Source organism: Hyla sarda, chromosome 6 (assembly GCF_029499605.1).
Source record: "Hyla sarda isolate aHylSar1 chromosome 6, aHylSar1.hap1, whole genome shotgun sequence".
NCBI classification, from domain to species: domain Eukaryota; kingdom Metazoa; phylum Chordata; class Amphibia; order Anura; family Hylidae; genus Hyla; species Hyla sarda.
Genome location: NC_079194.1, coordinates 136675037 through 136912094, shown reverse-complemented (window position 1 = coordinate 136912094; position 237058 = coordinate 136675037). Strand labels below are relative to the sequence as shown.

The following is a 237058-nucleotide window of genomic DNA, read 5'->3' as shown; positions in this document are numbered from 1 at the left end:
TGAAAGCAGTACTGCCAGTGTGCATGCTGTGGCTCCACAACACCTCTATATCTTTTGCAGGATATAGAGCTGAAATACTCCCTTTAACACAGGAGCAATTCAACAGCACGTGGGCTAGAGTACAGGGAGCAAGTCATCTAAATGGGAACTAATGTATTAGAAGCAATTCATCAACATGGATCATGAGGCTATTTTGTGGACCCTGGGTATGTGGTAGGTGTAATATATGAGCTCTGGGTCTGGTCTAGGGGGTAGTTATGTAGAGGAATTGAGGCACGAGGTTATGAGAACGCCATCTTCTATAACGTGAACATTCATCTGTCTTCCTCGCCAGGTCTCCAGAGCATCATCCTGCCATTCTTCCCAACCTCCACCCATTCATGAATATCAGGAAGTGCCCCCAATTTTCTCTCTCTGCCCCTTTTCCTTGTCTTTGAACTGAACTTCCTGTCATTTTATCTGAGAGCAGCATCCACTTATAAGTCCAGAGCCTTATTGTGTCTATTGCCCCAAAAGCTGCTGACTGATGTTTTTTCAAGCGTCATCTTCCTTGATGCTTCATATTTATTATCCAATGTTTTTCTTTTAAATTCAAGAAATCTCAGGAACATGTAAGTCACCGAGCCGCCATCTTAAAAACAGCTTGTCACATGTGATGTCATATCTGTACAGATATGGCCAAAATTTACAGTTTATAACAAGGGTTATTAACCAACTTTCCCAGACACCTGAATGGGAAAATTACCTACATATTGTGGTAATAAAGGAGACTGGGAGGGGGCATTGCTAAGTAGATATGGTATTCAGGAGTCTGTGTATTATTCTGGATCTTGACTGGGTTTTTCCTGCCCCTGGCACAGAGTTTACTGATAAGACTGGGCTCAGCTCATGTGCTGCCTGATCATGGGTTCTGAGTGTGATGTGTAGACTGCTGTAGACGTCAGTTCCATACAGATCTTTAGCCACCACATCCTATCATCTTGCTCCTGACACTATGTGGGCAGGAAGCCACAATGAGATGTTCATCAGCACATCAATACTACATTTGTAATCAGCTCTCACGAAATTACATCTCTAAGCTTTCACACCAGCACTCTGCATTAGTCATGTGTTCCAGAATGCCAACATGGGGACTGGGTACAGGGAGCAATTTAGTAAAATAAGGGCGGGGGTTTGGGGAGCAATGTAACAACATGTGGCTGGTATCCAAAAGGCAGCTGATCAACATAGGGACTCGGCATGTTGGGTGGGGGTGGGGTTAGTCATTAACAAGGAGGCTGGAATACAGGGAACAATTAAAAGGGTATTCTTGCTTTATACATCTTATCCCCTATCCAAAGGATAGGGGATAAGATGTATGATTGCAAGGGTGCCGCCGCTGGGGACCCCCGTGATCTCGCTGCAGTCCCCGGCGTTCAGTGCCTGTCACTGCCTCCGAAACGGGGACGTGAGGTCACGGCCTCAACCCCTAGAAACGTGAAACCACGCCCCCTCCATTCATTTCTATGGGAGGGGGCATGATAGCCGTCACGCCACCTCCCATAAACATGAATGAAGGAGGCGTGGTGTGATGTCCCTAGGGTGCGTTGCCGTGACATCACGTCCCCGTCTCAGAGGCAGCCCCCCATACAGAATGACGGGGCCTGCAGCGAGATCGCGGGGGTCCCCAGCGCAAAGGACCTTGCGATCATACATCTTACGCCCTATCCTTTGGATAGGGGATAAAATGTATAAAGACAGAATATCCCTTTAACCCCTTAAGGACACAGCCCATTTGGACCTTAAGGACTAAGAAAATTTTATTTTTACGTTTTCGTTTTTTCCTCCTCCCCTTCAAAAAATCATAACTCTTTAATATTTTCATCCACAGACTAGTATGAGGGCTTGTTTTTTGCGTGACCAGTTGTCCGTTGTAATGCCACTCACTTTATCATAAAATGTATGGCGCAACCAAAAAAAATACTATTTGTGTGGGGAAATTAAAAAGAAAACCGCAATTTTGCTAATTTTGGAAGGTTTTGTTTTCACGCCGTACAATTTATAGTAAAAATTACAAGTGTTATTTATTCTCTGGGTCAATACGATTAAAATGATACCCATGATTATACACTTTTCTATTACTGTTGCGCTTAAAAAAAAAAAAAAAAAAAAAATCGCAAACTTTTTAACCAAATTAGTACGTTTAAAATCCCCCTATTTTGAAGACCTATAACTTTTTCATTTTTCCGTATAAGCGGTGGTATGAGGGCTCATTTTTTGCGCCGTGATCTGTACTTTTTATTAATACCTTATTTGCTTATACAAAACTTATTACATTTTTTATTCATTTTTTTTTTTATAACATGTTATAAAAAAGCAGCTATTTTGGCCTCTTTTTTTTTTTTTTTACGTTCACCGTACAGATCATTTACATTTTATTTTAATAGTTCGGATATTTACGCACGCGGCGATACCAAATATGTATATAAAATAAAAAATTTTTTTTCACTTTTTGGGGGTAAAATAGGGAAAATGGGACAATTTATGTTTTTATTGGGGGAGGGTTTTTTTTCACATTTTTTTTACTTTTTTTTTTTTTTACACTCTTATAGTCCCCATAGGGGACTATTTATAGCAACAATTCGATTGCTAATCCTGTTCAGTGCTATGTATAGGACACAGCACTGATCAGCATTATCGGTCATCTTCTGCTCTGGTCTGCGGGAAGGCAGATCAGAGCAGAAGACTCCTAGAAGGCAGGGGAGCAAGGTGAGGGGACCTCCATCTGCCGTGCAGGATGATCGAATCGCCGCTGCAGCGCTGCGGGCGATCCGATCATCCTGTTAAGTGACCGCAATGCTGCAGATGCCGTGATCTGTATTGATCACGGCATCTGAGGGGTTAATGGCGGACATCCACGGGATCGCGGGTGTCTGCCATTACCGGCGGGTCCCTGGCTGAGATCCACAGCCGGGACCTGCCGCGCATGATGCCGACATCGCTCCGATGCCCGCGGTTATGCTCAGGACGTAAATGTATGTCCTGGTGCGTTAAGTACCACATCACCAGGACGTACATTTACGTCCTGCGTCGTTAAGGGGTTAATATATAGACGTATCATTCAAGATTATGGAGAGTGATTCAACAAGTCTGCAGCTTTCATACTATGTTTAGTAGTAATAGTAGTAATTTTTAGTGATTTTTTAAGTGCTGAGAAGTTACAGGTTTCTATTCTTCACAAACCCTGCACAGTCACAAATAGGAAAACACACAACCTGCCATGTATGTATCCACTCATGTAAGACAGAAAAAAATCACTGACATAATGACTAATATGGTGGTCATAATGGGCACCAAATTTATCAGCCTATTGCATTCAGTCTTCCATACAAGAAACATGAGTGTCCATACTTACATCCTCTTGCGCTCTAATCTGCAGTATTGTCAATGTCTTTGGGATACATGGACAGAACTGCAGATAGATAGGAATGTATTTTTGTATATATCTTTGCCATTATTATGCCACACCGGTATAAACTAAACAGAAGATTAAAATTTGTTACAAAGGCATTTAATGATGTGAATAATAAATAAGGACGATACAGTTTTTTACAACCAGATGCAGAACTCACTCACTCAACCATAGACAAGACACATTTCCTTCACTGGAAGTTCAGAATAAATAATTCCTTGAAATACTGGTCAGCAGTTGTTGTGGGCAGGGTCCTGTCATGGTGAGCTGATGGCGTCTTCCATTGTACCTGGTGTGATTTACCCTGAACACTATCCATAAATGTAATGGTCTATACAGTATTCTTTTAAGGCTTGATGGCTTCAATGGCTTTAGCTGGCAGGACTGCAATTCTCATGGTTAACAATTCACATCTGAGTTTTCATCTCCTCTTATCTTCTTCTTAGCCTCACTCACTAGGTGACAAGCTTTCTTATGTTTTTGCCAGTGACTGACCTGACACTGCCTGTGATAAAGAAGAAACACAGTAAAATGCCTAACATGTCATAAATTTGAGCATTAGACAGTGAGGGAACGGGCAAGTCGCCTTAGTTTACACAGTGTTGGGACAACGTATTTGCCACTCACCTGATTTTTTCTATTTTAGGTAAAAAGTGTCACAAGTAAATGTTTTATATCATCCATCTAATGCAGGGGTCTTCAAACTACGGTCCGCGGGCCACATGTGGACCGTGGAGCGCATTTACCCAGTCCGCTGGGTGTTTTTGCCTCGGGACATCCCTGTGTCCTGAAAGATGCTTTCGGAACACAGGGACGCCTCTGTTAAGTCCCTGCGGCCCCGCGTTTACTTTAAAAATGGGAACTAGCGCACGCAGGGACGACACTGACGTCCCATGCGTGCGCCCATGGCAACGGAGCGCGGAGGAGTGGAGAAGAAGCAAGAAAGACACGCGCTGGCAGTTGGCAAGTGTTTACCAGCGGTGCATCAGCTTCGGTGTTCCGACCAACGGTCCTGACCGGAGGAGCAGTGGTCGGAACACTGAAGTGGGGCAGTACACAGGCATACAGCCTCCAGCCATACACTGTATGTCTGTGGGGGAACATACTGCCAACCTAATGTGGGAGGACTATACTGCCAAGCTAATGTGGGGGGACTATACTGCCAACGTAATGCGGGTGACTATATTACACCTAATGTGGAGGAACTATACTGCCAACCTAATGTGGGGGACTATATTGCGCCTAATGTGGGGGAACATACTGCCAGCCTAATGTGGGGGACTATATTGCACCTAATGTGGGGGACTATACTGCCAACGTAAAGTGGAGGACTATACTGCCAACGTAATGTGGGGGACTATACTGCCAACGTAATGTGGGGGACCATACTGCCAACGTAATGTGGGGGACCATACTGCCAACGTAATGTGGGGGGAACTATACTGCCAACGTAATGTGGGGGGAACTATACTGCCAACGTAATGTGGGGGGGAACTACAACCTAATGTAGGGGAACTACAACCTAATGTAGGGGAACTACAACCTAATGTGTGGAGAACTATACTCCACCTAATGTGGGGGGGGAACTATTCTGCCAACCTAATGTGGGGGAACTACAACCTAATGTGGGGGAACTATATTGCCAACCTAATATGGGGGAACTACAACCTAATGTGGGGGAACTACTATCTTATTTCTTCACTTCAAAAAAAGATATATGCAGTGTGCATTGGTATTTGTTCATAGTTTTTTTTTTTTTACTATAGTCTGGCCCTCCAACGGTCTGAGGGACCGTGAACTGGCCCCCTGTTTTCAAAAATTTAAGGACCCCTGATCTAATGTATTATAAAAATATAGACAACACAGGGAAACACAAAATTCAGCTTTTACACGATTGTTCCATTTATTGAACATAAAGATTTACGACCAGCTAGGGCCACCTGTCCTTAAGCCAGACCCAGCTGGCAAACAGGGGCAAATGGGGGACCTGGACCTAGGGTACACCATGAGCACTGGCTGATGGCGAGGAGGGGTTAACGGCCCATTCAGCAATGCACCGTGCCCCTAGCTCGCGGGTGGGGGAATCAGGCAGCGACATGTTCCTGTCACCCCACGCTAGAGAAAACAAAAAAGGGAGAAAAAGTCTAACTAGGAACTGACACTACGTAAAAAAACAAAATAAATAAGACCAGGTCTGGAGAGCTCCAGACCTGTGCCTGCCTCCTGCTGACACTAAGCTAAAACTGAGTCGCTCAGTTGCTGACTTCTTTTGTTTTTTGCCTAGTGTCAGCCTCCTAGTGGCAAACAGCATTTACCCATGGTCCTGTGTCCCCCCAATGAAGCATTATAATCCTTCATCACCTATAATTAATAACTGATTGTGCCACCCTTGACAGTAACAACTGCATATATTTGTGAAGAGTCCTTTATATCACTGTTGAGGAATTTTGGTTCTACTCTTCTTTAAATGGGCACTATCACTTTAAAAATCTTTTGACAAGTTCTACTGACATGTCAAACGTTTTGATCAGTCAGGATCTGTGTGTTCAGGACATGACCAATAGCTTGAACTAGATGGGATAAGAGTGTGCAAAGTGACACGAACATACAGTGTAAATCTAAGGGATTGTCTGAGTCTGTTTTTTTTTCCACCCGGCTATACAATTGTTCAGGGTGTAAACGTTATAACTTTTGGCATGTCAAAAGTTTTTAAATCGACAGGTACACTTTAAAGTTTAAAATTAGTTTAAATTAGCTAGATTGGGTGATTTTTAAGCACAAAGAGGGAGATTTATCAAAACCTATGTTGAGGAAGAGTGATGCAGTTGCTTATGGCGACCAATCAGATTATTCTTTCATCTTTAAATAGGCCTCTGAAAAATAAAAGAAGCAATCTGGTTGGTTGCTATTGGCATCTAGTCAACTTTTCCTCTGTACAGATTTTGATAAGCCACCCCCATACTGTCTTGCCACAGCCAGAACTGTACTAGTAGTTCACACTGCACTGGCCACTAACACTGAATAAGCCTATATCAAGATGTGCACTATTTATAAGTTACAGTTCCGCAGAATATAACACCTGAGAAAATAGATAATGTTTGGAGCATTTCCTGGAACCCACCTGTTGCAGTACCATTCATTCTGACAGCGGGAGCAGCGTTTGGCAGCTTCTGCCCCACAGGATCCACACTTGGGCTTATCTGGCACTAGTGCTTCCATTACATCCATGTTATAGGTCTGGGCCCATCTGTGCATAATGAAGACATCAGGTCATAGTGTATTTCCTCAGGCTGGGGCATTTACAAACACTGTTCTCAGGGAGTGATACTGACCTCTGAGCCTGGAGACGCAGGTCACTGTCACTAGGAGAGAATGCATGCTTCACTTGGTATTTTGCTATTGCCTTCCATTTGCCAGAACTCTCTCTGATAATGGAGTCCCAGACTTCTGGAACCTGACAAATGAAGACAATAAAATAACAGGCATGGAATATTTCTTTTTTTTTAGCCAGGTGCTGTGAAGGTACAATGGATTTGAACAGAAGTCATCACCAGGAGTATGCTGCCCAATGTATTAAGCATATTGATATATATTGTGGGAAAATATTCAGTATAGCTTGTAACTTCTTGATTGAAATTCATGTTTTTTCTGGGCTTAGTGGTTGGAGTCAATGATTAAAAGCCTTCCCTGTAAGGCCCTTTTACATGGCGGAATTTAGGCCCAGAAAAGATACTGGCTGGATATTCCTCAGGTGCTGGCAGAACAGGCTGGCACTAGGACCGCTTGCAGATGCACCTACTCAATAGACGGCAATGCTTTTCGGAACGGATTCCACAGAAAGAGTGGACGTGTTGAGTTGAGGTTCAGTCTCTGTGGATTCCAGAAATTGAATTTCTGCGCCAGATATTTCTGCTGTGTTCACGATGCAGCAAAATCCCATTGAAAACAGAATTTCCGAGTTTATTTTTCCACCGGATTCCGCTCGGAAATTCGTCCACATGAATGGGACCTAAGAGTGTGCATACAGATAGCTGTTCTTCACTGATTAGAACTGCCCACTCGACTTCTAAGCCCACAATGGATATGTAATATTAACAAATTACAAATTCTACTGCATCTTTTCTCAGTATATCAATGTGCTCAGCTACTTAAACTCTATCACATGATGCTGGCACCTTTTTCAACATAGGGCGTTCACCTAGTCAATAAAAGTTTTCAGCTTCTATATTAAAAGGGGTATTCCGGTGGAAAACATTTTTTTTATATCAACTGGTGCCAGAAAGTTTAACAGATTTGTTAATTGCTTCTATTAAAAAATCTTAATCCTCCCAGTACTTATCAGCTGCTGTGTAATACAGAGAAAGTTCTTTCATTTTTGAATTTCTTTTCTTTCTGACCACAGTGCTCTCTGCTGACATCTCTGTCCATGTCAGGATTAATTCCCCATAGCAAACCTATCCTGCTCTGGACAGTTCCTGACATGGACAGAGGTGTCAGCAGAGAGCACTGTGGACAGACAGAAAAGAAATTCAAAAAGTAAAAGAACTTTTTCTGTATTATACAGAAGCTGATAAGTACTGGAATGATTAAGATTTTTAATAGAGTGTCATTTACAAATCTGTTTTTCTTTCTGGCACCACTTTAAAAAAAAAAAAAAAAAGTGTTTTCCACCAGAGTATCCCTTTAATCCCTTGCCTCATATGGACGTTTATAAACATCCATAAGCGGCTCCCGAGGTATGACACACGCATCGTGCCCAGTGGGTATGCTATAAGCAACCAGGACCCACAGCTAATGCCGGACATCGCCGATCGGACTGATGTCCGGCATTAACTCTTTAGACGCGGCGATCAAAGTTGATCGCCGCATCTAAAGTAAAAGTAAAAGCTTCCCGGCAGCTCAGTCGGGCTGATCGGGACCATTGCGGTAAAATTGCGATGTCCCAAACAGCTAGAAACAGGAGGCTCCCTTACCTGCCTCCTGTGCGTCCGATCGGTGATTGATTGCTCCAAGCCTGAAATCCAGGCTTGAGCAATCAACCGCTGATAACACTGATCCTTGCCATTGAAATGCAATGGCAGTGATCAGTGTATTGAATCAATGTTCTGCATGTTATAGTCCCCTATAGGAGCTATAACATTGTAAAAAAAAAAAAAAAAAAAAAGTTTAAAAAAAAAAGTTAAAGATCATTTAACCCCTTCCCTAATAAAAGTTTGAATCACCCCCACTTTTCCCAATAAAAAAAAAACCTGTGTAAATAAAAATAAACATATGTGGTATCGCCGCGTGCGTAAATGTCCTAACTATAAAAATATATCGTTAATTAAACCGCCCGGTCAATGGCGTACGCGCAAAAACATTCCAAAGTCCAAAATAACGTATTTTTGGTAACTTTTTATACCATAAAAAAATAATTAAAAAACGATCAAAAAGTCAGATCAAAACAAAAATGGTCAGAATAGGACAATTTTAAACATATAAATTTTCCTGCATGTAGTTATGATTGTGTTTTAGAAGTAATACCTAATCAAACTTATATAAGTAGGGTATCATTTTAATCGAATGGACCTACAGAATAAAGATAAGGTGTCATTTTTACTGAAAAATGTACTGCATAGAAACGGAAGCCCCCAAACGTTACAAAATGGTTTTTTTTTCCTCCATTTTGTCGCACAATGATTTGTTTTTCCGTTTCGCCATAGATTTGGGGTAATTGGTGGTGCCATTATATGGATTTTTAGGTGCAAAATTGAAAGTGTTATTTTTAGAAGGTGATGAGGAAAAAATGAAAATGCAAAAACCGAAAAACCCTGTGTCCTTAAAGGGTTAAGTGACAGCAAATAGAGATTCTGAAAATGGCAAGGAACTGAATGAGAAAGGGAGGGTTTACCTTATGGTTTTTGCGCCAGTGTTTTGGTGCATTTTGCATTATTTTTATTAGTTTTTGGAAAGTTTTATATTTTGGCCTAAGAAGGGGAAATTGGGGGGAGATTTAGTAAAACTTGTGTAGAAGAAGAGTGCTGCAGCTACCATTTTATTTTTTTTAAAAGCCTCTAAAAATAAAAGAAGCAATCTGATCCTCTGCACAAGTTTTTGGTAACTCTCCCCCATGGTTTCAGTGATGTTTGTTTTCAGACAGATTTATCACATGCAACTTTTTAAAAAGTTGCAACATTTTTGTGGGACTCCACACCACTCAATGGGCGGGGATTTATCAAAATCTGTCCAGAGTAAAAGTTGCTGAGTTGCCCATGGCAACCAATCAGGTCACTTCTTTCATCTTTTAGAGGCCTTTTCTAAAATAAAAGATGCGATCTGATTGGTTGCTATGGGAGGGAATATCAGGTGATGGGTGGAATTATACATTCGGGGGTCTGTATGTTGTACATTGACTAATACACACCCCCTGACTGTATATTCCCATCCACCATTATTTCAGCTATTTAAACATAATGCAATATCATTTTTTGAGGGTTGGCCACAGATCCTCTTTAAGTTTGGATAGGTCCTTAAAAAGGGGCAGTTCATACGTAATTGCATATCTGTTGACATCCATATGGTTATACCTGCTCTAAGAGGAGTTCCTTCTTTGGTGGTGCTGGTTCACTCACAGACAGATGGCTGAGAAATCGCTGCAGTTCCACTAAGTTTGGCAATTGATCAATGAGGACTTCTGTGAGATAACTACGAAGCTACAAAAAGAAAATAAGAAGATGTAATGAAGGCATTAAAATCCATAACTCATACAAGGAATCTCATTGAGATAAAATACATTAGTAAGGGGCATCACCTTGAGAAGTTGCCCTCTTGTGAAATTGTTGATGTTGTATTTCTGCTGGCACTCTGGCCTCAGAAGAAGGTTGTACAGAGATATCCACACCTGACCGTCCAGCTTAGTCATCTTCTGTTGGTCCTCGGTAGGCACTGACAACCAGCGGCCACTCTCATACTTTTGCAGCTGACCTGTAGAAAGGAGAGAATGGAAGATCTGTTAAGCTTAACATGTACATTTTGTGAGATGATCATGTGACAACAGAGCTACAAGAGAAGGCATGATTCTGGGGCTACACACTATCAGTACCTTTAATCCGCCGACTCCAGGGACATCTGTGCAGAAGTTCCACCAGGACACAGGGAAAGTTATGGGTATTGAGCAGTCTTGTGGTCACGCTCAGCAGGAGGCTGTATATACATAATGTATCATGGTTGAGTGGGGTGTGTATCAGGAAAAAAATTAGGTGCTATACATACGGGTGTATACCCAAGTAACATGAAATAGCATTCTCAGAATCCTGCTCAAATTTATTTACAAAGAATCAAGAACCAAATTACTTACAGAAAGGCAGCAATATCTCAATACACTTAGCCATATTTTCAGTGCTATATACGCCTCTCCACACCTTCATATATTCCATTTTGCAACAATGACCAAGGCCCAGGAGGGCCAAAATGGCCTTTTCTTCATTCAGTGAATAATTGACTCTTAATAATTTGTAAAGATTCTGAGAGTGATATCTTCCTTCTGTTACCATTCTGTTTTGTACGTTATTTATGACACAATACACTACACATTCACCACCATGGCTATACCCACAGCATCTCACCTGTCTGTGTGGTCAGTAATGTACCGCAGGACCGATAGACACTTCAGGGCAATATCAAAGTCCAAGGCTTCAGCCTGCAGTTTCAGTTCCTGGTGTGGAAAAAGAATAGGATTACCATGGATACAGTAATAATACAACATTGAACACTGGATGGTAGTTTAATTCATGGTACATACATCTCAGTCATTTCACAACCTCAGTGTTAGATGGAGCCTTAAGATGGCTATTACCTGTGCCATCTTTTCCATAGAGCATTATAAGGCTATAAACAGACACAAATTGTGTTTGTCATTTTATGCCCCCCTCGAAATAGAGATTTTTTTTTGTCGTCATTTTCTTTTCTGCGTTTTTCTCATAACAAGTCATGTGATTCTTATATAATAAGATTCACGGTTTCTATTGAAGAATTGGGGAGGGGAATGAAGAAATAATGACTGCACACCTGAGTTTTTGCTTGCATTTTTTGGTCTATGGGTGAAAAAAGCCACAATTTCTTGAAAAAAAGAAAAAAAAAAATCACCACAGCAAGAGCATGCTGCAAATTTAAAAAAAACTGCATCTAAGCCAAAAGCACCTGTAAGGCTAGGTTTCCACAAAGGTTATATTCTGTGTTTTTTTTTTTGTTGTTTTTTTTGTTTTAACTGCTACAGCAGCAGTTTTGAGCCAAAGCCAGAAGTGTGGATTTTACTGGAACGGAATGGATTTTACTGGAACCACTATTGACTACAACGGTAGTTTTCGAAAAACGGCAGAAAAAAAAAAATCTGTGTGAAAACCTAGCCTGAAGGGTGAAAAAAAAACTGCCATAAATAAGCCCAACATGTAGGAATGGCTTTTCATATTTCCCTATTGACTGCCAGCTAACATCATGCTGCGAGTATGGCCATTTTTGGGGCATTTTTAGACACAAATGCCATGTCTGTTTCCAGCCTTACCAGATCATCATATGATACTGAGTAAGTCTGCTTGTCTAGTACTGGTTGAGGTACAACAGACTTACACTCTGAGACACCAGGCCCTGTATATTCATCTGACATACAAAAAAAGCTCAGTCCCCCCAATTCACTACAACAATATGTACTGTATTGTGAAATACAAGCTTAGCTGTTAGCAATGTGTCTTCCTGCACATTACTGATGGGTTTCACATGTGAGAATATGAAGTGGTTTATATTATGTATATTTTCCAAAGTTTTGATTATGTTTTTTATGTTTAGGCACATGTGATAGATGATATTCTGTAGAGCTGAGGAGGACAGTGACAAAATCCTCTATGCATGTCCTAATGGTTTCACCTTCACTTCAGCGTCGTGTGGTTTGGGCTGAGTTGTGTCATTGTGGACAACATTAATGCACAACTCTTGTGTGTAAATCACTTGTGGTTTACATATGATCTATGAGAATGTTGTGAAACTTTCAATGAGCAGCTATAAAGCATTATTTTTATAAAACCAGAAAACCATTTAAGGGTAACTTCACACGTACGGGATCCTGTGCAGATTTGATGCGCAGGATTTGTAACTGCAGATTAGAAGCTGTGCTCAGTCATTTAGTTTACATTGAGATCTGCAGCAGAAAATCCTGTGCATCAAATCTGCGTACGTGTGAATGCACCCTAAGGGTGTATTTACACATACAGAATCCTGTACCTATTTGATGCACAGGATCGGAAGCTGCAGATTTTAATGTAAACTAGCTCACTGAACACAGCATCAAATATGCACAGGATACTGTGCGTGTAACTACACCCTTAAAGGATATTACAATCTCTGCAATGTATTGCTTCATGTACCCGTCCATTTCAGGCTACTGAGAGTCTGACTGAAGGACGAGCTATTGGTTCATGTTATCAGACACTACTTAGCGACACTAACTGTATTCTGGATGAATAATATCTCATGTATCCTGTTTTCAGCCATTTCAGGCTGGTAGAGGCTACCTTTAGACTTTTCCAATGAGATGAGTGATCTTCTTCCCCATGATGAGTACTTTATGTCACATATCTCCAGTACTAAGAATCTCTGGAGACATTTACATCCTTATGTAGCTCCTCTTATAACATTCCTATACTATTATAATTCTATAATGCTCTGACTAAATGTTCATAAATGCTGCACGATACAAGGGTGAGGGTCTTTATATAGATTGGACTGTATTTTTATGCCTCCGCTATGTGGACATGTTCATAATTATGTACAGAATTGTGAAGTTCTTTCCCTAAGGAGGCTAGAGAAATATTCTGCAGCAAAATGAAGGCTTTGTCTTGCTGTACTCCACCCCCTTTCTGTCTCAGGATCCATTAGTGAATCATTTACTGTACCTCCAGTGATGAGGTCTCGCTGCCTGTGCTTGGCAGCAGTCTGTCCTGGCCTTGTATTATGTCTTCAGAAGAATGTGAGAGCAGCAATGTAAGCTTTCGATGACAATAATCAACCAGATCCAGCACCAGGTCCTCTGCAGATTCACATACATCCTGGTAAAGATAGAAAAGTAAGATGTAGCCACAACACGGGATTCATGTCGCCTGAAATCAATTTGTCATCACTATTTGCAATTTCTGTAAAAGACTTTCAGTTTCTAACCATTTTGAATAACTCTGCTTGCTGTCAGTAAATGGGAATATTTCCTTTAATTGAAAACTGTCATGACGTAGTTTTACTTACACAGCTGATGAGCCAAATCAGGGATAACCACAGGCTGTGATCTGTCCGCATAGTAGTGTATAGTAACAGGAGAGCAGAGATGTCAGACTCACAGGTGTCCAACTGCTCACATTGTAAACAATGGCCACAATACAGTTATGGTCAGCACAGAATAATGATATGTTCACACATACTTGTCCATCTGGAAAGATGACCTGTCTAAATGATTTAGGGATTTTCATTGTGGTACCACAGGCACAGTGGGCAAAGGGGTTGCTTAAAGGGGTTCTCCGACAAAAAAAAGAAAAGAAAAAAAAACTGTGAATGGTGTCAAAAAAGAATACTTATTAATATGATATTATTAGCCATAGTGCAGCACTGATCTTATATAAAAGCTGTGCTAACTGGCATGTAGCTGTGACATCACACTCTCTGAATGCAGAGCTCCTCTCTCTGCTACCCCTTTCCTCCTCTCTTCTCAGAACGAGACCATTGATGTGAAGGGAAGAGCCCATAATACTGCTCATTAGAATAATACAGCAGTGACCTTGTTCTGACTGAAACTGTGAAAAAAACAAACTTCCTGCTGCCTTATCTAAGGAGTCATTAATCTGATTAACAGTAATATGAGCTCCACCTTCACATCAATGGTCTTGTCCTGAGGAGAAAGGAGGGGAGGGGGGGGGGGGGAAATCAGGGACAGGAGCTCTGCTACAAGCCAGACACACTCAGCTAATATGGAGAGATCTGTGCCCTATGGCTAATTACATTATATTAGTGAGTTGCTTTATTATACTTTTTAACACCATTCACACTAAGGGTGCACAATCTTAGCCATTCAAGGTTACTGAGTGCCCACAAAATCCTGCGATTATTACCGTACATTTGAATTTCGTCAGCGGCCCGGCCCCAGACCTGACCCCCATGTGTATAATATGGTGCCAGGAAGCGGGGGAAACAAAAAAGATGATGCTTCCCCTAACCCTGGTTCCCTGTAGGTCTGCCACAGATCCCGTTCTCCTTCATGCGGTTAAATGGGAGGTGGGATTGTCATGATATGGGGGGGGGGAAATTGGACATGGAATCGCATTTTATCCAAATTGTGCAGCCCTAATACACAGTTTTGTTTTTTTTTGTTTTTTTTTTAAATAAGACAACCCCTTTAAGAAACAAATGGCAGCAGATACAAAGCCCAGTACTGTATATTTCTAGGATTTTTCTTTAGTGCTGTGCTGTAGATTGCAACAATTCGCTAACTGTCCTGTTACCATTAATATCCCTGAAGGTTCTGTCTTTCATCAAGAATTAAATGAAGCAAAATGTGTCCAGACTATGTAGATGGACACCTCCTGTTCCCAGCACCTGCTGTTTTGCCTTCCATGGTTTATATCACAAAGACACTTGACAGGTCTAGGCAGTGGGAAGAAAGGAAGGAAATGCACACAAGTTTATTAATATGTTGTGTTATGCACCTGTGCAGAATAGTGGCCAAGATTTTAAGGGATATGACAAATTCAAGTTAAAATGGTAAATGTAAAAAATTTCCTTCCAATTGATAGTCTATTTGGGACATGTATCAAAACCTGCGTATAGTAAGAGTGGTGCATTTGCCCAGAGCAACCAATCAGATCGCTTCTTTCATTTTTAAAAAGGCATCTGAGAAATGAAAGGAGCAATGGAATATGTTGCTATGGGCAACTGCACTACAGTTTCTCTACACAGGTTTGGATAAATCTTCCCCGTGTGATTCCTAACATATTTGTAAATCACTTAATTTACCAAAAATTATTCCGTAAAACACCACCCCCACCATGTGGTTTCTACGTTGAACTGGTTTCAAGAGAAGTCAGAAAAAATATACAGTGATCCCTCAACTTACAATGGCCTCAACATAAAATAGTATTTTTTGGACCATTGTAACTTGAAACCAGACTCAACATACAATGTACAGACAGTCCAGATCTGTGATACCTGTCACAACTGGAGGAACTGACCAATCAGAATGGGCATTTTACTGGTAAATCATCTGTATTACTGAAGTGCATGCACTGACTGGCTGTCTGGTAGCGCCCACTACAGTAAAGGGAGGAACTACAAGTTCTGTACTACTCCTTACCTGTACCAGGGTTAGCTGCTCCTTTGGACACCAAGTAAGGGCAGCTCCATTTGGGACACTGTGTGTACTGTATATAGGACCCTGAAGAAGCTCCTGTCCTCTACATTAACCATTGTTTCCCCAACTAGGGTGTCTCAAGCTGTTGCAAAACTACAACTCCCAGCATGCCCGGACAGCCAACGGCTGTCCGGGCATGCTGGGAGTTGTAGTTTTGCAATAGCTGGAGGCCCCCTGGTTGGGAAACACTGACATAGACAGTGATTTACAGCTCCCAGCAGATCTTTATTACTTTTATATTTAAGGAATTGCTTTATCTCTATTAGTTATCTACTTATTTTTCTTTAATCCTCACATTTTCCTTTTTTTCGGATGACATTTTGGGGCTTCAGAACCAATTACCAGGTTTCCATAGAGTTATGGTCTCAACATACAATGGTTTCAACATACAATGGTCATCCTGGAACCAATTAATATTGTAACTTGAGGGACCACTGTACAGAGATTACAAAGAAGTACAGCACCATATGATATTACATCTTGGATTATACTCCAGAGCTGCACTCTGCACACTATTCTGCTGGTGGAGTCACTATGGGGGAGATTCATCAAAACTTGTGCAGAGGAAAAGTCGACCTGTTGACCATAGCTACCAATCAGATTACTTCTTTCATTTTTAAAAAGGCCTCTGAAAAATAAAAGAAGCGATCTAAATGGTTGCTATGGGGAACTGGTCACATTTTTCTCAGCGCAGTTTTTCATGAATCTCCCCCCTATTTACATACTTTACATTACTTATCCTATGCAGCCCTGCAGTATAATCTTAGATGTAACTCAGGATCAGTATTTCCTATTCTGCTGATGTAGTCACTGTATTCATACTTTACATAATTTATTCTGTACCAATCCTGAGTCACAGCCTGTATATATATATATACTCCAGAACTGCACTTACTATTCTACCGGTAAAGTCACCATGTACATAAATTACGTATCATATACTGATCCTGAATTACAGGCTATAGTTCTTTAACCACTTAAGGATCAAGGGCGTACCTGTACGCCCGTGGGAATTTTGGTCCCCACCGTGCGCCGGGCAGGGACCGGACCGGGGTGACTGCTGATATCAATCAGCAGGCACCCCGCGCAAATGCCCAGGGGGTCACACTAGCGATTTGCACCGTTTCTGGGTCATGCGGGTCTATGGTGACCCAGAATATAAGGCAGATCGCGGTTGTCTAAGACACCCACGATCCCCCAGAAGGGATAGGAGTGAGGTGGCAGGGGTGCCACCCCTCCTATCCCTGCTATTGGTCGCCAGAAGCGACGACCAATAGCAGATCGGGGGCTGGGGGGTTAACTTTCGGTTTCCCTGTTCTGCCCAGCCACAATAAGCGGGGCAGGACGGGGAAACCGAAGAGGACCAACGGCAGAAGATCCACTTACCCATCCAGAGGCAGCGGGCGACGGTGATTGGCGATGTCGTGCAGCTGGCTCACTGGATCGTACAGAAGCTGGTGAGTTGCCTAGCAACATCTGGAGGGCTACAGTCTGAGACCACTGTACAGTGGTCTCTAAACTGTAGCCCTCCACATGTTCCAAAACTATAACTCCCAGCATGCCCAGACTGCTGTTTGGGCATGCTGGGATTAGTAGTTTTGCAACAGCTGGAGAGCTACAGTTTGAGACCACTATACAGTGGTCTCTAAACTGTAGCCCTCCAGATCTTGCAAAACTACAACTCCTAGCATGCCCACACAGCAGTTTGCTGTCTGTGCATGCTAGGATTTGTAGTTTTGCTACATCTGGAGGGCCACAGTTTGGAGATCACTGTGCAGTGGTCTCTAAACAGTAGCTCTCCAGATGTTGCAAAACTGCAAATACCAGCATGCCCAAACAGCAAACAGCTGTCTCGGCATGTTGGGAGTTGTAGTTGCGTACCTCCAGCTGTTGCATAACTACATCTCCCAGCATGCCCTTTGGCCATCAGTACATGCTGGGAGTTGTAGTTTTGCAACAGCTGGAGGCACACTGGTTGGAAAATACTGAGTTAGGTAACAGAACCTAACTGGTTTTCCACCCAGTGTGCCTCCAGCTGTTGTAAAAGTACAACTCCCAGCATGCACGGTCAGTACATTCTGGGAGTTGTAGTTCTGAAACAGCTGGAGGTTTGCCCCCCCCCCCATGTGAATGTACAGGGTACATTCACACGGGTAGGTTTACAGTGAGTTTGTTGCTTCAAGTTTGAGCTGCGGTAAATTTTTCGCCGCAACGCAAACTCCTAGCTGGAAACTCACTGTAACCCGCCAGTGCGAATGTACCCTAAAAAACACTACACTACACATAATAAAGGGTAAAACACTACTTATACACCCCTTACACTGTCCCCCCCAATAAAAATGAAAAGCGTATTGTATGGCAGTGTTTCCAAAACGGAGCCTCCAGCTGTTGCAAAACAACAGCTCCCAGCATTTCCGGACAGCCGCTGACTGTCCAGGAATGCTGGGAGTTTAGCAATAGCTGGAGGCACCCTGTTTGGGAATCACTGGCGTAGAATACCCCTATGTCCACCCCTATGCAATCCCGAATTTAGTCCTCAAATGCGCATAATGTAAAGTGCTCTGCTGGGGAACTACAATTGACTCCCCCCCCCATGTGACCCCATTTTGGAAACTACACCCCTCATGTAATATATTAAGGGATGCAGTGATCATTTACACCCCACAGGTGTCTGACAGATTTTTGGAACAGTGGTCCGTGAAAATGAAAAATATCATTTTTCATTTGCTCAGCCCACTGTTCCACACATCTGTCAAACGCCAGTGGGGTGTAAGTGCTCACTGCAACCCTTATTAAATTCTGTGAGGGGTGTAGTTTCCAAAATGGGGTCACATGTGGGGGGGGGGGTCCCACTGTTCTGGCACCACGGGGGGGGGGGGCTTTGTAAACGCACATGGCACCCGACTTCCATTTCAAACAAATTCTCTCTCCCATAAGCTCAATGGCACTTCTCTTCTGAGCATTGTAGTGCACCAGCAGAGCTTTTGACATCCACACATAGGGTATTTCCATGCTCAGAAGAAATGGGGTTACAGATTTTGGGGGTAATTTCTCCTATTACCCCTTGTAAAAAAATGTAAAATTGGGGGGAAAACCAGCATTTTAGTGAAAAATATTTTTTTTTTCCATTTACACATGCAACTTTAACAAAAAGTCGTGAAATACCTGTGAGGTGTTAAGGCTCACTGTACCCCTTGTTACGTTTCTTGAGGGGTGTAGTTTCCAAAATAGTATGCCATGTGTTTTTTTTTGCTGATCTGGCACCATAGGGGCTTCCTAAATTAGACATGCCCCTCAAAAACCATTTCAGCAAAATTTGCTTTCCAAAAGCCAAATGTGACTCCTTCTCTTCTGAGCATTGTAGTTCGCCCGCAGTGCATTTTACGTCCTAACATGGGGTGTTTCCATATTCAGAAGAGATGAGTTACAAATTTTAGGGGGCATTTTCTCCCATTAACCCTTTATAAAAATGGTAAATTTGGGAGAGAAAAAAACTGCACTTTAGTGAAAAAAAAAATGTTTTCCTTTACACATCCAACTTTAATGAAAAGTAATCAAACACTTGTGGGGTGTTAAGGCTTACTGGACCCCATGTTATGTGCCTTGAGGGGTGTAGGTTCCAAATTGGTATGCCATGTGGCATACCATAGGGGCTTCCTAAATGTGACATGCCCCCCAAAAACCATTTCAGAAAAACTCACTCTCCAAAATCCCATTGTTGCTCCTTCTGAGCCCTCTACTGCGCCCGCCGAACACTTGACATACACATGAGGTATTTCCTTACTCGAGAGAAATTGGGTTACAAATTTTGCGGGGATTTTTCTCCTTTTACCCCTTGTAAAAATTCAAAAACTGGGTCTACAAGAACATGCGAGTGTAAAAACTGAAGATTTTGAATTCATTTTTCTGCTATTCATGTGAAACACCTAAAGGGTTAACACACTGAAAGTGAAAGTGGTCAGATGTGCAAAAAATGCTCTGAAAATTGGCCTGGTCCTTAAGGGGTTAAAAATATCTAAACACTACAATAATAAACAATGACACAAACAACAATACAAAAAGCATATACCTATGCAATATATAAAAAATAAGTCCATATTAGTCCATAAATGCAGTGGCTGGTTCAGCTTCATTCTCACCAACGATTTAACAACAACACCCACACATACAAACTACTAAACACTACCCTTTTTTCTTTCTTTAGAGACAGCGAGCTCAGTATGATAACCAAGAGCGTGCCAGATGCGCAGCAACACAATTCACCTAAAACTTGACAAAATGGAGAGGAATTTAGAATCCATTCCTGCTGTGGAATGGATAAAAAAAGAGAAGTTTAAAAGTGGAAGAACACCCAGCCCCTTACATTGTCTGTTTGATTTAAAGGAGTAGTCCAGTGGTGATTCAGTGCTGAGCAACTTATCCCCTATCCTAAGGATAGGGGATAAGTTGCAGATCGCGGGGGGTCCGACCGTTGGGGCCCCCCGAGATCTCCTGTATGGAGCCCCGACAGCCGGCGGGAAGGGGGCGTGTCGACCTCCGCACGAGGCGGCGGCCGACACGCCCCCTCAATACAACTCTATGGCAGAGCCGAAGCGCTGCCTTCGGCAATCTCCGGCTCTGCCGTAGAGATGTATTGAGGGGGCGTGTCGGCCGCCGCTTCGTGCGGGGGTCGACACCCGCTATCTCGGCGGAGAGCCGGGGCGCCGTACAGAGAGATCGCAGGGGGCCCCAGCGGTCGGACCTCCCGCGATCTCAAACTTATCCCCTATCCTTAGGATAGGGAATAAGTTTTTCACCACTGGACTACCCCTTTAAGGAGATATCTCACATTTAGAAAAATGAAAAAGATCATTGCAGACACCAACTAGCAATCCATATATTATTATGTTTGAAGGCCCTGGTTACAATATGCCTCATCCAGCATCTTCAGGCTCTTACAGTTAGTCCTCTACCTTTCCCTTCTCTTTGGCCTTTACACCTAGACCCATCAATGCAAAACATAGAAAACTACATAGATTACTGTTCTTATCTATAAGATGATACTTTGCATTCCCTTTTATTGACATTCTTACTAAAATGTAATGTAATCCTGCTCCAATATGAAAGAAGTAACCACGATACAGATTCCTGCTCCATAAATACCATGATGTATTGTAGTTACACTTTTTCGTCCCTAATACATTGAGATTTGCTGTATCTTATTCAGGATACTGCTGCGTCAGGATTACCCTTCTGTTTGCTTCAACTTATCTGCATCCTACTCTCTTCCTTTTTTGTTTTCTGTGACCCCTCCAAATTTTTCTCTCCCTTTCCAAATTCCATCCCCCTTTTCATTTGTAAAACATTTTATAAAACAATGAATGGGTAGATAAGAAGTATCTGTTCTTTATATTATCTAATTCATTTGGATTCACACTTGGTTTTGGCTTCAAAACTGCATCACAAAACTGCACAATGTAAAAGCACCCTTACAGAGACACAAAAAAAACACAGGAAAATGGGGGCAAGGCTTAGCTAGTGGTATGCACAGAAGAGTGGGGGAGAACATTGACTGTGTATCTGCAATATGTGAGCCTATCTGCCTTCTCCAAAGAGTCCACATTGTGCCTGAAATGTAAAGCATGGCTTCCCTCATCTCTGACTGCCCATAAAGTTCTGGGCAGGTGTCCCTTGTGTAAATACCAGCATTAGTATTACTGTATGTACAAAGTTCCGCTTCCTGAATATAATCTCCCCCTCCCTTTAGTCTTCAGGTTTATCACCATCAATGACTGTATCAGTTCATGCTTAGTGCTGTGCTATTGTTTCTTTCCTTTGTGCTCCCAGAACGCTTCAAATTTAATGCATCAACAACCGCCTTCTAAGTGCTGTTCTGTAATAGGCCAGACAAGTAAGGGAAAGGAAGTGGCTATGCAAGTACTGCTGGCAAACAGTTTAACTCTGTTCCCTCCCCCTGAAATGGAGAGAATAAAAATAGCTGTGCTCCATGGACAGGGCTCTCAGGGCTTTAATAACAGCAATGAGAGCACTAAGACTAAGAGAAACTTTTCAACACTTTTAACCCCTTAAGGACACAGCCCATTTTCACCTCTAGGACGCAGCCCTTTTTTGCACATCTGACCACTGTCACTTTAAACATTAATAACTCTGGAATGCTTTTACTTATCAATCTGATTCCGAGATAGTTTTTTCGTGACATATTCTACTTTAACATAGTGGTAAATTTTTGTGGTAACTTGCATCCTTTCTTGGTGAAAAATCCCCAAATTTGATGAAAAAATTGAAAATTTAGCATTTTTCTAACTTTGAAGCTCTCTGCTTGTAAGGAAAATGGATATTCCAAATATTTTTTTTTTGGATTCACATATACAATATGTCTACTTTATATTTTCATCATAAAATTGACATGTTTTTACTATTGGAAGACACCAGAGGGCTTCAAAGTTCAGCAGCAATTTTAAAATTTTTCACAAAATTTTCAAACTTGCTATTTTTCATGGACCAGTTCAGGTTTGAAGTGGATTTGAAGGGTCTTCATATTAGAAATACCCCATAAATGACCCCATTAAAAAAAACTGCACCCCTCAAAGTATTCAAAATGACATTCAGTAAGTGTTTTAACCCTTTAGATGTTTCACAGGAAAAGCAGCAAAGTGAAGGAGAAAATTCAAAATCTTCATTTTTTACACTTGCATGTTCTTGTAGACCCAATTTTTGAATTTTTACAAGGGGTAAAAGGTTAAAATGTATACTTTAATTTGTAGCCCAATTTCTCTTGAGTAAGCACATACCTCATATGTCTATGTAAAGTGTTCAGCGGGCGCAGTAGAGGGCTCAGAAGCGAAGGAGCGACAAGGGGATTTTGGAGAGTATGTTTTTCTGAAATGGTTTTTGGGGGGGGCATGTTGCATTTAGGAAGCCCCTATGGTGCCAAAACAGCAAAAAAAAAAAAAAAAACACATGGCATACCATTTTGGAAACTAGACCCCTTGAGGAAAGTAACAAGGAATTAAGTGAGCCTTAATACCCCACAGGTGTTTCATGACTTTTGCATATGTAAAAAAAAATATATTTTTTTTTCACTAAAATGTGTGGTTCCCCCCAAATTTCTCATTTTTGCAAGGGTTAATAGCAGAAAATACCCCCCAAAATTTGTAACCCCATCTCTTCTGAGTATGGAGGTACCCCATAAGTTGACCTGAAGTAGTGCACTACGGGCGAACTACAATGCTCAGAAGAGAAGGAGTCATATTTGGCTTTTTGAGAGCAAATTTTGCTCGGGGGGCATGTCGCATTTAGGATGGCCTGGCCCCTATGGTGTCCTGGCCCCTATGGTGCCAGGACAGCAAAAAAAAAAAAACCACATGGCATACCATTTTGGAAACTAGACCCCTTGGGGAACGTAACAAGGGATAAAGTGAACCTTAATACCCCACAGGTGTTTCACGACTTTTGCATATGTAAAAAAAAAAATTTTTTTTTTTACCAAAAATGCTTGGTTTAGCAAAAATTTTACATTTTTAAAAAAGGTAATAGCAGAAAATACCCCCCAAAATTGGAAGCCCAATTTCTCCCGATTCAGAAAACACCCAATATGGGGATGAAAAGTGCTCTGCTGGCGCACTACAGGTCTCAGAAGAGAAGGAGTCACATTTGGCTTTTTGGAAGCAAATTTTGCTCTGGGGGCATGCTGCATTTAGGAAGCCCCTATGGTGCCAGGACAGAAAAAAAAAAACACACACATGGCATACCATTTTGGAAACTAGACCCCTTGGGGAACATAACAAGGGGTAAAGTGAACCTTAATACCCCACAGGTGTTTCACGACTTTTGCATATGTAAAAAAAATTTTTTTTTTTTTTTACACTAAAATGCTTGTTTTCCCCCAAATTGTACATTTTTACAAGGGATAATAGCAGAAAATACCCCCCAAAATTTGTAACCCCATCTCTTCTGAGTATGGAAATACCCCATAAGTGGACGTGAAGTGCACTGGGGGCGAACTACAATGCTCAGAAGAGAAGGAGCATCATTGAGCTTTTGGAGAGAGAATTTGGCCATGTGCATTTCCAAAGCCCCCCGTGGTGCCAGAACAGTGGACCCCCCCCCACATGTGACCCCATTTTTAAAACCACACCCCTCACGGAAGGTAATAAGGGGTGCAGGGAGAATTTACACCCCACTGGCATTTGACGGATCTTTGGAACAGTGGGCTGTGCAAATTAAAAATTTTATTTTTCATTTTCACAGACCCCTGTTTCAAAGATCTGTCAGACACCTGTGGGGTGTAAATGCTCACTTTACCCCTTATTACATTCCGTGAGGGGTGTAGTTTCCAAAATGGGGTCACATGTGGGTATTTATTGTTTTGCACTTATGTCAGAACCGCTGTAAAATCAGCCACCCCTGTGCAAATCACCAATTTAGACCTCAAATTTACACGGTGCACTCTCCCTTCTGAGCCTTGTTGTGCGTCCCCAGAACACTTTGCGCCCACATATGGGGTATTTCTGTACTCAGGAGAAATTGCGTTACAAATTTTGGAGGCTTTTTTTCTTTTACCGCTTGTGAAATTTTAAAGTATGGGGCAACACCAGTATGTTAGTGTTCATAAATGTTTTTTTTTTACACTAACATGCTGGCGTAGACCCCAACTTTACCTTTTCATAAGGGGTAAAAGGAGAAAAAGCCCCCCAAAATTTGTTAGGCAATTTCTCCCGAGTACGGCGATACCCCATATGTGGCCCTAAACTGTTGCCTTGAAATACGACAGGGCTCCAAAGTGAGAGCGCCATGCGCATTTGAGGCCTAAATTAGGGATTTGCACAGGGGTGGACATAGGGGTATTCTACACCAGTGATTCCCAAACAGGGTGCCTCCAGCTGTTGCTAAACTCCCAGCAAGCTTGGACAGTCAATGGCTGTCCGGAAATGCTGGGAGTTTTTGTTTTGCAACAGCTGGAGGCTCCGTTTTGGAAACACTGCTGTAGGATACGTTTTTCATTTTTATTGGGGGGGAAGGGGAGGGGGCAGTGTACGCGTGTATATGTAGTGTTTTACTCTTTATTTTATGTTAGTGTAGTGTAGTGTTTTTAGGTTACATTCACACTGACGGCGGATTACACTGAGTCTCCCGCTAGGAGTTTGAGCTGCGGCTGCAGCTCAAACTTGAAGCAGGGAACTCACTGTAATCCGCCGCCAGTGTGAATGTAACCTGTACATTCACATGGGAGGGGGGCAAAACTACAACTCCCAGCATGCACTGACAGAACGTGCATGCTGGGAGTTGTAGTTTTGCAACAGCTGGAGGCACATTGGTTGGAAAATACTGAGTTAAGTAATAAAACCTCCAGCTGTTGCAGAACTACAACTCTCAGCATGTACTGATTGCCAAAGGGAATGCTGGGAGATGTAGTTATGCAACAGCTGGAGGCACGCAAGTACAACTCCCAGCATGCCGAGACAGCCATTTGCTGTTCCTGAATGCTGGGAGTTGTAGTTTTGCAAGATTTAGAGGGGTTCAGTATGGAGATCACTGACAGTGGTCTCTAAACTGTGGCCCTCCAGATGTTGCAAAACTACAAATCTCAGCATGCTAAGACAGCAAACTGCTGTCTGGGCATGCTGGGAGTTGTAGTTTTGTAACATCTGGAGGGCCACAGTTTAGAGACCACTCTCCAAACTGTCGCCCTGCAGATGTTGCTAGGCAACAGACTCCCGGACACGCGGCGCCATACTCACCTCCACCGCCGCCATGATCACAGCCTTCGCCGGGTAAGTGACCGCCGCTGCCGCCGCTACTACACGGTTCCCCCCGCTGTGCCCAGACACCGATGGGTGGGCATAGCGGGGGGGAACCGAACTTTAACCCCCCCGCCCCCAGTCTGCTATTGGTCGGTCGCTCGGCCGATCAATAGCAGGGATAGGAGGGGTGGCAACCCTGCCACCTCACTCCTATCTCTTCAAGGGGGATCGAGGGTGTCTTGGACACCCTCGATCCCCCTTATTTTATCACGGAGCCGCCGTTGATGGGCAGGGGGAGAGCGCTCCCCCTGCAAACACCATAGATGCCGTGATCAGAACTGATCACGGCATCTATGGGGTTAAAGCTGCCGGGATCGGCGCGATCGCGGCCCCGGCAGCTGCGGTGGGACTCCGGCTGTGATTGACAGCTGAGTCCCACCCGCGATCTCCTGCGCTGCCCGCGGCAGAGCAGGAGATCGCTTGGACGTATGCATACGTCCATTTGCGGGAAGGGGTTAAGAATTGATGCAACAAAACTTTGCAGGTATTTAAAAAAAAAATGGAAAGTACAGGTACGCTGTATTAAGTGAAAACGCTTTCAATATAAAAATGTTAAAGATCTGAAAGGAGATTTAGAGATAAAGTTTGAGTGTACAGGACTCAGGTTTGAGACTTGGGAGAAAGGGGCAGAGTTAGTGTATGTCAGGTGATTCCTTGTCTACTGTACAGCGTCACTCAGGCCTCTACAAGTCTCACCTTGTGGTAGAATATTGTTTCCAGAATATTAATAATGGTGGCCTCATGATGAACCTGCAGGGAAGAGACATTGTTCAGTATGTGGCACTTTAGTCCTATCATACCCGCTGCTTTTTGTGAAGGGGTGCTCATGAGCCACATCATCTGGCTTCACTTACCACCATATACAGGGGGAATGTGCTTTTGGGCTGGAAATCCTGAAGCTGACAGATCACAGGGAAGACTTTCTGCTTCCAGAGCTCAATACTGATTAACTCATGAATCAACGTGGAAACCTAAGAAAGAGAGAAAAAGCAGCACTGAATGCTACAGCCAGATGTTTGACTATGAAGAGTACAGGGAAGGAGGACTGATAGATGGAAAGAGGACAGGGAAATATATGAAAACTTGTCATGCCCAAAATCAATAGATGTATACGACATTTCTTATCTATCCTATTCACCTTAAAGGTTTTTCTTTAATTCAACCTTTGAGCCACTAATGCCAAGTTAGAATAGTGTGTAATATGCTTCTATTACCTCCCTGTGCTGCTTTGTCCCATTTTTATGCACAGGAACCACACCAGTAAATGCTGTAGTGCAAGTCCTTTTATTTTACTGTTGTCTCTGACGTTTCTCAGCATTCCATACGCTATGGCTATACTGCAGTGGGTGCGTGGATATCATTACTCCAGTAAATCTCTTTCACCTACCTACTGCAGCATAGCCACGCTCCCCTGGAGACCATTAGGAAGATTTATCAAAACATGTACAGAGGAAAATCTGACCAGTTGTCCATAGCAACCAATCAGATCACTTCTTTAATTTTTAAAAATTAAAGAAGTGACCTGATTGGTTGCTATGAGTAACTGGTCAGCTTTTCCTCTGTACAGGTTTTGATTACTCTCCCCAATTGTCTCTGACCAATAGGAAAATAAAAAGACTCTTACTAAAACACTTCTGGGCGAGTGTCCCTTTGGCTAAGTTTCTACTTGTTTTTTTTTTTCTGGCAGTTTTTGGATTTCTGCCACTGGAGTTTTTGAGCCAAAGTCAGAAGTGGATCCATAAGGGAGGAGAAGTACAAGTCCTTCCTTTATATGTCCTGTTCCTTATGAATACACTTCTGGGTTTGGCTCAAAAACTACCAGAAAAAAACCCAAGTGGAAACTTAGCCTTGGAAGCATATTACACAGTATTATATATTGACATCATGGAGTCAAAGGCTGAAGAAAACAAAATCCTGGAATATGAATGTACGTATCATGTTACCTTTCCATGTGTCACCAGTAAATCCTTGATCATCTCCTCTTGGCCGGCAGAGGCATTCAGGATTGCCTGCATGTTCAATTTCTCTATATATTCATGCTGCTTGAACCACCTGATAACAAGAATCATATGTTCAAATCTCATCACTAGAATGACAGGTCTGTGTATGTTTGTATTTTCTTTGCTAAAGATAATATTATGACGCATACCCTTTGTACATACCACTGTGTACATACATTACTTGTCATGTACTGATCCTTAGTTATATTCTGTATTATACCCCAAAGCTGCACTCACTATTCTGCTGGTGCGGTCACTGTATACATAAATGACATTAGGTACAGTACAGCCCCCCGGCCCCCATTAAGGGTGCGGTACAGTTCCCCACCATTAGGTGCGGTACAGTTTCCCCACATTAGGTGCAGTACAGTTCCCCCACAGACATACAGCCTTCTGCCATATACAGTGTATGGCTGAAGGCTGAATGCCTATTTACTGCCCCAGTGTTCCGACCACCACTCCTCTGGTCCGGGGTCACGATCTACTGCTATGGCTATTTCAGTAGGTCCCGGGACCGGAGAGGAGCAGTGGTCGGAACACTGACGATGACGTGCTGCTGATGAGTGATGACTTACCATGCGCGCCTCCTCCTCGATGCTCCGCTCTTCTACAGCGAACGCACGGGACGTCAGTGACGTCGCTGCGTACGCTACCTTCCGGCGGCCCTTGCATTTTTAAAGTTAACGCGGGGCCGCAGAGGGGTAAGCGGGGCATCCTTGTGTCCTGCGGGCCCGGAGCAAGAGCTCCATGAGCGCCAATGATAATCCGTCCCTGACCTTACCAGTTGCCTGCAGCAACCAATCAGATTGATTCTTTCATTTTTAAAAGGGCCTCTGAAAAATAAAAGAAGCAATTTGCTTGGTTACTATAGGCAACTGGTCAGTTTTATCTCCGCACAAGTTTTAATAAATCTCTCCAAATATTCTGTTGGCGCAGTCACTGGGGGAAATTTATTAAAACCTTTGCAGAGGAAAAGTTCACCAGTTTCCCATAGAAACCAGATTGCTTCTTTAACATTTTTAGGGGTCATTTTGAAAATGAAAGAGGCAATCTGATTGGTCGCTATGGGCAAATGGCCAAGTTTTTGATAAATCTCCCCAGTGTGAAAACACATGACATACTTATCCTTTACTGATCATGATCGTGTATTTTACTCCAGAGCAACACTCAGTATTCTGCTGGTGGACTCGCTGTGTACATACATTACATATCTACTTATTCATCTGGTGTGACATATAGCATTGTATATACATGCTGGTATCACCACCATAGCAGCTTTGTGTCCCGTATTAGTCAGTGACTAGTATGCCCAGTATCTCACCCTCCTGAGCCCGTGTCTCGCAGCGGTAACCTCTGTAGACTCCGCACCATTCCCTCAGCTTCTCCATACAGCAGAACCGGACTCGACTCCATCATGTCACGCTACACTCCAACTGCGTTATGATGTTACCATGGAAACCAAACGCACCACTTCTGAGCATGCGCAGCATCCCGGTCGCTACAACAACGGCTACTTCCTGCCTGCATGCGCAGTACGCAGCTCTTTGTTCGCTATTTTACGCATGCGCGGAGGCGTTTTCTTGCGAGAGAATCGTGATTTGTAACGTGAACGGAAGTTGATGTTGTTCCCACTCTTCTTTCTGTCCCGGCTGTTGTGTAACGACCGGAAGTGCCCGTGAAGCCATTTTGGCACACCCCTTGCTTTGTTATGGTTCATACAATAGAATGGCTGTCGGTCCCAAGGTTGTCCTTGAATACATTCTCTCTATTCCTGATTAAAACTAGTTTAGTTTAACGATGACCAATTTGATAGAATGATGAAGATTAGCACTGTCTGCTGAGCTTTGGTGCGAGATACAGTATCACAGAACCACTCAGTTTTTCATTATTCATTAGAGACAGGTATATCTGAGTCCACTATTTAATTTGATGTGCCAGAGATGGATCACATAAGAAAGATCACGTATGACCAGCACTACCAGGTGGAGAAATTGTATGCTAGTACTAGTAAATGGATGAGACAATGTCCAGTACCACGAGGCGGATCAGATCAGATATTATACTAGAAGACGGATCAGATTAAATGACTAGTACAAGCAGATGTTTTGTATTAAATGACTAGTACCAGGACATAAGAGGGGAAACAATAAATATATTTATAAGATGGTGGCCAGGACTTGAAAATGGATCACATGATGGTCAGATGGTGACCAATACTAGAATAGTTAAAATGAGTTGACCAGCATCAGGAGATGGCTCGGATGAGGTAATGACATGGATTAAATTAGATGACCAGTGCTGAGAGATGGAATAGTTAAGATGACCAGTACCAGAAATAGATCAGGTGAAATGACCAGTACTGAAAGATGGGTCAGGCTCTAGATGGCCAGTGGCTGGAGATGGATCAGATAAGATTTTGACCAGTACTAGAATAAGTCACACGAGATTACCAGCATCAAAAGTAGGTCCATGAGGTTAAAGCCACCAAAGAGACATTGGTTAATATTAGATGACCCGACAAGATGAGATAATGACTTGTACCTGAAAACTGTTCACGTGATGTAATGACCAGCAGCTAACGTTGGATCAGATGATATTACCAGTACCAGAAGATGGAACAATGAGATGACCAGTACTATAAGATGGATCAGATGAGTTGAAAAGTACCAGATTTATCGGGATCAGATGATATGGAGACCAGTACTGGAAAACAGATTGGAGGAGACCATGACTAGTACTAGAAAATGGATCAGATGAGGTGATGACCAGCATCAGAACATGGGTCATGAAATGGATCAGATTAGATGGCAAGAACCTGGAGATGAATCAGATGATCAGTACTTAAAGATTGATCAAATAAAATGACCAGTACCAGGAGATGGTTCAGATGAAATAACCAGCATTGGGAGATAGATTAGGTGAGATGACAATTACTGAGCAATAGATCAGATGGCATGAAGACCAGTACTGAAAGATAGAGATGACTAGTACTATAAAATGGATCAGATGAGTTGCTTACCAGCAGTTGGACATGAATGAAAAAAAATGACCAGCACCAAGAGATGGATAAATAGAGGAGATGACATGCACAGGAAGATGGGTCAGATGGAATGACCACTACCTGGAGATGGTAGAGATGACCAGTACCTGGATGCCAATACATGGAGATGGATTAGATAACCAGTACCCAGAGGCATACGAGATGACATGGATGGATCAAATGAGATGACCAGTACCTGGAGATGGTAGAGGTGACCAGTACCTGGAGATGGTAGAGGTGACCAGTACCTGGAGATGGTAGAGGTGACCAGTACCTGGAGATGGTAGAGGTGACCAGTACCTGGAGATGGTAGAGGTGACCAGTACCTGGAGATGGTAGAGGTGACCAGTACCTGGAGATGGTAGAGGTGACCAGTACCTGGAGATGGTAGAGGTGACCAGTACCTGGAGATGGTAGAGGTGACCAGTACCTGGAGATGGTAGAGGTGACCAGTACCTGGAGATGGTAGAGGTGACCAGTACCTGGAGATGGATGAAATGACCAGTACCTGGAGATGGATGAGATGACTAGTGCCTGGAGATAAATGAAATTACCAGTACCTGGAAATGGATGAGATGGCTGGTATCTTGGGATGGATGAGATGGCTGGTATCTTGGGATGGATGAGATGGCTGGTATCTTGGGATGGATGAGATGGCTGGTATCTTGGGATGGATGAGATGGCTGGTATCTTGGGATGGATGAGATGGCTGGTATCTTGGGATGGATGAGATGGCTGGTATCTTGGGATGGATGAGATGGCTGGTATCTTGGGATGGATGAGATGGCTGGTATCTTGGGATGGATGAGATGGCTGGTATCTTGGGATGGATGAGATGGATGAAATGACCAGTACCTGGAGATGGTAGAGATGACCAGCCCCAGGAGGTAAATCAGGTGATAAGTACTAATAATTCTGTCCATGTTAATGGAAGTCCAGGCTGATTCTTGCACTATGGAGGGAACCTGTCATTGTGTTAATACCATGGTTGCCCCGGGTATGACAGAAGAGACACAACTGTCCTATATATTGTCACATTGTGAGCATTTCTTCTGATGTGTCTCAAAGTTGTAGTTTTGTATTTAATATTGTGGTATATGCAGTAGCCTGTGTCCAGGGGCAGATGATATTCTCTCTGCTGATGAATTGACCTTTATATACTGTTCTTATAATACACTTGTGTGGTGATACAGTCCACACATCCGGTATTATAATCAGTGGGACGTTAGAATGAGGACACATATGGATTACATGTGGATTTCCGTGCAGTCCCCCACCTTCCACTGTTAGTCCCCTGGGGCGGAACCTTTCTTTCAGGTCGGAACGTTGTGTGTCGTGTCCTGTGTTCCCGGCGGGGCGGTGCTCAACGGACAGGCCTGCAGGGACCGAGCGGAGGCGGGGGAGACTTGGAGAGGCCGGAATACGAGTCAGGGAAACGGGGAGCACCGGGGCTGGAAAGAGATCACGGGCTGAGGACAAGTCCGAACCCTGCAAGTGTAAGGTGAGTGCAAGAAGCCGCCCCTCCCCCCACACCATACACACCACCGCCCACGGCGCCTCTATAGGGGGGATGTGTTATTATATACACGTGTGTGTTATATAGGGGTCCCGGGTGCCAAACCTTAGCTCCTCCCCTAGGTTAGTGTGTATGACACCCTGGATATCTAGTGGTAGATGGATCAGTGTATATGAGACCCTGGATATCTAGTGGTAGATGGATCAGTGTGTATGAGACCCTGGATATCTAGTGGTAGATGGATCACTATGTATGAGACCCTGGATATCTAGTGGTAGATGGATCACTATGTATGAGACCCTGGATATCTAGTGGTAGATGGATCACTATGTATGAGACCCTGGATATCAAGTGGTAGATGGATCAGTGTGTATGAGACCCTGGATATCTAGTGGTAGATGGATCACTATGTATGAGACCCTGGATATCTAGTGGTAGATGGATCAGTGTGTATGAGACCCTGGATATCTAGTGGTAGATGGATCAGTGTATATGAGACCCTGGATATCTAGTGGTAGATGGATCAGTGTGTATGAGACCCTGGATATCTAGTGGTAGATGGATCAGTGTGTATGAGACCCTGGATATCTAGTGGTAGATGGATCAGTGTGTATGAGACCCTGGATATCTAGTGGTAGATGGATCAGTGTGTATGAGACCCTGGATATCTAGTGGTAGATGGATCAGTGTGTATGAGACCCTGGATATCTAGTGGTAGATGGATCAGTGTGTATGAGACCCTGGATATCTAGTGGTAGATGGATCAGTGTGTATGAGACCCTGGATATCTAGTGGTAGATGGATCAGTGTGTATGAGACCCTGGATATCTAGTGGTAGATGGATCAGTGTGTATGAGACCCTGGATATCTAGTGGTAGATGGATCAGTGTGTATGAGACCCTGGATATCTAGTGGTAGATGGATCAGTGTGTATGAGACCCTGGATATCTAGTGGTAGATGGATCAGTGTGTATGAGACCCTGGGTATCTAGTGGTAGATGGATCAGTGTGTATGAGACCCTGGGTATCTAGTGGTAGATGGATCAGTGTGTATGAGACCATGGATATCTAGTGGTAGATGGATCAGTGTGTATGAGACCCTGGATATCTAGTGGTAGATGGATCAGTGTGTATGAGTCCCTGGATATCTAGTGGTAGATGGATCAGTGTGTATGAGACCCTGGATATCTAGTGGTAGATGGATCAGTGTGTATGAGACCCTGGATATCTAGTGGTAGATGGATCAGTGTGTATGAGACCCTGGATATCTAGTGGTAGATGGATCAGTGTGTATGAGACCCTGGATATCTAGTGGTAGATGGATCAGTGTGTATGAGACCCTGGATATCTAGTGGTAGATGGATCAGTGTGTATGAGACCCTGGATATCTAGTGGTAGATGGATCAGTGTGTATGAGACCCTGGATATCTAGTGGTAGATGGATCAGTGTGTATGAGTCCCTGGATATCTAGTGGTAGATGGATCAGTGTGTATGAGACCCTGGATATCTAGTGGTAGACGGATCAGTCTGTATGAGACCCTGGATCAGTGTGTGCATGTCACCAGGGCTGTGGAGTCGGTAGATAAATGTTCCAACTCCGCAGTTTTTTGTACTTCCGACTCCTCTGTATTAATATTTGAATGTATTTATAAACACTTACAGTTGAATCCAAGAAGCTGTTCCACCAAGTTCTTCTAAGCACTTCTAGCAGAGAGAGGTAGTTGGGCAGAAGCTGCTGCCTTCTAATTTTTGTGTGCTGATCTGCTGCTGAAGATAGGGCAGTGGGAGAATCCAAAAAGGGGCATTTATTATAAAACATGATTTTCCTTGTAGAATCCCATAGTCATGTTTAAAGTTTAAGCTAACAATTGGAGTTTAAAAGTTTTTATAGCCTTAGCTGAATGGCAGCAGTTTTTCCAATGGTTTACAGCTTCAGTCTTGAACTATTGACCCTCCATTCCCTTCACTTATACAAGTGTCTCTAGTCCTGCAAAAAACATATTTACTTAAAGGAGATGTCCAGCGCGCACTTTTCTTATTTTATCCGGTCCGGGCTGCAACAAAAAAAAAAGAAAACAAACTTTCTCTTGCCTGCCTACGCGCCCCCGGAGCTCCGGTTCAGGTGTTCGGTCGCCGGGCTGTTTGTTTTTTACTTCCTGTTAGCCCGGCACGTCACACGGAGCTTCAGCCTATCACCGGCTGAGGCGGGACATCGCTGCAGTCGTTGATAGGCTGAAGCTCGGTGTGACGTGCCGGGCTAACAGGAATTAAGAAGCAAACAGCCCGGCGACCGAACACCTGAACCGGAGCTCTGGGGGCGCATAGGCAGGCAAGAGAAAGTTTGTAGCCCAGACCAAATAAGAAAAGTGCGTGCCGGACTACTCCTTTAATCCCTTATCAGTGAGAGGCTAGGTTACCCATGGGTTCCCTGTAACAGCAGAACACAACACTATGGAAAGTATAAGTATTGTTGCTCCTAATTGTGCGTTGCATGCCACATAGTAAAGCACATGAAAAGCATGCTTCTTCATGGTCACTTAACGTGTTCGTTTTGCGGTTACGTGAGGCACTGCATGCATTGGTCTTTATTCTTACAGTAGAGAAGTCATTAATTATAACTTTTTGTCAATTGGGACATTTAAACTTGCTTTTTTTTAAATTCCAATCTAAATTTAGTCGAAGTCGGTCCATTGTTTGCCGACTCCGACTCCAGGTACCCAAAATTTCGTCCGACTCCTCGACTCCGACTCCACAGCCCTGCATGTCACTGTGGTCAAGAATTATTATTATTATGACTGGTAGTATTATGGATCTAATGTTTCCTGAGAATAGTGACCCATGTTATACACTTACTGGTCATGCTCTGTTCTTCCCATGTTGATCAGTGTTGTGTGATTATGGTGTCCTTATAAGGTGAATCTATCTGCAGGAAATGTGTCATAGATTATCTACCCCTAATATCCAATAAACTTAAAGGGGTACTCCCGGTGGAAAACTTTTTTATTTTTTTTCTTAAATCAACTGGTGCCAGAAAGTTAAACAGATTTGTAAATTTCGTCTATTAAAAATCTTAATCCTTCCAGTACTTATTAGCTGCTGAATACTACAGAGGAAATTCTTTTCTTTTTGAAACAGTGCTCTCTGCTGACATCATGAGCACAGTGCTCTCTGCTGACATCTCTGTCCATTTTAGGAATTGTTCAGAGCAGCCTATGTTTGCTATGGGGATTTTCTCCTCCTCTGGACAGCAGCCGGGACCTGCCGCACATGACCCGAGCATTGCTCCGATGCTCGCGGTTATGTATAGGACGTAAATGTACGTCCTGGTGCATCAGGTACATTTACGTCCAGCATCGTTAAGGGGTTAAACGGGGTCCGTTATTTTGCAGGAGTGGAGAAAAAAAAAGTTTTCGACAGGGAACCTGTGATCAGATTCATGCTGCCCTAACCACTAAGTCACGATTCTGGAAATACCTATTGTAAACATGTAAGGCTATGTTCACATGGTGGGATGCGTGCGCAAATTTCACAGCAGAGCATGCCGGTGCTAGGACCACTTGGAAATGTGCCGTCTCATAGACGCCAATGCATTTCCTTTCAAAATTTGCAGAAAGAATAGACTTCTATTATTTCTGTGGACACCGGAATCAGAATTTCCACTGCAGAAACATCTGGTGCAGAAATTCTGCCGTGTGCACAGTGCTGCAGAATCCTATTGAAGTCAGTGGAATGTCTGTCATGCCAACCTGGATTTAAACCCCTCTTACTGTTGCGTTAGTTAAAATTTTCATTGGCACTTTTTTTTCAGCACGTTTCTTATTATTCGTGACCAGGCTGTGTTTGAATGATTTTCCTTGCTTCAGGTTGTCTGATAAAGAGGATAGAAACAGGAAAGTTTGTTGTAGACCAAGAAACATTAGCGGCATTAGCGGCCTTATTCCACAAGCATGCGAGCAGTGGTGTGACTGTAAAATGGCCGTCCACTCGTACATCCCACCCGGAGTGACTCGACCTGCTTTTATTGCCTGTGAAATAAAGCTTAAAGGGGTTATCCAGGAAAAAAACTTTTTTTTACATATCAACCGGCTCCAGAAAGTCAAACAGATTTGCAAATTACTTCTAAGTTGACTCGTGTCTCGGGAACCGCCCAGTTTAGAAGCAAATCCCCATAGCAAACCTCTTCTAAACTGGGCGGTTCCCGAGACATGTGCCATCAGAGAGCACTTAGACAGAAAAGAACAGCCTTCACTTCAGAAGCTCATAAGTAATGAAAGGATTAAGATTCTGTCTAACTGCTCAGTGATGATGTCACGTCCCGGGAGCTGTGCAGTTCCTATGGGGATATTCTCCCATCATGCACAGCTCCCGGGACATGACAACATCACTGAGCAGTTAGACAGAAAACTTCAGAAGCTAATAACTATTGGAAGGATTAAGATTTTTTAATAGAAGTAATTTACAAATCTGTTTAACTTTCTGGAGCCAGTTGATATATATATATATAAAAAAAAAATTAGGCCTGGAATACCCCTTTAACTTTCTGGAGCCAGTTGATATGTAAAAAAAAAATAAATAAAAAAAAAAAATAGTTTTTCCCTGGATAACCCCTTTAAAGTTTTCATTTGGAGCCGGTGAAGGATTTTGTGTGCTTTCTTGAGTAGGGAGACCTTAGGATTTCAGTCCTTCACGGCCTAGTGCAGTGTTTTCCAACCAGGGTACCTCCAGCTGTTGAAAAACTACAACTCCCTGCATGCCTGGACAGCCTTCGGCTGTCCAGGCATGCAGGGAGTTGTAGTTTTGCAACAGCTGGAGGCACTCCGGTTGGGAAGCACTGGCTTAGTGTGTTGCCTAATGTTTTCTTGGTGACTATGGTTCCGGCTGCCTTGAGACCATTGGCAACATCTTCCCATGTAGTTCTGGGCTTTACTAAACTCCACGAGGTGAGATCTTACATGGAGCCCCCGACCGAGGGAGATTGGCAGTCCAGTTATCACGGAAAAGAGATTTGTGCAGCTGTTTCATTTAGCGCCCATAGAATGGCCTGCACTGCCACATTGTAGCAAATCTTCAGCTGCTAGAAGTTTTGGGTCAGAACATGTTTTCAGATCCGGATTCTAAACTGTTCTTTTAATTTTCTGTCAGAGAGCGGAGATTCTAAAACATTGAGAGATTAAAGAAGACCTATCAGTTCTGTGAAAAAAACACAAATTACAGTGGAGGGGATGAGATTATTTTAAAAGGGAGCGGAGCCTTGCATTTACGTTAAACTTTTCTTTATTCAGACTATTATTCATCAGCCATGTGTATTGTAGAAGGACACTTTGGCTTATAAGGAGATATTTTGCTGAGGGGGCACAGAATATAATCAATGATTAGCTACAATTAGTGTTAAAAAAGGCATCAAAAATAGCCCAAGAAGAATAAAAAACGTTTGTGAACAATGGTTTTTGTCTGTGAATATTGGAGAAAGACCACACTGAAGAGAGAACGTGCCTCTGTTACTGCCACTTCAAGCCTTTTCCTCCTCTTCCACCTTAAAGGGGTTATCCAGGAAAAAAACCTTATATATATAATATATATATATTCAACTGTTCAACTGGCTCCAGAAAGTTAAACAGATTTGTAAATTACTTCTATTAAAAAATCTTCATCCTTTCAGTACTTATGAGCTTCTGAAGTTGAGTGGTTCTTTTCTGTCTAAGTGCTCTCTGATGACACCTGTCTCAGGGACCGCCCAGTTAAGAAGCAAATGCCCATAGCAAACCTCTTCTACTCTGTGCAGTTCCCGAGACAAGCAGAGATGTCAGCAGAGAGCACTGTTGCCAGATAGAAAACAACAACTCAACTTCAGCAGCTGATAATTATTGAAAGGATTAAGATTTTTTTTATAGAAGTAATTTACAAATCTGTTTAACTTTCTGAAGCCAGTTGATATAAAAAAAAAGTTTTTTCCCTGGAATACCCCTTTAAAGAGGTACTCCGGCCCTAAGACATCTTATCCCCTATCCAAAGGATAGAGGATAAGATGTGTGATCGTGGGGGTCCCGCCGCTGGGGACCCCCGCAATATCTCATGCTGCACCCACCTGTGTGAACTGCACTCGACTACGAGGTCGGAGTACCTTGATGTCACGACTCCGCCCCGTGTGATGTCATGCCCCACCCCCTCAATGCAAGTCTATTGGAGGGGGTGTGACTGATGAAGGAGTCGCTAATGAATGATCATCTAACATCCTGCTGCATGACCTGACATGCGGCATCCGGACTCCTAACCTTTTTTGATGGCTCCTAAAGGTCAATGCTGTATTACTAAATGATTTGTTTTCCGAATTTTATATACTTGAGAAAAATATGTATATATATATTTTTTTGTTCTCTTATTTATTGATGGGGATACCGAGAAGGTTATATGGCCTATTAGAAAGTTGCAGAACTTTCCCTGATACCGTGATTATTTACATCATGAAGTATGATGAAGTTTTGTTTGTATCCACAGCTCCCCAATTGTCCGAGCAGAATGTCCAGGTAACGTGTTGCTCTCTGGAAAGATTTGCAATGTCTGACGCGTCCATCTCACCAAGTGAACCAGACCTGGAGCCACAGGAAGAGGAGGAGGATGATGATGATGAAGAAGATGATGATGATGATGACGACGAGGACGAAGAAGACGAGGCTGATGAAGAGGATGAATTGGATGATGAGAATGATGGGGATGATGAAGATGAAGCACCTACCAAGAAAGGTGAGTGCTGGGGCAAGCACTGTCCAGACTGATGTGTGTATATATACAGGAATGAGTGTATCTGGTGTCTCCAGGAAAAGGCTGTGGAGGGCGTTTTATTTTTTTGAGAACTGATTCTAGGATGTTGTGGTTATGTTTTTTTATATATTTAGGATTTGTACATTTTTGTTCTTGGATGTGTAGGTGATCATTGTAGTTAGAGATACAGAAGGCGGGAAAAGCTCTTTGCAAAAAATTGTGGTAAATTGCCTCAAAAATCATGTATGTAAATGCACGTTATTGTTTGTCTGTCTGTACTTGTGTTCTGTGGACCATATGTAAGCTTTAAAGGGGTACTCCTGTGGAAAACTTTTTTTATTTATTTTTTTAAATCAACTGGTGCGAGAAAGTTAAACAGATTTGTAAATTACTTCTAATAAAAAAAATCTTAATCCTTCCAGTACTTTTTAGGGGCTGTATGCTTTTCTTTTTTGGATTTCTCTTCTGTCACAACCACGGTGCTCTCTGCTGACTTCTGCTGCCCATTTTAGGAACTGTCCAGAGCAAGAGAAAATCCCCATAGCAAACATATGCTGCTCTGGACAGTTCCTAAAATGGACAGCAGAGGTCAGCAGGGAACACTGTGCTCGTGACAGAAGAGAAATCCAAAAAAGAAAAGCATTTCCTCTGTAGTATACAGCCCCTAAAAAGTACTGGAAGGATTAAGATTTTTTAATAGAAGTCATTTACAAATCTGTTCAACTTTCTGGCACCAGTTGATAAAAAAAAAAGTTTTCCACGGGAGTACCCCTTTAACAATGAACTTCTCATGTGTTTTTGCTTCATCCTGGATGTTTTGTATTGGTAACATGTCTCAAGGAAGCATTACACCTGCAGTCTACCCTCTCACCATGGGCTGTGCAGTGTCATGCAAATTATTGTTCTCTGTTATCAGCCATTTAGGGCCAGTGAATGGGTGGCTATGGAATAGGTGAATACCATCTATTGCTCCATGTTATTAGCCATTTCAAGCTGGGGGGGGGGGGGGGGGGTGAGTGTAGTATTATTAAATGGGATCAGTGACTGGAAGTGTAGAATCCTACTACATTAATGATCATTTCTTTATTTACCATATTTCTAATGCTTAGAACCACCATAAAAATGAACATCCATGCATATGTAGCAGTACTCAGTTTATAATTTAGCACAATCTGTAATTCTGGATAGAGAGGGGGGAGATAACCTGCTGCCAGACACATGTAGTGGCACCAATCTATCTGGAAAAAAAAAAGGTTGTTCAGTTAAAATGCCAACATGCCCGATCCTTCCCTCATGACCTCTATCAGTATAGAGTTGGCAGTCCTCCAAATACATGTTTTTTCCCCTAAAAACAGTGGGTTTGGCCAGAATTAAAGTGTACCTGACAAAATTGATTCTATAGCTTACACACTAGGTCATGCAGATTCTTTACATTCTTTTTTTATAGTGGTGCACAGAAATAAAAATTTAGGATGTGCTTGGCCCAAGTTCGAAAATAGAAACATAGAATGTGTCGGCAGATAAGAACCATTTGGCCCATCTAGTCTGCCCAATACTCTAAATCCTACTAATAGTCCCTGACCCTATCTTATCTGAAGGTTAGCCTTATGCTTATCCCATGCATGTTTAACCCCTTAACGGCCACGGACATAAATGTACGTCCTGGTTTGGCGGGACGCCCTGCACCAGGACGTACATTTACGTCCTGTGTGTGACCGCGAGCATCGGAAGGGTGCTCGCAACATACACGGCAGGTTCCGGCTGCCAGCCGGGGACCTGCCAGTAATGGCCGACATCCGCGATCGCGCGGATGTCCGCCATTAACCCCCTCAGATGCCGTGATCAATACAGATCACGGCACCTGCGGCATTGCGGCACTTTGATTGGATTATCGGATCGCCCGCATCGCTGCCGCGGCGATCCGATCATCCGGCATGACAGCCGGAGGTCCCCTTACCTAGCTCCGGCTGTCTCCCGGGTTCTTCTGCTCTGGTCTGCGATCGAGCAGAGCAGAAGATCACCAATAATACTGAGCAGTGCTGTGTCCTATGCATAGCACTGCACAGTATTAGCAATCAAAGGATTGCTAAAGATAGTCCCCTATGGGATAGGGATGTAAGAAAAAATCGATTCTCGCGATAATCGCGATTTTTTCATTTGCCGATACAGAATCGATTCAAAATATTTTTGAATCGATTCTTTTAGGGATGTGGAATTTTTATCTGCGGACGCCCGGAACAGCATGTCATGTCCTGGGCATCAGGAGATAAAAGTTCCACATTTGTGGAGCCGGGCAGGCCGGATCTGACACGGCTATGGAGCGGGCTCCGACTCGTGCCCACTCCGTACTATGCGACCCCCGGCTGATTTCAGTAGCCGGGGGCCGCCGCTAATAGCCAGCATGCGGCAATCGCCGCGGCTGGCTATTAAAGGAGTATCCGGTGCGCACTTTTCTCATTTTATCCTATCCAGGCTGCAAAATAAAACGCACTTTATCTTACCTGCCAACGAGCCCCCGGAGCTCCGGTACAGGTGTTCGGTCCCCGGGCTGTATTCTTCTTACTTCCTGTTAGTCCGGCACGTCACATGGAGCTTCAGCCTATCACCAGCCGCAGCGATGTCCCGCCTCTGCTGGTGATAGGCTGGAAGCTCCATGTGACGTGCCGGACTAACAGGAAGTAAGAAGAATACAGCCCGGGGACCGAACACCTGTACCGGAGTGTACCGGAGCTCCGGGGGCTCGTTGGCAGGTAAGATAAAGTGCGTTTTATTTTATTTTGCAGCCTGGACGGGATAACATGAGAAAAGTGAGCACCGGAGTACTAGATCGCCGCTGTCAAAGCTGACAGCGGCGTCTATTGGGATCTATGAATGCTCCCAGGTGGGCGATATATCGGGATATATCGAATCGCCACACTGGTATCGCGATTCGAATCGAATCGCCAAATTCTTGGCGATTCACACCCCTACTATGGGGACATAAAAAGTGTAAAAAATAAAATAAATAAAAAAAAAAAGTTGAAAAAAATAAAAAATCCCCTCCCCCAATAAAAATGAAATTGTCCGTTTTCCCATTTTACCCCTAAAAAGCGTAATTTTTTTTTTTAAATAAACATATTTGGTATCGCTGCATGCGTAAATGTCCGAACTATCAAAATATAATGTTAATAATCCCGTACGGTGATTGGCGTAAACGTAAAAAAATTAAAAAAGTCCAAAAATGCTGCTTTTTTTTTTTGTCACATTTTATTAAAAAACAAAAATTATTATTAAAAATTTATCTAAAAGCTTTATATATGCAAATGTAGTATCTAAAAAAAAAAAAGGACAGATGACGGCGCAAAAAATGAGCCCTCATACCGCCCTATATACGGAAAAATGAAAAAGTTATAGGTGGTCAAAATAGGGCGATTTTAGATTACTGATTTTGTACAAAAAGTTTTAGATTTTTTTTTTAAGCGCTACAAAAATATAAAAGTATCTAGCCATGAGTATCATTTTAATCGTATTGACCCACAGAATAAAGAACACATGTCGTTTTTACCGTAAAGTGTACAGTGTAGAAACAAAACCCTCCAAAATGTGCAAAATTTGGGTTTTCATTTAAATTTCCTCCCCCCCAAATTATTTTTTTGGGTTCGCTGTACATTTTATGGTAAAATGAGAGGTTTCAGTACAAAGTACAATTGGTCACGCAAAAAAACAAGCCCTTATATAGGTCTGTAGATGGAAATATAAAAGAGTTATGGATTTTAGAAGGAGAGGAGGAAAAAACGAAAACGCAAAAAAAAAAACACAGCTCTGCCCCCGTGTGATGTCACGCTCCCCCCCCCAGATTGCAAGTCTATGGCAGGGGGCAAGACAGCTGTCTCGCCCCCTGCCATAGACTTGCATTGAGGGGGGCGGAGCATGCCGTCACATGGGGCGGAGCAGTGACGTCACGATACTCCGGCCCCGTGATTGGCAGTCATCAGACCCGAAGCGATGTCCGCTCCGGGGCCGGATGAGAGCGGGGTGCTGTGTGCGAGATCAGGCAACTTATCCCCTATACTTTAGATAGGGGATAAGTTGTCAGCACAGTAGTACCCCTTTAATCTCCTTCACTGTATTTGCAGCGACCACTTCTACAGGAAGGCTAAGAAAATGACTTACCCTGCCCACTTCTATAGTTTTTAGTTTAACCCTATTTAGTGGTGCACTGAAATTAAAATTTTAGGCCAAAACTGAGAATTTAGGAAGCGCTTGACTGAAAACCAAAATTTATCCAAAACTACAACTCCCAGCAGGTTGTGCTATAGAGCAGTGATCTGCATCTTGTGGCTCTGTAGTTGGTGCAGTAACAAAACTGCCAGAGGGAAATGACAACTACCAGAAATGCATTAGGGGCAGTAACTCAATAAAGTGCATTTACAGCTATAGAACAGCTTTTGGTGGTCAGGACATCCTGGGAGTTGTAGTTCTATGCCAGCTGCAGAGCCACAGGTTGCAGGTCACTGCTCTATAGTAGTACATGCACAAGTCCATACAATGTTGTTTTTTTTGTTATTAACAGCCCCCTTCAGCTCAGCCCCACATACCCCACATCATCATGACAGGTCCTTAAAGGGGTACTCCGGTGAAAACCTTTTTTCTTTTAAATCAACTGGTGGCAGAAAGTTAAACATATTTGTAAATTACTTCTATTAATTTATCTTAATCCTTCCTGTACTTATTAGCTGCTGAATACTACAGAGGAAATTCTTTTCTTTTTGGAATGCTCTCTGATGACATCACGAGCACAGTTCTCTCTGCTGACGTTATTATAATAATAATAATAACGCTTTATTTATTGTTGTCCTTAGTGGGATGGGATTTGAACCCAAGTCCCCAGCACTGCAAGGCAGCAATGCTAACCACTGAACCCTTAGCATACATCTGCTATGCATGGTTGCTAAAATGGACAGAGATGTCAGCAGAGAGCACTGTGCTCGTGATGTCATCAGTGTTCCAAAAAGAAAGGAATTTCCTCTGTAGCATTCAGCAGCTAATAAGTACTGGAAGGATTAAGATTTTTTAATAGAAGTAATTTACAAATATGTTTACCTTTCTGCCACCAGTTGATTTAAAAGAAAAAAGGTTTTCACCGGAGTACCCCTTTAACCCACAATCTAATCACAGCCCAGACTGCCTCAGCTGGGACAAAGCTGATGCTGCAGCTGGACAGGTTTATGTTCTGGATGGTATGGGGACCCCTAGTGGTCTTATCTATAAGCCTGTGGAGAAGTAGAAAAAGACCAGAGGACGGCACCTCGTGCATTACCCTGGATACAGGGGGGCGTTGTCCCTTGCGGGATGGGGTTCTTGAAGGCTCTCTAAATTAGCTGCTCACCTTGAGCATATAGGAAATATGTATATCACCCCATAGGGGTTTTTAAAGATGATGTGGATCTATGCAGCTCAAAGGTCCCAGGAGCAACCGGATGGTGTCCTGTAGATAAACTGGATACGGATAGGAAAAAATGACCTTGGCAGCAGACTTCAGGATCCCAGAGAAAGTAGTCACACTCAGGTCATAAAGTGGCGAAGTTCAGCAACTTTATTTGATGTACAGCAATAAAACAATGATGCGTTTCGGGGTGAAACTACCCCTTCTTCAGATTGACTGTAGTACATTCATGATGTATGTACTACAGTCAATCTGAAGATTGCTGAACTTCGCCACTTTATGACCTGAGTGTGACTACTTCCTCTGGGATCCTGAAGTCTGCTGCCAAGGTCATTTTTTCCCATCCGTATCCAGTTTTCTATGAACCATGATTTCTATAAAAAGGAGATAAAAAATTGTTTTATGAAGTATATTTTGGTAAGTGTTATGCCAAAATGTACAACATAGAAAAAGTTTTTGAATTTGATAGTGCCCATTTAACTAATGAGCATGAGGGAGTTATCTGTGGTATTACATGTAGTCCTACTGAGTTATCACTCTGTACAGGCCAAAGACAAAGTCAGCTCTGTTCCATCTGTATTTGACTGGTATCAATGGCTCCTCTAATGTTCTGCACTAGTGTGGGGGATCGTTCTCGGTGTTAGGTAATAGTTGTAGGCGCGGATTGCTTGGGGCTCCTCCAGGTGCTGTGTCAGGTCGCTGGCTGCTTAGTGCTGTGGAGATGAATGGGTTGTGTTGTCCCTTGATATCCTCCCTGGCTCCCCCCCTTCGGAGCAGCGTGGTGATGCTTACATAAGTGCTAGGAGCAGGCTGCCCGTGTATTATCCCTCTGCCACAATCCAGACCCTGGCACATCTCCTGGAAGCCATGCGTCTACTTGATGAGATCTCCCAGCCGGCAGGTATCTCCCCTTTACTCTGTTCATTAGATGCAGAAACATTGGCAAAGCTGACTCCATCTGATCAGCGGCTGTGCATGCCGCTTATCACTAGTTTGCTCGTTCCTTGTTGACTGAGTAATAAATTGGCAGATTCTACCATATGTAAGCTATACCTCATGTCTGTTCCAGTAAAGGGGGGGTTCACCAGGGTCATCTCAGAGGCAAGCATGAATAGGGGTAGGGAGTTAGGCTTTCTGGGCTGTCTGGGTTTTATAGGTTGTACCTTCCATGTTCTGACCCAGTTTACTAGCAATTCTATAAATACAGATTTTGGGTTGTTTTTTGATGTGTTGCTTGTAGTTCAATTAGGAATGGAGATGAAATAAGGCTGGTAGGAGGTGCTGGAGTTCTCCTGGTAACGCTGGAGCTTGTTGTTCACCAGGATCTAAGAGTCATTTGAGTATCCTTTGTCTGCCCCAGCCTTCTCCCCTACAGGTCTGGAATACTGGAGCTTCTAGTTCCCCAAATGTGAGGCTAGGTTCACACTGTGCATTTTTGTTGCATTTTTTACATATGTCTTTTTGTTTTAGTCGATAAACTCACGTCATTTAACATATATTCATTAACCAAAACATAAACGTATGTTATAGGGGGCATTTGGATGAGTAGTTTTTATGAAGAGTTATTCTCAGGCGGGTGCTATACTTACCTTCTATGCTCCCCAACCGCCTGTATCATGGAGTTCCGGGCCCAATACGCAGCACTTTTGGGGTTGTCATGAGGAATCGCTGTAGCTGCCTCCCCCCTTAGCCACCGTTTGGTTGAGCAGGCAATTCTACCTGCCAACCCTGACCCTGAAAGTGCCGCATAGCAGGACCAAAGCGCTGTGATTTCTGCTACGGTGTGGAAATGAAGAGTGTAAAAAAGTATAGAGTTTTTTTGTTTACTTTTTAGCACCTGCCTAAACATAATTCGTCATAAACTTTACTCCGTAGTATGCTACAGATGTCCAGGAATTAACCTCTACTGACAGGGCATGCTGAAGGGTGTTGTTCCCCACAACCTGGATAGCCACTGAGAACATTAGCCTTTTCTAAGGTGTTTGTGTACTGATGGGGCATGCTGAAGCTTCTAGTGCGAGACAATATGGTTCTCCCCAGGAGTATACATATTGTGATCCTGCTCGGTCTGCTCTGTGCTTTCTGCTCCTTTCAGCATTCAGGCAGCTTTGGTGAGCATTATATAATGTCTCGGACTCTTTATATAACACCCAGCAGATAAACCTGCTTGCATAACGAAAGAATCAAAATAAGATTTATGTTGCCAAATATTTAGCAGTATAACCCATTATATTCCCGAACCTTCTCCAGTAACATAGTGCCCCCCTACCCACGTAGTAAATAAATAGCATGCGTCAGTGCTTGCACCCATAAATAAAAGACAAATAAACATTCCACTTGTAATATCAGGAGTTGGTCAGTGTGTATTACTGAGGCTGGACACAAGAACATTGTATCCCTGTGTGCTCTGCACTTTGGAGGCATCTGTGAAGGATCTTTTTTTCAGATGGTGATAAACTGGGTAGACACAGCTGATGGCCTATTTTCAGAGGTGATAGCCAGGGTCAATACGTGACAACTAGATCCATTCTGGTGGGAAAAAAGTGTGTTGGGATGTCATAATCGGGGGATTCAATAAATGTCCCTTCCCATAATTCATGTGCTTTATAGATGTGTGTTCTCCGAGGAGCTCACTGCAAACAGAGTAAGGGTACGTTCACACACAGGATCTGCTGCATGTTTTGTGCAGCTGATTTTGCTGCCCATTGAAGTTAAAGGAGAACTCCGGAATAGGAAAATTATCGTCCATACTGCCGGCAGTAAAAAAAATAAACAGGTACATACCTTCCTTCGCTCCCCCGGTGTCTCTGGTAACCAGCCCCGGCCTCCGCCGCAATCCTCTTCCTGGTTGCCGGTGGTCGGCGAGTCATACTGCACTCAGCCAATCACTGGCCACAGCGAAGTCCCGACTCGGCCGGCGATAGGCTGAGCAGCAGTGTGACGTTTCCGGCCCCGGCAGCAGGTGCCGGTGTAGTGAAGAATTGTGTGTCTTGAAGCGTTCTCACACTGCCGCTCAGCCTATCGCTGGCCGAGTTGGGACTTCGCTGCGGCTGGTGATTGGCTGAGTGACATATGACTCGCCGACCACCGGCAACCAGGAAGAGGCTGGAGCCGGTTACCGGAGGCACCAGGGGTGCGAAGGAAGGTATGCACCTGTTTATTTATTTATTTTTACTGCCGGCAGTATGGACGATAATTTTCCTATTCCGGACTTCTCCTTTATCAGCTGATTAAAATATGCAGCAAAAATATGGAGCAGATCCTGTACATGTGAACGTACCCTAAGGGTGCATTCAGATAATGTTTACGGACCGGTGCAGAATCTCATTTATTTAAATGCGCGGACCGTAGTCAGATAATGACTCCGGTTGTCTCATTTTTGCCCTGTATCTGGTTTTGTGGCCGGACTGAAAACTGTAGCATACAACAGTTTTCAGTCTGGCCACAAAACCGGATACAGGGCAAAAATGCACTGCCCGGAGACACTATCTGACTACGGTCGACGCATTTAAGTGAATGAGATTTGGTGCCGGTCTGGGATACAGGAGCTCCCCATTTTGAAATTTCTGGCAGCCACAGGTCTTGCAAACGGGGTGTGAATGCACCTTTATACAACCTTCATTGATCTAAAAGTATTTAGATTCAGTGAAAGTTGACAGCTATCACGCCCCCTCCCGTAGGCTTGCATTGAGGGGCGGAGCGTGACGTCACACGGGGGCGCAGGCGTGACTTCGCACGCCGCCCACCCTGTGATCGCCCGTAATCAGACCCGGAGCGAACACGCTCCAGGGACTGATTTACAAACGGAGTGCCGCGTGCAAGATCACGGGGGTCCCCAGCGGCAGGACTCCCGCGGTCAGGCATCTTATCCCCTATCCTTTTGGATAAGGGATAAGATGTCTAAGCACCGGAGTACCCCTTTAAGGGTGCATTCACACTATGTGTGCGAGATCCAGCTGCCAGAAACTAGATAATTGTTCATTTGGCTCCTAAGCTTATTAAAGCATATTAAAGCGTTAGTGTCATTTTAAATCAAATTTTGACATGTTGTCCAAACATGTCAAAAGTTTACATCACACTCCTGAGACCCACATTGATTGCAAGATCTAACCCTGTGGAATGCATGGCAAAGCTCTTCATTCCCCTGCTGATCGCTCCATCCAACCTTTCTACTCCATAGACTTGTTCATATCAACATTGTGGAGCTTCTTTACAACTGCTGATAATGGGGCTGGGATGGAGGATGACTTTCAATGTGGTCTCTCGGGGTTCCGTTAGATGCCAGTTATTTTTCATGATTTTGACAGAGATTTTTTTTCCGATAAAGCCCCATCATTTCAATGGAATCAGCGAAGAGAGCTTCCTAATGGAGCTCTGAGCGCTGATGTGGACATAGCCTTATACAGTGAAAAGGTCAGATTTGACTGACAGCCAGATAGTGAGGCACATGCTGCAGCGCACTTCACCCGGCTGTGACTCATTATCACAGAAGGTCCCAGGAATGAGCTTTCACACGTCTCCTGCCCCCTAAGCATTGCATGTCTTTCTTATGTGGTTTTCTCTCTCATTTCAGAAAAGTCTCAAAGTGCCGCATTGGGTGCAGAAAATTCTGAACACGGCACCAGTGGCGAGGACGAATGGAAATGCTCATCTACCTCAGAACAGAACGATAAAGATGGAAAAACATCTAAAAATGAAGAGGATAAGAATAAACGCTCACAGAAGCCTATCAACATGAGGAGGAACATCAGGTAAGGCTATACAGGGGGCTCGTCTAATCTCATAGCACATCTTCCTCTTCATTCTCTACAGTAAAAATGCAGATGATATGACACTAGATGTAAAGAGCATTATATTCACTGCTGCTGAAAAATCATATTACCAAAGCAACCACATTGCCAGCATCTCTAGTCTGTACAGCAGCAGAGCACACTTCACAGGCAAAGTCACTGATGCAAAAGTCTGACAGACATTGCATTTACTTGCTGGTTTATCTTCCTCTAGAAGGTCTAGTTTCTGGATCATTAGGAAGTTGTGTGTCAGATTACATGCTGCTGAGTGTAAACTGTCCAGTTCTTCCAAGTGCCTTGTGCCAGACAGTGGGGTGGGGGAGGGGGGGGGGTGTAAGAGGCTGTGTTACCTGGAATTTTATGGTTGCACTCCTAATCATGTGGCTGCATTTATCTGGGTGGGACGTCTGTTAACCTCCCTTTATGAACACAGGCATCAGTGAGGATTTGTGCCACCCTACTACCCCTAAGTGTGAACCTTCCCTTCTTGGATAAAACACTCTGTTTAATGCCACTTTTTCTCATTGCAGGAAGCTTCTACGAGAAGATCAGTTAGAGGCTGTGACAAAGACCGCTCAACAGGAGGAGCTAGAAAGACGTAAACGTCTGGAGCAGCAGAGGAAGGATTATCCTATACCCCTTATCCCTACATTGCCTGGAGTCTCTCTAGACTTCCTTAATGGTACGTGTATAGGCAAATTCACTTATGGGGTTGGTCATGGCTTATAAGGGACAGGTAAAGCAGGGACAACATCAACTGAGTCATGTGTAATGTGCTTTACAGACGAGATCGAGCTGAGGGCAGCGGATGTGTCACAACTTGTGGGGAACCAGGAGATCATCTGCCTGGACAGCAGCAGTGGGGACAGTGAGGACGAGTCACAGAGGAAAGTTTTAGGTCCAAAGGATGGTAAGGGCATGACATACAAAGTAATATATCCTGAAAGTGGTACAGTGTGGAGTCTAACTCTCATTATCAGCATTATTCTTTCTTCCTCTTCTTTTTATTTGTCCATCATCCATCTCTCCCCATATTCCCTTACAGAGGTGATTGAGCTGAGCTCGGGGGAGGAGGAGTCTCTGCAGATTGTGGACAGTGGAGATTCCACTAATGAAGTTGATGATTCTGATCTTGCTTGTGAGAACAGTGGCTCCCATGTCAATGATGCTTTGAACCAGCCGGATCCTTTTGGACAGGTCTTGGTTAATATCAACCACCCACCCAATGAAAAGGACCTTTTCCTGGCACCTCAACTAGCACGAGCTGTCAAACCACACCAGGTAAATGCATGGTCTAGTCACCTCCACCCCTTTCTTTCCCAAATCTTCTCCTCATAATGAAACATTCTGCTCTTCTCTCTTCTTAGATTGGAGGCATCCGCTTTCTATATGATAACCTTGTGGAGTCTCTGGAGAGATTTTCCAGCAGCAGTGGCTTTGGCTGTATCCTGGCACACAGCATGGGATTGGGCAAGACCCTGCAGGTCATCTCATTCCTGGATGTTCTCTTCCAGCACACGCAGGCAAAGACTGTGCTTGCGATTGTACCGGTAAGAACCTACAGTGTTCTGTTTTTTTTTTTTTTTTTTTTACATATTGATAACTACAATGTTTAGTCCTGGGGAGACTGTACTGTTCTTTTGCTGAATTTTCAATTATATTTACATTATATATAGCCAGAGTTTAGTAATGTGACATTATGATTCCAGCTGAGGCTGGCTACACAAACTTGCTCTACCCAACACTCTAAGGGTATGGTCACACTACAGAATTAAACAAGGAACATTTCTTTTCTGAACTCCCATTTTCTGCTCCATGGTAAAATGGACTGTGACTCCACATAGGCATGCGGTTTGTGATAGCTTTATTATACCCAGCTTTTGGGTCTCCTTGATGTTTAGGCCTTATCTGGTTCTTTCTGCTTTAGGTGAACACTCTGCAGAACTGGCTAGCTGAGTTTAACATGTGGCTTCCTGCTCCTGAGACATTACCTCCTGACCACGATGCTGAGTTCCTTCGACCACGATCCTTCAATATTCATACACTGAATGATGAGTTCAAGTAAGTGTCATATTGGAGTCATGGGTTTTCCCTCTATTGTTGTTTATTGCATATTGAATGAATCTACTGGGGACCCCACAAACACTGAGTATGTAGGTGCCGCAGTGTTAGACCCCACTGATCAGACCTTCAGTTTATTAGGTAATTGTATTCAATCTGTAATTATTTCTTTCTTTCCTGTAGAACAACAGCTGCTCGAGCCAAAGTTGTGAATGACTGGGTAACAGATGGGGGTGTCCTCTTAATGGGGTACGAAATGTACCGTCTCCTGTCCCTCAAGAAATCTTTCACTGTGGGCAGAAAGAAAAGGAGCAAGAAAGCAGCTGGGCCTGTGATCATTGACCTGGACGAAGAGGATCGGCAACAAGAGATGCTAAAAGGTTGTGAATGTACCCAGTGTTCATAATGGAGCAGCAGAAAGCTGCACTGCAAGAACTATACCAAGAACCACTAGTACATTTATACATTTGTTTTCTAGGCCTAATTTAAAGTATACCTATCAGTTTGACAAATTTTAGATTGGATGGAGTCTGGGAGCTTTGGACCCTTATATTAGCCAAATGGTGAGCTGCTATAGATCTTGTCTCCCACTCCCGAGCAGACTTTCAGAAGTCTTATACGTTTCAGTAAAACCATATACCTCTTGCTCAGCTTATCAAAGAGAAATACAAGTGGCACAGTGCTGAGCCGAGCACTCCTGTCCTCTTGTTTAGGTGATCAGTGTGGAGTGTCAGCACCCAGACCCCTACCAATCAAAATTTCTGACGTATATTCAAATGATAGGCACCTATATATATTTTTTTTTCTGATTAGGGACATATACTGAAACATGATTTTTTTTTTTTCTTCTAATCTGTTTCTATCTTCTATTGTGTTTCTTTATTTAATTGTTTGTGCATTATTATGGGGCTGCCTTCTTGCTTAAGCTGTTTTTAACAGCATTTTTTGATAAGCCTTACGGCAGGACTCATTGACATAGACGACAATCGACAGAACCTGTCCCATTTGGGTAAATTGCGGCTTTTTCAGATGTCATTCTACAAAAAGGGGACATGCTGTTCTCTGAGCAAAAGCTCAGGTATCACTTTTCACTGTTCTCCTTGTCTGTTCTGGGAAGAAAGGCACTGCTGGGAAATGATCTGTTACATAACAGGAAGCCTTAGCTTAGTTTTAACCCTAGTTGCCAAAATGGAAACTGCAAAATTTCATGATTATAATAAAATATGTAGATTTAAAAATGGAAAAGCAGAAAACGCATCATTAAATATTGTTTAGAAATATGTCTGACACATAAACTTGATATAAACAACCTGTCATTTTCTCAATGCACTTTCCCTTTAACCCCTTAAGGACCAGGCCAATTTTTATTTTTGCATTTTTGTTTTTTCCTCCTCGCCTTCTAAAAATCATAACTCTTATATTTCCATCCACAGACCCATATGAGGGCTTGTTTTTTGTGTCACCAATTTTACTGTGTAATGACATCACTTATTTTACCATAAAATGTACATAGCAACCAAAAATATATTATTTATGTGGGAAAATTGAAAAGAAAACCGCAATTTAGCAAATTTTGTAAGGTTTTCTTTTCACGCTGTACACTTTACGGTGCAAATGACATGTTTTCTTTATTCTGTGGGTCAATACGATTAAAATGATACCCATGTTATATGCTTTTCTATTATTGCACCGCTTTAAAAAAATCTCAAACTATTTTAACAAAATTAGTATGTTTGAAATTGGCCTTTTTTGACCACCTATAACTTTCTCATTTGTCCGTATATGGGGCGCTATGAGGGCTAATTTTTTTTGCGGCGTGATCTTTTTTGTAGTACCTCGTTTGTTTAGGTTTTACTTTTTTTATTACGTTTTTATTAAAAAAAAATTGAATAAAATGTGACAAAAAAGCAGCAATTTGGGACTTTATGTTTTTTTTACGTTTGCACCGTTCACCATACGGGATAATTAATAATATATTTTGATAGTTCAGACTTTTACGCACGCAGAGATACTAAATATGTTTATTAATTATTTTTTTTAACGCTTTTTGGGCGGTAAAATGGGAAAAACTGATGATTTACATTTTTATTGGGGGAGGGTATTTTTCATATATATATATATATATATATTTTTTTTTTTTTAACAATTTAATAGTCCCCATAGGGGTTTATTTATAGCAATCATTTGATTGCTAATACTGTTCAGTGCTATGCATAGGACATAGCACTGATCAGTAGGGGTGTGAATCGCCAAGAATTTGGCGATACAATTCGAATCGCGATACCAGTGTGGCGATTCGATATATCGAGATACCGTCTAGGTGACGATACATCGCGATATATCCCGATTCTGTCTCAAAAACAATGTCTTTTACACTTTTATTAAAACTTTTTTTTTTTTTTTTACACTTTTAGACTTTTAGGAGGAATCATTAGATTCCTCAGACAGATGAATAGAGTTCTATTGAACTCCATTGCTCTGTGATCCATTGATAGAGCCTGGTCCAGCCAGGCTCTATCAATGACAGATGACAGAGCCAGCCAGCGATCCACCCCACTAGCCCACCAGGGAGCGTTCACAGATCCCTTTAGACGCCGTTGTCAGCTTTGCTAATAGCCGCATGCTGGCTATTAGTGGTGGCCCCTGGCTACTGAAAACAGTCGGGGGCTGCAGAGTATGGAGCGGGCACGAGTCCGGAGCCGGCTCCATACTGACTGCTGAGCGCCGCATGCTGGATATTAGCAGCGGTGATGCATCAGCGGCCCCCGGCTACTGAAATCAGCCAGGGGCCGCAGAGTACGGAGCGGGCACGAGTCGGAGCCCGCTCCATACACCCAGAGCGCCGCCGCGTCAGATCCGGCCTACCCGGCTCCACAAATGTGGAATTTGCATATCCTGACATCCGGGACATGCTGTTCCGGGTGTCAGGAGATACAAATTCCACATCCCTAAAAGGATCGATTCAAATATATTTTGAATCAATTCAGTATCGCCAAATGAAGAATGTCGATAATCGTGAGAATCGGTTTATTTATTTATTTTTCTTACATCCCTACTGATCAGTGTTATCGGTGATTACAAAATTGTAATACTATTTTAAGGAAAATCATTGCTAAGTGTAAATTTAGTGTTTCCTCCTGAGCCCATTATTTTTTTTTCATTTTTTTTTTACTATTCTACTTCTTCCCCCTTCTCCTTCATAGGGATGGAAAAGGCCTTGTCTCGACCCGGCCCTGACGTGGTAATCTGTGATGAGGGACATCGTATAAAGAACTGTCATGCCAGCACATCTCAAGCACTAAAGAACATTCGGTCCCGGCGGAGGGTGGTCTTAACGGGATACCCTCTGCAGAACAACCTCATTGAGTACTGGTGCATGGTGGATTTTGTGCGCCCGGACTTTCTGGGCACGAGGCAAGAGTTCAGCAACATGTTTGAAAGGCCCATCCTCAATGGACAATGTACAGACAGCACACCACAGGACAGACGCCTCATGAGGTATCGCAGCCATGTGCTTCACAGCTTGCTGGAAGGCTTTGTGCAAAGGTAAGGATGATGCAAATACTTGCACCATTTATAGAGGCCACCTACAAGTACAAGACGTCATATACAGTAAAATAATAGTCCTTTGTGCTTGAAACATATGAGAGATGGATTATTGCATGCTCTCAACTCTCTAACATCAGATATGTATTCATGTTTGATAGACACACTTACCTCATAGTCCAAGAGGTTGTGTTTCAGATCTGAGGCATTTACTGAAGACATTGGTGAGGTCTACGGCAATTTTTTATTTATCTTTTTTTTTTTTTTTCTCGTTTTATTGAAAAGTAAACAACACTTGACAGAGTGGCCTCACTCAGAGCATAAGAACAAGTACAATACAAAAAAGTACCGAGGCACACAGTGGCATACGTAATGGTACAGCATAAAGACGACAGGTGCATATACTTCTGGCCGCATGGGCCTACTCAATGTCTAGTTAACAAACCAGTTAAATAACGTAAAACAAAACAGTACAGTGCGATTAACCACCTATTGGCTGCAAGCATCAGTAGGTTCTAGTATCGTAACACATATACCACCTAAAACAGTCGATACACGGGAAAAGAGGACCCATAAGACGAACAACGGACAGGCACTGACGAGAAAGGGCGCAAAAAATGAAAGGGGAGTAAAAACCGAAATGATAAAGTATCTTAGATATCACAATTAGGGGACACGAGGAGTGGCCATAGAGTAAGTGCATTGTGTGAGAGGAGCACCAGGTACCCCACACAGAAAGGAATTTACCCAGACATTTCCTATTTTTGTATACCAGGTGAGAAAAGGGAATCGCTGCATTAACAAGCGCGTGACACTGAGACAACGTAGGCAGTCGTGGGTCTGGGCAAAAAACAGGGTTTCTCTGATAAATGTGCGAACATGATGTGTCCACACTTCTTCATTCAATACCCTAAACAAGCATACTAGAGGGTCCATTGGAGTGGAAGGTTGTGCAAGAGTGGCAAGAAGTCGCAGAACTTTACTCCAGAGGAGATGCCATAAAATCGGCTCTAGCAGCATCACAGTGGTGACATGCATCAGAGTCTGAGTGACCAATTCTAAGTAATTTGGTGGGGGTGATATAACTATATGATGTTCAGTTTGTTATTGGCAGCCGGGGATACTAGCATGTGGGAGGATGGGATCTCCTCCCAATAATCACCTGTAAGATTGGTGAGATATGACTGCCAATACTGCCTAGCTGGCAATTGTGATCGTGAAATCTTGGCCTGAATAAGATGCATATAAAGGATGGACACCATCAGGTGTCCCTGAGACTTTAAGGTCCCAATAAGCGGGAATGCAGAGATAGGCGGGCTTCCCACAGGGAACTGAGCATTAAGAGCGTGGCACAAGTGTAAATTTCTAAAGAAACTGTGTGTGGGTAAAGCATGACTAGATTGCAATTGGTCAAATGAGCATAGTATGTTATCTTGGTATACCTGTTTTAAGGAACACACCCCTGCATTTTGCCAAAATATTGGGTCCAGGTTGTCACCCAGGTGCGTGAAATTTGGGTTGTGCCACAGCGGAGTATCTGAGGGTATATCAGTATAACCATGGACCAATTAAGCTGCCCGCCAGACACGAATGGCTAGTTTGTGGAGGGGCAAGAGGGTGCGACCCCCCCCCCAAGGTAGGACTCTCAAAAAGAACTATCAGCGTCAGGTGAGGAATAAACCTGGCCAAATGTAGCTCGGCATCTGGCATTGTGTCATTGACAATCAATGAACGGATATATCTCAGTTGGCCAGCCAAATAATATAGGGAAAAAATTTGGTAATGATAGACCAGCCTCTAGTTTAGGGCGCTGCAAGGTATTAAGTCTAATCTTGGGCCTATTGGGACCCCAGATAAATGGGGAGAGGAGGGAGTGGAGTGTGTCATAGACAGATTTAGGAATCGGAACCGAGGTATGTTCCAATGCATATAAAGATTTGGGAAGAATAATAAGTTTAATGAGATTGATATGGCCCGTGACTGAGAGTGGCAATGTCGCCCAGAACCTAAATTTGGTTTTGATATACGGGAAAAGGGCAAGGACATTGGCATTCAGATCAAGCAATGGGTCCCTGTTAATATATACCCTCAGATACTTGAACTCCACAACAACCGGGAGACCACACATGACATGGGGCCAATCACATTGTAGGAACGGCATCACTGCCAACTTAGACCAGTTAATAAAGAGACCGGAAAAGTATTGGTCTATTGCACTATTATGGCACTTGTATATGCCACTCTAGCATCAACAGATGCAGGACGTACCTTTATGATGATCTTCAGGACCTGCTAAGAACTTTTTATGCTCCGATAAAGTGCTGGACAATTGGCTAATTTTCTGATAATCCATTTTGGGATTATATGCATTGCGTGTTTGTGGACTATGAAGACTTTGTCACTTGTCTGCTTTAAATGTTAACTATGCTCTAAAAGTGCCCGCTATTTCACTGGTTGACCTCCTGTTGTCCTGTTGTTTGTTCTGAGGCTGGTGTTTGGTTCTAACCCCTCTTGTTTAGGCGTGGACACACTGTTTTAAAGGCTCAGCTCCCTTCTAAAGAAGAACATGTGATCTTGGTTCGTCTGTCCCGGATACAGAGAGCCCTGTATACAGAGTTTATGAACAGATTCCGGGATGCTGGGAATAGTGGATGGCTCGGTCTTAATCCCCTGAAAGCTTTCTGTGTGTGCTGCAAGGTGAGTGTAGTATCTGATAGTGATACTTATAATCTTCATTGAGTCTTTGCTGGTTCCTGAACATGATGGTGTTTGGCACATCCACCGGTTGTCTGCAGGAAACCTTTATAAATAACTATTAATTTTTCTATCAGATTTGGAATCATCCAGATGTTTTATATGAGGCTCTCCAGAAGGAAAACTTGGCCAATGAGCAGGATTTAGATGTTGATGATCTTGGAACAAACACCCGATGCCAGTCCCAGGGTTCAAAAGTCAAAGTGGAAACTGGGGCCTTAGGGGCCCTTATGGGAGAAGCTGCCAACAGCAAGCTCCTACAAGGCATGGGCTTCAATCCCAGCCAAGAGAAAGCCAATCAAGTGGTTACATATGAATGGGTAAGTAGCTAAATATCTTCATTTACTTGTCTTCTACATGCCTGGTTCTGCTGTAGGATTCAGGTTTCATCCTCTAACCTTTGCACTGTATAGCCTGTTGGATAGCTGCTAAAGATCACCCGTTAGGTTTCTTCATTTAAAGGCCAGGCTATTGCAGAGAATTACTATATTTACTATGACCTCTGTCAAATCATAAACAATTTGTTCTTTCCCTGCTTCTCCAGGCCAAGGAGGTTCTATATGACTACCAAACTGGCTTACTTCAAAACTCTCCGAAGATGGTTCTGCTGTTTCACCTGATTGAGGAAAGCATGAAACTGGGTGACAAAATCTTAGTGTTCAGGTGAGTGTAGCTGGGTGATAACTTGGAGGGCTGTATAGTCATTCTGATGGGTGACGTGTATGTAACTAAGTGGCGCCTAGAGATTGTAGATTAATTCTGGGGGACAGGATGTGGGACAGCTGGGTAATACATGCAGACCATATAATGATTTTGAGAACTGGGATGCAGGGCTACCAGGTGAAGTGATGCATAGAATATAACCTGTGATTCTGGGAAGCAGGCTGCAGTTATGGTAACTGTTCTATGGTACTTGTATATTGATTGTGGGGATGAGATTGGTCACAGTGTGGATTGGTGGTACATGACTGTATAGTGATTTTAGGGGGTGGGATAGAGTGCTGGTAGCTTATAACATGTGAACTGTACTGTGATTCTGGGCTGTGGAGTGCAGTCCAGTGTGGTTGGTTGGAACGCAGTGGATCCAGTGTGGAGGTGGAATGCAGTGTAACTGGGTGATAATGGGTGTTGTGCACTGATTTTGGGGTGTAATGCAAATAGGTGGCATACAGTCATGGCCGTAAATGTTGGCACCCCTGAAATTTTTCAAGAAAATGAAGCATTTCTCACAGAAAAGGATTGCAGTAACACGTTTTGCTATACACATGTTTATTCCCTTTGTGTGTATTGGAACTAAACCAAAAAAGGGAGGAAAAAAGCAAATTGGACATAATGTCACACCGAACTCCAAAAATGGTCTGGACATAATTATTGGCACCCTTTCAAAATTGTGAAAAAATAAGATTGTTTCAGGCATGTGATTCTCCTTTAAACTCACCTGGGGCAAGTAACAGGTGTGGGCAATATAAAAATCAGACCTGAAAGAAGATAAAAAGGAGAGAAGTTCACTTAGTCTTTGCATTGTGTGTCTGTGTGTGCCACACTAAGCATGGACAACAGAAAGAGAAGAGAACTGTCTGAGGACTTGAGAACCAAAATGGTTGAAAAATATCAACAATCTCAAGGTTACAAGTCCATCTCCAGAGATCTAGATTTGTCATTGTCCAAAGTGCACAACATTATCAAGGAATTTGCAACCCATGGCACTGTAGCTAATTTCCCTGGGCATGGACGTAAGAGAAAAATTGATGAAAGGTGTCAGCGCAGGATAGTCCGGATGGTGAATAAGCAGCCCCAAACAAGTTCCAAAGATATTCAAGCTGTCCTGCAGGCTCAGGGAGCATCAGTATCAGCGCAAACTGTCGACATTTAAATGAAATGAAACGCTGTCAGGAGACACAGGAGGACCCCACTGCTGACACAGAGACATTAACTCCTTGGGGACAGAGCCCATTATAACCCTAAGCATGGGAGCATTTTTTGCAATTCTGACAACTGTCACTTTAATCATTAATAACTCTGGGAAGCTTTTACTTTTCATTCTGATTCCGAGATTGTATTTTCGTTACATATTCTACTTTATGTTAGTGGTAAATTTTCGTCGATACATCATTTCTTGGTGAAAAATTCCAAAATTTGGTGAAATTGTTTTTTTTCAATTTTTCTAACTTTGAAGCTCTCAGCTTGTAAGGAAAATAGACATTCCAAATAAATTATATATTGATTCACATATACAATATGTCTACTTTATGTTTGCATCATAAAGTTATCATGTTTTTACTTTTGGAAAACATCAGAGGGCTTCAAAGTTCAGCAGCAATTTTCAAATTTTTCACAAAATTAGCAAAATCAGAATTTTTCAGGGACCAGTTCAGTTTTGAAGTGGATTTGAAGGGCCTTCATATTAGAAATACCCCATAAATGACGCCATTATAAAAACTAAACCCCTCAAAGTATTGAAAATGACATTCAGAAAGTTTAACTCTTTAGGCGTTTGGCAAGGAAAGAAAAGAAAGTCGGCACTACCTTATCCCCTGGGCAAGAAGCGGTGCGGTCCTGGCAACAGCTGCAGGTTCTCCGGTGGTGCTCAGCCTTTGTATCAGAAAGCCAACGGAATGCAGTTGAAGAAAGGAACAGGCGGCGACTCTCCGGTGGGTGCAAGCAGAAATCTTTATTCTTGTGGTCTCTTACAAATAATTCTTAAAATTGGGTGAGACAGAGACTACAAACTTCATGCAGTGAGTACAGGTGACAATGTCGTTTCACACACCTTGTGTGCTTCTACAGACCTCTCTGTCTGTAGAAGCACACAAGGTGTGTGAAACGACATTGTCACCTGTACTCACTGCATGAAGTTTGTAGTCTCTGTCTCCCCCGATTTTAAGAATTATTTGTAAGATACCACAAGAATAAAGATTTCTGCTTGCACCCACCGGAGAGTCGCCGCCTGTTCCTTTCTTCAAGTGCACTCTTTAGGTGTTTCACAGGAATAGCAGCAAAGTGAAGGAGAAAATTTGTTCGTCTTCATTTGTCTTGTAGACCCAGTTTTTGAATTTTTACAAGGGGTAATAGGAGAAAAAGCCCCACAAAATTTGTAACCCAATTTTTCTCGAGTAAGGAAATATCTCATGTGTGTATGTCAAGTGTTCGGCGGGCGCAGTAGAGGGCTCAGAAGGGAAGGAGCGACAAAGGGATTTTGGAGAGTGAATTTTTCTGAAATAGTTTTCAGGGGGCATGTCACATTTAAGAAGCCCCTATGGTGCCAGAACAGCAAAAAAAAAAACACTTGGCATGCTATTTTGGAAACTACACCCCTCAAGGGCATGTAACAAGGGGTCCAGTGAGCCTTAACACCCCACAGATGTTTGACGACTTTTCGTTAAAGTCGGATGTGTAAAGAAAAACATTTTTTCACTAAAGTGCAGTTTTTCCCCCCAAATTTACAATTTTTACAAAGGGTAATGGTAGATAATGCCGCTAGGAGTTTGCGCTGCGGTGGAAAATTTGCTGCAGCTCAAACTTGAAGCAGGGAACCCTCTGTAAACCCACCCGTGTGAATGTACCCTGTACATTGACATGGGGGGTAAACCGCCAGCTGTTTCAAAACTACAACTCCCAGCATGTACTGACCGTGCATGTTGGGAGTTGTACTTTTGCAACAGCTGGAGGCACACTGGTTGGAAAACCTTCAGTTAGGTTCTGTTACTTAACTCTGTATTTTCCAACCAGTGTGCCTCCAGCTGTTGCAAAACTACAACTCCTAGCATGTAGTGATCGCTGGAGGGCATGCTGGGAGATGTAGTTATGCAACAGCTGGAGGTACGCAACTACAACTCCCAGCATGCTGAGACAGCTGTTTGGGCATGCTGGGAGTTGTAGTTTTGCAAGATCTGAAGGGCCACATTTTAGAAACCACTGCAAAGTGATCTCGAAACTGTGGCCTTCCAGATGTTGCAAAACTACAAATCCAAGCATGTACTGACAGACCGTGCATGCTGGGAGTTGTACTTTTGCAACAGTTGGAGGCACACTGGTTGGAAAAACTTCAGTTAGGTTCTGTTACCTAACTCAGTATTTTCCAACCAGTGTGCCTCCAGCTGTTGCAAAACTACAAGTCCCAGCATGATTGCTGTTTGGGCATGCTGGGATTTGCAGTTTTGCAACAACTGGAGGGCTACAGTTTAGAGACCACTGCACAGTGATCTCCAAACTGTAGCCCTCCAGCTGTTGCAAAACTACAAATCCCAGCATACCCACACAGCAAACAGCTGTCTGGGCATGCTGGGAGTTGAAGTTTAGCAACATCTGGCTTCCGTAGGATCCAAGGAGCCGCATCACCATCCTCTTCTGCCGCCGATCGTCGCCTCCGCCGCTGCCAATGGGTAATTGGATCTCCTACGTCAGTCCTCATCAGTTTCCCCGTTCTGCCTCACCTATTGTGGGTGGGCAGAACCGTGAAACCGAAAATTACCCCCCCTGCCCCCGATCTGCTATTGGTCGTCGCTTCTAGACGACCAATAGCATGGATAGGAGTGGTGGCACCCTTCAGGAGGATCGTGGGTGTCTTGGACAACCCCGATCCCCCTTATTTTCCGGGTCACCGTACACCCGTATGACCCGGAATAGCCTGCAAATTGCCAGTGTGAATTCACCGGCGATTTGCGGTGATTGCCAACATGGGGGGTCTCAGGACCCCCCCTGGGCATTGGCATGGGTTGTCTGCTGAATTATTTCAGCAGTCATCCCGGTCCGATCACTGTCTGGCGAGCGGCGGTGATTGGAAATGTGGAGGGCGTACAGGTACGCCCTCTGTCCTTAAGTGACGGGACGCGAGGGCGTATCCATACGCCCTCCGTCTCCAACGGGTTAAAAAAACAAGACTACATTTTGCCAAAATGAACTTGAGGAAGCCAAAATCTATCTGGGAAAACGTCTTGTGGACAGATGAGACCAAGATAGAGCTTTTTGGTAAAGCACATCATTCTACTGTTTACCGAAAACGGAATGAGGCCTACAAAGAAAAGGACACAGTACCTACAGTGAAATATGATAGAGGTTCAATGATGTTTTGGGGTTGTTCTGCTGCCTCTAGCACTGGGTGCCTTTAATGTGTGCAAGGCATCATGAAATCTGAGGATTACCAATGGATTTTGGTTCACACTGTACAGCCCAGTGTTAAAAAGCTGGGTTTACGTCCAAGATCTTGGGTCTTCCAGCAGGACAATGACCCCAAACATACAGTGGGGATCAAAAGTCTGGGCATCCCAGATAAAAATTTGTATTAATGTGTATAAAGAAGCCAAGGAAAGATGGAAAAATCTCCAAAAGGCATCAAATTACAGATTAGACATTCTTATAATATGTCAACAAAAGTTAGATTTTATTTCCATCATTTACACTTTCCAAATAACAGAAAACAAAAAAATTGGTGTCTGCAAAAGTTTGGGCACCCTGCAGAATTTATAGCATGCACTGCCCCCTTTGCAAAGCTGAGACATGCCAGTGTCATGGATTGTTCTCAATCATCATCTGGGAAGACCAGGTAATGACAATCTCAAAGGTTTTAAAGGGGTTATCCAGGAAAAAACTTTTTATATATCAACTGGCTCCAGAAAGTTAAACAGATTTGTAAATTACTTCTATTAAAAAATCTTAATCCTTTCAGTACTTATGAGCTTCTGAAGTTAAGGTTGTTCTTTTCTGTCTAAGTAATCTCTGATGACATGTGTCCCGGGAACCGCCCAGTTTAGAAGTAAATCCCCATAGCAAACCTCTTCTAAACTGGGCAGTTCCCGAGACACGTGTCATCAGAGATTACTTAGACAGAAAAGAACAACCTTAACTTCAGAAGCTCATAAGTACTGAAAGGATTAAGATTTTTTAATAGAAGTAATTTACAAATCTGTTTAACTTTCTGGAGCCAGTTGATATATATAAAAAAAGTTTTTTCCTGGATAACCCCTTTAAATGCCCAGACTCATCTGACCTTGCCCCAACAATCAGCACCATGGGTTCCTCTAAACAGTTATCTAGAAATCTGAAACTGAAAATAGTTGACGCTCACAAAGCTGGAGAAGGCTATAAGAAGATGGCAAAACTTTTTCAGATGTCAATATCTTCTGTTCGGAATGTAATTAAGAAATGGCAGTCATCAGGATCAGTGGAAGTTAAAGCAAGATCTGGAAAACCAAGAAAGATATCAGACAGAACAGCTCGCAGGATTGTGAGAAAACCAATTCAAATCCCATGTTTGACTGCACAATCCCTCCAGAAAGATCTGGCAGACACTGGCATTGTGGTACACTATTCCACTATAAAGAGATACTTGTACAAATATGGTCTTCATGGAAGAGTCATCAGAAGAAAACCTCCTCTACATCCTCCCCACAAAAATCAGCGTTTGAACTTTTCAAATGAACATATAGACAAGCCTGATGCATTTTGGAAACAAGTTCTGTGGACCGATGAGGTTAAAATGTAACTTTTTGTCCGGAACAAGCAAAGGTATGTTGGGAGAAGAAGGGGAACAGAATTTAATGAAAAGAACCTCTGTCCAACTGTTAAGCATGGGGGTGGATCAATCATGCTTTGGGGTTGTATTTCAGCCAGTTGCACAGAGAACATCTCACGAGTAGAAGGAAAATGGACTCAATAAAATTTCTGCAAATTTTGGATGCTAACTTGATGCCATCTGTGAAAAAGCTGAAGTTAAAGAGAGGATGGCTTCTCCAAATGGATAATAATCCTAAACACACCTTGAAATCCACGGGGGATTACATCAAGAGGCGTAAACTGAAGGTTTTGCCATGGCCTTCACAATCCCCTGACCTGAACATAATTGAAAATCTATGGATAGACCTTAAAAAAGCAGCGCATGACAGACAGCCCAGAAATCTCAAAGAACTGGAAGACTTTTGTAAGGAAGAATGGGCAAAGATACCTCAAACAAGAATTGAAAGACTCTTGGCTGGCTACAAAAAGCATTTACAAGCTGTGATACTTGCCCAAGGGGGCAGTACAAGATCTGCAAGGTGCCCAACTCTGCAGGGTGCCCAAACTTTTGCAGATGCCATTTTTTGTTTTCTGTTATTTTGTGTAAAGTGTAAATGATGGAAATAAAATCTAACTTTTGTTGACATATTATAAGAATGTTTAATCTGTAATTTGATGCCTTTTGGAGATTTTTCCATCTTTCCTTGGCTTCTTTATGCACATTAATACAAATTTTTACCTGGGGTGCCCAAACTTTTGATCCCCACTGTACATCAAAAAGCACTCAGAAATCCAACATTCCAGCTGAGAGGTGTAAGAAGTTTATTGATGGTTATAGGAAGTGCCTAATTTCAGTTATTTTTTCCAAAGGGTGTGCAACCAAATATTAAGCTAAGGTTGTCAATAATTTTTTCCAGCCCATTTTTGGAGTTTGGTGTGACATTATGTTCAATTTGCATTTTTTCCTCCCTTTTTTGGTTTAGTTCCAATACACACAAAGGATATAAACATGTGTATAGCAAAACATGTGTTACTGCAATCCTTTTCTGTGAGAAATACTAAATTTTTTGAAAAATGTTAGGGGTGCCAACGTTTATGACCATGACTGTATGGGCTAGGGAAGTGTTCATGAATTCTCAAGCTCCTTGTAACGCACTCATATCTTTCAGTCAAAGCTTGTCTACACTTTCCATCATTGAAGATTTTTTAGCGAAGAGACCAATGCCAGCTACACCCGGAAAAGAAAGTCAAGAGAGGAGCACCTGGGTCAGGAATGTCAACTATTACAGTAAGTCATGCCATTGTATATAGGAAGTTTCCACCTTCAGAAGATAAAAGTGAACTTCCTTCACAACAATTGTGTCACTGTTGCAGAATTATGCATGTAAGTTGTGAAAATCTCAATGCAATATATCTTGTAATACGCTTTTGATGCTGGTAGGCCATGTCTTACATGTGCATGATAGTCAGAATAAAACCACAGACACTACAATTTGCATTGATGGGGTACTCCGCCCCTAGAAATTTTGTCCACTATCCAAAGTATTGGGGATAAGATGTCTGATCGCAGGGGGTCCCAGTCATCTGGTGCATGGAACGAACTCCGTGCTCCGTGCCCCCTCCATTCATTTCTATGGGAGGAAGCGTGACAGCTAGTACATAGCGGTCACGCCTCCTCCCATAGACATGAATTGGGGGGGGGGGGGTCATGAACACAGAAGCTCCAAACATCTGTGTTTATAATGCTGCAGCACTGGCCTGGAGATCACGTGGGGTACCAGCTGCTGGACCCTTTGCGATTAGACATCTTATCCCCTATCCTTTTGGATCGGAGTACCCTTTTAAGGTTTTAGAAAAGGGGATGTGTCTACACTTAGATTTACAAAAACCTTCAAGTTTATCGCTCTAGTGCACTGGTACTTAATGCAACTGGACATACATTTATGCAAGGCAGGTCACTGCTGCTATCAGCAGCCAGGGACCCACCGGTAATGGCGGCCATCAGTATTCGTGCTGATGCCTGCCATTAACCTCTCAGATGCCGTGATCAATACTTATCAAAGCATCTGCTGCATTATTGGAGGCTGTCATGTGGTAATAACTCAATTATAAATTATGGTCATAAAAATATTAATTATGAAAAATTAGGAAAATTATAAAAAATATCAAAATTATTACCTGGTGAATTGTAGACAAAGCCAATCAATACAATTCACATCTGAGTCCAACTATTTCCTCAGAGATCAACAAGTTATTTTTATGACGAATTGTATTATAAAAGTATGCAGATTTATTGATTATAAGGTTATAAACATAAAGGAGTAATAACCACAATTATATATGCAAATGAATATCAATTAGATATATTAGTTAACATTACAAGCTTGTTAATTGACTACATATAGTAAAACAATTCATGTGAGTATTAAGTAACTTGTTACAATAAAACAAAAGCTACTAGGTTAGGATATCATATAAGAAAATAGGTTACATATCACTGTGTCCAGAGGAACCTCATGATATCAAGATGGGCAATACCTAATCATAGACATATTAATATGGAATGCTAAATTCACCCCCCTGCCCCCTTCTAAACAATTACAAATCACATGACTCCATGGGGAAATCCATCTAAGGATATAAACATGGAAGAAATGTAATATACTTCTGCCCCATTCTGGACTATTTTATACATGATGATAATACATTAAGACAAATAGCAGAGTTTTATGATCTCGCTAGACTATATTTTCCTGTGTGTGAAATATACTTATAACATTTAGTTTGGCGAGTAGGAATTCTGTCAATATGTCTAAGCAATTATTTAATGCTTTGATAGATTATGAGTCTTGATTCTTCTGCAGGTAGAATGAAGTCTCACAATATTCTAACACTATAATCTAAATATGGAGATAATTATTTAGTTTATTTAATTAATTAATTCGCCAATCTAAATGGTATAATCCCATCCACATTATCCAAAATTGATCTTAAATATATGGAACACCATTTTTGTGTCTCTTACCAAGTCTATGTAAGAACCTCGCTTCTGCTCTTAGGAACGCTGAACGGCCCATCTCATTGTCATGAAAAGCCATTGGTCTGGTACCGTGTGATCAGTCCGGCTTGCCGGGATCTCTCACATGGCTTTTCCACCTTGTTGGACCTCTTTCCTTTGTGTGGGAGAGAGTTCTTTGTCTTTATTTTTCTCTTGTCTCTCTTCCTTTGTTTCTTTGTGTGTTCTCTACAGTCTCTAACATCTGGTTTACCAGACTTTTTAATTAGTTAGACACACCATCCTAAATTGGAATTCCCCAATGAATGTAGGTTGGGCTTGTACATTTAGTAATGACTATGAAATCACTATAATACCCAGAATGCCTTTCCTGTCGGTGTAATGTCAACTACTCATACACTAGGGGGTGCTATTGTATAGGCAATAAGCATCATTACCATTAAGGGTTAACTTTAAATAACTGGTCTTAAACCCAAATTCCACACTTGAAGTATGGAGCACTATATTATGAGTTCAGGGATTATTTTAGACTTATATAAGTAATTAAAACCTGTATTCTCATAGACATTTTAGGGCCTACCTAGACATCCAAATTTATTGGAGAGTTAAGAATACCATGGAGGTCTCTTTCACATAGACATGTGAATCTCTGTGTCTGGGCAAATGGGTAATTTAATTGTTAGTCAGAATAACATTCACAAGACTGGCTAACTAGCCCTCTTCTCTGTCTTATCTAAACAGCCATAAATATCTAAAGAGACAAGAAGTATTCTTCACTCAGACTGGCACTTTTGTAAAGATGAAATGTCAGAATTGTGGCCTACTTAGATTATACACAAAATGGCCGACATCATGCTATTATGCTATTAAACATAGTGTTTCATTTTTGGGGCCTACAATAAGTATGGCAAGGTGGGGGGGGGGATTCGTCAGACCACCCGCGGCATAATCGTGGGGGCCCGATGAGTTATAATAGCCTCTGGAGGTCCCCTTACCTGCTTCCCTGTGGTTGTGACAATCTCGTTCTCTGGTCTGCCTTCTAGTTGACCAAAGAAGTAGATTGCCGATACTATTAAAATAAAATGTTAATGATCCCATACAGTGAACGGTGTAACGGTGCTGCTTTTTGGTCACATCTCATCCCAGAAAAATGAAATAAATAGTGATCAAAAAGTTATATATATGCAAAAAGTAACAAAAAATACAGATGACGGCATAGAACATGAGCCCTCATACAGCCCCGTTTACGGAAAACTTCGAAAGTTATAGGGGTCCGAATAGATCTATTTTAAACATACTTATTTTGATTTAAAAAAAAGTTGTTACATTATAGAAACATGTAAATAAAATATAAGGGACCTGATCAGTCTGGCAGGTCCATCACACACAAGGAATTTTATGTAATATTACCCCCTGGTCTGAAGAAAATTGCAGGTGGGAGATTATAGAGTTTGGAAAGAATGAATGTGAAACAAAGGTCAGATTTATCATTTTAAATAAACAGAAAGTGTTGGTTTAAAATCCACATATGGTCCCTTTTTGGAAAATATTACAAAACTTGGACTTGAAATGCACCAGATTTATTACACTGTATCAGACTGTTTGATAAATCTGGTGCCATGGAAGACTGTCTAGTCTTCATTTAGCTGCCAACTACTAGTTTGCTTACTGTAAACCAGAATTGTATGCCAGCTTTTTCCTGCATTTTTGTCTTATTTTTGCCACTTCCCCTTATTACAAAGGTCAAGTTGCTTATATTGGACCAATTGGAAGCGTATATAAAAAGTGTCTAAAACTCATAATAAATGTGGCCCATGTCATTTAAAAATGTGCTGTCATAGATAATTTGAGCCATGGGTACCAAATAAAGGGTCCCACAGCACTTCAAGATAGTGTAGTCAAACGGTGAAGTTTATTTCCTCATACAACGCTGCAACGTTACGACCAGCTCTCCTGGTCTTTATCAAGCATACGAAAGTGACTAGAGTACTGGTATTTATGGGTAGCACATACATAACCCAATTACAAACCAAATACAAGCAATAAAAAATCTAAAGTAATATAACTAATGATTCAGTGTATATAAACATTATTGAAATGTGCATATCAGTATAAATAGTGAAATACAGTATACTGAAGGCCATTACATACTCATGGCATTAGTGATCATCATACATAGTTATAATATTACAAAAGGTACATGTATGGGGTTAAAAACAATTGAGGAGGAGGGATTATATAAAACACTCGCCACATGTCTGCTGTAATGGCGCAGCGTCTTCACTTCAAGGTGGACGCCCGCCCACATGCTAGTTGAATGAAAGGAAGTTGTGTAAGCCAATCACAGTAAAGCATCATGGTAACTAGGTAACTGTAGTGTCAGGCTGAGGTCCGCGCACACTCACAGTGCCTTCGGATCCTCCAGCCGACATTAAGAATGTGGGCAGATGTCATATTTAGCGCATCCTGATATATAGATTCAGGTGCGCATCGCGTTTTCGCATAAATAGATAGTGCAGCTATCGGTATATCGTGCTACCAGCGCACTCTGATACATCAAGGGATGTGCATCGCGTCATTCGCATATGTGTACTAGAGCATATTCAAAACTAAAGTCGGTTGCGCATTGCGCTGTCAGCGCGTGCGCACTAGAAATAAAGGGAATGAGCGTTCTCACGCTATCATGTTTATGTGTAAAAGGAAAGTGAAATGGATGAAGAGTGAGACAGAAGTGTATTTGTAAGGAATGATGTGACAGTAAGAGTGCTTAAACATGAGATAATAATAGTGAAAGGATGACAATGTGGAAGTAGTGTGTGTAATAAAGGTGTCAGTATACTGCACTATAGGAGATTAGTGTTATATGTGAATGTGATCATAAATAACTATATAATGCAATATGGTGAAGTGTGGATGCTTCGTGTATAAACTGATGTTATTATCTGTACAGTAAAAGTGTTGTCTGTAAACTAAAGTTATGTAGACTATGGAAAAAAAATATATAGGGTTCGTATAGGAGTCCAAATCAATAATAAATGTACTGTAAATTAAAAATAAAATCAAATAGAGATATGGAGAATTAAGAAGTATATAGGGGGGGATTTATCAAATCTTGTGCTGAGGAAAAGTTGCTGAGTTGCCCATAGCAACCAATCAGATCGCTACTTTCACTTTTAAAAGTACCTGTGAAAAATGAAAGAAGAGATCTGATTGTTGCTATGGGCAGCTCAGCAACTTTTCCTCTGGACAGGATTTGATAAATCTCCCCCATAATGAATATGAAATGTAACAGTGAAAAATACCCATCTTAAAATTACTGTAGATAAGGAACTGGAAAAGATAACATCATGATGCTTAACTGTTTGTTAAGGACTGGCATTACATCAAAAATCATGAAAAAAAAGTATACCAGAAAAATATGGATTATAAACTTAAATTTACACCAGTATGCAAGACAGCGATGAAAAGGCAGTTCAGTGGTGTTGAGTGTAACTTGATCAAGGCTCCCACTCCATATCTGCATGAAAAGAGAGAGCAAATAGTCAACAATTCAGATAGTAACACAACAGGATATTATCTACCCGGGGACACTGAGAAATCTACATTTAAGCCCTGCGGGCGAAGGGAGCACAATTCATGTATCCATCTGAGTTCACAGCGTTTCAGCTTGTTGATCCTATTCCCCCCCCCCCCCCTCTTTTGGTCAGGGGTACATGATCCAAAAGAACAAATTTGAGGTCATGTTCACTGTGGCCTGCTTCTGTGAAGTGTTTGGCCACAGGTAAATCCACCCACTTTTTCCGAATGGTGTATTTATGTTGTGAGAACCGTGTTTTATTATTATTTTTTTTTATTGCTTGTTATTGGTTTGTAATTGGGTTATGTATGTGCCACCCATAAATACCAGTACTCTAGTCACTTTTGTATGCTTGATAAAGACCAGGAGAGCTGATCGAAACGTTGCACCGTTGTATGAGGAAATAAACTTCACGGTTTGACTGCACTATCTTGGAGTGCTGTGGGACGCTTTATTTGGTACCTACTGCTGCTGCCAGTGACCTAGGGCTGTGATTGGGCCCGCTTGCACCCACTCCCCTTGGACGCTGCCGGTGGTGTTGCTCTTCTCTACTTGGTTCTAATTTGAGCCATAGTGTTTTTTTGAGAAACACCATAGGGGGAATTTATTAAACTTCATGTATGGCGCAGAGTAGAAAAAAGTTGCATAGTTTTGTGCAAACCCCCGGATTTGCGCAAAAAACATTTGCAAATTTTGCTGCTCTATGCTTGTGCAAGTAGACGGGACTTAGCACATAGGGGCATGGCTTCCCCGATGTTTATACTTACTACAATTTATGCCCTGCAGCATGCCCTAGGTGTGGAGTTTTTCTCCCATAGACCTCCTTTGTTTTATCTGTGGCTTGTTACATTTTTGATGAGATATTCTTGAATCACTTCTTGTAATAAGCAAAACGTCACAACATTTTACCAAAATCGCATCTACTAAAGTACATTTTTGGGTAAACAGTAAAAAACAGTGGGGAACATATTCAAAGATTTTCATGCCAAAATTATGACAAGAAGAGTTTCCACCAGATATTCAATGGGTTTACATGAGAATAATTCCAGGTTTCCACTATGCATGTCAGTTTTCTAAAGTGATTAAGTAAATTTCTTGTTTTACAGGATATCTTCAAATAGTGAGAGTCCATTTTACATAAACAAAAAAAATCTGGTGTGATTTTCACAGCAGAACTTTGCTACTGTGAAAATCATAAAATTGTGTTTTGTTTTTGATAAAACGTGTCTATTAATAGGACTCCTCTGTGCTCTCTCCTGTCCTTTCAGACAGGAGAGAGCACAGAGGAGTCCTATTAGACAGGAGAGAGCACAGAGGAGTGCTATCAGACAAGAGAGTGCACATTGGAGTCCTATCAGACAGGAGAGAGCACAGAGGAGTCCTATCAGACAGGAGAGAGCACAGATGAGTCCTATCAGACAGGAGAGAGCACAGAGGAGTGCTATGAGACAGGAGAGAGCACATTGGAGTGCTATCAGACAGGAGAGAGCACAGAGGAGTACTATCAGACAGGAGAGCACAGAGGAGTCCTATCAGACCGGAGAGAGCACAGAGGAGTGCTATCAGACAAGAGAGAGCACATTGGAGTGCTATCAGACAGGAGAGAGCACATTGGAGTGCTATCAGACAGGAGAGAGCACAGAGGAGTGCTATCAGACAGGAGAGAGCACAGTAGAGTACTATCAGGCAGGAGAGAGCACAGAGGACTACTATTAGACAGGAGAGAGCACAGAGGAGTACTAACAGACAGGAGAGCGCACAGAGGAGTGCAATCAGACAGGAGAGAGCACAGAGGAGTGCTTGCCCACCCTCACTTACTGGACTTTGCCCATGCCTGTGCTACATCTTGGACAAAGCTATGATTTCTATAAAAAGGAAAAAAACATTTTCTTATGAAGTATATTAGAAAAGTTAATGTTGTTTTGCCAAGATGTACAACATATAATAAGTTTTTGTGTCTGACAGTTTTTGGTTATAATGAGGCAATAACTTTCACTAATAAAATGGGATGTAGCAAATATAGAAACTGCATCATTTAGTTTTACTGCTAAATCTCTTGCCCCTCAGATATGTCTCGTATGTTCATTCTAAAGAAGAACTGCAGTGCAACACTTTTAACTCCCCTGTGCCCAGGCTGCAAAAACAAAAAAAAAAAATGTACATGACAGTGGGCCTAGCCTATGACTGGCCAAGGCGGGACATCGCTGTGGTCGGCGATACGCTGACTGCAGTGTGACGTCCCGAGCCAAAGAAGCAGATAGAGCTGCAGCGGAGGAAAGGGACGCCGATATCTGCGCAATGGGGGAACGTAGGAAGGGTAGTTAGTTTGTTTTTATTAGTTTTTGCAGCCCGGGCACAGTGGAAGTTGTGTTGCGCCGCAGTTTTCCTTTAACTGTTTTATACTGAGTGTCATTTTAAGTGACATTCCAGTCTGTAACACTTATCCTTATTCACAGGGGCCCCCGTATTCTCGAGAATGGGGATTTTAGTCTTAGAGCAGTAGAGCAGCGGTGCACATGCGCTAACTGTCTCTTCATTCCAACAGGAGACTTGGGTCCCATTCTTGAGATCAAAGAGAATCATGCGCCTATCCCTTAACCTGTGAATAGGGGATATATGTTATACGCTAGAATAACCCTTTAATGTTTATTAGTAAATGCACTGATCTGTTTGCTCTAGAAAAATCTCTAATGTCCCATATGTCTCTTTGTATAGCCTGCTTTGTTCATTGTGCATTACTAATTTTCTGACTGTTCTTCCTCCCCCCCTTTTATAAGGATTGGATGGAAGCACTTCAGCCTCAGAAAGGGAACGCTTAATAAACCAGTTCAATGACCCTGGCAATGAAAATGTCTGGCTGTTTTTGCTGTCTACACGGTGAGTGGGGGATGGGATGGTGGCTCAGATGTTGTTAGCTTATGATAGAATTTGTAAGGATTCTTTCTTCAATCAGTAACTGACAGCAGCAGTTTTCTTCCAGTGCTGGCTGCCTGGGTGTCAACCTGATAGGTGCTAACAGAGTAGTTGTATTCGATGCCTCATGGAATCCATGTCATGATGCCCAGGCCGTGTGTCGTGTGTACAGATATGGTCAGAGGAAACCTTGTCACATATACCGTCTAGTGTCTGACTTCACCTTAGAGCGGAAGATATATGATCGTCAGATCACCAAGCAAGGAATGTCAGGTGAGTGAAAAGCTATGCGGACAGCAGTAGTGCTATATATTGCCTTGTGACATGTTCATATTGGAGTAACTGCTGTGGTGTCCCTTCCCAGATCGTGTAGTTGATGATCTCAACCCAGATGTAAATTTCACTCGACGAGAAGTGGAAAATCTGCTGCATTTTGTGGAGGAGGAGCCGGATCTGTCCCGCCAGCATCTGGAACCCTCTAAATTTAATGAGATAGTGTTACAGAAAGCTTGTATATTATACCCTCACCTCATCACAAAGGTAATTTGTCCACAGCATCTTAATACTGCAGCTATTTCTATTGCTTCAGAGTTTTGGCTGATAATACTTCTCCATTTCCCTAGTTGTTTGTTTTTGTTTTGTCTTTTTTTTAAGTACTTTGCTCCAGTTATGTACAGCCTATTGGATTTTTATTAACTTTGACTGGTGGCTGTAAAGGGGGGGGGGTTAGGCAGGAGTCCTCGTGAGGAACACTCAGCCCGAGCTGTGAGTGGGTCCAGGAGTGATGTGGATGAGACACACTGCAAGAGGTTGCAAACGCTATGTGTGAACAGTGAGTAGAAGGTTGCAGGAGGTATAAGTTTAACTGGCCAGGAACAGGTCCAATCTGCCAGCTGAAGATGAGCCCAAGGTGGGGCTAGAGTTGCGCTGTCACCTGGAAGAAGTGACCGAGACTGAGAAAGAGGAAGCTATGCTGAACCTTGTGAATAAAGATGAGCCCAAAGGGGGGGGGGGTAGAATTGCATCTTGAAGAGGAGGCAGAAAAAGTAGCTGCAGAGATGTCTGTGGATAATGCAGAGGTACTGAAGAGAGTACATGTGGAGCTGGGTGCTGCGCTTACTGTCATAGACAGAGTCCTGAGTGAAGGAGAGGTGATGTCTGGAACAGAGATGGATCGTGACCAGGAAGGTCAAACCACTGGACTAGATGATGTTGCAGGCCCAGGACGTTTTTGCGAGTGAGCGGAGAGACGGTGGTGAAGTGAAAGAGAAGTCTGCTGGAGAGCAGAGAGACAGTCCAAAGAGAGTGTCCAGGGACTACCCTGAGGCCCAAGGGGCCAAGATCCTTGCAAAGGGGACAGCAACCCCTAAAGGAGGAGAAGAGTTGAAACGGGTTGGCTTGAAAGAGCAGGAAGCAAGGCTTCAGCCGCAAAAAAATTAGTTTGCGGCTCTGCAGGATGAACTGGAGAATTGGAGAGTCTGGCCAAGCAGGTGTCATTCAAGGGTGAATGTGTGAGGCATATCTGGCTCTACAAAGTGATCACAAGGCTAGGTTGGTAGCCATGGAAGAGCTGGAGAATGAGAATGTAGTAATGGCTCATAAGGTGCAGAGTCTGGAGGCTCAGAACGAAACGCACATTAAGTCTCACGCAGCTACCTTGGATTCACTGGGAATGCAGCTCTCTGAACAAGAGGCTCAGCTAAAAGTCTGAGCAGAAAGTGTCCAGGATGGCGAAGCTGAATAATGACAATGAGCAGATGAGAGAACTGCTGTCCTTGGTGGATCCTGTCAAAACTTGACATAATTGCTGGAAAGTGAGAAGGTGAACTCTGCTAAGCAGAAACATTTTAAAGCTACTGGAGACTGAGATGCTTTTCTCTAAAAGTGGCAGAGTCTGAGCAATGGATTGAAGACCATGAGAGGAAGCCATATGAGAAGTCCTCTGAAGCTGAGACTGAGGTGAAACCCTATGAAAGGTCCTCTGAAGCTGCAGAGATATGGACATTGGATGGTGAAAATGCTGAGGCAGAGCCGTTCTATGAGGCAGAAGCTAAACCAGAGATAACTGCAGAAGTCCTGCAAATGGGTGATACAGGCTTGGTTGGCCACCAGTAAAATTCGAGCGATGGCCGTACCATTGACAGAAGAAGACAAAGGCCTGGAGCATCAGCCTTGTCTGCACCTAGAGTCCAGAGCACTGTAGAGACCAAAGTGAAGAACCTGGTGTTGGAAAGGTGTGACATGAATAGAGCCTTTTACAAGGAATTTGTCAAAGGTGACCAAAAGTCTTGTGCTTGGTGGATGAGATGAAAGTGCAAATGAAAGAAGGGTGCACAATTGAAGTGGTGCATATAAAATTTGCTGAAGAAGTAAGCCAAGTGCCTCAAAACCTGTTGGACGAAGCTGTTCAAGGAAAAGGAAAGGCAGTTGGACTCTGCCTTTTGAATAAAATTGCTCCTTCCCGGTGGTCTGAGTAGAGGAGGGGGGGATAAGTGACACTGTGGCAAGGGAAGGGTGTATTTCCCAAGCTAACCCTGCAGAAACCTCCACCTGTGGCCTAATTAATGAGGTAGCAGAAAGGGAAAGTCTGTTTAAAAGGAAGTCAGAATAGTTGGTGCTCTCCCCAGAAGACAGCAAGGTGTCTGTAAAGGTGGGGGGGCAGGGGTCCTGGTGAGGAACACACAGCCCGAGCTGTGAGTGGCCCCAAGAGTAATGTGGATGAGACACACAGCAAGGGGTTGCAAACGCTGTGTGTGAACAGTGAGTAGAAGGTTGCAGGAGGCATAAGTTTAACTGGCCAGGAAAAGCCCACCAGTTGATAGGGCACACTGGATTGTTTAGTTAGTGACTAGACAGTCTACGGTTTTGTTTGTTCCTGTCTTATGTTTTTATTTATCCTGCAACCTGTCTAATAAAGCTGTTGTTTGCCTGCCGATTGAAGGGGACACGTGTCCTGTGGTGGTGTCAAGGACGATCCCAGAGCTATCCCCAGGGAGAAATCCTTACAGTATATACAATAGTCCATCATCATCTTCTTGTTGTTTATCCTGCAGGATCCTTTCCAACATGAATCTCTTCTCCTGGATCGTAAGGAACAAAAACTGACACTGGCTGAGAAGAAAGCAGCAAAACGAGGTTATGAGGAGGAGAAGAGGGCTTCTGTGCCCTACACCCGGCCATCCTATACCCAGTACTACCCAGCACCAGACCACAGCCTGGCAAACATCCCAGCGTTTAACCAGAGAAACTGGTAAGGAAACAGGGAGAGACCAGGGGAGAAGCAGGTTGTCTTTAAGGTCTATAGGTTAATCAGCTCAATTAAAAAACATTTTTTTTTTTTCCTCTTCTGTCTGTCCCAGGCGTCCATTGCTGAGGACAGATGAGAGGCCGGTGGCCAGTGTCCGACCTCTACAATCAACACCAATTCCTATGATGCCCCGGCACATGCCTGCCAGTCATGGTAGTTCTGCCTCCAGCTCTGTCCCCCCCTTTAATTTCCCAGTAAACTACCTACAGAGAGCGGGGGTTCTCGTTCAGAAGGTTGTCACCACCACAGGCAAGTACTATAACTTGAAGTCTTATATGTTTGCTTGGGTGTGTTACTCAGACCCTTGAGGCAGCTTCCTTGTGTGATCTAATTATCCTAGAGATTTAGGGGGAAATTATCAAGATTTGCATTCCAGTTTTTTGGTGTTTAAAAAAAAAAAAAAAAAAAAAAAAAGCACAAAAAGTTGCAACTTGTAATTTTTTTTTTTACACTGCTTTTATGGTATTCGCATTGATAAATTCAGTTCACCCCCCTAAGTTTTTAATATCTTTCATGTAGATATTGTTATACCTGGAATGACCACATCCACGGACGTTCAGGCAAGAATTAGTGCGGGTGAGAGCATTCATGTTATCCGAGGCACAAAAGGTGAGGAGACGCTACTTGGAGATTTTCCTATATATTAAGAAGTGGTTTGTTATACTATTACATTTAGATTATAGACAGTTGCCAGCAGATATACTGTAACAAACCCTTAGTTGTTTGAGTAGGACCTGTCGGGACCGATTTTCAGCTTCTAGAAGTAATCAATACATATTTTCATTCACTGACAGCAAGCAAAGATCTTGAAAATGGCTTGCTCCATTACATATTGTATTAGAAAGTTATAGAATTGTTGATTATACAGTGAATAATTATAAAGGCCCATTCACACTATGTATTTTTAGAGCGGAATTCCGATGCATATTTTTTTTTCATATTTAAAAAATGTTTAATAAACAAGGGGTGCAGAAGGTTAAAAAAAAAAAAAAAAAAAGGAGGTCAAAATACAACAGCAGTATTCATACAACTGCAATATAAGGCACATTGGAGAATATGCAAAATATCCAACACAATTGTCCACAGCAGCCTCCCACCAAGCAAATGGGTGGCTATTGTTTAAGACGTACAAAGGAGCACAAGCTATACTGTCTTAAGTAGGCCACCACAAACAACAATTAAGAGAGGACCCCAAACAAACTAAGGGTGCATTCACACGGCCGTTTGCCCCCGCTCCATTTTGGGGAAAAAAAAACTGATTTAAAAAAACGGATAGAAACGGCTGATCAAATTGGTATCCATTTTGAACCGTTTGTAACCGTTTTTAATCCGTTTTTTTTTTTTTTTTTATGAAAAAATCAGCCACCTACAGACTCCCGCAGCCAGGACTAGTACTACTCCCATCATGGACAATGTATATTAAAAGCGCTGTGGGGGGCAATATATATAGCGTTATATATCTAGCCCCCCAGCGCATTTATAAAGATATCACCCCCACCAGCGCAAAAATATATATCCCCGCAGTATATATATATATATATATATATATATATATGTATATGTATGTGACCCCCCCCCACCCCCCACCAGCGCATTAATAATGTAACCCCCGCACACGGATGTAAACGGATTGTAAAAAAAATCCCATGAATGGGATTTTTTTTTAAACCATTTAAATCCGTTTACAATCTGCAAAAACGGAACTGAAACAGGGATAAAAAAGCGGGGGCAAGCGGCCGTGTGAACGCACCCTAAAACAGTTACACATAAAACCTAGGAAATGAAAAGTAGATCATAAAAGGGAAAAGAACACTAGGGAAGGGAAGGTAGGGGGCTGCTGCAGAAAATTTGGTGTAGCAGATTCCAGTTGATTATGCTGTACCATTCACACCATTCACCGCAGATTTTTCACCATAGAAATTCTGAATCCCAGACTGCGGAAAAAAATGTGTTCATTCTTTTTGGCTGAATTCATTCTAAAATGCATTGCCATCCATGAAGACGGCATATTTTCAAGCAGTCCTAACACTAGCTTGTTCTGACAGAACCTGCTACCCAAGGATATTCCACAGTGTGAATGGGCCCTTAGGCTAGGTTCACATGGCCATTCTCTCCCGCCCCACTATTCTACCATGGATGCTGCTAAACGGACCATACTAACAGGTGCAAAGAGATGCCATTTAGGTTGCAACCTTTTGCATCAGTTTTTTGTATTCTGTATTGTCTGTCTTTATTTTTGTCTGGCTACTTCCTGGTTGCTCTCACCTCTTCTGAGCATGCTCAGAATTAATAACTGATCAAAAACTGATTGGAAAAAACAGATGCGTACAAATGACATTAAAAGGTCATCCATTTCCCATTGACTTCAATGTGAAATTTATTATATCCATTTCTCTTTTATTTATTTATTTATTTTTTTTGATGGGGAAAAAAATAGTGCATGCAGTATCTTATTTTTTTTCCTTTTATAAAACGCTATAGAAACCAAATGGGTGAAAATGGAAGACAAAGGATTGTAAAATAGTCCCATTGACATCAATGGGCTCCATTTACAACTGTTTACAAATGGCTTGAACGGATTTAAGAACGGGCATGAAATAACTGTGACAGGCAGCCATGTGAACATGCCATTAGACTGCTATGGTACTTTAAAGGGGTACTCCGGTGGGAAAAAAAAATTCAAATCAACTGGTGCCAGAAAGTTATACAAATTTGTAAATGACTTCTATTTAAAAATCTTAACCCTTCCAGTACTTATAAGCAGCTGTATGCTACAGATATACTACAGAGAAATTTGTGAAGTTCTTTCCAGTCTGACCACAGTGCTCTCTGCTGACACCTCTGTTGGTGCCAGGAACTGTCTAGAGCAGGAGAGGTTTTCTATGGGGATTTGCTTTTACTCTGGACAGTTCCTGACACGGACAGAGGCATCAACAGAGAGCACTATGGTCAGACTGGAAAGAACTACCCAATTTTCTCTGTAGTATACAGCAGATGGTAAGTACTGGAAGGATTAAGATTTTTAAATAGATGTCATTTACAAATATGTTAAACTTTCTGGCACCAGTTGATTTAAAAACATTTGTTTTCCACTGGAGTTCCAAATGAATCCTTCATAGCTTATAAGTGCTTTCACTTGTAATTACAGGAACCTACATCCGTACCAGCGATGGGCGGATATTCGCCATCAGGTCAAGTAGCAAACAGAAGAGTTCCGAACCGCGGCGTTCTACACAGTTAGGTAATGTGCTGTCTCATTCTATTGTCGTTTATTCAGAAAGTAAAAGTTTAATTTCTATATTAAAGACACACCATCCTACCTTTCAACTTTTACTGTCCAGTGAGTGAGTTATTGTGGGCCCTCCCACTTGAGTAAGTGAATGAATGGTGAGTAGTCTCCTTTCAAAAAATAAAAAAAAAAGGTGCATAACAGTTGGAAATACAAGATGGAAATACAAAGGATGATATATACCTTAAGAATAATAGGCAGTAAAGAATAGGAGGAAGAGAATGGGTGAATAAATGAGAGGAAGAAAAATTAGTGATGTGGCAGGGCCCAGACTGGAAGTTGGAACTGGGGGATGGGGGGGGGGGGTGTAGGGAGGGAGAGGAGTTAATACTAGTTCTTTTTTGTATAGGTATATGATACATTTCTCAATTTTTTACTCAACAATTAGGGGTGGGATATGGGAGGGGGAGGAGAGAGGAGAGACTATTGAAATTAGTAATAAGATGTGGGTGATATGGGTCGGACAGGGCACTGGAAGCAGATTTGAGAAGTGTATGGGGGGAGTTTTAAATTCTGTAATATTGATAATTTGTGAAGAAAATTAAAGTGCAATTTTATGAAGAATGTATAACTACAGTTATTGAAATAGAGTAATAAAGAGAAATTACATTTCATTACTGTCAAACTACATCAAATTGTACTGTAAGTTTCTTGTGAAGCCAACACTTCTCAACTGGAGCTGAAGATTTTATATTTCCCCTCTCATGCATTGAGGATTTTCTTGTCTTAAATCTGTTTTTTTTTTCCCCACCATAGGTTCCCAGGGACAGAACCTAGGCCAAGGCCAGTCTGGACCGTATATGAGTAATGGGCGCCATAGATCTAGTCCCCCTTCCCAAGACAATGAGGAGCCTTCACGACCACTCTCGCCAGACAGCCCAGAGATTCTGAGTGAGCTTCAGCAGTATGCACAGGCAGCAGTTTCTCGTAGCTCTCACAGTACCCTTCAACTTCCAAACCCAAGCCTTCAGCCTCAAGGTCTCATTCAGACACCCAAATCACAGTCCAGAAAGCGCAAGGAGCCACCAGACCAATCCAGCCAATGGTCATCCAGCAAGAGGCACCCCTTCAGCCAGCTGCCTTACCCTGGTTTGGCAGGTTTTGGCATCAACCCCTCCTCGCTGAACCACAGCTTATCCAGAGCGGCGAACTCTGTGTATATGGGGGCAGGGGGAGGTGCCACCCACTTTCAGCTGCCCTCCTTGCTGTCGGACGCACAGTTAGGCCTCCCAATGGTTCCTGATCCTCTACTGCCCCCCACCTCGGGCACCTCCTCAGCCCCTTCAAGTGTGCCCCCATACCTTTTGTCTCCTTCTTTTTCTCTGCCCTTCACACAGCCATTGCCAGCTCAGACACGAATGTTTGCCCCATTTCCATCTTCAGTGCTAAACCGAGGACTCTCCACTAATAGCGCAGCATCGACCTTCCCTGGCTACCTCAACTCCCAGCCAAGCTACCAACCTCCAGCTGCTGGAGCTGCATCCCACCCCCTTCCACTGGGAGAGGGACAGCCAGAGTCTAGTGAGGAAGATGGGAAAGATGATGACGTTGTGGAGGTAACAGGGAAATGAGAACTTTTGACACGTTGCCACCAGGTGTTGGCAGAGGACTGTGCCTCCCCTCACTCCACGGCGCTGGATCTTCAGTTGTGGGGGGGGGGGGGGCTACAGTGCCCTGAACAAGTGCTGCTGGGGTAACAAGCACAGTTTCATCATTCTTGTCATTCCACGGGGAGAGGACAGGACAGAGGGCATATTTCCTCTCCCTCTAGATCTTCTAGCGACCTCCCTGATAAAAATGAGTGTCAGTTGTTGGACTTCCAAATAAACTTTCCTTCCTAAACTCTTTCTTACACCCAAACAACATGTGGGAATGTCTCCTAATTTGACCTGCGCAAGGAGAGTCCATGTTTGTCAGATGTCCAACATCACAGAGCGGCAGATTTAATCAAAGCAGCACCACTGTCCTCTTTAGCCAGATTTAGTCCGTGTTGAGAAGGGGAAGGGTACACTGGTGTCTGATTTGCAGCTTTGGAAAGTCTCCTAATGTGTCCATTGGTGTTTGAATAATACCCAGAGTTCAGGTCATTGTGCTGGATTCATCTGCAGCCTCTTGAGACAAGGCACTGCAGTCATACACAAGTTACGTGCGTGTAGTCAGAAAGGAAGTCGCTTCTAAAGAAGTTTTGTGAAGAAATTGCATTAAAATTAGTTGCAGATTAAATTAATCCAACAGGTAGTAAAATACTTTCCACTGTAATTCCTTGGCAGTGAAGGGGTTAAAGTGTCCTGGTCCTTCATGTATATTACTGTATTTCTTTTATACTATATCTTTTTTTTTTTTATAGGATTTCCCTCAGTCACATTATATAAAATACGGAATCTCACAGCAGGTTTGTTGAGTTCAAGTTTGGAGTCGAGTTAAATTGGGTGGGTAGGGGGCAATCTATCCAAGGAGGAAATGGTGATGAGATTCCCTGATGAACAAAAAGTCACTGAATTTATATGTATTATTTTTAATAATGTTAGAAATAAATGTGGGAAGGGGGCCTTAGATGTAAATGTTTCGCTCATCCAGTCAGTAGGTTCAGCCCTAGTAACTCTTCAGTCCACTCACTGTTCCCTGGAGTATAAAATATTTAATTCCTAGAATAATCTTCTCTCCAAAATTGTTAGTCTTTTCAATTCAGGTTCTCTGTTCTTTCTGTTGCTGGGAAAGCTGGGTGTCTTTAAATACGTTTTTAACTCTAGCCTTGTACTATTTAAGGTGCAAACAACAACCATTTTCTCCATATATCTTTATTGAAATGTTTTGTTTGTATAATGTGGACTCTTAACTTTTACATACATGTAGCACAGGCTGATGTGTCTCATTTATAGTAAAATATGCCAGAGAAAAGCCCCCTTATGTCTCCAGCCCTTACCTCCAGTCTCAAATGATGCTACATTTTTAATAAAGAACAGTTTTTATTTTTATATATTTTTTTCATCAAAACAAGGCTTTAAAACAAAATAAAGAAAATATATTCAAAGATGTCATAGCCTTTAAAGCTCCCACAAGACTTCTTACCCAGCTTTCCAGTGGGGCAGACATGTGAGGGATTTATGTGAGCTAAATAAATTGAGCTAAATTAAGTGCCACACAGGAGCCTAGGAAAGTCTACAAAATTGTAGTGAGGGTTGCAATGGTATTTACCCAGCTTTCCCAGCTATAACTAAGTGATAACTAAACCAAAAGGGGATAACTACTCTGGACTTCAGCTGACCTGAAATGTGACTAGGAATGTTCTATGATGATGATGATGCGCCATATTTACTGGATTTTATTATGTTTTCCACTATTATTTTCCCTCTGTTATTTGCACATTTACTAATAAACTTTAGAAAGGGACAAATTGCATAAACTCAAGGGGGAATCTATCAATTGTTTGGTTTTTGTGTAGGTTTTGGCTAAACATTTGGCAAAAATGCTACTTTTTGCACCAATTTTATGGTGAAAACATTAATAAATCCTCCCCTTCCCAAATGTCTGTAAATTCTTTCCTGTACCTTAAAATGTACAATGTAGTGAACAGTGTCTCTGGGGTTTAGAGTCTGCATCATGGTTTTACCTGTGTTATTCTATGCTATGGTGCTATGTGATCAATGGACAGGCTACTTTAGTTAACCCCTCACTACTGCAACACTTCTGAAGGTAAATGGATGCTCGGGATTATCCCAAAGCAAGGAACCAGTTGTTATATAGCCCCAATCTCTTTTCCGTTGTTACCTCTCATACAAATTTGCCAAATTTAATGTCTACTCCCCTTATGTCTGCGCAGGAAACTCAGTCAGAGCTTGGCGACAAGGCTGAGGAATGAGGCACCTGTACCTCATTGTTCAGCGATTTCTCCAGTTCCTGATGAATTACTAGGCCTCATGTGCTCAATCTTCTTCCCTGTGCGGATATGACAGGTTTGCTCCCTTGTGTCAGGAATGGAAAAGAGAGCGTTTTCAGACCTCTGCGCAGTGTCAGGACAGTTATTCTACAGCCGCTCACCTGTTTGTTTATAGATATCTATTTATTTCTATGTTCTCGTGCCCCATGTCATTTTTTTAAAACATATATATATGGGAAAAAATAAACTGACCAGTTACTCAAGGCTGTCATGTTGGGGAGGTAAATGGCTACCTGCCTTGTTTTCTTTTTTTGTAAAATAAATGTTAAATCTTAAACAACATTGTTCTGTTATTTGTAGTGTTACAGTTTTTTTCATGGATGTTATTAAAAAAGGTCAACAAGCTTTTCATCAGACACCCCGCTACCAGTAGCCTTTCTAATACAGGGGGCAGAGAATCCTAGGAGATTTCAGCTCTGGAGCCTGAAGAATAGTAAGTGCAGCAATGTAGTGATATATGTAAACTGATACAGTTAGTTAGTTGCAGAGTATATTATAGGCTTTAACTCAGGATCAGTACAGGTAAGTAATGTACATACACAATGACTCCTCCAGCAAAATAGTGAGTACATCTTCTGAGCATAATACAGGGTATAAAGTAAGTAATGCATGTATACAGTATATACATATTGGGGGAGATTCATTAAAACTTGCACAGAGGAAAAGTTGCCCATAGAATTACCTTTATGGCTGTATTGAACCTTAATAATTTGTGGTCTTATTGTCATCTATGTCCGAATATAGACAATCTATCTGGCCTAATAACACAGTTGTATAGTACATGTCTTTTATTGCAGATGGTGTAAACAGCCACAGTGCAGGGAGAAACATTAAAGGACAACTGCAGCTCAATATACACTTATCCCCTATCTACAAGATAGGGGATAAGTGTTTGATCGCGGGGGGTCCGACCGCTGGGGCCCCCCACGATCTCCTGTACGGGGCCGCGGCTCTCCGGTGTAGGGGGTGTGCCTGCCGAAGCATGACGTTGCGGCCGGCACGTCTCCTCCATGCATCTCTATGGGAAAGGCAGGGAGGCAGCGTTCGTGCCTCCCCGGCTCCTCCATAGAACTGTATGGGGACGGGGAGGAGACGGGGCATCACCGTCGACCTCTAGGTCGACGCTACGCGCCTTAGCGCTCACTATGAGCGCTAATGGCGGCGCCCCGTTAGGGAGATCTCGGGGGGGTCGGACCCCCCGCGATCAAACACTTATCCCCTATCTTGTAGATAGGGGATAAGTGTATATTGCGCTGCAGTTGTCCTTTAAGGCTAAGTTTCTACTTGTTTTTTTTGGGGGGGGGAACGCCAATTCTACCGCATGGCATTTTTTCGGCCAAAAAACGCTGCGGCCAGATGTTAGGTGTAAATCAATGAGAAATCTCAAAATTGGCGTTTTTCAGTTTGGCGGTTTTTTTTTTTAATCCTTTTTGGTGTTTTTTCACTCTTTTTTTTAGCTCCTTGGCGGTTTTGCAAGGTCGCAGCATGTTGAGCCAATGGCGTTTTTTTCCTGAAATCGTGGCGTTTTTCTCCCATAGAAGTCTAAGGGAGTGAAAAAAATAACATGTAGGTTTTAACCTTGGCGTTTTTGCAGGTGTTTGTTTTTTTTATTCTTTTTTTGGCCTTTAGCGATCCAAAAAAGTACCTTTTTTTTTTAATAACATTTCAGAGGGGACCATTAAAAAAATTAAAATAAAAAAACAGTAGTGAAGGAAAAAATTGTATCAAACAAAATTTCTTTTTTATAACAACATTTTTTATTAATTTTTAAAACTGATCAATTTATGTGGGCGGGCAGGGCACTAAAAATGTAGACGACAATAATGAAAATGTAGTGCGTGTGTCTTTTTCACTTTTCTTTATTTTTTAGGTAGTACTACTACTCCCAGCATGGAACACACTGTTCCATGATGGGAGTAGTAGTACGTCTACTAATTGACAGATCACCCGGGTCCGTTGTGATCCTCCTGTATAATGTATAGATGCGGCTCTCCTATGGTCCCCTGCACTGCCGTATATACAGTGGTCCCTCAACATATGATGGTAATAGGTTCCGAGAGGACAATCATATGTTGAAACAATCATATGTTGAGTACATATGTCTATGTAAAACTGGTAATTGGTTCCGGGGCCCCGAGACCATCATATGTTGAGTACATATGTCTATGGAAAACTGGTAATTGGTTCCTGAGTCCATGAAATTTCAACCTAAAGTAAGTAAAAATAACCACACAAAGTACAGATGGGGTGGGGGGCTTTGTGCCCAGGCCTGGGGTGGGGGAGATTTGTGCCCAGGCCCGGGGTGGGGAGATTTGTGCCCAGGCCCGGGGTGGGGAGATTTGTGCCCAGGCCCGGGGTGGGGGGATTTGTGCCCAGGCCTGGGGGGATTTGTGCCCAGGCCTGGAGTGGGGGAGATTTGTGCCCAGGCCTGGGGTGGGGGGAATTTGTGCCCAGGCCTGGGGTGGGGGAAATTTGTGCCCAGGCCTGGGGAGTTTTGGCCCAGGCCTGGGGGTCCTTGCTGTTATGTCCTGGGGAGAGGGGGTTATCACTGCCGCTGCCATTGGGTGAGGAGTTAAGTTAACCCGTCACCCCATGGCAGCGGTAGCCTTAACCCCTCACCCCGCGGCAGCATTAACGCTGCCGTGGGGTGAGGGGTTAACGACTCCGCCACGTGAGTGAGCTACTAAGCCAGTGGTCTTCAACCTACGGACCTCCAGATGTTGCAAAAACACAAACTCCCAGCATCTGTCCGGGCATTCTGGGAGTTGTAGTTTTGCAACATCTGGAGGTCCGCAGGTTGAAGACCACTGTTAGAGAAAGTTGTACCTGTCCGTCACCGCTGCCGTCCCAGGGGCTCCCAATGCAGTCCCCCTGCTCCGGGTCCACTTCACGATCCTCCGGCGTCTTCTGCATGTTCTCCGGTGTCCAGGTCTCGCTTTCTGGTGACGTTATGACGTGCGCAGGACGTAATAACGACGCCGGAAAGCGAGGCCCGGACGCCGGAGAAGATACAGAAGACGCCGGAGGATCGCGAAGTGGACCCGGAGCAGCGGGGATAGGGAAGTGAACCTGTCCCGGGATGCTTAAACTGCTATCAGACAGCAGCTTAAGCATTTTGGGCTGTCGGATAGCAGTTAATGCGATGGCCCCGACATATAAAAGCATCGTATGTCGATGCTGACATCGACATGCGATGGCCTCTGAGAGGCCATCGTATGTCAATTTGATCATATGTCGGGGCCATCGTATGTCGGGGGGTTACTGTATACACCTATTTGTATTTCCCTCTGAGAGCTGTGATTGGCTGCAACCATCCGGCCAATTCCCACTCTGGGCGGAAAATATGAATGAGTGATGTACTATTCACATCACTGGCCTGAGTATAGTGCAGAGATGCGAGCGCTGTATAGAGCTGCTCCGCATCTCTGCTATATTATGGACAATTGCATCGGGTGTCACGTCTGACACCCGGGGCTATATGTCTATTAGTACAGGTACTACTACTCCCATCATGAAACAGTGTGTTCCATGCTGGTAGTACTACCTACAAAATGTAAAAAATAGAGAAAAAAAAGTGAAACACACACAATTAAAAATGTATTAATTTCCTTTTTTTCCATCACTACTGTATCCTGCCCTCAGCATTTCCGTTCCCTGCGGGTAACCGAGCGGCGAACGGAACTAAATGATCTCAGAAGGCATCCTGAGCACCCCCCCCCCCCCATGTCGATGACCAGGAAGGGGAGGGTGATCGGTGGTGGACTACACACCACCAATCACCCTCTTTTGCTGTTATTCTGTCTGACCAATAACTGTTGGCAAAGGAGGGGTTAATGTCCCCCTTACTACGCTCTGCCTGCCAACCCACCTCAGTGGGCGAGCAGAGTGAGATGGCCAGGGACCCCCTCACTCAGATCTGTGCCACCAGGGCACTAGTAAGTGGCATCCAGCCACTGTTAGCAAGGGACAGGTAGGTGGTAGTAAAAAAAAAAAAATGTTTTTTCCCCCCTGACACCCTAATAGCTGCCCGAGGGTCTGCAGCACAGTTAGCAGCGTGACTTGTGCAATATTAGGGCATCAGTGCGCTGCGTCTGCCCCCTATGTTTTTTGGGAGCTCAGACTTTTTTTTTTAAAAACAGTAACTCTGTATGATTCATAAATCCCACACCCACTCCCATACACCCCACCTCCCGTTTAAAGTATATGAGGGACGAGATTCCCGTATTGAACCTACAGAATATCCCCCCACTCTGGGTGTTAGTGGGAAAATCGTTTGGGACCTTGTGCACCCATTGCTAGATAAGGGTTACCACCTTTACATTGATAACTTTTCTTCTAGTATCCCTCTCTTTACATCCCTCTCCGCTAGATCCTTGTCCGAGCGTGAGAACGTGCGGAAGAATCAGAGAGGCCTCCCTCTAAATTTTCTCCAGACACCTATGCCCAAGGATGGGTCCCGTGCCTTTACCAGTGAAAATCTGTTGCTGGTCAGGTATATGGATAAGAGGTATGTCCTTATGCTGTCCACAATTCATTGTAACGGCAGCTCACCTGTCCGTGTGCGAGGTACCACGACATCGGTGCCCGATTGTATTCTGGACTACAATCGGTAAATGGGGGGGGAATTGATCACTCTGATCAAGTCCTCAAGCCATATAACAAAGTGGAAAACCCGGGCATGGTACAAAAAAAGTTACGGTCTACATGGTACAGGTTGCCATGTAAAACTCTTTTGTACAGTCCCAGTATGCTGGCAACACAGGGACATACCTGCAGTTCCAAGAGGAAGTCCTAAAGTTCCTGATCTTTGGCAACTGGGAAAGAGCAGGCCGGAGTTCCTAACGAACTGCAAATGTAGGTGCCAGGATTGTCCCCCACACTGGAAAGAAGGGGCGATCCCTGAAAAAAAATGCAGAGTTGCAGGAGGGGGATAAGGAAGGACACCACCACTCAGTGTGACACTTTCCCTGCTCAGAGCCCTGGGCCTCTGCATTAGAGATTGCTTCAGGGAGTATCACACATCCACGGAGTACTACATTTTTAATCCTTTACCCTCATTTCAATTTCCCATAATTTGTCCCCAATGTACATTCCAAATTTTGAACCCATAAACCACCTAATTGACCGACAATTGAGAAAAGAAAAAAAAAACCTGATAAAACCTCTGGGGGGGGGGGGGATTTTTTCAAAAATAGATCATGGGTTACCGAGTTAATAGCATCGGGGGTTTGCATGTTGCCTCAAATGCGCAGTGTTCTCTTCCCACCTGAGCAGTGTGCGCTTTTGAGATAACAGGTGAGGGACGGCCACACATATCACATTCCCAGAATGATGATTCAGAGCATAGGGTTTGGGGCAGGAATAATTTTTTACTTTTGGCTATACTCTGGGTCATTATTCTGGGAACATAATTGGCATAGCAGTAGAAAAATTGCAATTTTCCTTTTCCCCAAAATACACTTCATCCATTCCTGGAAAATAAATTTAGGGAACACCCGTCCGTTCCAAATCTCCACTCCCCTCCTATGCACCTTCCCTACTATCTGTAGTATGGTCATATTTTGTATGTTGGTGTTCCTTTCTTTTATTTTCCTCTGCATGTAACTGTCCGTTACTGATAGGTACGTAAGAAACATCGGCCTCAAATACGAACAGAGTTCCCTCTCATGAGCTCTGTCGTATTTCCAGGCAACAATTTGGGGTCACATGTTAGTTGTTCTCAGAAAGATGAAGCTGAGCATAGGTGAAAATTGAAATTAAAATTTTTCCCAAACTAAACTTCATCCATTCCTGGAAAATAAATTTAGGAAACACCCGTGCATTCAAAATGTCCTCTTTACCCCCTACACCCATTCCTCGGGGTGGGTACTTTCTGTAATGGTGTCACATGTGGGTGTTTAATTTTTTGTATTTTTTTCTGAATGTATGTTACCGTCAGCTACTGATATGCCATAGGCCTCAAATTCGCCTGCACAGCATGTTACGTACACATATGTGGTATTTCCATATTTAGAAGCAACGGAGTTACAAAATAGGGGGGCATTTTCTCCTACTTCCCCTTGTGCAAATGAAAAATTTGGGGTAACTAGCATTTTTTGTAAAAAAAAATAAAATAAATTTGTAATTTTATGGCCCACTGTTCCAAACACCTGTTAGGTGTAAATACCCACTGTACCCCTTGTTAGGTTCCTTGAGGGGTGTAGTTTCCAAAATGATGGCACTTGATGGGGGTTGCGCTGCTCTGGCACCATGGGAGCTCTGTAAACGCACATGGACCCCCGACTCCGATTCCAGCAAAATTCTCTCTCCAAAAGCTGAATACCGCTCCTGCTCTTCTGAGATCTGGTGTGCACCCGCAGAGCAGTTTACTTCCAAATAGGAGGTATGTCCTTACTTTGAAGAAATGTATTTACAAATTTTGAGGGCCATTTTCTCCTATTACCACGTGTGAAAATCAATTTTTCCTTTCCACGTCTAACTTTAATGAACATTTATCAAACACCTGTGGGGTGTTAAGGCTCACTGTACCCCTTGTTACGTTCCTTGAGGGGTGTAGTTTCCAAAATAGTATGCCATGTTTTTTTTTTGCTGTTCTGGCACCAGAGGGGCTTCCTAAATGCGACATGCCCCCCCAAAAACCATTTCAGCAAAATTTGCTTTCCAAAAGCCAAATGTGGCTCCTTCTCTTCTGAGAATTGTAGTGCACCAGCAGAGCACTTGATGTCCACACATGGGGTATTTCCATACTCATAAGAAATGGGGTTACACATTTTGGGAGTTTTTTTTCTCCTATTACCCCTTGCAAAAATTGAAAATTTGGGGGAAAACCAGCATTTTAGTGAAATTGTCGTTAAACACCTATGGGGTGTTAAAGGGGTACTCTGCCCCTAGCATCTTATGCCCTATCGGGGATAGGGGATAAGATGTCAGATCATGGGGGTCCAGCCGCTGGGGACCCCCGGGATCTCCACTGCAGCACCCCGCTATAGTTACTGCACAGAGCAAACCTCACTCTGTGCGTAATGACCGGCGATACAGGGGCGGGAGCATCGTGACATGACGGCTCCGCCACCTCCTGACATCACGGCCCGCCCCCTTTATGCAAGTCTATTGGAGGGGGCGTGATGGCCGCCACGCCCCCTCCCATAGACTTGTATTGCTCTGTGCAGTAATGATAGCGGGGTGTTGCAGCAGAGATCCCGGGGGTCCCCAGCGGCGGGACCCCACGATCTGACATCTTATCCCCTATCCTTTGGATAGGGGATAAGATGCTAGGGGCGGAGTACCCCTTTAAGGCTCACTGTACTCCTTATTACCTTCCTTGAGGGGTGTAGTTTCCAAAATAGTGTGGCATGTGTTTTATTTGAATTTTCTTTAATTTTTTGCTGTTCTGGGACCATAGGGGTTTCCTAAATGTGACATGCCCCCCCCCCCCCCCAAAAAAAACCATTTCAGCAAAATTTGCTCTCCAAAATCCCATTGATGCTCCTTCCCCTCTGAGCCCTCTACTGCGCTCACCGAACACTTGACATACACATGTGAGGTATTTCCTTACTCAAGAGAAATTGGGTTACAAATTTTGAGGGGCTTTTCTTCTTTTACCTATTGTAAAAATTCAAAAAATTGGTCTACAAGACAACATGCGAGTGTAAAAAATGAAGATTTTGAATTTTCACCTTCACTTTGCTGCTATTCCTGTGAAACACCTAAAGGGTTAACAAACTTTCTGAATGTAATTTTCAATACTTTGAGGGGTGTAGCTTTTATAATGGGGTCATTTATGGGGTATTTATAATATGAAGGCCCCTCAAATCCACTTCAAACTGAACTGGTCTGAAAAATTCAGATTTTGAAATGTTCATGAAAAATTGGAAAATTTCTGATAAACTTTGAAGCCCTCTAGTGTCTTCCAAAAGTAAAAACATGTGAACTTTATGATGCAAACATAAAGAAGACATATTGTATATGTGAATCAATGTATAACTTATCTGGCATGTCCATTTTCCTTACAAGCAGAGAGTTTGTAAGAAAGTAAAAAAAAAAAAAAAATGAAACGTTTAAAAAAAATTTATGAAATTTTGGAATTTTTAACCAAGTATTGCCGAAAATTTACCACTAACATATAGAAGAATATGTCACGAAAAAACAATCTCGGAATCAAATAATAAGTAAAAGCATTCCAGAATTATTAATCTGCTGCGATTCCGGTAACCCGGAAAATAAGAGGGATCGGGGCTGTCCAAGACACCTACGATCCCCCTGAAGGGATAGGAGTGAGGTGGCAGGGGTCTTACCCCTCCTATCCCTGCTATTGGCCGTTCAGAAGCGACCAACCAATAGCAAATCGTGTGTGTGGGGGGGGGGGTGTTAAAGTTCGGTTCTCCCGCTCTGCCCACCCACTGTAGTCCGAGCAGAACGGGGGAACCGGTGGTGACCGATGTCAGAGGCCACTTAGCAGCGGTGGGCACCGATCGGTGGTGGGCGGCAATGTCGTGCGGCGATCCTACGGAAGCAGGTGAGTTGTTGCCTAGCAACATCTGGAGCGCTGCAGTTTGGAGACCACTATACAGTGGTCTCTAAACTGTAGCCCTTCAGATGTTGCAAAACTACAACTCCCAGCATGCCCAGACAGCTGTTTGGGCATGCTAGGATTTGTAGTTTTGGAACAGCTGGAGGGCTACAATTTGGAGATCAATGTGCAGTGGTCTCTAAACTGTGGCCCTCTAGATCTTGCAAAACTACAACTCCCAGCATGCCCACACAGCAGTTTGCTGTCTGGGCATGCTGGGATTTGTAGTTTTGCAACATTTGGAGGGCCACAGTTTGGAGTTCACTGTACGGTGAACTCCGCAAAACTACAACTCCCAGCATGCACAAACAGGGCCACATTAAGGCTGCCTGGAAGACGGAGCACTTCCCTGCCACTGAGACTTGTTGCGGGCCAGTCAAGTAAGGGACAGACTGAGACCAAAAATAGGCCCGGGCATATTAGACTATGTCGCTTTTTATTTATTTTTTGGTGGGTGTCACAGGAGTCAGGCCCCCGTTAAAATAAAATGGGCTGCATGGTCTAAAATCACCTCAGTTCAAGTCACTCTTTCCAGCTGTTGCAAAGCTACAACACGCATTATGTCTGGAGAGCTTCAGGCGTTATAGGAGTTGTAGTTTTGTAACAGCTGGAGCCTCAAATTGGGGTACAGGGTAAAAATCCATTATTACTGCAAAACTTAGAAGTGACGAGAGATCTAATGGGACAGTCAGGAGAATACACAAACATAAAATGAGTCACAGGAGACGTCTTCTCTGTTGTCTTTCCTTTTCTTCTTCATCTGGTCCAGACGCCATGTCTTCTTCCAGCTCCATCTTCCTCTGTAAAGTTTGACACCCGGACATCATTGGTTCCTCACTTTGCATCCTCTGTATAAAGACAACAATCATTATAACCCTTCAAGAGACTGTGCTTCCTAAATATAATACTGCCAAACCCTGTGTACCCTGCATATTATACTGCCAAACATCATGCCCTCTAAAAATAATCCTACCACACACTGTGTCTTCCGTAGTGTGCACAGAGCAGCAGCATCCCATTGAAAACAAGCGAAATTCTGCTGGCGGAAGTTCGAAGTGTGGACTAGCCCTAATTCCCCCAGACCCCTCTGCCCCCCCCCCCCCCCCAGACCCCTAAGTCCTCCTCCAGACTCCTGCTCCCAGAGACCCCTAAGGCTAGGTTTCCCCCTTTTTTTTACCAGCAAAAGCACAGAAAAACTGCTACTGCTTTTTCCTGTGTTATGGTAATTTTTTTGAATTTTTTTCTTGTGCTTTTGCCTTCTCTGGAAACCTAGCCTTAAAGGGATATTCCAGGAAAAAACTTTATTTTTATATATATATATATAAATATATATATATATATATATATATATATATATATATCAACTGGCTCCAGAAAGTTAAACAGATTTGTAAATTACTTCTATTAAAAATCTTAATCCTTTCAGTACTTATGAGCTTCTGAAGTTGAGGTTGTTCTTTTCTGCCTAAGTGCTCTCTGATGACACGTGTCTCGGAAAACGCCCAGTTTAGAAGCAAATCCCCATAGCAAACCTCTTCTAAACTGGGCGGTTCCCGAGACACGTGTAATCAGAGAGCACTTAGACAGAAAAGAACAACCTTAACTTCAGAAGCTCATAAGTACTGAAAGGATTAAGATTTTTTAATAGAAGTAATTTACAAATCTGTTTAACTTTCTGGAGCCAGTTGATATATATATATATAAAAAAGTTTTTTCCTGGATAACCCCCTTTAACCCCTTAAGGACTTAGGACATACCTGTACGTCCTAAGCCCGCTCCCGGTGTTAAAAACGGGTTCACACCGGGTCGGTCCCGGCTGCTAATCATAGCCGGGACCCTGGGCTAACAGCGCACTGCATCGATCGTTGTGCCGCGCGCTGTTAACCCTTCAGATGCGGCGATCAAAGTTGACCGCCGCGTCTGAATGTGAAAGTAAATGCTTCTCGGCAGCTCAGTCGGGCTGATCGGGACATCGCGATAAAATCGCGATGTTCCGATCAGCTGGGACGCAGGCGGAAGTCTCCTTACCTGTGTCCGCGGCATCCGATCGGGGTTTGATTGCTCCAAGCCTGAACTACAGGCTTGAGCAATCGAGCCCCTATCTCGCTGATCCGTGCAGAGCTAGCAGGGATCAGCATAGGAGATCAGTGTGTGCAGTGTTATAGGTCCTATGGGAGCTATAGCACTGCAAAAAAAAAGTGAAAAAACAAGTTAACAAAGGCCATTTAACCCCTTCCCTAATAAAAGTTCAAATCACCCCCCTTTTCCCATGAAAAAAAACTGTGTAAATAAAAATAAAAATTAACATATGAGGTATTGCCGCGTGCATAAATGTCCGAACTATAAAAATATATTATTATTAAACTGCATGGTCAATGGCGTATGCGCAAAAAATTCCAAAGTCCAAAATAACGTATTTTTGGTCGCTTTTTATATCATGAAAAAATGAATAAAAAGCGATCAAAAAGTCTGATCAATACAAAAATTGTACCACTAAAAGCTTCAGATCACGTCGCAAAAAATGAGCCCTCATACCGCCCCGTACGCAGAAAAATAAAAAAGTTATAGGGGTCAGAAGATGACAATTTTAAACGTGTAAATTTCCGTGCATGTAGTTATGATTTTTTCCAGAAGTGCGACAAAATCAAACCTATATAAGTAGGGTATCATTTTAATCGTATGGACCTACAGAATAATGATAAGGTGTCATTATTACTGAAAAATGTACTGCGTAGAAACGGAAGCCCCCAAAAGTTACAAAATGGCGTTTTTTCTTCAATTTCGCCACACAATGATTTTTTTTTCGTTTCGCTGTAGATTTTTGGGTTAAATGACTAATGTCCATGCAAAGTAGAATTGGTGACGCAAAAAATAAGCCATCATATGGATTTTTAGGTGCAAAATTGAAAGCGTTATGATTTTTAAAAGGTGAGGAGGAAAAAACGAAAGTGCAAAAACCGAAAACCCCTCAGTCCTTAAGGGGTTAATCCCCCCCCCTTCAACACTCCTGGTCCTTCTCCACTATTCCACTCTTCTGCACCCCCTACCCCCCCCCCAGTCCTCTTCACACTCCTCTGCCCCCTTTACCAAACCCACACTTACCTTCCCCCCCCCCCCCCCCCAAACAACCTCACTTCAGCCCTCCTGGTCCTTCTCCACTACACTTTTTTTTCACCAACCCCACCCCCAGTTCCCCCACATTAGGTTGTAGTTCCCCCACATTAGGTTGCCAGTATAGCTCCCCCACATTTGGTTGGCAGTATAGTCCCCCCACATTAGGTTGGCAGTATAGTCCCCCCACATTAGGTTGGCAGTACAGTTCTCCCACCCCCACATTAGGATGGCAGTACAGTTCCCCCCACATTAGGATGGCAGTACAGTCCCCCCCCCCACATTAGGTTGGCAGTACAGCTCCCCCCACATTAGGTTGGCAATACAGTTCCCCCCCACATTAGGTTGGCAGTACAGTCCCCCCCCCCACATTAGGTTGGCAGTACAGTTCCCCCACATTAGGTTGGCAGTACAGTTCCCCCCACATTAGGTTGGCAGTAAAGTTCCCCGACATTAGGTTGGCAGTACAGTTCCCCCACATTAGGTTGGCAGTACAGTTCCCCCCACATTAGGTTGGCAGTATAGTTACCCACATTAAGTGGGCAGTACAGTTCCCCCACATTAGGTGGGCAGTACAGTTCCACAACATTTGGTGGGCAGTACAGTTCCCCCACATTAGGTGTGCAGTACAGTTCCCCCATATTAGGTGTGCAGTACAGTTCCCCCACATTAGGTGTGCAGTACAGTTCCCCCACATTAGGTGTGCAGTACAGTTCCCCCACATTAGGTGTGCAGTACAGTTCCCCCACATTAGGTGCAGTACAGTTCCCCCACATTAGGTGCAGTGCAGTTCCCCCACATTAGGGGCAGTACAGTTCCCCCACATTAGGTGCAGTATAATTCCCCACAGACATTCAACCTTCAGCCATATACAGTGTATGGCTGGAGGCTGTATGTCTGTGTACTGCCCCACTTCAGTGTTCCGACCACCGGTCCAGGGTCACAATCTACTGCTATGGCCTATGGGCCATAGCAGTAGGTCCCAGGACCGGAGGAGCAGTGATCGGAACACTGAAGATGACGTGCAACTTACCATTCACGCGTCCTCCTCACTGCTCCGCTCTGCTCTTCTCCTATGGGCACTGGCAGTATAGTCCCCCCACATTAGGTTGGCAGTATAGTCCCCCCACATTAGGTTGGCAGTACAGTTCTCCCACCCCCACATTAGGATGGCAGTACAGTTCCCCCCACATTAGGATGGCAGTACAGTCCCCCCCCCCCCCACATTAGGTTGGCAGTACAGTTCCCCCCCACATTAGGTTGGCAATACAGTTCCCCCCACATTAGGTTGGCAGTACAGTTCCCCCCACATTAGGTTGGCAGTACAGTTCCCCCACATTAGGTTGGCAGTACAGTTCCCCCCACATTAGGTTGGCAGTACAGTTCCCCGACATTAGGTTGGCAGTACAGTTCCCCCACATTAGGTTGGCAGTACAGATCCCCCCACATTATGTGGGCAGTACAGTTCCCCCACATTAGGTGGGCAGTACAGTTCCACAACATTAGGTGGGCAGTACAGTTCCCCCACATTAGGTGTGCAGTACAGTTTCCCCACATTAGGTGTGCAGTACAGTTCCCCACATTAGGTGTGCAGTACAGTTCCCCCACATTAGGTGTGCAGTACAATTCCCCCACATTAGGTGCAGTACAGTTCCCCGACATTAGGGGCAGTACAGTTCCCCCACATTAGGGGCAGTACAGTTCCCCCACATTAGGGGCAGTACAGTTCCCCTACATTAGGTGCAGTACAGTTCCCCCACATTAGGTGCAGTATAATTCCCCACAGACATTCAACCTTCAGCCATATACAGTGTATGGCTGGAGGCTGTATGTCTGTGTACTGCCCCACTTCAGTGTTCCGACCACCGGTCCAGGGTCACGATCTACTGCTATGGCCTATGGGCCATAGCAGTAGGTCCCAGGACCGGAGGAGCAGTGATCGGAACACTGAAGATGACGTACAACTTACCATTCACGCGTCCTCCTCACTGCTCTGCTCTGCTCTTCTCCTATGGGCACATGCACGGGACGTCAGTGACGTCCCTGCGTGCGCTACCTCCCGGCGGCCCCTGTGTTTTTAAAGTTAAGCGGGGCCGCAGAGAGGTAACAGGGACATTCTTGTGTCCTGAAAAGATTTTTCGGGACACAGGGATGTCCCGAATATGACGGGGGCCCCCTGTGGGCACGGGGCCCGGAGCAGGCGCTCCAGGACGGACAATGATGATTCGGCCCTGCTCACGAACAGCAGACAGCTGTCTCACCATGCTGGGAGTTGTAGTTGTGTACCTCCAGTTGTTGTATAATTGTTGTATAACTACATTTCTCAGCATGCCCTTCGGCGATCAGTACATGCTGAAAGGTGTAGTTTTGCAACAGCTGGAGGCACACTGGTTGGAAAATACTGAGTTAGGTAAGAGAAGCTAACTGAAGGTTTTACAACCAGTGTACCTCCAGCTGTTGCAAAAGTACAACTCCCAGCATGGATGGTCTGTCAGTGCATGCTGGGAGTTGTAGTTTTGCAACAGCTGGAGGTTTGCCCCCCCCCCCCCCATGTAAATGTACAGGGTACATTCACACGGGCGGGTTTACAGTGAGTTTCCTGCTTCAAGTTTGAGCTGCGGCTAATTTTCCGCCGCAGCTCAAACTCCTAGCGGGAAACTCACCGTAAACCCCCGCCTGTGTGAATGTACCCTAAAAACACTACATTACACTAACACAAAATACAGGGTAAAACACTACATATACACTTACTTACACTGTCCCCCCCCCCTTCCCCCAATAAAAATCAAAAACGTATCTTACGGCAGTGTTTCCAAAATGGAGATTCCAGCTGTTGCAAAACAACAACTCACAGCATTTACGGACAGCCACTGACTGTCAAGGCATGCTGGGAGTTTAGCAACAGCTGGAGGCACCCTGTTTGGGAATCACCGGCGTAGAATACCCTATGTCCACCCCTATGCAATCCCTAATTCAGTCCTCAAATGCGCATGGCGCTCTCTCACTTCAGAGCCCTGTCGTATTTCAAGGAAACAGTTTAGGGACACATATGAGGTATTTCCGTACTCGGGAGAAATTGCGCTACAAATTTTGGGGGGCTTTTTCTCCTTTTACCCCTTATGAGAAGGAAAAGTTGGGGTCTACAAAAGCCTGTTAGTGTAAAAAAATAAAACAATTTACACTAACATGCTGGTGTTGCCCCATACGTTATATTGTGGAAAAAAAAAGACCCCCAAAATTTGTAACACAATTTCTCCTGAGTACGGAAGTACCCCATATGTGGGTGGAAAAATGCTCTGCGGGCGCACAACAAGGCTCAGGAGTGAGAGCGCACTATATACATTTGAGGCCTAAATTGGTGATTTGCACAGGGGTGGCTGATTTTACAGCAGTTCTGACATAAACACAAAAAAATAAATACCCACATGTGACCCCATTTTGGAAACTACACCCCTCACGGAACGTAACAAGGGGTATAGTGAAAACTTTTTTAATTTTATTTATTTACTTTTTAACCCCTTAACGATAAAGGACGTATATTTACGTCCTCTGCCAGCTCCCGCGATATGCCGTGGGGTCACGCGGTGTCCCCGCGTCGTATCGGGTTGGTCCCGGCGGCTATCAACGGCCGGGACCCGCGGCTAATACAGGACATCACCGATCGTGGTGATGCCCTGTATTAACCCTTCAGACGCGGTGATCAAAGCTGACAGCCGCGTCTGAAGTGAAAGTAACCCGGCTGCTCAGTTGGGCTGTTCGGGACTGCCACGGTGAAATTGCGGCATCCCGAACAGCTGACAGGAAACCGGGAGGGCCCTTACCTGCCTCCTTGGTGTCCAATCGACGAATGACTGCTCCATGCCTGAGATCCAGACAGGAGCAGTCAAGCGCCGATAACACTGATCACAGGCGTGTTAATACACGCCAGTGATCTGTGTAAAAGATCAGTGTGTGCAGTGTTATAGGTCCCTATGGGAGCTATAACACTGCAAAAAAAAAGTTAAAAAAAAGTGTTAATAAAGGTCATTTAACCTCTTCCCTAATAAAAGTTTGAATCACCCCCCTTTTCCCATAAAAAAAAAATAAAACTGTGTAAATAAAAATAAACATATGTGGTACCGCCGCGTGCTTAAATTTCCGAACTATAAAAATATATTGTTAATTTAACCGCACGGTCAATGGCGTACACGTAAAAAAAATTACAAAGTCCAGAAAAGCGTATTTTTGGTAACTTTTTATACCATTAAAAAGTGATCAAAAAGTCTGATCAAAACAAAAATGATACCGATAAAAACTTCAGATCACGGAGCAAAAAATTTGCCCTCATACCGCCCTGTACGTAGAAAAATAAAAAAGTTATAGGAGTCAGAAGAGGACATTTTTAAACGTATAGATTTTCCTGCATGTAGTTAAGATTTTTTTCCAGAAGTACGACAAAATGAAACCTATATAAGTAGGGTACCACTTTAACCGTATGGACCTACAGAATAATGATAAGTCATTTTTACCGATGTCATTTTTACCGAAATATGCACTGCGTAGAAACGGAAGCCCCCAAAAGTTACAAAATGGCGTTTTTTTCTTCGATTTTGTCGCACAATGATTTTTTTTTCCGTTTTGGGTAAATTGACTAATGTCACTGCAAAGTAGAATTGGTGACGCAAAAAATAAGCCATAATATGGATTTTTAGGTGGAAAATTGAAAGGGTTATGATTTTTAAAAGGTAAGGAGAAAAAAACTAAAGTGCAAAAACTGAAAAACCCTGCATCTTTAAAAGGTTAAATCAACTGGTGCCAGAAAGATAAACAGATTTGTAAATTACTTCTATTAAAAAATCTTAATCCTTCCAGTACTTATTAGCTGCTGAATACTACAGAGGAAATTGTTTTCTTTTTTGGAACACAGTGCTCTGCTGACATCTGTCCAGAGTAGGAGAAAATCCCCATAGCAAACATATGCTGCTCTGGACAGTTCCTAAAATGGACAGAGATGTCAGCAGAGAGCACTGTGGTCATGATGTCAGCAGAGAGTTCTGTGTTCCAACAAGAAAACCATTTCCTCTGTATTATACAGACCCTAAAAAGTACAGGAAAGATTAAGATTTTTTAATAGAAGTAATTTACAAATCTGTTTAACTTTCTGGCACCTTGGGGAAAAAAAAAAAAAAGTTTTCCACGGTAGTACCCCTTTAACACCCCACACGTGTTTGACAAATTTTCGTTAAAGTTGGATGGGAAAATGAAATAAATGTTTTTTTTTTAACTAAAATGCTTGTGTTACCCGAAATTTTTCATTTTCACAAGGGAAAATAGGGAAAGAAATTCCCCTCAAAATTTGTAACCCCATTTCTTCTGCGTAAGAACATACCCCATATGTGGATGTATAGTGCTCTGCTGGCGAATTACAATGCTCAGAAGAGAAGGAGCACAACTGGGCTTTTGGAGAGAAAATTTGTCCGGAATTGAAGGCCATGTGTGTTTACAAAGCCCCCATAGTGCCAGAAGAATGGATCCATCCCCCACATATGACCCCATTTTGGAAACTAAATTTAATATAATGAATGTAATTTTTCATTTGCACAGCCCACTGTTCCAAAGATCTGTCAAACGCCAGTGGGGTGTAAATACTCACTGCACCCCTTATGTGAGGGGTGTAGTTTTCAAAATGGGGTCACATGTGGGGGGGTCCACTGTTCTGGCACCACGGGGGGATTTTTAATTGCTCATGGCCCCCGACTTCAATTCTAAACAAATTCTCTCTCCAAAATCCCAATGGCGCTCCTTCTCTTCTGCGCATTGTAGTGTGGCAGCAGGGCACTTGACGTCCACACATAGGGTATTTCCATACTCAGTGGAAATGGGGTTACAAATTTGGGGGGGCATTTTCTCCTATTACCCCTTGTAAACATGTAAAAAAAATTTTTGGGGGAGAAAAGCATTTTAGTGATGAAGAAAATTTTTTTTTTCATTTACACATCCGACTTTAATGATAAGTCGTCAAACCCCTGTGGGGTGTTAAGGCTCACTGTACCCCTTGTTACATTCCTTGGGGGGTGTAGTTTCCAAAATAGTATGCCATGTGGTTTTTTTTTTCTGGCACCATAGGGGCTTCCTAAATGCAACATGCCCCCCAAAAACCATTTCAGCAAATTTCACTCTCCAAAATACCATTGTCGCTCCTTCCCTTCTGAGCCCTCTAGTGCACCTACAGAGCACTTTACATCTACATATGAGGAGGTATTTCCTTACTCGAGAGAAATGGGGTTACACATTTTGGGGGGATTTCTCTCCTTTTACCCCTTGTAAAAAATAAAAAAAATGGCACATACGAGTGTAAAAAATGAAGATTTTGAATCTTCTCCTTCACTTTGCTGCTATACCTAAAGGGTTAAAGGAGATATCCAGTGGTGAAAAACTTATCCCCTATCCTAAGGATAGGGGATAAGTTTCAGATTGCGGGGGGTCCGACCACTGGGGCCCCCTGCGATCTCCTGTATGGGGCCCCGACAGCCCGCGGGAAGGGGGCGTGTTGACCACCGCACGAAGCTTACACGCCTCCTAAATACAACTCTATGGCAGAGCCGGAGCACTGCCTTCGGCAATCTCTGTCTCTGCCATAGAGTTGTATTGAGGGGGTGTGTCGGCTGGCGCTTCGTGCGGTGGTCAACATGCGCTTTCTGGCCAGTAAGCTGGGGCCCCATACAGGAGATCGAGGGGGGCCTCAGCGGTCGGACCCACCGCGATCTGAAACTTATCCCCTATCCTTAGGATAGGGGATACGTTTTTCACCACTGGACTACCCCTTTAACAAACTTTCTGAATGTCATTTTTAATACTTTGAGGGGTGCAGTTTATATAATGGGGTAATTTATGGGGTATTTCTAACATGAAAGCCCGTCAAATCCACTTCAAACTGAACTGGTCCCTGAAAAATTCCGATTTTTTAATTTTCGTGAAAAATTGGAAAATTGCTGCTGATTTTTGAAGCCCTCTAATGTCTTCCAAAAGTAAAAACATGTCAAGTTTATGATGCCAACATCAAGTAGACATATTGTATATGCGAATCAATATATAATTTATTTAGTATGTCTATTTTCCTTACAAGCAGACAGCTTCAAAGTTAGAAAAATGCTACATTTTTAAGTAGATGAAAAGATGCAAGTAACAATGAAAATTTACCACTATGCTAAAGTAGAATATGTAACGAAAACAATCTCGGAATCAGAATAAACGGTAAAAGCATCTCAGAGTTATTAATGCTTAAAGTGACAGTGGTCAGAATTGCAAAAAAGGGCTCAGTCCTTAAGGGGTTAAAGAGGCACTGTCATTATCAAAAACGTATTGTACTTTGTAGTACTACTGATCAGATTTTTTAAAATATACATTATTAAAAAAAAATTCAATTTTACTAAAAAATCTAAAATGAAAATAGCCACCACTAGGGGTCATCTATCTTTATGTAGACAGACTACTCTGTATTTTGAAGCATACTAGATACCGGCCGTAAAGTGTCTTGGTATCCAGTACAGGAGATCACCACTGCACCACTACAGCCTTCAGCTGTTGCTAAACTACAACTCCCATGATGGGAGTTGAAGTTTTGTAACCGCTGGGGGTACAATCTTTGTATTTTGCGAATATATGGACGAATATTCATCCTTTGTTCTCGAAATTTGCATATTTGCTATGTTCGTTCTCTCTTTTTTTTCCATGCAAAAAAATTGAAATTCACATAGTGCGCATGCGCGATAATATATTTCACCTAAAATATCGTCTGGAAGTGCCGATATTTGAAAATATTTGCATATTTGCAAATATTTGCATATTCACATATTTACATATATTCACAAAAAAAACAAATATTCATCATTATTAATATATATCACTATATTCTAAATATTCGCAAAATCGTGTAGTACCGTTATTCGCTGTAAAAATTTGCATTTGGAATATTTGTGCTCAACACTAGTAAATCTCTGTTAAACAAAGTACATTAGAAAGATTTTTTTATTTACCATAAGGATTGCAATAGCAAAAATTAGTTTTAATGAGAGTGCCCATTTAACCCTAAAGATGCTGCGATCAAAGATGATTGCTGCATCTAAATGTGTAAGAGAAGAGAAAAAAACAATGCGAGTAATCTCAGGGAAGCGGATCGGGACCACAGTGGCGAAACTGTGGTGTCCCGATCAGCTCAGAGGATGGAGGGTCCCTACCTGCCTCCTGCTCTTCTGATTGACAGCCTATTCTAATGGAGTGCTGATAACCCTGAAAAAAAAAAGTTTATAAATGTGAATAAGCCCCTTCGCTAATAAACGTTTGAATCACCCCCATTTTTCCCATATAATCTATGGTATTGCCATGTGTGTAATTGTCTGAACTATTAAAATATATAGTTTATTATACCACATGATCAATGGTGTAAAAGTAAAAAAAGTCCAGAGCTGTGTATTTTCGGTAACTTCATATTCCAGAATAAAATTATTAAAAAGTGATCACAAAGTCCCATCAAAACAAAAGTGGTACCAATAAAAACTATACATTGTGGTTCAAAAATACATACAGCCCCGAATACAGAAAAATTTAAGTGTTCTAGCGGTCAGAAGAGGACAATTTTAAGCATACTACATATATTTTTGTACAAATATTATAGGGGGAGATTTATCAATCAGTATGAAACCCTAATTGTCAGGTTTTTTTCCCACAGCAACCAATCGCAGCTCAGTTGTTATATCTTAAAGTGTACCTTTCTTCAACAAAAACTTTTGATATAATGTAGATAATACTATTATATGTATATTTGAAATGTACTTTGGTCAAAAAATGTGTATATTTTTGTCCCTACAGCTATTGTTTCTGTGTGTCTATGAGGAGTCCAAATACAGGAAGTGTGGGTGGACAAGCAGGGCTCTGTACACTGAGGACAAGCAGGGCTCCGTACACTGAGGACAAGCAGGGCTCCGTACATTGAAGACAAGCAGGGCTCCGTACACTGAGGACAAGCAGGGCTCCGTACACTGAGTACAAGCAGGGCTCTGTACACTGAGGAAAAGCAGGGCTCCTTGCACTGAGGACAAGCAGGGCTCTGTGCACTGAGGACAAGCAGGGCTCTGTACACTGAGGACAAGCGGGGCTATGTACACTGAGGACAAGCATGGCTCTGTACACTGAGGACAAGCAGGGCTCTGTACACTGAGAACAAGCAGGGATCTGTACACTGAGGACAAGCAGGGCTCTGTACACTGAGGACAAGCAGGGCTCTGTACACTGAGGACAAGCAGGGCTCTGTACACTGAGGACAAGCTGGGATTCCTGTTGTATGGACCTACAGAATAAACATAATGGCCCACATTTATCATTGTAGTGTAAGTGAAGCATTTTTTTTACACCTTTTTTTTGTGTGCTGGTAATGTGAAGTAGCACCATATTTATTAAATGGTCACAGAGCATTTGATACATTTTAAGCAGGTCACATTTTCTGAAATTTCTCTCTTCACATACACCAAAAAGCTAAACTATGTCTGGGCTGGTGTAGTTTTAGAGACTTTTCAGTGGCTCTACGCCTTTTTTTGCTCCTTTTTACAAAAAGGTACAATGATAAATCCCTTCCATATCATGTCTATTGCCAAAATCAGTGGATTGCTACTCAAAATCAGCAGAAATGTGTAAACAAAAAGGGGCAAAAAAAAAAGGCGCAAAAAACCCTGCTTGTTCCTTTTTTGCCCCTTTTTTAGATACAAAAACAGTCTAAAGACGATGATAAATGTGGGCCAATGTGACTGAAAAGTGAACTTTGCATAAACAGAAACCGGCGATAAGCTGAGCGGCAGTGTAATGCTTTTAGCCACCGCATTGGTCACCTAGGCTCAATGTATCAGACTGTCACTCAGCAGGACAGGCTGGCGATTTGTTGACAGGCATTGTGTCGTGCTGACCACGGCCTGACCAGGAAAAAGATGTCGGCAGAGGAGCAGAACGAGATACTGGGACATAGGGGAAGCAGGTGAGTCCTGTTTATTGTTTAATTTTAAGGCAGCATGGGCATTATAGAATTTTTTTTTCTCTTGTTGCTCCGGTATCGGCGTCCCATTTCTCAAAATGTCATACTGTGGTCAGTGTATCGCCGACCGCAGCGATGTCCTGTCTTGGCCGGTGATAGGCTGAGCGCACTGTCATGTAATGAGCTTGGGCCGGCTTCTTACATGACAGTGCACTCAGCCTATCACCAGCCAAGGGGGAACATCGCTGCGGCCGGCGATACACTGACCGCAGTGTGACATTTTGAGCCTAAGAAGCACGGAGCAGCGCAGCGCCGGGGGAACGCAGGAAGGCGAGTTAGGTTTTTTTTTTTGCAGCCTGGGCACAGGGGGACATAAAAGTTTTCCGCTGCATATCTCCTTTAGGCTAGGATTCCACTTGGTTTTTCTCTGGCAGTTTTTGGATATCTGCCACTGCAGTTTTTGAGCCAAAGCCAGAAGTGTATTCAAAAGGAATAGGACATATAAAGGAAGGACTTATACTTCTCCTCCCTTATGGATCCACTTCTGACTTTGGCTCAAAAACTGCAGTGGCAGTATTCCAAAAACTGCCAGAAAAAAAACAAGTGGAATCCTAGCCTTAAGGGTTTATTCCTGCCGTTTTTTCTTTGGTGTTTTTTTCCACTGCATTTTTATCATTACAAGTCATGTGATTTATTCATTAAGGGGGAGATTTATCAAAACCTGTGAAAACTTGCCCCGTTGCCCATAGCAACCAATCAGCTTGCTTCTTTCATTTTTATGAAGGCCTGTGAAAAATGAAAGAAGCGCTCTGATTGGTTGCTATGGGCAACTGGGCAAGTTTTCCTCTGCACAGGTTTTGATAAATCTCCCCCTAAGTGACTCAGGGATTTTTATAGAAGAAATGGGGAAAAAATGCCAATGTTAGATCCACATAGCGATTTTCCTGGTGAAAAAACAAGAGCAACTTAGCTTTAGGCTTATTTTGCATGGATTTTTTGGACCTGAAAAAAAAAAGAAAAAACACACAAATACATGCCCCCTTATTGATGCATTTTTTTCGTATTTTTTTCCTTTGATGTTTTAAATCCTGCATTTTTTTTCACTACAAGTCTTGTAATTCATTCAAGTGACTCAAGGATACTGACGAATTTGGGGGATAAAACGCCAATTTAAAACACCATACCCTCAATAGGCTGCGATTTTGTTAAAATGCCACAAAAGGGTGAAAAAATGGCAAAAGAAAAAAATGATCCGTGGGTCTAATGTTTCAAACTTCCATATTGACCTCCAGATAACATCTGGCTGTAGTGCATTTTGGGGCGTTATTTGTTGGTAGAAGAATCCACTTGGATTTCCAACACACTGGAGGGGAATTTAGCAGAAGTCTAGGTAACACTACTGAGATATTGTAATGACAGCTTTCTGTGAGCTGCAGTGTAGCCATGGAAACAGCATGGAGGTGTAAGGTCTTATGTCAGTGTTTCCCAGCCAGGGTGCCTCCAGCTGTTGCAAAACTACAATTCCCAGCATGCCCGGACAGCCTTAGGCTGTCCGGGCATGCTGGGAGTTGTAGTTTTGCAACAGCTGGAGGCACCCTGGCTGGGAAACACTGTCCTATATATTCCTTGTACGGTCGGAAATTAATTTGGAAAACATATACGTAACTACCTGCCCCTCACAACATGGCCGGACCTATAAACGAGATGCCGCCCCTATCCTTGCGTCACGACAAGACTACACTACCAATAATGCTGTGCGCTCACTGGTCTGTGGAGGGAAAGAGAAGGCGCGCAGGACGGTGACGTGAGAACTGTGCGACACAAGAGCCGAGAGCGTGAGAGACAGAGGCCGAGAGGTGAGAAACGCCGGCCCCGGGGGCCAGATAACTGACGGGCGGGAGATCGAGGGAAGGAATATGAGACATAACGAGAAGGGAGGGCAGACCGGGACTGAAGAGGGGATAACGGAGCCCTGCTAAGTGGAGACAGCGTCAAAGAAAGAGAGGGCCACAATGCAGGGGAATAGACAGGTTCTCAGAAAAAGACCTTTATAATGTTGCTGTGAGCAGAATACAGTCCTGATACAGGAGAAGAGGCAGGGTGTGAGGAAGAGACAGACCTGATACAGGAGAAGAGGCAGGGTGTGAGGAAGAGACAGACCTGATACAGGAGAAGAGGCAGGGTGTGAGGAAGAGACAGTCCTGATACAGGAGAAGAGGCAGGGTGTGAGGAAGAGACAGTCCTGATACAGGAGAAGAGGCAGGGTGTGAGGAAGAGACAGTCCTGATACAAAAGAGGCAGGGTGTGAGGAAGAGACAGTCCTGATGCAGGAGAAGAGGCAGGGTGTGAGGAAGAGACAGTCCTGATACAGGAGAAGAGGCAGGGTGTGAGGGAGAGACAGTCCTGATACAGGAGAAGAGGCAGGGTGTGAGGAAGAGACAGTCCTGATACAAAAGAGGCAGGGTGTGAGGAAGAGACAGACCTGATACAGGAGAAGAGGCAGGGTGTGAGGGAGAGACAGTCCTGATACAGGAGAAGAGGCAGGGTGTGAGGGAGAGACAGTCCTGATACAGGAGAAGAGGCAGGGTGTGAGGGAGAGACAGTCCTGATACAGGAGAAGAGGCAGGGTGTGAGGGAGAGACAGTCCTGATACAGGAGAAGAGGCAGGGTGTGAGGAAGAGACAGACCTGATACAGGAGAAGAGGCAGGGTGTGAGGAAGAGACAGTCCTGATACAAAAGAGGCAGGGTGTGAGGAAGAGACAGACCTGATACAAAAGAGGCAGGGTGTGAGGAAGAGACAGACCTGATACAGGAGAAGAGGCAGGGTGTGAGGAAGAGACAGACCTGATACAGGAGAAGAGGCAGGGTGTGAGGAAGAGACAGACCTGATACAGGAGAAGAGGCAGGGTGTGAGGAAGAGACAGACCTGATACAGGAGAAGAGGCAGGGTGTGAGGAAGAGACAGACCTGATACAGGAGAAGAGGCAGGGTGTGAGGAAGAGACAGACCTGATACAGGAGAAGAGGCAGGGTGTGAGGAAGAGACAGTCCTGATACAGGAGAAGAGGCAGGGTGTGAGGAAGAGACAGTCCTGATACAGGAGAAGAGGCAGGGTGTGAGGAAGAGACAGTCCTGATACAGGAGAAGAGGCAGGGTGTGAGGAAGAGACAGACCTGATACAGGAGAAGAGGCAGGGTGTGAGGAAGAGACAGTCCTGATACAGGAGAAGAGGCAGGGTGTGAGGAAGACAGTCCTGATACAGGAGAAGAGGCAGGGTGTGAGGAAGAGACAGTCCTGATACAGGAGAAGAGGCAGGGTGTGAGGAAGAGACAGTCCTGATACAGGAGAAGAGGCAGGGTGTGAGGAGAATGCATTCCTAATACAGTGACCCCCCGACATATGATCATTTCAACATATGATGGCCTCTCAGAGCCCATCGTATGTTGAAGGCAGCATCGACATATGATGCTGCTGCTGCTGTGTGTCGGGGCCATCGTACAAACAGCTATCTAACAGCGCTGACAACTTCAGCAACTGACAGATAGTTGTTTAATGTGCCCCGTGTGCCCCGTTCTGCCTCCTGTTACTCACATGCTGTCCTGCTAACTCATACAGGCTTCCACTGTGAGCTCCGTGTAAGCCCCGCCCCCCCAGTGCAGCTATAGCCAATAGCCTGCAGCATCTTGCTGCAGGCATCCAATGAGCTGCTGGCTGCCCTCCCCTTCCTTTCCTATAGAGCTGTAGTCGGCAGGATTGTAATGGAGGACATTCTGTCCCCCCTGAAGGTATTTAAAGAACTGTACAGTACTGTATGCGATGTCACACATCACATACAATACATATACACACTATACACCCCATACATCAATGTTTCCCTATCAGTGTGCCTCCAGCTGTTGCAAAACTATAACTCCCAGCATGCCCAGACAGTCAGTGGCTGTACATTCAAGCTGGGAGTTGTAGTTGTGCAACAGCTGGAGGCACCCTGGTTTGTTAAACACTCCCCATACACTCCACATACAATGGTCATCCCAGAACCAATTAGCAGTTTCCATAGAGATATGTATTCAACATACAATGGTTCCGAGGCCCCAGAACCAATTACCATTTTTACATAGACATATGTACTCGACATATGATGGTTTCAACATATGATGGTTCTCCTGGAACCAATTAATATCATATGTTGAGGGACCACTGTACAGTAGAAGAGGCAGGGTGTGAGGAGAATGCATTCCTAATACAGGAGAATAGGCAGGGTGTGAGGAAGAGACAGTCCTTATACAGGAGAAGAGGCAGGGTGTGAGGAAGAGACAGTCCTTATACAGGAGAAGAGGCAGGGTGTGAGGGAGAGACAGTCCTTATACAGGAGAAGAGGCAGGGTGTGAGGGAGAGACAGTCCTTATACAGGAGAAGAGACAGGGTGTGAGGGAGAGACAGTCCTAATACAGGAGAAGAGGCAGGGTGTGAGGGAGAGACAGTCCTTATACAGGAGAAGAGGCAGGGTGTGAGGGAGAGACAGTCCTTATACAGGAGAAGAGGCAGGGTGTGAGGGAGAGACAGTCCTTATACAGGAGAAGAGGCAGGGTGTGAGGGAGAGACAGTCCTTATACAGGAGAAGAGGCAGGGTGTGAGGGAGAGACAGTCCTTATACAGGAGAAGAGGCAGGGTGTGAGGGAGAGACAGTCCTTATACAGGAGAAGAGGCAGGGTGTGAGGGAGAGACAGTCCTAATACAGGAGAGGAGGCAGGGTGTGAGGGAGAGACAGTCCTAATACAGTAGAAGAGGCAGGGTGTGAGGGAGAGACAGTCCTAATACAGGAGAAAAGTCAGGGTGTTAGAATAGGTTCCTAATACAGGAGAAGAGGCAGGGTGTGCGGAGAATATGTTCCTAATACAGGAGATAAAAGTTTGAATCACCCCCCCCCCCCCCATTACCTATTTTTTAATTAAAATAATGAAATAAAGAATAATAATATATTGCGGTACCGCCGCGTGCGTAAATGTCCGAACTTTTAAAATATAAGATTAACTAAAAAATTGTTCATTTTTGGTAACTTCATATACCATAAAAAAACTAATGAAAAGCGATCAAAAAGTCCCATCAAAACAAAAAAAGGATAAACTACAGACCATGGTGCAAAAAAATTAGTGCTCCTATACCCCGGTATGCAGAGAGAAAAAAGGTATAGGGGTTAGAAGATGACAATTTTAAGCAATTTTGGTGCATGTAGTTCTAATTTTTTTTTTTTTTTTAGTAAAATAAGTTGTATGGACCTACAGAATAAAGATAAGGTGTCATGTTTACCGAAAAGTTCACTGCAAAGGAACGGAAGCCCTAAAATTTAAAAAAAGGCTTTTCTTTTTTCACCCCACAAATAAGTAAATTTTTTTGCCGCAGATTGTTATAAAACAAGTGATGTCATTACAAAGTAAAATTGGTGACACAAAAAACAAGCCCTTATATGGGTCTGTATGTGCACAATTAAGAGTTATGATTTTCAGAAAGAGAGGAGGAAAAAAACGAAAGTGCAAAAACGAAAAACGAGTCCATAAGGTGTTAAAGGGGTACTCCCCATAGAAACCTTTTTTTTTTTTTTTTTTAAATCAACTGGTGCCAGAAAGTTAAACAGATTTGTAAATCACTTCTATTAAAAAATCTTAATCCTTCCAGTACTTTTTAGGGGCTGTATACTAAAGAGAAATGCAAAAAAGAAATGCATTTCCTCTGATGTCATGACCACGGTGATCTCTGCTGACCTCTGCTGTCCATTTTAGGAACTGTTCCTAAAATGAACAGCAGAGGTCAGCAGAGAGCACCGTGGTCATGACATCAGAGGAAATGCATTTCTTTTTTGGATTTCTCTATAGTATACAGCCCCTAAAAAGTACTGGAAGGATTAAGATTTTTTTAATAGAAGTGATTTGCAAATCTGTTTAACTTTCTTGCACCAGTTGATTAAAAAAAAAAAAGTTTTTCATGGGAGTACCCCTTTAAGGCCAGAGTGGGCCATTTCCATAAGGGGTTAACTCTTGGATACCGTTGTAAACCTGCTCCAATGAACCATCACACAGACCTTTTTGTGTTAAGATTTTGGTTAGTTCTGCTGGCAACTATTGCTCAGAATGATTTCTGTGTTGTTTGCTGCATTTACAGGGTTTTTTTTTTTTTTTTTTTTGCTCATCTGTTTTGTGTCCCGAAGCCATGTTCTAACACCTGGTGAATCCCACCTCTCCAGAATCTAAACAAGGTTTCACTTCTCTCCCCGTGTGTGCAGTGTGGTTGGTGTCATCTAGAGGATATTGGGTGTTGGACCCTTACTTTGCTGGGACCCTACATCAACAGCGGTCCTCCCCTACCTCTCATCTGCCTTTTTCTTTTACATAGTTACATAGTTAGTACGGTTGAAAAAAAGACATACGTCCATCAAGTCCAACCAGGGAATTGAAGGAAAGGGTGTAAGGGGATAAGGGGAAGGGATGTAGTTTTATAATTCTGCATAAGCATTAATGTTGTTTTGTTCCAGGAATGTATCTAATCCTGTTTTAAAGCTGTTAATTGTTCCTGCTGTGACCAGTTCCTGAGATAGACCGTTCCATAAATTCACAGTTCTTATGGTAAAGAAGGCGTGTCGCCCCTTTAGACTAAACCTTTTCTTCTCCAGACGGAGGGAGTCCCCCCTCGTCCTTTGGGGGGGGGGGGGGTTTAACCTGGAACAGTTTTTCTCCATATTTTTTGTATGGGCCATTTATATACTTATATACGTTTATCATATCCCCCCTTAAACGTCTCTTCTCAAGACTAAACAATTGTAACTCCTTTAATCGCTCCTCATAGCTAAGATGTTCCATGCCCCATATTAGTTTAGTCGCACGTCTCTGCACCCTTTCCAACTCCGCAGTGTCCCTTTTATGGACTGGTGACCAAAACTGAACAGCATATTCCAGGTGAGGCCGTACCAATGCTTTATAAAGGGGGAGTATTATGTCCCTGTCCCTTGAGTCCATGCCTCTTTTTATACATGACAATATCCTGCTGGCTTTGTGATTCATGTTCATGGATCATCTTGATGTCCCCTATTACCTGCAACAAAATCTGTTGAGGTGTCTGGAGTAATTCATACTAGTTTTTTCTCTGCCCCTGATGGTAATTGTGTAATGATGACCTGTATGTGGTGACCTGAGGAGCTTGTATGCACAAGCTGGGAATTTTTACTTGTGAACTTTGTGCTAAATATTGTAACCCCTGATGTGTATGGGCAGCCCTGGTTTAGGTAGAAGTGAGCACAGCGTCAGATCATATGTCTGCAGCTGGCTCTGCTATATCCTTCTTCTGTAACACAGAGAGATTTCGCAGAGTTTAAGAGACCTCTACAAATGCTTCATTCATTGTGATTTCTCTAGGGAGACTGCAACACATGAGTACTGTTAAAAATGTACATCCCTGGTGTGTGTTCTCATGTCAAGGCAGCGCAGGGATCTTTTTTCATATAAACCTACAGTCTGTTGTCATTTTGTATCAGCCATTTAAATGGGCACTGTCAGGTACAAAAACCTTTTTACATCTTGGCAAAACATTAACCTTTCTAATATACTTAATAAGAATTTTTTTTTTTTTTTATAGAAATCATGGCTTTGTCCAAGTTGAAGCTCAGGCATGGACAAAGTCCAGTACATGAGGGTGGGCTAGCACTTCTCTGTGCTCTCTCCTGTGTGATAGGACAGGAGAGGGCACAGGGGAGTCCCATCGGACAGGAGAGGGCACAGGGGAGTCCCATCGGACAGGAGAGGGCACAGGGGAGTCCCATCGGACAGGAGAGGGCACAGGGGAGTCCCATCGGACAGGAGAGGGCACAGGGGAGTCCCATCGGACAGGAGAGGGGACAGGGGAGTCCCATCGGACAGGAGAGGGGACAGGGGAGTCCCATCGGACAGGAGAGGGGACAGGGGAGTCCCATCGGACAGGAGAGGGGACAGGGGAGTCCCATCGGACAGGAGAGGGGACAGGGGAGTCCCATCGGACAGGAGAGGGGACAGGGGAGTCCCATCGGACAGGAGAGGGGACAGGGGAGTCCCATCGGACAGGAGAGGGGACAGGGGAGTCCCATCGGACAGGAGAGGGGACAGGGGAGTCCCATCGGACAGGAGAGGGGACAGGGGAGTCCCATCGGACAGGAGAGGGGACAGGGGAGTCCCATCGGACAGGAGAGGGGACAGGGGAGTCCCATCGGACAGGAGAGGGGACAGGGGAGTCCCATCGGACAGGAGAGGGCACAGGGGAGTCCCATCGGACAGGAGAGGGCACAGGGGAGTCCCATCGGACAGGAGAGGGCACAGGGGAGTCCCATCGGACAGGAGAGGGCACAGGGGAGTCCCATCGGACAGGAGAGGGCACAGGGGAGTCCCATCGGACAGGAGAGGGCACAGGGGAGTCCCATCGGACAGGAGAGGGCACAGGGGAGTCCCATCGGACAGGAGAGGGCACAGGGGAGTCCCATCGGACAGGAGAGGGCACAGGGGAGTCCCATCGGACAGGAGAGGGCACAGGGGAGTCCCATCGGACAGGAGAGGGCACAGGGGAGTCCCATCGGACAGGAGAGGGCACAGGGGAGTCCCATCGGACAGGAGAGGGCACAGAGGAGTGCTAGCCCACCCTCACTTACTGGACTTTGTCCATGCCTGTGCTACAGCTTGGACAAAGCCATGATTTTATAAGCCATTATTTCAATAAAAAGGAAATACCTTATTTTTCGCTCCTTGAGATGCACTTTCTCCCCAAAAGTGGGAAGGAAATGTCTGTGCGTCTTATGGAGCGAATGTCTGTGCGTCTTATGGAGATTACTGCCCCTCCCGTACTATAGCGGGAGCTGTTAGCTCCCGCTGCACCATCCAGCATCCCCTCACCTTTATCAGACGCTGTTCCAGTCTTGCAGAGTGTGCGCTGCGAGACGTCATCCACGGCAGGCCGGCACGATGACGTCACATCATCGCGCCAGCGCCCTGAGATCTCGTTCCCGTGGCGCACTCTCTCTGCAAGAATAGAGCAGCGTCTGATAAAGGTTAAAGCAAATAAGGAGAAGCTGCTCGGGCGCAATATCATACAGGGAAGGGCACATAATGGGGGTGGGAATATGTTAGGAGCACATGTCAGGGGTTGAATAATTATTCTGTTATAGTTTATTAAATATTTTAGTACCCATTTGGTGCAAAAAAATACGGTACATTTTCTTACGAACTATGTTAGAAAAGTTAATGTTATAGTAGACATAAGTTTTTGAATTTGACAGTGCCCATTTAAGGCCCCTTTCACACTACAGGTATCATCCTTCTTTTTTACTGCCATTATTTTACAATAATAGATAAAAAAAAAAAAAAACAGATGAAATAACTGGTAATAACGGATGATGATTGATGACCATCATCCGTAATTTTTAATGTTTTTTTTTTCTTTAAAAACCTGATGTTCATCCGTTTTTTTTTATTATTATTTTTTTTAATCAGGTTTTTAACCCTTATTTTGTAAAGCTGCTCAGTACTAAAACCGTATGTTAAAAAAACCTGACAATAACTGATAACGGATGTTTTTTTTTAATTTTTTTTTTTTGAACATCCGGTTCCCATAGACTTTAATGTTAAATCTTAACGTCCAGTTTTTCACCTTTTTTTTTCCTTTTTGCCAGACCAAAAATTAGTGCATGCACCGTCTTTTGTGTTGACAAAAATAAGTGACATTAGTAAAATGGACATGGCTGATGCAAAAGGATGTTCAAAAAAGCCCATTGACATGAATGGGATTTTCTTGACGGACATTTTCTGGACTTTTTGCCGGGAGTGTTTTTTTTTTTTTTTTTTTTTTTTTTTTTTTTTTTTTTTACAAGATGATACCTGTAATGTGAAAGGGGCCTAAGGCTGAGGAGATGATGACTATAGGACAGATGAATATATTTATTGGGATGAGTTACAAGAATGTTAGATTTAATTCTTAATTTGTCCTCACTGATGCTTCTCCACATTTTTATATTGTTATTTTTACAAATGTGTATATAGATGGAACTGTAACAGGAATATAATTATATTTGGGGTCAGTAGTCTTCATCAGCTTGTGTAGAAGATCTGGATCCATAAAAAAAATTTCTTATTTTTTTATTCAGTACAGCCATGGCGTCCACGGGGACTCACGTTGACTCCAAAGCAGAGCTGACGTCCCTGTTGGAACAGTGGGAGACAGGCCATGGCAGTGGGCATGACATGGTGCCCAAATTAACCAGGTAAGAAAATTGAAAATGCTGCAAGTGACTTGGTAGTTCCAAATTAAGTCACAGACTGTGTCTTGAAATATTATTTGACCTGTAGTAAAGCATTGAGACTCTAATCGTTTTTATCCCTAGGATGTCAGAATTGATTGAGAAAGAGACAGAGGAATATCGCAAGGGAGACCCTGACCCCTTTGATGACAGACACCCAGGTCAGTGTATGTTAATCAGTAGGGATGCACTAATGTTTTGGCAACTGAAACATATCAGCTGAAGATGATATTTTCTGCCTGGAGCCGAAAGAAGAAAAAAAAAAAGGGCCACAAATATTGAGGGCATGGCTTAACCCCTTAAGGACTGAGCCCTTTTTCACCTTAAGGACTCAGCCATTTTTTGCAATTCTGACCACTGTCACTTTAAACATTTATAACTCTGGAATGCTTTTAGTTATCAATCTGATTCCGAGATTGTTTTTTCGTGACATATTCTACTTTAACTTAGTGGTAACATTTTGTGGTAACTTGCATCCTTTCTTGGTGAAAAATCCCAAAATTTGATGAAAAATTTGAAAATTTTGCATTTTTCTAACTTTGAAGCTCTCTGCTTGTAAGGAAAATGGATATTCAAAATATTTTTTTTTTATTCACATATACAATATGTCTACTTTATGTTTGCATCATAAAATTGACAAGTGTTTACTTTTGGAAGACACCAGAGGGCTTCAAAGTTTCGCAGCAATTTTCCAATTTTTCACAAAATTTTGAAACTCGCTTTTTTTCAGGGACCAGTTCAGGTTTGAAGTGGATTTGAAGGGCCTTCATATTAGAAATACCCCATAAATGAACCCATTATAAAAACTGCACCCCCCAAAGTATTCAAAATGACATTCAGTCAGCGTTTTAACCCTTTAGGTGTTTCAGAGGAATAGCAGCAAAGTGAAGGAGAAAATTCACAATCTTCATTTTTTACACTCGCATGTTTTTGTAGACCCAATTTTTGAATTTTTGCAAGGGGTAAAAAGGAGAAAATTTTTACTTGTATTTGAAACCCAATTTCTCTCGAGTAAGCACATACCTCATATGTCTATGTTAATTGTTCGGCGGGCGCAGTAGAGGGCTCAGAAGGGAAGGAGTGACAAATGGTTTTTGGGGGGCATTTCACATTTAGGAAGCCCCTATGGTGCCAGAACAGCAAAAAAAAAAAAAACACATGGCATACCATTTTGGAAACTAGACCCCTCGGGGAACATAACAAGGGGTAAAGTAAACCTTAATACCCCACAGGTGATTCACAACTTTTGCATACGTAAAAAAAAAATAAAAAAAATTCCCTAAAATGCTTGGTTTCCCAAAAGTTTTACATTTTTAAAAAGGGTAATAGCAGAAAATACCCCCCAAAATTTGAAGCCCAATTTCTCCTGATTCAGAAAACACCCCATATGGGGGTGAAAAGTGCTCTGCTGGCGCACTACAGGTCTCAGAAGAGAAGGAGTCACATTTGGCTTTTTTGAAGGAAATTTTGCTCTGGGGGCATGCCGCATTTAGGAAGCCCCTATGGTGCCAGGACAGCAAAAAAAAAAAAAAATGGCATACCATTTTGGAAACTAGACCCCTCGGGGAACGTAACGCCCATGTGAGTGTACCCTGTACGTTCACATTGGGGGGGGGGGGGAAACGTCCAGCTGTTGCAAAACTACAACTCCCAGCATGTACGGTCTATCAGTGCATGCTGGGAGTTGTAGTTTTGCAACCGCTGGAGGCTCAGTTTTGGAAACAGTGGCGTACCAGACGTTTTTCATTTTTATTGGGGAGGGGAGGGGGGTTGTATAGGGGTATGTGTATATGTAGTGTTTTTTACTTTTTATTGTGTGTTATTGTAGTGTTTTTAGGGTACAGTCGCACGGGCGGGGGGTTCACAGTAGTTTCTCGCTGGCAGTTTGAGCTGCGACAGAAAATTTGCCGCAGCTCAAACTTGCAGCCGGATACTTGCTGTAATCCTCCGCCCATGTGAGTGTACCCTGTACGTTCACAGTGGGGGGGGGGACATCCAGCTGTTGCAAAACTACAACTCCCAGCATGTACGGTCTATCAGTGCATGCTGGGAGTTGTAGTTTTGCAACAGCTGGAGGCACACTGGTTGTGAAACACAGAGTTTGGTAACAAACTCAGTGTTTTGCAACCAGTGTGCCTTCAGCTGTTGCAAAAGCTACAACCCCCAGCATGTACGGACAGTGGAAGGGCATGCTGGGTCTTGTAGTTATGCAACAGCTGGAGGCATACTACTTTGGCTGGGGATGCTGGGGACTGTAGTTATGCAACAGCTGGAGACACACTGGTTTGCTACATAACTCAGTGTGCCTTCAGCTGTTGCAAAACTACAACTCCCAGCAGTCACCGACAGCCAACGGGCATGCTGGGAGTTGTAGTTATTCAACCAGCAGATGCACTACTACAACTCCCAGCATGCACTTTAGCTGTTGGTGCAAGCTGGGAGTTGTAGTTACACAACAGCTGAAGGTACACTTTTCCATAGAAAAAATGTGCCTCCAGCTGTTGCAAAACTACAAGTCCCAGCATGCCCATAAGGGCATGCTGGGAGTTGTGGTGGTCTACCTCCTGCTGTTGCATAACTACAGCTCCCAGCATGCCCTTTTTGCATGCTGGGAGCTGTTGCTAAGCAACAGCAGGAGGCTGTCACTCACCTCCAACGATCCTCGCCGCATAGGTCAGTCCCTCGTCGTCTCCGCCGCGGCCGTCGCTCCTGGGGCCCCGATCCCAACATTGACGCCGGGGATCGGGGTCCCCAGCACCGGGGGTCGTCTTCCCGCACCCGCTCACGTCCTCCGGAAGAGGGGCGGAGCGGGTTGCGGGAGTGACACCCGCAGCAGGCGCCCTGATTGGTCGGCCGGTAATCCGGCCGACAAATCAGGGCGATCGTGAGGTGGCACCAGTGCCACCTCACCCCTGCAGGCTCTGGCTGTTCGGGGCCGTCGGAGACGGCCCCGAACAGCCTGTAATTCCGGGTCACTGGAGACCCGATTGACCCGTAATCTGCCGCAGATCGCTGGACTGAATTGTCCAGCGATCTGCGGCCATCGCCGACATGGGGGGGCATAATGACCCCCCTGGGCGATATGCCCCGATGCCTGCTGAACGATTTCAGCAGGCATCGGGCACCGGCCCCCCTCCGGCTAGCGGCGGGGGGCCGGGATTTGACAGGACGTACTCAAACGTCCTGAGTCCTTAAGGACTCGGAAAAGGGGACGTTTGAGTACGTCCTGCGTCCTTAAGGGGTTAAAGGAGGGGGGAGGGGTGCAGCTTACAAAAGGGTCAGGGCTTACAAGGCATGCGGTGTAAGATTTCAGCATTGCCCAACACTTTACTGGTGCTCAGCAGCTCTTACATCAGTTTTCAAGGAACCGGCACCCAAGGCCACTGAGACCACTCGATCTCCAGCAGTAATCACTCAGGATGCTTCAGTTCTGTCTTGTAGTTTTCTGTGACATTACTTACGGTAAGTTATAGTGTAACATTATGCATTGCTCAAAAAAAATAAAGTAATATGAAAACCAAAAAAACAGACAGACAGATGCGCATCTAAGCGCAATTATCCTTATTAAAGGAAAAAAGTGAGAAATGGGTCTAAATGTGCTCACCTATAAGTGTTGCGCTATGAGCACAACACCACAGCTCGCTTGTTCTCACAGTAAGTGGTATATGGAGGAGTGCAGCCTGCACTGGTCCCGTGTCAAACTGGTGGAGGACAGTCAAATAGATCCAAGTGGTGGAAGAAAAATCTTCTGATGAAGTCGTGCAGTCAGCGGCGCTCTCCTCTCAGTAGGGACGGGCTAGTGGATAATACCCGGCAAGGAACAGACTTATAAAACAACAAACAGTTTATTTTACAAAGGCATGCGAACAACTTGTTTCGAGGGGTGGGACCACGTCTTCGTCTAGGACCGCTGCAGAGCAATAACTGTTTCAGGGCATTCTGGGAGTTGTAATTAGTCAATAATTTAAACTGGGGTCCCAAAAGCGTAACAGATCTACGCCATAAAGAACAATTAGAAAAACACATGCATAATGTGCATAATGATCCAAAGATATTGACAAGATACTTTATTAAACAGATATGCTCCAATAAGACATACCTTTAAAAATATTAGCGGAATGGAGTAATCGCATAGGTGCTGTAGGAACCGAATAACAAGTGGGGACTACGCACTTAGCATACAGCCTGATAGGAAGTATAAATGTAATCAATCTGCATCATAACTATAGGGACCATACTGGTTGCAGTGCATTAAAGATAAGTGGCACAGTGCATAAGACATATAAATTACAGTGGTCTGAAAGAAGGCTACGTATATAAACAGGGATGTGGAAATCCTATTGCCCGACGCCCGGGACAAGTAGTTTTGGGCGCTGGGCAGGTGATTTTTTTTTTTTTTTTTTTTTATAGATTGAGCCCTGTATCGGGCAAGCAGGGACAGACCGACTTCCCCCTTATTTTTCTTTAATGCCCGTGTGAGGTGCAGGAGCCTATGCAAGTCTGCACCTCACACCGGTGCTCAGTGTATGGAGGGGGCAGTGGCGGCCCCCAGTTGATTTCAGTAGCCGGGGGCCGCTGCTCAGAGCCCCCCCCCAGCCGGTGTGAGGGGATCTCGCCTCGCAGCTGAGCCCGAGCAGAGCCAATTAAGCCATGCCCCTCACCCCCCTCCCGGAGGATGGAGAGCGCAGCTCTGCATAATACAGGAAGACGGGGAGAATGAGGACGTACACAGCTCCTCCCTCCCCTGCTCTGTCTACACAGGACCTAATTCATCACGGGAAGGTTTCAAGTATTCACAGGGGAAACACAGAGCAGGGGGAGGGGAGAGGACATGTGTGTGAAGGAGACTGCACAGGCTGTGGATTTCGCCTCACACCGGATCAGGTGAGGAGGCCGAGCATGCAGGCGGAGGGAAGGGTGGTTGTATATGTATGATTAGGGGGGTGTATGTGTCATGTGTATATATGTGTATGATGTGTGGTGGGTAGCGGTAGGTGTATGTATAATGTGTGCATATGTATGGTGTATGTGTCGTGTGTATGTAATGTATGATATAGGGGCAGCGGCAGGTGTATGTATGATGTGTGCATATGTATGGTGTATATTTATGGTGTGAGTGTGTATATATGATGTGTGTGTGTGTGTGTGTATGTAATGTATGATGTGGGGGGCAGCAGCGGGTGTATGTATGTATGTATGTATGTAATGTATAATATAGGGGGCAGTGGCCCGGTGTGTGTGTATATGTGTATGCATGTATGTTTTGTACAGGAGCGGACTGACAAGTGCTGCTGCCTGTTGTGCTATCTAATTTTATTTATTTTTAGTGGCTTCTGGCCACCCGCACTGAATTGCATCCCCAGAATCCCACCCCCCTTCATACTCGCCCGATGACCAAGAGCCCCATGGATGCACGCAAACACGCCCGAACCAAAACTACAACTCCCAGCATGTTACACCATAACCTAAACTGTAGAACTATAAAGTTCAACATGCTGGGAGCTGTAGTTTTGGTTCGGGTCAGCTGCAGAGCCATAGGCTGCATCAGGGCATGCTGAGTGTTGTAGTTACTAACTGCAATTCCCAGTATTCCTTGACACATCCTATGGCTCTGCAGCTGACACGAACCAAAACTACAACTCCCAGCATGTTACACAATAACCTTAACTGTACTACTATACAGTGCAAAACATGCTGCAACACCCAAAGAACCATAGGCTGTATCAGGGCATGCTGGGAGTTGTAGTCATATACTAACTAAATGCAGCTTCCAGCATTTTCTGACACAACATTAGAGTAAATAAAAGGCACCATATAAACTGGAGAAGCAGAACACCCCCCCCCCCCCCCCTCCAGTAACACAGCGTTGTTCACTGTTACCCAATCAAAAGACTCCATATATAAGTCCCCATGAAGACTGAAAAATAGTGATTTAAAATATTTTAAGTGCGTATATATGTGAATAAGCCCCTTTCCTAATAAAAGTTCTGATAATAAATGGTTCCGATAAAAACTACAGATCACTGCACATAAGATTATAGTTATATTGGAGTTATAGGGGTCAGATTGGGGGGCTTGCCTCGGGTATAAAAGAAGCTAGCTACAGCTCTCCCGCCGCTAATAGCCTGGCATGCTGTGATCGCTGTGGCCGCTATTAAACCATAAGATCACCGCTGTTAAAGTTGACAGCAGTGTCTAAAGGGATCTTTTAACCATCCCTGGTGGTCTAGTGAGGTGGATCGTACTATTTTGGTTGAAATTATTTTATCTACCAGGACAAGTGGATTTTCTTGAGGGACAAGTAGATTGTGTTTCGCTTTAGTCCCTTGGACAAGTATTTTTTTTTTTAATTTCCACACCCCTGTATAAAGAAGTATGCATAGACAAATCGCAACATCATTACCACAATGGAGAGGAATACACGTGCGAGCCTCCACCACCGAACGTTTTGCTCAAGTCTTCATCCAGGGCAAAGCGGTATGCTAAGTGTGTAGTCTCCACTTGTTGTTTGGTTCCTACAGCACCTTTTGCTATTACTGTTACTCAATAATATTTTTAAATGTATGTCTTATTGGAGCATATGTGTTTAATAAAGTATCTTGTCAATATCTTTGGCTCATTATGCAATTATTTTTTGGTGTTTTTCGAGTTGTAATTAGTAACGAACTGCAAATTCCACCATTCACTGACACGGCCTTTGCAGCTGACCCAAAACTAGTACTACATTTATTGAAATGTATTTTTTTTTTTAAGTGGGCGGGGCAAGTCATTTTTAGTTTTGTTTCTTCGTCAAACATCCAAAGTTTTTGGTTTCAGACCATAATTTTTATTTCCGTGCACCACTATTAATCATTATTATATAATTTTGCAGTTGTGTGCACACCTGGCTTCATACAGTAGTAACTCTGTTCTACTTTTCATATATATATATTTTTAAAGTGTTATCCAGGATTAGTAAAACAGAGCTTAACAATACCATCACCATAGCTGTCCTCAGGTTGTGTGTGGTATTGCAGCTTAGTTCTATTGAAGTGAATGGAGACAAGTTATAATACCACAGACAACCTGAGAACAGATGTTATGCTGTTTTTGGAAGAATTTAGCTCTGTTTTTCTTATCAATTCCTGGATAACCCTTTTAATTCATTAATGTCTAATAATATTGTATTTTTCAGGTCGAGCAAACCCTGAGTGCATGCTGGGACATCTCCTACGCATTCTCTTCAAGAACGATGACTTCATGAATGCAGTAAGTCCTTTATTCCTCCTTATGAAGAGGAAGGGACAAATAATTGTTTTGTACAGTTTATAAGAAATACTTTTTATTTTTTATTTCTCTTCTGTTTACTTTTCATGACATATAGTCTTTGTTTTCCAACAGCTGGTTAACGCCTATGTTATGACAAGTCGTGAGCCTCCACTAAACACGGCCGCCTGCCGACTATTGCTGGACATAATGCCAGGGCTTGAGACCGCTGTGGTGTTCCAAGAGAAGGTGCATGCATTCTCCTTTGACCTTTGCTACAGTGATTCTATATTTCTGTGATCAACAAACCCCTTTTCTCATTCAGCTCCATTGGGGAACACAGGAACCGTGGGTATATCTTGCTGCCACTAGGAGTCTGACACTAGGCATACAAAAAAGTCAGCCCTTCCCAGCAGGGTATACCCTACCTACTGCCTTAGAGACACTCAGTTTTAGCTTAGTGTCATAGGAGGCAACACGGGCCTGGATTCCTCCAGGCCTGGTCTTTTTATTATTTTTTAGTGTTCGTGTTTAGAATTTTTTTCTTTTCTAGGTAGGGGCGACAGGAGCATGGCGCTGCCTGTTTCCCCACATGTGACTGAAGGGCACGGTTCCATAGAGTATGGTCCGTTAACCCTTCCTCGCCACCGGCCAGCACCAGGTCTGTACCTTGGGTCCGGGTCGCCTATTGCCTCTGCCCGCTTAAAGAAGCCTGGCATGATGCAGCAGGCTTAGTCTGGCGAAGACTTCTGGGGACAGAACTTCTCAGGAGGCAAGTATACCTCCATAATCAGGTGAGTTCCTACACCCCTCACCCCCTCCATCTACTAAGGCTCCTCAAGGGTTACTCAGGGAAATGACTTTATTCCAGTTGGGGGTAGGGGCATTGGGGACCTGTGACTATTTTGGGGCACTGGCCGCGACCATCATACTGTGGGCTACAGCCCCCCACACTTGGTGAGGCAGCTGCCGGCCCCTCCGGTCTGGATATGTATCCCCGGCAGCCGTCCCCGCAGTGGAGACGGCTGCTGGCTTCTCAGTGTCGGGGCAGCGTGTTCGGCCGGGAGCCAGGCCGCTAATTTAGATTGCGGCTTCGGCCTGGTCCCGGCCTAGTGTAGTTCCGCCCCGCGGGTGGTCTCGGCTGCTACTCACTCCGGCAGCTGTCCCCGCAGAGTGAGACGGCTGCTGGCTTCGTGGTCTTCAGGGCGGCTTTCGGCTGGGAGTCAGGCCGCTACTTTAGGTCGCGGCTTTGGCCTGGTCCCGGCCGAGTGTAGCTCCGCCCCCTTCCCGCGCTCTCTGAGCGCCCAAGCATTACAGCGCTGGCACGGGGAGGGCTGGTTTAGCCTATCGGGCGGCAGCGCGGGCACACCAGGCTGTCTCAGCCTCTCCCGTGCTAGCGCGCGGTAACTCCTCCCCTTCGGTATCACGTGACTCGCTCCTGGTCCAGCACTGCTTCTTCACAGACGCTGCTACACTCTGCTCCTGTGGGTCTCCCATCCCTGCCTCTCCAGCCGGCTGTCCTGTATTCCGTAGGTGTCGGGATGTCAGTCAGTAACCTGGGTGAGCTAGTTCCAGTTCTTCTGTCACTAATTGGCTGTGCTTGGCAATGTCTACCCCCAGCATTGAACCTTCCCTCAGACAGGCGGCCCCTGCCTTGGTCACTTACTATGCTTGTACAGGGTGTAAGGTTAAGTTTTCGGGGGGTTCGGCTGTACCCACTTGTTCTGCCGGCTCTTCCTCACGCCCTGCTCCCCCTGCCCAAGATGGTCCTTCGGTGTCTGTGGTCCCTGATCCGGCCCCAGTTTGGGTGTCTTCCCTCTCCCAAACTATCTCAGACTTGACGCAGGTTTCCAAGGAGGTAGCATCGGGCTTAAGGCAGTATTCCTTGCGTCCCTCTCGGGAAGCGAGTACGGCGTCTTCGGACCGTCGACGCTCCCACAGACGTCCATGGGTTTTTATCCTGACTCATCTCCTGATAACAGGTGCCGCTCGCGCTCCAGGTCTCCCGTTCCTAGGCAGCGTTCCCGGTCTCGCAACCGCTCTCCTAGGGGCCGTTCCCCGAACTACCCTTCTAGATCCCCGTCACCTAGATCAAGAGCCTCCACTAACCGTTCCGGATCCCCGAGTGAATTGGCGGATTCAGACCCACATTCAGATTCTGAAGAGCTGTCCTCCATGTCTGACTTGGTGGACAGCTTGGTGTCTGCAGTCAGGGACACCTTCCATGTACAAGACCCTGGACTTTCGGACCCTGCTCCTGAAGTTTCCTTTTCCCGTACTCCTCGCTCTCCTAAGTTTTTCCATCCTCATAAGGAGTTTGATGTACTTCTGGAGAATGCCTGGATGCTTCCAGAGAAGCTCTTCCAAGGCACTAAACGGCTAAAGACTTTGTGTCCATTCCCTCAGGACCTTATCTCTAAATGGACCGTTCCACCATCTGTGGACCCCCCCCAGTTCCCCATTTATCCAAATCCACCACTCTACCGTTGGCGGATGCCGCTTCCTTTAAGGATCCCGCTGACAAGCGGGTCGAGAATTTGTTAAAGTACGCGTTTGAGGCAGTGGGATCCTCCCTGCTCCCAGCCTTCTCTTCAACCTGGGTCGCGAAGGCCTTAGCGGTGTGGGCTTCTCAGCTTCGTCAGGGACTATTGTCCGGGGCCTCCCCGGATGATCTGGCTGAAATTGCTTGTCCGATGCCAAACGCAGGCGAATATTTATGCCAGCTTTCGTTGGAGTTTGCTCGCTGTGCGGCTGTCGTGGCTGGCAACCTAGTCGCCATTCGTCGCTCCATGTGGCTCAAAGCTTGGACCGCCGATTTGGCTTCCAAGAAATCTCTGACGGCAATGGCCTTTACTGACGGTCGCCTTTTTGGGAAACGGTTAGACGACGTCATTTCTGAGGCTACGGCGGTAAAAGTTCTTTGCTTCCCCAGAACAAGGCTCGCCGCACTGCGGCACGTGGGGTTTTTCGTAAGTCAACCTCCTTTCGCTCCCTGGGTCAGGGGCGCCAGGAAAAATCGAGCCCCTCGCAGGGTAAGCAGGGCCCGTCCTTCAAGCTTCGCTCCTCCTGGAAGCAGGATAATCATTCCAACAGTTTTCCCGCTAAATCGGGAAACCCACAAACCTTCCTCGACCTGAAGGGGCGCCCCCACCGGGGACTACGTCTCAGGTGGGCGGTCGCTTACTTCTCTTTCGGAACGTCTGGTTGGCACAAGTCCAGGACTCTTGAGTTCGGGACGTAATCTCCGACGTTTACCGAATCGAGATCACTTCTTTTCCCCGGGATTGTTTTTTTTCGGTCCCGGCCTCCTCTTTCACCTACTCAGGCCGCAGGTTTTCATTCTGCCATTCGCACTCTGCTGCAACAGGGTGTCATTGTGCTCGTTCCATCTCAGGACCGTTTCAGGGGTTTCTATTCAAACCTCTTCATTGTGCCCAAAAAGGAGGGTTCAGTCCGTCCGATTTTGGACCTGAAACTCCTCAACCAACATCTTCGCCACTTCCGTATGGAGTCGCTACCGTCGATCGTGGCATCCATGGATCAGGGCGAATTCCTGTCTTCAGTGGACATTCGGGATGCGTATCTAGACATCCCGATTTTTCCTCCGCATCAACGTTTCCTCCGCTTTGCCGTTCCGCAGGGTCACTTTCAATTTGCTGCTCTGCCCCTAGGCCTGGCCACGGCCCCCCGGGTTTTTACCAAGGTTCTGGCGGCTGTCATGGCCATTCTCAGGTCCCGGGGGGTGTCTGTCCTTCCTTACCTGGACGACCTGCTTATCGAGGCCCCGTCCCGGATACAGAACGAGGAGAGTCTCCACATCACCCTGCTGACCCTAACCAGCTTCGGGTGGCTGATCAACGAGGAGAAATCCAACCTTTCTCCCTCCCCGGTCTCTGGTCTTTCTGGGCCTCCGGTTCGATACCGGGAGCGCCCGAATCTTCCTCCCTCGTGTCACGATCACACCCTATCGGTCCAGCCAAGACGCTAGAGAGAGTGTGATGGTGCAAGGGTTAAAGCTGCCAGACCTCTGGGTATCCACTACAAGTCCCAGCAAGTCACCAAATTAACCCTTAGATAAACGTGTTTCACCCGAGCTGCCTTCAGAAAGGTGAGCTCATGTATTTAGAGATCAAAGACCAGAGCTGATTAATTAAACATTTAATCTGATAAAAGGTATCACAGTGCTATGCATAAAAATAAACAAATGACATACAGTTACAAAAATGTATGAAAGAGTTTAGCAAGACAAGTTCAGAAAGCAAAAATGAAGTTCTTACAGCACGATGATATTAGCAGTCCATGAGAGAGAGTGAGGCTCCAGCTGTTCTTAGGATGGTCTTGTCAGCTTGTTCCACAGCATTGAACACCCTGAGTCTAGCATGGTTTTTAAATATATCTATCTCCTTTTTGGAGCGACTCCATTCCCCCCCTCCCCTCTGATCCCACCAGGTGGGGGCATCTCTTATCTCATATATGGGACCAGAGACCCCTTACATCCTGCTGCTTCAAAGGGCCTTTGACTTCAAAAGAGGAAAACAGCAGACAGGCCCCAATTGACTGCAATACACAAAAACAAAGGATACACCGTCTGAATGACCCCTCACCCCCCAGGTCTTAGTTTATACATAGATGCAATTATAAAACACATGTATGTTTCTATATTCAGGCCTTGGGCCTGACTCCTCCGGACAAGCGGAGTGCTCTGCTGTCCGGCGTTCGTCACTTGAGACGCCCGCATCCAGTGTCCATTTGTGCCTGCATGGCAGTGTTGGGCAGAATGGTTTGCACAGTTCCGTTGCCGTCCGCTTCAGTGGGCCATTCGGTCCCTTTGGGATGGATCCCCCCCCTGTCCTTGGACCACCGGATCCGTCTGCCCACTTCGGCTCGCCAGTCTCTTCTTTGGTGGCTCCACTCTCCCCTCCTTCAGAGCGGCCGCTCGTTTCTACCGTTGCACTGACTGGTTCTTACGACGGATGCGAGCCTCCTCGGCTGGGGGGGTGTTCCAAGCTTCGTGGCAAAGTCGAGAGATCCTCTGGCGCTGGCCGCGGACGCCCTCGTCCTTCCCTGGTCTCGGTTCACTCTCCCGTACCTGTTTCCGCCAATTCCCCTCCTTCCCCCGAGTGCTCAGGAAACTCAAGGCGGAAGGCGTATCGGCCATCCTAGTTGCTCCGGATTGGCCCCGCCGATCTTGGTACGCCGATGTGGTTTGGCTCGTGGTGGACGTTCCCTTTCGGGTGCCAGATCGTCTCAATCTTCTTTCTCATGGTCCTCTTTGCCACCCCAATTCACAGCCGCTGCGTTTGACGGCGTGACGGTTGAAACCGTGGTATTGAAGGCTCGCGGTTTCTCACCTGGGGTTATTCGCACTATGCTCAGGGCACGTAAGCCATCCTCGGCGAGGATCTACCATAGGACTTGCCGGGCTTATTTTTGCTGGTGTGAGGCCCGCTCTCTTTCCCCGGTTCGTCTTTCTCTGCCGAACCTTCTGGCGTTTCTGCAGTCGGGTCTTGACACCCTGGCTCTTGGTTGTCTCAACGGTCAAGTGTCGGCGCTGTCTATTCTTTTTCAGCGGCCTCTAGCTTCTGACTCATCGGTTCACACCTTCCTCCAAGGAGTAGCTCACTAGATTCCTCCCTACAGATCCCCCTACTCCCCCTTGGGACTTGAATTTGGTCCTGAGTACCTTGCAATCCGTTCCGTTCGAGCCTATCCGTGATATTCTCTTAGTTTCCTTTTATTGGAAGGTCGCCTTTTTGGTAGCTGTGACCTCGATCCGTCGGGTATCGGAATTGGCAGCTCTTTCTTGTCAACCTCCCTTCCTGATTCTTCATCAAGACAAGGCGGTACTTCGGCCGGTTCCTTCTTTTCAACAGAAGGTGGTTTCATCCTTTCATCTGAACGAGGATATCGTTCTGCCTTCCTTCTGCCCTGCTCTGTCTCATCCTAAGGAGCGTTCTCTCCACACTCTGGATGTGGTCCGCGCCTTATGAATTTACCTCAAGGCCACCTCTTCTTTCCGACGGTCGAAGTCGCTGTTTTACCTTCCGGAAGGCCGACGCAAAGGTTTGCCGGCTTCTAAGGCCACCATCTCCAGGTGGATCCGGTCCGCCATTTCTGAAGCGTATCGTTCCAAGGGGAAGGATCCTCCCTTTCGGGTTACGGCTCACTCCACTCGCTCTGTGGGGGCCTCTTGGGCGGTCTTTAACAGCGCTTCGGCCCTACATGTGTGTAAGGCGGCTACTTGGTCTTCGGTGCACACGTTCACCAAGTGCACACTTCTGCATCCGCCGACGCCTCTTTAGGGTGTAAGGTTTTGCAGGCAGCGGTGGCTCTGCCGTCCGCTTGATTCTGGGTTACACGGTTCCCACCACGGGGACTGCTTTGGTATGTCCCACGGTTCCTGTGTCCCCCCAATGGAGCTGAATGAGAAAAGGAGATTTTTTTTACACTTACCGTAAAATCTTTTTCTCAGAGGCTCCATTGGGGGACACAGCTCCCCCCCTGTATTGTTAGTTGTGGTCTGAGAGTTGGTCGCCTGTCAGTCTGTTGGTTCATTTGTTTTGACTGGGCTCCCTCCGGACTCTGTATTTTTTCGGTTCCTTCTATTGCTTTGGGACTAAAACTGAGTGTCTCTAAGGCAGTAGGTGGGGTATATCCTGCTGAGAGGGTCCGACTTCTTTTTTGTATGCCTAGTGGCAGTAAGATATACCCACGGTTCCTGTGTCCCCCAATGGAGCCTCTGAGAAAAAGATTTTACGGTAAGTGTAAAAAAATCTCCTTTTTCTATGGAGACTTCAGTGTTTGCTTTAACCTGTTAAGTACATAGGATGTACCGGTACGCCCTGAATACTTAAGTGGCTTTGAAGCGAGTACAGGAGCTGCACTTGCTTCAGAATCAGAACAGTGTCGGCTACTATCAGTAGCCAAAGACTCGCTGCTAATGACAAGGCAAAGGTGATTCCGCCGCTGCCACTCATTAATTCTTTAGTCTAAAGTGAAACATCTGTGGTAACTCAGAAGGGCTCAAAGAACCCCTGCAACATGATCACGGGGGTTCAGTGAGATAAAATGGTGAAAGAGGGACACCTTACCTTCCTCCTGCTGCTGATTGCCGATTCACTGATGTAGCCTGGCTTAGCCATGCCATATCAGTGGATTGCCGATCACACTATGTAATGCTATGCCATAGGCATAATATTAAACAGTAAATGCAATCTAATGATTGCATATCAAAGTCCCCTATGGGAACTTAAAAATTTAAATTACCCATATTTTCCCATTTTACAAAAAAGAAAAAAAAAATGTTTATATTACTGAGGCTGATTACATAATGTGTTCCACTATTAGGAGGGAATTGTGGAAAACCTTTTTAAGTGGGCCCGGGAAGCTGAGCAACCCCTTCGAACTTATGCCATCGGATTGCTAGGAGGAGCCATGGAGAATCAAGATATAGCTGCAAATTATCGCGATGAGAACTCACAGATGGTAAGATCAATAAATGGTAGCTATTTTTAGAGTAGCTGAGCCATGTGTACAAAGAACAGTCTACATTAACAGTGGAGTCAGTGCAGCTTACATTGCTTGTACCTGTACTGATCTTGCGATACATCTTGTATTTCAGAGCTGTACTCGATATTTTGCTCGTGGAGTCTGTGATCATACTTGAACAATCTGCAGTACGACTTTTACTATGATGTATAATGCCATGGTTTTAGTTTAGCAGCCTAAAAGCAGAGCCCACCCTTCAAGTAAAATGCATTGCCAGCCCCACCACCTACAGTAAAAGAAATGGATTGCTCCCTTATAGTAAACGAAATGCAAAAAATAGAAAATGAGAACCTACAACTGTTACAGTAAGGGTATGTGAGCTTGAGCAAAAACCTTGCTTGTGTAACACTGCTTTCTCTGAGCAATGGTCAGTACAGTGAAGTGAAGATAGTCACACGGTTTGACTTATAAAAACTTTTGTGGCTAATGAACATATCATTTAAATGATAATTAAGAAATTGATCAGCAAGTAATTCTCAAGGAAACAATGCCCACATTTGTCTGGGAAAGTGTGGCTGTTGGCTGTAGTTTTATCCACGTGTGGCAGCTGCATTAGAGCTCACCTTAAAAGGAGACTCCCTTATTTTTATAGATGTAACATTTAGGCCCACCTGTTCAATCACTCTGAGACTCCTCCTTTTGTTTTACTAGAAATTACGGTGTGTCACTTGGAACTCCAGTCTCTTACTTCTTTCCATAGGTTGCACTTGTTTTGCGCAGACTTCGTGAACTTCAGTCCCGGGAAGCATCTAACAAGCATGAAAGCAGGCGTCAGAGTCCCCGTAAGCCCCTTGGTGAGCCTCTCCTCCCACTGGATGAAGAGGCTGTGGATATGGACTATGGAGAGAATGCTCTTAATCCAAGATCAAAGCCAGAAAATCTTGACCTCTCTTTCCAGGCAGAGACATCTCCCGGTCTTGGAGTGATGATTAATTCTGATGGCACTGGACCGCCACGGAGAACAAAACCAGACACAGAAACTCACCGCAAGGTGAAACAGAAACTGAGCTTCTCAGAATCGGAGAGAGCACCAAGTGAACTTTCCAATAGCAGCTGGTCTGAGATGTCTGTGTGGGTTATTGGCACAAACTACAGCTTGTCTCCTCTGACCCCAGGAATCGAACAACGGCTGATTCTGCAATACCTCACACCGCTCGGAGAATATCAGGAGGTAAGGATAGCTGCTGGATAGCTGAACAGATAGTGACAAAGTTGTGTCTAAAAGTAATGTGGTACACAAGAGAATCTTGCTTCATGTATGAAAGTGTAAAATATATTTATCCTCACAGTACCAAGACATAAATTGGCTGGGGTTTATAGGAATCTCCTATTTGCCAGAGCAGAGAATGAATCTCTTGCAGGTCTCATAGATGGTCCGTTGAGGTACCTTGTATTACTTCTTTGAAGGAGGGTCTCATCACTGACATTCCTTAGATGAAATCATTGCACCCTTATAATGTAAAGTTTTGTCCAAACTCAAATATATTTTTTTTAAATGATTATCCATTCTGACATATTCTCCAAACACCTGATCAGTATGGGTGCTGAAAATCAGACCCCTGCAAATCTAATAACAATCTTTGTCTAGGCACACAGGAATATATGGTACAGGCTGCTGAGAAACACTGCCCACCATGAAACATTCAGTTGGTCTAAAAGCCCAGCTTCCCTCTTATGGCATGCATAGTTAATATGTAATCAGATCTTAATATGACTTTTGGTGTGAATGCCATTTTTTTTTTATAATGCAGAGAACCAGAGTCATTGCATTGCTAAATCTCATCCTTATACTTTAAGCTGCATTGTAGTGAAGATTGGACAAAAGTTTTCCAGGTTTAATATTCGCTTTTGGTGATTTTTATGATGAGGATGATTGGAGAATCAATTCTTCCACTAAATTTTTTGGACTGATTTGCTTTTCAAAATGTTTTCACTTCCTGGGGCCACCAGCAGGTAATATATGTTTTACATTATGGGAATGTGGTATATTGACAAAATGCAGCTCCCAGACACATTTGTTTATGCCACAGTGCATCTTTGTGCTGTTATTAGCTCTGAGAATGGTTTCAACCTTAACTTTTTTCTTTCTCCTCCAGCTGCTCCCAATATTCATGCAGATGGGATCCCGGGAGCTCATGATGTATTACATTGATCTGAAGCGAACAAACGATGTTCTTCTCACATTTGAGGCTCTTAAGGTAATTTTTGCTTGTTCTTCTAGGAATTGTCAGCTGTTTTCAAAATGTAAAACAGCTGACAAATCTGATGTATTTATGCTTTCATTGCCTGGTTGCCTTCACTATTCCTTTTTTATTTGTAAAGATAAACATAAAATATATTTATTGACAAGAAGGATCTTAAATAAAAAATAAACTTAGGTTGCAGTCCATCAAATCAGTTCTTTCCATTATTTATGTACATTGCCCAATGACTGATATACCAATAAATGTTATTTTGCACCAGATAAATTTGGCGTGTGACCTCTTCCTGTGAAACTAACAATGACTGCATTTGAGATAATTGTCTCCATCATTGATTTACCTGTGTTCTTTTGTTTCTACAGCATTTAGCATCTCTTCTCCTTCACAACAAGTTTGCTGCAGAGTTTGTTGCTCATGGTGGTGTGCAAAAACTGCTTGAGATTCCCCGTCCTTCCATGGCAGCTACTGGTGTGTCCATGTGTCTGTACTACTTGTCCTACAATCAGGATGCTATGGAACGGGTGAGTGGTGTAATTTGGTTTAATGGACTGAACCAGATTCTAAATGTCAGAATCCAGCTCTAATATACAGTAATGAGATGCACTCATGTCAGTTTTACACAGCATGATCAATTTTTAGTCTCTGAATGTTCCCAGTCTGTGACGGCAAGCAGAGAGCTAGAAATTATGATAAATTCAAACGGTCTATTCAAATTTTTCATTATACAGTAATCAAGTTTTATTTTCAGAAGAATTAATTACCGGTAGCTTTCAAATGTCTTATGGTTACATGCCAAAAATTGGAGGGATGTAAAGAGAAAATAGATTTATAATTACAGTGTTATTGCTTCAGAGAGGATTTTCACCATTTCTGCTTTTGTTTTGTTTTTTAGGTCTGCATGCATCCTCACAAGGTGCTCACTGATGTGGTGAGCTACACACTGTGGCTTATGGAGTGCTCCCATGCATCAGGCTGCTGCCACGCCACCATGTTTTTTTCAATTTGCTTTTCCTTCCGAGCTGTTCTTGAGCTGTTTGATAACCAAGATGGGCTACGTCGGCTAGTTAATCTAGTAAGTGAGACCATGGGGGTGGATAATGCACATGTTGTGGGATAATGTTGATCTATTTTTTGGAGGATTTGCTGTATCCTTACTGGGAAAAGCCTGACCTCTTCATACGGAGGCCACATTATATCTGTTGTAGAGTGACACTTAAATGGGGAAGCTCTCTGTTACAGAAGAGGAGGAGAAATAGAAACTTTGTTTTGCAGTTTGACAAATTAGGGTCAATCACTGTGTCATTTTATGTTTTCTGCACAGATCAGTACTCTGGAGATCTTGAACTTAGAAGATCAGGGAGCTCTACTGAGTGATGATGAGATTTTTGCAAGTCGGCAGACAGGAAAACATACGTGCATGGCCTTGCGAAGATATTTTGAAGCTCATCTTGCCATTAAGGTGGAACAAGTCAAGCAGTCATTGCAGCGCACAGAAGGTGGACTGCCAATCCATCCTCCTCCACCTTATAAGGTCAGTAGATAGTCTTATTTCCAGCCTTTGCCTAGTATAAAGCTGCCCTATGCATTAGATCATTGTCATGTAACAGCTGTCTCTCCCAACTTTTCCAAGCAAACGCATCCGTCTCCTTGGCTTGTTATGAATGATTAGCATTCCGATACCACATATTTATGGTGTCTGCTGTTTTTCGAACTGTCACAAAACGACTGATATACTCTGCTTGCCTAAAATCAGTCCACCAGAAAAGAACGAGCTTAAACATACAGCAGGTGAACTAAGTATTGAACATGTCATAATTTGTTCTTACTAAATATATTTTCAAAGGTGCTATTAATGTGAAATTTTCACCAAATGTTGGTAACAACCCAAGTAATCCCATACATAAAGAGCAACCAAAGCAAATAAGCTCAGGAATTTAGTTCTGTAATCATGTGAATTGACAGTATTGCATGCATGAAGGGAGGTGCAAAAAGGCATGGAAAGCCAAGATTAAAATGCAATCCAACCCCTTGTCAGTGCAAATTAATATCAGCTGGTTCAGTCCCAACTGATTCCCTACAAAAAAGGTCTCCTTGCTAAGGTGTCACACAAAACACATGTCATGATGGGTAAAAGCAAAGAGCTGTCTCAAGACCTTTGCAACCTAATTGTTTCAAAACATAACAATGGCGTTGGTTACAGGCTCATTTGTTAACTTCTGAATGTCCCAGGGAGCTCTGTTGGGGCCATAATATGGAAATTTCACCATAAATTTGCCTCGACCAGGTGCTCCTCACAAGATTTCTGACAGAGGAGTGAAAAGAATATTCAGAAGATTGGTCCAAGAGCCAAAGACCACTTGTGGAGAGATACAAAAAGACCTGGAATTAGCAGGTACTGTTGTCTCAAAGAAAACCAGTAAGTAATTCATTCCACCACCATGGCCTGAATGCATGCATCCCATGCAAGACTCCATTGCTGAATAAAAAGCATGTTTGCTGCATAATATTTGGGAAAAATTGGTGAAATACTGGGAGAATATAGTGTAGTCAGATGGGAGCAAAACTGAACTGTTTGGATGCCATAATAAACAATTGGCACTGCACGTCACTCTAAAAACACCAGACCAACTGAAGTTTGGAGGTGGGAACATCATGGTGTGTGACTGCTTTTCAGCAGGTAGTACTGGCAAACTTCACATAATCGAAGGAAGGATTAAGTTTAAGACATTCTTGACAAAAATCTGCTGCCATCTACCAGAATGATGATATAATGGAGTGGACATTTCAGCAAGACAATGACACACAGCCAAGGAAACTCAAGAAGGGTGTCAAAGAAAAAAAGCTGCTATAATGGCCCAGCCAATAACCTGACTCAAATCCCATTGTGGAGTAACGTAGATGGTAAGGGCAGAGAAATTAGAAGACTCAATACCGCTTACCAGAGGAGGTTGTGCAAGAACATACACAGCAATGTTAAAAGGTGTGTAGTTTCAATAAGGTCCGTCTGCAGCCTTCCTGGGTACGTGAAAGATATATCAAAGGAGTGCTTTGTTAAAACCAGGATAACGTGGCGCCGATCAGGACAAAGGGATCACGGAACCAGGATAAAATCCATTCGACTTTAAATACCAATAATGCAACGCATTTCGCTGCGCATGCGCAGCAAAACGTGTTGCATTATTGGTAATTAAAGTCGAATGGATTTTATCCTGGTTCCGTGATCCCTTTGTCCTGATCGGCGCCACGTTATCCTGGTTTTAACAAAGCACTCCTTTGTTAAGTCCCATTGGGAATCTATGAATCATGACCTCCAGTTCTTTTCATAGAAGAGGCCCACAGAACCTTCAAGATTTAATGACTCCATAGAAGAATGGGCCAGAATCACTCTGCAGCAATGGGACTAGTTTCTCCATACAGGAGTAGTCTTGAAGCTGTCATTTCCAACAAAGGCTTTTGTACAAAGTATAAAATGTTAGTAAGCATGTGCAATATTTGTTCCCTGTGTCGTTCTACATGATTTCACACTACTCAGTTTCTGAGCTTTGTTTTGGTTTCTATGTATGTATGGATTACTTGGGTTGTTACCATCATCTGGTGAAAATGTAATGTCAATAGCACCTTTTGAAAATATATTTAGTGAGAAAAGTGGTGACATCACCCTCTGTAACTTTTTTTTTTTTTTTTTTTACTGTTAAAAATATACACTAGGACAGACTAACAATTATCAGATAACCGGAGAATTATACTTTTTCAATTTGAGTCATGTTACAAGAAATAATGTCTGGCCCAAAAGGATATCCAAATTAGTCTAGTGCACCAGTTTCTGTCCCTTGTACTCCCTATCCCACTAAGCCTTATGTCTAGGGGGAGTTACTGCCCCAAAAAAATGCATTCCTGCTCTGGGAACCTTGCTTTAAGGGTCCTATTAGTGTCCTAGGCACTATGGTGAGACTTACCTTACCAACTAAGGCCTTCCCTAACTACTTGCCAAAAATTAAGAAACAAACAGTTCTTCTGTGTGTTCTATAAATTAAGATACAGCTGGTGATAGAAGTCATTGGTCCCTAAAGCTTTAATCTATTATTTGGTTGCCAATATAAACTGCTCCTTTTTTCTTAGGCTTGTACATACACTCGAGAGCAAATAGTGGAAATGATGGAATACTTGATAGCATTTGGCCCTTCTCAACTGTACTGGGAACCTGCTGAAGTTTTCCTTAAATTGTCCTGTGTGCAGCTGCTTCTTCAGCTTATTTCAATTGCCTGTAGCTGGAAGACATATTATGCAAGGTGAGTGAAAAGAGTTTACGAATAATACTGGGTTTACACAAAGTATTTTAGCCAGTATGTTTAGGCAAACCCAGGAATAGTGGTTGGACTAAGATTTGCGCTAATATGCTCATGTGTAAATGCCCCTGCCAGCTCAAAAACTCCCCCCTAAACTAAAATGTCCAGTAAATAGGTTAAAAGACACTGATTCCAAATCTGTAATTTTTCTCTCCACTCACTTGCATTCCACTACTATAATCTCGTAAATGGGGTTTACTGGTGCATTCAAATGAATGAGCAAAAAAAGTGACATGAAAGTGAGTAGAAAGATAAAAATTCTAGATTCAGAATTGGGATCTTTTTAGCCTCTTCAGGACCCGGCCAGTTTTCATTTATTTATTTGAAATTTTTTTGGTTTTGTTTTGGTGTGTGTTTTTTCAGGTCTATTTGTACTCTGTAATGATACCCTTCATTTCTCTGTCGCCTACATCAGGGGACACAGGAACTGTGGGTGTATTCTGCTTGCTACTAGGAGGCTGACACTAGGCAAAAAAGTTGGCTCCTCCCAGCAGAATATACCTGCCCACTGACTCTGAGCTAAACAGTTTTAGCTTAGTGTCAGTAGGAGGCAGACGCAGGTCTGGAGCTCTCCAGACCTGGTCTTTTCCTTTTTTATTTTTTTTCTAGATAGCTTGCCTAGTTAGATTCTTTTTCTTTTTATGTTCACAGGTTGGGATTACAGGAGCATGGCACTGCCTAGTCTCCCACTTGTGAGGCAGGGGTATGGCATATCGGATATGTACCGTTAAAGGGGTATTCTGTGCAAAAACATCTTATAAGATGTCTGATTGTGGGGGGCCCACCGCTGGTACTCCCTGCAGCAACCTCCGGGTTTCCAGTACTGGAGACGTGACGTCACACCACTCCCCCTTGTGACTTCACGCCACGCCCCCTCCATTCTTGCCTATTCTTGCCCCCCCCCCCGTGATCAGACATCTTATCCCTTATCCTTTGAATAGGGGTTAAGATGTTTTTGCCCAGAATACCCCTTTACCCCCCCCCCCCTCGCCAACAGTCAGTTCCAGGTGGTCAACCTGGGTTCAGGTCCCCCTTGTGCCTCTGCTCGCCCTGCCTTTGCGGCCTGGCTTGATGCAGCGCGGCAACACACTGGCAGAAGGCACCTTTGGTGAGTATAGCAGCCTTAGAGGTAAGAATCTATCCTTCCTGCAGGCCGGTTTGGAAATGCGTCTGGTGCACTGCTCCCTGAAAGGGCAGGTGTCGATGCTCTCCATTCTTTTCCAGCAGCCCTCTGCATCCAATTCACATGTCCACACCTTTTTGAAGGGTGTGGCCCACGAAGCTCCGCCTTATAGGTCCCCCCTCCTACTTGGGACCTGAACTTGGTGCTGGCTGCCTTGCAGGGCTCTCCCTTTGAGCCCATTCGTGAGGTCTCGCTTTGTTTTCTTTCTTGGAAGGTGGCCTTGTCACGATTACCTTTTATTTGGAGGGTCTCGGAATTGGTGGCCCTCTCCTGCTGTTCTCCCTTTCTGGTCCTGCATCAGGATAAAGTGGTACTCCATCCGGTTCCTTCTTTTCTGCCGAAGGTGGTTTCCCCCTTCCACCTGAATGAGGACACAATTCTCCCCTCTTTTTGTCCTAACCCATCTTATCCTCGGGTGCACTCCCTTCATAAATTGGACCTAGTTCGGGCTGTCCGGGCCTATTTGTCAGCACTGTGACTTGCTGTTTAGGCTTCCAGAAGGATGGCGTAAGGGGCTTCCAGCTTCTATGGCAACCATCTCCAGGTGGATCTGCCATTTCGGAGGCCTATCGCTGTAAGGGGTAGGTCCTGCCTTTTCGAGTTACGGCTCACTCTACCCACTCCATGGGGGCCTCTTGGGCAATCCAGAACAGAGCTTCTGCGATTCAGGTGTGCAAGGCGGCCACTTGGTCGTCCTTGCACACTTTTGCTAGATTCTATTTGGTGCACACTTTTGCATCTGCGGATGCGGGGCTTTGTCGCAAGGTTCTGCAGGTGGTGGTGGCTCAGTCTTCCGTCTGACTTCCTCTTGCTGGGGTTTTGTTTGTTCCCACCCCAGGGACTGCTTTAAGATGTCACACGATTTCTGTGTAGCCCAATGTAGGTGACCAAGAAAAATTTATATTTTTTATACTTACGGTAAAATCTGTTTCTCGGAGCCTCGTTGGAGGACACAGCACCCACCCATCAGCTGTTTGTTGTTTTACTTGTTGCGGTTTGTTTGTCTCTCAGTGAGAGGCTCTGTATTGTGTATATTTTATCTGGGTTGCTCCATAGACAACATTGTTTTTTCTCTGTTGGCTCTTTCCTACTGCCTTGGGACTAAACTGATTTGTCAGTGGGCAGATATATCGGCCTCCTAGTGGCAAGCAGCATATACCCACGGTTCCTGTGTACCCCAATGAGGCTTTGAGAAATACATTTTTACCGTAAGTATTAAAAAAAAAAAAAAAAAATCTATTTTCTTCCCATAAAATATACAGCACATTTTATTTATTTATTAAATTATTTTATTTTTTTAAACCCGTTCCCACAAATGCACATATATTTACATCCTCTGCGGGCTTCCAATGTATAACAGATGCGCAGCAGCTGAGTGCGCTTCATACCCGGTAGGTCCCGATTGCTATTAGGGGACATGGCTGCATTGAGCTTGATTGACAGCTGCAAAGAGCCTCATTGAATGCTGCACAGAGCCTCACTGAAAGATGCATAGAGCTTTAAGGCTTCTATTGATCACAGCACTGCAACGATGTGAGGACGGAAGTGGTCCCCCACATGCTTCTGTGATGTCATGCCTGCTGGGAAACACCCGCTTTCTCCTGCTGGGACATTGCATGTGATCAAGAAGAAAGGTGAGATAAAGAGCTTTTTTGTTAAGGGTGGGAGGGATGTTACGAGTAGTTAAGGAACATAGCCTGAGACCACTGTGGCAGAAGTGGCCAAAATCATAAAAAACAAAAAGCTAGCATTTATTAATTATAAAACAACCCAGAGCAATAAAGATAGGGAAATCTACAAGACTAGGCAGAAAGAGGCCAAGCAAGTTAGAAATTCTTATAAAGTGCAGGCAGAAGAAAAACTAGCTCAGTCTGTTAAAAAAAGACATTCTTCATATACATAAATGAAAAAAAGGAAATAAAACAAGCAATAACTAAATTAAAATGAAGGAATGTATGTAGAAGAGTATAAAGGGCTAGCCGACTGCCTTAAAGGGGTATTCCGCCATGACGTCACGCTGCTCCGTCCCCCGTATCGCCCGTCATTACGCACAGAGCGAACTCGCTCTGTGCTGTAATGATAGCGGGGTGCCGCAGCGGGGATCCCGGGGCTCCCCAGCAGCGGCACCGCGGCGATCTGACATCTTATCCCCTATCCTTTTGGATAGGGGATAAGATGTCTAGGGGGCGGAATACCCCTTTAATGAATACTTCTGTTCAGTTTTAACAGAAGAAAAAGGATCTCAATTAGTGAGGAAGACTAATGAATCATTTGATGCACGTGTCTTTATAGAGGAAGAGGTTCTACATTTGTTGTCTAAAGTGAAGACAAGTCACAGGTTCCTGATGGGATACACCCAAAATTATTAAGAGCTTAGTGGTAAGCTAGCGAAACCATTAACAGATTTATTTAACCAATCACTGGTAACAGGAGTCATCCCGGAAGATTGGAAATTAACAAATGTCATGCCCATTCACAAAAAAGGTAGTAGGGAGGAATCAAGCAACTATAGGCCAGTACGTCTGTCATCAATAGTGGGGAAATTAATGGAAACCCTACTAAAGGATAGGATTGGGGAACATCAAAAATCCCATGGATTGCAAGATGAAAAACATGGGTTTACTTCATGGAGATCATGTCAAACAAATCGTATCGAAGGAGCAGTAGACATCACATATCTAGATTTTAGTAAGGCTTTTGACACTGTCCCACATAGAAGACTTATCAATAAACTGCAGTCATTGAGCTTTCTGAGGAAGCTCAAAGCGGAGGGCGTTTCCGCCATACTGGTCGCTCCAGATTGGCCCCGAAGGACGTGTTACGCCGACGTAGTCAGGCTCCTGGTCGACGCTCCGTTGCGCCTTCCAATTCGTCCGGACCTGCTGTCTCAGGGTCCTCTTTGCCACCCCAATTTACAGTCGGCGTGGCGGTTGAGACTGCGGTTTTGAGAGCCCGCAGTTTCTCTCCTAAAGTCATTCGCACCGTGCTCAGGGCTTGTGAGCCCTCCTCGGCGAAAATTTACCAGCGTACCTGGCTGTCTTATTTTCGTTGGTGTGAAGCTCAGGTCTTGTCTCCTGTTACTTTTTCCGTTCCCTGTCTTCTCTCCTTCTTGCAGTCGGGATTGGAACAGGGGTTGTCTCTCAGTTCCCTTAAGGGTCAGGTTTCGGCCCTTTCTATTATTTTTCAGCGTCCTCTGGCTTCTTATTCTCATGTCCGGACCTTCCTTCAAGGAGTGGCGCACGCTGCCCCTCCTTATCGGTCACCTTCTCCCCCTTGGGACTTAAACCTGGTTCTGGGTGTCCTTCAAGGTGCCCCCTTTGAACCCCTTAGGGAGGTGTCCCTGCGCCTCCTTTCTTGGAAAGTGGCGTTTCTTGTTGCTATCACCTCCATTCTGAGAGTGTCTGAATTGGCAGCTCTCTCCTGCCGTTCTCCGTTTCTGGTGATTCACCAGGACAAGGTTGTCTTCAGGCCAGATCCTTCCTTTTTGCCTAAGGTCGTTTCAGCCTTTCATCTCAATGAGGACATTGTTCTTCCATCCTTTTGTCCTGCTCCTTCTCATCCTAAGGAGCACAAACTGGATGTGGTCGGGCTGTTAGGTCCTACCTCTCCATCACCTCTTCCTTTCATCAGTGCGATTCCTTTTTCGTCCTCACGGAAGGTCGTCGTAAGGGTAAACCTGCTTCCAAGGCCACCATTTCTCGGTGGATCCGGTCTGCCATTTCGGAAGCCTATCGCTGTAGGGGGAAGATCCCTCCCTTCAGGGTTTTGGCTGATTCAACCAGTGCTGTTTGTGCATCCTGGGCTCTCCAGAACAAAGCCTCGGCCTTGCAGATTTGCAAAGCGGCTACCTGGTCGTCTTTGCACACTTTCTCGAGGTTCTACCGGGTTCATACCTTCGCATCGGCTGATGCTAGTCTGGGCCGTAAAGTGCTGCAGGCGGCAGTGTATCTGCCCACCCAAGGGACTGCTTTGGAACGTCCCATGGTCTGTGTCCCCCAATGGAGCCGATGGAGAAAAGGAGATTTGTTTTATGCTTGCCATAAAATCCCTTTCTTGAAGGATCCATTGGGGGACACCGCTCCCGCCCTTTTTGGGTTCCTCTTTGGTTCTCTGTCCGAGGGTGTGTTCAGTTATACTTTTTTTCTTCTGGTTCTCGGACAGTTCGTGTTTTTTCTTGACCTGTCGGTCCTCTCCTATTGCTCTGGAACTAAAACTGATTAGCTCAGGGCCTGGAGGCGGGTATATCCTGCTGGGAGGAGCCGACTTTTTTTTTTTTGCTGCCATAGTGTCAAACCTCCTAGTGACAGCAGCATGCACCCATAGTCTGTGTCCCCCAATGGATCCTTCGAGAAAGAGATTTTACGGGAAGCATAAAAAATCTCCTTCTTTGACACAGTCCTGACCTCAGTATCTGAGGAAAGGGATTTAGGAGTAATTATTTCAGAATACTTAAAGGTAGGAAGACAATGTAATAGAGCAGCAGGAAACGCTAGCAGAATGCTTGGATGTTTAGGGAGAGGTATAAGCAGTAGAAAGAGAGAAGTGCTTATGCCGCTGTACAGAACACTGGTGAGGCCTCACTTGGAATATTGTGCGCAGTACTGGATGCTGTATCTCCAGAAGGATATAGATACTCGAGAGAGAGTTCAAAGAAGAGCTACTAAACTAGTACATGGATTGCAGGATAAACCTTACCAGGAAAGGTTAAAGGACCTTAACATGTGTAACTTGTAAAAAAGACGAGACAGAGGGGATATGATACTTTTTTAAATACCCGTATATACTAGAGTATAAGCCGACCCGAATATAAGCCGAGGCCCCTAATTTCACCCCAAAAACCCAGGAAAAGTTATTGACTTGACTATAAGCCTAGGGTGGGAAATACATCATCCCCCCCCCCCCATGTCATCATCCAGACCCCCGTCATTAACACCCTCATCATCATCACCCTGTCATCCCCCCTTCATCATAATCACCTGTCATCATCCCCCCCTTCATCATTACCCTGTCATCATCCCCCCCCCCTCCTCATTACCCTGTCATCATCCCACACCACCCCCTTCAGCATCCCCCCTTCATCATTACCCTGTCATCATCCCACACCACCCCCTTCATCATCACTGCTTGTCAATGTCTGATTTAACAGTGGTCTTCAACCTGCGGACCTCCAGATGTTCCAAAACTACAACTCCTAGCATGCGGGCATGCTGGGAGTTGTAGTTTTAAAACATCTGGAGGTCCGCAGGTTGAAGACCACTGCCCGGGCCTTCGTCATCATCCAGCCCCCCCTCCCTCCTTTAGTTTTGTACTCCCCTCCGCTTGGCGGGACTTTCGGGTGAGCTGGTCCGGGCCATCTGTGCTGCAGGACCGTCCGGTGGGGTGGGATAGTCGTTCCGGCCTGTCCATCTTCACTGGGTGGGCCTCTTATCCGCGCTTCGTGCCCGGCCCCGGAATGATGACGTTGCCGTGACGACGACGCACAGGGACGTTCAACGTCAACGTCCCTGTGCGTCGTCGTCAAGGCAACTTCATTATTCCGGGGTCAGGCACGGAGAAGAGGCCCACCCGGTGAAGATGGACAGCCCGGAACGACTATCCCTCCCCACCGGACGGTTCTGCAGCACAGATGGCCTGGACCAGCTCACCCGAACGTCCCGCTGAGCGGAGGTGAGTACAAAACTAAAGGAGGGAGGGGGGGCTGGATGATGACGAAGGCCCGGGCAGTGGTCTTCCACCTGCAGACCTCCAGATGTTTTAAAACTACAACTCCCAGCATGCCCGGACAGCCGATGGCTCTCCGGGCATGCTGGGAGTTGTAGTTTTGGAACATCTGGAGGTCCGCAGGTTGAAGACCACTGAGGGCGGCGAGTTCACTCAAGTATAAGCCGAGGGGGTTGTTTTCAGCACGAAAAATCGTGCTGGAAAACACTGCTTATACTCGAGTATATACGGTACATAAAGTGAATGAACACTATAAAGGAGGAGAGCATATTTAAAAGAAAAACTACCACAAGAGGACATAGTTTTAAATTAGAGGGGTAAAGGTTTCAGCAGTATTATCAGGAAGTATTACTTTGCTGAGAGGGTAGTGGATGCATGGAATAGCCTTCCTGCAGACGTGGTTGTTGCAAATACAGTGAAGGAGTTTAAACATGCATGGGATAAGCATAAGGCTATCCTTCATATAAAATAGAACCAGGGACTATTGATAGGATTCAGATTATTGGGCAGACTAGATGGGCCAAATGGTTCTTATCTGCCGACACATTCTAGATTTCTATTATACAGGAGTTTATGCACTTTTCTGGTGCACAGAAAGAAGTGATATTTTAGCGCTGTCCACAACCAAGGTAGGTATTCTTTAAATCTTTTATTTCAACATGTAACACGTTTCAAGGACGCTCCGTCCTCTTCCTCAGAACTGAGGAAGAGGACGGAGTGTCCTTGAAACGTGTTACATGTTGAAATAAAAGATTTAAAGGGTACCTCTCATCAAAAAAACTTTTGATATATTATAGATTCATGTATGCAGAATAACTTTATAATTGCATGTTATTAAAAAATATGCTTCTTTCTATTTAATTTTCCACTTTGAAGAAATGACCACTAGGGGTCTCCCTACCAGTCCTGGCAGCAAGCATTTCAGACTCATGCTGGAGTCCTAAACACTATGAGCTGCCAGTCTGCTTTGTTCACAAAGGAGAACGCTCAGAGCTGCCAGCCTGCTTTGTTCACAGCCTGTTTGGCTGGGAACAAAGCAGGCTGGCAGCTCTGAGTGTTTAGGACTCCAGCATGAGTCAGAAATGCTTGCTGACAGGACTGATCGGGAAAAATACAATAGAAAGAAGCATATTTTTCATTAACGTGCTATTGGAAAGTTATTCAACATTCATTAATCTAAAATATATCAAAAGTTTATTTGAGACGTACCCTTTAAAGAATACCTACCTTGGTTGTGGACAGCGCTAAAATATCCCTTCTTTCTGTGCACCGGAAAAGCGCATAAACTCCTGTATACGTTCCCTATGCTTTGTCGAGGGCGGGATAGGCTGCAGTCCTGAGTGGATGTCCGGGCGGGATCTCCACCACAACCTTCCGAAAGGATTTTTCATTACATGCTCTGAAGAGTGTTGTGCCTCTCCCCTAGCACAACACTATCTGGTGAGTGGCTCTATTGTTAGGGGCTCACCTCATTGTAAACTGTCCTTCACAGTGGAGCGCTTTGTTTCTATTTTTTTCATTTCAGGTTTCTATTATGGGAGGGATTTATTTTATATATTTAACTTTAAAAAAATTTTTTTTTTCTCGATCGCTTCATTGAGGGACACAGGACCATGGGTATATGCTGCTTGCCACTATGAGGCTGAAACTAGGCAAAAAACAAAAGAAGGCTGGCTCCTCCCGGCAGGATATGCCCGCCTACTAGCTCTGAGCAACTCAGTTTCAGCTTAGTGTCAGAGGAGACTAGATGCATGCTGTGGAGCTCTCCAGACCTGCCCTTTCTTTTCTTTTTTTCCTAGTATCAGGTTCAGTTTAGAATTTCTCTGGGTAGCTTCCCTTTCCCGGTCCATTTCTGACCTGACCAAGGCCCTGGGGCAATCTTCTTCGCGCTCTTCCGCCGGGGTGCCGAGGGCGAGTAGCTCCCGCCATTCCCTACGGTCCTCCCACGACCACTCGGGGCGACCTCCCTTGTAGTCCTCCCCCGAGTCGGGCCGCCCAGGGCCTTCCCATCGGAGTTCCTGTTCTCATTCTACCTCCTCCAGACATCACCGCTCTGTCGCCTGATGTCCGCTCCCGGTCTCCCCGCTCCAGGACTCCCCCCGGAGTGCTCACAGTCTCCTGGTGAGCTGCGGCACTCTGATTCGGACCCCCCTCTGACTTGGAAGTGACTCCCCGCATGTCAGATATGGTGGAGAGCCTGGTGTTGGCTGTAAGGGACACCTTCCACCTGAAGGACCCGGAAATTTCTGGGGCTGCTCCTGAAGTCTCCTTCCGCCAAGCTCCTCGGACCCCCCAAGTTTTCAGCTTCCACTCGGAATTCGAAGAACTGTTGGAAGCGGCCTGGAAACATCAGGAGCGGCGCTTTTCTGGGTCTAAGAAGCTTCAAGCTCTTTTTCCCTTTCCACAGGAGCTAGTATCTAAGTGGTCCTCTCCTCCTACAGTGGATCCCCCTGTGTCTAGGCTGTCTAAATCGACTACCTTTTAAGGACCCCTCGGACAAGCGTATAGAGAACCTAGCGAAATTCGCCTTTGAGGCGGCGGGCTCTGTCTTGTCCCCAGCTTTTGCCTCCACCTGGGTGTCCAAAGCCCTGGCGATTTGGGCAGGCGAGATAAGCCAGGGCATCTTGGATGGGACTTCCTCCAGCGATATGGCGGCTTTGGCACAGCAGGTCGCGCACGCTTGTGAATACCTCTGTTGGGCTTCCTTGGAGTCGGCACGCTGCGCGGCATTGGCCTCGGGCAACTTGGTGGCCCTCAGGCGCTCCATGTGGCTAAAGGCTTGGAATGCCGATGGGGCCTCTAAACGCTCTCTCACTGAACTCCTCCCGTTTCAGTGGTCTCGTTTGTTCAGTAAGCGCCTTGATGAAATCCTCTCGGAGGCCACAGGGGGAAAAAGTTCTCTTGCCCCAAAATCGGTCGCACCGTTCGGGTACGCGGCGGGGAACTCCTTCCTTTCGCCCTTCCCGCTTCTCAGGCCGCACAGATAGGCCCCAGGCCTCTCAGGACAAGAGGGCTCCGTCCTTCAAGTCTCGGCCCTCTTTGAAGTCGGGGACCCGCAAGCCCTCCTCGGCATGAGGGTGCACCCCCATCCGAGTCTTCCCCTCAGGTGGGAGGTCGCCTGTCCCTCTTTTCGGACGTTTGGCTAGCTCATGCCCAGGGTTATCGCATAGAGTTTGCTTCTATGCCCCTGATTGTTTAGTTTCCGGTCCTGCCCTCCTCAGTCCCCAGCTCTGGCGGCAGCTTTTCAGGTGGCCCTCCGCAATCTTCTTTCCCAAGGTGTGATTGTTGCGGTCCCTCCTCAGGACCACTTCTCGGGGTTCTACTCGAACCTCTTCGTGGTCCCCAAGAAGGACGGCTCGGTTTGTCCGCTCCCCGACCTCAAACTCCTGAACCGACACATGCGCCTCAGGCATTTTCGGATGGAGTCTCGGAGGTCGGTTGTGGCTTCAATGGATCAAGGGGATTTCCTCTCCTCTGTGGACATCCGGGATGCTTACCTACACATTCCTATCTTCCCGGCCCACCACCGCCTCCTCAGGTTCGCTGTCCCCGAGGGTCATTTCCAATTTGTGGCCCTGCCTTTTGGGCTGGCTACTGCGCCCCGCGTCTTTACCAAGACGTTGGTGGCAGTGGTGGCTCTTCTCCACTCTCGGGGCATCTCGGTTCTACCGTACCTGGACGACCTGCTCATCAAGGCGCCCTCCTTGGAGCAGAATCGGGCCAGCCTCAACATCACCCTCCAGACCCTAATCCAGGTTCGGTTGGATTGTCAACCACGAGAAGTTCCATCTGTCCCCATCCCAGTCCCTGGTTTTTCTGGGGCTCAACTTCGACACAGCGGCTGCTCGTGTCTCCCTGCCGCAGGACAAACTCCAGGAACTCCTGTCGGGGGTCCACTCCCTTCGGGAGCCAGGCCCATTTCCCATCCGCACCTGCATGTCCGTTTTGGGGAAGATGGTAGCCGCCATGGAGGCGGTGCCCTTTGCTCAATTCCGCTGCCGTCCTCTCCAATGGGCCATCCTGTCCCAGTGGGACAAGTCCCCCTTGTCTCTCCACCACAGGATCCGGCTTTCTCCCCAGGTACGCCTCTCCCTCCTTTGGTGGCTCCGGTCCCCTCTACCTCGAGGGGGTCGTTCCTTTCTGCCCCTCAACTGGCATGTCCTGACCACGGACACAAGCCTCCTCGGCTGGGGAGGGGTCTTCCGGGATCAGACTGTACAGGGTCGCTGGACAGCTTCAGAGGCTAAGCTCTCCATCAATGTTCTGGAGCTTCGGGCGATCTTCCTGTGCCTTCGGCACTGGACCCACCTTCTCCGGGACCTCCCAGTTCGGGTGCAAACGGACAATGCCACGGCTGCAGCGTACATCAATCGCCAGGGGGGCACCCGCAGCTCGGCGGCCATGAGGGAAGTCACAAAGATCTTCAGGTGGGTGGAACTTTTGGTTCCGGCCCTCTCGGCCGTACGCATTCCCGGCATCGAAAACTGGGAGGCTGACTTTAAAGTTGCGCCACCACGGATCCGGGCGAATGGACTCTCCGCCCAGAGGTCTTCGATCAGATTTGCCGTTGGTGGGGGACGCCGGACGTGGACCTGTTCGCGTCCCGTCAGAACAGGAAAGTCCCTCTCTTCGTGGCCAGGTCTCGGGATCCCCTGGCGCTTGCAGCAGATGTGCTGGTGGTCCCCTGGACCTCCTTCGCCCTCCCCCATCTTTTCCCTCCTCTTCCGCTCCTTCCCCGGGTCGTCCGGAAGCTCAAGGCAGAGGGGGTCTCGGCCATTCTGGTGGCTCCAGACTGGCCCCATCGCGTGTGGTACGCAGACGTGGTCAGCCTCGTGGCAGACGTTCCCTTCCGTCTTCCGGACCGTCCCGACCTTCTCTCCCAGGGACCACTCTGCCACCCCAATTCACTTCTGCTGCGTTTGACGGCGTGGCGGTTGAGACCGCGGTTTTGAGGGCTCGTGGGTTTTCCTCCCACGTTATCCGGACTATGCTCCGTGCCCGTAAGCCCTCGTCCTCCAGGATTTACCACTGCACCTGGCTGGCGTATTTTCGTTGGTGTGAGGCCCCTTCACTTTCTCCCACTTCCTTCTCTCTGCCTAATCTCCTGTCCTTCCTACAGTCCGGACTGGAGACACGTCTTGCCCTAAGTTCCCTTAAGGGGCAGGTTTCAGCCATGTTGGTCCTCTTTCAACACCCTCTGGCGTCTGACCTTCATATTCACACCTTTTTGCAAGGTGTGGCCCACGAGGTCCCTTCTCTTCGGTCCCCCACTGCACCTTGGGACCTTAACCTTGTTTTGGATGCTCTTCAGGGCACTCCATTTGAGCCTCTGGCTCAGGTTTCTCTCAGTTTTGTCTCCTGGAAGGTGGCCTTTCTGGTCGCAGTCACTTCTCTGCGCCGGGTTTCGGAAATAGCCGCCCTCTCCTCCCTGTTTTGTGCTCCCCGATGGGAGGCGCAAGGGGCTCCCGGCCTCGAAGTCCACGATCTCCCGGTGGATCCTTTCCGCCATTTCAGAGGCGTACCGATGCTAGGGTTAGGTGCTTCCTTTCCGCGTGACGGCTCACTCCACCCGAGTGGTGGGAGCCTCCTGGGCGGTCTGTCATGGTGCCTCGGCCCTGCAGGTATGCAAGGCCGCGACTTGGTCGTCCCTGCATACCTTTACCAAGTTTTACAGGGTTCATACTTTTGCGTCCTCCGATGCAGGCCTGGGCCGCAAGGTTTTGCAGGCAGCAGTTCGTGATTCCGCCTGAGCCTTCTTCTGTTGGGGTTGGTTTGCCCTCCCCAGGGACTGCTTTAGGACGTCCCATGGTCCTGTGTCCCCCAATGAAGCGATCGAGAAAAGTAGAATTTTGTACTTACCGTGAATTCTTTCTCGGAGCTTCTATTGGGGGACACAGCACCCACCCATTGTCTTGTTTGCGGCCTGCAGGGTTTCCGCCTTTCCGGGGCGGGGGTGTTCCCCTTTTGGTCGGTTTCCCTTTTTTCTGGGTGTTGTGTTAGACTGTTTGTTTTTTCGGGGTTGGCTCTCCTCTGCTTTGGGACTGAAACTGAGTTGCTCAGAGCCAGTAGGCGGGTATATCCTGCCGGGAGGAGCCAGCCTTCTTTTGTTTTTTACCTAATGTCAGCCTCCTAGTGGCAAGCAGCATATACCCATGGTCCTGTGTACCCCAATAGAAGCTCCGAGAGAGAATTTACGGTAAGTACAAAATTCTTTTTTATTTATTTACACCCATCTAAAGGACTTGTATGAACAATTATTAGATTGCTCTTACAGATCAATGCAGGGCATATGTCCTGCATTGATTTAACAGATCCGCACCACAAATGACAGTCAAAAACCAAACCTATATAGGTTGGGTATTATTGTAATTGTATGGACCCACAGAATAAAGATAACATGTCATTTTAACCGTAAAGTGCACTGCATAGAAACAAACCCTCCCAAAAGTTGCACAATTGCAGGGTTTTTCAATTTTGCCCAGCAGATAGTCTTTGTCTACCAATGAAGACTAAGAGAAAGGGACTTTATGATAAGTAATAAAAAATCCACAAATTTTTTTTGTTTATTTTGCTGTAGATTTGGTGATAAAATGCGTGTCATTACGAAGTACAATTGGTCCTCCATCAAGCAAGCCCTCTTATGGGTCTAAAGGTGGAAAATTGGAAGTGTTGTTGGCTATTAGAGAGGAGGAAAATGAAAATGGCACCGTAGACATAACAATTTTATCTCTTAATACAGAAATGACACTGTCCGCTATGCTCTGGATGTCCTTGCCATCCTCACAGTGGTGCCAAAAATTCAGCTCCAGTTGGCAGAACCAGTTGATGTTTTAGATGAGGCAGGTTCCACAGTCTCCACTGTAGGTAAGAAGAGAAAGATGATGTAGTAATAGTCTTTCCTGCAATGTTAGTGCAATGGCTCTTATGCTTCCCTTTTTTTTTTTTTCTTTTCTTTTTTCATAGGAATGAGCATTGTCTTGGGTGTGGCTGAGGGAGAGTTTTTTACCCACGATGCAGAGATACAGAAATCAGCACTGCAGATAATCATCAATTGTGTATGCGCCCCAGAATCCCGTATCTCTTGCATTGGCAAATATGTCTCTGGTACTCCACGGAGAAGGACACCCATCTCTCAAAGTTTCCATCCACATGGACGTGGTGGTAGTGGAGAACCCACGCTTGCTAAAATGTGGAATGTTGTTCAGTCCAATAATGGCATTAAGGTTCTTCTCTCTTTGCTGTCAGTGAAGATGCCCATAACAGATGCTGACCAAATTCGGGCTCTTTCTTGCAAAGCGTTGGTTGGTCTCGGTCGCAGTAGTTCTGTAAGGCAGATCATCAGCAAGCTTCCCCTATTCAGCAGCGGTCAAATCCAGCAACTAATGAAGGAGCCAATCCTTCAAGATAAGCGCAGTGAACATGTCCGCTTTTGCAAGTTTGCAGCGGAGCTCATTGAGAGGGTCTCAGGGAAGCCTCTGTTGATGGGCAGTGATGTATCATTGGCAAGATTGCAGAAAGCAGATGTGGTGGCACAGTCTCGCATCTCCTTCCCAGAGAAAGAACTGTTGCTGCTAATTCGCAACCATCTAATTTCCAAAGGGCTACAGGAAACTGCAACCGCTTTGACTAGAGAGGCTGATCTGCCCATGACTGCTGCATCACACTCCTCAACCTTCCTGCCAGCAGCCACCACTCAGCCACCAGCCACCTCATCACCTGTTGCCCTTCCGCGGACACCGCGCATCCCGGCCCGCTTGTCTACCAGTTCTATGTGCCCTCACCCACCATCTCGTAGCCAGGTGCCCCCTCAGTTGTCATCTCCTGTCCCTGCCTCTACAGGTTCTCCTCTAATTGGTCGTATCAGCTTTGTGCGAGAACGCCAGTCACCCTGCAATGGAAAGAGATCACGTGTTTTGAGACAAAAGTCTGACCATGGCGCCTACAGCCAGAGCCCCGCATTCAGAAAACAGCTAGATCGGCATGTGCCTTCCCCACCCACTTTGGACAGTATCATGACAGAATACTTACGGGAGCAGCACGCTCGTTGTAAGAACCCAGTTGCTATTTGCCCTCCCTTTTCCCTTTTTACGCCCCACCAATGTCCAGAACCCAAGCAACGCCGACAGGCTCCAACCAATTGCACTTCTAGACTGACTCGACGTGCTGCCTTCCCCAAATATGGGGGTGCAGATGGAGGCTGTTTTGACAGACACCTTATATTTAGTCGGTGAGATTTGTGTTGGGGCAGAATACTGCACTACTATAGTTCTGACCATTTCTGGTCATTAGTTTACCACTTATGCTGTTTCTTCTTCCAGGTTCCGTCCAATCTCTGTTTTCAGAGAAGCCAATGAGGATGAAAGTGGGTTTACCTGTTGTGCGTTTTCAGCTCGAGAACGTTTCTTGATGTTGGGCACCTGCACAGGGCAACTCAAGCTGTATAATGTGTTTAGCGGTCAGGAAGAAGCGAGTTACAATTGCCATAACTCTGCCATAACACACCTAGAGCCATCACGGGTAGGTCCCTACTGTTATGCCTGACTGCTTTGTACCTTCTGTTTCTCTGATTTCCAAATTTGCTCACCATCATGCATTGGGTTCTTGGACTTTCTCTTTCCTTTTATATACCTGCACCTCTAGTTACACAATGTCTTTTTCCACAGGATGGATCCCTTCTTCTGACTGCAGCCACTTGGAGTCAGCCTCTCTCTGCATTATGGGGCATGAAGTCAGTCTTTGACATGAAGTGAGTGTGAAAGGAGGTAGTATACGTGGAATTTAGGACAGACAAAGTCATTGTGTTCTTTCTCCTGAGCCTCATCTATGACTTATTGAATTTACAGGCATTCGTTTACAGAGGATCACTATGTGGAGTTCAGCAAGCTGTCGCAGGACCGTGTCATCGGAACAAAGGAAGACATCGCTCATGTGAGTTGTTAAATCAGGTTAGCTTGTCACTAGTGATGATGCTAGCATTTGGAGTCTATTTCATGGTATTGACTGAGGTGGACTGGACCTGACCTTTTATTTCAGTATATGGCGGAAAAGAAGCGGAGGTAGCGCCTGGTGCGGTGTAGGTCTCTAGCCGGTGTAGGTGGGTACCCGGATGGAGGGTAGCGTGTCCCTTGCCGGTGATGGTAGCTTGGGATGGAGCCCAGGGGCGGGTCCGTATGTAGAATGCAGAAAAATGCTGCGGTGGTGCTTCCAAGGAATTAACCCAAAGTCGTGGGTATTGGTATAAAGTAAATAATTTATTTTAACAGCATAAAGAAATAAAAGAAAGCAAGACGCCTTTCGGGAGTCACAGCTCCCTTTTTCAATTGCAGGTGGTTGCGGTGTGGCCAGGTGACAGGTGTGGGATTTTAAATACAGGAAAAAGGGCGCCAAACCAGGTGAGCTGGAAGTATTTAGAAGTTCAAATTGAACCGCGAGTTTAATTCTCGCAGTTCAATTTGAACTTCTAAATACTCCTGTAAAAGACTATCCCTATGCATTTTTCATGTTTTGCGTGGTTTTCATGCTCTTTTATTGAAAATGTTTTACTATGTAGGTCTCTATTGCCCGGCCCACACCTGGCCTCGGCATCCATCCCATATGACTTCACCAGCTCACCTGGTTTGGCGCCCTTTTTCCTGTATTTAAAATCCCACACCTGTCACCTGGCCACACAGCAACCACCTGCAATTGAAAAAGGGAGCTATGACTCCCGAAACGCTTCTTGCTTTATTTTATTTCTTTGAGTTCTTTATGCTGTTAAAATAAATTATTTACTTGATACCAATACCCACGACTTTGGGTTAATTCCTTGGAAGCGCCACCGCAGCATTTTTCTACATTTTCTACCTTTTTATTTCAGTGATAGCACCACTTAATGGGGTATTCCAGGATTTTTATTTTGTTTCACTATGCTATAGGGGCTGTAAAGTGAGTGTAGTTCATAATATAGTGTCTGTACCTGTGTGTGATGGTTTTCTCACTATTCTTATGTGATTTTCACCCCAATATTTATTTTTAACAGCATACAAAATGACTGTCTCAGATTTTTCCCATGCTGCAATGCAGCAGAGACCTGACTCACTAGTCAGCTGACGACAGGAAGCCTGTCTGCTTCAATGGGTGGAGGGATTGCTTGGTGGGAGAGAGATCAATCTGCAACTAATGCAACAGCTGTAGGCATCCTGGTCGAAAACCACAGGTCTTTTGAATGGATGCAGCCGATTTATGTTTCAATGGGTGGGGTGGCTGATGTGTGGGAGGGAGGAAAATGGAATTATGGGATTTGTAGTAAAAAAAAAAGACAGCCACAATATTATGGTAATATCATGACATAGCCATTTAGCCCCAAGACCAACGCGGATCCTTCCTAAGCATGTCCATTACTGTCTGCCGGGTACATGCTAAAATCACCTTATGATGGATAACCCCTTTTAAGCCTGAAATGTGTGTGAGATGTTGCATCTTTTAGATCTGAGCATAATAAATTAGCCCTCACACAGCTGAAAAATAAAGTCAGGATTTAGCAATTTCAAAGTAGTAAATGTTAAAGTAGTAAAACATAACAAACTATGTAAATTGAGTGTCAGTTTTACCACGTGGTAGGACACAACAAAGCAATTGTAGATAGATATATAAAGATATACCTATCCCCTTAAGGACTCGGTTTTTCCGTTTTTTGCACTTTTGTTTTTTTTTCATTACCTTTAACCCCTTAAGGACCAAGCCCATTTTGACCTTAATTTAATTTTTGCGTTTTTGTTTTTTCCTTCTCGCCTTCTAAAATCCATAACTTTTATATTTCCTTCTACAGACCCATATAAGGGCTTGTTTTTTGTGTGACCAATTGTACTTTGGGTTCGCCATAAATTTTTTGGTAAAATGAGAGTTTTCATTACAAAGAATGATTTTTTTTTTTTTTAGGGGGGGGGGGGGGGGATTTAAATGAAAACTTCAAATTTGCACACTTTGGAGGGTTTCGTTTTCACACTGTACACTTTGCGGTAAAAATTTTGTTCTTTATGGTAAAAATGATACCCATGGCTAGATACTTTTATATTTTTGTACCGCTTAAAAAAATCTCAAACTTTTTGTACAAAATCAGTCATATAAAATCGTTCTATTTTGACCACCTATAAAAAAAATTTTTTTTCCATATATGGGGTGGTATGAGGGCTCTTTTTTTGCGCCGTCACCCGTACTTTTTATTGGTACCACATTTGCATATATAAAACTTTTAGATCACTTTTTATATATTTTTTGGAATAAAATGTTACCAAAAAGCAGCATTTTTTTGCCTTTTTTTTACATTTACACCGTTTACCGTATGGGATCATTAACATTGTGTTTTGATTGTTTGGACATTTACTGATGCGGCGATACGACATATGTTTATTTAAAAAAAATTATGCTTTTTGGGGGTAAAATGGGGGGGGGGGGGAAGGGACAATTTAGATCTTTTTTTTGGGGGGGGGGGGGATTTTTAACTTTATTTTTATTTTTTTTAACACTTTTTATGTCCCCATTAGCAATCAGTTGATTGCTAGCACTGTTCAGTGCTATCGGTGATCTTCTGCTCTGGTCTGCTTGATCTCGGACCAGAGCAGAAGACGGCCGGAGGCAGGTGAGGGGACATCTGGCCGTCATTACAGATGATCGGATCCACGTGGCGCTGCGGGTGATCCGTTCATCTATTTTAACATGAGCATTGCCGCAGATGCCGTGATCTGTATTGGTCACGGCATCTGAGGGGTTAATGGCGGACATGTCGGATTGCTTGCAGTCATACACAGGACGTAAATGTACGTCCTGATGCACTAAGTACCGCCACACCAAAACGTACATTTACATCCGTGGTCGCTAAAGAGTTTAAAAATCATAATTCTTTCAATTTTGCACCTAAAAATCCATATGATGGCTTATTTTTTGCGCTACCAATTCTACTTTGTAATGACTAGAGATGAGCGAATTTACAGTAAATTCGATTCGTCACGAACTTCTCGGTTCGGCAGTTGATGACTTATCCTGCATAAATTAGTTCAGCTTTCAAGTGCTACCGTGGGCTGGAAAAGGTGGATACAGTCCTAGGAGACTCTTTCCTAGGACTGTATCCACCTTTTCCAGCCCACCAGAGCACCTGAAAGCTGGACTAATTTATGCATGATAAGTCATCAACTGCCGAGCCGAGAAGTTCGTGACGAATCAAATTTACTGTAAATTCGCTCATCTCTAGTAATGACCGCAGTCATTTTACCCAAAAATCTACATGAAAACGGGAAAAAAAAAATTTTGTCCAGCCCATTTTTGGAGTTTGGTGTGCCATTATGTCCAATTTCTCCCTTTTTTTTGTTTAGTTCTAATGCACACAAAGGGAATAAACATGTTACTGTAATCCTTTTCTGTGAGAAATACTTAATTTTCTAGAAAAATTTCAGGGGTGCCAACATTTACGGTAATGACTGTGTGTATGTATAAATCAGAAGATATTATGGTAAATTTAAGGGTTCTGCTTCAATTTACAATATGTGTAATAAAAACAAGCCACTTTATGGATCTGTAAATCAAAAAATAAGAGTTACGGCTCATAAAAGTTTAAAACAAAAATTGGGTTGTTTTAGGTTTAAAGCTAATCTGTCACCCCTAATTTAGTTTGTCTTTAACCAAAAAAATGCTTTTTTAGGCCTTGCAAGTGTCAAGGAGGCATGGCTTAAGATCTGCTGTACCTATATGTAATCCATGTTACTCTCATTATCCTGCAGATTTATGATATCCAGACAGGACAGAAGTTGCGGACTTTACACAACCCAGACCTGGCCAATAACTACAAGCGCAACTGTGCCACCTTCAACCCCACAGATGATTTGGTGCTGAATGATGGGGTTCTATGGGATGTGCGGTCTCCTCAAGCTATTCACAAGTTTGATAAGTTCAACATGAACATCAGTGGGGTGTTCCATCCAAATGGCCTGGAGGTCATAGTCAACACAGAGATTGTATCCTTTGCAAAATCATAGCATGGGGCTCAGAAAAATATAAAGGCCTGGTCCTGTTAATGCACTTTGAGGCAATTGCTTGCTTAATTTCATCTGCGGATCCATGATCTGTTCACACTGAGGAAAATGGTGCAGAAACCAGTACACACTTAAAGGGGTATTCCGGCTTTATACATCTTATCCAAAGGATAGGGGATAAGATGTATGATTGCAGTGGTCCTGCCGCTGGGACCCCCACAATCTCTGTGCAGCCCCCGGCACTCTGGGCCGGGCGCTGCAACAGAGACGTGACATCACAGCCGCGCACCCTCCCATAGACACGGATGGAGGGACGTGGCCATGACATCACATCTCTGTCTTGGAGGCAGCGCCCGGCACAGAATGCCGAGGGCTACACCAAGATCACGGGGGTCCCAGCGGCAGGACACCTGTGACCATACATCTTATCATCTATCCTTTGGATAGGGGGATAAGCTGTAGAAAGCTGGAATACCCCTTTAAGTAATTTGAGGCACATCACCATTGACTGCAATGCAGTCCGCACATAATTCCACCAAAAGAATGAACCACCGAGAAAATTCTGCATTGTGCACTGTGCAGCAAAATCTCATTGAAGACAATGGAAGACTACTGTACAAGAATTTCCAAGTGGAATTTCTTAATTCAGAAATTCATTAGTGTGAATTCATAAGGTTATGTTTACAGCTGAAAATCTGCAGTGTTTCCACACCAAAATCTGTAGCAATGATCAATTGCTTTAAATCAATGATCTGCAGCGGTGTCGCCCGGGGGGGGGGATAAATAGCTGATAACTTATACCGGAATATCGGTATAAGTTATCGGCTATCGGCCCTAACCTCCACAGAGTATTGGCCCTGAAAAATCGATATCTGTCGATCCCTATCCCCGATACCATGCAAATGGCTAGTATCTGCCCTGATACCGATACTAGTATCGGTATTGGGACATCCCTAGTTTGGGTTATACCCAAAGAAAGGTCCCTAAATTGAACAATTGCTTACTATGATAAAGGTATAATATGATAAAGATATAATACCTAAAAACACATCTCTTCAAACAGGCCTATAACATTCTCTAATTGGCCTCAACATATCCTCAACATATCCCCACACCTCTTGTTTGAATAGTTATTGTGTAATATTATGTCTGATACTTGTCTTTGTTTGTACCCCATAATTGTAAGCGCTGCGGAATCTGTAGGCGCTATATAAATAAATAAAATAAAAATAAATATAATCAAACTCAACAAACTACTTGGGGAAACTTAATTTTTAGTTAAATTTTGTAGGGGTCTTCAGTAATGTTTTCCTTGAGGGTATTTCTTTCCCCAAGTAGGTTTGTTGAGTTTAAATAAAGTACATCTTTATGGGGTGACATCTAAGGGATCTAAGGGTGACATCTAAGGGATCTTTTGTGGTATTAAAAGTATAGTCAAGTCTCTCCCACTCCAGATGTTCTGGTTTCATGGTGGTCTGATGTTGGCGGCTGTCCAAGGTAAGGGAATTATCCACTAAGGGTAGCATTTCATCCCATTAGTAAACCCTTCCAAAAGAATTGTATTGGGATTACCCCTGCTTGCTCAGGGACAGTCAGGGCCACTTTTCCATAAAATGGCAAAAGGGCGACCCTTGCCATCATATGTCGTTCTGTTGTCCTTTTTTAGGTTTTTGATTGACCATACAGTGGTCCCTGAAAATATCATATTAATCGGTTCATTGTATGTGGAGTCCATGATTCTATAAGAAAATGGTAATTGGTTCCAGAGCCCCAAAACCATTGTATGTTGAGTCCATAACTCCTGAGCCTCAAATGTATAGTTAGTACAGTATATAGGAGGCATATCCATAAGGGGAAATCGGTGCGGTCAGTATTTAGGGGATGTATATAAGGCGCTGAGGGTAAGGTCAGTATATAGAGTCATATATTAGAGGGAGAGGGTGAGGTCAGTACTGTACAGGGCAGAGGGTGAAGTCAGTGCAGTACAGTATACTGTGTAAAATGTTTTTACAGTACTGACCTCGCCCTCTGCCTTATATATACTGTACAGTATTGTATAAGGGGCGGGGAATATAGGGGCAATCCTTTAAACACTATTTTGCAGCACATGTTGTATGCAGAAACTGCTGCACACACTAGCGGTCCAGTGGGACGTCTAGTGTGTGAGGGAAGAGGGGTGCGGCGCTGATTGGATGCCTGCAGCAGCTGCAGGCTTATTGGACTTGGCAGTGAGGGCAGCACAAGGACTGGGAAGATGAGCAGCTGTGGACAGGTGAGTGAGGTGCATGTGTCTATGCAGCGTAACGGGACAGATTACAGTAGTCAGCGCCGCAGGGTAACAGTCTTCCACAACAGGCCTGACATTCACCAGCATCTTAAGTCGATGCTGTATTCAACATGCGATGGGCTTTCAGGGCCCATCATGTGTCAGGCCATTGAATGTAGAGGGACCACTGTACTACGTGTCGTGGGGATCGTTTTTAAATTTGATTGCTATGATTTTGTTTCCCTAACTGTTCATTCAGTGGGACTTGCGAACTTTTCACCTCCTTCACACAGTGCCAGACCTGGACCAGTGCCGTGTCGTCTTTAATAACACTGGAACTGTAATGTATGGGGGTCAGTATCCAGTCTGTCTTGTAGCTTTCATGTCCTTTGTGTTATCTTGTTCTCCTCTTGCTTTCCTTCTGTACTATAATAGTAATAACATTTCCTTTGTGTTCTTGCAGCCATGCTGCAAGCTGATGATGAGGATGACCTTATGGAAGAAAAGATGAAGAGTCCATTTGGTTCCTCTTTCCGCACGTTTAATGCCACAGACTACAAGCCCATTGGTAAGTGTCAGTCAAACCAGGGGGAATATCCAGACACAACAGAGAACTATCCTAAGGCTGATAAACAAATATTCCTACACCTATGCATTCAAAGGCTATGTTCACACAGCGTAACGTTCGGCCACATACTTTCTTACATGTGCATTTTCTGCCGCAATATGCAAAAATTTGGCCTAATTTTTGCGAAAGATTACGAAAGAAAATGTGTGTAAAATAAAATCTAGCTTTGACCTGAATATCGGGGTTATATACCATATATTGAGCATTGCCTGAGGACTTTTCTCTTTATTTTTTTTTAAAGGGGGGGATCGCAGCGATACTGTGATAAGAAATGACTAGAAACTGTTTAGAATGTATTAAAATCCTATAGCTTCACCTCAGAACCCAAATACCAGAGGTATCCCTCATCTTTACCCATGTAAAGGAATTCAGGGTACCTGCCACTAGAGGAAGTAATTATTTGCTCCTTCGTAGTGCTGAAATGTATTACAGCTCCTTGATCTTATGAAGTTCAAAGTTTACTTCTGTTGTAATTCTGTATAACAACTGCATTGTCATTTACTCTACAGCCACCATTGATGTGAAGAGGAACATATTTGACCTGTGCACAGATACTAAAGACTGCTACCTGGCTGTTATTGAGGTATGTGAATATTTGGGTGTTATGAGACATGGGATGAATTCATTCTTTCCCATCTTTACTAATGTAAATTTCTGCTCCCAGAATCAAGGTACAATGGATTCTCTAAACATGGACACAGTCTGTCGTCTCTATGAGGTTGGAAGGCAGCGTCTGGCAGAGGATGAAGATGAGGAGGAGGATCAGGTAAGGAAATGTCTCTTATATTTCTAGGACACTGTATTCTGATATATACTGTATTTATACACCCTTCACAATATTATTTAGACAGGTAGGGGAACAAGTCTATTTTGGCAGATTAGAGGCTTGCTGATTCAAGGTGGGTTGTATCATTCATCTCAAGAGTTTTTAATTCACTGTACTTTTCAGGAAGAGGAAGAACAAGAGGATGAGGAGGATGATGATGACGATGACGACTCTGATGATCTTGGGCCACTGCTGGATGCTGAGCTAGAGGAAGAGGAGGATGCAGGGGAGCATGCAGGAGAGGATGGTGAAAATGACTTTTCTCCCTCCGATGATGAAGAACTTGCAAATTTGCTGGAAGATGAAGATGATGATGGTGACGATGGAGATGAGGATGGTCATGATGAAGACTCAGAAGTGGAGATGATACTGGGAGACTGTGAGTACCATGTGTTGTGTGCCATATTAGATACATTTTTAACCAGGATGTTATGAACAGGAAATGCTGCATTTATTGCTGCACTCTAGTGAATAGAAAGGCTATAATCTTAGAAATATCACTGCTGCTCTCTAGTAAATTGCAAGTCTGCATTCTCAGCTGTTGTCACCCCTGCTCGCCAGTGAACAGACTGCTGTCTAAGTGCTTTGCCTTTTTCTTTTAGTGAACCACAAGGCTGCATTTTTAGTGATGTCACCACCAATTGTGAATGGAAAGACTGAATTCTGTTATCACCACTCTGCTAACCTTTCTTATTTTCTTCTTCCCACAGCTGACAGTTCAGATAACTCTGATCTTGAAGATGACATTATTCTAGCATTGAATGAGTGAGGAGTTAGAGGTATACACTGTGTACACAGGGTCCTTTCCTTCCTGGAGGAAGAAGAGCAGAGCTGTGGTTCGCTGTGACGCACTTGTCAGGTTGAAGGACGGAGCGTTGACATCTGCATTTCTAATAAACCCTGTTGTCCAATGACTCACTTTCAACCTCTGTTCCCACAGACTTCAAGATGGACATTTTTTTTTTCTTTTGTAAAACAGAGCTCTTAAAAGAATAGTTTTATAGAAAAAAAAGAAAAAACTCTAACCAAAAAATCTATTGCGCTGGACGGTGTCCCCTCCCCCTGCGGGGGGAAAGAAAACTTTCTTTTTGTGTCTTGTTTCAGTTTTTTTTTTTTTTTTGCACAGGTTTAAGGGGGAGGAGGATTTTCTTTTCCCTTAACTTTGAGCAGCAAAGTATTTTTATGACAGAATTGTAATATATTCCATAGGAAATGTGTATTTTTGTTTTAAATTGTGTTTTTTTTGGGGGGAGGGGCAGAGCGGAGAGGCTGGGCAGTCTGATCGATGACTAGAGATCAATGTGTCTGATGAATTCATTTTAATGGGAATCCTGCATCATTTCTGGGTTTGAGGAGCAGCCAAAGTTATAATGTTGTTTTCTGCTGATCGTCTTCAGTGAACAGATCAGGGGATCATTCAGTGGGTTGGCTCCCACCCTGGCTTGTATCATGTGACATGATTCTCATCATCTCTGGACCCTTTCCCGATAAGAATTGCTCATATGAAATTCTCATCTGATGTTTTAGTTTCCTGTGAATAACAAAATCAAATTGTTTCTTTTCTGTAAAGTGTATTTATTTAAAAAATAAATGGAAAAGTCACCGTCTGTCATATTCCCTATATCAGCCAAGTGCCAACAAACTGATTACATTTATGAAAACCTTACAGATGTCTCACTGCTTAGTAACTACAAAACATCTTTTGTCAGCAAGGTAGGAATAGCCTATTACTGGTCTCCCGTGCCAAGTATCGCAGGAGCTTAGTTGTCGCATGTCAGCTGGGCTACGGATCTAACTTTCAGGATTGGAGAAACCAATCCTGTAGTTTAACCCTTTTGAAGCTATAGTCAAATTGTGATTTTATCATCTAAGTAATTTGTACTCACTTGATACCTGGCCAACATGATGGTTGCTGTTGGGTTTCCATAGCAGCATTGGGCCTAATGAATAGCCCCCCAGATATGCCAGGTATGAAAAATATATTCTCCTTGCAAAATAATTTTTACAAAGCATTAAATATATTAAAAGAAAACAAAACAAAAAAATGATGTCCGATAAGATGCACCAAACCTGTCACATAGCATGCATCAGTGTGATACATTTTATGTGGCATTTCCTTATCTACTTCTGTTTTCAAAATTTATGTATTAGTGACTCTCCTGCTTCACTTTTTTGGAACCATTATGACAACAGTTATTATTTGGAGGGAGGGGGGCATATCAGTGAAGATTTTGCCAGTGATATATTAATCTGTCAGCTTATTGAAAAGATAAATCTATAAAGGTAGTTTACACTCAGTATTTGCATCCATTACCTGATTAATAGCATCTCACATAATGCCACCACCTCATCCGCCTCATCCCAGACAGGTGCATTTTCTGTGTTTAAAATCATGCAAACTAGAGGAACCGAATGGAAATAAATTCTGCCACTAATGTATTTTCCTATAAAAACGTTCAGACTTGTCCTCTGCTGTTTAACAACGTTATATCAGTTACTGGGAATCAATTTTTATTTTGTTTTATTATCATTATTATTCAAATTGTGGCAAAATACAAACTACGCAAGAACAAGCAAAGCTTATAGATTTACCGAGGCACAGTTCCACAGGAAATTGGATAGCTAACCATTTTCTCATTTTCAATCGTAGCTGTATGAAGACTTGTTTTTTCTGAAAATAGCTCTATTTTTCAATAGCCCCATCTTGGGGTACTTTAACCCCTTAAGGACTCAGACAATTTTTATTTTTAAGTTTTCATAACTTTTATATTTTCATCCTCAGACTAGTATGAGGGCTTGTTTTTTGCGCAACCAGTTGTCCTTTGTAATGACATCACTCATTTTACCATGACATGTATGGCGCAACCAAAAAAATACTATTTGTGTGGGGTGATAAGAAAACAGCAATTTAGCAAATTTTGGAAGGTTTTGTTTTCATCCTGTACACTTTAAGATAAAATAGACATGTTTTCTTTCTTCTGTGGATCAATACGATTAAAATGATGCCCATGATTACATACTTTTCTATTAGTATACCGCTTAAAATAAAAATCGCTACCTTTTTATCGAAATTAGTGCGTTTTAAAACCCCTCTTCTCTATTGGCTCCATTGGGAGATACAAACCGTGGGTGTATGCTGCTGTCTCTAGGAGGTGTGACACTATGGTAATAAAAAAAAAAGTCTGCTCCTCCCAGCAGGATATACCTGCCTCCAGGCCCTGAGCTAATCAATTTAAGCTTAGTGTCTGAAGGAGGGGGACATGGTCTGGAATTCTCCAGACCAGGTCTTCTATTTTGTTTTTCCTAGTATAGGGACGTGTTAGTTTTTTATTCCCTTTTTCTTTCATGTTTTCAGGTGGGGACTCAGGGACTCCGGTTCCCTGTTTCCCCATTGCGAGTAAGTTGGCACAGACATTGCAGATATGCGCTGTTCACCCCCCCACTCGCCAACGGTCAGCGCCTGGGTTGGTACCTCATGGGTCCAGGTCCCCCTATTTCTCTGCTCGCCTCGCTCGCGCATAGCAGCCAGGCGTGATGCAGGTGACAAAAAGCTGACTGAAGACTTCACAGAAGACTCCATTAGGTAAGTTCTTCTGACTGAGGTGAGTACATTCCTTTCTCCTTAGGTGCGGACTTGCAACCTCTGGAGACCCTCTGTTTTTGGCCCACCAGTTTTTTAGGTTTATGGGGCTTGCTGTACTGGGGCTTTATTCTTTCTGGGGCGAGCAGTGGCATCTTTAGGGGGCATGAGTGATTGCACTGTGTATATGTGTTTTCATACCTCACTGGCTACGAGCCGCAGCACCTGATATGCGGCTGACAGCCGCGGCGCTTTCTCTGGCCGGGCGCACGGAGCGCCGGCTTACTTTCACTCTCTCCGGCAGCTGCTGCCAGCGTGTTTGCCGCTCGCTCTCTTCCCCCCTAGCGCATATGCGGCTTACATATGCGCTCGGGACTAGGAGCGGGCGCCATGACAGCTTCTTCCCCGTCCTCCATTAGCTCCGCCCACAGGGCCGTCGAAGCTCCCTGGAGGCACGAAGTGTCCTCCAATCAGCGCCGTGGGTGAGAATTTCACAGTGAGAGGCCAATCCTTCAGTGCCTCTGCCTCAGGCACGCCCCTCTCTGACTATTGGCTGGCCTTTTTTTTTTTTCACTAGCTGCACGGAGCCAAGTTCTCCTCTCTGCCAGCTGCCAGGGGACACAGACTAGGGTGAGAAAGTTCCTGTCTTTTCTCATTATGTCCGTGCCCAGAGCTGTTCCCCCCTCTAAACAGAAAACCGGAGCGTTGGTGACTTATTTTGTCTGTAAGCACTGTAATGCTAAGATGCCTAGCTCTACTGAGCCCACTTGCTCTGCCTGCTCCACTGCTCCCCCAGGTACCCCCGGATGCCCTTTCGGTCCCGGTGGATTCAGCTGCCCCTCCAACCTGGGTTTCTTCCCTGACCCAGTATATGGCTGACTTGACCCAAGTCTCCCGTTCAGTGGCGGAGGCCTCCCGGGAAGTGGTGTCCGCCTTGAAGGGGTCTGCCCTACCCCACATACTTCACGCTCTCACAAGCGTACTAGGGATGCCTCGTCCGTCAGAGTCCTCAGATAGGCATGGGCGCTCCCCCTGTGGGTCCCCCTCTGTCTTCTGGTCACAAACGTTGCTCCTCCAGAGGATGTTCTCAGAGTCGCCGCTCTACCACGCCAGAGCCGCGTACCCGGTCAGGGTCGCCCACCTCCAGGACTGCCTTCACTCGTTCACATTCTCCTGGTGAACTGGCTGACGAGGCTTCCGTATCGGCATCTGACTCAGAGGACCGCTCGGATACAGTTGAAACGGTGAACTCATTGGTTGTGGCAATAAGAGACACCTTTCACTTAGAGGACCCAGGAACTTCGGACGTAACTCCTGAAGTGTCCTTTCATCGTGCTAAGCCAGCACCTCAAAAGTTCAGCTCTCAAGCTGACTTTGACGCCATTCTTTAATCTGCATGGAAACATCCAGACAAGAGGTTCCCTGGAATTAAGACTGTTCAAGAACGTAATCCATTTGACAAGTATCTGGTCACTAAGGTGGTTTCCCCTCCCTCAGTGGATCCACCAATCTCCCGGATCTCTAAGGCCACTACACTGGCAGATGCGGCTGCCTTCAAGGATTCCAGAGACAAGAAGGTGGAGTCCTTAGCGAAGTTTGCCTCTGAAGCAGCCGGCTCTTCGTTTCTTGCCATCTTTGCCTCAGCATGGGTGTCCAAGGCCCTATCTGAGTGGTGCCCAAAATTCTGTCAGGGTATCCTAGCGGGATCCCCCTCAGAGGATCTGTCTGCTCTGGCTCTCCAAGGCTCTAAAGCTGGGGAATTTCTGTGCACAGCTTCCATGCAGTCAGCCCGTTGTTCTGCCTTTGCTGTGGGTCACCTAGCTGCTCTCTGCCCTTCTATGTGGCTTAAAGCTTGGGAAGCGGATGCAGCTTCCAAAGGGTCTCTCACTGAGCTTCCTTTTGCAGGTGGCCGTCTGTTTGCCAAGCCCTTTGACAAGATTATCTCTGAGGCGACGGGAGGTAAGAGTTCCTTGTTGCCTCAAAATAAGGCTCGCTCTACTTCCCAAAGGAAGTCCTCTTCCTTTCAGACCTTTGGCCCCAGCAAGGGGTCTGAGCAGGCGCCTTCGCGGGACAAGAAGTCTCCCTCGTTCCGGCTGCGCCCGTCTTGGAAGTCGGACACCAACCATTCCGGCCGGTTTGCAGCCAAATCAGGCAGCCACAAAGCCTCTTCTGCATGAAGGGAAGCCCCCACCCGCAGTTTTTTCTCGATTGGAAGGTCGTTTCTTATTTTTTTTCGAGACATCTGGACCACACACATTCAGGACTCCTGGGTCAGGGACATGGTATCCAGCGGTTACCGAATCGAATTCGCCTCCCTCCCGAGGGATCGCTTTTTTCGATCCCGGGCCCCCCAGTCTCCTTCTCTGGCGAAGCAATTTCAAGAGGCTCTCCAGTCTCTGTTTCTCCAGGGGGTTATTGTTCCCGTTCTTCAAGGGGAATGTTTTCGGGGTTTCTATTCCAATCTTTTTGTGGTCCCCAAGAAGGACTGTTCTGTGCGGCCAATCCTAGACCTCAAGCGTCTCAACCGTCATCTTCTCATCCGCCACTTCCGAATTGAATCTCTCCATTCGGTAGTGGCATCCCTGGAACTAGGGGAGTTTCTTCCTCAGTGGACATCAAGGATGCCTACCTCCATGTGACAATATTTCCAGGCCATCATCGGTACCTCCACTTTGCGGTTCCGGAGGGGCGTTTTCAATTCGTAGCCCTCCCCTTTGGCCTGGCCACGGCTCCTCGGGTCTTTACCAAGATCCTTGCGCCGCTGATGGCCCTGTTGCAGTCGAGGGGAGTCTCGGTGATACCCTACCTGGACGACCCTCTCATCAAGGCTCCCACCAGAGCCCAGACTCTGGAGAATGTGGATGTCACTGTTCACACTCTGGATCGCTTCGGGTGGAGGGTCAACCGGGACAAGTCAGTCCCCTCTCCCACCCAGTCCCTGATATTCTTGGGACTTCACTTCAACACGACCTCGGCCCGAATTTGCCTTCTGCCGGGCAAACGTCTGACTCATCTGTCAGGAGTCCGCTCCAGGTCCCAGTCTCCATCCGCACTTGCATAGAAGTCCTGGGTCGGATGGTGGCGACCATAGAGGCCGTGCCCTTTGCCCAGTTTCATTACCGACCTCTTCAACTGGCGATTCTCTCTCGGTGGCACAGATCTCCGCTGTCCCTCGATCGCAAGATTTTTCTCCCTCACAGGATCAGTCAGTCTCTTCTCTGGTGGCTCCGCTCCCCGCTTCTTCTCCAGGGGCGCTCATTTCTTCCCCTTCACTGGCAGGTAGACTGACGTCCGTCATAACCGTCGGGCTGGGGCAGTGTATTCAGGGATCGGTCTCCCCGAGAAGCCCTTCTTCCAATAAACATATTGGAACTATGGGCGATCCTGCTTTGTCTTCTTCATTGGGAGTCCCGGCTTCAGACCCGACCTGTCCGCGTCCAGTCGGACAACGCCATGGGCCGTGGCATACATAAATCGTCAAGGTGGCACTCGTAGCTCGGCAGCCATGGCCGAGGTGACAAAGCTTCTCATCTGGGCGGAAAGCATGGTTCCGGCCATCTCGGCAATTCACATTCCGGGGGTGCTCAACTGGGATTCGAACTTCCTCAGTCGGTCATCACCCGACCCCGGCGAGCGGTCCCTACATCCAGAGGTCTTCGTGCAGATCTGTGACCTCTGGGGCATTCCAGACGTGGACCTCTTCGCGTCCCGGCACAATCAGAAGATCCTTCCATTTGTGTCAAAGTCCTGGGACCCTCTGGCTTTAGCCGTGGATGCCCTAGTGATTCCTTGGGCGGGGTTTGCCCTACCCTATCTGTTTCCTCCCCTTCCGCTCCTTCCCAGGGTTCTGAGGAAGCTCAAAGCGGAGGACGTTCCCGCCATTCTGGTAGCGCCAGATTGGCCCCGAAGGTCGTGGTACGCCGACTTGGTCAGGCTCCCGGACGACGCTCCGCTGCGCCTTCCGCTTCGTCCGAACCTGCTCTTACAGGGTCCTCTTTGCCACCCCAATTTACAGTCGCTGCATTTGATTGCGTGGCGGTTGAGACCGCGGTTTTGAGGGCTAGCGGGTTCTCTTCCAAAGTCATTCACACCATGCTTGGGGCTCGTAAGCCCTCCTCTGCAAGAATTTACCACCGTACCTGGTGGTCTTATTTTCGCTGATGTGAAGCTCAGGTCCTGTCTCCTGTGACCTTCTCGGTTCCCCGTCTTCTCTCCTTTTTGCAGTCGGGGATTGGAACTAGGGTTGTCTCTCAGTTCCCTTAAAAGTCAGGTTTCGGCCATTTCTATTCTTTTCCAGCGTCCTCTGGCTTCTAATTCTCATGTCCCGACTTTCCTTCAAGGAGTGGCGCATGCTGTCCCTCCTTATCGGTCGCCCTCTCCCCCTTGGGACTTGAATCTGGTTCTGAGTGCCCTCCAGGGTGAACCTTTTGAGCCCCTTAGAGAGATGTCTCTACGCCTCCTTTCTTTCCAAAGTGGCGTTTTTTGTTGCTATCACCTCCATCCGGAGGGTGTCTGAATTGGCAGCTCTCTCCTGCCGTTCTCAGTTTCTGGTGCTCCATCAGGACAAGGTTGTTTTCCGGCCAGATCCTTCCTTTTTGCCTAAGGTGGTTTCGGCTTTTCATCCCAATGAGGACATTGTCCTCCCGTCTTTTTGTCCTGCTCCTTCTCATCCTAAAGAGCGCTTACTCCACAAGCTGGATGTGGTTCGGGCTGTTCGGTCTTATCTCTCTATCACTTCTGCGTTCCGTCAGTGTGATTCCTTTTTCGTCCTTACGGAGGGTCGTCATAAAGGACAGCCTACTTCCAAGGCCACCATTTCTCAGTGGATTCGGTCTGTCATTTCGGAAGCCTATCGATGTAAGAGGAAGATTCCTCCTTTCAGGGTTGTGGCTCCTTCTACCGTTCTGTTGGGGCATCCTGGGCTCTCCAGAACAGAGCCTCGGCCTCGCAGATTTGGAAGGCGGCTACCTGGTCGTCTTTGCACACTTTCTCGAGGTTCTACCAGGTTCATACCTTCGCATCGGCTGATGCTAGTCTGGGCCGTAAAGTGTCTACCTGACTGCTTATCTGCCCACCCAAGAGACGGCTTTGGTACGTCCCACGGTCTGTGTCCCTCAATGGAGCCGAAAAAAAAAAAAGATTTTTGTTTACTTACCGTAAAATCTCTTTCTCGAAGGATCCATTGGAGGACACAGCTCCCGCCCTTTTTGGGGTTTTCTTTGGTTCTCTGTCCGAGGGAGTGTTCAGTTATGTTTTTTCTTCTGGTTCTCGGACAGTTTGTGTCTTCTTTGACCTGTCGGTCCTCTCCTATTGCTCTGGAACTAAAACTGATTAGCTCAGGGCCTGGAGGCGGGTATATCCTGCTGGGAGGAGCCAACTTTTTTTTTATTACCATAGTGTCACACCTCCTAGTGACAGCAGCATACACCCACGGTCTGTGTCCCCCAATGGATCTTTCGAGAGAGAGATTTTACGGTAAGTAAACAAAAATCTCCTTATTTTGCTGACCTATAACTTTTTCATTTTTCCATATAAGCAGCGGTATGAGGCCTCATTTTTTGCGCCGTGATCTGTAATTTTTTTTATACCACATTTGCATATATATATAACTTAATACATTTCTCAATTTTTTGGGGGCTAAAATGTTATAAAAAAACTGCAATTTTGAACTTTTTTTTTGCGTTTACGCCGTTCACCCTATGGGATAATTAACATATTATTATTACATTACATTAATTATATTTTAATAGTTTGGATTTATGCATGCGGCAATACCAAATGTTTATAAAAAAATGTAAACAAAAAATTTTTTTTTACACTTTTTGGGGGTAAATTGGGGAAAACGGACAATTTAATTTTTATTGGGGGACGATATTTTTTTACATTTAACTTTTTTTTTTTTTATATTCTACTTTAATAGTCCCCATAGGGGACTATCTATAGCAATCATTTGATTGCTGTTACTGTTCAATTTTTATGTATCACCCATATAGCATATTACAGCTGCACACTGTCTTTCATCTTCCCAAAGGGAGGGGGTGTGTCCCTTCCTTGCCTGCACTGTGTCTTCTCCCCTTCCCTCACTCTGATTTGCTGTTCTTTGGAGCCTGGCTACCCTTTCCTCTCTGGTTTCATGCTGTACGTACACTCACAATTATTGGAGATTGTCTGTACTCTACCACCAAAGACAATGGGGGACATTTATCACAGGACTTAGAGCTCCTTTTTTGTTTACAAAAGTCACACACAAAGCATTAGCACCTAAGCAATTTTTTGTGCGACTTTTGGCTGTAAGCAAAAAGCTACAAAAGAGTTTACGAAAGGTAATTTTATTTTTCACTTTGCAGTGGTCAGGGATTTACCAAGTGTGAAAGTTGCACAAAGTCGCAAGCTCTCCAAAACAGCGCAAATGTAAGTCAGCCCAGAGCAAATTTTTGTTTCCCGCTGGCAGCCGTAATCACTGCTTTAGCGGGAAATATGATATTACAACTGTACAAAGGAGCCCGGGCTCCGTCTGATTCTAACCCCGCTACCCTAACATAATGACGGGGACACTGCTTTGTAGCTCCCCCACATTAGGTTGGCAGTAGTTACCCCACAGACATACAGCCTGTGTGCTGCCCCACTTCAGTGTTCAGACCACCGCTCCTCCAGGATCGGAGGAGCGGTGGTTGGAACACTGAAGATGACGTATATACAGGTAACTTACCATGCGTGAGTCGTCCTCGCCGCTCCGCTCTGCTGTTGCTATGGGTGCATGCAGGGACGTCAGTGACGTCCCTGCGTGCGCTACCTCCCGGCGGCCTCTGCGTTTTTAAAGATCTTTCGGGACACGGCGTGCCACCGGTTCGCCATCACTGCCATAATGTTTCCCGCTGGGTCCCGTGATTGGCCAGGACCAAGCAGCCAATCACGGGACCTCGCGGGAAATTTGATCTTACAGTTGTTGGGACTAGAAAAGCTGTGCTGCTCCTTTTTTTTATATGTTAAAAGGTGCCCAGGATGTTTGTATTTTTTATTTGTATCATTTCAGATCAGTGTATCCTGTGAACTACTTCGGATTCGGTGGACTGCGTCGATGACCAAAAAAATGGTTAAAGAGTAGCTCCCACCATACCCCTTTTTTATTTTTTTTCTGTCCCTGCCTATTGCCCATCTATCCCTAACCCCCTCCCTGCCTTTAATTTTATTTATTTTTTACTATATTAAAGCCTTTGTCTGCCTGGTAGTGTGCTCACTACCAGGCACGACGTCACTGATGCCGGCTGGGGCCGACACTTCCGCCCTTAGTTCATCTATACAGGGTGCCTCCAGCTGTTTCACCACTACAACTCCCAGCTTGCCCTGACATCTATTGGCAGTCAGGGCATGCTGGGAGTTGTAGTGATGAAACAACTGGAGGCACCCTGTGTTGAAACCAATATTTCGTTACGGCCGCTACCCCGCCACGCAACCCGCTCTAACCACGAAGCCCCCCTCCCCCCGTCGCTGCCCCTCAAGCCACTTTACCCACCCCACCCCAAAAATCAATTACCAAAATGCAGGGGTGCAGGACAGTCATGAGGTGGCAGCATCTGCCGGGGTGCGGGGCCAGGGAGCCAATGGGCACGCATCCTCTGTGCTCTAAGCTCACTCCCTGCCTGTCTGATTGACAGGCAGGGAGCGAGCGCAGGCTGATTGGCTGACTGAATTAGGACAGATTGCCCGGCCGGCATCGGTCCTAATTCAGTAGTGACATCACGGCAGGCTGCAGCCGGCCACTAGGAGGGAGACCCCTAGTGGCCGGTTTTCAAATATAAAATAAACTATTAATAAAAAAATGAACTAAACTATATTAGAGATGTTGTAGTACATAAGTACTACAAACATATCCAAAAACAAAGTTGGTGACAGTGCCCATTTAACCCCTTGGGGACGGAGCCCATTATGACCCTAAGGCCGGGAGCATTTTTTTGCAAATCTGACCACTGTCACTTTAAGCATTAATTACTCTGGGATGCTTTTACTTATAAATTTAATTCAGATATTGTTTTTTCGTGACATATTCTACTTTATGGTAGTGGTAATTTTTTGTCGATACTTGCATCATTTCTTGGTGAAAAATGTGAAAATTTTAAGAAAAATTTGAAAATTTAGCATTTTTTGAACTTTGAAGCTCTCTGCTTGTAAGGAAAATAGACATTCCAAATAAATTACATATTGATTCACAAATACAATATGTCTACTTTATATTTGCATCATAAAGTTGACATGTTTTTACTTTTGGAAGACATCAGAGGGCTTCAAAGTTCAGCAGCAATTTTAAAAATTTTCACAAAATTTTCAAAATCTGAATTTTTCAGGGACCAGTTCAGTTTTGAAGGGCCTCAAATGAGAAATACCCCACAAATGACCCAATTATAAAAACTGCACCCCTCAAAGTATCCAAAATCACATTCAGTAAGTTTGTCAACCCTTTAGGTGTTTCACAGGAATAGCAGCAAAGTGAAGGAGAAAATTCAAAATCTTCATTTTTTACACTTGCATGTTTTTGTTTTTACAAGTGGTAATAGGAGAAAAAGCCCCCCAAAATTTGTAACCCAATTTCTCTTGAGTAAGGAAATACCTCATATGTGTATGTCAAGTGTTCAGCGTGTGCAGTAGAGGGCTCAGAAGGGAAGGAGCAACAATAGGATTTTGGAGAGTGAATTTTGCTGAAATGGTTTTTGGGGAGCATGTCACATTTAGGAAGCCCTTATGGTGCCCCAGAACAGCAGAAAACCCCACATGGCATACTATTTTGGAAACTACATCCCTCAAGGCACGTAACAAGGGGTCCAGTGAGCCTTAACACCACGCAGGTGTTTGACGACTTTTCGTTAAAATCGGATGGGTAAATGAAAAAAAAAATTTTCACTAAAGTGTTTTTTTTCCCCAAATTTACAATTGTTACAAAGGGTTATGGGAAAGAATGCCCCCCAAAATTTGTAACCCCATCTCTTCTGAGTATGGAAATACCCCATGTTAGGACTTAAAATGCTCTGCGGGCAAACTACAATGCTCAGAAGAGAAGGAGCGCCATTGAGCTTTTGGAAAGAGAATTCATTTGGAATGGTAGTCAGGGGCCATGTGCGTTTACAAAGCCCCCTGTGGTGCCAGAACCGTGGACCCCCCACATGTGACCCCATTTTGGAAACTACACCCCTCACAGAATTTAATAAGGGGTGCAGTGAGTATTTACACCCCACTGGTGTTTGACAGATCTTTGGAACAGTGGACTGTGCAAATGAAATATAAAATTTTTCATTTTCACGGACCACTGTTCCAAAAATCTGTCAGACACCTGTGGGGCCTAAATTCTCACTTAATACACTACATGAGGGGTGTAGTTTCCAAAATGGGGTCACATGTGGGGGGGGGTCCATTGTTCTGGCACTATGGGGGCTTTGTAAACACACGTGGCCTTCAATTCCAGACACATTTTCTCTTCAAAATCCCAATGGCGTTCCTTCTCTTCTGAGCATTGTAGTTCGCCCGCCGAGCACTTTACATCCACATATGGGGTATTTTCTTACTCAGAAGAAATGGGGTTACACATTTTGGGGGGCTTTTTTCCTATTTTCCCTTGTGAAAATGAAAAATTTAGGATAACACCAGCATTTTAGTGAAAACATCTTTTTTTTTTTTTCATTTTCCCCTCCAAATTTAATGAAAATTCGTCAAACACCTGTGTGGTGTTAAGGTGCACTATACACCTTGTTACGTTCCGTGGGGGGTGTAGTTTCCAAAATGGGGTCACATGTGGGTATTTATGTTTTTGCGTTTATGTCAGAACCACTGTAAAATCAGCCACCCCTGTGCAAATCACCAATTTAGGCCTCAAATGTACCTGGTGCGCTCTCACTCCTCAGCCTTGTTGTGTGCCCGCAGAGCATTTTACGCCCACATATGGGGTATTTCCGTACTCAGGAGAAATTGCGTTACTAATTTTGGGGGGCTTTTTATTTTCCTTTTACTGCTTGTGAAAATAAAAAGTTTTTTACACTAACAGGCTGGTGTAGCCCCCAACTTTTCCATTTCATAAAGGGTAAAAGGAGAAAAGCCCCCCAAAATTTGTAATGCAATTTCTCCCGATTACGGAAATACCCCATATGTGGCCCTAAACTGTTTCCTTGAAATACGACAGGGCTCCAAAATGAGAGAGCGCCATGCGCATTTGAGGACTAAATTAGGAATTGCATAGGGGTGGACATAGGGGTATTCTACGCCATGGATTCCCAAACAGGGTGCATCCAGCTGTTGCTAAACTCCCAGCATGCCTGGACAGTCAGTGGCTGTCCGGAAATGCTGGGAGTTGTTGTTTTGCGACAGCTGGAGGCTCAGTTTTGGAAACACTGCCGTACAATACGTTTTTCATTTTTATTGGGGGGACAGTGTAAGGGGGTGTATATGTAGTGTTTTACCCTTTATTTTGTGTTAGTGTAGTGTTTTTAGGGTACATTCGCACTGGCGTGTGTGTGGTCTCAAACTGCAGCCCTCCAGCTGTTGCAAAGCTACATATTCCAGCATGCACAAACAGCTGTCTGGGCATGCTGGGAGTTGTAGTTTTGCAACATCTGGAGGGCTACAGTCTCAGACTGTAGCCCTCCAGATGTTGCTAGGCAAATTACCGGCTTCCGTAGGATCCAGGGAGCCGTCCTCTTCTGCCGCACGACGTTGCTGCCCGCCGATCTCCGTCGCCGCCCGCCGATCACAGTCGCCCGCAGCCTCCGGAGGGGTAAGTGGACCTTCGGCGTTCGGTCCCCTTCGTTTCCCCATTCTGCACCGCCTATTGTGGGTGGGCAGGACTGGGAAAACTAAAGTAAACCCCTCCGCCCCCGATCTGCTATTGGTGGTCGCGTCGGTGCAAATCGCAAGTGTGAATTCACTTGCGATTTCTGCCGATCGCCGACATGGGGGGCGGTCTAATGACTCCCCTGGGCATTTGCACGGGGTGCCTGCTGATAGATATTAGCAGTCACCCCGGTCCAGTCCCTGCCCGACATGCGGCGGTGACCGAAATTCCCACGGGGTATGGATACGCCCTTCGTCCTTAAGTACCAGGAAGCAAGGGCGTATGCATACACCCTTCGTCCCCAACAGGTTAAAGGGGTACTACCGTGGAAAACTTTTTTTTTTTATCAACTGGTGCCAGAAAGTTAAACAGATTTGTAAATTACTTCTATTAAAAAAATCTTAATCTTTCCAGTTTTTTGGGGGGTCTGTATACTACAGAGGAAATGGTTTTCCTTTTGGAACACAGAGCTTTCTGCTGACCTCATGAGTACAGTGCTCTCTGCTGACATCTCTGTCCATTTTAGGAACTGTCCAGAGCAGCATATGTTTGCTATGGGGATTTTTACTTACTGTGGACAGTTCTTAAAATGGACAGAGATGTCAGCAGAGAGCACTGTGGTCATGATGTCAGCAGAGAGCTCTGTGTTCCAAAAAGAAAACCATTTCCTCTGTAGTATTCAGCAGCTAACAAGTACTTGAAGGATTAAGATTTTTTAATAGAAGTAACTTACAAATCTGTTTAACTTTCTGGCACCAGTTGATTTAAAAAAAAAAAAAGTTTTCCACGGGAGTACCCCTTTAACGAGGGCTTGTGGGGGGAGTTTTCTTTTTTTTTTTTTAAAGTGTTAAAAAATATATATATATTATTTTACTTGACAGGCTTAGTAGTGGAAGCTGTCTTAGCGCTGACCCACAATTATAACCCCAGTACTCACCGCCAGAGGGGTGACGGGAAGAGGCCCGGAGTGTAAAAAAATGGCACTCCTGGGCCTAGGCGGTAACAGGCATTATTTAGGCTGGGGAGGGCCAGTAACAATGGTCCACGCCCACCCTGGTAACGTCAGGCAGTTGCTGCTTGGTTAGTATTTGGCTGAAAATAAAAATGGGGGTACCCTATGCGTGTTTTTTTTTATTTTTTTTTTATAATTATGAAAAAATAAATAAAACATAAGGTTCCCCATATTTATTATTCTCAGCCAAATAACAACCAAGCAGCAACAGCCTGATGTTACCAGAGTGGGCGAGGACCATTGTTACTGGCCCTACCCAGCCAAAATAACGCCAGCCTGTTACCGCCTAGGCCGAGGAGTCCCATTTTTTGACACTCAGGGCCTGTTGGTACTGGCTCTTCCCGGCACCCCTGGGGCGGTGGATACCGGGGTAATAACTGGGGGTTAGCGCTAGCTGTTTTTGTGGCTAACGCTAAGCCCTGCTTAGTAATGGGCTCTGTCTATAAGACAGCTTCCACTACTAAGCCTGTAAAGTAAAAAAAAAAAAAAACAAGTTTAAAAAAATAAAATTATTCAAAAAAAAAAAAAAAAACTCCCCCACAAGCCCTCGTTAACCATTTTATTAACATTAAACAAAATAAAACGCTGGTCACTGTACTGCTCCAAATCTAAAGTAGTCCACAGGATACACGGATCTGAAATGAGAAGTAAAAAAATAAATAAAAAAAGGTAGTACATTTATGGGGAAAAAGTGTTTAAAAAAATTTAACATATCACATTTTTTTCAAAGCTGCAAATTGGTGTTCTGAAGTTATTTATTGGTTTTTTGCTTATGTGTGCTAAATAAAATAGTATTCAATAGTAATTATTTTTTTTTGTTTTTTTGCTTATGTAAGCCAAATTTAATCAACCCCCTGTGATAGTATGCTAAATGTGTCACACACAAGCAAAACTAAAGCAAAAAAAAAAAAAAGCCTACAGACCTTACTTACCAAAGCAACGATGATAAATGTCCCACGAATATGGTGAGTGTATAACTTACATCTTCCTAAATTAGTGCAAAGGTTTAGTGCTAAAAGTAGTGTTTTTTTTATGCATACATTTTCTGTTCCTATGTCCTTCATGTGTATTATCCTTTGCCAGGCCTGTAATGCTGGTACTTGTAGTTTTGGAATAGTTGGAGGTACGGTGTTTGGATACCTTTTTTTTTTTTTTTTCCTTTGTTTTTTTTTTTTTTTTGCAGCAGTGTTGCTTTCAGCTGTGTGTCAACAGCTTTTGCAAAACTACAACTTACAGTATGCTCAGACATCCTTTGACTGTCTGGGTATGCTTGGAGTTGTAGTTTTGCAACAGCTGGAGGCACATGTTTGGTAAAACTGTATTACAGCAGTGTTGCTGCAGGCTGTGTTCCTCCTGCAGCCTTGTCAGTCAGCCATCCTGTGTCCATGACCCTTGAAAAATTTCTCTCAAATTATGTTTCAGCAGACTTCCATTGTTTTTAATGGGATGCTGCTGCACTGTGCACTCAGCAGAATTTCTGCGGCAAAAACATCCGGACTCTGCAGAAAGAATGAACATGTCAATTCTTTCTGCACAATCTGCTCGGAAATGCTTGTACCTCTTAAAAAATAGTCTCTCTCAATGGTACCAATGAAAATGTCAACTTGTCTTGTAAAAAATTTTTTGGCAGCCATAGCCTCTGCAGCTTAATTTGATAACTATAAAAAATGCTAAACACCCTTCTTGCTTTTCCACAAGACTTTAGTCTTTGCTTTGGGTGCCATGTCACATCTGGCTTGCCTGTCCACCCCTGCATAATTGCTGTACTAAGGTTCTTGACCTTATCTCCCAGATTACAGACAATGGGCCTGCACATTCTCCTCTTTGTTACCCGGCCGAGTGAAGAACCTGTTTATAAGAAAAAGACAGTTCAGGATGGAAACCATTCGCTCAGTTGTCAGCATCCTGGACCCTCAATATCTCATGGTCACCATCGACTTGAAGGATGCTTACCTTCATGTCCCTATTTTTCCTGCCCACAGGAAATTCTTGAGGGTTGCTGTCACCATAAAGGGTATGGTAAAGTATTTCCAGTTTTCCGTTCTGCATCACTTCCGCTTCCCACACCTTTACAAAGGTGGTGGCTCCGGTGGTCTCTGCTCTCAGACTAAAAGGTCTAGAGATCATTCCTTATCTAGACGACTAGCTTCTAAAAGCCGCTACTCTAGACATTCTACAGTCTCATCCTCATCTGGCTCTAGACTTTCTCCAGTGCTTGGGCTGACTTATAAATTGGGAGAAGTCCGAGATCAACCCATCCACCTCAAGGAAGTTCCTGGGCTTTGTTCTCAACTCCTCTCAGATGACTGTCTCTCGCTCTGGAGAGAAGAGATCATGTCATAAGAACCGCCGAGTTTTTGATGGTTCCTTGCAAGGTCCCCATCAGAACTCTAATGAAGATGTTGGGTCATATGTCATAGTCTGCATAGGCAGTTCCCTGGGCCCTATGGCACCTCCGGCCTCTTCAAGATCAAGTCTTGACGGTCTGGAATCGCAACCCCAGAGTGTTGGACAAAAGGTGCACCCTGTCGTCCAAAGTCAGTGCATCTCTCAGATGGTGGACGAATCTGACAGATGGGAAGTCCTTGATTCAACCTCGTTGGATCATTTTGACCACGGACGCCTCCCTTCTGGGCTGGGGAGCCCATATGGAGGAGAATCCAGTACAGGGTACTTGGACCACTCAGGAGAGACTTCTTTTCTCCAACATGAGAGAACTGAGAGCAGTTTGTCTAGCTCTCCTCCACTTTGCACCCCTTATTCTAGGGAAAGTGATAAGAGTTCGGTCAGACACCACCACTGTGGTGGCTTACATCAACAGACAGGGTGGCACAAAGTCCCAAGTGCTCCTCAAGGAGACCGGACTAATTCTCTCTTGGGCAGAGCTCAATCTAACCCACCTTTCTGCAGTCCACATCAAGGGGGATCTCAATATAGTTGCAGATTGTCTAAGTTGCGGCCTTCCAGTTCAAGGAGAATGGTCCCTCAACGAAGACATCTTCAGGAAGATAACCCTAAGGTGGGGTATGCCAGAGATAGATCTCATGGCCACTCGTCTGAAGGCCAAGGTGAACAAGTTTTGCTCTCTTTTCAAAAAGGACAATCCAGTGGCGATAGATGCTATGTCCATTCCATCGATGTTCAGGCTGGCCTACATTTTCCCTCCACTTTCCATGATACCTAAGGTATTGATGAAAGTCAGGCAAGACCAGACCTCAGTGATTGCCTTCATACCATTCTGGCCCAAGAGGTCCTGGTTCACACAACTCATGAGGAGGAGTCAGGGGTGCTATTGGAACCCCCCCCCCCCCCCCACCCCTACCCCCCATGCAGAATCTTGTGTCTCACAACACAGGCTGCTGCCTAGAGCTGAGGAGACTCAATCTGACAGCCTGGAGATTGACAGGACCCTACTAAGTAGTGGGCTTCCTGCAGAGGTCTTGAGAACCATTGCACACTCTAGAGCAGAGTCTACAAACAAGATCTATTCTAGAATAAAGATTTTCCATCGATGGTGTACTACGAAAGAGGTAGTAATCTCAGATCCTCCTCTTTCTGCAATATTACGATTACTTCAGGATAGCCTTGACAAGGGTCTATGCTCAAAAAAGGTGTCCCTGAGAGTATTCAGGGCAAATTTGACAATAACAACCTATAAGGGGTGACCCCCTTATGGGGACAACCCTCACTAGAACCCTCCCTATAAAATATTTGCTTTATTTAATGTTGAATAAAATATGTGACCCCAAAAGAAAAGTTAAAATCTGCAGTGGTAGGGGAATGTATATGATCAGGTGTGAAGGAATTCACACACTAAAGGGTGTACGGGGCAGCTGCACATGTATTCAATTCCACTCTGTGGACCACTTGTAATTCCAGTGTCCACTGGTGCTCTGCTGTCCCTCACTCCTTAATTCCTAAAGATCCCCTATACCACGCTAATTAAAACTCAGACCGTAGGCCTCCCCGACGTTTCGGTGACGAATCACCTTTGTCAAGGGTTGCGAGGCTACTGTGCTTCCAAATGCCCGACAGGTATTAATAAAGGCTCTGGTGGCCGGTACTTCCTGTCCCTGGGGTGGCCAATCGGCGAGCGGGACGTCATAGTCGCGCTTCTCGCGGTATTACCCCGGCCAATCCCGTGCCAATCTTGGCAAGTGGCCGTTGTTTACCTCCTAAATAACGCGAAAGTTCAATACTTAGTCCCGTACTTGCGCGTTACTTCGCGAATGCGGGAAAACTTCATCGATAGCGCCAGTTCCAGCCCTCTCTGCGCATGTCAGGGGGCTCCACTAGATCTGGATTGTTTGCTGTTACCATGTGAACCACTAAGTTAACTCTATATGTGCCGATCAAGCTGATCTCTAAGGCTGCGTCTAATGTAAGGTGGTGGTCAGTTTTATATATGTCTGTCTGGCTGTTGTTGAGACCTGTAGCTGATGCAGGGTGATGACTGTGAGCATCCAAGTAAAGACAAACAGGAGAAGGCGCCCTTTGATTTATTTTAACACAGAAAAAGCCGGTGTAGAGTATTGTAGTGGTAATATAGGAAGAAAAAGGTATATGTATTACTGATCTACAAACAAAATATAAATTATGGTCAGCGGGCTCCTGGTATCTAAACAGGCTACACTCAATTGTTGTTCATACAGTTGAGTCAGATGGATACGTGGTCCTGATGATATGTCCTCACAATAGGTGTATACCTACATAAGTCTTCTATTTAATGATAGGTTGCCAGTCTATCAGTTTTTATCCTTGATTCTTATAATAATCCAAGACTTCTAATCTCCTGCATGCTCTTTTCCTTACAGTCTACCTGATGCTCCGGTGGACTCCGTCTCCACCCCATCCCCCAGTGTCCCATATCCAAGGACACCCAGGGTAGGTATTAATCAGCCATAATTAGGCTACTTCATTGGCTCCGAGATTCTATAGCCAGTCGATGATATTGTCTCTACAGGTATCAGGACAGCCAACTGTGTTTCGACCACGACACTTCACTCCAACCCGCTATACTACCACACATGACATTATTATCAATGTCATGTCATTTTTATCAATGTCATTTATTTAAGATATCACTGAAAGAGAATTATATCCATTAAGGTTATCCAACCTATATACCCAAGTGTTGTTGGGGCGTCTGGATGCATCCATCAAAAGGGGTTCCTAAATAATACAGTGTAATACATTGTCACTCAAGGAACACAGTATATGTAAAGTCCTCATTCAAACCACATGGGTTCTTAGTATTAAGGCGATAAATCCACCTCGCCTCCTCTTGTAGCAATAGTCTGTCTATGTTCCCCTTGCGTGGGCCCAACGTAAGTTGGCAAAGGCCCCAGAATTTCACTATGTCAGGTTTGTTCGCATGTCTCAGCCTTATGTGGTGGGCTAAAGGGGTATCAGTCCCTGTCCTAATTGTCCGCACCCCTACCCCTTAATTCCCTGGTTGAACTTGATGGACATATGTCTTTTTTCGACCGTACTAACTAACTATGTAACTATGTACTTATGTGTTTGCCGACTCTTTTTCTTAGCTCTTGTGTAGTTTTCCCTACATATAACATGGGGCAAGTGCACGTGGCTACATAGATTACATTGCGGCTACTACAATTTAAAAACTGCCTTATATCGTATTCTCTACCATCGCTTGGGTTGCGAAATTTCTTAATCCTGGGCATATATCTCCACATGGTACAATGGCCACATGGGTATGAACCAGGGGGCGGACTCGGTAGCCAGGTTTGACCTGTTGTTGTCTCCTCTTTTTTATGATGGCTATGTACTAATATGTCCTTGATATTGGCCCCTCTCCTATATGTAATGCTAGGTCTACTGCCAATGACCTCTTGTAGGTCAGCATCGAGCCTTAGTACATGCCAATGCCGGTTGAGTATTTCTGTAACCCGTGAGGCATAGCCATCAAAGGTGCCAATGCATCTTATGACTTTATCTGTCCGATCAGCATTCTTCTGTGAGTTCAACAGTTCAGTCCTGTCTAGAGCTCTGACTCTATTATATGCTCGTCTCATGTGTTTCTTGGGATAACCCCTATCAACAAACCATTGCATAAGGTTCCTGCTCTCAGCCTGAAAGTCTGCCTCTCGTGAGCAGTTCCTTTTTGCTCGTAGGTACTGGCCATACGGTATGCTCCGCTTAAGAGGTCCCGGGTGCCAGCTATTCCACTGAAGGAAACTGTTGGTTGAGGTAGGCTTCCTATATATGTTAGTCTGGATCTTCCAATTGTCATCAATGGATATCGTAATGTCCAAAAAATTTATGCTTCTGCCACCCTCCTCCGAGGTGAACCTCATTCCAATGTTGTTTTCATTGAGTTTGCCTACAAATTCCCTAAACAAAGTAATGTCCCCATCCCAAAAAATCAAAATATCATCAATATGCCTCCCCCAAAATAAAATGTGCTCAGTGAAGTGTTGGTGAAGTTCCCCAAAAACAATAGTGCGCTCCCACCACCCCAAAAAAAGATTAGCAAAAGAAGGTGCACACGTGGTCCCCATAGCGGTACCCTTCACCTGACGGTAAAGGGTACCCCCAAAGAGAAAGAAATTATGAGTGAGTACAAAATCAAGAAGTGAGGTGACAAAATCATTATGCCTCTGAAAGTGAGTACTACGTGTGGTTAGGAAAGTGCTAACTGCTGTGATACCTAATTGGTGCTCAATATTAGTGTATAAACTTTCAACGTCGAGGCTCATTAGTAAGGTGCCTGGTGTGACACTCAAATCATTAATCTTAGTCACTGTGTCCTTCGTGTCCTTTAAATACGATGGGAGGGAGGTAACAAATGGGGCCAGGATCCTATCCACATAAGCACTGGCTCCCTGTGTAAGATTGTTCGTGCCCGAGACTATCGGGCATCCTTTTACTGGATTGATTGGCTTGTGGGTTTTGGGGAGGGCGTAAAAGGTGGAGATCACAGGATGAGGATTAAAGATGTATTTCATCTCCTTCTCAGTGATCAGTTGCTCAGCTCTGGCTCTATCAAGCAAAGATTTCAGGTCCGAAAGATATAGTTGTGTCGGATCACTGGGTAGAATTTTATATGTATCCCGATCGTCTAACAGACGATGGACCATGTCCTCGTAGGTCTCTCTGTCTAGCAACACAACATTTCCGCCCTTATCCGATGATTTAATAATCAAATTATCATTCCTTTGCAGGTTCTGCAAGGCTTCCTGTTCCTCAAAGGTAAGGTTGGAATGAATGCGTCCACTCTGTGGTCTAATGCACTGAATATCATTGGTCACTAGGTTCACGAACGTGGCAATGTTGGGGTATTGTGCCAGAGATGGAGTCATCACTGATCTCGGTCTCAAATTTGTAAAGGGTGCATTTACCGATACCTCTTCTCCTTCGTTCTCACATAAGAGATCATACAAGGTCTCAACCGTGGCTGAATCTCTTCTTCTCTCTTCACTAAGAAGATTCTCATGTCCCAAGTGCCACTTGTGGAGGGCCAATTTCCTCGCGAAGAGGTTAATATCCTTCACCCACCCAAATTCATCGAACCTGGGTGTAGGGGTGAAGGACAGTCCCCTCAACAGGAGGCTCCTCTCTGCTGCTGATAAGATGTGGGTTGATAGATTGAAAATCTGCATCCTCATAGTGTTATTAACTGTGGTCGTGACCTGGGATATTATAGCATCTGTGTTTGGGGGGGAGGTTGGTGAGGGGGTGGTGGTATGGGAGCTCCTGATGCCACCTGTGGGAGTGTGTACATACCCACTGGTGGTTGCAGCCCTACTATTTTCCCTCCCATAGTCCCCATCTGTATTCCTAAAAAAGATTGAGTAGAGGTTGAAACCTGCATTGGTGTCATATGTCTCAAAAGGCCCGGTTGGGTCTCCATGTGAGGACCCTGTGGCTGTCCTAAACCCATATTTCTGAGCATCGGACCAGCCTGTATGGCAGGGCCAGATCCTCCCTGCAAGTGTGGTCTCTGTATTATATTGGCAGAAATGTGTGGCCCTGATGCTGCCTGGGTGACTCCCCCCTGATGTGAGGAGGCTGCAGAGAAGGAAGAACCATGTCCAGGGTTCATTTCCCATCCTTGTGTGTGTTTGTTAGGTCTAGGATTATGTGGGCGTTGGTAGGGATTTGACAAGGGTCTTAGCCCATCCACTCTAAAGGTTCAAGTCTCAGCACTCTCTGCCTTTTTAGGCAAATCTTTATCACAAGAATCGCTAATCAAAAGATTCCTTAGGGGAGATGAAAGACTTAAACCTACAGTTCTCAGACCCATTCCCAAATGGGATTTGTCTATCGTTCTTAAGGGGTTATGCTCTCCCCCTTTGAACCTCTGGAAGAAGTAGACTTTAGGTATTTGTCCCTTAAAGTCACCTTCTTATTGGCCATAACCTCAGCCAAAAGGATTGGCGAGCTTCAGGCCCTTTCGGATTTTGAGCCATATATGCTTTTTCTCCAGGACAGAGTCCTGTTGAGATATTTACCTACCTTTGTTCCTAAGGTCCCGACTTTCTCCAACACCAATCAGGTCATATCCCTTCCAGTTCTGTGTCCTAATCCATCTTCTCCCAAGGAAGCTGCTGATAATACTCTGGACATTTCAAGAATCCTCAGAATCTACATCTTAAGAACTGGAGAATTTAGAAGATTTGAACACCTTCTTTCCTTTTCAGGGAAGAACAAAGGTCTTAAAGCCTCTAAACCATCTCTGAGTAGATGGATTAGAGAGGCAATCCGGGAGGCTTTCGTAGCCCAGGAGTTAACTCCTCCTGCCTTTGTCACTGCCCATTCCACTAGGGCAGTCTCTACTTCTTTTGCTGAAAGGAAAGCTGTTCCTCTACAACAAATCTGTGCTGCTGCCTCCTGGGGCACGCATAATACCTTTATTAGTCATTACAGGGTTAATGCCAAACGATCGGAAGAGTTGGCCTTTGGGCAATCAATCCTAAGTGCCACTCTGCCGTAGTCCCTCCTCATTTGTGTTGTTACTTGCTAAGTCCCCCCTTGTGCTGCTGGTTAGGACGTAAGGGAAGCGTTAATTTTTAACGTAAATTTGTTTTCCCTTAGTCCTAACAGCAGCACACAAATTTCCCGCCCGTAATTTTATTTTGTTTTACTTGTTATAAAGCAATGTGGCCTAGGGGAGGAGGCCTTATTTGGAGGGCTAATTAAATGTTTAATTGGGCAATATTAAAAATTCCACCCTCCTGCCAGCTTCATAGGGGCAGAACACCCCACTTGTGCTGCTGTTAGGACTAAGGGAAAACAAATTCACTTTAAAAATGAACGCTTCCTCAAGCTACCTGATCCTCAGCTCTCTTTAGTCCTATCTGGCAGGTCCTTTTCCCGCTTCCCCTCTTCTCCCCTACCTGGTTTCCCTCCCTTCCTTCCCTGTGGCTTCTTTCTCTCTCTCTCTCTCTCTTTTCCTTTTCTTCTCGGGTTTCATAATTCTGTATTGTTAGGTGCTTTCTGGGGACAGTGTTGATATTTTTGCTGCCTTTTCTATAATTCCTTTGTTTCATTGGCAAGGGTTTCATGAACCTTTATTATGTCTTTTTGCTAATCTGTGTGGTTACTGCTTTCTCCCATTTTCCCTTTATAAGGAACTATTCTCTATTATTGGGAAGTTTTATCCAAAGCAGAATTTTGCACAACAGAGATATTTCTTCAACTTTTGTACACAAAAAAAAAGGTTCTAAACCTGTTAATGAATTTTCTCCTAGGAGCTCCTTCACATCTAAGGCCTGTGTAAGTCATTTAGGGCACAAGTGCCACATAAGGGGTATTTGTAAAAACTTCAGAATTAAGGGAAAAAATTGAATTGCATTTATGCTGCTACAGAATAAATGAATTAAAATGAAGCATATAAAAAGAAATCTATCCTATGATAAGTGACCTGAGCCAGGTCCACAAAATTGGGGCCAATACCCGGGACCTGAAAGAGACATCAGCCAGTTGTCTAAGGTCTTTTCCACACTGCAGACATTCCATCAGCGGGATTCCCCTTGCAGCAGAGTCCCATTGTTTTTAGTGTCAAACAAAATAGTTTATTGAAAACACAGAAGTACAAGCGAGCAAACATAGCGACCCGAAGTCGGAGATAAAGCTAGTACAATTACCAGCTAGTAAATACAAGAACACAATACTCTCAGTATTTCAAGCAAAACAAACAGGATTTGGGTGGGTAAATTGGAAAACAAACGGGGGACAGGGAAGGGGTAGCACAGGTCATAAATCAGATACAAAAAGAATCCAGAGTAAGGAGTGTGTACAAAAATAAATAAGCCTACAGCATACAGTCAAAGACATTAATAAAAGGAGACATCTGAAGTGTGCGGAGAGTAAAGCCATGGTTGCCATACTTTATGGAATAGATCCAGCGTGTCTTCCCGTACTGCCGACATCTTCTCTGAAAGCATAATCTTATTGAAAAAATCATGTACAAAGAAGAAAAGTAACCAGGCACTGCAAGTGTGTATGCAACTTTATAAATCACTATAACATCTACCTATGGTAAAAATAGCAGTCAGTAGCACAGGTCAAGGTGGTGCTCAATGTCTATAATAGTACAAAAGTATGCAAAAAGTTCCAGGTAGAGACAAGGCAACTCACCAAAGCAGATGTCTGTAGAGCAGTGGTTTATTAGATTTTGCTTAAGCAGAAATCACATGTCCATGCTGACACGCTATCGTGAGAGTGGGGGGGAATAGAACGGGTGCGGAGACTCACGATAGTGTGTCAGCATAGACTTGTGATTTCTGCTTAAGCAAAATCTAATAAACCACTGCTCTATAGACGTCTGCTTTGGTGAGTTGCCTTGTCTCTACCTGGAACTTTTTATAATCTCATTGACCCTCTGCGCCACTACCGAGAATGATAAGAGGGGATCGCCATCTGGAGGCAATGTGGATCCTAGTTGCCAGTAATATAAATTGTGCGAGTCCCATTGTTTTTAGTAGCAAACATATACATTTATTGAAGAGAAATTAAAAAAAAAAAACACAATACAATATAGAAGCAAGAGATATCTCTGTACTGTAATACAAAAATGCACTATTTCTTCCATTCATTCTCCCATCACAAAATAACGTCCGTTATTAATAACGGACTATAACAGATTAAAACGGATAATGTAAAAATCCCATAGACTATAATGGGATTTTCTAACGGATGTATGGAATTTTCTAACGGACGTTTAATGGCCGATTTTCAGGGTTTTCATAATGGAACATCAAACGGATTTTTAAAACGGATGAATTTTATAGTGTGAAAGCAGCCTTAGCAAGTTCCTTCGCTAGTTCCGTTCTAAAATCAGCTGTCACCGGTAGAGATGAGCGAACATGCAGTAAATTCGTTTCGTCACGAACTTCTCGGCTCGGCAGTTGATGACTTATCCTGCGTAAATTAGTTCAGCCTTCAGGTGCTCCGGTGGGCTGGAAAAGGTGGATACATTCCTAGGAAAGAGTCTCCCAGGACTGTATCCACCTTTTCCAGCCCAACGGAGCACCTGAAAGCTGAACTAATTTATGCAGGAAAAGTCATCAACTGCCGACCCGAGAAGTTCGTGACGAATTGAATTTACTGTAAGTTCGCTCATCTCTAGTCACCGGCAGTAACCAAATCCTATATGTCCATTAGAAAATCCCATTATAGTCTATGGGATTTTTCTAATATCAGTTTTAATTCATTATAGTCCGTTGATAACGGACGTTAGTTTTTGACGGAAGATAGTACGGAAGAAAATTGTTCATGAACTATTTTCTTCCGTACTATCTTCCGTCACAAACTAAAGTCCGTTATCAATAACAGACTATAATGAATTAAAACGGATATTAGAAAAATCCCATAGACTATAGTGGGATTTTCTAACGGACGTATAGGATTTGGTTACTGCCGGTGACAGCTGATTTTAGAACGGAACTAGCGACGGAACTTACTAAACGGAGTAATTTGCTAGTGTGAAAAGAGCCTTAGAGGGTTTATCACCCAGTAAACATATAGGGGGACATTTATCAAAGTTTGCTTAGGTATTCCTTTTTTTAAGTTCTATTTTCCTTACTATTATTTTGCTTGAGTACCCAAAAGTCTCAACCTGTTGATAAATGTTGCGTTCCAAGTCTTTTTTTTTGCTTTCGTAGTGGTTTTTTCTGCTTCATGTCTGAGCTGGAGTAAATGTAGTAGCTTTTTTCATGCAATGCAACTTTTTTTGCGACAATTTTAAACAAAAAAAAAACCTACTAAATGCTTTGATAAATGTCCCCCATAGTGGGACTAAAGGGACAATGGACATCTACTACCTGAGAAAGGAGGTCCACAATCTGTTTCCAAAAGGCGGACACCTCTGGACATTGCCACCAAATATGAGTCCCTTTGTTTTTAATAGGTTTCTGCTGTTCTGTTCAGACTGTAAAAAATTGCTGCAATAGACTTCCGTTTGAAAAGTGAGTCTGCTCAGAGAAGGACCATGTTCATTGTTTTGGTGGTATTCCACCAAGACTACATTGCCATCCATGGAAGTGACAATATCCACATGGACCCACCGCCAAAGAATGTTGACCCCCCACTGCAAGCGGACATTCAACTGACAGAATGCTGCCAGCGTTATGTCTGTAGTGTGGACAAGCCATAACTAAGACACTGACCCTGTTAAAGTGGACCTCGTAACACCCCCCCCCCCCCCATATGTCCTAACATGATGCCCAGGAACAATGTATTGTCTGTTATAAATTACACCCAAGGGAGATGGGTGCATGGAACTTCTGGGCTTTTTTTTTCTCTTAAATATAGACATTGACACATGTATTTGCAAGTAAGAATATAAAGAGATGGTTAAGGGGTAGTGGCTTTGTAAGTTATGCACAGGGTTAGCTGAGGCAAAGTTTCTACTTGGTTTTTTGTCCTGCGTTTTTTGGTTTGAAAAATAACGCCAGTGCAACTTCCTGAGTCTGGCGTTTTTTTTAATTTGTGTGGAAATTGCATTTTTAGCCCCTTTGTGGTTTTTTTTTGTACCCAAAATTTTTTGGGTACAAAAAAAAAAAAAGAAGATGCAGTAGTGATGTAAAAATTTTTTTTACGAAATTAATATTTTTTATAACTAAATTTTAATACATTTTTTATAAAGTGTGTGTGTTTCACTTTTTCTCTCTATCTCTATTTTTGACATTTGTTAGGTCTGTTCCATGCTGGGAGTAGTAGTACCTGTACTAATAGACATATGGCCCAATGCACTCGTCCATTATATAGCAGATGTGGAGCAGCTCTATACAGCGCTCGCATCTCTGCTCTGTACCCAGTGATGTGAATAGAACATCACTCATGCATATTTTCCACCCAGAGTGGGGATTGGCCGGATGGTTGCAGCCAATCACTGCTCTCAGAGGGAAATATGGGAAATATGAATGAGAGATGTTCTATTCATATCACTGGCCGGATTATAGTGCAGAGAAATGAGCGCTGTATAGAGCCGCTCCGCATCTCTGCAATAGATAGGACGATCACAGCGGATGTCAGGAGTGATACCCGCTTTGATCTGTTCTTAACTGCAGGTACTACTACTCCTATCATGGAGCACACCCTGCTCCATGTTGGGAGCTGTAGTACCTGCAGTTAAGGAAAGATCACAGCGAATGTCACTCTTGACACCCGCTGTGATCGTTCTGTATAATGTATAGATGCGGCCGCTCTTCTATGGTCCCCTGCACAGACATATATACACACACACACACACATCTATTCATATTTCCCACAGAGAGCTGTGATTGGCGGGAACCATCTGTCCAATCACAACTTTCTGTGGGAGATATGAATAGGTGTGTATATATACGGCAGTGCAGGGGACCATAGAAGAGTGGCCGGCCGCATCTATACATTATACAATGGACCTGAGGCGATCTGTCAATTAGTACACGTACTACTACTCCCATCATGAAACAGTGTGTGTTCCATACTGGGAGTAGTAGTAGTACCACCTAAAAATAAAGAATAAAAATTGAAAAACACAAACACTACATTTTTATTATTGTTGGCTATAATTTTTGTGCCCTGCTGCCCACATAAATTGTTCCCTGTTTAACAATTAATAAAAATTTTGTTAGAAAAGAGATAAATTTTGTTAAATACAATTTTTTCCCCATCACTACTGTAAATTTTTATTATAATTTTTTAACTCCTTGGGGATGGAGGGCGTACCTATACGCCCTCAGCCCTCTCCCTTTCTATAACGCGGGTCTAATAGCGCACGGCACTGATCGCGGTGCCGCACGCTATTAACCCTTTAGAAGCAACGTTCAAAGTTGAACGCTGCGTCTAAAGTCAAAGTAAAGCACTGCCGGTTAGCTCAGGGGGCTGTTCTGGATCGCTGTAAAATTGCGGCATCCCGAACAGCTTACAGGACAACCGGAGGGTCCCTACCTGCCTCCTTGCTGTCAGATTGCCGAATGACTGCTCAGTGCCCCAGATCCAGGCATGAGCAGTCCAGCGGCAAAATCATTGATCAATGGTTTCCTATGAGAAACCATTGAACAATGTAAAAGATCAGTGTGTGCAGGTTTATAGCCTATGGGAGCTATAACACTGAAAAAAAAAAAGTGAATAAAGATCATTTAACACCTTCCCTAATAAAAGTTTGAATCACCCACACAAATCACCCACACAGTTTGAATCACCCACACAAAAAACATTGTAAATAAAAATAAACATATGTGGTATCGCCGCGTGCGGAAATGTCCGAATTATAAAAATATATCATTAATGAAACCGCACGGTCAATGGCGTATGCGCAAAAAAATTCCAAATTCCAAAATAGTGCATTTTTGGTCACTTTTTATATCATGAAAAAATGAATGAAAAGCGATCAATAAGTCCTATCAATACAAACATGGTACTGCTAAAAACTTCAGATCATGATGCAAAAAAAATGAGCCCTCATACCGCCCCATATACGGAAAAATAAAAAAGTAATAGGGGTCAGAAGATGACAATTTTAAACGTTTACATTTTCCTGCATGTAGTTATGATTTTTTCCAGAAGTACGACAAAATCAAACCTATATAAGTAGGGTATCATTGTAATCGTAGGGACCTACAGAATAAAGAGAAGATGTAATTTTTATTGAAAAATGTACTGTGTAGAAACGGGAGCCCCCAAAATTTACAAAATGGTGGTTATTTTTTTCTATTTTGTCTCACAATTATTTTTTTTCCCGTTTCGCCGTACATTTTTGGGTAAAATGACTGAAGTCATTACAAAGTAGAATTGGTGGCAAAAAAAATAAGCAATCAAATGGATTTTTAGGTGCAAAATTGAAAGTTATGATTTTTTTAAAGGTAAGGAGGAAAAAACGAAAGTGCAAAAACAGAAAAACGCTGGGTCCTTAAGGGGTTAACAACTGTTCTTGTTCTGCATCATGCTACAAAGCTACTACATTAATGTTAATGTTTATTATAGAAAAAATGACTTATATAACTAATAACTATTAATTTTAAGGTTGAAAATACACACTGCACACCTTGTTAATTTTAGGACACATACATGCTCGTGTACCCACTAAATTTTAAAATTAAATGTTGTGTTAAAATAGAATAAGGCATAAAATAATTGTGTAAGAATTTTTACAGACTACGAAAATGACCCATATGTGGCACAAAAATTTTCCCTTAAAAAAATAAAATAATAATAATAATAAACATCCATAGTAATACAGCTTCATGCACATTTTGGGGTGGGTAACGCACCAAGCTTTTTTTTTTTTTTTTTTTTTTTTTTTGGTGGCTTCACGGTTTATGTGCCTGTTGGTGCTGTGCTCTCTTCCTTCCTGACGTAAACTCCAGCCTCAGTGCAGCGACGCAAAACTCCGCCCACCAGTCACAAAATGCGGGCTCAAAATTAAAGAAAAAAGCCTCCAGAGTACGGATAATCATGGTGCGGCATAGTATGTTTTTAATATTTTTTAATTTCTGAAGAGGTTGGATGGGTTGCTGCGGGATAGTTGGAGTGCAGCTATTTAGTGCCGGGCAGGCCAGTGAGGGTTTCACCCGATGCGGTATGCCCCCCTCCCCGTCACTCTCTAGCAACGATTCTGGTAATAAAGGGGAGATAAATAACTTTGGCAATTAACATAAGGGAAAGCTTTTCTGCTTTAAAAAATGCTTTTGTAAGCCAGTTTCCCTGGTTTTGCCTATGTGCGATTTATCAAGGTCGGGCGACTATTTGATAAATAGGTCGCATGTAAGCAAAAGTAAGTAAGTAAAAAAAAAATTGTCATATAAAAGCCATAGGTTTGAAATAATGAAATCTCCTTCCCTATATCTACTGCCCAGCAAGAACTTACAGTGAGCCTGCAATGTGTATACAGTATACACATTGCTGGCTCACTTAACCCCTTGCTAAGCTGTGTGCTATGAGCCAGTGTAGGTTAACCCTTTGGCCGGTATACACTATATACAGCTATCTATTGATAGTGGGCAGAGCTTCAGACAGGAGCCAGGCTACTAAGGGTGTGAGGCTCTGTTCACACTGTACGTTTTGTAAAATGTGAACAGACCTATCTGGCAGTGTATTCCCAGACAGAGAGACTCCAGCTGTTGCTGTCTGGGCATGCCGGGAGTGTAGTTTTGCAACAATTGGTGGCTCCCTGTTTGGGAAGACATTGCAGTATGGGCGCTCTCCCCAGCAGAGAGCTCCAAAAATGTACTAAACAATGTTTTGTGTTTTTTCTTCTCATTTCAGATCAGTGTATGCAGAGGATTACGGCGGATTTGGAGGACTACTGCGGATTAACTGGATTTTTTCCCCTTTTAATTTTTTTAATTAAATAATTTTTTCCAATGTGTCTTTTTTTTTATAGGAATTTTCAGGCTTAGTAATGGATTCCGTCTATTAGACAGCTTCCAATACTGAGCTGGGGCTTAGCGTTAGCCCCAAAAACAGCTAGCGCTAACCCCCAATTATTACACCGGTACCCACTGCCACAGGCGTTCCAGGAAAAGTCGGTACCAACAGGCCCGGAGCATCAAAAATGGCACTCCTGGGCGGTAACAGGCTGGCATTATTTAAGCTGGGGAGGGCCAGTAACAATGGTCCTCCCCCACCCTGGTAATGTCAGGTTACTTGGTAGGTGTCTGGCTGAGAATAAAAATACGGCGAACCCTATGCGGTTTTTATTTTATTTATTTATTATAAAAACGCATAGGGTTCACCGTATTTTAATTCTCAGCCAGATGTTACCAGGGTGGGCGAGGACCATTGTTACTGGCCTCCCCAGCCTAAATAATGCCAGCTTGTTAGCGCCCTATTTGACACTTCGGGCCTGCTGGTACTGGCTTTTCCCAGGACCCCGGTGGTGGTGGGTACCTGAGTAATAATTGGGGGTTAGCGCTAGCTGTTTTTGGGGCTAGCGCTAAGCCACGGCTTAGTAATGGACTCTGTCTATAAGACGGCTTCCACTACTAGGCCTGAAATTTCAATAAAAAAAATTAAAAAAAAGACGGCACATTGGAAAAACTTTTATTTAAAAAACACCCCCCACAGCCCTCGTTAACTATTTTATTAAAAGGAAAAAAAATCTAGTTCATCCGCAGTAGTCCTCCGAATCAGTCGTAATCCTCTGCATACACGGATCTGAAACGAGAAGAAAAAAGAAACACAAAACATTGTTTAGTACATTCTCCGCTGGGGAGAGCGCCCATAATGCAATGTCTTCCCAAACAGGGAGCCTCCAATTGTTGTAAAACTGCAACTCCCTGCATGCCCAGATAGATTACAACTACAACTCCCAGCATGCCCAGACAGCCTGCTGTTGAAAAACTACAACTCCCAGCATGCCCAGACAGCCTTTGGCTGTCTGGGCATGCTGGGAGTTATAGTTTAGCAACAGCTGGAGTCTCCCTGTCTGGGAGGACACTGCCAGAAGGGTCTGTTCACATTATACAAAACGGACAATGTGAACGGAGCCTCACACCCTTACAGGCTTTCTCCCGTCTGTAGCTCCACCCCTAATTACATCATCACTAGGGATTGGAGCTACAGGGACCAAGGGAGGTAAGCGGACCTAGTCTTCTGAATACACCATATATAGATAGCTGTATATAGTGTACACCACCCAAAGGTGCTATAGGAGCAGGGAGTCCTGTCAGTCTGGTGATGGGATTCCCGGCTCCGGTTTAGTATACACTGGTACACTATGCACCTCTATATACTATACGGCCGGGGGAGGAGAGTAGTGATGCTGTACATCACTCCTCATCTCCTTACACTCTGTGGACCCACAGAGTCAGGGTACAAATTTGGCTGTTTCCACACACCAGGAAAAACGCCAGAAAAACTGCCACAACACAGGAAAAAGCTGTGGCAGTTTTTCCGCCATTTTTGCTTGCATTTTTTTTTTTAGGTGTAAAAAATAAATAAATATGGAAACCTAGCCTTAAAGGGGTACTCCGGTGGAAAACTTTTTTATCAACTGGTGCCAGGAAGTTAAACAGATTTGTAAATGACTTTTATTAATAAATCTTTATCCTTCCAGTACTTTTTAGCAGCTGTATACTACAGAGGAAATTCTTTGCTTTTTGAATTTCTTTTTTGCCTTGTCCACAGTGCTCTCTGCTGACACCTGATGTCCGCATCTGTCCAGAGCAAGAGAAAATTCTCATAGCAAACCTATGCTGCTCTCGACAGTTCCTGACATGTTACATAGTTACATAGTTACATAGTTAGTACGGTCGAAAAAAGACATATGTCCATCAAGTTCAACCAGGGAATTAAGGGGTAGGGGTGTGGCGCGATATTGGGGAAGGGATGGGATTTTATATTTCTTCATAAGCATTAATGTTATTTTGTTCCATGAATGTATCTAATCCTGTTTTAAAGCTGTTTATTGTTCCTGCTGTGACCAGTTCCTGAGGTAGACCGTTCCATAAATTCACAGTCCTCACGGTAAAGAAGGCGTGTCGCCGCTTGAGACTAAACTTTTTCTTCTCCAGACGGAGGGAGTGCCCCCTCGTCCTTTGGGGGGGGGTTTAACCTGGAACAGTTTTTCTCCATATTTTTTGTATGGGCCATTAATATACTTATATACGTTTATCATATCCCCCCTTAAACGTCTCTTCTCAAGACTAAACAATTGTAACTCCTTTAATCTCTCCTCATAGCTAAGATGTGCCATGCCCCATATTAGTTTAGTCGCGCGTCTCTGCACCCTTTCCAACTCTGCAGTGTCCCTTTTATGGACAGGTGCCCAAAACTGAACAGCATATTCCAGGTGAGGCCGTACCAATGCTTTATAAAGGGGGAGTATTATGTCACTGTCCCTTGAGTCCATGCCTCTTTTGATACATGACAATATCCTGCCGGCTTTGGAAGCAGCAGCCTGACATTGCATGCTATTCTGTAGTCTGTGATCTACAAGTACACCCAGATCCTTCTCTACCAGTGACTCTGCCAGTTTAATCCCCCCTAAGACATACGATGCATGCAGGTTATTAGTACCCAGATGCATAACTTTACATTTATCCACATTGAACCTCATTTGCCAAGTGGATGCCCAGGCACTTAGTCTATCCAAGTCATCTTGTAACTTATGCACATCCTCTATAGACTGTACTGTGCTACAAAGCTTGGTGTCATCTGCAAAGATAGAAACAGAGCTGTTAATGCCATCCTCTATATCATTGATAAATAAATTAAACAACAGCAGGCCCAGTACTGAACCTTGGGGTACACCACTAATTGTCGGGGACCAATCAGAGTACGAATCATTCACCACCACTCTCTGGGTACGATCCATGAGCCAGTGTTCAATCCAGTTACAAACTAAAGTTTCCAAGCCCAAAGACCTTAACTTACCTGTCAGACGTCTATGAGGGACAGTATCAAACGCTTTAGCAAAATCCAGAAACACTATATCCACAACCATTCCTCTGTCAAGGCTTCTACTCACCTCTTCATAAAAGCAAATTAGATTGGTTTGACAACTTCTATCCTTAGTAAACCCATGCTGGCTATCACTTATAATACTATTATCCCCTATGTATTCCTGTATGTAATCCCTTATAAGTCCTTCAAACAATTTACCCACAATGCACGTTAGACTTACCGGTCTATAATTGCCTGGCGAAGACCTAGAGCCCTTCTTGAAGATTGGTACCACATTAGCCTTGCGCCAGTCCCTTGGCACAATACCAGACACCAGAGAATCTCTAAATATCATGAATAGGGGTACAGATATTACTGAACTTACCTCTCTAAGAACTCTTGGGTGTAGTCCATCCGGCCCTGGGGATTTGCTTACATTTATATCACTTAACTTACCTTGTACCATCTCTACATTAAGCCAGTTCAGTACATTACATGATGTGTTACCAGCACTGACCTGGCCAATGTCAGCTCCTCCGTCTTCCTTAGTATATACAGAACTAAAGAACCCATTCAGTAGCTCCACTTTCTCTTGATCGCCTGTGACAACCTCCCCATTATCATTATTAAGGGATCCTACATGCTCTGTCCTTGGTTTTTTTGCATTTATATATCTAAAAAAAATATTTAGGATTAGTTTTGCTTTCTTTGGCCACCTGTCTCTCGTTTTGAATTTTTGCTGTTTTTATTAAATTTTTACAGATTTTATTAAGCTCTTTGTACTGTTTAAATGTTATCGCTGACCCATCAGATTTGTATTTTTTGAAGGCTATTTTTTGGTTGTTTATTGCTCTTTTAACATCATGTGTCAGCCATGTAGGATTTAGTTTTAATCGTTTATATTTGTTCCCCTTTGGTATATATTTAGATGTATAGTTATTTAGAGTTGATTTAAAGATGTCCCATTTACCTTCTGTATCAGTATTTGACAACACCTCCCCCCAGTCTATGTCCTGTAGTGCAGCCCTAGGCCCAGGGAAGTTTGCCTTTTTAAAGTTATATGTTTTTGCCTTCCCCGCCTGTCTTTGTTTTCTACATTTTAAGTCAAAAGTAACTACATGGACAGAGGTGTCAGCAGAGAGCACTGTGGACAAGACAAAAAAGAAATTCAAAAATCAAAGAACTTCCTCTGTAGCATACAGCTGCTAATAGGTACTGGAAGGATAAAGATTTTTTTTTTAATAGAAGTCATTTAGAAATCTGTTTGACTTTCTGGCACCAGTTCATTTAAAAAAAAAAAAAAAAAGTTTTCCACCGGAGTACCCCTTTAAGGCATGTTCACACAATGGAATTTCCTAGCGGAATCCACCAGAAAATTTAGCACGGAAATTCTGTTGCAGCAGAATCCTATTGCTTTCAGTGAGATTCTGTTGCACTGTGCACAAGGCAGAATTTCTGTGGCAGAAACATCTGCCGCTGGAATCCAGATTTCAACCTCCCCAAAAGAACTGGCATGTCAATTCTTTTGTAGGAATACGCTCGGAAATGCGTTGCTGTCTATAGAGATGGTGCATTTCCGAGCAGTCCTAGCACCAGTATATTCTGCCTGCACCCGCTGTATCCGCCTGGAAATTTTACAGGGGGACATTCCGCCATGTGAACTTACCCTTAAAGGGGATCTTCACTAGGACAACAGGTGAAGGCAAGACAGTATACTTGTTAGTTGCAATGGCACTAGTAAGATGGTGCTAGCACTGCCCCCTACTATCTACATACTCTGTGGGCATGAGGGTTACAAATGGTTGCCCGCGAAACAGGAAAGACTGAACTCTGTTAACTTCTGTAACATTCATACTTCCACACCACAATCTCACATACATAAGAATTCCTAAATACACACTATTAAGACATGCAGTAAACAATAAGCCCCATCCAAATGGCAAACCTAATGTACAATGGGGCAAAAAAAGTAGTCAGCCACCAATTGTGTGAGTTCTCTCACTTAAAAAGATGAGAGGCGCCTGTCATTTTTATCATAGGTATACCTCAACTATGAGTGTAATAATTTCCCATTCCCATTTCCCCTCCTGTGTTATTTCCCTCATCCATTGTTTTTAAACTACAAACAATAAAATAATTATATTTTAATTGAAATGACTCAATTTTTTCAGTTTATTATCCTGAAGCCCCTAGGTACCAGGTTCCCTTTTTATACATTTATACATTTACTATTCATTTTATTATTATCACTATTTTTGGTAGAACCTATTAGGTATCCTGCTATTTATGTATATATTCTCAACTATGAGAGACATAATGAGAAGAAAAAAAATCCATAAAATCCCATTATCTGATTTTTAACCTGTTCAGGACCCACGTCGTAACGGTATGTCATGGGACCCTGGTACTTAAGGACCCATGACGTACATATACGGCCGTGGGAATTTCGGTCCCTGCCGCGCAGCGTGCAGGGATCGGACCGGGGTGACTGCTGATATCGATCACCAGGCACCCGAGCAAATGCCCGGGGGGGGGGGTCATCAGACCCCCCATGTGGGCGATCGCGGCAAATAGCAGGTGAATTCAAACCCGCGATTTGGGTGATCCGGTTCACGTGTGACCCGCTGACCCGGAGATACATGGTGATCGGGGGTATAGGATACACCCCCAATCACCCCCTGTATCTATGGAGAGGGGGCGATTTCATCACCCCCCCCCCCCCCCCCCCCAGGATTGCTGCTATTGGCCAGACGATCGTTCCGGTAAATAGCAGCTGGCAGGGGAGAGGTTAACAACATCTTCCCGCAGCTCTGCCGGCTGGCTGAGTTCAGTCAGCGGTCAAAGCTGCAGGAAAGAGCCGTGGACCCCCCCTCTGCCGAGATCGGAGCCCCCTCAGAAGACAAGAAGCCTCCATAGAGCAGGGACAGATTACATCACAGGGACAGGTAGGAGTAAAAAGAAAAAGTAAAAAAATAAATCCCCCCTGACCCCCTAATAGGTCCCCAAGGGTCCTCTGCAGGTTTTTCTGTGTGATCCGGGCCCTATTAGGGGTTCAAAGCGCTGAGATTTGACCCATTTAATTTTTTATGGCCGCAGCGCTTCTTTTCCCCCCTATATAACTGTGTGTGATTTTTAATCACACACAGTTATAGATAAAGTTACACCAAACACACAGTACATACTCCACACACACACCCTCCCCCCCGCCCCCCCTTCCCCGTAACTGTAGAAAAAAAAGGCGATGGCTCGCCAGGCATTTTCGGCACCGGAGGCACATGCTTTTCTTGCCTCCGACTCCGAATCTGTCAGTGAGGACGATGAAGATCCTACATTCCTGTGTTCTTCATCGTCCTCCTCATCATCTAGTATTGATGATGAGTCCCCTGTACGGCAGCGGGGACGCCGCCAGGCGAGGCCACGCACCCTCCCCCCATGACAGTGGCCCAGTGGCTGGCACTAGTGCGAGCGACAATGCCGCTCGTACTAGGAGTCCGACCCCCCAGACAAGTGTACTGGAGCCCCCTTCTGGTGAACCTGTCTGGAGGCCCCCCAGGGGCTGTCTGGAGACCCGCAGAGTTTGTTGGTGCCGCCGGAATCCGGATTGACAATTCTGGATTCACTGAATGACTATTTCAGTTATATTTTCAGTGACAGTTTTGTTAATCTGATGGTGGAACAGACAAATCTGCACGCCCAGCAGTTCATCGCCCACCTCCCAGATTCTTTTATGGCCCGGTCCAATGAGTGGTACGCCATTGATGCAGCAGAAATGAGGACATTTTGGGGCCTCTTGCTGCATATGGGCCTGGTCAAAAAGTCAAGTGTCAGACAGTACTGGAGCGGGGACATCCTATACAAGACCCCGCTTTACAGTATGGTCATGACATGGAAGCGGTTCTAGGCCATTCGGAAATGCCTCCATTATACAGATAATGAGGCATGTCCATCCCAAAGTGATCCCGCCTATGACCGGCTTTACAAAGTGAGATCAGTCATCGGTCACTTTGGGGCCAAATTTTTGGAGGCCTACATACCCCTCAGGGAGCTCTCGGTCGATGAGTCTCTTATCAGTTTTAAGGGGAGACTCATCTTCCACCAGTATATTCCCTCGAAGCGGGCGCGGTATGGCATGAAGCTCTATTAACTCTGTGAGAGTACCTCCGGGTACACTCAAGTTTAGAGTGTATGAGGGACGAGATTCCCATACTGAACCCCCAGATTGTTCCCCCCACTCTGGGTGTTAGCGGGAAAATAGTTTGGGACCTTGTGCCCCCATTGCTGGATAAGGGTTCATGGTAACGGCAGCTCACCTGTCCCTGTGCGAGGTACCACAACATCGGTCCTCAAGCCCGATTGTATTCTGGACTACAATCGGTATATGGGGAGAGTTGATCTTTCTGATCAAGTCCTCAAGCCATACATGGCCATGCGGAAAACACAGGTATGGTACAAAAAAGTTGCGGTCTACTTGGTACAGGTTGCCATGTACAACTCTTTTGTACTGTCCCAGTATGCTGGCAACACAGGGACATACCTTCAGTTCCAAGAAGAAGTCCTAAAGGTCCTGATCTTTGGCGACTGGGAAAGAGTAGGCCGGACTTCCCAAGGAACTGAAGTTATAGGTGCCAGGATCGTCCCAGGCCAACACTTTCCAGGTAAAGTCCCCCACACTGGAAAGAAGGGACGATCCCAGAAAAAATGCAGAGTGTGTCACAAGAGGGGGATACGGAAGGACACCACCACTCAATGTGACACTTGCCCCAATCATCCGGGCCTCTGCATTAAAAACTGCTTCAGGGAGTATCACACTTCCATGCGGCACTAAATTTTCCCTTTTCATTTTAAATTTTCCATAATTTGACCCCAATGCACCAAGTCCAGAGTAAATTCCAAATTTTAACACCATAAAACCACTAAATTGCCCAAAAAACTCTTATCTAAAAAAAAATAAAATAATAATAATAATTGATAAGACTTTGGGGGTATTTTTTCTCTCTGGGTCATGGGTCAATGAGTGACTATCATCGGGGACTTTTTTTGAGGCAACAGGTTAGGGACGGCCACACATATCACATTCCCAGAATGATGATTCAGAGCATAGGGTTTGGGGTGGGCATATTTTTTAGTTTTGGCTATGCTCTGGGTCATCATTCTGGGAACATAACCTGTTTTGTAATTTTATGTCACTCTGTACCCATTTTAGATATTTAGTGTACCCCAGTTATTTACCCCATGTAATGCCCCTTAAGGGGGGTCCCACTGTTCTGGCTCCATAGGCAGCAAGCTCAAGGCCCCTGAATGCTCATCTGAGACCGGTGTGCACGCTGTTTACGCCCAGACATGAGGTATGTCCTTACTCCAAAGAAATGTATTTACAAATTTCCAATGCCATTTTCTCCTTTTACCACTTGTGAAAATGAAAAATTTGGGGTAACCCCAGCATTTTAGTGTAAAAAATCAAATGTTTAATTTTCACATCCCACTTCATAAACATTTATCAAACACCTGTGGGATGTTTAGACTCACTGTACCCCTTGTTACGTTCCTTGAGGGGTGTAGTTTCCAAAATAGTATGCCATGTGTTTTTCTTTGCTGTGCTGGCACCATAGGGGCTTCCTAAATGTGACATGCCCCCCAAAAACCATTTCAGAAAAATGTGCTTTCCAAAAGCCAAATGTGACTCCTCCTCTTCTGAGCATTGTAGTGCGCCCACAGTGCACTTGACGTCCACACATGGGGTATTTTCATACTCAGAAGAGATAGGGTTACACATTTTGTGGGGCATTTTCTCCTATTACACTTTGTAAAAATTTGGTGGAAAACCAGCATTTTAGTGGGAAAAAAAATAATTTACACATCCAACTTTAACGAAAAGTCGTCAAACACCTGTGAGGTGTTAAGGCTCACTGGACCCCTTGTTATGTTCCTTGAGGGGTGTAGTTTCCAAAATAGTATGCTATGTGTTTTTTTTTTTTTGCTGTCCTGGCACCATAGGGGCTTTCTACATGGGACATGCCCCCAAAAATCATTTCAGAAAGACTCTCCAAAATCCCATTGTCGCTCCTTCCCTTCTGAGCCCTATACTGCGCCCGCCGAACACTTTATATACACGAGGTATTTCCTTACTCGAGAGAAAATGGGTTACACATTTTAGGAAGATTTATCTCCTTTTACCCCTTGTAAAAATTCAAAAACTCAGGGCATGCTGGGAGTTGTAGTTTTGCTAATGCTAGGGGAGATGTGAGCAGGCAAATGTTACATCTCCTCTAGCATTAGCAAAACTACAATTCCCAGCATGTCCACAGTGTCATGGCATGCTGAGTGTTGTAGTATAGCTAACCCTAGGGGAGATGTGAGAAGCGGGCAGGCAGACAGCAAGGACCGGGGGGGGGGGGGGGAGGGATGCTGAAAGTGAGTGGCAGAGCCGGCAAAGTGAAAGCAACCTGTCACCCGGCCGTCAGTTATCTTCCCATAGCGCAGCACTTCTGTCCCCCGATCCCCGAGTGTGGAGATCAGGGGTACAGAAGTAGAGAAATGTTCCCTGCAGAAGCAACTTAAGTGTCCAAGCAAAGCGCGCTCACAGTGGGAAGACAGTGTGCTTCCTCCCACTGTGAGCGTACCAATAGCGGGACACAAGCTGACAGTGGGAGGATTTTTCCTCCAGCTCTTAGCCCTGCACTCAAAGCTGTCAATCAAGGAAGTGTGTCCATGACATGGGTGATGACGCATGGACACAGCAGGAGGGGAGGGGCAGTTGTTTGACTGGCTTTTTCAGTATGAAATACTGAAAAATTTCTAATGAAAGCAATTGCAAAACCTATTGGTTATACATGCTTTACTACATATCAAAAGTTTTATATATCTGACAGTGCCCATTTAAGGACTGAGCTGGGGTATATTTCCATTACAAAGAAACATAGAATGTGTCGACAGATAAAAACATTTTAGTCTGTTCAATATCTGAAAAAGTCCCCTCATATATGAAAGATATAGCCTTATGTCTACCCCCATGCAAAATAAATTCTTCAATGTATTTGCAGCTACCACTTCTACTGAAAAGTTTCTCCATGCACCTGCTACACAGTCTCTGATCAATGCATTGACTTAAAGGGATACTCCTAGACATCTTATCCCCTATCCAAATATCCTTCAATATCCAAATGTCTTATTAAGGGGTCCCGCCGCTGGGGACCCCCACTTTCTCAGTAGCGGCACCCTGCCGTCATCATAGCACAGAGGAAAATTTCTGTGCGTGATGACGGGGCGATACAGGGCCCCTTCGTGCTGTCACATCCCGCCCCCTGAATACAAGTCTATGGGAGTGGGCGTGGTGGCTGTCACGCCCCCTCCCATAGACTTACCTTAAGGGGGCGGGGTGTGACATCAGGAGGGGCCAGAGCTGTGACACACTGTACCCACTAAATATAATACTGCCACACACTGTACCCTGAATATAATACTGCCACACACTGTACCCCCTGAATATAATTCTGACATACATGCATACACATCATATATACATATACACCCCCTCTTATCCTCTGTGTCCTCATCATCCCCAAAACCCCTGCCAAACCTCTCCTCATCACTACTATTACCCCCCTCTCCTCATTACCCCCATAACCCCCCCTGCACCCCTCATCCACTCCATACCCCCCCGCACCTCTCATCACCCCCCCCCCCCCGCACCTCTCATCACCCCCCCCCCCGCACCTCTCATCACCCCCCTGCACCTCTCATCACCCTCATAACCCCCCCGCACCTCTCATCACCCCCCCCAAACCTCTCGTCACCCCCCACACCTCTCATCACCCCCATAACCCCCCCTGCACCTTATCACCTCCACAACCAATGCGCCCCCCCCCCCAGGCAAGTTTACTTACCCTGCCGGGGATCGATGCATCAGCGTGAGGCGGCTGCTCCTGTCACTGCACGGGGGAGGATGAAGAAGATCGCGCAGGACGTAGGCAGGGGCAGGGACAGGTCAGGTGATTGGAGTAGACATGCGTGCCTGCGCAGGGCATGTGACGTCTCTACTCCAATCAGCCCTTGGCCTGTCCGGCCATGCAATGATTCTTAAGGGGCCCGCGCCGTAGAAGTAGAAATGTGCGGGCGGCGGAGGGCCCACCGGACTATGAGACAAGCCAGTTAATAAAAAATTTTTAAAAAGCGAGCTGTGTCGACCGCTGGGCGCCCCTGTTGCTATTGCGCCCTGTGTGGCCGCACAGCTCGCACACCCCTAAGGCCGGCCCTGCCTATAACACTGCACACACTGATCTCCTATGCTGATCACTGGCGTGTATTAACACGCCTGTGATCAGTGTTATCGGCGCTTGACTGCTCCTGCCTGGATCTCAGGCACGGAGCAGTCATTCGTCGATCGGACACCGAGGAGGCAGGTAAGGGCCCTCCCGGTGTCCTGTAAGCTGCTCGGGACACCGCAATTTCACCGCGGCGGTCCCGAATAGCCCGACTGACTAGCCGGATAGTTTCACTTTAGATGCGACGGTCAGCTCTGACCGCCGCTTCTAAAGGGTTAATTCCGCACATTGCCGTGATCGGCAATGTGCGGTATTAGCCGCGGGTCCCGGTCGTTGATGAGCGCGATGTGATGCGGGGTTGCAGCGCGACCCCGCTTCATATGGCAGGAGCCGGCGCAGGACGTAAATATACGTCCTGCGTCGTTAAGGGGTTAAAGGGGTACTCCCGTGGAAAACTTTATTTTTATTTTTATTTTTTTATCAACTGGTGCCAGGAAGTTAAACAGATTTTTAAAGTACTTCTATTAAAAAATGTTAATCCTTCCAGTACTTATTAGCTGCTGAATACTACAGAGGAAATTATTTTCTTTTTGGAACACAGAGCTCTCTGCTGACATCATGACCACAGTGCCCTCTGCTGACATCTCTGTCCATTTTAGGAACTGTCCAGAGTGGCATATGTTCTCTATGGGGATTTTCCCCTACTCTGGACAGTTCTCAAAAAGGACAGAGGTGTCAGCAGATCTGCCCATTAAGTCTGGCAGACGTTTTATAAATTATGAAAAGTGCCCTCTTTTTTTACTTGAGCCCCTGCCCTTCAAAATGTCTGTGCACGTCCCTGCTGCTAAAATAGATTAGAACTATTACATTGACTTTGGTCATTGGCTCCTATCTGATACAAAATATTTTATGAACAATTATTTTTATAAGAAGGTTGGCAATCTAAAAATTTTTAATAACATTTTTTTTTAATAAGCACATTTTCTAATACCTGGGCAAGGGCCCTGCCCAGGTGTTTTAATATTATTTTTACTCAATAAATGTACATGATTGTTTAAGTTATATTTTGCAGGTATTTTTATTATTACTATAATCAAGATAGGATTACTTTAGTCAGCATCAGTTTCATTTCCATTTATTTCTCACTTTTATTTGTGATCAACCATCTGTCAATTTGTCCATATCTTTTATCTCTATCTTTTTGCTTCTTCCTTTTTATTCTTTCTCCTTTTCACCTATTTTTTCTTATTTCAATATCCTTGAGGACTGGTCATATAATTTCCTCATTATATTTTTCTATAAATCTCACAACATAGCCATTTAGCCAAGACAAGTGCAGATCCTTCCTAAGCATGTCCATTTACTGTCTGCCAGGTACGTACTAAAATCACCTTATGCTGGATAACCCCTTTAATAGCTGAAAAATGTACCTTCAAGGTGTTGTATTTCAGGCCTTTGTTGAACCTTTCCTGCAGAAACTTAAGTAGGTCAGCAAAATCAGGCAATTGGATATGATGAAGATCACACCAATACTTTAAACTACTGACAACACTGTTGTAGACTTAAAAATTTTTTTCACTGGAATACCCCTTTTTTTCAAATAAACTGGCTCCAGAAAGTTGAACAGATTTGTAAATTACTTCTATTAAAAAACCTTAATCCTACCAGTACTTATCAGCCGATAAAGTTGAGTTGTTCTTTTCTGTCTGACAACAGTGCTCTCTGCTGACACCTCTGTCTGTCTCAGGATCTGTGCGGAGCAGGAGAGGTTTGCAGTGGGGGTTTGCTCCTACTCTGGACAGTTCCCGAGACAAAGTTGTCAGCAGAGAGCACTGTTGTCAGACAGAAAATAACAACTCAACTTCAGCAACTGATAAGTACTGGTAGGATTAAGATTTTTTAATAGAAGTAATTTACAAATCCGTTTAACTTTTTGGAGCCAGTTGATATGAAAAAAATAATTTCACCGGAATACCCCTTTAATTTGAGGAAGGTCTTCTGGATAAAGCCAGAATGCCAAGGACATCACTTGAGATACTTAAAAGCATGAGACTCTGCCCGTCAGCCTACATGCTGTAAGATTAAATTCTCGGACAACAATATAGGACACTATCTTGATAAAGAAGATCTGGACAAGGGGTAATCTCCATTTAGCAACCTCTTGAAAGTTACAATGCTTAAAAAATATGGGACAAATCAACAGTAACATTGGAAAAAAAACAGTAACATTGTGGCCCAGACCCTTATTGTGGGCTCTGAGTTTGGTCTATATACCGAGTGTTTATATATATATATATATATATATATATATTCTTTTTTTGATGGTGTAGGACCCGTGTTGGATCTTTTTTAAGTGATTTAATAAAGGTAATGTCTGGGTGTTTTTTTAGGTCATTTGTTCTTTATGGTTGATCTGGTTGCAATGATACCCTTAAAAAATGGGGCGTCCCAGAATAGCAGTCCCACAATTACTGTTGCCTGGTCTTCCGTCACTTTTTGGAGTACTTTGGGAATCAGAGGAAAAGGAGAGAAGATGAACACCAACAGACTTGTCTAACTGATGGAGAGACCGTACAGATGATCCAATGTTCATGGAGCAAAACACTGGGGCTTTCTTCATGGTCCAGGTTGCCATCACAACGATATCTGGAACTCCACATGTCTGTGATCCATTGAAAAAGGCATCTGGATGGAGATTTCATTTGGACTTATTGACTGAATTCCTGCTGAGCCAGTCCACTTTGCAGTTGGATACTGCTATGATGTGCACCACCTTGACCTCGGTATGGTTCTTCTCTGCCCACGACATCAACAGGTAACATTCTTTCATCAGCAAGGATGACCTGGTTCCTCCCCTGCTTGTTGACAGAAGAAACCCAACACCATGTCCGACAGAATGAAAACCGAAGGGCCCAGAATTATGGGCAAGAAGTGCAGCAGGAACTAACCTAACCTATCTCCATCAGTTCTCTCATGATGGAAAAGCATAAGAGCTGGACCACTTCTGTTAAGCCAAATGATTGCCGATATGGGCTTCTCAGGCCCTCTTGGAAGCAAAGTCAACTGCATCAAGGGACAAAGACATCGGACCTAGAACAGTCGCCACCCTGACAAGCACTTGGTACATGACAGGAGGAACCCAATGCCTGCAAACTGCTTGGCAATTCTTTCTTCCGATAGAGTAAGGGTCATCTTCTCAGAATCTATATGGAAACCCAGAAATTTGCAAGTTCTGGATGGGACAAGGTGGGACTTCTGATGATTTATTATAAAGCAATGTTGCTCCAGTACATTTATGGTAAGGCAAATATGCTGGTGCAAAAAACTGATTCTGATTTAAAGAGCCAGATGTCCAGATAAGGCACAATAATCACTCCCTGAAGCCTTAGGTGGCCCGCCAGGATAACCACCACATGAGGAGAGGCCAAAGGGAAGGCATGTAAAATGGAAGGGGGCTATGGAGTTGTTCTGGTAAATTGTCACCATGAGAAATCTACTGTGAGCTCAGAGAATAGGGACATGTAAATAGGAGTCCCTAAGATTAATAACTGCAAGGAAGTCTTCTTGAAGGAATGCCATAAATGACCGGATGGTCACCATCCTGAATTTCTACTTTAGAAGGAGCTTGTTAAGTAATATGAGGTCTCTCTCTTTCTTCGGCAAAAAATCTGGGTATACATCACTTTTCCACATTGATGAAAAGAAACTGGGTTTCTGGGTTAATACAGGGCATCACCGCGATCGGTGATGTCCTGTATTAGCCGCGGGTCCCGGCTGTTGATAGCCGCCAGGACCGACCCGATATGACGCGGGGACACCGCGTGACCCCGCGGCATATCGCGGGAGCCGGCGGAGGACGTAAATATACGTCCTGCGTCGTTAAGGAGTTAAAAACAACTCTGAAGTACAGTGCCTTGCATATGTATTTACCCCCTTGGGGTAAACCAAATCATGTATAACCCAAGATTAAAATTTATTTAATTGGGATTTTATGTAATGGACCAACACAAAATAGTCCATCACTATTACATTTCAGAATTCTATTACTATTAAAAATCTTAAAAGTTTTGAGTGCATATGTATTCACCCCCTTAACTGTGATACTCCTTGCAAAAATCTGGTGCAAACAGTTAAAATCAGGTCCACCTGGCTGCAATTTAAAGGAGTTGTCCAGGATAAGAAAAATAGCACCAATCTTGTCCACAGGTCAGGTGTAGTACTGCAGCTCAGCCCCATTCATTTTAATAGAGCAGAGCTGCAATACCAGACAACCAGTGGTCAGGAGTGGTGCAGTTTTTGCATGAAAGAAGCAGCATTTTTCTAATCCTGGATAGCCCCTTTAATCCCAGTACAAATTTACCCATTCTGTGAAGGCCTCAGACTTTGTAAGAGAGCAGGACAGAAAAAAACGTACAAGAAGACCAACCAATGAATCCAAGGAGCTCACCAGTACTAAACAGGGTTAGGTTATAAAAATATATCCCAAGCTTTGAACATCTTACAGAGCATTAATGTGGACAGATGAGTAGACATTATCAAATGACCAGTCTACAAGGATAAAACTGTAGACTCAATACCAAGAGAACAATGTTCCATATGTGCTAGGAAAAAATATGCCACTATCAATCTATATATATATAAAACTCAACGTGTGTGTGTATGTGTGTACGTATGTGTGTGTGTATGTATGTGTGTATGTATGTATGTATGTGTGTACGTATGTGTGTGTGTATGTATGTATGTATGTATGTTCCACAAAAACTTCCAAACGGCTAAAGATATTAACATGAAACTTGGAACACATGTTACTTATATGTCAACAACAAACATAGGATAGGTGATTTAACCCTTACTCACCCCCATTTGCCAGGGGCGGAGTTTATGTTTAAAGTCCTATACAAGTCTATGGGAAATATAGGTTACCGCATAACTTCCAAACGGCTGGGGATATTTCGATAATACTTGGTTACATGTTACTTATATGTCCACTTAAAATATAGGATAGTTCATTTAACCCTTAACTACCCCCATTTGTGAGGGTCAGGGTTTTTGTTTAAAGTTCCATGCAAATCAATGAGAAATGTATGTTCTCACATAACTTCTGTATGGCTGGAGATATTTCAATACTTGGTACACATATTACGGGTCGAGATAGGAGGTCGAGATAGGAGGACGGGATAGGAGGTCGAGATAGGAGGACGGGATAGGAGGTTGAGATAGGTCGGCATGGGAGGTGGAGATAGGAGGTGGAGATAGGAGGACGGGATAGGAGGTCGAGATAGGAGGACGGGATAGAAGGACGGGATAGGGGGTCGAGATAGGAGGACGGGATAGGAGGTTGAGATAGGAGGTCAGGATAGGAGGTTGACATAGGAGGTGGAGATAGGAGGAAGGGATAGGGGGTTGAGATAGGAGGACGGGATAGGAGGTCGGGATAGGAGGTCGGGATAGGAGGACGGGATAGGAGGATGGGATAGGAGGTCGGGATAGGAGGTCGAGATAGGAGGACGGGATAGGAGGTCGGGGTATGAGGACGGGATATGAGGACGGGATATGGGGTTGGGATATGACAACAATATATGGGGGATGGGATTTGAAGTCAAAAGCTTCCTCCTTTGTTGATTTTCCTCCCCAACAAGGATGAGGAAGGAAAAACCGGGCAACGCCGGGTACTCAGCTAGAGAAGAAATAAAACTAACCTTGTATCTCATCACATATTATCTTAGTGATGCCACATATTACATTAGAGTAGGACCTCACAAAATCTAGTCCTGTGAATAAAAAGTAATGTTCAATGATTTGCTATAGTTACATAAGTTCTCAAATGTGCAAATTGTTTCCTTGTCTAGTTGTTGGATATAAAATGAATGCGAGGAACCTTCTGCATGAATGGTGCTTAAAGAGTACCTATCATCAAATTTTTTTTTTATATGTTCGAGCTGATTGTATATAGAACAGCTTTGTAATTAGATTTAATAAAATAAAAAAAATGCTTCCTTTTATGTGTGTTTTCATTTTGAAAATGTGGCCACTAGGGGTCTCCCTAGGAGTCCCTGGCTGCAAGCTTTTTCATTGATTTTGGACTCACGCTGGCCTGGCAGCGAGTCCAAAATTGCAGTGCTGGCTGAGCACATGACCAGTTCAGCGCAGCTCCCCGCCTGTCACTCAGACAGGCGGGAGCGCTGTGCTTAAGCAGGGCACTGAACACCGAGGATTAGCGGTGCTCTGAACACTGAGGACAAGCAGATATCTGGGCAGTGAGGACAAGCGGCGCTCCGAACACTGAGGACAAGCAGGGCTCTGTACATTGAGAACAAGTAGGCACCTTTTCACTGAGGACAAGCAGGTGCTATTCCGACCCCCCCCCCCCCCCATGAAGTGAGGGCAGAAGCAATCCCCCCCAGCAGGCTTCAGTGAGGCGGAGCCTGCTGGGGCACCCCCACATCCTCCTGCCAGGTGCTCACACGAAGTGAGCAAGAAGATAGGTGAGTTACAGAGCTTTTTAAAGCTCTTGAAAATTTTTTTTATGGCAGGGAAGGTGTTAGGTGTAGTTAGGGAACATAGCTTAAGTTAGTTTAGAAAAGTTTATTTAGTGATAGGTACTCTTTAAGTACCCTTTCTAATTTACAAAACATAAAATACTTCAACCAGGGGTCTGGGTAGGTTAATAAGACTCTGATTTGGGGATTAACACCTTAAGGACACAGCCCATTTTGGCCTTAAAGGGGTACACCGCTCCTAGACATCTTATGCCCTATGCTTTGGATAGGGGATAAGATGTCTGATCGTGGGTCCCCACGTGAAGTCACAATGCCCCCTCCCATAGACTTGCATTGAGGGGTGGGCCATGATGTCACAAGGGGGCGGTGCCGTGACCTCACGATACTCTGGCCCCTGTATCGCCCGTCATCAGGCATGAAGTGAAGTGGGGAGTGAAGTGGGGATCTGCAGGAGAGATTGCAGGGGTTCCCAGTGGTGTGACCCCCATGATCAGACATAGGGGATAAGATGTCTAGGGGCAGAGTACCCCTTTAAGGACACAACGAATTTTCTCTTTTGCATTAGTGTTTTGTTCCTACAAAGAAATTATTGTTTGGCTAGGATTTTTTCCCACCAGCAAAAACTGCCAGTTAAAACTGCCACAGCTTTTTCCTGCATTTTTCCTGTTTTTCTGGCGTTTTCCCTGGTGTGTGGAAACAGCCAAATTTGTACCCTGTGGCAGTTTTTCACTGCCTTCAGGGTACCACCTGTGGGTCAGATGCTGTTACCTCCCTCGCTCGCTCCCTGTTCCTGCCGGGTACGTGTAGCTCAATCCCTAGTGATGATGTCATTATGGGGCAGAGCTACAGATGGGAGCCAGGCTGGTAAGTCTGAGGCTCTGTTCACATTGTACGTTTTGTATAACCCAATGGCTGTCTGGGCATGCTGGGAGTTGCAATAATTGGAGGCTCCCTGTTTGGGAATACACTGCATTATGGCCGTTCTCCCCAGTGGAGAGTGCCAAAAATGTACTAACCAATTTTTTGTGGTTTTTTTTTTCCTTCTCGTTTCAGATCTATGTATGCAGAGGATTACGGCGGATTCGGTGGACTACAGCGATGAACTAGATTTTTTTTCTTTTAATAAAATGGCTAACGAGAACTGTGGGGGGAGTGTTTTTTTCAATAAAATTTTTTTCCAATGTGTCGTGTTTTTTTTTTTTTTTAATTGAATTTCAGGCTTAGTTGTGGAGGCTGTCTTATTGACGGAATCCATTACTAAGTCGGGGCTTAGCATTAGCCCCAAAAACAGCTAGCGCTAACTAGGGCTGGGCGGTATGAACAAATATGTGTATCACAGTATTTTTTAAACTTACGGCGGTTCCACGGTCTATAACGGTATTTTCACACACCCCCAATCATGTGACCCGCACGCGGTGTTCGGCGACCCCGCCCCCCCCAAATCATGTGACCCACCAGCACTGTTCTGCTCCCCCCAATTAATGATCAGCCCAGCGGGGTACTACTCACAGATGTCACCTTCAAGCACTGCCCTCCTCCTCTTTGTTGGGGGCCGCTGGCGCTGGAACTCACTGTACGCCAGTGGTCTCCAACTTGCGGACCTACAGTTGTTGCAAAACTACAACTCCCAGCATGCCTGGACAGCCAACGGCTGGAGACCACTTCTGCACACTGGTAATACAGAAATTAAACTTTAAACTCACCTACGTCGGCCACACGCTGGGGACTGGAACGCCGGACAGCCTATCACCGGCCGGAGCGATGTCCCGCCCCGGCCAGTGATAGGCTGAGCCCACTGTCATGTAACAAGCCGGCCAGAGCTTCTTACATGACAGTGGGCTCAGCCTATCACTGGCCAGGGCGGGGCATCGCTGCGGCCGGTGATAGGCTGATGGCTGTCCGGCGTTCCAGTCCCCACTGGGCTGATCATTAATTGGGGGGGGGGGGGCAGAACAGCGCTGGCGGGTCACATAGGATTAGTTCCCCGATGTGGGGACAGCGCTGCGCTGGGCTGATAATACATTCCCGAGGGGCCCAACCAGTATTGCGGTATGGGGGAAAATTCATGTCGTGCAGCCCCAAAAATTCGGTATGAACCAGTATACCACCCAGACCTAGCACTAACCCCCAATTATTACCCCGGTACCCACTGCTACAGGAGAGTCGGTAAGAGCCGGTACCAACAGGCCCGGAATGGCGCTCCTGGGCCTAGGCGGTAACAGGATGACGTTACTTAGGCTGAGAAGGGCCAGTCACAATGGTCCTCGCCCACCCTGGTACTGGCCCTCCCCAGCCTAAAAAACCTCAGCCTGTTACCGGCTAGGCCCAAAAACACGACACATTGGAGAAATTATTTTATTGAAAAAAACACTCCCCCACAGCCCTCGTTAGCCATTTTATTAAAAGAAAAAAAATCTAGTTCATTGTCGTAATCCTCTGCATACACGGATCTGAAACGAGTAGGAAAAAAAATTGTTTAGTACATTTTGTTGCTCTCCCCTGGGGAGAGCGCCCATAATGCAATGTCTTTCAAAACAGGGAGGCTTCAATTGTTGCAAAACTACAACTCCCAGCATGCCCAGACAGCGTTTAGCAACAGCTAGAGTCTCCCTGTCTGGGAAGACACTGCCAGAAGGATCTGTTAACATTATACAAAACATACAATGTGGCTTCCGTCTCTGCCCGCTAATGACATCATCACTAGGGGGAGTAGATACACAGGCCCAACCAGGACTGAAGTGAGGGAGGTAAGCGGACTTTGTCCTCTGTATACACTATATACAGCTATCTATAAATAGCTGTATATTCTGTTTACCGCCCAAAGGGTTCACCTACACTGTCCAGCAGTGTAAGTTAACTCTTTTCTTGCTGGGCTGGCGCATTCCTCACAGCTCAACAAGGGGTTAAGTGAGCCAGCAGTGTGTATACTGTATACACATTGCAGGCTCACTGTAAGTTCTTACTGGGCAGTAGATATACGACGTATATCTACTGCTCAGCATCAGCTGTTCTCCCGACTGTAGCCGTAAGCGCAGCTGAGTCCCGAAATTCACAGTAGGACGATCGTAACAGGTGTCAGAAGTGATACTTGCTGTGATCTGTCCCTTATTGCAGGTACTACTGCTACCAACATGGAGCACACTCTGCTCCTTGCTGGGAGTTGTAGTATCTGTACTAATAGACAGATTGTCCGGGTGTCACTTCTGACACCTGTTGCAATCTGTATATTAATGCAGGTACTACAGCTCCCAGCATGGAGCAGAGTGTGCTTAATGTTGGGAGTAGTACCTGCAGTTAAGGACAGATCACAGCTAGAGATTTTTGAAAAATTCAATTTGGCCAATTCGCCACATTTTCAGAAAAAAATTGTTTCAGTCTGAATTTATTTGCAGCGAATCTTTATTAAAAACGGCTATTTCTGGCCTACAGCCTCAATAGGGGTGTAGAACACTTTGCCTTGCTGTAACACGCATAGGGTGTGTGCTGGGTTAGTGAAATAATACTGTTATTCAGTATGACATGCAGATTAGAGGCGTCGCTATTAAAATCACTGTCGCAGAGCAGCACAATGACAGAGGAAGGGCGCCATTTTCCCAAAAGCTATTTTAAGATCTCTTTACAGGTGTTCAATGGGATTTAGATCTGGACTCATTGCTGGCCACTTCAGAACTCTCCAGCTCTTTGTTGCCATCCATTTCTGGAATCTATTTGATGTATGTTTGGGGTCATTGTCCTGCTGGAAGACCCAAGATCTTGGATGCAAATCCAGCTTCCTGACAGTGGGCTGTACAGTGCGACCCAAAATCCATTGGTAATCCTCAGATTTCATGATGCCTTGCACACATTCAAGGCACCCAGTGCCAGAGGCAGCAAAACAACCCACAAAATATCATTGAACCTCCAACATATTTCACTGTAGGTACTGTGTTCTTTTCTATGTTGGCCTCATTTCGTTTTCGGTAAACAGTAAAATAATGTGCTTTACCAAAATGCTCTATCTTGGTCTCATCTGTCCACAAGACATTTTCCCAGAAGGATTTTGGCTTACTCAAATTCATTTTGAAAAAATGTAGTCTTAATTTGTCTCTGTGTTAGCAGCGGGGTCCTCCTGGGTCTCCTGCCATAGTGTTTAATTTCATTTAAAAGTCCACGGATAGTTTGCGCTGATACTGATGTCCCTGAGCCTGTAGGACAGCTTGGATATCCTTGGAACTTGTTTGGGGCTGCTTATCCACCATCCGGACTATCCTGCGCTGACACCTTTCATCAATTTTTCTCTTCCGTCCACACCCAGGGAGATTAGCTACAGTGCCATGGGTTACAATCTTCTTGATAATGTTGCGCACTGTGGACAAAGGCAAATCTAGATCTCTGGAGATCGACTTGTAACCTTGAGATTGTTGATATTTTTCCACAATTTTGGTTTTCAAGTCCTCAGACAGTTCTCTTCTCCTCTTTATGTTGTCCATGCTTAGTGTGGCACACACAGACATACATTGCAAAGACTGAGTGAACTTCTCTCCTTTTAATCTGCTTTCAGGTGGGATTTTTATATTGCCCACTCCTGTTACTTGCCCCGGGTGAATTTAAAGGAGCATCACATGCTTTAAACAATCTTATTTATCCACAATTTTGAAAGTGTGCCAATAATTTTGTCCAGCCCATTTTTGGAGTTTGGTGTGACATTATGTCCAATTTGCTTTTTTTCTCCCTTTTTTAGTTTAGTTCCAATACACACAAAGGGAATAAACATGTGTATAGCAAAACATGTGTTACTGCAATCTTTTTCTTTGGAAAAACTTCATCTTCTAGAAAAATTTCAGGGGTGCTAACACTTACGGCCATGACTGTATGGTAGCAGAATGAGACAGTCTGGAGGTGCAATCAGCAGCATCAGGAGTCCTGAAAGTGACCTGGTGACATAGCGGGCGGTGGGTGGCAATACAAGTACCCGGTGACGAAGGTGGGGGGAAAAAAGGAAAACTTGGCATCAGATGTGTGGCATCAGGCGGGTGGCAGGATCAGAATAGTAGCTGAGGCAGGTAGGCAGAAGAAAACGGTCTCTTTTGTAAAAGTGTTAGTGTGCACAAGTAAGTATTGAGGATATGCATTATGTAAAACTTAACTTTGAATAATATTTTTAGGATAAAATATATGTACCCAAAAACTTTTTGAAATCAAACAAAAAGAAAGGTGTGCAAAACACACCATGTGCCACCTACACCACCAAGTACTGATGTAATGCAAAGACCTCTAAAAGGTGGAAGGGAACAATGTGTGGTTCATTGTAACCGATGGGGGTAAAAACTTCCCCGTTAAGGCCCTACTCTTGCATTATTAATTTGCTTCTTGGCAAAAGTTACGCGCCCTAAAAAGGGTTGCCCCACACAGGAACCTCTCCCTATTTCCTTCTGCAAACACTGCCATTTCCCAGGGTTTTCAGGTGGAAATAGGGAGAGGTTCCTGTGTGGGGCTGCCCTTTTTAAAGCGAGTAACACTTTGCTCAAAAAGGTGGAAGGGAACAATGTATTGTCCATTGTAGCAGGTGGGGGTAAAAAATTCCCCTGAAAACCCCTTCTCTCGCCCTATTAATTCCTAGCAAGTGTTACTCGCCATAAAAAGGGCAGCCCCACATAGGAACCTCTTCCTATTTCCACCTAAAAACCCTGGGAAATGGCAGTGTTTGCAGGAGGAAATGGGGAGAGGTTCCTGTATGGAGCTGTCCTTTTTAGGGTGAGTAACACTTGCCAAGAAGCAAATTAATAATGCGAAAGTAGGGCCGTACAGGGAAAGTTTTTACCCCCACCGGTTACAGTGGACCATACGTTGTTCCCTTCCACCTTTTAGAGGTCTTTGCATCACATCAATACTTGGTGGTGTAGGTGGCACATGGTGTTTTTTGCACACCTTTCCTTTTGTTTGATTTAAAAAAAACATTTTGGGTACATATATTTTATCCTAAGAAAAGTTAAATTTTTGCTAATTTTTGCATATTCTCAATATCTACTTGTGGTCTGATGGTGAGGAATGTCTGTAACTGGGCAGCAGCACCTTAAATATGTTTTGCACTATCCATATTTGTGAAGAGTTGGTGTAGCAGCATGGTCAACCTGCTCTGATGCATCAGGCATTGGTGGTTGGAAATCCTGGGTGATCCATGCCTGATTCATCTTCACAAAGGTCAGTCTCTCCACATTTTTTGTGGACAGACGAGTTCTCCTTGGGGTTACTATGGCCCCCGCCACACTAAACACTCGCTATGATAGCACACTACTTGCCGGGCAGGACAGCTCTTCCAGGGCAAACTCTGCTAGTTTTGGCCACAAATCAAGTTTGGCTGCCCAGAAGTCAAGCGGATCTTCAAGGTGTGTAGACATGGTCATGTCAAGGTATGCCACCACCTGCTGGTTCAGGTCCTTCTCCAGGTCTACCTGCTGCTGATGAGTTGCTTCACTATGCAGGTGAAAAAGCTACTCCATCAGCAACTCTAGACTCAGGCTGCAGCTGATGGAGCTGGTACTGCTCCTGCCATCCCACCCCTCCCCAGCCGCCATGGCAGTGGAAGGTGAGCGCAGAGGGCCCCCCGAGTCAGACCTGCGAGAGGATGGACGATGGCACAGATCCACACATCGGCTAACTGACTACAGAGGATGTCTCTGTAGTAGGTCAGTTTGTCCTTCCTCTCAGTGGGTGTAAAAAAGGCCCCCATTTTGTGCCAGTAGTGAGGGTCCAATAAGGTGGAGAGCCAGAAGTCATCCCACTGCCGAATGGGGACAATTGAGTGGTCACTATGCAAGCAAGTGAGCATGCAACGTGTAATTTGTGCAAGTGACTCGGAGGGACTCCCTCCCTTCATCTCCACTGCATACTGCCACGGTGTGTCTGGGTCCTCTGTCTCGCCTTCCTCATAACACTCTAGCTCCTCTGGCTGCTCCTGTTCCTCCTCTCCTGTCAGATGACTAGAAAAAACGCCCATCTCGCGAAACCTAAACTGTGCTCCACTGTTCCCCTCCAGTTCAGCCCCCACAGGGCTCATGTGGCTGTGAGATGTAGGCACCACGTCTCCAGTGCCCTGACCAGCCATCGTTTCCAACACGTGTTGTAAGTAATGAAGCAGTGGAATGATATTGTTCATCCCCTAATCCAGGCGACTGACTAATAAGGTGGCTTCCTCAAAGGGTGAATTCGGGTAGAAAACAGACATGGTGCACATCTACAATCTTGTATAATGATCTGATTGCTTCTCAGCATAATATCAAAAACTAACAGGTTGTTAGTAAACATTTTTGATCAAAAAGTACAAGCCCACTCGCCACGTCAAGGCCACCTATTTAGAGTGGGTCCCTAACGTCCCTAGCATAAAATGGCGCAGCACTGGGCGGCGACCACCACCGCTGCAACACCCACCGGCAGAGCGGCCCCAATGCCACTCAAACCAGTCTATGGGTCGCACCCCACCCCCCCCCCCCCCCCCGCGCAGACACGGCAGCAACGGACGACGCACAGCACCACACCAGTGTGAACAAGGTGTAATAGCACACATACCAAACTCTCCCAGTCAGACTGGGGGGCTGCTAGGAAAGAAATGGCTAGCTACTACTTATATAGCTAACTACTACTTATATAGGGTTGGGCTGAGGGGGTGGGGAAGAGTGCAGACACATGTTCAAACAAAAAAAAGGAGGGGATAGAAAACACAGTGTGAATTCGGGTAGAAAACAGACATGGTGCACATCTACAATCTTGTATAATGATCTGATTGCTTCTCAGCATAATATCAAAAACTAACAAGTACAAGCCCACTCGCCACGTCAAGGCCACCTATTTAGAGTGGGTCCCTAACATCCCTAGCATAAAATGGCGTAGCACTGGGCGGCGACCACCACCGCCACAACAACCGGGCCCACGGGGGGGAACGACCCACCGGCAGAGCGGCCCCAATGCCACTTAAACTAGTCTATGGGTCGCACCCCCCGACCCCCCCCCCCCCCGCAGACACGGCACCACGGCAGCAACGGACGCCGCACAGCACCACACCAGCTTCCTCAAAGGGCCTGAGCAAACAGCAGGTGTCACGTATAAGCTGCCCCTGTTTGACATTGAAGTCACACAGGGGAGTTTCCCTCTCTGCTTGGATCATCAAGAAATCAGTGATGCTTTTTCTCTGTTCGTATAGTCGGTCCAACATATGGAGGGTGGAATTCCAACATGTGGAAACATCGCAAATCAGACTATGTTGGGGGCAGGGCCATTTGAAGGAATTTGGGGGCCCCAAGCAAAGTAGACATGGAGGCCCCCCCTCCACCCCTCCCCACCTTACGCACGCAAAGCCTACAGGAACCACAGCATAGCCATACAGTATAAGTTCACCGACACTTTATATAAATAAAAAAGGAGGTAGATACCAGCTGTACATAGAATATATACCATATAGGTGATTATATACAGGACCATATAGAGGTATATACCAGCTGTACACAGGATATATACCCCATATAAGGGATTACAGCTACATGAAGGAACTCAGAGGTCACGTCTTTTCTGATCAGTGTCGTCCTCTTTCCTTTTCTTCCCCGTCCGACTCAGACTTCCATGATGTCTTCTTCCAGCCAAAACTTCATCACTCTTCATCTGCAGAACAAACATCTTAGACTCTGCATTTTTCCAGTGCTCTCCTTAACACTACACAATCTCCTCAACTATAGGCCTGTAATAATGTCCCCCTTGGTGTCCCACTCAGTAACAGAGCAGGTTGCCAGATATGTAGGTAGGTCACCATACCCCAGCCATGGTGCCTCCAGCTGTTGCAAAACTACAGCGCCCAGATGACCTCTGACTTTCCGGGCATGCTGGGAGTCATAGTTTTGCCCCCTGGTTGGGAAACACTGAAGTAGGTAGTTAGGTAGCCAGGTACATAGCTAGTAGGGCTGCACGATATGGGGAAACTGTGCGATTGTGATTATGGACCTAAATATTGCAATTTCAATATTATAAACAAATAGTGGAATCCTCCCATTTCATGTCCAATCTCCCCCCATTTTACATCTATTCCCCCATTTTATATCCACCACCCATTTCACATCTTCCTCGTTTCATTTATATCCCCCTAATCACATTCTCCCCATTTAATTTCTATCCCCCCCTAGTTACATTCTCCCCCCATGTCACATCCCCCCCGCCGTCGCATCCCTACCCAGTCTCATCTTCCCCCATGTCACATTCTTCCCCCATTTTAACCCCCCCTCCCAGTAGACAAGTAGTGCCCCCAGATTAGACCCCAGTAGGCAGGTAGTACCCCCAGATTGACCCCCTTCCTCCAGTAGGCAGGTAGTACCCCCAGATTACCCCCTTCCCCCCCAGTAGGCAGGTAGTAGCCCCAGATTACCCCCTTCCCCCCAGTAGGCAGGTAGCAGCCCCATGTTAGACCCCCCTCCCCCAGTATGCAGGTAGTACCCCGAGATTAACCCCCTCCCCCCAGTAGGCATGTAGTACCCCCAATTAACCCCCCCCCCAGTATGCAGGTACTGCCCCGAGATTAACCCCCCCCCCCCCAGTAGCACCCCAGATAAACCCCTCCCCCCAATATACAGTTAGTACCCCCAGATAAACCCCCCTCCCCCAGTATGCAGGAAGTACTCCCAGATTAACCCCCTCCCCCCAGTAGGCTGTAGTAAACCCAATTAACCCCCCCCCCCCCCAGTATGCAGGTAGTACCCCCAGATTGACCCCCTCCCCCAGTTGGCATGTAGTATCCCCAGATAAACCCCCTCCCCCCCAGTATGCAGGTAGTACCCCCCGATAACCCCCCCCCCCCAGTATGCAGGTAGTACCCCAGATAAACCCCCTCCCCCCCAGTATGCAGGTAGTACCCCCAGATTAACCCCCTCCCCCCAGTAGGCATGTAGTACCCCCAGATTAACCCCCCCAGTAGGCATGTAGTACCCCCAGATTAACCCCCTCCCCCAAGTAGGCAGGTAGTACCCCCAGATAAACCCCCTCCCCCCCAGTAGGAAGGTAGTACCCCCAGATTAACCTCCCCCCCTCAGACCCAGTAGGCAGGTAGTAGTAGCTCTAGATTATCATTAGAACCCCCCCCCCCCCCCCCCCGGGGGCCCCGGCTGGTACCCGCTCTGGTGCTGCAGTTGCCGGGAGGAATTCAGGGGCTGAATCTGGGCAGAACCTTGATTCCACTGTTGCTACGCGCACCACGCACGTCATGTCAGGACACAGTAATGCTATCCCATGAATTCTGGTAGCGTGACGTGAGAGTCACCACGTAGCTGTACTGCACTAGGGGTGGGGACATCCTCCTGAGTTCACTTCCCGGCAACTACAGGCTGTAGTCTACAGGTGAGCCGGGGCGGGCACAAAAATAGGAGCCGGAGGCCGAGCGGCTTTAGTCTCGGCCTCCAGCTCAGCCTCTCGCACTGCTGGCCTGGCCGGCCGACAGGGCAAGCTACCGAACCGGGATAGATGCAGGAGGACGGCAAGCACCGGCTCTGCTCGCGGCCCCAAGCAATTGCTTGGTTTGCCTGTCCTGTAGCGACGGGCCTGGTTGGGGGATACCGTTCTGACGCTGCACCTCAAGTAGGGTGTGCTTTGCGGTGTACGAGTGGCTGAAGTGCATGTAAAGTTTCCTTTCCATTGTTAGGATGTCTTGCAGATGGGGGGGGGGGGGGCACTTCAGGAGCCGCTTGACAACTAGATTGAACACATGTGCCATTCAGGGCGCATGGCTCAGGCTTCCTTGTAGCAGCACAGACAAGATGTTCTTCCCGTTGTCGGTCACCATGGTTCCCATTTCCAGTTTTTCTGGAGTAAGCCATGATTCAATTTGTTGATGAATGACTTTAAGCAGTTCCTCCCGTGTGACTCCGTTCGCCAAGGCAAACCATGTGAAGAACAGCGTGACACTACCGTGCCATGCACACATGGTATGCTGGAGGGGCACTGAGACACCTCCGTGCAGTGGAGGCTGAGGACATGGTGGAGGATAAGGAGGCGGAGTCGCACACTGTCACAGGACCAATGGCCTGAGAGCGTGGAGGCGGAAGCGGCATGACCTGTCCAAGTTGCTGTTGTGCAGGTACCACATTCACCCAGTGGGCCGTAAAGAACGTTTTGTCCCTGAACGTAGTTACAGCTCCACACGTCGGCACTGCTGTGCACTTTTGTACACACCGACAGGCTCAAGGACTGGCCCAGTTTCTGTTCCACAAAATTGTGCAGGGCTGGTACTGCCTTATTTGCAAAGAAATGACGGCTTGGGACTCTCCACCTCGGCTCAAACCATCAGTTCTCTCAAAGGTGCAAAGTCCACCACTTGAAAAGGGAGGGACTGCAGCACCAGCAACTTGGACAGGAGCACATTCAGCTTCTGCGCCGTTGGATGAGTGGGTGCATACTTTTGTCTCTTGGACATGGCTTTGCCAATGGATTGCTGGCGGAATGACTAACAAAGTAGGAGGAGCAGGAGCATCTGGAGCGACATAAGATGGGTATGACACACAGCTCCCTTCGGCTGAGGTGGTAGAGCCTTGGCTGGCTGAAACAGGGAGTGGCGTGCCACCGGGTGATGCAGCAGGCTGGACAACCACATCGGAGCCATGGTTCTCCCAGGCCACTTTATGGTAACACTGCACAAGTTGAGGCAGGGCCGTAGTGCCAACATTGGGACCCTGGCAACGCTTCACCTTCTGCCGTCACATCTTGCATGTGGCCATGTTAACCTCCTCTGAATACTTGATGAAAAACTGCCACAACGCCAAGTTGCTGATTTTCCCACCAACAGTCCTCACTGATTGACTGCTACTGCTGCTGACTCCAGGAACCCCTGTTCCATTACTTCCTGGGACGGTAGGCTGCCGCGAAGCAGGTGGTCTACCACAGGCACGTTTGGCTCCAGACTTTCCACTTCTGCCACCATGCTGGCTGCCAACCATGCTACCTAATGGGCAACCTGCAACCCTCTTCTCCTGATGAAGCCTCTTCTGCACTTGGCTTCCAAGTGCGATCAGCTTCATCATCGAGTTGTGTCTGCACATCACTGATGTTCTCATCAGGTTCCTCAACAGTGTCTGCTTCAGGAGCCTGAATGCTCACAACACCACTTCCCATGCCACTCTCCTCATCACTACTTGCCCGCCTAGCGGAGGAAGCGGCAAATGTCTCCTCCACTTTTTGGCTGGGCAGTAGCTGCTGACTGTCCTCTAGTAGATCGTCCTCACTAAATAGTGGAGCTGAACCCACAGCATAAGATACTTCTGTGGGGGAGGGAACAGCATAGGACAGAGGCAATGGGAGGACAGGGACTGCTGCTGGGCCATGCCAACTGAGGGTTGTGTCTGAGGAACTGTTGACTGGGGGTGTCAGATGTCACTTGTGATGAAGTGGATGACGGCAGATGGGTTGCTGGTCGAGACACGACCGCTAGCTGATCCGAGAGCTCAGGCCTCTTGCTGCGACTCTTGTTGCCACTCGCCCCTAGTCTGCTTTGACCTGTGCCTGATGAATTTAGGCCTCTGCCACTCCTCTGTGCACATCCTGGCACTTCTCTGCCCAACCTGCTTAGTGCGTATATGAGGGGAGTACAATACGCTCCACTACACTACACCAACTAAACAGTATTTGTCTACAACACCAGCAGGTGTGTACCTTTAGCTGGCCTTTCACAGTATCTAGGCCCTTAAGACTTTAACAGGAACAAAATGGTACACCACATAGATGTACGTATGTGGTATGCACTTATGAAGAGAGTACAATGCGCTCCAGTACGCTTAAAACAGTATTTGTCTACAACACCAGCAGGTGTGTACTTTTGGCTGGCCTTTCACAGTATCTAGGCCCTTGAGACTTCAACAGGAACAGAATGATACGCCACTTAGATGTACACACAGGTTACACTTAATAGAGGACAATACGTTTTTAGTGCTCTGCTCACCCTAACTGGCTGGCTACTATTAGCTTTTCAGTTGTTGTACACACCAGTGCTACAGCACACAGTCGCTGTGTACTAAACCCAAAATTGCACACTCTCTCAATCTCACTCCCTTCCCTGTCATTGCTTCTCGGCTGGTTTTTGGCTTGAGGTGAATCACTGCTGTAATACACCCACAATTGCACTCTCTCTCTCCCTTCCCCATCTGTGCTTCAGTCGTGGAAATATTAAGTTGTCATATTGCATTCATGTTGTGCGATATGGCGTAGATTCATGTGTTGTCAACTGGTCACCATAGCTGCAGATGTGGTGGTTTTTGATGGCACATGGAGGTGTTTCATATCTTCTGTAGGCTGAATCATTACCTTGTAACCTAATGCTGATTGTATGTATGGGTGTGGCTTTGTACGGTGTATGTGGGAGTGGTTTTATAAACCCTCCCTTTTGTTAGGTATAAATAAACATGACCCACACTAGCAAGGGGAATTCTTTCTGAAGCTGGTGGGAGAACCACATTGTTGGATCACAATATGTTGTTTGTGCTTCTTCAACTATGGCAAATTCGCTATCCTTGCAGACCGCACTGAGCCTGAATTATTACAAGTCTGGATTCCTAAAACTTTTCTAGGCTGGATTTGGGCTTGAGGTGAATCGCTGCTGTCAAAAAGATTTTCTGTCCCAATGGAACGCTGATGTTAGTGGCACCAAGATGGTTGCCCATTACATAGGGCTGTGACATCACAGGGGTGGCTGGCTGCTGATAGGCTGCATGTGATTCAGGGTCATCCCGCTGACCCTTGTTCCCACCTTCCCAGGATTCCTTGCCCATGTCCTCACATGTGGATCTGCCATTTTAGATGCTCTGGAGCCTGGACCCCACTAAATGGAGTATAATGAAGCGATTCGATAATCGCATTCATTGCCAATCAAATTTTCCCTGAAATTTGTAACAGATTTGTCAGATTCGAATACCTCAACCCTAATCGTAGCGGGTGTCACTCCTGACACCTGCTGCAATCTTCTTGTATAAGTTATAAAAGCGGGCTGCCGGCTGCACTTGTCTGGTCCTCTGCCCGACACTTTACTCCGCTGTGATGTGAAGTTTTCTTCACATCGCAGATTCGTATATGCCGCTGAGAGTTGTGATTGGCTGAAACCATCTGGCCAATCACAGCTCTCAGCAGGAAATATGAATATGTGATGTGAAGAGAACTTGATATCACAGTGGAGTAGTGCCGGGCAGGGGACCAGACAAGTGCGGCCGCCTTCCTGCTTCTATAGCTTATACCAGAGGATTGCAGCAGGTGTCAGGAGTGAAACCCGCTGCGATCTGTCTATTAGTACAGGTACTACTACTCCCAGCATGAAAAAGTCTGTTCCATGTTGGGTGTAGTAGTGATACCTAAAAAAAAAAATCTAAAACATAAAGAGAAAAAAAAACAAAAACACATTTTATTAAACACAATTAAAATACATTACTAATAAGTTTTATAAAAAAATATTTTTTATAATTAATTTTGTAAGTAAATGGCCCCTTTAAAACATTTTTAATATATTGTCAGCTACAATTTTTAGCTCTCTGCCCACCCACATAAATTGGTCCTTCTTTAAAAATTAATGAAAATGTTGTTCTAAAAAATATAACATTTATTTGAATACAATTTTTTCCATCCCTACTGTATCTTCAAAAAATAAAAAAAATAAGATTTTAACAGTATCCTACGAAATTTAACCAAAAAAAGGTAACTATCCCTTTTTGAATCGCTAAAGTCGAAAAAAGGATAAAAAAAACACCTGCAAAAACCCCAAAGTTAAAACCCACATGGCTTTTTTTCTTGGCATTCACGCCCATGGGAGAAAAACGCCAAGATTTTCCCCCAAAAAAAGTCTCAACAAGAGGTCGTTTTTCAAAAACTGCCAGGGAGCCCAAAATAGCTGAAAAACGGCAAAAGAATTACTAAAAAAAAGGCAAACTGAAAAACGTCAAGTGGATATGGTATATTGCAGTTTCCTACTGACTTGCAGAAGGCCATGTGGCAGAATGGGTGTTTTTTTGGGGGCGTCTTTGTGTGAAAAACCTTAGTGGAATTCCAGCCTTTGAGTGGAAATTTCAAAGAAAACTGCTATTTTGCTACTTTTCGGGAGTTTGGTTTTTAATGCAGTGCACTTCATGGTAAAATGATCCATTATCTTTATTCTGTAGGTCAATGCGATTAAAATGATATCCAATTTATAAAGTTTTTCTTTTATTGTACTACTTTAAAAAAATGCTAACTTTGTTATGCATAACATTGTCCCTTTTCTGACCCCCTATTTTATTTTTCCGTTAATAGGGATGTATGAGGGCTAATTTTTTGCTGCGTGACCTGTAGTTTTTATCATAATTTTTGTTTTAATGGGACTTTTTGATCACTTTTTATACATTTTTTTATGATATATAATGTGAATAAAAATCTGTATTTTTGGTGATTTTTATTTTTAAAAAAATATTATATTTTAATAGTTTGGACATTTATGCACATGGTGATACCAAATAAGTAAAACATTTTTTAGTAAAATGGTAAAATAAGGGTGATTTTATTTTATTAGGAGAGGGGGTTTGTATATAATTTTACAAACATCTTTTTATTTTACACTCTTTATGTCCCCATAGGGGACTTTTATATGCAATCATTAGAATACATTCACTGTATAATGACTATGGCATTGCATTACACAGTGTGATCGGCAATCCACTGATATAGCCTGGCTTCTGACTTTTTAGCTCATTGAATTCCCACAATCATGTTGAACTACCAGCAAGCTTCACTTTCATTTTAGACACTCATCAGCATTGATCATGGCGGCAATGGCAGATCGCTGCTGCCTGTCTTTAGCAGTGAGTGTCTGGCTACTGATAGTAGAAGATACTCCTCTCTGAAGCAAGCAGAGCTCCTGCGCTTTCTTCAAAGCCGCTTAAAAGGATAGGGGATAACATGTCTGATCGCGGGAGTCCGGCAGCTGGAGACCGCCACGATCTCTGCCACGGAACTCTGCTCCAAGGGATAGGGGATAATATGTCTGATCGTGGGGGTCCGGCCGCTGGAGACCCCCCCAATCTCTGCCGCAGAACTCCACTTCGTGCCAGATGACTGGCTAAGACAGCCGCCACTCCCGCTCCATTCATGTCTATGGGAGAAGGCGTGATGGCTGTGTACTAGCAGTCACAATCCCTTCCATAGACATGAATAGAGGAGGTATGGCGTGACATCACGATCACGGAACTCCCAGTCTTCCGTGACCGCAGTGCTGCATTGCCGGCCCAGAAAACGCTGGGGTCCTCGCAACATTTCGTACTAGTAAAAACCCTACACTCTTAGTAAATGAGGCCCATTATCTTTATTTTGTAGGTCCATACGATTACAAGGATACCCAAATTATATGTTTTTTCCTCTTCGTCCCCTACGGCAGCACAGAAGGGATATTCTGGTCTCCTGACCTCCCACTAGGACCGCCCATCTAGATTAACATAATTCATTATTTAATTGATTCCTACCCCTAGTCCTATATACAGACCCCGCATACAATCCACCATGTGTTTTTTTTGGTCCTCCTTCCAAAATTGAAGTTCACCATTAGGTTGCCCATTTTGGATTCAGCCTTGCGGGGTTCTTGGCTGCAACTATTATGTGAGTATGTGCCAGTGCGGGGTCCTGGCTTCCCTGCTGTCCTTAAGCCGGTGCGGGGTCCTGGCATGCCGTTCAGACAGCAGGAGGTGCGGCTGGTGCGGGGTCCCAGCTTTATACCAGCACCATCATCCCTTCTACTATGGCCGGTGCGGGGTCCTGGCAGTGTGATGTGGCTGGTATGACTACACGGCAAAGAAAACTATGGAACCAGTGCGGGGTCCTGGTAAGTAGTTTTCTATTATATCTTGATGCTGAAATGTCCAGCTAGACGGCGCAGTGTAAGTATGAAAGTGTTTCTTACTTGTATCCTGTCTGTGCGCTCGTCTATGCGCACGCTTCCAGCGGTGCCTGCTGTTGCGAATCGGAGCGCGCTTGTCGGCTCTGCCCGTGTCCCGTCTTGTGCGCATGCGCCGCTGTGTCATATCTTCGGGCGCATCGGCGCGCGCTCGGCTGGGATGTGTCCTTGACAGAGATTTGTCTTGTGGGTGCGCGCTGCCAGCTGTTAGCATCTATGTACAGCTGCAGCGGCGCGCATTGCTGACGTCAGCCAGTCCCGGCACAGTAGGGGGCCGGCAGGGAAATGCTTATTAGCCCGGGAGTCTGGCGTTGTTCAGCCACATTGCTGGGCAGCCGGGCTCTTGGACTGATAAGGTACTGTACTTTCTTCCTGCGGGTCCCTGTAGTCAGTAACACTTACACTACACTACATTGAGTTCTCCTTCCTCTGTTTCAGATGTCTTCTGATTCGGCAAGGAAGAAGAGATCCAAGTCTAAACATAGATGCTGTATAAATTGCAGTGAACCTTTACCGGACTCTTACCCATTTGATGATTGTGACTTTTGTTCCAAAAGTGGAAAGTCAGAAATTCCAATATCTAATAAAACCAAACACTGTATCAGCTGTTTACATTATCTGCAGGAGGAATGGCCATCTAACATATGTGAGGCATGTTCACCCCCTGATAAATCAGGTTTTGAGGATGAGGCTAGAAACTTCTTTAGCTGGATGCGTAAGCGTATGTCAGATTCTGGGCCCGCTACGCGCAAGAAATATATATATAAAAAAGAAAAAGCTGCTTCCTCATCATCTGATTCGGAATCAAACCATACTATGAAGAGAAATAAAAAAGGGGTCAAAAAATTGTCGTCATCATCCTCCGAGAGCACTTCTGAACCATCGCACAAAAAGAGAAGGAGGCAGTCTAGGAAACAGTTATCTTCCGACTCGGATAGTTCTCCTGGTCCATCTCATAAAAAGAAAAAGAGACATTCTAAAAGACAGTCATCTTCTTCTGACTCCTCTGACTCTTCCTCCGAGTCGGATGAAGTTGCAGAAGACTATTACCTGTTTAATGCAAATGCTGCAGAAAAACTGATTAAGAAAGTTAAGAAAAGCATGGAGTCAGCTAAGAGTGATCGACCTGCGCAAGATAAGGAAAGTCTATTTTACTTTCCTAAGAGAAAGTCTACTGTCTTGCCAGGTCATCACATTTTGCAGAGTATTATGCAAAAAGAGTGGAAGAAGCCGGATAAGCGTCTGGATATGGGATCAAGATTCAAAAAGGTGTACAGGCTAGACCCGTCTGTATCAGAAGAGTGGGAGCAGCCGGGAAGAGTAGATTCAGCGGTAGCCCGAGTATCAAAGAATGCCTTCTACCCTGCAGATGACGCGGTATTACTAAAGGATGCCATGGACAAAAAGGCAGACACTATGCTGAAAAGAGTGCATGGAAATATGTCAGCTTTAAACAAAGCAGCCTTATCAACGGTACCTGTGTCAAGAGCTATGAGGCTTTGGCTAACCCATTTTTCGCAGGATCTGCAGACAGGCAGCTCTAAACGACGACTTAAAGAAAAACTCTCTTCTCTAAAAGCCGCTGCCGAATTCATGTGTGATTTTTCCCTGGACGTTCTTAAGATCGCTTCTAAGTCCATGGCGGTAGCTAATTCTGCCCGTAGGGCAGTTTGGCTAAGACCATGGTCGGGAGACACTTCTACAAAATCTAATTTTTGTGCGTTCCCCTTTGAACCTGGCAGGTTGGTGGGAAAACATCTGGATAGAGTTTTGAAGGAAAATAAAAAGGATAGGGTGTTGTATTTACCACGGTCCTTTCGCAAGCCCTTTAAGACGAATCGCCCCCAGAAAGCAAAGAACAGCTTTAGGAAGCGTACTTATCCAGAGAGACCAAACAGATTTCAACCAAGATACCAGAACAAAGGGAAAAAGAATACCAATCCACTCCCAAACCAAAAAACAGAGTTCTGACGCCAGGATTGGGGAACCGGTAGGTGCAAGACTCTTAAAGTTTGCGCATGTATGGGAGAAAATAACCTCAGATGTGTGGGTAATGCAAATCATTCGCGAAGGTTATACTCTCGAATTTCAGCATCTCCCCAGGGACAGATTTCTACTAAATTCAGGACAAGACCAGCGAGTGCTTTCTCTCCTAACAGAATTCCTGGAAAAAGAGGCTCTCGAACCGGTTCCAAAAGAAGAAGAATTCAGAGGAGTTTACTCTCGTGTTTTTCCTGTGCCCAAACCAGATGGAAAATGGCGATTAATTATCGATCTCAGGTATCTGAACAAGCACTTACGAAAAATAAAGTTCAGGATGGACACCATCAGGTCGGTATACGGGTTGGTGCAACAAGGAGAAGTGATGGCATCACTAGATTTAAAGGATGCCTATCTACACATCCCCATTGCATCACAAGACAGAAAATTCCTCAGGCTTGCTATTGCCTCAAAAGAAGGGTTTCGTCATTTCCAGTTTCGGGCTCTGCCATTCGGCCTTTCCCCTGCACCCCGAATTTTCACAAAAGTGGTAGTGGTCCTAGTAGCAGCCCTACGTCTGCAGACCATCAGGATCGTGCCATACCTGGACGACTGGTTAGTTGTTGCCACAACACCAGAAATATTAAGAATTCACATCCAGACTTGTATCCAGTTACTACAAAATGTAGGGTTCATTGTGAACTACCAAAAATCGGAGTTAACACCCTCAAGCCGAATGCAGTTTTTAGGACTCACCGTGGATCTCGAGAGAATGAAGATTTTCTTGCCCTCAACAAAAATTGTTCAGATAAGAGAAGCAATTCAGCAGGTATACAGAAATCCATCTATACCAGTGAGGAGAGCAATGAGCGTGTTGGGACTTTTGACGGCAACAATAGAAGCTGTGCCGTGGGCAAGAGCCCATTTCAGGGAGCTTCAACTGGAGATTCTCTCCCACAATCCTCAATTCAAGTCTCTGGATTCTATAATAACAATTTCCCTGAAGGTTCGTCACAGTTTACTTTGGTGGACCAAGAAGGCAAATCTGAATTCAGGCAAGAGATTCATCAACAACGAGCATGTACTAATTACTACGGATGCATCTGCTTCAGGTTGGGGTGCCCATTCAGGGAATACCTGGATTCAAGGAGTTTGGAACCCATCAGTGATGAAGAGATCCTCAAATTTCAAAGAGCTAAAGGCCATTCAGATGGCCCTCCTCCACTACGAGTGCTCTGTCTCCAGAAGGTCTGTGCTCTTGCAGACAGACAACATCGCCGCAGCCTACTACATAAACAAGCAGGGCGGAACCCGATGTCGGTCTCTTCAACAGTTGTGTGCACAGATTATGACCTGGGCAGAAGATGTAGTGATAGATCTCCATGCTGTACACATAAAGGGCTGCCTGAATATCCAAGCGGATCTTCTAAGTCGAGAGACTCTACAGTCGGGGGAGTGGTCATTAAATCCAAGATATTTCCAGATGTTGACAGACAGGTGGGGGATTCCAGAAATAGATTTAATGGCAACTCGGAGGAATCGCAAGTTGGAGAAGTTCGGTTCATTAATCAAGTACGATCAACCGGACGTATTAGACGCTTTTTCTATACCTTGGAAGAACAGATTTGTCTACCTGTACCCTCCACTTCCGGTGTTGCCGAAGGTCTTGAGCAAAATCCTTTTGGAGTCTCCCAAGGTCATTCTAATAGCACCATTTTGGCCACGTCGAGCTTGGCTACCAACAATTTTGCAGCTGTCCGAAGGGAGATATTGGAAGTTGCCACCAGTCCCGGACCTTCTTCTACAGAAAACATTCTGTCACCCTCATCCGGAACGATTGCATCTAACGGCCTGGTTACTGAAGGGGAAAGGCTAAAACTTTTGGGACTATCGGATAATGTAGTAAAGACTCTACTGGCCTCTAGAAAGTCTTCAACTAACTTTATTTATTCTAGACTGTGGAGAAAATTTCAAGCATGGCTTACAGCATCTAATCTGCAACTATCTTTGTCTGCAGTCCTCCAATTTCTTCAGTCAGGATATGATAAAGGACTTAAAGCAAATACCTTGAGGGTACACTTAACGGCAATAAATGCTATGACAGAGGGAAAGTTTAATAATCAGCCTCTTATTGTAAGATTTTTCAAGGCTTTAAGAAATCTCAACCCTTCTGTTCGTCCGCCGGTAGCCTCCTGGGATTTGTGTCTGGTGCTAAATGCACTTACATTACCACCATTTGAACCAATTGAAGAAATAGAATTTAAGTGGTTATCTATGAAAGTTCTATTTCTCGTGGCAGTAACCTCTGCCAAAAGACTTGGAGAGATGCAAGCACTTTCATCCCGGGAACCATACCTAAAAATTCTACCGGATGGTGTGAGGCTGAGAACAATGCCCTCATTTGTTCCGAAAGTACCCTCTACGGCTAATGTGAATAGGGAATCTTTTTTACCGAATTTTTACCCCAATCCGGATTCAGAAGAAGAGTTGCGATATCACACATTGGATGTAAAGCGGGGTTTATTGTGTTACCTTCATCGTGTGCAAGAATTTCGTAGAGATGAAAACCTATTTATTATAACAGCCGGAGCTAAGAAAGGTCTAAAAGCATCTAAAGACACGTTGGCACGATGGATCCGTACTACCATCATAGAAGCCTACACTATCCAAGGGAAGGATCCTCCTCATCCTCTTAGAGCGCACTCCACTCGCTCAACCTCAACATCTTGGGCTGAAAGAGAGCAGGTGTCCTTGACAGAGATTTGTAATGCTGCGTCCTGGTCGACGACATCTACCTTCGCAAGACATTATCGGCTGGATCTCCAGTCCAAGAGCCCAGCCTTCAGCACCGGGGTCTTGTCCGCTGTGCATAAATAATGCCCCCCCTTTTTTGTCTATGTTAAATCCCTTCTGTGCTGCCGTAGGGGACGAAGAGGAAAGTTGGTATTTATACTTACCGTAATTCTACTTTCCTCGAGTCCCCGAAGGCAGCACAATACCCACCCAATAAAGTTTGTTTTTGCATCAGTCAGTCTATTTTATTACACATGGTGGATTGTATGCGGGGTCTGTATATAGGACTAGGGGTAGGAATCAATTAAATAATTAATTATGTTAATCTAGATGGGCGGTCCTAGTGGGAGGTCAGGAGACCAGAATATCCCTTCTGTGCTGCCTTCGGGGACTCGAGGAAAGTAGAATTACGGTAAGTATAAATACCAACTATTTTACTTTACTACTTTAAACTATAACCTATAATTTTATTTTTCCGTATACTGGGCTATATGAGGGTTCATTTTTGTGCCGTGGTTTGTCGTTACTATCTGTACAATTTTTTGGTTTGATAGGACTTTTTGATCATGTTTCATTAATTTTGAATGGTTTATGAAGTGACCAAAAATGCGCAATTTTGGACTTTTTTTTTTTTTACATGTGCACCATCAACCACGCGATTGAATCAACGTTATATTTTAATAGTTCGGACATTTACGCACGTGACAATACCACATATTTTTGTTCCTATTTGCTTACATAATTTTATTTAAAAATGGGGAAAATTCATATTTTTTTCCCCCTACACTAGTCCCCATATAGGGCTATAATGCAATTAGAGATGAGCGAAGTTACAGTGATTCGATTTGTCACGAACTTCTCGGCTCGGGAGTTGCTGACTTTAGCCTGCATTAATTAGTTCAGCTTTCAGGTGCTCCGGTGGGCTGGAAAAGATGGATACAGTCCTAGGAGAGTCTCCTAGGACTTTATCCACATTTTCCAGACCACGGTCAATGGCGTAAACGTAAAAAAAAAAATACAAACTCAAGAATTGTGTATTTTTGGTCGCTTCGTATACAAGAAGAAAAATGAATAAAAATCCCATTAAAAAAATCCCATTAAAAAAATCACTAAAAACCTTAAGACAATGGTGCAAAAAACAAGCCCTCATGTGTCCCTGTATACACAAAAATAAAGTTCTAAGGGTCAGAATGGTAATTCTAAAACATACAAATTTTCATACAAAAATATTGTAGTAAAATAAAGCAAAAACCTATATAGGTTGGATATCTTTCCAAACGCATGGACCTACAGAATAGGTATAGCATGTCATCTGTACCAAAAAGTACACTGCGTAGAAACGGAAGCCCCCAAAAGTTGCTAAATTGCTGTAGATTTGGTGGTAAAATTAGTGATGTCATTACAAAGTACAATTGGTGGCGCTAGAAATAAGCCCTTATATGGGTCTGTAAATGGAAAATTGAAAGCGTTATGGTTTTTAGTAGATGAAAAGGAAATCTGTCATCAGTGTCATGGGCGGAGCTTAGTGACATCACCGCTGCTGTTCTCTAGAAGTGGGACCCAGCAGAGAACAGCAGCGGTGACATCATTAAGCTCCGCCCATGCTCCAAGCCAGGCCCGGAGCTGAAGATACAGGAGAAAATTATCGAAGAACGACTGCACGGAACGGGACTAGGTAAGTACCGTTGTCATCAGTGTCACCTGCACTACCTATCGGTACCGACAGGTTAGTGCAGGTGACACTGGTGACAGATTTCCTTTCAGGAGTTAATCAAAGGAACTTTAAATTAGAGGCTTTCCTTGGAAGCAAATTCTATGTGAAATAACTGTTGATTTGAATTGCACAATCCACCAAGAAACTTCCTCAGTGTTAACATACCCTTAGGCTAGGTTCACACTACGGAATCTCCAGATGTAAAAATTCTGTCTAGAGATTCCGAGTGCGGCCAGCGCCAACTGATTCAGGACCGCACGGACATTGCCGGTGGTGCTTATTCTTCAGGCGGAAATTTGAAAGCGAATTTTCAGCTCACAAATTCTGCTTCAAAAATTACGAAGTGCGAATTGGTGGACGGAAACTCCATTGACTCGCATGTACATTTTAGTAAGCAGAATTTCTGTCTGCAATTTCAAAGCGGAGTTGGAAGCTGAAATTCCCTAGTGTGAACCTAGCCATAGTCCACTCATATTCAGAGCTTGAGAGGGTGTTCTATATAACATTGTCCTTTTTTTTATACATCTTCATTCATTTCCCCACAGAAACCTGCAGGAAAATCATGATTTATGGGGATATGCTCACAGCTTTTCCCCCCACCCACTCCCTTACCAGGCACCATGGGGGAGATTTATCAAAACCTGTGTAGAGGAAGAGTGGTGCAGTTTCCCATAGCAACCAGATTGCTGCTTTCATTTTTCAGAGGCCTTTTTAAAAATGAAAGAAGCAAAATGATTGGTTGCTATGAGCAACTGTGCCACTCTTTTACACAGGTTTTGATAAATCTCCCCCGTGTGTGTACAGGATCTCACAGCACTAATCCCCTTCATCTATATGAATATGAGGCCAAAATAAAGAGAAATCATGGCGGTTACAAGTATTTGGCCCAGATTTAGCTATCTGATCGAGACCAAAACTGTCTGGTTTTCTTACAACCAATCACAGTTCGGTCTTCATATCTTAACAAGCTCTGGTATACGGTGTCTATTTTAGGACATCGTCAGCCATACTTCCGTCCTCTGTCAGGCAAAACAGCCTCCGCCTCCTCCCTCGGACCAATCGCCGTCAGTCGTCAGCCGCAACTCCGTCCTCCGTTAGGCAAAACAGTGTCCCGCCTCCTCACTCACACCAATTGCTGTCATCCTTCAGCCACAACACCGTCATGCCTCAGACGATTCTCCTTCAGACACATAGAGCCAACACTGCACAGCACTGTATAGCAGAGCCAACCTTGAATGGCATGTACAGCAGAACCAGTATAGCAGAGAGCCGACACTGACTCAGCTATGCTACACGGCAGGAAGGTTTTTTTGTCCGAGGGATGACGGAGTTTTCGATGAGAGACTTTAGGATGACAAAGGAGGGAAAAGGGAGTTGCGGCTGACGCCTGATTGAGATTGGTCCGAGGGAGGAGGCGGGACACTGTTTTGCATGAAGGAGGACGGAGGTACGGCTGACGACGTCCTAAAATGGACACCGTACTGGTAAAATAAATGCTGAGCTGTGATTCGTCACTATGGGCAAAATAGTTTTGGTTTAAGGCAGATTGATAAAACTGAACACATACATTACAAGAGAATTTCCTACCTCACAGATACAAAGAACCTCAGCAATTCTAAAACTGGTGTGGGACTATTAATCAGTATACCAGAAAAAGAACCATACATTCCCACTTACTTACTAACCACTTGTAGTCATATGGGCAATATCGAATGCAATTTGGTGGTAAAAATCCACAGAAGTTGCTGAGGTACCTGGGAACACATATGTATCTGAAGCTGCCTAAAAAATTCTGAGGAAAAGCCCTGAGTGGGTGGAGCTTTACCTGAGGGGGAAACCCCACCCCAATCAGGACCTGAAGCAGTAATTACAGGCACAGTAAGGGTATGTTCACACTGAAGGTTTGGAGAGGAATTTCCTCGAGTAATTCTGCTTGCTTATTCCTGTCCAAATCATTCAGCAGTGAAAAACCCATAGTATGTAATGAAAATTCTGCTCCTCAGTTCACACTGAGGAATTTCCGCTAGCGGAATTCTGTCACTGAATTACGTTCCGCATGAAGAATGAACATGTTCTTTCTTCATGCAGAATTTGCGTTGTAACTCTATAGAAGTAAAAAAAAAATTCAGGTCGCAAAACTTCCGCGCGGATTTTGCGTGGAATTCCTGCAAAAAAATGTCCTGCAATGTCTCCTATGCTGCGCTGAACTCCGCACTGATTTCTGTGCGGATTTGTTCAGCGCAAATTCCTCGCACATATTTGTCAGTGTGAACGTACCCTAATTAATGCATTCAATTACTTCGCAGGTGGCACTAGGAGTCACCTGACCCAACAGCTGTCTCCCTAAGAGAAATTGAAAGGTGAGCTGTGATTGGTTGCTAAGGCAAAACCAGACAGTTTTGGTTTTAGACAGCTGTGCCATTGTGGTATTAAAAGTTCTGCCATTTTCTAATTCATAGAAAAAACACTTTACTTCCGTGGCTTCAACCTAACGGCTCACAGTTGATTACTAAGGCTGGGTTCACACCACGTTTTTGCAATACAGTTCCCCGTATATGTTTTCAATTTGAAAACTGTACAGAACCATATTGAAAACCGTAGGCATTGACTCTCCATTGAA

General features: G+C 44.5%; 3 protein-coding genes and 1 long non-coding RNA gene across 12 annotated transcripts; 2 read left to right on the top strand and 2 right to left on the bottom strand.

Moving 5' to 3' along the window:
* Positions 1-3534: 3534 nt before the first annotated feature.
* Positions 3535-29197, bottom strand: ZMYND10 (zinc finger MYND-type containing 10). Its single transcript, XM_056525175.1, has 12 exons — positions 28994-29197; positions 27616-27724; positions 26527-26643; positions 26369-26422; positions 13375-13527; positions 11056-11144; positions 10533-10633; positions 10242-10414; positions 10018-10143; positions 6784-6905; positions 6573-6698; positions 3535-3956 (listed from the first exon to the last, which is right to left on the bottom strand). The coding sequence occupies exons 1-12, from the start codon at positions 29086-29088 to the stop codon at positions 3851-3853; spliced, it is 1371 nt and encodes a 456-aa protein (XP_056381150.1). The 5' UTR covers positions 29089-29197; the 3' UTR covers positions 3535-3850.
* Positions 29198-29321: 124 nt separating this feature from the next.
* On the top strand, positions 29322-84366 carry RAD54L2 (RAD54 like 2). Of its 2 annotated transcripts, none has more exons than XM_056525174.1 (22): positions 29322-29415; positions 38725-38970; positions 48987-49164; positions 49734-49885; positions 49988-50113; positions 50249-50484; positions 50571-50753; positions 51131-51264; positions 51448-51644; positions 54468-54810; positions 57330-57507; positions 57642-57884; positions 58109-58227; positions 65226-65344; positions 73427-73526; positions 73630-73835; positions 73927-74102; positions 76616-76812; positions 76922-77118; positions 77389-77478; positions 80018-80110; positions 80915-84366. In XM_056525174.1, the coding sequence occupies exons 2-22, from the start codon at positions 38784-38786 to the stop codon at positions 81727-81729; spliced, it is 4269 nt and encodes a 1422-aa protein (XP_056381149.1). In that variant the 5' UTR covers positions 29322-29415; positions 38725-38783; the 3' UTR covers positions 81730-84366. The 2 variants fall into 2 exon arrangements, with proteins under 2 accessions (XP_056381149.1, XP_056381148.1); XM_056525173.1 differs by lacking the exon at positions 29322-29415 and adding an exon at positions 31364-32213.
* On the bottom strand, positions 70318-107575 carry LOC130276175 (uncharacterized). 2 transcript variants are annotated; one of them, XR_008845035.1, is made up of 6 exons: positions 107445-107575; positions 103992-104043; positions 93385-93512; positions 80190-80268; positions 77583-77626; positions 70318-70589 (listed from the first exon to the last, which is right to left on the bottom strand). It is a non-coding gene; the product is annotated as an uncharacterized LOC130276175 (long non-coding RNA). The 2 variants fall into 2 exon arrangements; XR_008845036.1 differs by lacking the exon at positions 93385-93512.
* On the top strand, positions 107506-162649 carry DCAF1 (DDB1 and CUL4 associated factor 1). Of its 7 annotated transcripts, XM_056525169.1 has the most exons (25): positions 107712-107805; positions 112302-112392; positions 115926-116042; positions 116163-116239; positions 123253-123326; positions 123459-123572; positions 130671-130808; positions 131572-132042; positions 132968-133069; positions 133435-133593; positions 133965-134144; positions 134394-134603; positions 137192-137361; positions 151062-151186; positions 151286-152549; positions 152641-152839; positions 152986-153068; positions 153166-153250; positions 157075-157308; positions 159852-159945; positions 160056-160160; positions 160730-160803; positions 160885-160986; positions 161170-161425; positions 161757-162649. In XM_056525169.1, the coding sequence occupies exons 3-25, from the start codon at positions 115933-115935 to the stop codon at positions 161813-161815; spliced, it is 4485 nt and encodes a 1494-aa protein (XP_056381144.1). In that variant the 5' UTR covers positions 107712-107805; positions 112302-112392; positions 115926-115932; the 3' UTR covers positions 161816-162649. The 7 variants fall into 7 exon arrangements, with proteins under 7 accessions (XP_056381141.1, XP_056381142.1, XP_056381144.1 ...); XM_056525166.1 differs by lacking the exons at positions 107712-107805; positions 112302-112392 and adding an exon at positions 107506-107631; XM_056525167.1 differs by lacking the exon at positions 112302-112392 and having other exon boundaries at positions 107678-107805.
* The last annotated feature ends 74409 nt before the right edge of the window (positions 162650-237058 follow it).

What these genes read in the sequence shown, in the direction of transcription:
- ZMYND10 (XM_056525175.1), bottom strand. Translation starts at nt 29,088, where the DNA reads ATGATGGAGTCGAGTCCGGTTCTGCTGTATGGAGAAGCTGAGGGAATG. An exon ending in CATTCCCCCTGTATATGGTG is followed by an intron (nt 26,423 to 26,526) that starts GTAAGTGAAGCC and finishes TCTTCCCTGCAG; the next exon opens with GTTCATCATGAGGCCACCAT. An exon ending in CTGCGTCTCCAGGCTCAGAG is followed by an intron (nt 6,699 to 6,783) that starts GTCAGTATCACT and finishes CATTATGCACAG; the next exon opens with ATGGGCCCAGACCTATAACA.
- RAD54L2 (XM_056525174.1), top strand. Translation starts at nt 38,784, where the DNA reads ATGTCTGACGCGTCCATCTCACCAAGTGAACCAGACCTGGAGCCACAG. An exon ending in CTGGAAGGCTTTGTGCAAAG is followed by an intron (nt 54,811 to 57,329) that starts GTAAGGATGATG and finishes CCTCTTGTTTAG; the next exon opens with GCGTGGACACACTGTTTTAA. An exon ending in CTGTTTTTGCTGTCTACACG is followed by an intron (nt 73,527 to 73,629) that starts GTGAGTGGGGGA and finishes GTTTTCTTCCAG; the next exon opens with TGCTGGCTGCCTGGGTGTCA.
- DCAF1 (XM_056525165.1), top strand. An exon ending in ACGATGACTTCATGAATGCA is followed by an intron (nt 123,327 to 123,458) that starts GTAAGTCCTTTA and finishes GTTTTCCAACAG; the next exon opens with CTGGTTAACGCCTATGTTAT. An exon ending in TGGAACTGTAATGTATGGGG is followed by an intron (nt 159,946 to 160,055) that starts GTCAGTATCCAG and finishes GTGTTCTTGCAG; the next exon opens with CCATGCTGCAAGCTGATGAT.